The sequence below is a fragment of the Chiloscyllium punctatum genome, chromosome 40 (assembly GCF_047496795.1).
Source record: "Chiloscyllium punctatum isolate Juve2018m chromosome 40, sChiPun1.3, whole genome shotgun sequence".
NCBI classification, from domain to species: domain Eukaryota; kingdom Metazoa; phylum Chordata; class Chondrichthyes; order Orectolobiformes; family Hemiscylliidae; genus Chiloscyllium; species Chiloscyllium punctatum.
In genome coordinates, this window is record NC_092778.1 from 46,895,270 (window position 1) to 47,183,627 (window position 288,358).

Sequence of the window (288,358 nt, forward strand, 5' to 3'; positions counted from 1 at the left end):
CTACTTTTGCTAATTAACTTGAATCAAAGTTCTGTTTATAGATCCTCCTGCCACAGAATAGTTTCTTGAGGATTTGATTTGTGATGTTAAAAAAACATGCTCAATGAGCCTGTTGACCTTTTCAAACCTACAGTCTCTACCATTCAAATGGGACAATCTAAACCCGAATAAATTTATTTTCCATATTACTGTATGCCAGACTTAATGGATTGGGAAATGGTTTTCCTGGTTAACTCTACATTATCCTACTTCATCACGGCATGATGTCCCTGCAATCATTTGGTGCTCAGCATAGAGTCCAAAAAGCGCTCTACACTTGCCCTCCAGGTGGTCTGTAATTCAAGCAGTGTTTTTCAGAACATGCTAGTCCATGTCTTGAGTTGCATACAGAATAAGCTGAGGAAAATGCTTAACTTTTTTTTTGTTGGGTGGTCTAGGACTTGGTCTCTGCTTGATGCTTTTTGCGTAAAGGCTGTCATGCTTGTCATAAGGAACTTGGAGTAGAAATCTAACCCAAGGATAATTTGCATTTGTAAGTTTCATGCTTGGGTTTGTACAACTTGTCTCTAGTTAATATCCACAAGACTTTTTTTTAAAAAAAAAGTTAACAAAACCAAACTAAATGTGGAGTCTGCTTATTGTCCTGTTACCAAAGTGCAAATAACTTCTTGGCTGACTATAAGTGAGCTTATTATTTAAATTCCTGTTTTCTGATAACTAGGCCCTAGAAAACTTTTTTGTAGTTTTTTCTTCCTTTCCTATTCCTATTCCATTTGAAATCTAATGTATTTAATTGGGGTTATGTAAACTTTAAAAGCAAGTGTTCCTGGCTTATTTCACTTTTCCAACTATTCTTTGTAAACTGGGTCTATTCTACCTTTTGAACCTTTTTTCTGAAGGTTTGATACTTAAGCTGAACTCATGTACACACTAGTCCCTGGTGTCTGAGGAATCAAGAATTTGATGCAAACTGATTTATTATGGACTATTATTAGCTTCATTAATACCATCTACTTGTACAAATGATTTGGACATTAAATGTTTAGCTTTCCCTCAGTTTAAAATAGACTCTGATCTGAAGCAGGGTGAAAGTGAGGACTGCAGATGGAGATTAGTGGTGCTGGAAAAGCACAGCAGGTCAGGCAGCATTAGAGGAGCAGAAAAAGCGATGTTTCGGGCAAAAGCCCTTCATCAGGAATGGAGGGCTTTTGCCTGAAACGTTTTTTTTCTGCTCCTCTGATGTTGCCTGAGCTGCTGTGCTTTTCCAGCACCAATCTAAGCATGACTCTGATCTGAAACATAATTGGTCCAATAATCTTTGAAATGCAATTGGATGACTGCAATAGCTAATACCTATATGCCACGAGCTTGAAATAATATAAAAAAAAACATTTCTTCATGATTGAAAACAGAATTTTATGGTTAAGCAATATCTTAACCAGGTGTCAATATAGATCTTCTAGGAGAAAGTGAGGACTGCAGATGCTGGAGATCAGAGCTGAAAATGTTGCTGGAAAAGCACAGCAGGTCAGGCAGCATCCAAGGAGTGGAGAATTGACGTTTCAGGCATGAGCCCTTCAGGATAGATCAATATAGATCCACAAGCAACAACAGGCTTGATGGGTGAACAACAGCAAATGAGTGAAAATAGGAGCAGCTGTGTTTTGGACAACCTTGAAAACAAGTGGATTGAAGCATCTTAGCTAGGAGTGTCAGAATAACCAAATTGAGACATGAGGTTTAATATAAAATTTTAGGACTAGATCATTTAGCTTATTGGAGTTTGCCTAGTAATTCAGTAAGTTTAAGACCACAGCTCCACCTTTGAATTTTCCCTTACCCTGAAAACTTTAGGTATTTGACTATTCAGACTCTGCCTTAGAAGTATTCACTAACCCTGCTTCTACTCGTGTGTAGAGAACAAAAGTTCCAAAGATCCACATCCTCAAACATTTCTCCTGTCTCAAATGGGTAATTCCTGAATTTTAAAACTGTTAAATTCTTATAGTTTCTCCCACAAGAAGAAATGTTATTTTGTCATCCATCCTGTTAAGTACTCAGAATCAAACTGAATATAATCTTGATCTTGCATTAGATATATGGCCAGCTTCACCTTTTAACTGATTCCCAGGAAGGATTTATCTTGTGAACATTCACTACATTTCTTTACCACATTTAGAGCCTTGAGACAAACCATACACAGTACTCTAATTGTGGTCTCTAAATGTGTAAAACATCATGACCTTTGTATTCCATTCATACAATAAATGACATTCCACTTACCACCTTATGCTACAGCTGTGTACCAAATTTTTAGTTTGTATAAGGACACACCCTAATCCCTTTTTCCAATCCAGAATTCTGCAATTTCCACTTTAAAGTGGACAAGTTCACATTTTCACACATTATACTCTGACAATTGTTTGCCTGCAATTTTTCTATATCCCTTTGCAGGCTTGAGGTATCGATGTGTCATCACCAAATTTAGAAGTCATCAGTTTGGTACTGACAAGACATTTTGGTCAAAATGTTTTAGCAATAGTTCAAATGTGGTGGGGGCAGAATGGGTTATTGATATGGGGGCAGTGTCACTGGATTAGTCATCTAGACATCTTTGGTTAATACTGTGGGACTATGGTCAAATCCCATTAAAGCAGCTGCTTTAATGTAAATTGTTAAATCTGGAAATGAAAGTGTGTCTCAGGTCACCATTATTACCACCAATTCTTCAAAACTAGCCTATTTGGTTTATTAATTCTGTTAAACTCTGCACTCCTTACCTGGTTGTCTAAATATGACACCACATCCAGTCACATGATTGATTTCCTCTGAATACCTAGCAAACCATTAGCCTGAGGACAGTAAAGAATGGGCAAGAAATTATGGCCTATACAGTAACATAAATTAAAATTGCACAATAGCCTGGAAGTAGAAATAGACATGGGATATGTAGTTAGTTTATCTCTAGATCAAATATGGCAGAAAGATGAACTATGTTGGCAGTACTAAAAAAAACAGGATTCTATTTCCTGTAATTCTGTTCTCTCATACATCCCCAAGTTGCATTGTTCTTTGGCTTGAATTTCTCCTGGAAAGCTCTCCTTAAACCTCCTTTGACCAGCATATGGTGACTTTTCCCACTATCTCTTGCTTTAAGTTTCGTGTGCAATAGTTACTTGAAGCACTTTGAACTGTTCTTGCTTTATTAAAGATTGATGCTTCTGCTGGGCTCGCTCTCAAACCTAGTGCTTGTACGTGCACATTTGATGTAAAATCTTTCAACTTAGACAAAGTAGAAAATTTGTAGAATAGTGTGCTATTGCACAGTAACTCCAGATATGTCCCAGATACTCAAATTGGGGCATATATATTTATCTCTCCAGTCCACATCCTAATGACCCTACTGTTTGAGGAGACTTTAAGGTAGTGCTCTAAATATGTTACAGTTAGAATCTTCGCCAAGAGAAATTTCATTTTTTAGAATGTGGAATGAGACCTATATGCTACCCAACACCAATTTAATTTTCTGTATGACTGATTTTATAACTGAAAAAACCCAAAATAGATGCTGGAAATTGAAACAAAATTTTGGAGAATTTTCAATCTAGCAGCATTTATGGAGAGAGGAAAGCTTAATGTTTCAAGTCTGATATGACTTCCTTAGACGGTGCCAGTCTTGAATTTATTTAGCATTTTCTATGACTTTCATAAACTGAGCCAGTTGGATTTTAGATTCAGTTTTTTGTTGTGATGGACAACTCACAGAACATAGAAAAGTACACCACAGAACAGCCCCTTTGGCCCACAATGTGCCAAGGTTTAATCCTAATGTAAAATATAGTAACTTCTGCACCCTTCAACTCACTGCTATCCATGTACAACATCATATACTTTCTTAACAACCCTATCCACTTGGGTGGCAACTTTGAGGGATCTATGTACTTGCACACCCAGATCCCTGTTCCTCCACACTGTCAAGAATCCTGTCTTTAAACCTTTAGTCAGCATTCAAGTTTGACATTCCAAAAGCAGCACTTTGCATTTATCCAGGTTGAACTCCATCTGCCATTTCTCAGCCCAGCTCTGCATTCTATGTCGCGCTGCAGCCTGCAGTAGCCCTCTATACTATTGATGACACCTCCAACCTTTGTGTCATCTGCAAATTTACTAACCCACCCCTCAATCTCATCATCCAAGTCATTTATAAAAACTACAAACAGCAGAAGCCCAAGAACAGAGCCCTGTTGGACCCCACTCAACACTGACCTCAGGCAGAATACTTTGAGAGAAGGCAGAGAGTGGTTGTAGATGCAGCCAGCCAATTCTGAATCCAGAAAGCCAAATCTCCCTGTATCCCATACTTCCTAACTTTATGAATGAGCCTACCGTAGGGAACCTTATTAAATGCCTTGCTGAAGTCCATATACATCACATCCACTGCTCGACCTTCATTGACCTGTCTTGACACCTCCTCAAAGAACTCAATAACATTTGTGAGGCATAACCTGCCCCTCACAAAACCATGCTGACCGTCTTTAATTGCACTAAGCTTTGCCAAATAGTATTAAATCCTATCCCTCCGAAGTCCTTCCAAAACTTTGCTGACCATAGACATAAGACTGACTGGTCTGTAATTGTCAGGGATTTCCCTATTACCCTTCTTGAAAAGTGGAACAACATTCATCTCCTTCCACTCCTTCAGTACGACTCCTGTGCAGAGTAAGGAGGCAAATATCCTCACCAGAAGCTTAGCAACCTCCTTTCTTGCTTCCCGGAGCAGCCGAGGATAAATTTGGTCTGGCCCTGGGGACTTATCAATGTTAATGTTTTCCAAAATTTCTAGCACATCAACTTGATCAATCTTAATCTGGTGAAGACTGTATCCCAGCTCCTCTAAGTTTTCATTTACAACAAGTTCCCTTTCCTTGGTGAAAACCAAAGCAAAAAACTCATTTAGGGCTTCCCCTGTCTGCACAGATTCCACGCACAAGTTCCCTCTGCTATCCCTGATCATTCTTTTTCCTCACATATGAGTGAAATGCCTTTGGGTTCTCCCTAATCCTTCTTGTCAAGCCTTTTTCTTGCCCCCTCCTGGCTCTCCTCAGTCAGTTTCTGAGCTTTCTAGCAAGCCTGTAATCCTCTAAAGCTGTGCTAGATCCTTGCTCCCTCCACCTTATGTAAGCTGCCTTCTTCCTTTTGACAAGTTGTTCCTCTGTTCTAGCCATCCAAGGTTCCTTAATCTTACCTATCTCAGAGGAACAAATTTGTGCATCAGTTGCAACGACTGCTCCTTAAATAGTCTTCACATATCTGCTATGCCCTTTCTGTGGAACAATTGCTCCCAGTCTGTACTTCCCAACTCCTGTCTGATAGCATAATTTCCTTTTCCCCAGTTAAATGTCTGGAGTCCAGAACTAGAGGGCATAGGTTTAAGGCGAGAGGGAAAAGAGACCTACAGGGCAACGTTTTCACACAGAGGGTGGTACATGTATGGAATGAGCTGCCAGAGGAAGTGGTGGAGGCTGGTACAATTGCAATATTTAAGAGGCGTTTGGGTATATGAATAGGAAGGGTTTGGAGGGACTAGATTGGGTTGGGATACCTGGTCAGCGTGGACAGGTTGGACCAAAGGGTCCGTTTCCATGCTGTACATCTGAGTCTATAACATCTATATTTCCCTTTCCAAGACTATGCTAAATGTGAGGCAGTTGTGATCACTTTCTCCAAAAAGTGCTCTCCCACTGCGAGATCAGACACCTGCCCTGGCTCGTTGCTGAGCACCAAATCCAAAATGGCCTCTCCTCTAGTCAGTCTGTTTCCATACTGAGTAAGGAACCCCTCATGAACACACCTGACAAAAAGGGCTCTATCCAAACCATCTGCACTTAGGAGGTTCCAGTCGATATTGGGAAAGTTGAAATCACCCATAACAACCACCCTGCTACTTCTGCATTTTTTCAGAATCTGCCCACCTATAAAGATCTTCAATCTCTCTACTGCTATTAGGTGGTCTGTAGAAAACCCCCTATGCAGTGGCTGTTCCCTTGCTGTTCCTAACTTTCACCCATACTGACTCAATAGACAAACCTTCCTCAACAACCTTAGTCTCTGTAGCTGTGATGCACTCTCTTTTTCTACCTTCCATGTTCTTTTTAAACATTCTAAACCCTGCAACATCAAGCAACTATTCCTGCCCCTGTGAAACCCATGTCTCCATTATGGCCACAACATCGTAGCCCCAAGTACTGATCCATGCTCTCAGTTCGTCACTCTTATTTTGGACACTCCTTGCATGAAAGCAGACACGCTTTAACCGATCCCTGTGTTTCATCGTGTGAGAAACCTTACTGATAGATTCACTACATCCAGTCACTGCCCCGTCTGCAACTGACTCTCTCTCAGACACGTGGTTCTGATTCCCACCCCCCTGCCAAATTAGTTTAAACTTTCCCGAATCACATGAGCAAATCTCCCACCCAGGATATTTGTGCCCCTCCAATTCAGGTGCAACCCGTCCTTCATGTACAGGTCCCACCTTCCCCAGAAGGTATCCCAATGGTCTAGGTATCTGAAGCCCTCCCTCCTGCACCAGCCTCCCTGCCACATATTAAGCTACATTCGCTGACTGCTCCTCATCTCACTATCTCGTGACACCGGTAGCAAACCTGAGGTCACTACTCTACTCATCCTGCTCTTCAACTTCCAACCTAACTCTCTGTAGTCACTTTTCAGATACTCAATCCCTTTCCTGGCTATATCATTGGTGCCAATATGTACCACGATTTCTGGCTGCTCACCCTCCCCCTTCAGAAACTTGTAAACCCGATCGACGACATCCCAGACCCTGGCACGGGGAGGCAACATACCTTCCAGGAGTCCCATTCCTGACCACAAAATCTCCTGTCAACTCTAAATAGATCAATTGATTTTAGGGCATGACAGTAAGTTGGTTTGATGCATGGTTATATGCCTATTATTAAAAGATACTTTTCATTTATTTTAAGATATAGTGACTTGGGTATATAGATTAGATTAGATTAGATTACTTACAGTGTGGAAACAGGCCCTTCGGCCCAACAAGTCCACACCGCCCCGCCGAAGCGCAACCCACCCATACCCCGACATTTACCCCTTACCTAACACTACGGGCAATTTAGCATGGCCAATTCACCTGACCTGCACATCTTTGGACTGTGGGAGGAAACCGGAGCACCCGGAGGAAACCCACGCAGACACAGGGAGAATGTGCAAACTCCACACAGTCAGTCGCCTGAGGCGGGAATTGAACCCAGGTCTCTGGTGCTGTGAGGCTAGCAGTGCTAACCACTGTGCCACCGTGCCGCCCAAATATATGGGGATAGGCACCAGGAACAATGGGGAAATTTCATTTTCTTTCATTAACATTAGCAGACAGAACAAAATCTCTTTTACTTAAAAAGTCAGACTTTATGGTTATATAAAAAAAAACAAGTTTCTCCTGTACACTTACACCAAATCATTTTACTTTGTTTTGCTGTTATCAGCAAGTTGTAAAGTACATAACAGAAGAGTTAAATTATAAAACATTAATTTTCCCAGTGAAAGGCTTATAGAAGAAAGTTTAAATTAATAACAATTCCAAGTAGTCCTGAAAGCACTTTCATACAGAAGGACATCTAAGTGAATAAAAACTGAAGTTGTGATCAATTATTGCACTTTAAGACCTTTACTACATTTACAGTACATTCTTCAGTTTTAGGCCACTTCAAACTATAAAAATTTGATAAATCTTGTAAATCGTATAATCTATCAACCTTGAGTGTTTACCAAGTTAGAAAGATTTCAGATCAAATGAATTGAGCTTAATTTGCTGTCAGCTGACCATGGCGGAAATTGATTTGAACAGGAGAAATGGTCTTCAAGCATTTCTTGTATAAATTCAGACTCCAAAAATGAATGAATCACCCGAGGAAATATCAGGCCATCTTAGAAGAAAAAGTGCATTTTCTAGTTTTATTCAGCGAAAAAAATTTAATCAGGTAGTTGCAGAACCTCATTGATGGCAGTCATGGAGTCATGTCCTACAGTGAAAACAGCCTGCAACTAGTGACAGGACCATGCAGACAGTTTTGGGATTTACTGTACATCAGTCCATAAAGATAATTTTTTTAAAGTATCATTTTCCATCCATTAAATGGATATGGCATTCCATAGGTACAGGGTCAATTTTTAATCTAGTATTAGGTGAGGTGTCAAACCATTATTCCACCTGATCCCATAGGTTTCCTGTCTGGCAAGTTACTTTGATGTTCGCCCTCATTCATCATTTCAACTCATCTGTCTTGTGCTGAAAAGAGCATCTTATTCTTGAAGTTCTCAAAAAAGAAACATCTTAATTTTATTCCCATTGTTCCAGAGGTAGCAGTCAGTTCAGATAATCAAATGCAAACACTACCAAGTGGCAGTTAACGACGAACAAGATTGACAAACTACTTTCTTTAATACTTCAGAGCAGAGCCATTGTTTGGTATCTTGCAAGTAGTGTGGCTGTTAAAGATTTCTGATCATAAATACACCTATTCCATACACTCCTTTCTTTAACACTCATATGTATAAAAGATCAAATTTAACATATTAACAACTAGGCAAGAATACACAAAGTCAAACAGTACCAGTGTGCAAGATTGCTAAAACATTTTAACAGTAATGTGATCTCACTATACATTAGTTACACAGTTGTTAAAACTCATTCTGTCTGTTTAGATACAAGAATATTTACTTATATAAGCATTATATATTTAACAGTTTTAAGTATTGAGTTTGGAGGAAAATGAAAAATTGGATCTCGAAATAACAGAGGACTTTTCCAAGTTTTACCTTCAAATCGATGTACTCTGTAGAAATAAATATGTCATGTTTTTGAGAGTTGGAATTAGTTTTAATGTCATTGCAGAAAATTAGTATTTAAAAGATTAGTCCAGAGTTTAGTCTCCCATCATTGACCAGCCCAACATGAATTGGTAAAGTTTCAATTATTAAATCTTTTGAATATTCCTGTATAATTTAAATAAAATTCATGGGTTTTCAGGCTATGAACTGTTACCTGATGTCAGGTTTTAATTGCCTTGTATTAAGAAGGCTTTCTGAAAATATAAATTTGACATCATTTCTAGTTTTTCTTATAATGCAATACCACCAGTTGCTGAGATTATCATTGTTTGCAGTGAAGTTCCATTAACAGCAGTATTCAGAGCAAGGCCAAGAGAGCAGTCTATGGTGATCAGTGCAAAATCAGTCTTACAGTATTCCTAGAGTCAAGAGTTATACAGCATTGAAACAGATATCCTAATCTAAGGAGTCCCATTTGCCAACTTGCATTTTACTGAAGTTTCCAACACTAAGTTTTATCCTGGCCATTAATGCATCTGTATGGACTTCAGGAAGGCGTTCAACAAGGTTCCCCATGGGAGACTGGTTAGCAAGGTTAGATCTCATGGAATACAGGGAGAACTAGCCATTTGGATACAGAACTGGCTCAAAGGTGGGTGGTGGTAGAGGGTTGTTTTTCAGACTGGAGGCCTGTGACCAGTGGAGTGCCACAAGGATCAGTGCTGGGTCCTCTACCTTTTGTCATTTATATAAATGATTTGGATGTGAGCCTAAGAGGTACAGTTAGTAAGTTTGCACATGACACCAAAATTGGAGGTGTAGTGGATAGTGAAGAATGTTACCTCAGATTACAACAGGATCTTGACCAGATGGGCCAATGGGCTGAGAAGTGGCAGATGGAGTTTAATTCAGATGCTGCGTTATGGGAAAGCAAATCTTAGCAGGACTTATACACTTACTGGTAAGGTCCTAGGGAGTGTTGCAGAACAAAGAGACCTTGGAATGCAGGTTCATTGCTCCTTGAAAGTGGAGTTGCAGGTAGATAGGATATTGAAGGTGGTGTTTGGTATGCTTTCCTTTATTGGTCAGAGTACTGGGTACAGGAGTTGGGAGGTCATGTTGCAGCTGTACAGGACACTGTTGGAATATTGCGCGCATTTCCGGTCTCTCCCTATCGGAAAGATGTTGTGAAACTTGAAAGGGTTCAGAAAAGATTTACAAGGATGTTGCCAGGGTTGGAGGATTTGAGCTATAGGGAGAGGCTGAACAGGCTGGGCCTGATGGGTCTGTTTCCATGCTGTACATCTCCACGACTCTAATAGTTACATATACTACAAATCACCATAGCTACAATCAGCAACTGGACCCCAGTCTTATAGGTCTTCAATAAACGCAATTTAAAGTTAAGGTGCTTAGTGGATCCAACCTTCAAATTTCCATCAGAAATACAGGGATAATTTAATTGCAGTTTTTCCATTTACCTGTGACTGCAATCTGTTGGCCAGGCAAAAGAAAATATTCATGTTAGGTGGCTGAATTGTTTTTCTATCATGGTTGGATTATGATGGGTATTTCAGTCATCCTATCACTTACCCTGCTGAAAACATGAAACTTTTTTAACTTAGTATCTTTCATGACCTAATGATGACCTGAAGTGTGTTTTTCAGGCAGGCAAAGCAGCTAATTTGTACCTGGTGAAGTCCCAGTGATGAACAATCAGTTAATTTATTTTAAATTGTGTTGGTAAATCCATAATGCTATTAAACGACTGCTTTTAGATTCCCACAAAGTATAGAAAAAGAAAAGTGCTTTCCATATCATTTAAAAATATACGTTATACAATTAATACCAGAGTTGCTTTCAGGTGTCAAATCTCTGCATCACCTTAGAATTACTCAAACATAGTTTCTAGGCACCAGGAAAGTGAAGCCCTTTAACACAGATACTAATGATATTTTAGAGGCTTGACAGAACACTGAAAAATTTAGGATAACATACATCAACTAAACATTGTGCTTGGAATGGTAGATGCTGTAAATATTTGTATAAGTTTCCAGAGTGGTATTCACACTATTTGTATTTGCAAACCTCAGTTCAATTTTGCTGATGGGCAACAAAAATGTTTAGTTATAGAATTCCAAACTTCAGTTTAGTGTTAAACCAAAATTCTCTTTAATAGCCTAAACGTCTTCAGTAAATTTCTGCTGAGTATTTAAAATATCATTAGGTTTATAATACCGTATCATGAACTTTGCAATGTTATCAGTTTGAAAAAGATGAATAAAGTTTTGACAAATCTGTTCACTTGAATTGTGAAGCACTAAACAGTACATATATTACCATGTTTGGGAAGACAAGAGAGTACTTTTAGCTGTTTAATACCAGGTTAAGGACCTGGTTCTTAGCCTTGTCAAGGGTGTTGGTAGTAAATAAGCAAAACACAAGTATATTGTTCAACATTAAACCATATTGCCTAATTGAGTTTCTTGCTATAGAATATTTGTAGCAAATATTTTCTCATGACAACACTGCGTTGGATACATTTTACACATCTTTTGCTGGATTATGGGTGACTGAATTATTATTGAGACGTCTATTAAGAGGAAATCTTTACTTCTACATAAGCTCACTAGTGAAAAGATACACAAAGTTTACATCAGAGTGGTGCTGGAAAAGCACAGCGGGTCAGACAGCATCCGAGGAGCAGGAAAATCGACGTTTCGGGCAAAAGCCCTTCTTGCTCCTCGGATGCTGCCTGACCTGCTGTGCTTTTCCAGCACCACTCTGATGTAAACTCTGGTTTACAGCATCTGCAGTCCTTACTTTTGCCTAAAAGATACACAAATTCCAGCTTTGTCTCTACAGTATTGTAGAACTAAGGAACTGAGCTGCATCTCTTCATTTTAATCACATTTTGAGTATTAAGCAAACACTTCAGTTATTTTAGTTAGCTATTTAGTCTATTTTAGCTGTGAGTTCTGTGCTAGATTTCTGCTGTTTTAAAACAGCAGATCACAGACAGTAGACAGGAATGATACTCTAAGGTAAAAGTCCACAGACAGTAATGACATTTTCACTATAGTCTGATTGATAATTTAGGAATAAAACCTATATTTAGTGTGGAAGCAAAAAGTATAGACAGTATTAGTCCAGCCATCTCAAAAGCAAAAGGAATATAAAATGATAGCATGGAAATATGTTGAAAAGTATCAAGGGCCCATACAAATGCCAGTTTCAAAATGGATCTAGACATTGTTCTTGGATCTGAGTTTAACCTTTGGATTAGATACTTAAAGTAGAATTAGATGTTTGTGCAGGTGGTGACAACTGTTAGACTTAACATTCAGTCACAATGGAGCAACAATCATTGAATATACATTTGAATAATAGGGTACATTTGATGAAGCTGTAGTGGGAATTGAGTGTGCTCTAGTCCTCAGATATACTCAAATGCTGTGTATGTGTGTTTTTGGAAGGGACTAGGGGAAGATAAGAGAAACAAATGCAGATTGTAGGGATAAAGGCCTATAATAAATGACACCTGCAAGGGGACCACAAATGGGACTTCACGCCTGAAGAAACATCAATGGAGAAGAGTCCTTTCAGAAAGTAGGAACAATTCTAAAATAGTACAGAAAAGGAAAATCTGAAAAGCTACTGCAAGGTAAGAGAATATGGCACAGGCTCAAGCTGACAAAAGGCAAATTTAAGGCTGATTTGTCACGCAATTGGAACAAATGTTCCAGAGAAGTGATGTAAATTTTAAGGTTCTTTGCTGTGGAAAATAGCATTCCCCATCTTACTAACCTTGCATAGTGTCTGTGCATATTAAGACTCATTTCTAATCTCTACACTATATATTTCCAGTCTTCAATTGTGAGATCAACAGTAGACAAATTCTATTTTGATTGCTGTATATTTTATATTTGCATTTTGGCCCACACACAGTTTCTGATTGTATTCATTATCTCATTTTATGTACACTTTTAAAGATAATGAAAGTATGGTCACCTGTAGCAGCCTGTTACATTTTAGGCATCACATCATGTAACCACCAAAGCAAAATACTTCAATAAGTAACAAGTGAAATGGAAAACACCTGCAAAATGTTTGAGAGAACAAGCGTTGACTTCCAATGCCTCTATTCCATGCAAAAGTGCACATATCCCTTGCAGTAAAGCAAGGTAAATGAATACAAATTCACAATTATTGCTTAATCTTTGACGTGTTGCAATTGATAGAAATACTGTTTCTTTACTTTTGGTTGCAGGCAATGATCAGACTTCCTAATTGAGTATCTTGTAGTTTGTTACATAGATCTTAATCTGACTATAATTGGGAAAAGTTGCAAGTGTACAAATTAAGAACAAAACACACACACACACACACACACACACACAAAAACATTGCTTTAAAAGGTAGCACTTTTTACAAATAAAAAGAAAATATATACAGTACAAACCAATTAATATGTTGATTTTTCTTCAGATCAGTAAAGCTTTGGCCGATGCATTTAAAATGTGTCACAAGTGGATCAAATCCGGTTTGGTTTTAGGAAAAAATAAATTTGGTTGGGCTGCTACTGTAAGATGTGCATATACATGTAGCATATTTAAAAATGAAAATCAGAAAATGTTGGAAATGCAAAGCAGGCTCATCAGCATTAATGAAAAGGTTGCGTTAATCTTTTGTCTGGCATAAAGACCGCTGACAGTTCTATATCCAAAACGTTAACCTCAGTCAAAACAGTTAATGTTTTCGATGTGGATCTTTGTCCATGTCCTTTTCTACTTTGCTGATGTGGATGGGCCTGCCAATATTTTCTGTTCTTATTTTATATTTGCATCTTCTCAATTGTTAAATTTAAATAGCAGAAAAAAGGAGTGAGAAATTTTGAATTTTAGAATTTGACTGAAAATGAGTCATGTAGCCCCACCAGCTTTAAATATCTCTAGCTGGGTATAAAAAAAAGATTTTGGAGGAAAACAATAGAAAAGGAGTTTGTAGAAGGAGCAATGATTAGAAAATAAAATTAAGTGTGTACACATATCCATCCCTGAGAGAAGAATTGAATGGGTACAGTGAGTTGACACGTATGACTATGGCTTCCATTCCTGATGTTAAAACAAAATCTATTCTAGCATATTACTGTTTCAAATGCACATGCCAATGAGCTAGAGGCTTGTTCCTTCAAGATCACCAGTCATAGCATGCATCCTTTTAAAGAAGCAAGCTCTGGATTTTTCAGATACAAAGCTATTGACCTGACACACACCATAGATATTGCCTGACCTGCTTTTTTCCAACAGGTTATGTTTTTATAATCTCCAGAGTGCTACCTCCTATATTCAATAAAATAATGACCAATGCATTCAGATTTTCCCCCAAAAACAATTGCTTTGGTTAAATATTAAGCATCAAAGTGAATGAATTTCTGACTAAACTGTAGAGCACAAGCATCAGGATCTTGAAAGATAACAGCTTTTTCAAACAATGAATGTGCTCTAACAAAAAGTTTTTCCTATATCCCTAATATTAAGATTCACTGTAAATGCTGTACTCTTTCAACTGTAAGATCTTTTGTCCCACCACCATTTATACAAGAGCATTTCTGTAGTGATTAATTTGGATATTAACATAAATAATATATTAATGAATATAAACTATCAAGAGCAGTTTGTACAAAAGGTATGATTGCTTATATAGTATTAATTTAAAATGGCATCTGTTGGTTTCAACTGCATGACCGATTGAGGATTACTTTTACAACTTGTGCACTAAATAACTGGTGCCGATCTGTCATTTGTTATTGTTGGTCGGAGCTTTACTGTAGCAAAAGGATTTCCTCCACTGAAACAGGAAAAAGAAATCAAAATTAAAAAGATGAACATATTACTAACATAACTTAGACAATATTTCATCACAATAACAAAGGAATCCATCATGCAAACATTATTCTTCTAGTTTTACCACACAAGGTTGTAAGTAGGAGTAGGGTTATAATATAAAATATAATACAAAAATTATACACATTATACAAAAATTAGAAACAAAACATACAAAAATCATTTGCAAAATGTAAAATTTCTGCACGCACAATGCACCTGGACCTTTAAGATTATTTTGCTCTGTATGCAATCTTGACAATTTCTTTAATCTGCATAAAAGTAATTGCATCCTTGAAAAAGAATTTCAAAGAACAACTTATTTTTAATTTGTGTAACTCTGGGATAGATAAATAGTGAGGGATTTAGAGATAAAGGAATTCTTACTGTATCCAGGAAAGTTTTTAAAAGCCTGTATTTGGAAAGTCCTACAATAGGGAGGCCAACAATGAAACCAGTCAAGTGGGACAGCATTTCAGCGGTAGTGACCATAACTCAGTAAGGTTTAAAGTAATCACGGAAAAGGACAAAGATGGACTAGATATAAAGGTTTTGGACAGGGGAAAGGCAGATTTTAATATGATAACATGGCCAAAGTGGACAGGGAGCAGCTACTTGTAGCAAAATCTACATCAGAACAGTGGGAGATTTTCAAAAAGGAAATAGCTAAACTTCCGGGCCAACATGTTCCCGTAAAAGGTGAAAAGTTGTCAACAAATTCTGAAAACTCGGCGTGTCAAGGAATTCTCAGGATTGGACAAGGTGGAAAAGGGAAGCTTATAACAAACACAGAGGACTCAAAACATCTGAAACCCTAGGAGGTGCAAAGAAAATACTGAGGGTTACTTAAAAATATATAATTAGAACAGTAAAGGGTGGGGTGGGAATGAAAAAGTAACTAATGGGTAAAATAAAGGAGTGTTGGGTTCAGTAAAGATTTACAAGGATGTTGCTAGGGTTGGAGGATTTGAGCTATAGGGAGAGGCTGAACAGGCTGGGGCTGTTTTCTCTGGAGCATCGGAGGCTGAGGGGTGACCTTATAGAGGTTTACAAAATCATGAGGGGCATGGATAAGGTAAATAGGCAAAGTCTTTTCCCTGGGGTCGGGGAGTCCAGAACTAGAGGGTATAGGTTTAGGGTGAGAGGAGAAAGATATAACAGAGACCTACGGAGGAACGTTTTCACCCAGATGGAGGTACGTGTATGGAATGAGCTGCCAGAGGAAGTGGTGGAAGCTGGTACAATTGCAACATTTAAGAGGCATTTGGATGGGTATATGAATAGGAAGGGTTTTGAGGGATATAGGCCGGGTGCTGGCAGGTGGGACTAGATTGGGCTGGGATATCTGGTCGGTATGGATGGGTTGGACCGAAGGGTCTGTTCCTATGTTGTACATCTCTATGACTCGTTGAAATTAGAACCTATGGAGAGTGAAGTAGCAAATCTTGTATGGAGTCAGAGGACATAGGTGAGGTTGTAAATGAATACATCTGTATTCGCTTAGGATGACGTAGGGATAAGGGACAGAAAGACTGATATATTTTAGAAGAATTTATGAATAGCAGCATTAGTAGATTTGGTGGTCTTAAAATTGGATAGAATAAAGCCCAGGTGAGATTTATCTCAGGCTGCTGTGGGAGGAGATTGTTGAAGGCAAGGGGAGGGATCATTGGAGCCCTGACATTAAATTTCAAATCCTCTGGAAATAGGAGGTGCCAGAGAACTGAAGGACGGCTAAAGTGATTACATTATTCAAGGAGCGTGCTCAGAATGAACCAGGGAACTATATACCAGTGAATTTAACATCAGTGATAGGGAAACAATTGGAATAAAAACTTGATGGATAGAATTAATCTCCACTGGTTGAGACTGGGGTCAAGACAGTAAGAGCTGATGAGGTCCAGGGCATTTTGGCAAATGGGATCCAAAACTGACTTAATGGGAGGAGGCAGAGATGATGGTCAGAAGTTGTTTTAGTGAATGGAAATTTGTGTCCACTGGCATTCCACAGGGTTCAGTACTTGATTCCTCGCTATTTGCAGTAGACATTAATGATCTAGACACGAATATAGTTGGTTTGATCGAGAAGCCTCTTTATGTGTGATACAACTCTACTCCATGTAATTTTTTTTTAGATTAAGTGATATTTGTGAATCAAATAAAAATGTTTGACGGAGTGTGCATTGCTGGCAAGGACAGTGTGAGCAGTTTCCTTCAACTGCTGCAGTCTGTGTGGTGTAGATACGCAGAGTACGTTACAGAGATCCAGAATTTTGATTGTGAATAATGAAGAACAGTTAATAAACAGAATAATAAATCAAGATGTTGCATAACTTGGAGGGAAACATGAAAATGTTGGTGTTTCCACATGCATTGTTCTAGGGCAGTGCTTGATAAAATGTTTCCCATTCCAAGGATTGAGAATTGCATGATTTCCATCCATGCCATCTAAGTGTGGAGAGCCTGGAGAGTTGTGTTTTCATGAGGGGAAAAGGGGATGCTGGTGAGCCATGAGAGTGACGAGAAAGAGGTTAGGAACAGGAATCAGTTTTAAAGATCAGTTAGATCACTCACCATTCAAACAAATGCAAGGATTCAAAGGCGGCCTGCTGTTGCAAAGGCGGATTGAAGCAAAAGGACTCTCACTTTGGGAAGCACTTTGGCAGGCATGGCAGAAGCAGGAAAATAATTTTGGGTTGGGGTGGGCAGGATGTGAATTATTTCTAAGTATTAACATCACTATTTCCAAGAAAAGTAACAAACAGTTCAAAAAACCTTAAAATTCCATCAACTTCTGACTAGCATGAAATAATAAAAATTTTTATTTACATGAATATGGATGAATTTTTAAAGCAAGATTACAGTAATGAAATGAGTATTTAAAAAAATGAAACTAGGCTTTTCATTGAAATAAGATTTCAGGTACAGAATTCCTTTGAGTCTGGGTTGAGACAACTGTCAAAGTTTATACAAATACCTTAGGTCTCCCACATAGACTTATTTTCAGCCATCCAGCATTATGATTAAAGAGGTATTCATGTCTTGAACTGTTCCATCCTAAAAACATGAACACCGGCTCCTGATCAAGCAGAGAGCTCGTGCAGTGCAAGGTAACATATGGCAGCATTGAGCAATTACTATACTGCAGATGCTGGAAATCTGAAATATAACAAAGTGTTCGAAATATTCAGCATGACAGGTAGTATCTGTGAAAAGTAACAGAGTCAAAATTACAAGTTAAGACAAAATTGAAACATCGACTCTGTTTCTCTCCATAGATGTTGCCTGATCTGCTGAGTATTTCTATCATTTTCTAGGAACAATAATTGTTGTGATAACATATCCCTTACCTAAGGAAAGGTGGTTTCATGATGCCATTTGGCTCCGAACTCTGTAAAAAGGAAATGGAAGTTTGAAGCTGCATGTCTATGACAAAAGGAATGCTTCAAGTTTACAATCCATGACAATTGGCAACTGCTGTTGTGGCAATAAAAACTGTAAAGAACTTGCGTTTACAACCTGGAATGTCACAAAATGCTTCACAGACAAATGTAAGCACTGTTGGAAAATTGGGAATTTTAAATGCTGACAACACATGAACAATAACTAGAATTTCCATGTGTAACTACTCTCTAATGTTAAATTAACAGAAATATCTCCTGAAATATAAATTAAAAATAGAAATACCTGGTGTTTGTGTATCTAGCTTAATCATTTATGCACTAGGATTCCATCATGTAACCCTTACAGCTGATTTCTTATTTGGAATGATTGATTTTCAATCATTCAATAATTCAACATTCTGATCTACCTAAGTTATAACATACTACCATCACTTAAGTGTTACCACTGGCAGGGAGTGTCTATTCAACCAACCTTGAAAAAGATAAATAATTGGAAGAGATAACTAGTGAAATATTTTTTATTTTATAAGTCAACTAAATTTGCTTGTTTGTATGGGCAGCACGGTGGCTAGCATTACTGCCTCTCAGCGCCAGGGACCCGGGTTCAATTCCTGCCCCTGGCAACTGTCTGTGTGGCACATTCTCCCAGTGTCAGCGTGGGTTTCCTCCAGGTGCTTTGGTTTCCTCCCACAGTCCAAAGATGTGCAGGTCAGGTGAACTGGCCGTGCTAAATTGCCCATAGTGTTAGGTGCACTAGTCAGGGGTAAATGTAGAGGAATGGGTTTGAGTGGCTCTTCGGAGGGTCGGTGTGGACTTGTTGGGCCAAATGGCCCGTTTCCACACTGTAGGTAATCTAATCTAATCCATTTTTAAAAAATTCTTACAAGAATTATAATTGAAATATTTCTGATTATTTAGTTGCTAAAATATCATTATGGTTTTTGGATAAAAGTTACAGAAACTGACAGCTTAGGGACTAGAATTATAAGTAACTTCAACCAGAAAAGATAATGATGGTTCAGTTTCCTCAAAGTCAGCAGATCCAGTGATAGCACTGGTATATGCTGTACAAAGGCAAAGCAGAACCATTTTGTGCCAAATTATAAAAGATCATTTCATTTCATTTGAATGGATAAGAAAATAAAGTACTTGTTTTCGTGAAAATAGATCAAATTCTCTCCTGTACTGCATGCTCTGCTTAGAAAATATAGACAAACTACTGCTTCAGACCAGTTGCTCACCTCTTACAGTACAGATTTTAATCACAGGAGGGCAGTATTTAACTGGAGAGGTGTGATGCAAATCATTTCTGGAACAAGCTGCAACAAATCTTCAGGTATTAAAATCTGCTTTGCACAGCAGCTTCAATAAGTTTTAAACAAACAATTCGATGTTCCAAACAGTCGCTTCTTCACCAGACATTAAATCTCTTGACATCTCCATCCCCTATCAGGGCAGTGAGAGCTCTGAATCTTTCTAGAATGTCAGTTCAAACAACCTTCATCCATCATTACCTTCCTCCACCTGGCTGAACTTTTTTTTCTTTATCAAACAGCTACTCCTTTAATTCAATTTACTTCCTCCAAATAAAGTGCCATTATTTGGATCCACACATATCTTAGCTACTTCTGCCTTTTTCTGGGATGTGTGAAGCATTCCCCTTTTTAGGATATACTCAGGTCCTCTCCCACGACACTTTTCGTCATATTTTGATAATTAGAATTCCTCCTTTCACCACAGATTGGAAAATTTAATTAACATAGTTTCCATCTTATCCCTTTCTATCCTTTGCACGCGCAGCACCAACATTTTACCTACTCCAGTCTTCATTTCTGGGATAGGTCATCAAGGACATGTTGCTAAGAAAGAGATACATTTTGAAGATTTTCTTCTTTCATCAAGACAATTCACAAGAATACTCACGAAACCAAAAACAATGTACATATTGTACAAGAGGAGAGTGCTGATTGGTTGGCAAGTGGACTTCGATTGGTAGAGACTCTGGCATGGTGAATGCAACTACTAATGATAATTGATAGTTAATGGCTGGAGTAATTTTTAGAAGCTTCCCATAACCAAAGTTAAAAAGACTTGTCTATCATTGCTGGGATTATCCTTACAACCTTTCTTGATCAAGGCTGTAATGTTTGAAATTCTTCAGTCTACTGGCACCTTCTGAGTCCAGGGATGAAGACAGTTTATGACTAGCGCCTCCAAAATTTCTACCCTGGCTTCCTTCAAAAGCCTTGGATGTATCTCATCTGGTCCTGGTGCATTGTCACTTTTGAGAACCAACAGTCTATTAAAGACCTCTCCCTTACTAATTTTGAACACTTCTAGTGACAGAGTTTCCTTCTGTCACAATGGCTTGAGCAACACCTCTTTTTAAGAGAGGAATGCAAAGCATATATAACACTTTTGCCATGCCCCTGCCTCCATGTGTAAATCCCCTTTCAGTCTCCAATTGGCCATACCCCTCCTTTAACCATTCTTTTACTACTTATACGCCAGCAGAAGATTTAGGGATTCCCTTGATGTTAGCGGCTTGTCTTTGCTCATAATTCCACTTTTTCTCTCTTATTTGGTTCCTTGCTCCCCTCTGAACCTTCTGTATTCCTATTGTCAAGTATAGATCAAATCGCTCTGAACCTACACCAAATGGATTGCAAGGCAGCAGTTTATTCCCACCGTCTCAAGGACAACTAGGAATGGACAATAAGCGCTGGCCCAGCCAGCAATGCCCACGTCCCATGAGAAAATTTTAAAAATCTTTATACAATCAATATTGTTACTTTAAGTCATTAATAAGCCATGAACTTAAAAAAATCCTAAAACATGTTCCGTGCAGTGTTATTGGAGGAATGTCTGCACTTGTGCAGTTTTTTTCAAAGGTATGGTTGAACACTGCCCAACCTATAACCTTTGCCACCTGGAGGGATAAGGGAAGCAGGTGCATTTGAACACTAACACCTTCAAATTCTTGTCCACATCACAAAGCATTCAGATTTGGAATCCATCATAATTTCTTCATGGTTTCTGGGTCAAAACATCTTCACCACATCAACTGCAGTGGTTCAAGATGAAGGCCAGCCACCACGTTCTTACCTGGGGAGTGATTGCTGGCCATGTCCAGATCACAATAATTATTTTACACAAATCTTGCATGGCAAATGGCAGAATCTCAAAATAATTAGACAACTGGTAGGATTTCTATTTCAGCCTGGAGTGCCATTTCTATTAGTAATAAGCATTATTATTGCATAAAAAAAAAAGAGACAAAAGTCAAACCTGGTAGCAGAACAAAATCATGGACCATATGACCATCTCTGACATTCACTGCATTTGGCTGTCACTTAAATGGTCTGAACCCAAGAGCCCCAGTTTTTGAACTTGGTTAGAAAACCCAGGATTAGGATTTAAAAGTTGTCCTTCCCATATTTAAGCTGCAACTGGAATATGACTATTGAATAAATTTAAAAAGACATGTGGAACAAGCCATCGGAATAGATAATAAATGGAACAATAGCTGTCTAGACACCCCAGCTCAAATTCTCCTGATGGTGGCCTACACAGAAGTATTGCCTCCTGACTGCACCAACACAACCTGAGCCCCAACAACTAAAATATCATGGCTCACTTCAGCTACATTTGTGCCAAGAGACAGTTTTTCACCCACTGCTGAATTAGTTTGGTTCACTGATTTAAGATAGTTTCAGTTGAGAGTGGATGCTGTGCTTTTCCAGCACTACAATGAGCAGGAAGTCGATCTTTCAGACATAAGCCCTTCATCACGAATGGCCTTCTCTAGCAGTCCTCACTTTCTCCTGGTTGATTTCAACCCTACTGCAAAGTCTCTTCCAAGGATGCCAAGCTTGAAGAAGTTCTCCTCCTCCAGAATCTGTAGTCCTCACTTTCTCCTCAAGATAATTTGAGTCAATTTGAAAGTAGTGATACATAGTGGAATGGCAAAGAGAATTTAAAGACTGTAACTGCATTGGCACTTCCATCAGATCAAAAAAGTCTCCAAGCAAAGTGTACAAAATTCCAAAATCTGGACTAAAGAACATCTGCTTTGCAAATATAGGAACCAACTTTTCGGCACCTTACAAGAGATTGACTTACGTTTGTAAAGGAGGTCTGCACTCCTTCTAAAGATTTAAACTATATTTAAAAATAACCTGCATCTCCCAGACTGGAGGCCTAGTGTATAAACTATCAAGGGTAGCAATATTTCTACATTGCCAAGAGAAACTCCCAGATGACAATAGTGAAGAACTTCAGCTTTTAGGCTGGAAGGCAGAGCTGGAAGAGGTGGAAAGTAGCAAATAGGTCACCTTGCTGTGTGTTGTTAAAGTGTAGATTTGTGGATTAGAGTGGATATGTGGATTGTTAGAGTGTCAGATAGCTTGTCAACACATACAAATGAAAAGTGATTAGCCAGAGAAGGTTCCAGAAGGCAGTGTGTGTGACTGGAACTATATAGCAGTATGATTGACCTTCAGGAAATGGAAGAAATAGTTGAAACAAATTAGAGTAACAGGGCATACAAATATGCCAGTTGAGTTATCAACAAAATAATTACAACATTGCTTAAATATATTCTTTGATATTAAAAACTCACATTTCTGGAAGTATATTAATTAGAAATTATCCAAACATGCCTGCTAGATTGACTCTGTTGTTTTAAAATCCAATAATGATACAAAACCTTTCTGGGAATGTGATGACCAATGTAGTCAAGTTTTTCAAATGGTATAATTTAAAGGCTTAGGGTTAAGAGGTGCTGGGGACTTTACTTCTGTATTGCATGTGTTTCTACATTAAACATTAACTAGCAGTTTTCGAATGTTGAAAAAATGGTTCTCATTTCAGATGGAGTCACCTGTTCATGTCACATGAATCTTCTGCTGAACTGCTAGCTAGCAGCTATGCCAAGTACTACTTTTCAATTGCAATAAATCCTTAATGGATTAATAAAAACAATTACATGCAAAGGACATCTTGATCCAAATATCAAGACTCCAAGTTCCTAGCCTAATTTGTTGAACTTAGGGCACCAACTGCAATCATTACATATTTATTTCTTATACCCTTTAAAATGTTGAATTCTGAATTTCATCCACACATATTTAGGAAATAATTGTATTACAGTTAATCTCAAAGCAACATAGGGTGTCCCCTTTTTCAAAGGCATCACACAGAATAGTCCTCTTAAACATTTTAGAAAACAAAAGCTATCTATTTTGTGAAGTTTGCAGCTCCAGATGAGTAATGTTAGCACTTGAGAGTGTTTCTATTTTGGGCACTCAACATCAGAATAAAGTATATCTAGGTCATACACAGGACAAGTCAAGCCTACACTCTCTTCTCATGAATACTCAGCTCTATACTTAAAGACCATATTCTATATCAGCAAAAAAAATTCTATATTTTGTTCCTCTAATTGTTCTTTTCATTGAGATTACAAGTGGCAAATTATATTGAGGACAATAAATCACTAACACTTTAATCTACTCACTACATCTAACTGAAAGCACAGCCACAATTTTAACCATAACATGTACATAATTTATTTTGGCTAGCTAAACATGACTTTAAATGTGTAAATTGTAAAACAAACTTAGAATATTTTACTCAGAACTTTATAATGGCAGTATTTTCAGAGAATCATATGAATTTGTTAAAAGTAAACTTGCTTTATCTATATAGTACTTCAGAATAACAAGCTCTACATTTGTTACAACAGGTTAATTTTTAATTTCACAACCAAGATGTACAAATAATTAACAAACCAAATAAACTTTGATTCAAAAACAAAAGAGTTGTTGAAAAAGTTTAAAACTAGATTCCAGTTATTGTGTCCTCTAAAATCTAAATCATTCCTGCAAATGCTATTGCTTTTGCTAATAATCAGAAATTACACATTCAGATAACAAGGTTCCTTACCATTAAAAGTACTAGTTTCAAACAATTTTCAATCTGATTTTCATGTAGGTAAAATTTTAATACTGCTATTGATTCAATTTGAAATTAATATAATTTTCTAATTAATTTATTTTAATGCAGTAATTGTACAATAAACTTTTCTGAAAGCAAAAAGGCAAAATGCTAGAGCAGAAGTTATAGCAATTCTAAAAAGTGACAATTGTAAACTCTTTAGCAGTTTTAATTTTCATGAAAATATTCCAAATCATTGCACACTGGCAAAAGCTGAATTATTAACTTTTAGGTCATAGTGATTCTGAAGAAATAGACACTAACAAGTTTTTGTTTTAAAAAGCATTAAAAATGACTGGCAAATGCATCAAAGGAAAAGTAAAAATTTAAACCAATAAGGCCCTGATGGTTCAATAAGCTTACACAATGAGTAGCCAAACTATACAGACCAGGAAGTCCCTAAAGTTTTAACCCTGAATCTATGTGGAATAAAAGTTATAAATAACCCCAGTTTCAAGGATTTGTACATTAAAAATTACACGGGGGCAGGGTAGGGGTGGATGTAGGGTGAAAGTCTTGGGGGAATGGGGGCAAGAGATGACAGAAGTTAAAAGATAAAAGTAAAAGTTAACACACCACTCACACACAGCTGACTCAAAGCAATACAGAAGTCTGACAGCAGATCATTCTTCCTTCCTTTGTTGCCAAGGAATTTTGGCAAAAGGTGGAGGTTAGGGCTTTTGAAAAAAAGTATTGCTCATTATTCTTCAACTGAATTGTTGAGCTGAGGATGATACCTTTTTCAATTGCCGACTGCAAAGTTGAACATCAGTCTATGAGAATCACCTACTGACATTTTCTCCTTTCTAAACCAACTGGTCTGACCAGCAGTTTCTCCAATGTTTTAGTAAAGATTGCTGAATTTAATCTGCTTTGTTACTCACCTATTGTTTTTATTTTCTATCCAAAAGAGATTGGGGGAAGGTGTGGTTGTGGGATTCAGAATGAAATTGGTCTTTGTTAATGGCCTTGTAAAAAGAGAAATCAGAAGCAAGAATGGGACACGAGGCCCTTTGAGCCTGCTAAAGTAATCAATATGACCACGACTAATCCTCTAGGACATTGACATGTTCCTGTTTGAAAAATATAGCAGTGCACATTATTATCATGAGAACTGTTAAGCCATTTTTAAAAATTGCTTACTCTTTCATATTCTTGATTTAAAATCTAAAAATCTCTTTCTTGAATGCATTCAATGCCTCTATAGCCATCTGCCATCAAAAATTCCACAGGTTGCAGGTGATGTTGTTCCGATCTATCTGCTTTCCTTGTCCTTATAGATGCAAGTGGCTGTGGGTTTGGAACTTGCCATTTAAGGATCTTTGGTGAATCTCTACAGTGTAGATAGTGCACAGTACTGCTACTGAGCATCAGCTATGGAGAGTGTGCAGGCTTGTCGATGTGGTGTTAATCAAACAGGCTGCTTTGTCCTGGATGGTGTTGCGCTTCTCAAGTGCTGTTGGAGCAGCAACCATCCAGTCAAAAAGGGAGTATTCCATCACACTCCTGACCTGTGCCTTGTAGGTGATGGACAAGCTTTGGGGACTCAGGAGCGGAGTTACTCACTTCAGTATTCCTAGCCTCTGACCTGCTTTTGTAGCCACTGTGTTTAAGTGGAAAGACCACTGGAGTTTCTGGTTAATAGTAATCCCAGGCTGTTGATGGTGTGGGGATTCAGTGATGGTAACACTATTGAATATCAGGGTGTGGTGGGTAGATTGCCTCTTATTATAGATGATGATAGCCTGAGGTTTGTCGTGCAAGTGACCAACAACCAAAACCATCTTCCTATGTGCCAGGTTTGACTCCAACCAGCAGAGAGTTTGCCCTCTGATTTCATCGATACCAGTTTTGCTCCTTGATGACACATTCAATCGATGGGGCCTTGATGTGAACTGCAGTCACTTTCACCTTATCTCTGGATTTTTTTTCATGTTTGATCCAAGGCTGTGAGGTCAGGATCCGAGTGGCCCACGCAGAGCCAAATTGGGTTCTGTGAGCAGGTCCTGTTTGATAGCACTGCTGATGACACTTTTCACCAATCTACTGATGATCCAGAGTAGACTGATTGGGCAGTAATTAGCGGCGTTGGAGTTACAAGTTCTGGACCATAAGTCTTCATTACTGTTGCGGATATTGTCAGGGTCCATAGCCTTCGTAGCATCCAGTGCCTCTAATTGTTTCTTGATATCATATGGATTGAATGGAATGGCTGAAGACTGGTATTTCAGAGGGCAATTGAGAATTGGTCGCATTACTGAGAGTCTGGAATCACACACAAGCCAGACCAGATAAGGATGGTAGATTTTCTTCCCTAAAAGGATATTAGTGAGCCAGATGGGTTTTTCTGACCATTGGCAATGATTTCATGGTCATCAGTAGATTCTTAATTCCAGAATTTTAAAAATTGAATTCAAAATCCACCATTCAATAGTCACAGGTGAGGTGCCGGAAGACTGGAGGTTGGCAAATGTGGTGCCACTGTTTAAGAAGGGCGGTAAAGACAAGTCAGGGAACTATAGACCGGTGAGCTTGACCTCGGTGGTGGGCAAGTTGTTGGAGGGAATCTGGAGGGACAGGATGTACATGTATTTGGAAAGGCAAGGACTGATTAGGGATAGTCAACATGGCTTTGTGTGTGGGAAATCATGTCTCACAAGCTTGATTGAGTTTTTTGAAGTAACAAAGAAGATTGATGAGGGCAGAGCAGTAGATGTGATCTATATGGACTTCAGTAAGGCTTTTGACAAGGTTCCCCAAGAGAGACTGATTAGCAAGGTTAGATCTCATGGAATACAGGGAGAACTAGCCATTTGGATACAGAACTGTCTCAAAGGTAGAAGACAGAGGGTGGTGATGGAGGGTTGTTTTTCAGACTGGAGGCCTGTGACCAGTGGAATGTCACAAGGATCGGTGCTGGGCCCTCTACTTTTTGTCATCTACATAAATGATTTGGATGTGAGCATAAGTGGTACAGTTAGGTTTGCAGATGACACCAAAATTGGAGGTGTAGTGGATAGTGAAGAATGTTACCTCAGATTACAACAGGATCTTGACCAGATGGGCTAATGGGCTGAGAAGTGGCAGATGGAGTTTAATTCAGATAAATGTGAGGTGCTGCATTTTGGGAAAGCAAATCTTAGCAGGACTTATATACTTAATGGTAAGGTCCTAGGGTGTGTTGCTGAACAAAGGGACTTTGGAGTGCAGATTCATAGCTCCTTGAAAGTGGAGTCACAGGTAGATAGGATAGTGAAGGCGACATTTGGTATGCTTTCCTTTATTGGTCAGAGTATTGAGTACAGGAGTTGGGAGGTCATGTTGTGGCCGAATAGGACATTGGTTAGGACACTGTTGGAATATTGCATGCAATTCTGGTCTACTTCCTATCGGAAAGATGTTGCCAAACTTGAAAGGGCTCAGAAAAGAGATTTACAAGGATTTTGCCAGGGTTGGAGGATCTGAGCTACATGGAGAGGCTGAACAGGCTGGGGCTGTTTTCCCTGGAGTGTTGGAGGCTGAGGGGTGACCTTATAGAGGTTTACAAAATTATGAGGGGCATGGTAGGATAAATAGACAAAGTCTTTTCCCTGGGGTCGGGGAGTCCAGAACTAGAGGGCATAGGTTTTGGGTGAGAGGGGAAAGATATAAAAGAGACCTAAGGGGCAACTTTTTCATGTCGAGGGTGGTACGTGTATGGAATGAGCTGCCACAGGATGTGATGGAGGCTGGTACAATTGCAAGAGGCATTTTGATAGGTATATGAATAAGAAGGGTTTGGAGGTATATGGGCTGGGTGCTGGCAGGTGAGACCAGATTGGGTTGGGATATCTGGTTGGCATGGACGGGTTGGACCGAAGGGTCTGTTCCATGCTGTACATCTCTATGACTATATGACTGTCATGGCAGGATTCAAAACCAGGTCCTGAGAACATTAACTGAGTTTTTGGATTAATAGTATAATGATAGTATCACTAGGCCATGGCCTACTCCTAAATGTTTGTGCTATACAGGAATGAATGACTGTTTTAATTCATGACACATTCTTTAAATAGTTAACGTTACCTATCCACCATCAATCTCTTTAGTAAGATTCCCCAATCCATTCTTGCCAATTTGTGACTTATCGTTTTAATTCTCTTTATTTAAATGCAGGATCCTAATTTTTGATTCAATTACTTCACTCTCCAGTAATGATGAATTCTCTCATATTATGGTCACCCTTCCCCAAAGAACCCCCTCATTCCTCAGTACCCAATCTATATTAGTGTGTTTTCTGGTTGGTTCTACAACATATTGATTTAAAATAAAAATCAAGTACACACTCCTGGAAGTCCTCTTCCACAATACAATTGCTTGTTTGGTTTTTCCAATCCATATATGTAAAGACTCCCACAATTACAGTCATACTGTTATTGCATACATCTGATTTCTTATTTAATGCCTTCTCTTAGAGAAGTCCCAATGTTTTCTTCCCCTGTGATGTTTCTTATTTCCACCTAAATAGATTCCACCATGGTTTTCTGAGCCAATATCCTTCCTCACTATTGCATTGATTTCCTCCTTTATGAGCAACAGTACACCACCTCCTTTCCCTTTTGGTTTATCTTTGCTAAATAATGAATACCCCTGGATGCTCAGTTCCCATGTTTGGTTACACTGCAGTCATGTTACTATAATTGCAACTAAATCACAATCATCTAGATGTATTTGCGCTTCTAATTCACCTTCTATGAACGCTCCATGCCTTCAGACACAAACTCTTTAGAATTGTCTTTTTAACCTGTTTAGTCATTTTATTTGCACTATGGCCTCATTTTTAAAAAAAGAAAATCTGCCTTCTACTTTTTGCTTTTCATCTTGTGTTTCTACCTTTGTTTCTCTGTCCTCAGGTTTCTGCTCAGGTTCCCATCCCCCTACCATTCTAGTTTAACCCTGTACTTCCTTTCTCGTTTAACACCCCCCACACCTTACCCCCTTCTATTCTACTTTAAACCTCCCCACCCCAATCCAAAAGTGCATTTATCCTGGTCCTGCCCATTCTGCTTGAACCAGTCCCAATGTCCCAGGAATTTGACTCCCTCCCTCCTACATCATTAACCAAAACTTGCAGAATACTATTTCTACCAAAAAAAATGAACTGTCTTTTCCAGATTCTGAGATTTAGTTTGAAATTTAAAAAACAATGGTATTTTCCAAGCCAAAGGAAAGCAAAAGCCGGGTATTGTACAGTAGGAAGCCTATTTGACACTGCTCCTAAATATCAATTTCAACTACATGTTGTCTGCCATTTCAAAGTAACCTACACTATCATTAGCATAAACTTGTTTAAACACAACAGTCACACTACAGAGGAATACATTTATTGTTCTAAAGTAGGAATAACTTCAATCAATCAATCTTGAGAAGTTTTATAATTTAAGGCAAACACATTGTATAGTGCTGAGCATTTGCAAATAATAGATTAGGATAAGCCAAACTCATAAGTGGTTAAATCTGAATTAATAGTCAACAGTGTTCTCAATGTTAAAAAGGCGGATATTTCGTCAGTATGGACAATGCACTCACGTTTCTAGAGAATAGCTTGACTCACAACCCTTCAGATATAGATGGGAGAATGATTGCTCTCAGAAACTTATTTTGCTTTAGTGTTATTTGTTCATGACATGCAACTACAAAAACAAATTCTAGTATTAGATCGAAATTCAAGAACACCCTTACGATCATAGATTTTTCACAAAAATGATGGCACGTTATCTTTGATGAGTACTTACTGAACTAGTATTGTCTGGCTGGGTGACAATCCCTTTGACTGGGATGCTGCTGTAAGAGTGGAAAGATACTTCCTTGTTGTGATGTTTAACTGGATCAGAGGCATAATCTGGAGGAGGTAGGACAACATTTGACCTGTCTGCAAGATTCAGGATGCTCATACTCCGTGCTGGCGCCGGGCTAAAGCAAAGATAATAAAACAAAAATTACCAAAGTGCTGATTTCCATTACTACAAGTATATTGTAGAAAAAAATTGGTAGAAAATGTTACAATAATTAAGTTCTAATTTACTATTGACCTTATAGTCAGTTATAATATAATAGATATATATATGCAAACAAATTTCCTATTAATTACAGAACATGTTTTCATCATTTTGCCAGTAGTTTTTTTGAATTGTACAATGTCTTTAAATTTAACAGAATACATAAGCACAACTTATAATGGCTATGTACCTTTTTATCAAGTGAATGATGGAATTAATTTAAATTATCTTCAATACGTATGCAAGGCTCTAGTGTAAGTTAAATTTTTAAAAATTAAGCCTGGTTGTTTCTGCAACTTAAACTGATTTTTTGTCGTATTTCCTTTTGATTACTAAAGTTCTACCCTGTCACAATTATCGTAATGCATTGCAAAATGGATCATATGCTCAGATTCACGTAAAATGGATCGTACATATATGGACACAAGTTTTAAATGTATGTCTTGGTTTACTTAAGTCTGGAAACTTGGAGTCTTGGAAATTTCAAGAATTTAAATATTTTCTCTAACTTAGAATCAACGACCCAGAGTAGTCTGTTACATTACTTTTGCAGGTGACTATCAATTAGAGTTTTGTCAACTTGATGTGCTATCAAATTAAAGGTTGTTTCTTAAGCTCCTGAAGGAAGTCAAATAAATTACCACAGAACAAAAAAAAATAAACAAATGATTTACACAGCAACATAACTAAATGTATTTCTTAGAATTATACAGCATAGAAAGGCAGCCATCCTGCACAATGCATCTATTCTGGTGATCTGTAAGAGCTATCCAATTAGTTCTACTTCTCTTGTTCTTTCCCAGTAGATCTATATTTGATTTAAGTACACACCCCAAGATGAATTTATTTGCACAACTTTGCATCAATCTTCAGGGAAATGGATGGCACAAGCAGTTGGATGTTGGCCTTTTACCTCTGGGATTGATGGGATGAAAGTTTCCTTTGTCCGTAAGGGATGGTTTAGTGCCTTTTAGTGGATGAAAAAAATGTTTATACTGGTGCAATGTTACATGATTGTACCTCCTCCTTAATCTTGGAACAATGTCAGGATTTCATTCTGTATTTGGAAATGCTACACATAAACTGGATTGCTTCTGATGACAATGACGACTAACACCTTCTCACCACAAGCAGAGACAAACAATGCCCAAAAAAGGTTAAAAATCACACAACACCAGATTATAGCCCAACAGGTTTAATTGGAAGCACACGGAGTGACGCTCCTTCATCAGGTGATAGTGAAGGAAGGAGCGTCACTCCGAAAACTAGTGCGCTTCCAATTAAACCTGTTGGACTATAACTTGGTGTTGTGTGATTTTTAACTTTGTACACCCCAGTCCAACACCGGCATCTCCAAATCAAAAAAAAAAGAAACTGTCCCAAACTGTTCTGCACCAGAAGTTACAAAAGTCCTGCACACAATGGGTTGTTTTCTCAAAAAACATTGCTTACAGAAAGAGAGAACGCTTGGGCAACGTGTGCCTCAACTGCGACAACATTGTGAGACTAACCTACTGTTAATGAGTCAAAATTCCTTAGTATGATAGAAAGAAAACATTTTTGCTGTTACACCAACACTAGGCAAAGTTCCCCAATTCATTATGGTTCCAGGTTAGAAAGCCTAAACCTGTAAATGTCTGGATTAGAAGGGATTAACTGGTGCCTCTAATTTAGACATGTATCCTCTTAGTAGGTTGCAACAAGGCTAATTTACAAAGGAGCTTGTGGATGACATTTTGCCAAACTCAAATGAACTGTTTTTAAAGAGTTATAGAATCATACAGCACTGAAAAGGCACTTCCACCCATAGGTCAGCACAAACTCTACCTACAAATAATTTCCAACACTTGACCCATGGCTTTGAATTTTATGATGCTTCAAGTGTTCATCGACATTTTTGTTTTATATAGGTTGAGAGATATCCAGTCTCTATTAGCTTCCCAGGCAATGAATTCCAGATCCCCACCACCCTCTGGATGACAACATTTTTCTTTAAAACCCCTCTAAACATCTAAATTATCTCCCTCCCTCCCTTGTTATTGACCCTCCAACAATGGACAACAGCTGCTTTCTACCTGCACTGACTACAACCCACATAATCTTATATACTTTGATCAGGTTCCCCCCCCCTCCTCAGCATTCTCTGCTCGAAAGAAAACAACCCTAGCTTATCCAGATTTTCTTCATTGTTAAAATGCTCCAATTCGGGCAACATTTTGGTTAATCTACTCTGTCTGCACTCCAGTGCGGCTGCATTGTTCCTATAATTTAATGTAGCTATAATGTAGCTAATTTAACCCAGCTTTCTTGAATTAACAAAGATCAAGCTTACTATTTACTACATAGAAGAAAGAGGAAAATACACAAAGGAAATAAGGCGCAAGTCCAAAAAGACAAAAGTATAAAGCAAAAGATGTATGGATTAGTGTTTGAATTGTTCCAAAGAGCAGATCGTTGAATGCTATGGCCCTTGCAGTGGAGATCACTGGTAGCGTTGATGTTGGGATTTAAACAATCCTTAGTTTTGCAGATTGGTTGAGATCCTGTGGTTCTGCTTCCTTTCAACCATGACTGAATTCCAGCATTCACAGGGAGAGTCCTTTTTGTTGTCCTGTTTCCCTTTTGAATGGCTGCTAGCTATCTTGAACTCTAGCACTCAGTGAAAAAGAGTCACCCCTGTGTTCCAGGTAAAGACAATGGGATAATTCTTCACCTGTTCTTTCCAGTATGTTAATGCTCAAACCCATACTGCTACACAGGAATGTTCAGTCCCAGTAGCACAGTCCATTAGAGTTAAACCAGCATTTTGACACCCTGCCCTTGTATACTTTTCAAAGGGAAAAATACAAATATGTCTGCAGTTTGGGACATAGCTGCAGGAGATGGGTTGCTGTTGAGAAGGGTGTTGTCAGCCCTTCATTATTTTTGTATTCACAAAAGATCACAGTTCAGTTCATCTGCATTTACTTCCTATCACTTTTGAAGGGCTGTTACTTAAAATTCACTTTGCATTTGTAGGTCTCTAGCTCTCCGCACAGCTACTTAATTTATGTCTGCAGTCATTTTTGCCTGCATTAGCCCTTTTAAAAAAGGGCACTTCGGTACTAAGTTAAACTGTTCTCAGTACTAGAGTTATGGTCAGTGGGTTATGACAACACAAAGTTAAGTATATAACTCCCCTTCAACAAAACAGTCATTTCATGCAAATGCCATGCTCTGACAATTCCAACAAAACAAAAGTTTAACCACTACTCACCTCATGGTATTACCGGTGAGGAGTTGAATCTTCCATCAACATCCCACAGAGTCACCAATGACCAGATTCTACTTGGACCAAATACAAATACTTGACAACAGGACTATGTCTGAGGCTGGCTATTTTGGGGCAAGTAACTCACCTCCCAACTCTCCATAGCCTGTTCACCATCTACAAGATACAGATCAGGCAAGATGGAATACTCTCCATTTGATTGATGGGTGCAGCTCCAACAGTATTCAAGAAACTTGACATCATGCAGGACAAGGCAGATGATGTGACCGATATTCTACAAACTGCACCTTAAATACTCACTGCCCCCACCACCAGTGCACTGTAACTAGAGTACCTGCCATCTGCAACATGCAGCAACATGCTGCTGTGACAGAACTACCCAAACCTGCATCTTCTATCATTGGGAAGAGCAAGTAGCAGACTTCTGAAAACACCAGCACTGCAACTTTCCCTCCAAGTCCACTACACTACAATTTTGGAAATATATGCCTGTTCCTTCATTGTTTCCAGATCAAAAGCCTGGAATTCATTGTTTAAAAGTACTGTGGAAGTTCTGTCACCACATAGCCCAGAGCTTCAAGGCAACATCAGCATCACCTTTTGAAGAGCAATAAATATTGAACTTACAATGACACCTAGAGCAGTAAACAGAAATCAATAAACTGTGGTTTATGCCAGTGTTTATGCTTCATGTGAGTCTTTTCTCACCCTTCATCTAATCCTTTTAGCTGTTGTTTCAAACTGCTAATTACATATTTGTTCAAGACTACAGTCCATTTGATCTTCCAGATGACAGTAAACTGCAGGTCAGTAGTTTTGAGTGATTCACACTATCATAATTGTTCAAGCATTTCATAGTTTGAACACAATCCTAATTCCCCATCAAATATTAAATGCATTCTATTAGTCACCACCCACTAGACAGCTTTCTAGCTGGCTTTAAACTGTACACTATATCTTTATATCACCCAGGGTTAGACAAAGAAAGCCAATAATTAGCCACATTTTCATTGCATTACAGTTAACAGACTGAAGCAAAACTATGAAAATAAAGACAAGGAAGAGACAAACCTATATTAGCCAAGATACACTGAAATCAATTTGGAAACAAAGAAAGGGTTAAGATTTCAAGTGCTCAAGAGAAGCATGCCTTTAAAATCAATGTCCTTATTAACTAGAATGAGTTGTATTTTCATCTGATGTCTGCGCGCTAGGGAGATTAAAACACAGGAAGTGTCCTTGACATGATTATTTGTACTAGGCCACCACATTCAAGCAGCGCCATCACGACTTAATCTTATTGGTTATAATTCCGGTATTCAAACGGAGATCCTAGTATTACTCAGCTATTATAGACTGAAAAGTATTCATACAAATAAGTTTCCTTCTGGATAGATATGATTGTCCCCAAAAGGAAAAGAAAATTGGTCTATGTATATCATTGCCAGCCAATCTGGGGGAGAGGAAAAGGAGAGGCTGGCAGATAAGGGAAACTGGGAATGCTCATGAAGGAGAGATGTGAGAGGAGGTGAAGCTGAGCGTAATACCAAGAGGAGATATAGGATTGAAAGGCATAGAATCTGTACAGGTAGAGTTGAAGAAAAAGACCCTGATGGGTGTTATGTATAGGCCTCCTAGCAGTAGTCAGGATGTGAAGTAGAAAAGGCAGGTATTAAAGGTACTATTGCAATAATCATGGAAGACTTCAATATGCAGATGGACTGGGAAACTCAGGGTGGTAGCTGATCCCAAGAAAAGGAATTTGTGGAATGTCTACAAAATGGTTTTTTGGAGCAGCTTGTGGTAGCATCCATTAGGGAACAGATAAGTTTGGATTTGGTGATAAGTAATGAGGCAGACTTAATTAGGGAGTTAAAGGTGAAGGAAGCCCTGGGGGGTAGTGACCATAGTATGATAGAATTCACCTTGCAGTTTGAGACGGAGAAGCTGGAATCAGATTTAATGGTATTACAATTGAGTAAAGGTAGCTACAAAGACATGAAGGAGGAGCTGGCCAGAGTTAATTGGAAGGGGAGCCTAGCTGGGAAGATGTAGCAGCAACTGCAGGGGTTGCTGGGTTAATTTAGGATGCACTGCAGAAATTCATCCCAAAGAAGAAGACACATACTAAGGAGAGGATGAGGTAACCCATGGTTGACAAGGGAAATCAGGCACAGTATAAAAGCAAAAGCACACAATGTGGTGAAGATTAGTAGAAAACTAGTGGATTGGGAAACCTTCAGAAACTAACAGAGGACAACTAAAAAGTGAGAAGATGAAATGGGGGTAAGCCAGCTAGTAATTTAAAGATGATTGCTAGAGTTTTTTGGATATATAAAAAGTAAGAGATAGGCAAGAGTGAACAGTGGTCCACTGGAAAATGAGGCTGGAGAAGTAGTAACGAGAAACAAATGATGGAGGAATGGAATAGTCCTTTTCATCAGTTTTCACGAGTGAAGACATCAGTAGCACACCATGACTTCAAGTCAAATCAGGTGGCAGAGGTGAGTGTAGTGGTCCTCACTAAAGGAGAAGCTGAAAAAGTGTGAGGAAGCTGAAAGGGATGAAGATGGACTGGATGGACTACATCCCATGGTTCTGAAGGAGATAGAGGAGGAGATTGTACAGGCATTAGTGGTAATCTTTCAGCAATGATTGGAGTCAGAGAGACCAGAGGACTGGAAAATGGCTAACAATTTAAGGAGGGTGGGAATCAGAAGACAGGAAATTATAGATTTGTTAGCTTGACCTCAATCATTGGTCAGGTTTAGAGTCCATCATTAAAGAAGAGATTGTGAAGTATTTGAAAGTGTATGGTAAAATAGGACTGAGTCAGCATGGCTTCATCAAGAGAATGTCATTATTGTCAAATCCATCAGAAGTCTTTGAGGAGATAATGAGCAAGTTGAAAAAGGAAAGCTGGTGGATGTGATCTATTTGGATTACCAGAAGACTTTGACACAGGGTCACACAGGAGGCTGCTAAATAAGAGCCCACAGTGTTACGGAAAGATACTGGAATGGATAATGGACTGGCTGATTGGCAGGAGAGAGGGACAAAGGGGTAGGATGACAGGTAGTGATAAGTGGATTTTTGCAGTGGTCAATGTTGGGACCACAACCATTCAGTTATACATTACTGATCTAGATGATAGAATTGAAGGCATGTTGCTAAGTTTCCAGATGACACAAAGATAAATGAAGCAGCAGGTAGTGTTGAGGGGGTGCGAAGGCTGGAGAGTCTGGACAGGCTATGAGACTGGCAAAGATGTAGCAGATGGAACACAATATGGGAAAATCTGAGATAATGCACTTTGGTAAGGAGGAGAGAGGTGTGGGCTATCTTCTAAATGGGGAAATGCTTTGGGAATTTGAACATTAAGGGACTGAGGAGTCCTAGTTCAAGATTCTCTTAAGGTTACCATGCAGGTTCACATGGTGGTGAGGAAGGCAAATGCAATGTTAAGGCAAGAACACAACAGCAGACGTGTATTGTTCAGGCTGTATTAGTCTCTGATCAGACCATATTTGAAATATTGTGAGCAGTTTTGGGCACCATATGTAAGGAGAGGTGTGCTGGCATTTGAAGGGGTGCAGAGAAGGTTCACAAAAATGATCCCAGGGATGTGGGCTTGTCATATGAAGAGCTTTTGAGGATTCTGGGGGGTCTGTACTTTTGAGTTTAGAAGGATGCAGGGGATTGGATTGAAACTTACAGAATACTGAGAGCCCTAAATAGAGTGGACGTCGGAAAAATGTTTCTGCTGGTAGGACAGACTAGGACCCGAAGTGAAGGGATGACCCTTTAGAACAGAGGTAATGAGGAATTTATTCAGGCAGGTGGTGAGGCATCTGTGGAACTCTCTGTCACAGAAGGTTGTGGAGGCCTACTCAGAGATAGATTGATATATATATTTAAGATCGAGATAGATTGATTTTTGATCAGTAAAGGGGTCAAAGGTTATGGGGAGAAGGCAGGAAAATGGGGTTGAAAAGTGTATCAGCCATGCTTGAATGAGACAGGCAGTGAGCGCACACAAGAGTCAGGCAGTAAGCATGAAAGGGGTGCGTGCGAGATGCAGTAAGCGACAGAGAGAGGATGCACATGAGAGGCAGTAAGTCGGGGTGGGGTGGGGGTGAGTGGGTGACAGACCGCGAGCAGGCACTAGGCAGTAAGCGAGAGTGCGAGAGACAGTAAACGCGAGAAGGGACATGAGTTGGAGTGGGCAAGACAGTGAGTAGGCAAGACAGTAAGTTGGCGAGAGAGAGAAACATTAAGCTAGAGAGCATGAGACACAGTAAGCGAGTGAGAGCAAGTGAGTGAGAGAGCAAGAGACAATAAGCAAACGAATGTGTGAACGGGCACATGATCGAACGTGAGGGCAAGTGATCGTTGAACTGAATTAGCTTTGTCGCATGTACTCGATTGAATGCAGTGAAAAGTTTTACGAGTTGCCACTTTTGGCACCATCTTAGGTACAAGGTATCTAGGTACAGATTCTTCAGTACAAGTTCTTAGGGGAAAAAATTAAGATAAAGAAATAAAAAAAGTCCAGCATTACAGATCGTAGCAATAAATGAGAAAGTAGAGAAATCAAAATATAAGAGAAAGAGAGACAGAAATTTACACACGAAATTGAACACATACGGAAGATATTGCCAAAGTGCATTCAGACAGCTCATTTTAGCATAAATTTTATATTTTATAACAAATCAGATCTGAAATTGCAGTCATTGGCAAGGCATGCTTAGCAACAGTGATGCAAATAATACAAGAAAATAATTTTCCAATGATAGTACTCACTATTCCAAAGATTCTTCCAGTAAAATATTTATTCAAGGACAGGAAAAACTAGCTATAGGAATGGAGTGTTCATTGCCTGGCATAACAAATGCAAAGTACTAAAGTCACCAATATCCAAATTCAAGGGAACTATGCAGCAACCTTAATGATGCAATAAAAGTCAAATTTATAATACACTCACTTAGTTGTATTTAAAAACGTATTTCATTCCAGAAAATTCTTAGCATGAACTTCCAAGTCTCCTATTCTGTTTTGAAAAACAAACCATTGTTGAATATTCCAGAAAAGAGATACACTCAGTTGAAGCATTCCACTTTGCACTTAAGAATCTCAAATTTGAAATACAGCTATATCACTGTGGCATACACTCAGTACTGACTGTACTCACCCAGGCCAAACTTGCAAAACTCAGAACTGTGATTGCTCAGAATAAATCCAAATGTACTAAGAATTTCTCTAACAGCCAATTGAATCAGTAGGGCTCATGATGTGGCTTATGTATGCTTGCTGAGTCTATGTATATTCATATTCAGGGGCCTGTTTTCTGGAGGAAAAAAAACCTTGTCCAGGTATAGCTTTAAAATAGAAATATAGAAGATGGGAGCAGAAATAGACCATTCAGCACTTTGAGCCTTTTCTGCCATTCAACATGATCATGGCTGATCAAGCTTAATAATCTAATCCCACCCTAAATCACATCTCTTGATCCCTTTCGCCTCAACAGCTATCCACGTTTCTTTTGAAAACAAAATGTTTTGGCCTCAATCACTTTGTGGCAGTGAAATCCACAGGTTCACTACTCTCTGGGTGAAGAAATTTCTTCTCATCTCAACCCTAAAAGGTTACCCCTTATGCTTTAATTATGATGCCTGGTTCTGGACTCCCCGACAAAACTGCACACAATATTCCAGGTGTGGCCTCACCAATGCCCTGTATTTTGCAGGAAGACATTCTTGAACCTGTATTCAAATCCTGTTTCTAAGGTGGCCAACTGTAGTCTGCCTTTGTTACTACCTGCTGCATGTCTGCACTTACTTTCGGTGACTGGTACACAAGGATACGGAGGTCTCATTGAATATTCCCTTCATTCAATTTACAGCTATTTAAATAAGCATTTGCCTTATTACTTTTACAACCAAAGTTGATAACCTTACATTTGTCCACATTATACTGCATCAGCCATACATTTGCCCTGTCTCAATCGCAATGCAACACTCTTACATCCTCCTCACAGCTCACCCTTCTACCTAGCTTTGTCTCATCTGTAAATTTAGTTTTGTTGAATTAAACAAAAACATGCAAGACAATAGGTCTCCATGGCACAGTCTTGACCAATCTAAACCATCTTGCCAAACAATTAGTTCCCTTTATCGGTCCTGATGAGTTAAAGTTTCAGCAGCATGTTATTTTTCCTCAGTAATATTCAAATTCTGAAACATGAAGCATAGTTGCTTGAACTGTATTCTTCACATTTGGAAATGTACATCACTCCATGGACTGGAAGCTATGTAACAGAAATATTGCAATGATTCCTAAGGCCAATCGCCTGTAATGCAGGTGGCAGACTGGAATTAACCACTTGGAAGCAGGTCAGTTTCTCTCATGCAATTAAATACGGTTTTCAGTTTATTACATTTGCTTGCATAAGGAAGAAAGAATCTTGTGGTGGGGAAATCAAGAAGTTCATGTGCCTGCCATTTACTTAAAGGGGTCAAAGGTCCTGCTGATATATTTAAAGGGCAGCCAGGCAGACCTTAATTCCTTTCAATGCTAGCTCTTGGACTCAAGCTCTTGCAATGTATACCTGCAGCCAAACATTTTGGTCCTTCCACTCTTCCCATCAGCCTCTTAGTCTTCAAATACCATAGGGAAAGATAGTGAAACTGGTCACTCTAAGCACTTATTGACATATTTTACAAAAAGGGAATAGAAACTCACTAAAGGGATATTAACAGTATCCATATTGTGATTATTTTGATAAATAGTTTGGACAGGATGTATAGGTGATTTGCCAGAAAAGAACCATGGGATTAGGTTTGTGGAGAGATAAAAAAAATGGGATGGTACACCATAGAATAGGGAAGGAGAATGGGGATTTGATAGAAGGTTTTCAAAACGATTACATATTTTGATGGAGTAGCTGAAAAGAAACAATTTCCATGAGCAGAAAATTTGATAATCAGAGAACTTTGATTTATCATAACTGGCAAAGTAGCCAGAAAGTAAATGAGAATTTTTTTATATAGCCATTTATTAACTTGGAATGTATTTGATAACAATCTGAAAAGATTGAGGAAGCTGGTTCAGTACTATTCAAAAGGACTTTTACTTGAAAGGAGAAATTTGCAGAGTGATGAGCAAAGTACATGAGTGTGGGACTAATTAGATAGCAATTTAATTGCACAAATTAATAGCCTCTTTCCTGTGCTGTATGATTCTATACTTCTGCTTAGAGATGCCAAAGAAATGTGTCTAGAATTTAAAAGGCACTGTAGTACCTCCACATGATCTTCAGCCCCAGCTAAAAAGTCAAGAACGGTGGGCAACCTGCCCACAATACTATCAGCTACCCAAAGCCAAGTAATGCTTGGAGGGGCACTAATTTGCTTAAAAAGCTTGCCTATATCTCGGAAGGAAATTTCACCATAGAACCTGGCGAATTTCACTATCAATAGCCAGTTCTAGGAGTATGGTCTGTTGGTGAGAGAGGAAAAAAGCCTCAGTAGGCCCAGAGGAGTTAGAATCAGAATCACTACATGGTGGAAGCAGGCCATTTGGCCCATCAAGTCCACACAGACCCATTCTCCTACCCTATTACTCTGTATTTGTCCCGGACTAATGCACCTAGCCTATACATCCCTGAACACGATGGGGCAATTTAGCATGGCCAATTCACGTAACCTGCACATCTTTGGTCAGTGGGAGGAAGCAGGAGCACCTGGAGAAAACCCACACAGACAGGGGGAGAATGTGCAAACTCCACACAAATAAACAGCTGTTCAAGGGTGGAATTGAACCTGGGTCCTTGACACTGAGGCAGCAGTGCTAACCACTGAGTTTTTCCTTTACTTTGCCCAACACGAACCTATGCAGATAAATCTGCCTCCCCTGCATAGCAGAAGAGTTCCCCAACTCTATCGTCCCCTGTAAAGTTTGAGACAGGTTAGAGGCAGAGGGGTGATGGGAAAACTACATATGCATTTATAAGCCTCCCTCACCGCAGTGTAACTCGAAGTCTAGCCCATAGTAAACTATCCCTGTTCCTCATGTTAAACTGAAGACTGGACTGTGATAAAGGACACAGCTTATGCTTTCCTCACTCATCAGCACTCACTAAAGATTACGATTGTCCACCTCGGTGTTTTCATGTCACTGGTTACAGGTTCTGAGGGACCTAGCATGACCCAATTCTAGAGACAGAACTCTGTCCACACATTTGGCAGGATTCGAGGTGGTGGGATTGATCCTTGGCCTTGAGATCACTGGTATTCCTTTTTCAGGCTACTTTTCCATACTTCTATGATGATGGGTGTTCACAAAAAATTGTGTCTTTTCATACAGGAGGTTCCTCCAAGTCAGTTTCTTCTAATGAAATTGAACGCCTCCATTTTGACAACTTGTGAAGGACATCTCTTAATGCAGGAATGCTGTTGCAAAGTAGCAGACAGAGACCCTAACAAAAGGTTGATCCAGTTCCAGTGGCAAGGCAATGTCGATGACTGTGGATGCCCATACTGCTGCAGCTTTCGTTCACTGTTGCAGGGGTTGATATTATAAGATATCTTCCACCTGACATGCCATTGAGGACTTGTTTGGATTGTGTGCTGTCTGGTTCCTCCCTTCCAACCTTACAGTCATGGCTGAACCTAAATTTAAACATTGGCAGTAACCAAAATCCAGCTAGCTAAAACAGGAAATAATCTAAGTGTATGGGTTACAACTTTTAAAGGACTGTAAAAGTTTGTAAAATCAAAAAGGAGCACAGCAAAACAAGAATAATTTTAGTGTTCCAAGCTTTTATTTTGATAATGCTGAATGTATGCTTTAATGCTCAAATAATAGTGTTTTTAAAAATTCAACATTGTTTATATTTGGTGCAATTTTGCTTCAAGTTAATTGGCCAAATTGAGTTGAAGAGATGTAATCAGATTTACTGGAATGCACAATCCAGGCAGTACTATAAATTAAGTAATTTGTTCAGCATGATGGTATGTCTAAACTCTTTGCTATTGCTGTTTCAGAGATATTTCATTGAAAACTTTCAAGTTAGTATTTGTCCAGAAAGCTGCTGATTGTGGCCAATTAGTACCACTGAGTGAGTTATCCCATTAAAACTGTGTCAATTTCTCAACTAAAGAGGGGCAATACTTGCCCCAGGGGAGTCAATAAGAGTGCTGGTTCTGGGATGAAAGGCTTGCCCTATGATAACAGATTAAGTAGGCCTATATTCCCCTAGAGTTTAGATCCTCTTTTGTTCTTCTAAATGAAACAGGGCAGAACTTTCTATTCCCTGAAGGAACATGGCTAATGGCACAATAGTTGAGAACATATGGAGAAAAGGAATAAAAAGAAATATCAGAGTCTCTATGTTGGGAAACAATTTCCTGATTTTTCTCTTAAGCTTTAAACGATGATTTTAGAATTTTACTATTAAGCAATGACCACCTATTTCCATGCAATTGGAATTCATGAACCCAATCCACCTCATATATGCCACTTTAAATTCTCACCTTCCCCAAGAAACTAGATAGCACCAGTTCCCAACATGAAACAGTGGTAACCTGGCAGCTGCAGTTTACTGCTTATTTGCCCAGGCCTTCATCTAACTGTATTCACCACAACATCCCTGTATGGTTCATGGACACTGTCCTTCTCCACCCTTCATCCATGCAAGTCAGTATTAATAGATGACCAGCCCCACCACATCATCATGCCTGGTTTTAGTCCAACTCTCACCACTTCTGTTCTTCAGGAGTTTGGGGACATCTATGACTGGTACATTTCTACCTGTTTCATTTCCATGCTAGAGCACACATGTATATCTCATACAGTACATTTACACAGAATGTCTCTTATAGTGCTTAACTTCATTTCTTAGCATTCACTCACTTTACCTTATTTGAAGGCAGCCATCCTCTGTGGTTTGCAGCACCTTTTAGCACACAGGTTTCTCAATACCACGTTACAGGCTGTCAGCTACTGTGGCTTGATGTACTGGCAACTTGTATGCTTTAACAAAACTGCCGAAAATCAAAGGGATGCAGTTGCATGGGATTCAAAGGGAATTACAATCCAACAGCAGCTAATGCGACAGTCAAGAAGGTTATCTGTTTTCAATCTAGCGGGTGGCCATAGTCAGTCACTTTGTCCTATTAGAGCTCAGGAATTTATGCCTTTGCAGCGAGAACTGCGCCATGGTTGGCCCTACAAGTCAAGTGCACCCAATTCAGACATTACAGGTATATCCCTTGGAGTGCTGCGCAGACATTACTTTGGGAGCTCGGGCTGTTCTCTCAAGATGATTCAGGAGGCTGGGGGAAATGGGAAACGAACTGGTAGATGGATTTCATTTGACAGACTTGCTGATGGAATGTTTGCAGTGAAAGGAGGTAATTCAAAGCTAGAAGAGTGGCAACTCAGAGCATAGGAGGGGGTGGGTAATCTGGGAGGTAGGGTTTTCACAAGTCACTATTAGTCTGACCTCTAAATAAAAAGCACTTTTGGCCAACAAAAGCTTGGCAGTTCACAAAGCCATGCTCTGGGGCTAAACTGGGAACATGAACAGTTATATGAAGGGAGATGAAAAGAAATGGAAAAGAACTGAAACAGTAGGGACACAGGCAGCAAAAGGAAGTGAAAGGTGGGATCATTGTTCTTCTCAGGTGAACCTGCAAGTCACTCAAAAGACAAAATTGAAACTTCCCAGTCTTCAATCCAAAGTCAACTGTACAATAATGATAAAAAATGGCTACCACTGCAAGCAGCGTGGTGGAATAAGTTACTCTTTTTTCCTTCAGAAGTAGGGTAAAACTGATTGAACTTGAGGCTCCAAAGGTAAATCGAATTAATCATACATCTACTGATTCAATAATGCTACCCATCTGGCATCAAATTGCATTCATTAGATCATTCATGTACAAGGATGCATCCAAGTGATTACCTCAAGCAATCATGGCCATTACATTGTTTGCACTAAATGCCTCCTTGTCATGTCACCTAAGCAAATGTAATCAGGTAAGCTAACTTAAAAAGTAGTACCTAGGTTTGGTGTTTCTGAAACAGATTTATAGCTATACTAGAAAACAATGCTTCAGAGCTGCCACCTTCGTACTGTAAATATGCTTGCAAGGGTGCCTCTTTTTGGTGGGGATGGCTATCACAGTATCTTACTGCTAGAGGTTTTCTCCCCAATGTAGCATGAACACTTTGGTTGTCCAACATATACTTGGATAGAGTTTCATAACTCTCAGTTCCTTGAGGCTTGATATGACCTCCTTGCAAAACTTCAATGGCAGAGTGTTAGGGCATCACAATTGTGATTGATGTGATGGCTCAACACTACCAATGGTGTTTTCTTTCTGACATTCCTCACAGATTCTCTGCCATTTGGCATGGACATTGCATTTAAAGCAACATCACAAGGCCACCAACCATGGCAGTTGCAAAGACAATATCAAAGGGAGCAACTTCAATGCCAATAGCAAGTCCAGCAGTAACAGTACACTCTGATGGCTGCTATACACAGTCTTCAGAAGCAGCAACAGGTGAAGATTCCCCAAAGAGGAGGAGGATAAGGATATGACCTTGCTACCATTTTCTGGTTAATTAAACCAGTATAGAATGTTATTGTGAATAGCCAATGCTGAAACAAGCCTTGCACTCAGAAGGACTGGCTGATCATCCAGTGATCGCCAAGGCTACAGGTGCCCTGAAGTTTTGCAATGACTTGTTTAAAAGTGTAACTGGGAACTCGTCTGGAATATCCTAATGCTTGACCAAAAATGGATTTAGGATGTAATGAATGCTATTTTATCCAGATCACAGCTGAATACATTCATTCCTATGCTAAGAACAGTCAAACAGTCCGCAACAATGGACTTCTTCATTAATCTCTGGCATTCCTCAGGTACAGGGCTTGATAGACTGCACTCATTTTGCACCTTACCATCAAACTACAGAGTTTGTCGACAAAAAAAAAGGCTTCTGCCTCAATGTTCAAATTATATTGCCACGGATGCCATATTTTAGACGTCTGCATTTGATATCTTGGGAGGTGCCGAAGTACATACTTTTGTTGTTTTTATTTATTCATAGAATGTAGGCATCACTGGCCCATACCAAGTTGACTTTGAAAAGGTGCTGAGCATTCTTTGTGAACTGCAAACTAGACAGCTCTCAGGTTCCCATTTCCTTCCAAGGTCCTCAGCTCACGCAGGCTAGGCTGCTTGGAGGCCAGGGTTACCCACTTTTACAAAAAAAACTCAGATTGATACAGAACAAAGATACAAGGCTGCCCATGCTTACACCATCGTCAGAGTGGGACAGACTGTAGGCCTCATTAATGAGTTTGAAGTTTTGATGTCTGGATTTCTCTAGTAGGGCCTGACAGTATAACTTGAAAAGATCACGCTACATTGTGACATGTGGCTTCCATCACAACTGGAGGTGAAAAAACAGGAATATCCTTTCCCTGTCACTACATCCAAATGCAGTACCAACTTCTGCAACTGAAGTAGAGGGAGTCTGCTCTATATTTCACTCTGTAGTTTTGGAAGACTTGAATAATTTTCTGAAGGCATTTGGTCCTCAAAAGCCCAGGCCTAATTAGACAGCATCCTTCCCAGATAAGATTCACTATCCTCTGCTGGAACTGATGGAGGTTTTGGTATCTCAGGCAGGAGTAGATGGTACCTCTTGAGTTTTCCAAGATAAAGCTTCCAATGATCTTGTGTGTGGCTTTTACTCCCTAGAATGTCTGTTGGCATCACCCTGTCTCCCAGAGAGGAAGGATCACCTGAATGAGGTTTAAAGCCCTTGTCCCACTTTCACCTTGGCAGTGATACCTTGTCAGCACCTACAGCTAGAATGATGGCGTGCAGGTCTGTGCACATATCTGGCAGACACAGAATGCACTAGATTTGGCTCTTCATGGCATTATCCATGGAGAAAGTCAGATGCAAAGCTGAAGCCAGCACTTTACTGCTAAGATGATCAGATCCTCCTTCTTTCAACACAATTTACTAAATGCTCCTGTTGAACCTACCTGTTTTATTTTGCCTCTAAGCATATTTATAAAGTAATTAATTGTCAAAACCATGGAATCATCATCTGCAGGGGACCCAGCAGGTGTCAGGTCTCCTGCAACCCTCAATGTCCGAGGCTGGGGTGTTTCTTCCTCAACAACCTATGGAGATGTTAGTGATGTGCTCACCAGATTATGCTAGAGTCTAATCTAGAAAATTTACCTACCAAGGTGAATGTCTTAAATAATGGAGTGCGCAGTGGAAAGCCTTACCAGTGAATCCTCATTGTTCAGTGACTTCCTTTTTCAAGGTGAAGTTGAGGATCTCTGGTGTTGAACAGGGAATTAGCTGTGCCAGAGGGAATAAAATCTTTTACAGGTTATAAATTAGCTTTGGTGGCATTCGGAGAGTAGTACAGTTTTCTGCACTGGGGTCCATTGTGGTCACCTCATCCCCACATGAGCAGTTGCACTCTTCTCTGGTTAGTTCTTCTATGGCATGGCAGATTTTCAGCCTGGCGTGGTGATCTCTCAGCTCAGTGTGGCTTCAGTGTGGACTTCTGGTTTCGAGGCGATTCCCCAAACTGCAGTCCCATCGTGGCTAAGCACTTACAAAAGACTGTATTGTCTGAACTTTCAGCTTTATTTTCTACTTAAAAATTAAGGTCTAATTAAGTTGTGTAAGTTTTGACCTTACTTTGTATGTTTTACACAAAATACAATTATTACAATGTTTGACTTTTAACTTTGTTCTTTCTTTCTATCTTGTTCATAAGATTCCGTACCTAGGTACTTGCACCCAAGATGGCATCAAGTATGGCAACATCGTACACACTTTTCACTGGACCCCTGTACTTTTGTACAGGAGTAAGTGACAGTAAAATCAAATCAAAATAAATCAAGTATTTTCTCTTACTGCATTACGTCCATCCTCCTCCATATGATGGAATTAGATAGAAGACAGAATCAGTTAGTGGTGATGCATGCAGAAGGAGAGATAGTGAGGTATCTCCAGTGAATAAATAAGAAGCACAGAAGACAGAAGGGCTAGTATGCCAGAAGTAGGTAGGAGAGCAGAGTTGAGTGGAGCTGAAGCACAGAATAGTGAGTATTGTCGTCTAGAAGCCTTGATGGAGAGACAGAGTTAAAATGAGTGGTAGTCTTCTAAATGAAAGTTGGCAGAGAGAAACTAGTGACAGATCCCCTTGCAGAGTGCAGAGGACCATTAACTTTCATCCTGCACAGCTGTGCATCCTATTTTAGTTAGAACACAGCACTGACCGAAAATGCTACCTCAGTCCAGGCTGGATGGATCTGGCAGCGTGGCTGCCTTTGCAGATTTGCAGGATACAACTTGTCCTCCTTTCCATCATCTCATCCAGGTCCCTGCTGGGGAACTGGGGGCTAACCTGCTTTTCTGGGACATGTGCTGTGTGATGCAGCACCATAAAATAAAGAGCAGTTCTTGCAAAGTCTAAGGATGTATGGAATCTAAGCTTCAGAATATGGGGCCAGCGGTGTGAACACCGAATGCTTCCAACAGCGGTGAGTACTTCTTCCTCTCCTGCCACATGATTGCACAAGAAGAATGCTGGAGAATCTAGATGCATAACCATTGAGATACAGAGCAGAATATTGTACGAATAGTTGCTCTGAGCCATGGCAGACAAGGTACCAGAAATCTTACTCAAGGAAACAATAATTCAAGCTTGAACAAAAAAAAATCAGCCCATGTAATTCAAGGAACGTAGCACAATACATGCTGAGAAATGTTTACGCTGGCTGGGAAGTGTAGAACACAGTGGAGCTCAGCCATCGAAATACACAAAGAAATTTCTGCACTGCAACATTTGAATCTTGGAATTTTCTCAGAGAGCTGTGGATACTCAGTTGTCAAGTGTGCTTAAGACTGAGGTGAATAGAATTTGCATCACATTAATTACTTCAACAATACTTTTAGGTTTAATAATAACATAGCTCTGTTTGCTCTACAGTGACCAGAAGTATATACTTTAAAAGCTAGGGGAAAAAGAAAATCTTGAAGATCTGACTCTATTTTCAAGCTACTCCAATAATAAATGAACATTTGGCCTTCTCTTTGAAGTACCGGCAGAGGATCTTTTACATCCAGCTAAGGGGCTTCAAGTTTCATGTCTCAATGAAAGACAGCACCTCTGACAATGTAGCACACTCACCAGTGCAGCATTAGATTGTCCACTTGACATTTGTGTTTAAGTCTTGAATTTGGATTTGAACTCTCAAGCTTGTGACTCATTAAAATTAATTCTACCCATTGAGCCATTGCTGAGAAAGCTTTTATAATCCTCCTACAAATTGCCATGGGACATTTTATGTTAAAAAGTGCTATATAAATGCATCTATTGTTAAAGATGATAGAGCATACCACAATTATAGTGCCCTTCTGAATGTGGCTTTATTATTTCAAGAACTGGTTTATCAATTAATTATAAAGCAGGCATATAGAATGTGGTGGTGAGGGCGGTCTTTTGGACTGGAGGCCTCTGATGGGTTCACTTTTGTTTGTTATTTATATAAACACAATTTGGATGAGACCATATGAGGCATGGTTAGTAAACTTGCAAACAGCACCAATATTGGTGGTATAGTGAAAATGAAGAAGGTTATCTAAGATTACAAAGAGATTTTGATCAATTGTTTCAATGGACTGAGGAATGGTAGAGAGAGTTTAATTTGGATAAATGCAAGGTATAAAATTTTGGTTAAACAAACATGCTCAGGGCTTATACAATTAGGGCCCTGGGTACTGTTGTAGAACAGAGATGTAGGGATTCAGATACATAATTCTTTGAAATTTGCATCACATGTACACAGGGTGGTTAAGGTGGCAATTAGCATGCTTGCCTTCCTTGCTCAGACCTTTAAGTATAGGAGTTGGAATGTTACGTTAAGGTAATGCAGGACATTGGAGAGGCCTCTTCTGAAGTACTGTGTGTAGTTCTGGTCACCCTGTTATAGGAAGGATATTAAATGGACAAGATTCAGAAAAAAAAATCAGTAGGATGTTGCCTGGAATGGAGGGTTTAAGTTATAAAATTAGACTGATTAGATAGAATAAGATTTTTCAACTGGAGTGTGCGAGGTTGAGGTTTATAAAATCATGAGCGGCATAGACATGGTGACAAGCAAAGGGCTATTCCCTAAGGTGAGGGCATATTTTTATGGTGAGAGGATAAAGATTTAGAAAGAACATGAAGGACATCTTTTCTTTTAAACACAGAGTGGTTAATGTGTGGAATGAACTGCCAGAGGAAGCGGTGGATTCTGGTACAGTTTCAACATATCCCATTTGGAGAAATACATGAGGAGGTTTGGAGGGGTATGAGCCAAATGCAGATAGGTGGGGCTATTTTAGTTTGGGAACATGGTCAGTCTGGATTAGTTGGACCAAAGGTCAGTTTTCACGCTAAATGACTGGATATTCATTATTGATTCAATTAATCTGAATATTGCTGGTCTATACAGAGAGGGAGTTTTGCAGTCATCAGTCTTTTAATGAAGTATGATTGCTATGATAACTGGCTCACAAATGTTTGAGCTTTCCTATAAATAACAATCCTCCCAACATCAGGAACAAACATGAAGCAAATGATACCTTATGTATTTTGCTGTCAACAACAGTTCTATCACTGAAAGCAAACAGGTTGGTGCTTCTGTGGGAGAGTGCACTGTACAAATGGTGAAATATCAGTATTTGTTAAAGCAGCATAAATATTTCATATTGGAGAATTGTTGTTAAATAATGGTTAAATAATGCTTACATCCCACTCAATTAAGTTGAAGCAACTGGCAGTTTCAGTCCCACTAGCCTGTGTGCATCAATCTTTGATTAGAGTAACTACTGCATTTATGCATGAAATTGTTTATATTTGGAGCTGCTGTACAAATTCACTTGTAATAATTCGGACAATTTCTATAGGTATTATAGTAGTTCAAATGTTAGCCTTTCACATTCCATCCATTACAAATTAGGCACCATCTAAAAACTCGCTTGCCACTTTCCAAACTTTTACCATTAAGCTGTTGTGTCTTCATTACCATGCAAGTTAAACAACATGTTCTAACAGTTAATTCTTATTCTTGCTTTCAAACCCCATTCTTGGCCTTGTCTGTCCATTTTTAATAAGCTCAAGGCACTATAACCCTCCAATATAGCACAATCCTCAAATTCTGACTTCTAAGTGAATATTCTCAACTTAAACTTCTTCACAATTGATGGTCACAACAGTGATAATACAATTAACAGGCAAGGCATTAAAGCAAAGGCAAACTGATTAAATACCTCACGAACATATAAAGGAAGACTTCCTGCAAAATAAAGGGAGACTTCCATCAGTATGTCTGATATTTCCCATAACTGGAAAAGGGATGGAGTGTATAATCTCCACTCAATGATATTTTAATTTAATAAGTTTCCTTTGTTTTTGTTTTAATGTGGTATAATTTTAAATGGCGATCATTAGTTTATTTTCTTTTATTAGTCAATAAATACTCAAAAGGGTATAAAGAGAGACTTCTGGGACATCAGGTGTTGTTAGGGAAAAGGCAGCCACTTGAAATATGGCAATCTAAAATTAAAATATTGGCATATGGTTTCTGAGTTCAACTAATTATGGGCGGCACAATGGCTCAGTGGTTAGCACTGCTGCCTCACAGGGACCTGGGTTCAATTCCAGCCTTGGGCGACTGTCTGTGTGGAGTTTGCACATTCACCTCGTGTCTGCGTTGGTTTCCTCTGGGTGCTCCAGTTTCTTCCCACAGTCCAAAGAGGTGCAGGTCAGGTGAATTAGCCATCCTAAATTGCCCATAGTGTTAGGTGCATTAGTCGGTCTAAACACATGGCAGGGGAATGGGTCTGGGTGGGTTACTCTTTGGAGGGTTGGTGTGGACTTGTTGGACTGAAGGGCAATTGTAGGACATCTAAGCTAAATTCAAAAAGTCAATAATCCCTCTCTAAATCATTGTCTTTCCAGGTGGCATTTCTTCACTATGCATTCTGCAAAACCTCTTTGATCAAGCTTTTGGTCACTGCCTAATTAGCTCCTCGAATGTCTTGGTGTCACATCTTGTTTTTAACACCCTGTGCAGTGTCTTGGGATGTTTTAGTACACTGACGTTGCGATGTAAATACACGTAATAACATATTTAGCCTACACAAATTTGTTTTGAGTTTACACAGTGAGCTAATTTCAGAGAACCAGTACAAAAACAACTGCACAAGCTGGAATAATTTAGCTTCTTTGAATCCTCCCTATATTATTCTTAATTCATAACATCAATATGAAAACAACAGTCAGAGTCTATCATATACAAGAGTAGCACTGTATTTTATCTGGTAAATTACAGCCAACACCTATTTCCACACTGGCTTGATGCTTTTGTAGTAATCCATGATTTACAAACTTAGTTACTATTTTAACTTCGTAAAACTTTAAAGCAGCACAAAAACTGCATATCTGATATTTCTAACAACTGATCCTCAAATTACCTGTTGCTAGAAATCACTGGTCTCTCCTCATGATATCATCTGAAGCAAAACTCAGCTTGTCAAGATCTTCACTACTGGTATTAGAAACAAGACTTCAGTTAAAGCACAGTTAAAATCACAACACCAGGTTATAGTCCAGGTTTAGTTGGAAGCACTAGCTTTCAGAGCTCTGCTCCTTCATCTGCAGGTTCATCACAACCACCTGATGAAAGAGCTACGCTCCGAAAGCTAGTGCTTCCAAATAAACCTGTTGGACTACAACCTGGTGGTGTTGTGAGATTTTTAACTTCATACACCCTAGTCCAACACCAGCACCTCCAAATCATTACTAAGGCACAATATCCTAATAAAATGCAAACTAAATGGGTCTTGAATTATTTTCACTGGTGCCAAAGAATTGGACAATTCTAAAAGCATAATCCTAGTCAGTTTGGTAAGAAAGTTTTCAGAAACAACAATTTGGGACAAAATTAATAATTACTTGGACTAATGCAGGTCTATTGAGGGAAGTCAGCATGGATTTAAGGGCAAATTGCATTCAACTAATGTGCTTGAGTTTTTAAAAAAATAAACAGTACAGAAACAGACCCTTTGGTCCAACCCATCTGCGCTGACCAGAAATCCTGATCTGATCCAGTTCCATTTGCCAGCATTTGGCCCATATCCCTCTAAAAACTTCCTATACACATTCAGATGCTTTTTAAACGTTTAATTATATCAGCTTCCACCACTTCCTCTGACAGCTCATTCCACACACGCGCTACCTTGTGTGCAAAAACATTACCCCTCAGTTCCTTTTTAAATCTTTCCCCTCTCAACTTAAACGTATGCCCTCTCGTTTTGGACTCCCCACCCTAGGAAAAACACCTTGGCTATTTACCCTATTTATTCTCATGATCTTACAAATCTCTAAGGTCACACCTCAGCCTCTGAGACTTCATGGAAAAAAAGACCCAGCCTATTCAGCCTTTCCCTATATCTCAGACACTCCAGTCCCAGCAACATCCTTTCAAGTTTAACATCTTTCTTATAGCAGGGAGACCGAAACTGAATGCTGTATTCTAAAAGGACTGATTAGTGATAGTCAATATGGGGCTGTGTGCGGAAAATCATCTTTCACTAACTTGATTGAGTTTTTTTGAAGGTGGGACAAAGAAGATTGAAGGAGGCAGATCAGTAAATGTTATCTATATGGATTTCAGCAAAGCGTTCAACAAGGTTTCACATGGTAGACCGGTTAGTAAGGTTGGATCACATAGGATCCAGTGGAGCTAGGCATTTGGATACAAAATTGGCTTGAGGTTAGGAGACAAAGGGTAATGGTAGACTGTTGCTTTTCAGATTGAATGCTTACGACGAGCAGTGTGCAAAGATTGGTGCTGGGTCCCCTGCTTTTCATTACTGGTATAAACGACTTGGATGTGATTAGAGGTGGTCTGATTAGCAAGTTTACAGATGGCACCAAAGTGGTGCAGTGGACAATAAAGAAGATTATCTCAGTAAATGCTGTGATGAGATAGCAGGGGTTAGATCAGAATAATACAGTCAAACTGGTGTAAATGAATGCTTAAGAAACATTTGACAAAGTATAAAAGATGCGTGAGAAAGTTAAAGCCGATGGAATAAAAGATGGTACCTTCATGGATATGAAATTGGTGGAATAGCAAAAAAAAAAGACAGTTGTGATAAATAGTTTTATTGGATTGAAGGAAAGCTGGTGGTGGGATTCCCCAGAGGTTGGTGCTAGGACCATTGCTTTTCCTGATGTATATTAAAATTTATGAAAAACTTTTGGTAAACAGGCAATTTATTGTAAATAATACAAAACCTGGAAATAGTGTGAACTTTCAAGATAAGTGCAGAAAAGGACATAGGTTGAAATAGGCAGAAAATAACAAAGAAATTTAATGCCAAGAAATATGAAATGATTTACTTTGGGAGGAACAATGGCTAGAGACAACATAAAATAAAGCATACAGTTCTAAAGGAGATACAAAAGTAGAGGGAGCTGTGGGTATGTGTACATAAATTATTGAAATGGTAGGTCAGTTTAATGTTAAAAAAACACAGCTTCTGGGCTTTATATATCAGCAAACAGTGCAAACACAAGTTATAATAAACCTGTATAAAATATTATTTTAGACTCAGAGTACTGCATTCAGTTCTGGGCATCAGAAAGGAAGGATGTGAAATCTTGAAATAAGGTACAGAAAATAATCATTGGAATGGTCCTGGTGTGAGGAACTTCAGTTATGTCAATCGATTGGAGAAGCTGGAGCTGTTCTCCTTGGAGGAGATTTGAAAGAGGCATTCAAAATTAACAGAGGTCAGGATTAGCGCTGATAAAGAAAAATTGTTATCAATGGGTGAAACAAAATCCAATGGGCAATTTAAGACAGCTGACAAAAGAAACAATGGCAACAGGAGGATAAGCGTTAAGCAGCAAGTGATTTAGATCTAGAATGCAATGCGTGAATGTATTGTGGTGGCAGGCTTAATCATAACTATTGTTATGAAGTTAAAGGCATACACCGTACCTTTAAGAGAGAGAGGGAATGGTGTTCTGCATTGAGAGCTTACATGTGCAGACTCAGTGTATTGGAATATTGGAATATGTAATATTTGGCTGTGAAATAGATACCGGAGTTGGTTGATGTTTTGACAATTTGAATTTAACCAGTTTAAATTATGCCGAGAGACCGCGCGAGAGAGAGCGAGCGCACGAGCGAGGAGAGAGAGAGAGCACGCGCGAGGAGAGAGAGAGAGAGAGAGCACGCGCGAGGAGAGAGAGCGAGAGCGAGAGGACGACAGCCACTATATGGTTTTGAAATAAAGTTGATGTCATTTTAATAAGTATTTTATTGGAACATTATATTGTTATAGAGTTGGAGGCAGGTAGTAAGCAGTTGAGAGAAAGGGAGGCTTAGAGTTGTGAATAGTTATTATTTAATGCTCATTTTTAGAGTTAAAGAATAAATTCATTTTCTCTTTAATTAGCACAATTTGGGAGTTCTTTGTCACTTATTTAACAGATTAAAAGGCGAAGTGAGCTTTTCTGGGTATTTGGTTTAATTAACAGAAGGATTCACTACCATGTCATAATACTATCAAAGGAAGAGAATTTGCAGGGCTACAGGAAAAAGTGGGCGAGTGACATTGTGTGTGGTCGCAAAGTGCCAGTTGAATGGCTTAACAGTTCAATGATTTTGGATAACTGTTGTTGAAAACCTGTTTGTGAAAGGTGGAAATACACGAGTGTGTGCTCGAATTCCACCCATATAACGTTTCATGGACAATTTCAGAGAGATATTGCTGAGGGTCAGTTAATATGCCTCTTATCTATTTGACCAGAATTGGAATATAAAATTAGAAACATACTTCATTTGAAGATGCAGACCACACACACCTTTGCTTCACTGGAGCTAACTAATAAACTTAGAGGCCAAAAGGATCCATGAAACAGGATGAACCAACTTCTAAATATATTCTATGTTTCCTTGAGGTAGCAAATTGGAAACTTGCATCAATATTGTAACTATTTGTATGTAGTATCCTTAAAAGAATAAGCATAATCCGTAATGATTGACTGTACACTGGGAACTGTGCTTCCAGATTGATGCCTCTTTTCATGCTGTTCAATTTCATTGAAGTTATGGTGCTAGACTGTCATAATAATGGGATATGCCGTGACCCAAATTGTGCCATTCAATACCTAGGAATGAAACAGAATACCTACCACACTTGAGATGAATAGTTTTCTGCTGGAGACAGGTTTGTTGGATACATTTGAGTCATAGATTCAGAATGATAATGTTATGAAGATGTTTAGAATAAACTACATGGTACCTTTCCAAATACTTTTCAACATTTGCTAAATTTTTAAAAGGTATATTGCGTATTCATTTTTTACTTTTTCCTATGTGTTTCTTCTCTTCATCCAGAATCCAGTATTTCATTATTTGAAATTGTAATTACAAAAATATATTGTAATGCAAAACAATGTCTCACTATCGTGAAATGGAACTTGGAACCGCAGATCAAATTTAATCGAAACAGGATTGCTAATTCAGAAGTAGAAACTGCATTAAATTTAGAATTACAATTATTAAACTCCGCCATGATGCATTTTAAATAATTCTTAAAGTTTAGAGAGTAAAATGCAAATGCAAATAAGGTTGTGCTGGAGACAAACCAAATGACTGGAACAACATGGAATTAAAAAAAGAGGCAGCTCGAAAAGCCCAGCAGGTCCAGCTGCAGCTGTGAAGCAAGATTGGTATAAATCCCCTAATTTCTAAGCCTGGGAACTGATAATGTGCATATGGATTTGTTGTATTAGTTTTCACAAAAGGCCTGGTGAAAGTAGTCAACAACTGTCAAATATGAACAGAGATACATGCTATTAAATACTTTTCATTGAGAGCTGCCAATGTGACATCAGCCACCTTAAACTCTCTGCTCCCCTCACCTACTCTAACCTCCCCCACCCCCCGTACTTGTTGCACCCGTTCCTTCAAGTCCAATCCTCACCTTTTCAAACCTGACAATAAGGGTGATGCAGTTGTCATCTGGCAGAAGTTGAGCATCAACTCCTAGACACTTCCTCCAATCTCCCACTGGAGCATGACTTCCCCTATCAGGCTACAGTTTTCAGGGTTGTCACGATCTCATCTTCTCTAAAGACTTCTTTTCCACAGTTTCCCACTTCAGACTCCAAATCTGCATAGCCCTCTCTTACCTTCTTCCCACAGTGCACAAACAGGATTGCCCCACCAGACCAAATTGTTTCAACCTCTTCCGGCTTATTTCTTTCTATCTAGACTTTATTCCTTTTTTTTAAGATTAGATTACTTAGTGTGGAAACATGCCCTTCGGCCCAACAGGCCCACACAGCCCCTCCGAAGAGTAACCCACCCAGATCCATTCCCCTACATTTACCCCTTCACCTAACACTATGGGTAATTTTTTTTTAGCATGGCCAATTCACCTAACCTGCACATTTTTGGACTGTGGGAGGAAACCGAAGCACCTGGAGGAAACTCATGCAGACATGAGGAGAATGTGCAAACTCCACACAGACAGTTGCCTGAGGCGGGAATTGAACCCGTGAGGCAGCAGTGCTAACCACTGTGCCACCGTGCTGCCCACTTTTTTGGTCAGTCACTTGCTTCTTCTATCATGATTCTGCAGTTTATATCGGTTCCAGAATTTCCAGTTTTCTGGTTCTAGCTGCCTCCCCTTCACTATGATGTGAAGATGCCAGTCTTTGACTGGGGTGGACAAAGTCAGAAATCGCACGATACCAGGTTACAGAGACTAACAGGTTTATTTGAAATCACAAGCTTTCAAAGTGGAGCCCCTTTGTTAGGTGAAGTGAAAGGGAAGCACACAGAACACTGAATTTATGGGCAGAGAGGTCAAAAGGCCACATAAATGGCGAGTGGAGTGTCAAATAACAATTATTTGCAGGTGACCACAAGTGTTAGATGGTGTGAGTAAAGTTTTTGGATTAGTGGTGCTGGAAGAGCATAGCAGTTCAGGCAGCATCCGAGGAGCAGCAAAATCGATGTTTTGGGCAAAAGCCCTTCATCAGGAAGGTGTGAGTAAAGTGTCAATAGCTGAATAACAAGTGAAGGGATTACTGATAATGTGACTAAATGAGGCAGAGATATAACTACAAAAAAAATTAAAAATAAGGTTGCGCTGGAGACAAACCAAATGACTGGAACAACATGGAATAAAAAAGAGGCAGCTCGAAAAGCCCAGCAGGTCCAGCTGCAGCTGTGAAGCAAAAAGGAAGAATCACCTGACTAGAAACATTAACTGATTTTTCTTCGCAAATGTTGCCAGATCTGCTGAATCCCCCGCCCCCCAAACCTTGCCCATGCTCCTTATTTACTCCTTATCCGCAGTTCTTTCAGTTTTTACTTGACTGGAATAACACAATGGGTATTAGAGGAATTCTACGGACACCTAAAGATTTTGAAGGATGCCCTTATAAGACTGGGATATCGTGCTCGACTCATGATTATCAATTCTGACATGCCCCAACGAAAAGCCGCAGTGACCTCTCAGAAGACAGATACAGGATGCAACCAATAGACTACCCTTCGTTGTCCAGTACTTCCCTGGAGTGAAGAGACGATGCCACATTCTTCGCAGTCTTCAACATGTCAGTCATCGATGATGATGAGCAGCTTGTCCAAGATCATCCCTACACCTTCACATTTTGCTTTCCAACAACTGCTAAATCTTAAACAGACCATCATTCGCAGCAGACTACCCAGCCTCAGGACAACGTTGACCACAACATTGGCCAAGGCAACCTCTGCAAGACATTGAAATGAATACTACCATCATATGTGGGAACATCACCCATCATGCATATGGCAGATGCTCATGTGACTTGGCCAATGTTGTCTATCTCATACGCTGCAGGCAAAGATGCCCTGAGGCATGATATATTGGTGAGACCATGCAGACACTACAACATCGGATGAACGGACACTGCACAACAGTTGCCAGACAAGAATGTTTCCTCCCACTCAGGTAACACTTCAGCGGTCAAGGCCATTCAGCTTCTGATCTTCGGGTAAGCATCTCCAAGGCGGCCTTCAAGATACACAACAACACAGAGTTGCCAAGCAGAAATGGATAGCCAGGTTCCATATCCATGAAGACAGCCTCAACTATGACCCTGAAATTATGTCATATTACACATGACTTCACCACATGGTTCTGCGTTTGTAAAATCTTCCTTACTTTCTGTTTTGACACCATCACCTTGATAAATTGTTATAATCTCTCTTATTTAATTAGCTTGTACAGTTTTGGATGATTTATTATTTTGGTTAGACCCTCAGCATGCGACTCTTTTACCTATCATGTTATTCAGTCAAATAAAAACCAAACGAACTGCGGATGCTGTAAGTCAGGAGCAAGGGGAGGGCTCAGTGGTCTGGCAGCATCAGAGAAGAAAATCAGAGTTAATGTTTCAGGTCTGGTGACCTTTCCTCTGGTTTTTCTTCAGATGCTGCTGGATCTGCCGGGCCTTTCCAGTAGCTTCTGTTTTCATGCCAGGTTATTCTAGTCATTTGGTTTGTCTCCAGTACCACCTTACTTTTAATTTTTAGTATATCCCTCTGCCTCATTTAGTCTGATGATAGGTCATCCCTTTGCTTGTTATTCAGTTGTTGACACTTTACTCTAATTGTCTAACACTCTTGGTCACCTACAGAGACTTGTTATTTGACACTCCACTCACACCATTTGTATGATCTTTTGATCTCTCTGCCCTTGATCTCAACTGCCCATAAATTCTGTGTGCTTCCCTCTCACTTTACCTGGTGAAGGGGCTATGCTCCAAAAACTTGTGATTTCAAATAAACCTGTTGGTCTATAACGTTGTGTCATGTGACTTCTGACTTTGTCCTCTTCACTATGGATGTGCAATCCCTTTACATGCCCATTCCCCATCTGGGTGGTCTGAAGGCTCTGCTTTTTCCTTGTAAACAGGCCTGCACAGCCCCCATCCATCACCACTCTCCTACATTTGGCCGAGCTTGTTCTCACTTTGAGCAACTTTTCCTTTCAATCAACTCATTTTCATTAAGTCAAAGGTGTGGCCGTTGCTACCCACATGGGTTGCAGCTATGCCTGGTCTCTTTGTGCATATGTGAAACATTTCTGCTTCAGTACAGTTCAAGCTTCACCCACAACTCTCTCTCTGATACTTGATGTCTTTGCTGCTGCTCCCTGCTCTCATCTGGAATTGTAAAAATTCATTAGCTTTGCTTTAAACTTACATCCTTTACCTTATCCATCTGAGACTTTTCCTTTTTTTAAAAACTTAGATTCCCTACAGTATGGAAACAGGCCCTTCGGCCCAACAAGTCCGCACTGACCCTCTGAAGAGTAACTCACCCAGACCCATTCCCTTACCCTATATTTACGCCTGACTAATGCACCTAACACCAACGGCAATTTAGCATGACCAATTCACTTGACCTGTGCATCTTTGGATTGTGGGAGGAAATCAGAGCACCCGGGAGGAAACCCACGCAGACACGGGGAGAATGTGCAAACTCCACACAGACAGTTGCCTGAGGTGGTAATCAAACCCAGCTCCCTGAGAGGCAGCAGTTCTAACCACTGAGCCACCGTGCTGCCCCTTGATTTCACTGTTTCTATTTCTAAAAATAAACTGTCCACTAATATCCATTATAAGCCCACAAGTGGCCTCCTCACTGCACAGATTCGATTCCATTCTGCTAGATTTTTTGTGTTGTCTCTATTCCAACAATGCCACCTTTCACCAAACTTTCTCCAACATGACCTTTATTCTCAACTGAGGATTGTCGCCCACATCCCCATTGTGACTGGCAGAGCCTTCAACCAACTCAACTTCCGCTCTTCTGCCCTCACCACACCCCCCTCCTCTTTCCCAGAACAACGTCCCCCTTATCCTTTCTTCCCACTCATTAGCCTTCACATTCAAAAGACCATTCTCTGTCCAATTCTGCCACCTCCAGCAGGATGCCAAACAAATCTTCATCTCCCTGACACTGTCTGAATTTTACAGGGACCATTCCTTCCGTCCACTCTTACCTTACTCCTAGCACTTCTCATTCCCCCATGGCACCTTCCTGTGCAATCACTGAAGGTGTAACAACAGCCCATTCATGTTCTCCCTCCTCACCTTCCAGGTGAATCAGCATTTTACTTTTATTCCTTTCAATAAAGTCCATTTCATTGGCACCACCAAATGCTTACTGGGGGGGGACTGCTTTGCAAAACACCTTTACTCTGTCTCTAAGGATGCCCTCTATCTTCCAGTTGCTTGCCATTTCAATAAACAATCTTGCTCTCATGCTAACAGTGCAGCAGACCCAGTCAAAAATGTTCCAATGAGGCACAACACAAGTTTGAGGAACAAACCAGCCATCTACCAGTGGGGTTAACTCATGCACTTTAACAATACAGTTACTGAAAGATACATTACCTGGGTGCAGGTGTCACGTCTGGTCCTTGTTCCAATGGCCTGGTGTAAGATGTTGGAAACCAACCCCTCCTGTATAGGAAGCAAAAATAAAAGTTTAAATCAACTCCAACATTAATATTCTGCTGTGTTATTGACAGGTTTGATATTATTATGAACAATTTAAAAATGTTTCTGAAAGAACTTAAAGAGTTTATTCACCATCTGACAATGTTGTCATTTAAATGCACGATACAGCATTTCAAAGCAAAACTGCTCTCCAAATCCACCAAGTAAAAAAAATTCATTTACATTTCAGCATGCTTGGATCAGGCCTGGCTTGCCCAATTTAAAACAGTCCATGGATTTACAGAGATAGTTTACAAAGCTCCTGTCTTGCTGGAATTGTACAGGACTTTGGCAAGACATCACCTGGAGTAGTGTGTCCCATTTTGGTGTCCTTAACTGAGGAAGGAATGTTCTGGCTATGAAGGGAGCGCCATAAAGGTTTATCAGACTGATTCCTGGGAAGGCAGGACTGATATATTGTTAGAAACTAGTTCTGTCAGGACTATTTTTACAGAAGTTTAGAAGAATGAGACAGGATCTCAAATGTATAAAATTCTCACAGCACAAGATGTTCCTAATGACCAGGGAGTCCAGAACCAGTCGCCAAAGTTTAAGGAATTTGGTAGGCCATTTAGGACTGAGACAAGGGGAAATTTCTTCAAAGAGTGGCGAGCCCATGGAATTACCACAGAAAGCAGTTGAGGCCAAAACATATTTTCAATAAAGGAGTTAGACATGGTTCTCGGGGCTAACGCAATCAAAAGAGTAAAGGGAGAGAGTGGAACAGGATACAGTGTTGGATGATTAGCCATGATCTTATTGAATTGCAGATGAGCCTTGAAGGCCAAATGGCTTACTTCTGCTTCTATTTTCTATATTTCTCTGTAAGTGCTTTAAGTGAGTTACTTGTGTGCACCACACTGTCTTTATTAAAACTAGAAATCAATGGAGGTGGTGTGGGGTCCAGTTTCAGGCTTGTAAATTACACTCTCTATCCCACAACACACAAAATCAATTTAGAATAAATATGACTAACACAAGGGTAGGCAACAGAGCATACTGATTGGTTGTCAGTGAAATGCAAAATTAAAAATCCAGTAGTGAAATTTAAATAACTTAAGAAACCATAGCATCAAGGTCAAACAGTTGTTTAGTTGTCTAAAGCTTCCAGGCTAACTTATCATTCAGCAACTCATTAAATGCCAGTTTTAGAAACAATGTACAATATAAAGATTGTATTCTGTATCCGGCACAATAGTTTGACAGCCAATTCCTTTAACATTATGTCACACACTACTATATTCAAATACCTACGATGTCCAAAAATGTCATTTCAATCTGCATTTTCCTTGTACCATCAACTCAGCTGACCCAATAGGGATTGCATGTATACAAAAACACCACAAACCCAAAACACAATAATATTTAACAAATTAAAGTAGGAACAAAGTACTGATCTTTAACATCATGTTCATCTGATCAGTGTCAACTTTTTTTTATATAAAAGTATACTTATCTGTAATAAATGCTCACTGGATCTGCATGAAGGAAATAGATTAATCATTGTTGCAAGGTCAAATCCTCCCTATCCAAAAGCACTATGGGAGTACCTTCATCAAATGGATTATTCAGGGTTCAAGAGGACAACCTACCACCTACTCCTCAGGGCACTAGGGACAGGTGTTAAATGTCAGCCTTTGCAACTAAACCAATATTCAAAGAATGAATAAACAAAAAAAATGATTTAGTAGCATATTTTGTAAATAATACCATGAAGTCAGGATTAATACTGGGTGGAAACTTAAAAGCAAACCATTATTCTACAATATGACGACATTCTACACGAGAGCACAGTCAAATACTGTTAATAAAATAATAAGAGACAATAGAAAATGGTGTAAGCAAATTATTCTTGATAAAGTCTCAAAGACAGAAGGCTATGCATTTAAAATAAGTTTAGTACACCTCATGTATTATAAATTATGTTTACTCACATACATCAAGCATAAGAAGTAGTATATTATTTATTACACTTCTTGCTTTTGTTTGTGGTACATCATTACTGATCAAGTAAGCCTGAACGGAACATCGTTGTCAAACAGTAAACTCTGCAACAAACTGCAATGACAGCTTTGTACAGTTTTTTGAAACCTAGTTTCAGGGACACTTTGCTGAATGGCAGTGTATTGGAAAAACTCTGATCTTTTTAACAGTCTGTAGATATTTTGGTAACCTTGATAATGCAGCTTTACTATAAAAAGGGTAGATAAAGAAAATAAAATTAAATTAATGCAGAATGATGCATTGTGAACTACAGTAGCACTAAACTCAGCCTTCTTAAAAACAAAAAAATCCTTTTAGTAATTGCACATTAACTAAGGACAGTTTGAGATTCATCCAGCATCTTAGCACTTTTGAATAGCCATAACTCAAAGAGAAGGACACTCTACATACCAGTAAAACCCGAAATATAGTCCAAACTCCTACTCACATAAGCTGTAATGCAATTTATCCAGAATGGCTACAACTCAAACTAAAATACAGAAAGTTAAAATGAGTTGTAATAAGACTCTAATTGAAGATAATGTATTCTTTACAAATACGACAATATTCAAACTTATTTACACTCAGGACCTAGCTATACAGGACTGATGTGAATCTGGTAATTAAAATCAGAATTGTCATGAAGGTGACTATTTCACGTGCAAAAGCTTGTTAGAATAGATGATGATACAGGGACTAAATTATCAAAGTTGCAAGAGAATACAAGCTCCTCTCCAGCAAAAATGTATAACTATATACTAATTATCTTGTGTGGAATTTTACTTTCAGTTGCAACTAAGACATAGTAACCCAACAATTTTGGTCAGGATAAGCAGAACTTGAGGCTTAACTTGGTGCCACCAATTTTCTAGTTTCTTTCGACTATTCTAAACTGCATTTGGTGTGGAATGGGGCTGCCAAGGGCAAACCTTTCACTTGTTCCTCTTCTTTTTTCTTAGAATTTAAGGTGTGGTTAGATCAGCAATTTCAGACAGCAAACCCTCCAAACCTTTCAGTGGAATCTATAACAGTCAAGGGCAGAAATTATCTTTCAAATGCTGGCTTTGTGCTGTTTATTATCTCTGGACACTTCTGGGCCTCAGGGCTTCTTTACAAGTGGCTAGGTGGCATTTCAATTACTGCAGGCTCAATGGGCTGAGACAGTCTGAACCAAGTTCAGCTGGCAAGTTCTTTCATCATAGAGACATTATAATGGAGTCTGATCCCGAAAGCATCGCAACAGATTCCTCAGATCCACAATGGATTCCTTAAACAAGCATACTCATGCAATAGTCAATTTCATAATCATTAAGACAGAACTGTAAATTCTCATGGAATAAAATGCAGCTTTGTCCAAATGCTTCTTGAGTGAAGCATGCACTTGCGATATCTTTTACTAATATCATTACACAAGCAGTGTTTGCTTGTATATTCTGTTGGAGTAACACCTGATGGGGCGGATCCTCATTAAATAATTCTGTTTCATCGTGATTCTGCTGCTCCATTTGAAACTGAATGCTAAGCCACCCTCAGTTAGATAGGGTCTGTATGGGGACTGAAAATCTCCTGGTGGCCTTAACCTGTCACAAGCAGTAAGTAGTAATACAAATTGGAATCACAGCAAAATATTTTTCTTAACCTGTAGTAATCACAAGTCTACACAGCTGATCCTGGCAAGTGGTGTACCTTATAAATTTAAGCCCAAGTTAACTCAAACACTTGTGAATGTGAAAACAAGAAACTAGGAGCTACAAGACCAGTGACCCTCATTATAATACATTCAAATTGCATGATACACCCCAAAGATCTAAGTCAGTCAGCCCTAATTCTGCATTGAAAGTTTGTTCAAAATATTGTAGCAATTTACCTTCAAGTTATTGAAAATACCTTAATTAAATAGATTTATGCTCTGCCTAATACCAAAGAAACAGATTGTCTGTCAATATTTAAATGCTATTGTGATATTTCTGAACTTGGCTTCCTACATTATAATAGGGACCACAGTTCAAAAGTACAAAAACATTTTGGACCATGAAGTTTTGAAAGATGCTACATAAATGCAAGTTCAATTTTTTGTCGTGCAAATGTTTGGGGAAAACAAGATTGGATTTCTTGAGTTGTGAAGAAGGGTCATTGGACCCAAAATGTTAATTCTGATTTCTCTCCATAGATGCTGCCAGACCTGTTGAGATTTTCTAGCAATTTCGGTTTTTCCTTTTGGACTACTTGTGCTAGTGGTTTGACCAATGAGGAAGTTGCATGTGTAATGGCGGATAGACAGGAAAGTGGAGATGAAACCACTGTCAGGTCAGCCAAAATCCTATTAAATGGTGAAGCAGGTTTGAGGACCAAAAAGCCTAATTGTGCTCATGTTTTTGTACAATTCTGCTCCTAATTGTGCCTCATTTTTCTGTACAATTGTAGGATTCTCCTGCTAGTTACAGAGTTTTGAACTAGGGCCGATATTAGTGGCCAAAAACTACTAGGAACCCTCAGATATGGTGGCGTTGAGTATGAACTACTTTAAAACTTCGAAAACAAGCTTTAGAAATAATAGTTCATAAGATGTAAGGTATTACAGAACAAGTCGGCAGTTTACAAAATAGTTTTCTAAATATAGTTGCATCTTTATAAATGTAATGCAATTTATATTTTCTAATAATTTAATGAGTCAACTGTTTTTCATCAGGTAAAGGTGTCAAAGAATAAGATGCTGTGGTGGGTAAACAAAGTTCAGACACAAATTTGACCTAAGTGCATGGCAGTACAGTCTTAGGGAGTTGAACGATCAAAAATGAAGATAAATTTATATAGTTTTGCAGTCAGTTATGTACTTTTGAAGCATAGTTGCCATTGTATTATAGGAAACAGTAGGCAATTTGCACACAAATTCTCACAAACAGCAATATGACTATGACCAGCAATCTGTTCTTGTGATAAATATTGGACAGATCACTGCTGATAATCCCCGGTTTTCTTCAAAATAGACCTATGGGTGCTTTGTCTACCCAAAAAGCTAGGCGCAACCTCTTTTGAAACATGGTGTCTACAACAGTACAGCACACACTCAGTACTGCACCAGCATGAAGGCCCTAACTTTTGTGGTCAAATCCTGAAGTGAGAGGAACTCAGAACCTTGTGATTCAGAGGTAAAATGCTATTAACAGAACCACGTCAGACATTTTGCCTACTCCTTTGCCTATGTTCCTAAAGCAATGCAAGTTCAACTTTTAAAAAATCTTGTAATGGTTTCAAAGAAAATGAGAGACTCACATTTTGTTCATATCATGTTCTCCATACAGCCAGCCATCTCTTTCCTCTGGTATCAGCAGTGTTAACACATCACCTTCTGCGAAGCTCAACATATTTTTGTTATTCCCTGCTGTATGTGGAAAAATGCTTTTCACCTTTGGCCTCTGAACCATATTCAATCCAGTTGCAACGGAAATGGATCTTGTTAGATTTGCGTCCTCTGTGTAAATCATATTTAATAGTTGACTATTAACTTTCAACAATTACAGCATCTGTACTGTACCTTAACTATATAGGGATGCCACAACTACAACAAAGAATGAAAACAAACTCTAACATGTCAGGCAGGAAAGTTAAGACATATACATTAACAGTATTCTATTTAGGCTGTAATTTATTCCTTGAATAGTTCAGAGATGTACAATGTTCTGGCATTTTAAAAAAGTAGCAACATAGGAACCAGGAAAAGTAATGTTTCTATTTTGAAGCTTTTTGTAAGAAACCACATTTAGAATCCATTTTTGAACATTTCATGAGTAAGAAAGTGCTGTATTAAATGAAAGACCAAATTACATATCCATAATCCAGGAAAAGGAAGTTATTTCTTATAATTTTGCAGTAATGGTTCTTGAACATATAAACGCCCCTATCTAGAACTTTCTATGCTTAGAGTCAGACAATCATAGTACAACACGGAAACAGACCCTTTGGTCCAATTCGTCCAAGCCAAACTGATACCCTAAATTAATCTGGTTCCATATGCCAGCATTTGGCCCATATCCCTCTGAACCTTTCCTACTTGTATATCCACTCTGATGTCTTTTAAAAATGATGCAACTGTACCAGCCTCCACCACTTCCTCTGGCAGCTCATACCATACATGTACTACCTGTAGTGTGAAAAAGGTGCCCCTTAGGTCCCTTTTATACCTTTCCCCTCTCCCCTGGGGAAAAGACCATGGCTATTCACCCTATCCATGCCCCATGACTTTATAAATCTGTACATTTGGCGACCCCTCAGCCTCTAAGGCTCCAGGGAAAAAGGCCTCAGCCTATTCACCCTCCAAACCAGGCAACATCCTTGTAAATCTTTTCTGAACCCTTTCAAGTTTCACACCGTCCTTGCTAAAGCAGGGAGACCAGAATCAAACAGAGTTTTCCAAAATGGTCAAACCAACATCCTGTCCAGCCATAACACAACATCCCAACTCCAGTACTCAATGAACTGACCAATAAAGTGTACCAAACACCTCCTTCACTACTGTTTACCTGGAATTCTACCGTCAAGGAACTATGAACCTGCACCCCAAGGTCTCTTCTTTGGCAATTCTCCCCAGAACTTTACCATAAATTGTAGAAGGCCAGCCTTACTTTGACTTAAAATACAACACCATTCATTTATCTAAATTAAACTCCATCTGGCACTCCTTGGACCATCGGCTCATCCGATTAAGTCCCATTACACTCTGAAATAACTTTTTTCACTGTCCACCACACCACAAATTTGGTGTCATCTGCAAATGTACTAACCATTTCTCCTATATTCACATCCATTTTCTACAGATTATGACTGTTGCTACCAATATTACAAAGCAATTGAATTGTATCTACTTTTCTTTAATCAAATCTTCATCAACAAAATTAACTTATACTTTACCAGAGACTGCAGGTTAAAATTTTTTGAATGATTTTATCACTAAAACTGAATTCATACAAATGATCACATTCAAGAGATAATCTTATTTGCTTTGTTTCATACTAGTTGAAATAACATCTTTTTGTGCAAAACTCATTATAAAGTTCATTGAACTGGTGACTATTCTATTTCTACGGACCAAAAATCAACATTGTTGAAATCACTAAAAAGAAATCTCAGTGGTAGCTGGAGACTGATAAATTGTGGTCTGCGCATGTGGTTGAATGTGTTGGCATAGAGTTTTGCCTTCTTCCATTTTGTTATGACATTCAATAGCAGTATAATCAGAAATCCTTGCTTGCATCACTCTTAGAAACCCAAATATACACATCACTCGTACTTATATTTTTAAAAAAAATCAAATCAGACAACACTACCTAGATTGCACTCAAACTTTACACTTACACAATAATTATGTTCTTTTGCTTACCTAATCCATCATTGTTTCTCTCAACAGGGGCCACACGTTGAGCAGTTGGGTTGTTAAACATGTCTGGTAGAGGACTTTTCTGAACTCTTCCAGGAGGAGCCGGTGGTATTTTCAAATTATTTTGTAATGCAGGGTCATGTACCTAGGAAACCATTTAATATTTATTGATTTGTTCACATACAATATTTAGGATGTTGCATTGAACTAACTTCTGGGTTAAATTTCTTTCTTTCAGTTGTGCAAAAAACAAAAACCAAGTATACTCCTTGTTAGAGGTTATGAACCAAGTAACCAGAATGGGATCAGGCTTAAAAGGGAATAAATGAAATCTATACAACTACAGATCAATCTGGCACCAATAGTTGAACATAATGAAATTATCAGCAACATATATATGATAATCTAGTAAAATTTAGCAAATTCAAAAAAGGATAGATATTGCTTGAATGATTTCCCAAACTTAGAAAACGGCATACTTGGATTTCTATGAAGCCCTCACAGAAGGCTTCGAAGGCTGTGGGGGAAAGAAGTACCAGTTACTGGTTGAGAATTTACACACCAAGAAAAGGGAGGTGGTAAATGTGTATGGTGCACATGGTGGAAGATTTAAGGCCCTACTCAAATTTGAATACCAGATGGCTGAAGTGTGGTTACAAAGAAGTTCAAGGTTGAAGTAACAATTCTTGGAAGGATTAAAGGAAATTATATAGAGGGGGATTCTATAAATTATATGGAAAGTGACACAGTGTTTAGCACTACTGCCTCACAGCGCCAGGGACCTGGGTTCAATTCCAGCCTTGGATGACTGTGTGGAGTTTGCACATTCTCCCTGTGTCTCATGGGTTTCCTCCAGGTGCTCCGGTTTCCTCCCACAATCCAAAGATGCGCAGTTTAGGCGAACTGGCCATGCTAAATTGCCCATAGTGTTAGGCACATTCGTCAGAGGGAAATGGGTCGGTGGGTAACTCTTAAGAGGGTCAGTGTGGACTTGTTGGGCCGAACAGCCTGTTTCCACACATTAGATAATCTAATCTAAATGTTGGGATTTAAGTATTGAGGGACAGGAAGTCAATATAGATGTGTGACCATAGAGTATGCAAAGAAATGAAAGAGAAAGTGGTAGTTAAGCCAAATATCAGCAATATATACAATATATTGATACCTGCAATGCATAAAGTACAAAGTATAGAATTTCAGTTTCTTCAATGTCCCTGCTACTTTCCAACAGTGTAAATTTCTTTGTTTTTAGATTCTTTCATGTTCCATGCAAACAAAACATGGGTGTTTTCTAAACAAACTATGTGCCTATTCATTTAGAGATCAATCATTTATCTTGCAATATTGTCACATCATTTTCATAAGCTCTACATAATATTCAGCCATTGCACTGATGTGCTACTTCTAACATTCTTTGGAAATGTTTGATCAAATATTTGTTTTGAACGAATACTTTCCTGAGAGAATTCTACTAGTGGTTCAACTTCTAACTTATTCTAATTACAGTACAGAATTATGCTTGCGTGAACATTAAAGACTTTTAAGGAGCATCTTCAAAAATTAGATTTTATTCTTGAACAAATGTTTTCTAACCAAAAATCCTGAAATGACAGAAGTCCAGCAAAAGAGAGTCACATTATTGAAAGGATACATTTGAAATCCTGAGTGTCTTATTTTTATAGTTTCTTAATGTTCTAAAGACTATCAGCCTCAACTAAAATTATGTTTTGAATACACAATTGTAAATTTCAAAATCAAACAATGATGAGTTTGCCTTCACATTAATGCTTTAATACACTTCTACAAAAGTCAATGCTACCTAAAAACGAGTGCTAACCTTTATTCCTTCTTAACATAAGTATTCGTGAAAGGAACAAATAAGCCCACAGATTTAACTCCAGCTCTCTGCTGATTTATTTCAGATTGGGCATCAGGTCAGATGCTACAGCATCAGTGGACAAGGGAAGTCAGAAATGTTTTTAGATGTTGGACAAAGAAAGAAATAGCTTGTTTATGAAGTTCTCGGTGGAGGAGTAGCTGTGCAAAGTTTTCCAAAATTAACTTTCCATCCTATGTAATATTTTGGCATCCATGGGCCAACATCCAGCAAATGCCAACAACTTGACAAGAATTAGAGGCAAGGAGTAGACTAAAAGTTTAAAAGTTATAGTTTTAAGACCTCAAGTAAAATCTTAAAAGTTGAACATCTCATCAGTATTCTTACATCTGCATAGGAAATACAGCAAATGAATGCACTGGAAAAACAATATAAGAATCAACAAATTCATAATTGTCAGTGAAAACAGATTTATGCAAGATAATTGCACTTTTTGCTTTAATTCTGAAAACAAAATGTTTTGGGTACTGTAAATGTAACTATATTGATCTGTTACAGAGGTCTTCATACCAATAGCATTTCTTTAGAGGTCTTTATTACAAGCATTTTATTAACAAAGACTGATTTCACCCACCTAATACTCTTCAACTCAAATCCTGTGTGGAATTACACACCAGAAATTCCAGAGTAGAACAAACATTTAAATCACATTGCCTTCTCACATACCTGATCTTCTTTCACACTGATTAGTCAGTGAAGTATCAATTCAGTCTCAGACATTGTTTGAATTCAGTCTACTCCTCGTTCCCAGTTGAATGAGTTTAGACATGCTAATTTGGCACTTCAAGCCAACTGTAGGTCAGACAACCACCACACATTTGCTCACAATTGATTAAAATGAGACATTTCAGATAGGCATAACAAGGTGAGAAATTAATACTGGTCCAATCAGAATTAGATGTGAAAATGCTCACTCCACCCTAAAATCACACATAAGGGCTTAAGTCACAATTTCACCCGAAATAAATGTTGGCCTACCCAATGCTATCTATATCTCTTCAATAGATTAAAAACCTTGCCCAGATGCGCTCAGTCTCAAATTCATCCAGCCTGATTCTGGTTAACTGCCCCTCTTAAAACTACAATTGAGGGCCTCTGTTTCTCCTGTTGAGAATGTGGTGCTGGAAAAGCACAGCAGGTCAGGCAGTATCCGAGGAGCATGACAATCGATGTTTCAGGCATAAGCCCTTCATCAGAAATGGTGGAGAGCTTATGTCCAAAAGGTCAATTCTCCTGCTCCTTGGATACTGCCTGACCTGCTGAACTTTTCCAGCATCACAGTGTCCACTCTGATCTCCAGTATCTGCAGTCCTCACTTTCTCCTGTATGCTGCAATTCCATTCCTAAACAGTGCATGAGCTTATTCTACTCTGAATTCTTCCTTCTATCTTCATTTTTGCTTTCTCATTGTAAGAGAAATAGAAAAGGGTCTTGCGATTGAATAGAATTATTTCTCCATGGTTAACAAGAGAAATGTTACAAGCATGTAGCAGAATTTAAGAAAAAAAATTGTCTCCTTTTCCCTAACCCTGCCAAAACATGCTACTCACAGTATATCGTCCAATCAATGGAGAAGGTTGAGGAGTTCTGGATATATACGTTGGTGGGCTGTCATTTTCACCTAAAAATTCAGGTATCTTTGTAGCATCAAAACATTTCTCCTTCCATCTGTTTATTTTGGCACCAAGGATTCCATTGGCCTAAAGAGAAAAAAAGTAATGTTTATTGAATTAAAATGATAATTTTTAAAACCTGCTTTTAAAATCTAGAAGGACAATAACTTGATTCTGTAGCTTATGTCTATACTGTGCACATAGCTGTTTCCATATATTATAGCTACCACCTTTTGGAGAAGTATAGAATTTAAACTATAGACACATGATTTTACAGTTATATCAGAAGAGACACTTTATGTAACTCTTCACTTGCCCAGGGACAACTGATGATCAGGCTCATCATACAACATCAAGTGCAGCTATTTTCAGTTTTTAAAAAAAGGTATTTTTTGGGAGTTGGGTGTTGGTGGCAAGATCATCTGCCTGATTGCCCTTAAATTGAGCAGTTGCCATTTCAGGGGATAGTTAAGAATCAACCACACAACTGAGTCTAGAGTCACATTGCAAGGATTATGGATATCCTTCCCTAAAAGACATTAGTGGGTTTTTATGACACCCAATTATTGTTGCCATTTTGAGACTAACTTGATATAGTATTCTAGATTTATTAATTGCATTCACTGTCTTGGTGGGATTTGAACCTATGAGACCAGAGCACTAGCCTGAGCCTCTGGATGACTAGTTTAATGGCAACTATGTCACCATCTCCTAAAGTTCTATATAGTTTAATTGTTTCAAAGTTTGATCCCAATGCTAACAAATGACTTTTAAAAAAAGACCCATTCAATAGTTCAATTACACAGACCTTTTCATGATAATTGCTTAGATCTTGGGAAAAACTGCAATGTTTGTCCACAAGGAAGCAGAAACGTCTCTTTTCTTCGAGTAATGCCTCTTTGCAGCCCTCAGTAATGAATCTCTGAATGTCATTTTCCCTTGTATTGATGGTTGCTAAGAACTGGGATAAAGAATACAGAAATATTAATTTTGTCTATTTTGAACAGCAACAGTAATCTTGAACAAAGCCATAACATTTTTTGTTTAAATTCACTCATGGGATGTGGGCATCACTGGCTGGCCAGCATTTATTGCCCTTCCTTAGTTGCCCTTAAGTAGGGTTGCATTCTTGAACCACCGGAGGTCCATGCTGTAAGTGCCCCACAATGCTCTTGGGAGAGGGGGGGCAGAGTTCCAGAATTTTGACCCAGTGACAGTGAAGGAATGATAATGTCCTAGTCAGGACAGCGAATGGCTTGGAGGGGTGATAACTTCCAGATAATGGTGTTCTCCAGTATTGGGAAAGGGAGACAGCGAGGGGTTAGGGATGGAATGAACAAGTACTTGGAGTGGGCCACCGAGCAAACCATGATCCTAGGATGTCAATTAATTTAAAATATTTGAAAATCACTTTTATTGCTCCTATTCTTTGAGGCAGGAACCTTGGAGATGTGTCACTTGTGGTTACGTCACAGGCAAAATAAACAGCCAAAAATTAAACATTTTGTTTGAGTCATTGATATACTTTACTCCTTATATTTCCCAAACACACCAATTTGTATTGGATTTGTCTGTTTTTACTCCATATTTTGAAATATATTCATAGAAATCAATTTGAAGTCAAGGTACATACAAACCAACCGTTTCCTGGTTTGACTTCAAATGACAAACAGATATCAGTGATGCAAACCTGCATCTTCCTTATAATATGGGTGTGTTTCCTGTAGCTATAAACAATTTAAATCATAACTCAAACAGCCAAACGCTGAAGTGCAATTATGTCCCCACAAACTTTATTAAAAGCATACGATAGTGTATACAAATAAATCAGGGATTCAACCCCACTCAAATTATAAAAATCAACCTCTTGTTCTCTTAAATAAATTAGTAGAATCTGATAAGTTTGATTAAAAATAATTGACAATCAAATTTAAGTTTGTTAAATGAGGAATTGGGCCAAAGAAGCACCAAAACTTCCACTTCATCAATTCTCAGAATTATCAACACTGCTTAATTGCAAAATAGCAGTGGTGTTCATATCATTCATTATTGATGTTTACTCAAATTAGAATTGATAAAATTGGAGTTGGTTTGATAAACACAAATAGAACTGAAAATTTGACAGACCTTCACCTGTTGTCAGTCTAACAACCAGTTTCAACAATACAGTTAGTTAACTGACTATAGGAATATAATTATGATTGCTTATGTTTGATTATGGTTTAATACCAAGTAGCTATAATTAGTGAATTGTTTTAATTCAATTTTGAGTTATGGGGGTCACTGGCAAGACAGGCATTTGTTGACCATCCTTACTTTTCTCTGGAATATTAATCTCAAACTAGATTTTAACTACATTCTCTGCTCAATAGCAGTTTTCACTCTCAAAGGTAACAAACTATAAAAATTGAATCTACATGTGGACAGATGCAGTCATTGATAATATGGATCACATAACACGTTAACAGGCATCTTAAACAAAAATACATTTGCTCAATTTAAGGCGATTTAATCTGTGTCAATGTGGAGGATACTCACTTATACAATATATGTTGTTAAACATGTCTTTTTTGGCAAAATTAGAATCATAGAATCCTTCAGTGAAGGGGACCATTGAGCGCATCATGCTCATGCCGGTTTGTTGAAAGAGCTATCCGACTTAGCCGCACACCCCAACTTTTCCCGGATCATCATAGAAATTAGGTCCCATCAAATACCTGCCTCATTGCCTTTTGTAAGATCCTTGAAATCGGATTTCTTTTACTTTTGAAGGAATACAACTCAGAATGTAACAAGCCTCTGTGTGAAAAGTATTCTCATTACACCTCTAATTTTTGGACAATCATCTATAAATCTATGACCTCTGGTTATCAACTAATTTGTCAGGGCAAACAGTTTCACCCCATTTTCCCTAGAAATTCAAATTATAGGAATTTAATGAGATTTTTTTGAATTTGTTCTATTCAATGGAGAATAATTGAACCTATCAATTCCTTCCACATTGTTCAGATTCCTCATCCTTGGTATCATCCTAATAAACCTACTCTATACACATTCCCAAAATTTTACACTATATTCCAGCTGAAACAGTGACTTGCAAAGATTCAGTGCGACTACCTTGTTTTTATATTTGACGCCCCTATTTATGAAGTATTTATGTGAATTCTCAAAGATATCTTTAAGGCAATTGTGAACATGCACCTAGTCTCCCTATCATTGCATCCCCCTCAAAATAAAAAATTAGATTTTAAAAAAAGTGCCACTTTTTTTTCATCTGAACTTTAATATTTCACATTGCATCTGCCCATTTACCAGTCTGAACCCTGCCATTATACTGCCTTTTATAATACTCTCAAGTTTGTGATCATTTGCAAACTTTGCATTTGTACCTCAAGTACAAAGCCTGGTATTTCTAAATAACAGTAACAGAAATAGTCCTAGTATGAACCCCTGGGATATTCCACTGCATACTTGTCTTCAGTTCAAAAAGCATTCATTCACCACTATCTTCTGTTTCCTAACCCCTAACCATTTATACACAAGTTATTACCAGGTCCTCCACAGGACATTTCTATTTTCTGAATTCTCCATACATAACAAACCAGAAGAACTGTACCAGACAAACATTTGAGAGGAATTGACATTTATGTTCAAAGGAATTATATTTTACTGGAGAGAGAAAAGAGGCTATTCAGCAATTTATAGCAATGGTAACTCTACAAGTTGAGTGAGTGATGCATTATTCATATTGCTAACTTCTCTGTAAAACATTTTGTCTAACTTCCCTCCTCATTCAGTTAATAATCCTCAGTCTACGGATGAGGACTCAGGAGCACCTACAATAAATTGCATAATCTTTCTCACACTCCCCAAAGACCATCGGCTAATGGATTTCACATGGAATCAATCTGACCTTGATGCTGTTCTGAAGAGGACGCAAGAGGAAGTTATTACATTCTTTCGGTTTCTGCTGATTCAATACTGGATCTGCATACTTGCAAGGTTAACCTTGACCCAATTTTTTTTCCTACTGATTGCCCTGATAGATTGTGATCCTTTGCAATAGATAAGGGATTTCCATTATAGCGGCATTTGTATTTTCTGTTATCTGCAGGAGATAGGTGCCCCTGCTCCCTGTGGGTAACAAGGATTTAGCATACGGCTTCAACAGCAAACGTAGCAATCATCAGCAACTTCTCTGCAGCTTCCAGACGCAGAAGTGGCTGGTGAACATCCAAAGAAACAATGGTGAAAGATGATAATACAAGCTTCAGTGTCATTTTCTTCAACTATTTGAAAGACAGCACAGGTGCCAATTAAGAATGTCCTGTCTAAAGTGAGGCATCTGCTGAAGGAAGACTTGCCTTCAGAAGGACTGGGTAGAAACTCCACCTCATGACCCTCAAGATCACAAATGCATTGATTTTTATGCACTAGCTATTCATTTCAGGGAGCAGTCAAGGCTCTATGTGGCGTGTCCCAACTCTCATTCTCTAAACGCATCTGTGATGTTACTGATGCCAATTTTTCCAGAGTCACAGCTCTTCACATTGAGGAGAATAAGCAACTAGATTATTGATATTCTTCACCGTTATTACTTTATCCCAGATGTAGGATGCTAAAGACTGAACACATGTAGCAATGACAGTGCCCTCCTTTGAAGGCCCTTGGCTCATACAGAAATAGTTCATGAGGGACAGGATACCTTATCCAAACAAGGATCATAATGACTTTAATGAAACCCTCAGATTGAGACAGACGAAGATACTAAGCTTCTCACGCTTCCACTAGAGCTGAAATGGATAATCCATAGACCTCCCTGAGTGAAGTTTGGATACGCAGATTACACTGGCAGAGACTTGGAGTACAGTCCTGAAAGGATATCCTCCAACATATTAGCACTAATATGTCATAGTGCTCAGAATCTGGGTTTCAATTCCATCCTTGGGTGATAATGCAAACTCCACACAGACATCCTCCCCACGTGTGCATGGGTTTCATTTGGGTGCTCCTGGTTTTCTCCCACAGTCCAAAGTTGTACAACTCTGGCGGGTTGGGCATGCTAAATTGCCCATAGTGCCCAGGTGCGTGTAGGCTAGGTGGTTTGGCCATGGGAAATGCAGGGTTACAGGAATAGAGTATGGAGTGTAGGTCTGGGTGGGATGCATTATAGAGAGTTGGTGTGGACTTAATGGGCCAAATGGCCAACTTCCACATTGGAGGGATTCTATGATTCATTGTGTTATGCCCTTCACAAAATAGACATGTCCTGGATGCAAACAATGAAAAATGACAGCAATTTTTGGAAGGATGAAGATGAGATGGAGGATCAGTCCATTGACCAAGAAGGCTATTTAAGACAACATGACAGAGAAACATATCACACAACCAGAAGCCAGAGAGAACTAAGTAAAACCTATTTCCAGGATGAATGAATGAGGTTCCAAAATTGTTTAACATTTTGTGGGTAATTGGGCGAGCATCCTCCGCTAAGTGCAATAGGCATTAATATCTTGTTATTTCTGTAGCTTGACCTTTAGTGTAGCTAATTAAGTGTTCAGTTATCCACGAGATTGTACACTTGATTTCTTTGGATGATCCCACATTAATATATGCACACACAATATCACATACTGACTGTTAAAGGGAAAAGAAAAGCAGTGACATTGAGATAATACATAAGGTTACAGTTAAACAACTGTTAAGGCTTCCACTAGACTATCATATAGGAGTGTTGCATACTGAAGTCCTTCACGATAGATGTCAGGCTGATGGACCTTTCCATCATCGGCAACACTTCAAAATTTCAGAGTGCGTGTAAACTACTTAGTTGCCCTAATCCTTGAGCATCTTCTAGGATAGTGCTGAATCTTCATGAGACACCGTTTGTGTAGCTTTCCTCAGCTGACCAGTCCCCACAGCACACTGGTCAAGTGAGCTGCCTATTGTACATCTCCTAGCCTTAAATGCCAGTGTTGATCAACATTAAGGGAACAAAGAACTAAAAACCTTCCCTGTAGAAATGTGTGGAATCATCATCGATTCCATTCTCTCTCTCACAAAGTAGGTGAAAGTGTGGAATGATGCTTACATGTCAGGCCAAAAAGATATTGACTGAACTTAGTGTTTAGCCTCAGTATTGTCTACATTAAAGTGCAGTGTCTTGACCGCTAAGCTCAACATGACAGTTCAAAGGATCCTAGAAATCCAAAGTCCTCTGCGGTCAAGCCACCGGTTACTTGTTAGAGATGAGCAATGCTTGATGATTACAAAACTCTTTCATCCTTGGAATGTCAGAACAGGACATTCATCTCTTACGTGAAAGAGACTTAAACAGGTCCAACTGTAAAAATATTATAGCTGAAATTTTAACAAATAACAAACTCACAACACAAAAAAGGTTCCGAGGATATTTACAAGAATGCTGCTAGGTAGGGACAGTTTGAGTTTTAAAGAAAGGCTGGGACATTTTTCACTGAAACATAGGACATTGAGAAGTGACCTTAGGAGGTTTATAAAATAATGACAGGTATAGATAGGGAAAATATATCTATCATTAACCCTATGAGGAGGATTTTAAGAATGGGCATATTTTTTAAGGTGAGAGGAGAAAGATTAAAAAAAAGACTTGAGCAATTTTCTTTGTTTGCACAGAGGGTGATTCATGTCTGGAATAAACTTCCTGAGGAAGTGGTGGATACGGGCACAGTTACAATATTTAAGACATTTGGATAAGTACATGAATAGGAAAGGTTTGGAGGGATATGGGCTAGGAGCAGGCAGGTGGAACTAGTTGAGTTTGGGAATATGTTCAGCATGGACTGGTTGGACCAAAAGATTCCATTTACATGCTGTATGGCTCTATGGGAGATCATTTACAACGATGTCACCTGTGCACTCTCGGTATGTTTAGTTCTTTCTCTGGCTCCCACTAATTATATCTAGGTGGTCTCTGCATGTTGCCGGTGGTGGTGATGATAGAGTAATAGGCCCTGGCACCTCTATAAAGTGCTCCAAGCAGCAGCTCCTGGGTGGGCCGGTCACCTGTCCTCCCTGTTGATGTGCCTGCTGGCACCACCCTATCTCAGAGTAAAGGATGAGTTCCCACATCACCATTTATGCTGAGTACTTACAATTACAGTGACACATGCAGATCTGTGTATTGCTCTCAAGGCAGTTGCCAAACTGTCTATAGAGGCGGAAAGGTGCACCCATACAGGAGTCAGCACTGTACTGACAATATTGGCAGATTCCTCAATCCTGAGCTGAAAATGTGTTGCTGGAAAAGTGCAGCAGGTCAGGCAGCATCCAAGGAGCAGGAGAATCGACGTTTCGGGCTTGAGCCCTTCTTCCTGAAGAAGGGCTCAAGCCCGAAACGTCGATTCTCCTGCTCCTTGGATGCTGCCTGACCTGCTGCACTTTTCCAGCAACACATTTTCAGCTCTGATCTCCAGCATCTGCACTCCTCACTTTCTCCTAGATTCCTCAATCCTTCGATCTAATTAACAAGTACCTCTGACAAACTTGTCCAACATTCCTTTACCTATTTTGCAGTTTTAAAAAATCATTAATGGCTAAAAAGGAGGGATTGTCTTCTGCCTAGGCTGAACAAATGCCTGGTTTCCTACTGTCCCACTGTAAATTCAGTAAAATAGATTATCTCACACTTTCCCACTGTCAGAAACCTGGTAACTTTCTTCCTCAACGAGCTGCAGAATTATGGCAGTGATGTGTTTGCCATATCGTGCACCCAAGTCTAAATCTAGAAAGAGCACCCACTAAGGTGAAAGTCCAAGTTGAAAGGTATAGGTAAATGCCTTGCCAATGCATCCTCTGGGTAGTCACTGGATTTTTTTCCCTTAAGAGCTGGAGGTTCAATTGACATTGGTCTCTTCCTGGTGGAGCTTTGTTGGATGCTGCTAATACCTACGCAAGAGATTATGACAACACTACGGCGGTAAGAAGTGTATTTTGTCCTTTTTTTGAAGTGATGTTTTAAGACAAAGGTGCCAAGCTGTGTATTTGTATCCAATAAAGTAAGCAGCTTGAGAAGCCTTGTGCATTTTTAAAAAAAAAGTTGGAACAATAGAAGCAGCCTAAATGGTTGCGGACAAGCTTCCCCAGAACCAGGAACTTTCAGTAACAGTTGTTGTGGGGTCTTAAAACTGGGTTTGGAAGCTGCAGTACGTTTCTACTCTCTGTCTCTCTCATACAGTTTTCTCTTGATGTTTTCTCTCTTGTACTGGAGAATTATATGTGAGATAATCTATTTTACTGAATTTACATTTGCCAAGGGCGTGTTTATTGTATATTATATTGGAAAAATTACTGTTTAGTAATTCAAAGTTATTCAAATATCTTCTTTATTCACTGTATTTGAACTAGAGAATATAAGTATATGTTTTGCTTCAAAACTGGTATTTTGACCAATCAAATTGCCTCCAGAATGCAATGCTTGGCACGTGCCTTTAAAATAAGAATAATCCAGAGTCTAGGCTATCTTAATAATATATTGAGGGGGTTTGGTCTGATCCATAACAAGATGAAATTATTTCTCAAATGATGCATACAAAATTTTCAGACTAAGAATGAATTAGGATTAGGTAATGCAGGAGTGGCATGGTGGCACAATGGTTAGCACTGATTCCTCACAGTGCCAGAGACCCAGGTTCAATTCTCGCCTCAGGCAACTGTATGTGGAGTTTGCACATTCTCCCCGTGTCTGTGTGGGTTTCCTCCAGGTGCTCTGGATTCCTCCCACAGTCCAAAAATGTGCAGGTTAGGTGAATTGGCCTTGCTAAATTGCTCTTAGTGTTAGGTGAAAGGCTAAATATAGGGGAATGGGTCTGGGTGGGTTGCTCCCCGGAGGGTCAGTGTAGACTTGTTGGGCCGAAGGGCCGGTTTCCACACTAAGTAATGTAATCTAGTCCATGAGTTTACTGTGTTGGTTACCAAACAATGACATCTTCCCGTCCCCACGAGTGGTCCTTCTCTTGCATGTGAAGAGGACCTTCTTTCCTTTGGGCCAAGTGTTTGGTAATAATGTTCACATTTTCAGAGCCAGTTCCTGATGTACAGCTGGTCACATGAGATACGTGAAATTCAAATGCACCTAGCATTGACAAACACATCCCCTCTGCAGCTGTGCAATTCCCTTAGGAAAGGCTATGAAGGTCTCATAATATTATTGAGATGAAGAGTTGAAGTTCACACAAGAAAAGTCACTTCAGGTCATGGAGGACTGGGTGCCATAAAACTCATTTGAACAAATGCTAATATCAAATAGGAAAGCTTCCACCTTAGTTTTTTTTAAAAATAACTTTCATGCACTGCCCTTAATACTCAAATCAACTGCACCCTCTAGAGTGTCAACACCCAAAATCTCACAAATCTGTGTTAACACTATAAATTTGATAATCATCAGACAGACAGATGTCAAATCAATTTTGTCATGGGTATTTCAACAGAAACTTTGAAGTTTCATTCTATTGCCTTGACTAAACCCATACAACTATTTCTCTTTTGATAAAAAGTATCAGCTTAATTGACAACTATAGATATCTGATCTGTGCTATCAATTTCACAATGTTTATCCATACAGACTTAGATGGTTTCAAGTGCCTTGGGTAACTTTAAAGGGTTTGAATAATGGGGTTTTTATCCCCCCTTACACAGTGAAACAGTTATAGAGAGTTTATCTTTAATATAAATCCAACTACTACTACAGAGTTTGTTTCTTCTATAAACAGTATAGTTAGTGAATGGTTCCCTATGGGAGACTGGTTCGCAAGATTAGATCTCATGGAATACAGGGAGAACTACCCATTTGGATACAGAACTGGCTCAAAAGGCAGATGACAGAGGGTGGTGGTGGAGGGTTGTTTTTCAGACTGGAGGCCTGTGAGCAGTGGAGTGCCACACGGATCGGTGCTGGGTCCACTATTTTTCATCATTTATAAATATGATTTGGATTGAGCATAAGCGGTGTAGTTAGTAAGTTTGCAGATGACACCAAAATTGGAGGTGTAGTGAACAGCAAAGAAGGTTACCTCAGACTACCAAGGAATCTTGATCAGATGGGCCAATGGACTGAGAAGTGGCAGATTGAGTTTAATTTAGATAAATGTGAGATGGTGCATTTATCTCAGGAGTGTTGCTGAACAAAGATACCTTGGAGTGCTGGTTCATAGCTCCTTAAAAAGTGGAGTTTGCAGGTATATAGCAAAGGCGGCGTTTGGTATGCTTTCCTTTATTGGTCAAAGTATTGAGTACAGGGTGGGAGGTCATGTTATAGTTGTACAGGACATTGGTTAGGCCACTATTGGAATATTGCGTGCAATTCTGGCCTCCGTCCTATCGGAAAGATGTGGTGAAACTTGAAAGGGTTCAGAAAAGATTCACAATGATTTTGCCAGGGTTGGAGGGTTTGAACTATAGCGAGAGGTTAGGGCTAGGGCAGTTTTCCCTGATGCGTCGGAGGTTGAGGGGTGACCTTAGAGAGGTTTATAAAATCATGAGGGGTATGGATAGGATAAATAGACAAAACCTCTTCCCTGGGGTGGGGAAGTCCAGAACCAGACGGCATAGGTTTAGGGTGAGAGGGGAAAGGTATAAAAGAGACCTAAGGGGCAACTTTTTCATGCAAAGAGTAGTACGCATATGGAAAGGACTGCCAGAGGAAGTGGTGGAGGCTGATACAATTGCAACATTTAAAAGGTATTTGGATGAGTATATGAATAGAAAGGGTTTGGAGGGATATGGGCCAGGTGCTGGCAAGTGGGACTACATTGGGTTGGGATATCTTGCCGGCATGGACAGGTTGGATCAAGAGGTCTGTTTCTGTGCTGTACTTCTCTATGACTCTATGAATGGATATGAAAGTGCCATACCCTGACATAGGGACCTGTTAGAATGGGGTGGGTGGGAGAATGGTCATAAGTTGGCATATAGGTTTTGGGGTGGGGGAGGGGGTTGTGGGCATGGTTAATCGGATAGGTGAAGGCTGCAGGGTCTGTTTTTCTTCTAAACTGCTGGCCTTTTAAAACATCCACCTTTGCCCCCACAACCATGGCTATAACTGAACTCTTTCCCAGGTAGGCTCAGACACTCAGCCCCTGGCAATGAAAATCATACTTATAAAGTTAGTAGCCCCACAGACAAGTGTGAGAAGCTGGGAATTTTCCTGATTCCTGTGACCCACCTTGAGGATACAAGTCTGGTTGAGGCAATGTCTGGTTAATGAAATGTACAGATTTTTAAAAAAAGTTAAAAAGAACAAAAGAACAAAGAAAGTTTACAGCCCAGGAACAGGCCCTTCGGCCCTCCAAGCCTGAGCCGATCTAAATCTACTGTCTAAACCAGTCGCCCAATTCCTAAGCATCTGTATCCCTCTGCTCCCCACCTACTCACACATCTGTCCCGGCGCATCTTAAATTAATCTACCGTGCCTGCCTCTACCACCTCTGTTGGCAACACATTCCAGATGCCCAACACCCTCTGTGTAAAGTACTTGCCACGTGTATCTCCCCTTCAACTTTCCATCTCTCACCTTGAAAGCCTGACCTCTCGTTATTGAATCCTTCACTCTGGGAAAATGCTTATCTACCCTGTCTACACCCTTCATGATTTTGTAAACCTCAATCAGGTCCCCCCTCAATCTCCTTTTTTTCAAAGAAAACTAAGTTAACCTACTCAACCTCTCTTCATAGCTAGCACCTTCCATACCAGGCAACATCCTCGTAAACCTTCTCTGCGCCCTCTTCAAAGCATCCACATCCTTTTAGTAATGAGCTGACTAGAACTGTACACCGTATTCTAAATCAGGTCAAGCCAACGTCTTGTACAATTTTAACATGATCTGCCAGCTCTTATACTCAATACTCTGTCCGATGAAGGCAAGCATACCATGTGCCTTCGTGACCACTCTACCCACCTGTGCAGCAACCTTCAGGGTACAATAGACCTGCACTTCCAGATTTCTCTGCTCATCAACTTTTCCCAAGGCGCTTCTGTTTACTGTATAATTCGGTCTAGAATTAGACTTGCCTAAATGCATCATCTCATTTGTCTGGACTGATCTCCTTCTGCCACTTTTCTGCCCAATTCTCCAATCTATCTACATTCTCCGGTATTCTTTGACAGTCCCTTATGCTTTCTGCTACTCCACTAATCTTCATGTCATCTGCAAACTTGCTGATCATACCAACAGTGCCCTCTTCCAGATCATTTATGTATATCACAAACAATAGTGGCCCCAGCATTGCTCCCTGTGGAACATCACTGATCACCTTTCTTCATTTTGAGAAACTCCCTTCAACTACTAACTCTGTCTCCTGTTGCTCAAAACAATTCTTTATCCATCTGGCGAGAACACCCTGCACACCATGTGACTTCACTTTCTTTATTAGCTTACCATGGGGAACCTTATCAAATGCCTCATTCCTGAAGAAGGGCTCATGCCCGAAACGTCAATTCTCCTGCTCCTTGGATGCTGCCTGACCTGTTGTGCTTTTCCAGCAACACATTTTCATCTCCAGCATCTGCAGTCCTCACTTTCTTCTAAAACCTTATCAAATGCCTTCCTAAAGTCCATATATATGACATCAACAGCCCTTCCTTCATCTATCAACTTGGTCACTTACTCGAAGAACGCTAAGTTGGTAAGGCACGATCTCCCCCACACAAAACCATGTTGCCTATCACTGATAAGCCCATTCTTTTCTAAATATAAATAGATCCTATCCCTCAGTACATTCTCCAGCAACTTCCCCACTACTGATCTGTAGTGCTCACTGGTCTGTAGTTACCTGGAATATCCCTACTATCCTTCTTGTACAGGGGGACAACATGAGCAACCTTCCAGTCCTCTGGCACCTCACCTGTATTTAAAGGATGCCACAAAGATCTGTCAGGGCTCCAGCTACTTCCTCTCTTGCCTCCCTCAGCAATCTGCAATAGATCGCTTCCGGTCCTGGGGATTTGTCCACCTTAACATCGAGCCTACCCAACACATTTTCCCTACTTATGTCAACGTGATCCAGACTAATCAAACTTCTATCGCTAATTTAACATTTATCATGTTCCTCTCCTCAATGAACACTGATGCAAAGTAATCATTCAGAATCTCACACATTCTCTCAGGTTCAACACACAGCCTTCCTTCATTATCCTTTAGTGGACCAATCCTTTCTCGATTTACCTGCTTGCTTCTTTGGGATTCTCCTTAATTCTGCTCGCTAAAACTATTTCATGAGCCCTTTTAGTCCGCTTGATTCCTCGTTTAATCTTCCAATATTCCTCCAGGGCCCATTCTGTTCTTAGCTGCCTAGACCTTATGTATGCTTATTGATGAGTGAGGAGTATGAAATAGGCTAAAGGGATCCCCTAAAATTTGAGTTGAGTTTTCTTGTTGGCATGGTTAACCTGTTTTCAGGATTAGAAATCTTATTTCAATCTCTGGCAAGACTGTTATACTTAACCAAGAAACTGAAAAAACCTTACACAATGGGTAACTATATTTAGTAATTTGGTTTCTTTATTTCACTTGAGTCTAATTATTATGTTGGGAGGGGATATTTATTTCCTGTCTTTAAGCTAGATTCTGATCTCTGCTGAGTATTTTGGTTTCTCGCATTTTACTTTATTGCCCACAATAATCACATTTTAAGAAAATGCAGTGCCGTGGAAGGAACTTTAGTTTACAACTAGTCAAACTGTACATGACCTGAAATACTTTAGGTGCTTGAAATAGAAAGTATACCACCACTAGCATCCTTTATATTAAATGAACAAAACAAAAAAATAAATGCACAAACAAAAAAAGGAATTTAACTGAAACTGGCAGGTAAAACAGTAACTGCACATCTGCAAAAAGCACGAGCTAATGAATTCAGGAAATCTCTTCAATAGGCTAAATAAACTGGGTTCAAATTTATAGTTAAAGTTACAATCAGCTAGTAGACTTGGAGATACATCATTCTGATTAAATTGATCTTACATCAAGCCCAGGAAGGAAGTCCAATTAACTATGAAGACAGACTAAATCTATTAAGGAACCTTAATAGATATCCTCAAGCACAAGTCAGAAAGCCATAAAGCACAGAAACAGACCCTTCGGTCCAACTAGTCCAAGCCAAACATTATTCCAAACTAAACTAGTTCCACCTGCCTTCTTCTGGCCTCTATCACTCCAAACCTTTCCTACTTATGTACTTATCCTAACGCCTTTTACACATTGTAATTGTACCCACATCCATTACTTCCTCAGGTAGTTCATTCAACACATGAACCACCCCGAGTAAAAAATTTGCCAATGTCTTCTTTAAATCTCTCTCCTCTCACCTTAAAAATGTGCTCCCTAGTCTTGAAATTCCCTATCCTAAGAAAAATACAACTACCTCAATATTTTATAAACTTGTGTAAGGTTGCGTCTCAACTCTGACACTCCAGTCAAAGAATTCCTAGCCTATCCAGCCTTTGTTTATAACCTTCCATATCCAGCAATATCCTGGTAAATCTCTTCTGAACCCTCTCCAGCTTAATAAAATCCTTCCTATAACTGGGCGACCAGACTGAACATAGTATTTCAGTAGAGGCTTTATCAATGTCCTGTACAACCTCAACATCTCTTTAATGTGCAAATTACATGAGTACAATATCCAAGTTCAACTGCGGTAAACATAATCAAGGTAGAGTAATACATTCAAGGGGGAAATTTGCTAATGCTCTTCAGGAGGATTTAAACTAATTCAGCAGGGGATGTGGTAACCTAAATTGTAGTTCCAGTATACAGGAGGTTGAGAGTAGTGAGGTCAGAAATAAGGTTTCAACAGGGCACTTGCAAGCAAGAAGTTGAAGTGTGTCTACTGCAACACCAGGATAATCCAGAATAAGGTGGGTGAATTTGCAGCATGGGTTGGTACCTAGGATTTCGATGTTGTGGCCATTTTGGAGACATGAATAAGAGCAGGGACAGGAATGGTTGTTGCAGGTTCCGGGATTTAGATATTTCAGCAAGAACAGAGAAGATGGTAAAAGAGGGAAAGGTATGGCATTATGGTGGCAGAAAGAATGTTTGAGGACTCATCTACTGAGGTACAGGCTGAGGTTAGAAGCAGGAAAGGAGAGGTTTTCTATAGCACCCCAAATAGTTCAAGAGATGTAGAGGAAAGGACTAAGATTATTTTCAATAGGAGCGAGAGAGATAAGGTAGTTGTTATGGGGGACATTAACTTCCTTAATATTGACAGGGAATACTATAGTTCAAGTAGTTTAGATGGGTCAGTTTTTGTTCAATGTGTGCAGGAGAGTTTTCTGACACAGTATGTAGACAAGTCAACAGGGAGAGGCCACATTGGATTTGGTACTGGGTAATGAACCCGGCCAGGTGTTAGATTTGGAGGTAGGTGAGCACTGTTGATAGTGACCACAATTCATTTATGTTTAGTGATGGAAGGGGATGGGTATACACTGCAGGGAAAGAGGTATAACTGGGGAAAAGGCAATTATGATGCGATTAACAAGATTTAGGATGCATAGGATGGGGAAGGAAACTGCAGGGGATGGGCACAACTGAAATGCAGAGCTTATTCAAGGAACAGCTACTGCATGTCCTTGGTAGGTACGTACTTGTCAGGCAGGGAGGAAGTTGTTGAGCAAGGGAGCTGTGGTTTACTAAAGGGTTCAAGCTCTTGTCAAGAGGAAAAAGGAGGCTTATGTTAGGATGAGACATGAAGGCTCAGTTAGGGTGCTTGAGTTAACCAGGAAAGAGGTAAAGAGAGAGTCAAGAAGAACCAGGAGGGGACATGAGAAGTCGTTGGCAGATAGGATCAAGGAAAATCTTAAGGCTTTCTATAGGTATATCGGAGTAAAAGAATGACTAGAGTAAGATTAGGGGCAATCAAAGCCAGTAGTGGGAATTTGTGTAAGGAGTCAGAGGAGATAAAAGAAGTGCTAAATTAATACTTTTCATCTTTTTCCAGTGTGAATACCAATGATGTTGTCAAGGAGAATACTGAGAGACAGGCTACTAGACTAGATGGGATTGAGGTGCACACAGAGGTGGTGTTAGCAATTTAGGAAGTGTACAAATAGATAAGTCCCCTGGACTGGATGGGATTTATCCTCTGATTCACTGGGAAGCTAATGAAGATTGAAGAGCCTTTGGCTTTGACCTTTATGTCGTCATTCTATACATGAATACTGCAAGAAGACTGGAGGATAGCAAATGTTGTCCCCTTGTTCAAGGGGAGTAGAGACAACCCTGGTAATTATAGAGCCTTCCTTCAGTTGTGGGTAAAGTGTTGTAAAAGGTTATAAGATACAGAATTTATAATCATCTGGAAAAGGAGTAAGTTGATTAGGGACAGTCAACACGGTTTTGTGAAGGGTAGGTTGTGCCTCTCAAACCTTACTGGGTTCTTTGAGGTGACTAAACATGTGGATGAGGGTAAAGCGTTTGATGTGGTGTATATGGATCTCAGTAAGGCATTTGATTAGATTCCCCACAGTAGGTTATTCCACATAATAGAGACATGGGATTGAGGGTGATTTAACAGTTTGGCTCAGAAAGTGGCTAGGTGAAAGAAAACAACGGAGGGTGGTGGTTGATAGGAAATGTTCATTGTGGAGTTCAGTTACTAGTGACATAACGCAAGGATCTGTTTTGGGGTCACTGCTGTTTGTCATTTTTAAAATGACCTGAATGAGGGCGTAGATGGATGAGTTAGTAAATTTTCAGATGACACTAAGGTTGGTAGAGTTGTGGATGGTGCCAAAGGATGTTGCAGGTTACAGAGGGACATAGATAAGCTGCAGAGCTGGTCTGAGGTGGCAAATGAAGTTTAATGTGGAAAAGTATGAGGTGATTCACTTTGGAAGGAGCAACAAGAATAAAGTTTACTGGGCTAATGGTAAGATTCTTCGTAGCGTAGATGAACAGAGAGATCTCAGTGTCCATATATATAGATCCTTGAAAGTTGCCACCCAGGTTGATAGGGTTGTTAAGAAGGCATACTGTGTGTTAGCTTTTATTAGGAGAGGGATTCAGTTTCGGAGCCATGAGGTCATTTTGCAGCTGTATTAAACTCTGGTGCAGCTGCACTTGGAGTATTGCGTACAGTTCTGGTCACCGCATTATAGGAAGGACTTGAAAGCTTTGGAAAGGGTTCAGAGGAGATCTACTATGATGTTGCCTGGTATGGAGGGAAGGTCTTACGAGGAAAGGCTGAGGGAACTGAGGCTGTTTTTGTTAGACAAGAAGGTTGAGAGGCGACTTAGTTGAAGCATATGCGATAATCAGAGAGTTAGATAAAGTAGACAGTGAGAGCCTTTTTCCTCGAATGGTGATGGCTAGCATGAGGAGATATAGCTTTAAATTAAGGGGTAATAGATATAGGACAGATGTCAGAGGTAGTTTCTTTACTCAGTAGTAGGGGCATGGAACGGTTTGCCTGCAACAGTCGTAGACTTACAAACTTTAAGGGCATTTAAATGGTCATTGGATAGACATATGGATGAAAATGAAATAGTGTGGGTTAGATGGGTTTCAGATTGGTTTCACAGGTCGACGCAACATCGAGAACCAAAGAGCCTGTACTGCGCTGTAATATTCTATGTTTATGTTCAGTTATGCACTGAGGAATAAATAACAGCAATGAAGCACGTTATTGCATTTTTAAGGGCTAGATTGTACAGATGAACACTATTTCAAATGAAATAAAAACATAATGATAGAAATGCTCAGTACATCAAACAGCGCCTTCAGAAGGAAGAAGATGGGTTAACGTTCCAAGTTTATGGAACATGTGCAACCATTCTAATCCTCAGGTATGCTCCATCATTCAACAAAATCATGAATGATTAGGTTATAACAAAAGATCACTAACCAGAAATGTTAAGATACACACCTTCCTCCCTTTTTAGATGCTGCCTGACTACAATATTTTTAATTAATTTTTTTAAATTCCAGATTTCAATTATTTTGCTTCATGTTACAGTTCAGACAGCTATCTTTCAAATTAGGAACGTTGCCACTAAAAAGTGATTACATCCAAACAGATTACAATAAACAACCATAACTGTAATAGTTTCTGGTTTTACAAATAACAATCAGCAAGAAGATTTCACTGTACCATTACAATACAAAATCAACATCCTTTCTTTCTGTGTATTAGAAATACTGGCACATTCTTCAATAGTTTCTTAAAATATATACAGTGTTCTTTTTACTTCATGTTTTATCTTAAATAGATCAGCCATATTCTAATGCCTACAGTTTCTTTTCAACAGGTGGTCAACTCGGATTCTGTAAAGTTGAATTTAAGTATGTCTTAGGTCACGTTCACATTATTTCCTCTGCTCAATATGAAATGCATGATATTTTCAAAGAGGCATATGGGAAAGGCACTGCAGTAAAGAACGCAATTATTTAAAGAGAGCATTCCATGCTCCAAATAAGTATGCTTTGCACTACAGATTCCATGTAGAAGGGTTTACAGATCAGACTCTTAATGTTAAAGAGAACATTGACTGCAATGGGATAGGAATTAAGCTAATTTACACACATAATAAGCAGCTAATACCTACCTCCATTTCCTTATTTTCATATTTGTATGCATTTTTTGTTCCTTGACTTTTCCTTCGAAGTTTTTTAAGTTCTGCTTGTGATTTCTCAAGAGAGTCCAGTTTAGTTCTATGTTCTGTTTGGTACTTTTTAAGAGTTGCCTGCGAGGAAAATTGTATCAATTGAATCAATCTGCAGTTTTTTACACTCCAAAAATCTCCAATTGACAAGAATAATAGCTGAATATTGTGCCTGGTTGAAGTATTTAAGGGTGTTCAAATCTATGAATAATTGATAAACCTGTTGAAATTCAAATAAGCATTAGTTTCTCCCTGATAGAAATGGTGAATATGCATTTTTAGTCTTTATTACTCAGATTTTTCAAAATTAAATTTGCACCACAAGTCCCACTCATCTATCACTCCTGTCCTCACCAAATCACTGGATTCGCTTCTAGTTAAGTAATGTTGCAATTTTGAAACCTAGAAACCAATTTTCAAGTCGCTTTATGGCCTTGCCCTCCCTATCTCTTTACTACCTTTTTTCCACTCCAGTTCTAAACCTTTACACATTTGCACACCTCCAGCTCGGATTTTACAAATGGCAGCCATCCCTTCAGTTGCTAAGGCAATAAGTTGTGGAACCCTGAATTTCCCCAAACCCCTTTATGTTTCTTTTCTCTTTTCAGATACTCTTAACTATTATTGTGACCATTCTCTTTTGGCTATTTGCCCTAATATCTTTGTATGCAACTCAGCATCGAATTTTGCTTTATGAAGTTTCTGAAAAGTCCCTTGGGACATTTATGTATCCTCTTTGGAATGGCACAAAGACAGTTGTGTTTAAAGTACTAATACAGAATCTGAAAACTAAACTGATTGGCATTCCTCGGATCTTGGAGTAGCCCTTCATTTTTGGTTAAAGGAGGAAGTTTATGGTAAAACAGGGCAAAATCAGTAATGTTTCATCAAGAAGAAGTCATGCCTGACAAATCTGCTAGAAATCTTTGAGGAAGTATCAAGCAAGAGAGACCAAGAAGAAACAATGGATGTTATCTACCTGGCCTTCGAGAAGGTCTTTGACAAGGTGCTGCACAGGAGGCTACTGAGTAAGATAAGGACCCATGGTGTCACAGGCAGAGTGTTACAGGAATAGAAGCTTGCCTGTCTGACAGAAAGCAGAGAGGGAGGATAAAAGGGTCCGTCTCAGGATGGAAGCCAATGACAAATGGTGTTCCACAAGGCTCAGTGTTGGGACCCAACATTTCACTTTATACATTAACAAACTAGAAGGAACCAAAAGCATTCCAGGTAAGTTTGCAGATGATGCAAAGGTAGATAGTGGGACAGGTAGCATTGAGGAAGTGGGGAGGCTGCAGAAGGATTTGGACAGGTTAGGGGAGTGATCAATATGTGGCAGAAAGAGTACAATGTGGGAAAGTGTGAGATCATGCACATTGGTAGGAAGAATAGAGGCATGGATATTTTCTAAGTGGGGAGAAAATTCAGAAGTCTGAAGTGCAAAGAAACTTGGGAGTTCTCATCCAGGATTCTCTCAGGGTAAACTTGCAAATTGGGTCAGTAGTTAGGAAGGCAAATGCAATGATGGCATTTATTTTGAGAGGACTTGAATATAAAAGCAGGAATGTACTTCTGAGGCTCTAAGGCTCTAGTCAGACCACAATTAAAGTATTGTCATATATATTGCGCATAGTTTTCCTTAATCTTAGGAAGGATGTACTGGCCCTGGAGTGTGTTCATGGGAGGTTCAAGACAATGAAAAGCTTAACTTTAGAGGGACATTTGAGGACTCTGGGTTGATACTTAATGGCGTTTAGAAGGATGAAGGGGGATCTAGTTGAAACATACAGAATACTGAACGGCCTGGACAGTGTAGATGTTGAGAAGATGTTTCCATTGGTAGAAGAGATTGGTACCAAAGGGCATAACATTAGAGTAAAGGGAAGACCTTTTAGCACAGAGATAAGGAGAAACATGTTCAGCTGGAGAGTGGTGAATCTATGGAGTTCATTGCTACAGAAGGCTGTGGATGCAGCCATTGAGTATATTTAAGACCAAGATAGATAGGTCCTTGAGTATCAAGGGATCAAGTGTTATGGGAGAAAGGGGTTGAGAAACTTATCAGCCATGATGGAATGGCAGAGCAGACTTGATGGACTGTTTGGCCTAATTTTTGCTCCTATGTCTTATGATCTTGTGGCCTTATGGTCTTAATCAAGACAAAAGTGCTGGCAAGGGTTTACGTATCTATTAAATATAAAGTGCTTTTAGTTGGCATTTCAGTTCTTCTTACAGTTTAAATGCCTTAAGAAAAATAAGAAACTGGCTTCAGAAACTGAGAAGTTTAGGCAAACAAGTTTCATACTTGCCCTATAATACTGATTGATCAAAATCAACAAATGTTCGCTGCACTTATTTTAACAGAAGTAAAAAGTGCTTTGCAAAGCTATCTTACACAGCTGTATCTGTTTTAGATACACAAACAGTCCCTGGACTGTGAAAATGTTCTGTTCTGGAGTTTGTTCACAAGTCAATTTGCATGCAAGTTGGAACACAATGCAGGACAACGTAATGCAGCCATTTGTAAGAACAGGAAGTGTTTATGTATCAGGTCTTTAAAATTATAACCTCTCTACAGGATGGAATGGAGATTCAGTACTTGTGGAAGTTGATTTTTTTTCCCTGAACTATTGAGGTTACATTTGTACCTTGTTACAGAAATACAATCATCAATTGTAATTCTGACTTAGTCAGTCATAGAATCAAAACGTTAGATACTTACATTCATGTATTTCACATCTTGATCAGTTTTTTTCTCCAATTCACTGATGATATCTTTGTGAAATTTCCTAAACTTGAAGATTGAGAAAAAGAAATTTAATGAGATAAGATTGGTTTTCTCATTGATATTGGGCTGAGTAATTAAATAGGGACAAAATAGTTTCTCTCAATAAAACAGTCCCTCAAGTCCAGTCATTGATTTTTGAGCTAATGATTGGGCAGCAGGAGGGGATATATAAAATTTCCAAAATGGTTCTCGGCAAAAACTAAAGTGAAAATTTCCCAATAGCATTATTGGAGATTCTCAAAACTGATATTAAACTTCCATGGTGACTAAATCAAATTAATTCCCTTCTACTCGGAGTTTCTAGGACCTTTTGACATCTCTTCAGAACAGGACATCCAAAGGTCCATTAGTAGCTTAAAATCAATCAATCTACTTTTTCTAAATGCTTGGTAAATACCTTGCATCTACTAAACAACTAATAAGATCAGGAACAAAGAGAAAAGATGTCATGAACAGAACCAGACAATCAGTTTAACTTATGAAAATATAATAAACTTGAAGCTTCAGTTGCAAGACAAAAGTAAAACATTTAAAGCTATTTTAAAGTTTGCAAAACTAAAAATGTACTTACATTGTCTTCCATATCCATATTGATTTTCTTGTGTACTTCAGAAATTTCCATTAGGACTTGTCCTGTGGGAACAATTGCAGATTCTTAAATAGTTTGTTCATTTAAAAAAAAGTGTGATTTGCACACAGTTTCTCCCTTCATTAGTAATCTTAAATGCCAAGTATATCTTCACAGCTTAAACAATCCGTTTAACATCATAATGTCCATTCTGTATTATTATTCCTTTAAATCATTATTGTAGTTCAAGTGTTAACACTTCTCTCACTATCAATGCCACCATTCTTCAAATTTGTTAGAAACAGCACAGAGCTGCTCCAAGGGAGAAGTGCCCTGGCAGTTTAACCAAGCAACCCACAGCTTGCTCTTTTCTTCTTGACAGAATGTATCAGGAGGCCTGGGGTGGGGGGGAGGGGGGGGGGGGTAGAGGAAATTACATAGCAAGAGGCTCATTGGCACCATTGGAGTTGTCTAACCATCGTGACTGAATGGTGAACAGTAAAAGAGATTGAGTCAGAGTTCTGGCATGGGACAGCTGAAGAACAGTAATTGCGAACAGTCAAACCCTCATACTCATTCGTCTTGGGTAGGGCCTTGATTGTGCAGACTCCCCTCACCATCTCCCTATTGGTTTACGGACACTGAGGTTTGCTGTTGATGTGACATAATCCATATGGCTGGGCAAAGTGCTTAAAAAAGGTAATTGGCAAATTGTGGACCATTATCAGAGAGAACATCATAATTGGCAAAATAGATGGGAGGCTGGCAACAAATACTGCAGTTGTGGAGTCCTTGAGCTGTTTGATTTCTGTCCATTGGGATTGTTAGTCAATAATTAAAGGAAGACATTTCCATGGAAGCCGAAAAGGTACATCCTCAGGCCTTCCCATGATGGTTCCAATTTTGTGAAAAATGCACTAAGACAATTAGAGACAATGGCTGCAATGGTGTTTGAAATGTCTGCAGGCCTGTGCTCTCCATTTACAGAATACTATGTGGCTCTGCTGCCAGCAATAGAGAATGCCTCCCAAATGCAAACAAGATACATCTGCTTCCCAGGTGTATCGCATCAAGGTGAGGCATATGCAATCCCCAAAATATTGACAAAAATCTGGAAAGGCAGTATAAAAAGGGAAACCACTGGGGCAATATTCCCAAAATCGAGCTCAGTGTCTGTTTCCTCTACATTCCTGATCTGGTGTGAAAGCTGGAATTGAGCAGAAAATAAGCCCTAGGACAGATTTCTGATCATGAGAAATATCTCGGTATTTAGTTTGTTTTACATGGCTGTGGGACATGATATAAACAGTGCTCTGGACATGTTCAGAGGCAGTTTTAAAGGGCATCAGTGAAAATTATATTAAGATTGGATCTTCTCAAGCTGACTTATATTCACGAGGGTCACTAAACGCTTGTGGCCAACTGAATATCAAATCTGAGACCATAATCAGAATTACTTAGAAGCGCTATTACTGCAAGAGTTTTCTGTGAGATCATTGCACAGCATTGCTGTCTGAATTATGCCCAAGAATCACTGAATTAAGTCTGTGGAGGTTGGATATTCTAAATGGCTGCTGCCTTGAGGATCCAAATTAATTCCGATCCATCCACTATATTATCCAGGAAGTGGATGAAAGTCTAGTAAAGACACATTTATGGTGGACAGTTTGGTCAGTACCCTGCAGACACCGGAGTATGACCCTTAAACGACAACAGTGTTCCAACACCATAGAGCCACAGGAGGAGGATGTCTTCCATGTGATAGGTAATATCCATCAATACCTTCAAGGATTAGTTATGGGGAGAAATATTTCTAGCATAGAGACCACACCAGACAGTTGAAACAATTTCTGCTCAAAAAGGGTGTGATGAAAAAGTGGCTAAGACTCTTTGTTTAACAGATGATGATAAAACCCTCAGGTAGCAGAAGCCAGTTTTCCTGCTCCAGCTGATCTCCTGTTGGTGGACAGACATGGAGCCTTCATCTGCCTGTCCAGATGCCATTTTAAAATAAAAAATGTTGGAGTAGGTACCTTTATTTCCAGTAAAGGGTGGGCTATATCTTTGGGATACTCAACACTCAAAATGTGATGGGAGCACATTCTTGTGAACTGCATAACTGGGCAAGTAGAAAAGATTTCAAACTAACTAGTGGAGTTGAACCATCAGATGTGAAAGACATAGTATATCAAAGACAATCCAAGACAGGAATATAGTAATATGGGAAAAGTGGGTACACAATGGCAGGAAGGGACAAAGAAAAAGAGAAATCTACAAATGGACCAAAAATTAAGACTAAAATCTAATAAAAATAACAAAGACAATACAAAAGCTCTGTATTTGAAAGCATGTAGCATTCATAAAGTAAACAACTTGATGGCACATATTGAAATGGATAAATATAATCAGATAGCCAATGCAGAGATGTGGCTAAAGGGTGACAAGAATTGAGTTCTGAATATTTAGGGAAATAGGATATTCAGGAAGCGTAGGAAGTTTGGTATAGGTTCAGGATAACGCTGTTAAATCAAGGATAGCATTTATGCTATAGTTAGAGATGATTTCCATTCAGGAAATCAGGAAGTAGAATCAGTTTCATGTCAATCAATCTTCATGTCAGATGAAGAGCACAGTAAAAATAATTGGGTGCTTCTGGTAAAGAGATGACAATATCATGGGTGACTTTAAATTTACATATAAACTGGCAAAAAAACATTGGCAATAGTAGCCTGGATGGAGAACTCAATGGTTTTGAGATTGATTCTAGGCTATGTTGTTCTAAGAATCAGAGAACAGATTATATTAGATTTTGTATTATGTCAGAGTCACAGAGATGTACAGCACAGAAACAGACCATTCGGTCTGACTTGTTCATGCTGACCAGATATCCTAACCTAATCTTGCCCCATTTGCCAGAATTTGGCTCATATCCCTAAAAAATATAACCCTGTAGGCAAAAAAAAGCAGGAAATTATATTTGTTGAACAGATGATGATAAAACCCTCAGGGAGCAGAAGCCAGTTTTCCTGCTCCAGTTGGTGGACAGACATCAGTTGAGAAACATCAGTTAACTCAACATCAGTTGAGAAAAAAAAAAGTGTTATAATTGATCATTAAAGTGTTATAATTTGAAAACAAAAGTCAAGGTAATTGCAAAGAGTCAGCATGGTTTCATAAAAGGGAACTCATTTTTAACTAATTTGTTGGATTTATTTGGAATAATAAATGATTTGGCAAGCCTAAAGAATTTCATCAAGCTAGCTTTAACCTCAAAAGTTTGTAGTTCCAATGATATATTTAACAATTGATAATTTCACCAATATATGGGTCATAAATGAGTTATCAACAAAACTATAGATAAATGGAAAGACTGCAGGCATGCAGCACTTGGATTTCGAGAAGGTCAAAGAGTCCCAAGAATAATAAAAGCACATGGTATACATGGTTTGCATGTTTACATGATTGATTGGGTGGCAGAAAACAGAGCATGCATCCAAATGTCTGACTGGCAGAATGTGAAGTCCTGAAAAGGTTTGCAGGGACCTAAATGTTCTACAAATTTACATCAATGACTTAGATGAAGGGACTGAAAGCATGGTAGCTAAATTTGTATCTGACACAACAATAGATAAACAAGCAAATTGCGAAGTCTTAAGGTCCACGACTTTTCATCATTTATATAAATGACTTGGATGTGAGCATAAGAGGTATAGTTAGTAAGTTTGCAGATGACACCAAAATTGGAGGTGTAGTGAACAGCGAAGAAGGTTGCCTCAGATTACAATGGGATCTTGATCAGATGGACCAATGGATTGAGAAATGGCAGATGGACTTTAATTTAGATAAATGCGAGGTGGTGCATTTTGGGAAAGCAAATCTTAGCAGGACTTGTACACTTAATGGAAAGGTCCTAGGGAGTGTTGCTGAACAAAGAGATCTTGGAGTGCAGGTTCATAGCTCCTTGAAAGTGGAATCGCAGGTAGATAGGATAGTGAAGGTGGCATTTGGTATGCTTTCTTTTATTGGTCAGAGTATTGAGTACAGGAGTTGGGAGGTCATGTTGCGACGTACAGGACATTGGTTAGGCCACTTTTAGAATATCGCGTGCAATTCTGGTCTCCTTCCTATTGGAAAGAGGTTATGAAACTTGAAAGGGTTCAGAAAAGATTTACAAGGATGTTGCCAGGGTTGGAGGATTTGAGCTATAGGGAGAGGCCGAATAGGCTGTTTTCCCTGAAGTGTTGGAGACGGAGGGATGACCTTATAGAGGTTTATAAAATTATGAGGGGCATGGATAAGATAAATAGACAAAGTCTTTTTCCTGGGGTGGGGGGGAAGAAAAAGTCCAAAACTTGAGGGCATAGGTTTAGGGTGAGGGGAAAGCTATAAAAGAGACCTGGGGGCAACTTTTTCATGCAGGGGGTGGTACGTATATGGAATGAACTGTCAGAGGAAGCGATGGAGGCTGGTACAATTGCAACATTTAAAAGGCATTTGGATGGGTATCTGAATAGGAAGGGTTTGGAGAGATATGGGCCGGGTGCTGGTAGGAGGAACTGGATTGGGTTGATATCTGGTCAGCATGGACAAGTTGGACCAAAGGGTCTGTTTCTATGCTGTACTTCTCTATGATTCTATTACAGATGGATATAGATCATTTAAATGGATGAAAATCTGCATGATGGAATATAACGTGGGAAAATGTGAAATTGCTCACTTTGGCAGGAATAAAGAGCAGAGTTACTCAAAGAGAGAATGACTGTAGAATTAAAAGGGGCAGAGGGATTTAATGTTCTAGTACATGAGTCAGAGATGTACAGCATGGAAACAGACCCTTTGGTCCAAACCGTCCATGCCAACCAGATATCCCAAACCAATCTAGTCCCACCTGCCAGTATCCGGCCCATATCCCTGAAAACTCTACCCATCCAGATGTCTCTTAAATGCTGCAATTGTACAAGCCTGCACCACTTCCTCTGGCAGCTCATTCCATACACGTACCACCCTCTGCATGAAAGAGTTGCCCCTCAGATCTCTTTTACATCTTTCCCCTCTCACCCTAAACCTATGCCCTCTAGTTCTGAACTCCCCCATCCCAGGGAAAAGACTTTGCTTATTTACCCTATCCATGCCCCTCATAATTGTGTAAACCTCTAAGGTCACCCCTCAGCCTCCAGCGCTCCAGGGAAAACAGCCCCAGCCTGTTCAGCTTCTCCCTATAGCTCAAATCCTCCAACCCTGGCAACATCCTTGTAAATCCTTTCTGAACCCTTTCAAGTTTCACAACATCTTTCCATAGGAAGGAGATCAGAATTGCACACAACGTTCCAGAAAAAGTTAGAATGCAGATCAGCACGTAAGGCAGCAAACAGTATTATGAGCAGAATTGAACATAAGAATGTAATGCTTCAGTTAAACAGGATAGTGGCAAGACCACAACTCGAATACTTTATGCAGTTTTAGTCTCAAAGATGGATGGAAATGCATTGAAGGTGGTTCAGATGATGTTTACCAGATTGATAACTGGAGTGCATGGATTGTCTTTTGAACACAAGCTTGACTCATTTCAATTTGAGTCTAGAAGAAGGAATAGTGACTTGATGTAAGTGCATGAAGTCCTGAATAGCCTGGATTTTCCTCTTCTGGGTGAATCCAGGACTCGAGGGTACTGTTTTAAAACCAGGGGTTGTTCTTTAGGACAGAGCTGAGATTTTGTTTCCTTTTAGAGGGTTATCCAACTTTGGAACTCTGCTTCAGAAATTGGTGAAAGTAGGGTCATTGACAATTTTTAAACAGAGGTAGATACAGGTAGTTCTTCTATGACACAATGATGTGTTCTTGTGCAACCCTGCATTACATAAAAAAATCATACGTTAGAAACAGTGCTTAAACTGTTGGTGATGTAGTGGCGTTACAGCCAACACACGTTAAGTTCATGCTTTAGAAACAGTGTCCCAATTCATTATTGTTACAGCGAATCCACATTAATGAAATACACGTTTTAGCAGAATGAACTGTAGATTACTATTAGGCAAGAAAATAAAGGTTATCAGGGTAGATGAGAATGTAGAATTCAAAATCTTATTGACCAGGTTTACGGTTCAAATGATCTTTGGCTGCTATTGCGCATGTTGCCCAGAACTGGATGAGCCTGTCCTCATCATCATTTGGCTGTTCCAAGGAACTATGCACCAAGTTATTATTTCTCTATATGTTGCAGGCTTTTGATCCTTATTTGAGACAGAGAGGGGGATTCAGAAACTCACAGGAAAAATCCAGTGCAATATCATTATTCTATCCAAATGATGCACAGATGTTGTTCTTGGTCATCTATTGCTCAAGGCAAATATATAGCCAAACAGCATAAACATGCTTCCAAGTAATTATAGTTCAGTGTTTGGGGGTTTATGTAAAGCCTTTAGTAGCATAGCTAGGTCTTGTAGGAATTTAGTTGAGGTAATATTTATCTCAGTTATCAGTATGAAATAATCTGGCTGCAGTTGATAAGTTTTAATTTAGTAATTTTCTTTCACTCAAATAGGAAATCTGGCTATAGTGAAAATTCCTGGAATTCTTAAAATTGTCTCACTGAGGGGATGGGCTGATAACATACGCAGGATTCCAGAGAAAGATCTCATTCCAGGCTGACAGTATTGCTGCTACTATTGACATTCTCTTGGAACATGTGACCTTTCGTTCCTTTGTAATACACTAAGAGGAATACGGTCAAGTGTTTTGGGGCATCCCCTTAGTGATACGCAAAGTGGGAGCAAGTAATATTTTTAACTGGTTTGTTAGTCTGTCTGTAAACGATATCTCTCAAAACTAGTTGAAAGATTTCAGCAAATATTTGGGTCTCACACAGAATTTGGCTTGATGAAGAACAAATTAGTTCTTGCACAAGATGCAGATCCAAATCCTAGGATTTTATTTAAAAGGATCTTTTAGCATTGGGAGTTAGGGCAAACAGACCTTAAAAAAATTACTTAGTTGTTTTATTTAGAATGCTGTTAATTGATTTAGAATTTTGAAGATTTTCTCAGGTGCAGTGGTGTAATTTGTCACAGCTACCAAAATATGAGTAAAGTTTTCACAGCAGGTTGTTGAGTATAGTTTGGCCTGAAGTCTTCAGGGAGATAGAAACCAAAGACAAAGTACTTTTAAAGAATCAACCAGACACGGAAAAGGTATCAAGGGAGATTAAATAATCCTAATAACAGTGTTAGGGTTTGCATTCTACTCAGTGCCCTCTTAACTTTTAAGACCTGTCACTAATTGTCAGATACTTTCCAAATACAATGCCAAAGTTCAACTCTTTGCCTGTGCGACATAATCCAGACAGAATGGATAATGTGCAATGTATGCTGAAGCTCTACAGTAGCTCTGAAAAAGGTCTGATGCATTTTCCTGAAGTCTACTTACCCACATAACTTCTCACCCTCCAATAAACAGCCCTACAGAAAAGGTGGCAAGAACATCCAATGACAAGAATTTTCCTCTATCTGATTGGGTTCCTAAAGCTCAATGCTGGACTGAACCATCCCTATAAGACTTCAACTTTTTGAAGTAGAATAAATAAATTCCAGGCCTTAGCAAGCCTAAAGAATTTCAACAAGTTAGTCTGAACCTCAAAAGCTTGTAGTTCCAAGTATCTACGCATGAATAAGTAACCAACAAAACTATACATTGATTGCATAAAGAGGTCTAAGAAATTTCTTTTCTCCACCAGACTGCAATATTATACTATTTATAATGTCATACAAGTTAGAGATTCACAGGCCACACCTTAACACAATCTTCCCTATTTGCCTAGCAACAAATTGAGTCTGTTTAGTAAACATCAATATTCGTCTAGTGAGCAAAAACTAGGGAGTTCCAATGTAGGAGATGGCAGGTGAATGTAATGTAGCAAATGTGGAACATGATTGCACAAATTTAGGATTCCTCATAAATGATTAACATAATATTAGTGAAATGGAAATCCAAGAGAGGAATTGTTTGTTCAATAATTTCCCTGTATTTTTGCATTTGTGCAAGGTCAAAGTATTAAATAAAAATAAATTTCACCCCTTGAGTGATCTGCCAAAGTACAGGTTATTCTCTTCAGACACACCCAGCTAGTATTTACACTATGTTAAGTGTACTTGGTATTACTGCTGTCAAGGAGGAAGCTTCAGGATTAGTGGAATGCCTCCACTTGGTGATGAGTCAAGTTTAGGCAAGGTGGGTCTCCATTCAGGCAAGAATGTGGACCTTCACTTAAAAAAAATTCCAGTGATCATTGCTACATAGAGTTTCTTGTTTGAGATAATGAAGCAATTTCTTTTTTTTTTATTTTTGCCTTGTTTTGAAAAGCATTCAGACCTGACACCATCAATTCCATTAATGTCATTTTAACACAAAAATAATTTAAGGAAAAATGATTTGCATTTCACCTACAGAAATTGGAAATGTTGGGAAATTAAGGGCTCTTCCCAAAAATATTTTCACAGCCAATTTCAATGGAAATCCTCCAATTAATGATTGCTCTGCTATTAAACAGTAAAGGAATATTGAAGCAGAACTTTACATATTTTTTAGTCCACACTGTGTTCTATTTTTACAGAAAAAAACCACCTTGGGACGCAACTTTCCTTTTCCTGACGTGGCTAGAATAATGGCAAGTATGGTGAAAAATTAGTGTTTGACAGAGAAAGGTTTTCCTCATGAGCCTAAAATGGCAACTTTAGATCTTGCTCATGGGTGCCTGCTACTTTATTCCCATGTATCTGCATATCATTAATACCCCAAACATCTCTCATACACCACTCTTCCAATTTGTCATAATATCCACCATGGAACTAAATGGCGCAAATTCCTGATAGGTAGAGAGAGCAGGTAAGTGGTGGCTGCAAATTGCTGAATACCTGGTCAGACCATCATGCATCTGCATCGCATGTACAATGACCCTGCATGCTCCTTGGTCAACATCATTCATTCACACAAGCCTGCATTGGCAAACCACCTGCCTTCGTGCATCATGCCTGCTCTCATATCAACTCATACCATTACAGACCTTGGACCCTTCACTTTGGAGTTGTCACACACCTATGGTTTGTATGCCTCTGCCAGACTGTTTTGCGCAGAAATAGCCAAGTTCTCATGCATTCACACAGGATGCTTTTGAGCTCATAATGACTCATATTTCTTCTGACTCTTAGCTTGTTTCCTTAACACGCATTCACTTTAGCAAATATTTGGATGCTGCAAGCTATATGATGCTCACATTACTTTCTCAGCTGTTATAAGCTGTCCACCGTTGTATTTTAGCTTATTTTTAGTGCTTTGGGAGACCAGGCAGCTTATGAGGTCAGGGAATAGTGAACAGCCAGTCAGTTAGGGATTGGTTGAGTTTCTGGCACCTAAGCTGTCACATGTGCCAGCAGCAAATCTGCCATAGTCTCAGAGAACCATTGGGCTACTTTTTCATCAGATAAGATGACTGGTAGTGAATGGTTAACTTAAGGGTCACCATTCTTCAAGCAAGGAGTAAGGCTGAAAGTACCCTCAACCAGCACAGGAATTGAACCCATTCTGATTTCACGCTCATCTCAAGCTGGCTGTCCAGCCCTCTGAACTATCCTATCGCAATGAACGTGTCAGCTAAACCATTCAAGTCTCTGAATTGGGTTTGAGCAGCAGCATTGTTGAAATGTAATGAATTTAAAACTTTAGAATATGCCGCATAAAGAATTATAAATTTCAAAACGAATGCTTTGCAATTCACTAACGTCCTTTATGGAAAGAAATCTTTGGTCCTTGCCTCGTCAGAAGAGACTACTCACTAACCTACAGTTAATAAAATTACTACTCCACTGTTGGATCAGTTCTCAGTTTTCTTCTATATTTGAAATGGCCTAGTCAAAAAAGAGAAACAACTGAACATAAGAGGAAAAAATCCCAAATTTTGTGTTACACCAAAGAGAAGTCTACAGTGAACTACTAACACTAGCAAATTTTGAGTTCAGTCAAGAAAGTAACTCAAAACCAAAGACATAAAGGTCATTGTTTAATGTACATTTTCGAAGTAGAAATAGAACACCATTTCTCACAATTTTATTTTTGCTTAAAAATATCTACTGATAAACAGGAATGAATATCAAAGAAACTACAATATTTTAAATTTATTGCATTTTAACACAAGTTTTAAGACCATGTTGCATAAAGAGCCATACATTTAAAAATTCAATGATTTCCAAGTACTCAAATCCACTAACGTTATTTAGGAAAGGAAACAGGTCTTCCTTACCTAATCTAGCCTATATGTGACACCAAACCCGCAACAATGCAGTTGACTCTTAACTGTTCTCTGCCCTAGACGGCTACTGAGTTAAAGCACCAATTAGGGATGGACAACAACAGTAAGCCTGACTACTGATGCCCACATTCCATGAACAGATTATTTTTTAAAAAATCAGTCTTGTAACTATATTCCAAAAAGTTGTGATTTAAAAGACAAAAAACAGAATGCTGTCAATTTCAGTATTCACTTTCAGTACACCTTCATTTGTGAAAACTGAACCTTTTTGGTGGCTGGGGCGAGGACAGAGAAAGGGAAGATGATACATCATATTATGTTAGGAATGAAAAACACCCAAATTCTTTAAATATACATTGTTTGCAATGATTAACCCAATCTGTCCAAGCTGTGTCACAAAACTAAGGAATCTTGTGATGGGTTACTTGCTTTGCCATTCCTGCAAATAACAAGGAGATTGATTTCAAATATTTAATATTTTTGTGGAAGAGAAATGGAAGGCACCAAACAGATATTTAAGTAAACACTGGAGTAAAATATCACAATAACTCTGATCCACAGCTTTCTTGTAAAGATGGTTAGGGCCAGAGAAAGGAGGCTTTCTTCAATATCTAGATATTGCAGATTTGAAAACTAAAGTAGTGTAAAACTTAATTATACATGGTCTGTCCAGTATCCAACCAAGCAACAAACCTTCAAGCTTGAAATAAGGATACTGTCCCAATTAGAGTTTAGCCTGGATTAAAAAGACAATTTATTTCATACAGGAGTATCAATTGTATTAAACAAATGATGGCAAAGATCCTGTTCATTCATCACCATGTTTACTGGCTCACAGTCAAGGTACATCACAAATTTTAAAATTCTCATCCTGGTTTTAAAATCTGTGGTCTTACCTCTCCACACCTCTGGCTATATAAACCTTCAATATATGTGTGCTCATCTAATTTTGGATTTTTAAAAACATCCCTAATTTTTATCACTCAATTGATGATGGTGCCTTGGATTATCTCAGCTGTGGAATACCCTCCCTGCACCTTTCTGCTTTTTTATTTCATCCTTTCACACACTGTTTAAACTTTTATTATCTGACCATTAGGCTTGGTGTCATATTTTGTTTTATCTTTCTGTGAACTACCTTGGTATATTTATTATATGAAAAATGTGCTTAAAAACATAAACATTGAAGAAGACAAAGCTAATCACTAATTACAAAAGAATCTCCGCTGTCTACCACAATAAAATTCACTGTAAGGATCCTCCTCAATCATCTCCTCCACAGCCATAGAGCAGTTTCCACCCACTTAGAGACACCAAAGAATGATACTCAATGCAAGAACTACACCAATTGAAATACATGAACTTTTTATGAACGTCTGTGAGGTCATAAAACGTAGGAGCAGAATTAGGCCATTCAGCCCATCAAGCCTGCTCTGCCATTCGATCATGGTTGATATGCTCCTCATCCCAATTTTCCTGCCTTCTCCCCATAACCCTTCAATCCATTACCAATTAAAAATCTAACTCCTCTTTAAATTTTATTCATTGTTGGGATAGCAAATTCCAAGGATTTGCAACTCTTTGGGAGAAGTAGTTTCTCCTCAACTCTTAAAATTTGCTACTCCTTATCCTACGATTATGACCTCTCATCCTAGAATGTGGGGAACTGCTCCACGTCTATTTTATCCATACTTTTATCATCTTGAATACCTCAATTTGATCTCCCCTCATTCTAAGTTCCAGAGAGTATAGGCCTAAATTGTTCAATCTCTCCATATGAAACTCATCTCTGGGACCAATCTGGTGAACCTCCTCCAAACTGCCTCAACATCTTTCCTCAAATAAGGGGACTATACCCGCACACAATCCACCAGATGCAAACTTACCAATGCCTTGCATATTTGCAGCAATACTTTCTTACCTTTAAGATTCTATTCCTTTAGCTATAAAAAACATTCCATTTGCCTTATCATCTGCTGTACCTGCATGCTAATTTTTTGTGACTCATGACACCCAGATCCCTCTGCACTGGAACACCCTGAAGTCTCTCCCCATTTAGATAACAGGAAACCTTCCTGTTTATTTTGACCAAAATCCTAGACCTCACACTTATCCACATTAAACTCCACCTGCCATATTTTGACCCACTCTCCTAACTTATGTACATTTGCTAGGCTCGTATTTCTTCATTGCAATTCACCATCCTGCATATTTTTGTGTCATCCGCAAGTTTGGCAAGAGAGCCTTCTATTCATGTATCCAAATTGTTAATATAGATTGTAAATAGCTGGGGTGTAAGGAACAAGCCCTATGGCACCCCACTAGTTACATCTTGCCATCCAAGAAAAAATTTATCCTGAGACTGTCTTTTGTTCATTAGCTGATCATCTATCCAAGCTAATCCGATATGATCCAACCTTGTGAATTAACTTTGTGTGGCACCTTATCAAATGCCTTCAAAGAGTCCAGATGTATTATATCTACAGGATCCCCATTATCCACTTTGCTTCTTATATATTTGAAGAACTCTAGAAAATTAGTCAAATATGATTTGCCTTTCATAAAACCATGCTGACTCTGATGGATAGCGTTTTGACTTTCTAAATGTCCTGATATTGCTTCTTTGATGATTAATTCTGTCACTTTCCCAACAAATGTTAAACTGGCTGGACTGTAATTTCCCACAAATTGTCTCCCTCCTTTTTGAGGAAGGGCATTACATTGGCATTTTCCCAGTTCACTGGAATCTTTCTCGCGTCCAGAGAAGTTTGGAATGTTGTAATCAATGGATCCACTATCTGTACCCCATTTCTTTTAATACCCTACGATGTAGGACATCAGGCATGGGGGTCTTGTCTGCCTGCAATCCTAATAGTTTGCTGAGTACCTTTTCCTTATTGATGTTGATTGTTCGAAGTTCTACTCTTTCTATAGCCTTGACTTGCCCGTTCCATTAGGAATGGCACTATTGTCCTCCACTGTGAAAACTAAGGTAGAGTATTGATTTGGCATCTCTGCCATTTCAGTGTTCCCCACTATTAACTTTGGTTTCACTGTCTAAGGGACCGATGTTCACCTTACCAACTCTCTTCCCTTTTCTACCCCTGTAGAATCTTTTGCTATCCTTTTTGACATTTTGTGCTAGTTAATAATTTACTTTAGCTCTTATTAATTTGGTATCCCTTTATGTCTGAAAGTCTTCCCAATCTTCCAGCCTGCCAATGGTCTTTGCAATATGGTATACTTTAGTTTTTGACTTAAAATTGTCCTTGGCCTCCTTGTTTAGTCATGGTTTTTTTTTAATCCCCTTTACCATCTTTCTTCCTCATTGGGTTATATTTTAATTCTTCAACTCTGTCAACTGTGAAGAAAGGAAGTCCTCCTTGAATTTGGTTAGCCTTAAAAAATTGTTATTCTCTGTTGACTCTACAATGTTAAACAATACAATCACCACTAGTTTTCAGTACAGAGTAGAGTCAAACAAGAAGAAAGCCACTTCTGTCTTCCATGCTGCACCATCTATGGCAAATAATCCAAAAGAATGGAGACAGTTTATAGAACAGATGGAAACCATTCAACCTACAGAATGCCTCAAACCAAAACAACTGCAACTTTAATCACTGAACTACACGATAGCTGAGTATGTGCTCTCTGAAAAACTGAGTTCCAGGCTATCAACACCCTTTCCAAATTACACAGTCAGTTCTATAAAATCCTGATGAAGGGCTTTTGCCCGAAATTTCGATTTTCCTACTCTTCGGATGCTGCCTAACCTGCTGTGCTTTTCCAGCACCACTCTAACCTAGACTCTGATTTCCAGCATCTGCAGTCCTCACTTTTGCCTAGTCAGTTCTATAACCTAGTTTTCTTCAATGTGAATTGATTTTAATGCAATTGAAGAATTTAGACCATTATTTGTAGGAGACAAACTCTCAAAGTCCAGCAATGTCTTCATGAGATGCTTCAAATTCAATGCCAACTCAGTCCAACAAGATCATCCAACAAGCCAACTTGCCTTAAGTTTTTTTTAATTGAAGAAATGTTTAAAAAAAGCTAGTTATATTAAAACTGGATATTTGAAAAGTTTGTAATGTTAAAGTACTAATTTGCCTGAATGATTTTTCTGTTTTGGAAGACCACCAAATCAAATAAAACAAGCTTGTTCAGCTTTATTCTAGCCTGAACTACCACAAATGATGAAACCAAACATAAACAAACTATACAGTCAGATAACATTGCTTGCCATTGTTTAGGATATTACAGTGCAGTGGTGTGTCCCTACTACTGGGCCAGAAGTCTGAGTTTAAGCCACACCACAGGACGTGCTGACCAGAGAGATGTGCCACGAGTCCAGACAGGGTAACTGGATAGAACAACAGACACGATAAAGACAGTGTTTCTTTGACATACATAAACACTGTATGAATTGAGGTCTTGATTATTTAAGGAATAAAAGGAGAGTTCAGAGCAATGTCATTGCCAGCTAGTCAGGTACCGGATGGCCCTAAAGTCAGAGTCTGAAAAAAAATGAATTCAAACAAGGCAACCTACAACTTCATATCAGCCTGATAGAGTCATAGAGACATACAGCACGGAAACAGACCTTTTGGTCCAACTCGTCCATGCTGACCAGATATCCCATTCCAACCCAGTCCCACCTGCCAGCACCCAGCCTATAGCCCTCCAACCCTTTCTATTCATATACCCATCCAAATACCTTTTAAATGTTGCAAACGTACTAGTCTCCAACCTGACTGAAGTTATAAAGACTTTTGTATAAAAGTATACATTTTTCCTTTAAAAAAAAACTCAATCAAGTGACCACCTTTGATTTACAATTGTATCCTGTACAAAACAAACATTTATTTTATTTCATTACATTAATGAGTTGGTTAACTGCATTAATCAATAATTATTACTGAAAAAAAAACTTTTTGAAGGCTGTCTTGCACCCATCCAGACAATTCACAAATTTAAAAGGGAAAAACCATTTTCCGTACTGCTTGACAGGAGTGTTCTGACTTCATAGTAAGTGAATTCCAATTGGGAGAGACATTGCCATAGAGCATGCACCCACTAATGCTGATTGGTGCTGTTAACCAATGGTTAACTGTCACTGTCCAAATCAAATGAGAGTTCATTAAAGTTTTGAACTCAGTAACTCATGCATCAGAGTTCAGTTTCAATGGCACCATGTGTGGCCAAACAGTGTTAACATGGGATGTCTACTAGACACAGTTCCTGATAATATCTTTGTTGGATATCATATGAAAATTAGTCTTCAACACAATGATAGGTAACCTTCTACCCATTAAGTATTTTTATGCAAATGACACACGGAGATTGTGACACAGTTAATTGCCAAGCTTTGTTTAAATTTTAAACCAATTGGTCAAAATATTGTCCTGAGGAATAAAACAATGAATGGATGTTACCTACTTTGTATTGCATCAGTCTCGACTGAACAATTTCAGTTTGAAAAGAAGAGGAACTTTCGTGTTAAAAAATGTAAATCCTGGAAATTGTCCTGGTAAGTGCATAGTGAAAAGCTTCAACAAATGGTGCCCTTTTCACTTCAAGTTCTGTACTACCTTAGAGCAATCAAATTAAATGGCAATTACAAGTTGCAGCCCTCCAAAATTTCAGCCTCTAACTCAGAGGTGGAGACTTTTTTGAAGGAATGCAGATTTCAAATGCAAAAAGTGTGCTCAGTGGTGAGTTAAAGTGTTAATATATTTCAAAAAAATGTGGTGCATAGCAAGCAATTAACTTTTATTTTTAAACTGTGCTAAGAATTAAAGCCAGGAAGAAAGTAAGGCAAGTTTCTTCTTTTCTTATGCAGGGTAAACAAGCTCCACTGTTTACCCTGGAAACCAAAGTTTAGATGAGGATTACTGATGAAGGGCTTTTGCCCGAAACGTCGATTTTCCTGTTCCTTGGATGCTGGCTGACCTGCTGTGCTTTTCCAGCACCACTCTGATCTTAACAACAAAATGCCAAGTGTATTATATTAGGTTGAAATTTATTTTGATACAGTTGAACTGTTAGCATTAGCTCATTTACATTTCTCTATCATCAATCACGTAGTTTCACGAGGGGAATAACTAGCCGACAGCACTAACAAATTAACTATCTGTAGTCTTTGAATCGACTACATGTGACACCACATTGTTGCCTACTTTTGAAGAAGCTTGCTAGTGGCAGGGGAACAGAGTCTGGAGCAATCTGGAAAAGTAATTTATGTTTCTATTGTAGAACAACACTGTACACCAATTGTGTGATGTTTTGGCTTCGCTCAGTGTTAAACACTGCCATCTCAATCAGAAGGTCAAATGTTTGTGTCCTACTTTAGAGATTTGCAACAAAATCCATTTGCACATAGTCATGATCCACAAACAGCAATGAGATACGTTATCAGAAAAGTGATTTTTAGTGGTTTTGGCTGAATGCTAAGTGCTGGTCAGGGATTCAGCAGGATATCACTGCTCTTCCTGAAGGGGCCATACGCATGTCTGCATAGACACTGTCTCCAACATTTCACCTGAAAGGCAACATCCCAAACAGTAGAGTATTCTTTCAGCATTGTACTGAAGTGTCAGCCTGGATAATATACTTTAAACTGACACGGGACTTGAGCACATGATCTGTTGATTCGTCTTGAGTACAGACAGTTGACCTGTTAACACACAGTAGTAGATGGGTTGCATCTTTGGATATACTTTTCTAAAAATAAAGATTATCTTGGCTTTTATTTTCATGCCCAAAATTTAGTTTGCAATGTTTACTGGGTGATTATGAACATCACTTTCTAAAAGCAGCTTTCAGTGGGCAAAAATTGTACAAATTGCAGTACTTGATTTATAGAATGCTCCATATAGTGGAGGTTTGTTTTGTTTGAAGGTAATTTAGATTTACTTTGTTAATAGTGCACTGTTGGCATTCTTCTTTAAAGAATTGCTTTGAACAGTAGCACATTAAAAACACATTGTGATTGTGATTCTGATAATATTGGTGGCTTCCTTTTGAAATATTACTGTTGAATAACTGGAAGTTGATTTGGTTTGTCTGACAAAGCAATAGACTGGAAATTGGAATATAAACATGGATGTTAACAGATCAATTTATTTGAGAAGCCCCAATGTTGCAAACTCCTAAAATGAAATGCATTTTAATTGTCATTTGAACCTGGCGATCAGATTACAACCTTGAAATAGCCCCTTCTGTTTTCATTTATGAGAGACTGAACTACACAAGGGACATTTTTCCTCAGTTTTCCTCCTCGCACCAGTGACTGTGGGTATCCTCTATGTCCTTGATGCGCAATGAAGCTCACACAAGATTAATAAAAGTGACACCATTGCTTGAAGGCTGAAGCTATCTGCAGTGGATTACTCTGCAATTCTGTGTCCAACATGTGTCATAGTAATAAATATTGAATTATGCTCTCAAAGCTGAAACAATACTAAGTAGGCTAATTATAAAAAAGGAAGCTGGCTTTAGACCGTCAAAATCTAAACATGAAACATTTGCGACTGGTGCAAGAAAAAGATCCTGTTAGAGTACATAAACAGTGCTGAAAGACAAAAGATATTTAAAATATTCACTTATGGCATGTGGACAATACTGGCTAGGCTAGTGATATTTGCCCATTTCTAGTTGACCTTGAGGGGCCCCCTGACCTGGTTTTGCAGTCACTGCATATAGTTAATCCAGTTCAATTTCTGGCCAATGCTAACCTAGAGGATGTTGTCCTTTTAGAGAACATCCCTGGGACACGTGCACCAAACAACCCCACCAACTTGTGGCTGACTGCTTCAACTCCTCCTTCCACTCTGCCAAGGACATGTAAATTCTGGGCCTACTCCACTGCCAAATGCTAGCCAGCCAAGGCCTGGAGGAAGAACGCGTCATCTTTCACCTTGGGACCCTCCAACCACACAGCGTCAATGTCGATTTCACTAGTTTCCTCATCTCCATTCCCCCCCCCCCCGCCCCACCTCATCCCAGATCCAATCCTCCAACTAGACACCACCCTCTTGAACTATTCTATCTGTCCATCTTCCTTCCCACCTATACACTTCACCCTCTACTATCACCATCACCCCCCACCTGCATCTACTTTTTGCCTTGCCCCCACCTTCCCCCAGCAACCCCCCCCTTCTCTCAGCCACCTTCACCCCACTCCCCACATTCTTGGTGCCTGAAATGTCGACTTCCCTCCTTCTCGGATGCTGCCTGACCTGTTGTGCTTTTCCAGCACCAACACTTTTCTACTCTGATCTCCAGCATCCGCAGTCCTCACTTTCTCCTTGGATTTCTGGAGCACAAGTCTGCAGTACTATTGTCAGAATCTTGTTAGGGTCCATAAACTTTACAGTATCCAGTACCTCCAATCATTTCTTCACACCACGTGTAGTGCACTGAATTGGCGGACGACTGCATCTGTGATCCTACTGATCTCTGGTGGAGGCTGAGATGGCTCACTCATTCATTTAGCACTTTTGACTGAAGATTATTGTGAACACTTCAGCCTCATCTTTTATACTGATGTGCTGAGCTCGTCCATCATTAGAATGAGGATATTTGCGGAGCCTGGTTATTTAATCATCCATCATTCACAACTGGATGTTGCAGTACTGCACCGCTTGGATGAGATTAATTTATTTGAGGAACTACTCAGCTCTAACATTTGGTGCCTCTGCTGTTAGGCTTGCAAGTAGTCCTGTTTTGTAGTTTCATCAAGTTGACACCTCATTTGTAGGTATGTCTGCTGCTGTTCCTAGCATTCTGTTTGGAAATCTTCATTTTTGTGCCAAAAACAGGCCATTTAACCCAACAACTGACACTGGTGTTTATACTTTACAAGTCTCCTTCCATTCAATATACCTCATTTCAGTCTTTAACATTCTTTTTATTCACTTTTATAACATGTAATTCTGTAGTTTCCTTTTGAATCATGCCAAATATTTGTGTCAATGATAATGAATATCCCTTAGGAAAGTTCTGAGGTTTGTCCTGGTTTCTACCCACAGAGGATAACACACGACACACCAAAAACTCCATGTTACATTATCCGTCCTAAATACCATTTCGTAGAAATATTCAAAATTTTGGTTCAATCACCATGATTTATCTGTCATTTCATAAGTTAACACACCAAAAAGACCATTGTATCACTGACTGACACAGTGATTTTTCTTTTGGATGTTTTCTGATCAGTCTTTCAGAAATGTTATTGCAAATCTCTGGGACTTGAACCAGAGATTTTCTGTAGAGGATGCTATCTCTACACCACTAGCGCCTTCCTGCTTTTCCTAATGAGTCACAAACCCTTTCTCCTGCTTGTTCTTACCCTAATGTCCAGTTTTAACTGTTTCTCTTTAAGTAACCATCTAATTGCCTTTTAAAAGAACAAGGATTTTGCTTCAATGGTCATTGGCAGAGTACTCCAGGATCTAACCACAATATGGACTTAGAGGGGCCAGTATTACACTGAGGTGGACAAAGTTAGACAAACTCACCAAAAATAAGTTTTCTCTAATCCTGCCTTCAATTTTTTTGTTGTGAGCCTGAATGTTTAAATTATCAAACTTTGCTCAACACATGAATCAGGGATATTTACAGACAATACCTGAAACCAGACTTGAAACGACAACTCTCTTCTCGACAGATGCTGCCACACCTGCCGAGTTCTTCTAACAATTTCTGATTTTATTTGTTTCAGATCTCCAGCATCCATAGTTCTGTATTATTTTATCATATCAATAATCACTCAATGTATTCTACTGGTACAGCAGGTGCTAATCAGAAAGTTTCTCTTTCAAAATTCAACTCTTAAAATGTTGTACAGTACAGTTCTCTGGGACTCGAACCCAGGTTCTTTGTAGAGGATACTACCTCTACACCCTTCCTGCTTTTCCTAATGAGTCATAAAACCCAATTCCTTTCTCCTGCTTGTTTGTACCCTAATGTCCAGTTTTAACTGTCACTCTTTAAGTAACCATCTAATTGCCTTTTAAAAAGAACAAGGATTTTGCTTCAGCAATGGTCACTGGCAACTGTACAGTAAAACTTGCACCTATTTAATGCATTTAATGGTTACAGAACACAAAAGTTTTTTTAAAAAATTGACATATTTAAAATAGTTCAATATATAGTCTGCCTCAAAGAGTTATAAATTGATTTAATCTTTTCTTCCAACTACTTTTAGAATGGAAAACCTATGTGATTGTGAGCACGAGTTCTTGCCACAATTTGTGGAATAACTTAAATGTGTTACATAGTGACTAGAAGAGAACTGGTGCAGCATGGTGGCAACACATTTATATCATATTTCACCCACAGAATATTGAGGGATTAAAACCTTGCAGAATCCCTATAGAACAGATCTTTTAAATATTAAGAATAATGTAATTTTATTGAATTTCCTCAGAGTGCATAATGGGGGTGGGGGTTGGGGGGGGAAGAAGGTGATTGGAGTCTAATTGAGACTAGTGTGGAAGAAGACCTAAAAAAAAGTGAGGCATTTCTACTTAGGGGATGTTGCAGTTTTTTTGTTAGAAAACACAATTAGCTTCTTTCAGCCTACTAAAATATGCATACATAATCAAAGAACCAAATATTATGGATAGGCGGGCAGAAAGGTCTTCCAGGCTCCATCTTTTTGGTGAAATGTATTTAAAAGTCACCCGCATAACATTTCACTCTGAACTAGCCACATCATTTGATCTCTGGTCATCATTCCCTGCCACTTATGGAGATGTCACAGTCCAGGCCAAAAGTGGCACCACAATTAAAGACAACTCCCTTATAAGTTCGCATGAAGGGTGTTCATCAGGAAAGGAAAGTTGTTTTTCTTCTAGAAATGGCAACAGGAGACCAAAAGGATGAAAATTATTGAATGAAATCAGATCTTCTCAGTTAGGCTGTACATTTGCAATAGTGAAGTGAAATAGCTCCACAATAGAAGGATACAAATAGGAGAAATCAAGAAAATGGAGCATAAATCTGAAGTTGGAATCCTTCTTGGATAATGAGAAGGCCCCAGCCAAACCGTCCAGGTGAAGCAGCGATTTACCTGCACTTCACTCAATTTAGGAGAAAGTGAGGATTACATATGCTGGAGATCAGAGTTGAGAGTGTGGTGCTGGAAAAGCACAGCGGGTCAGGCAGCATCTGAGGAGAAGGAGGAGAATCGATGTTTCAGGCATAAGCCCTTCATCATTCCTGATGATGGGCTTATGCCTGAAACGTCAATTCTCCTGCTCCTCGGATGCTGCCTGACCTGCTGTGCTTTTCCAGCGCCACACTCTCAATTCTTCACTCAATCTAGTCTACTATATTCACGACTCAATGTGGTCTCCTCTACACTAGAGAGGCAAAAGGCAGACTGAGCAACTGCTTTGCAGAACAACTATGTTTAGTCTGCAAAAATAATCCTGAGCTTCTGATTGCCTACCACTTCAACACAATGTTGTCTGGCCAACAACTGTTGCAGGCTTGCTGAAGCTCAGCGCAAGCTGGAAGAACAGCATCTCATTCTCCGCTTGGGGACCGTGCAACCTTCAGTAATTAATACGGAGTTCTAAAATTTTAAAGGCCTGAGCATCTTCTTCCACGTCATCATGTGGTCTGCTACCACAACCAACCCATTGTCAGCTACTATTGTTCCCCATTAGCAGCTATTGATTCTCCCAGGATGACCATTACCCATTCTTTAGTTTACTCAATTGTTGTGTTTTTCTCTGGGCTCTTTCTCCAGCCCACATTTACTCGTCCCTCCTACTCCCAACCAATTGTCAGCATATATGCTGACGTTTTCCCAGCTACAAATCAATTTTGAAGGAGGGTCAATGGATCTGAAACATTAACTCTGCTTTCTCCCAAAGATGCTGCCAGGTCTACTGAGTTTTTCCAGCAATTTCTGTTTTTGTTTCATCTAGTTTGGACAGCAGGAAAATAAGGTACAACCATGGAACACTGGGAAAACTCAGCAGATCTGGCATTTATCGAGAAAGAGTTTGCCTAAGGAAATAGGAAAATAAAAAAATTCTGTCTGAAGCTGGCACTGACTGGCTTGAACCAGCTGGATTTCATCCTTAAACAGGGGATTCAACTTAAAACAAGGAATTGGGCTGGGTGAGGGGCTAAAAAGGGCCATGGAATGTCCTTAGCAAGTAGGATGACGGAGAATCCCAAGACATTTTATACGTGTATTATAAGCAAGATGATAAGTTGGACAAGGTAGGTCCATCCAAGGACAAAGGAGGAAATTTATGCATGGAGCCAGAGGAAGTGGATGAGGTTCTTAAATTTTTTGTATCATTATTCACCAAGGGGAAGGATATGATGGTAAGATGGGAGATGAATATTTTGCTATTCTCAGGCATATCGATGTTAAGGTGGGTGGTGGTTTTGGATGTCTTAAAAAAACATTAAATGAAATAATTCTCCAGGGCCTGATGGGATCAATCCCAGGATACGGAGAGGGGCAAGGAGAAATTGCTGGGGCCTTGACAGAGATCTTTTTATCCCTTTTAGCCTAAGGCAAGATTACAGATGACTAAAGAATAGCCAATGGTGTTCCTTTAAGGGGGGACAACGGGGATAATCCAGGAAATTTTAGGCCCTTGAGTCTTCGATCAGTGGTAGAAGTATTATTGGAGAGCATTTTTAAAGGACAGGATTTATTCGAATTTGGAAAAGAACAATCTTATTAAGGATAGTCAGCATGGCTTTATGCAGGAGAGGTCTTGTCTCTCAAATTTGACTGAGTTTTTTGAGCAAGTGACAAATATGATCTATGAGGATAGCGCAAGGTATGATGTCTACATGGACTTTACTGAAGCATTTCACAAATCTCTCATGAAAGGCGGGTCCAGAAGAATAAGTCTCATGGGATTCAAGATGTGTTGGTAAGTTGGGTGCAAAATTGGTTTGACCATCGAAGACAGAGGGTAGTTGTGAAAAACTGTTTTACTAACTGACAGAACAGGCCTTTGACCCACCATGTCTGTGCCAACCACGATGCCTTTCTAAATTAATCCTTTTATTTGCACACGTTCTGTATCTCTCTATTCCCTCCTTTTCATGTATCTGTCTAAATGCCTCAAACATTGCTATTGTATCTGTTTCTACCACTTCCTCTGGCACTCTGCCAGAGTACATAACACTCTCTATTCAATGTTTCGTATTCCTTGGATTGACATTTGGCATTTTAAGGTTATCACTTTCAAGGACTGTCATACTGCAATCAATGTTTGCCACTTCACTTTAGCTCCACCCATCCCACTGTACAATCACAGCCACCTCCTACCTGCATCTACCTATCATCATCCCGCCCACTGATCCTCAGCCCCCAACCCCCCCCATTCATTTCACAGCCCACTTCCCCATGAAAGAGTCTAACCTGAAACATCCCCACCTCCTCTGATGCTGCTTGACCTACTGTGCTTTTTCCAGCTCCAGTCTTTACCCACATTTCACTTTAGCCAACAATGAAGCATTGCCTCTCAGATCTGCCAGGGTTCTCACTTAAAATGGGCTAAAACATAAAGCAGTTCACATACTATCAAGTCATTAACCTTTCATCAGAATCAGGAGAATGCATATGTATGATTGCTTTTCGAAGTCTTGCATGGAAACAAGCTGGCAGGGGAAGAAGAAGAATCTGGTCCAATGACAATATTTTAAAGACATCAAACAGATATATGGATAGGAAAGGTTTAGAGAGATAGTGGGCCAAATACCAGCAAAATGGGGCTACTTCAGTTTAGGAAACTTAGTTGGCATGGACGAATTGGGCTGAAGGACTAGTTTTCATGCTGTATGACTATCTATAGTGATAGCGAGAAAGTATAGTATTGAGGGGAATGGTAGAGGGTGCAGAAATCAAATTCAAAAGTTTACAACAACCATCTTTCTTTAAATTGCCTGAAAGAAAGCCTGGCAGAGAATGCACAGGATAAATTGGAGACCCCCCAAGGTCTGTTTGCATGTGTTCCTGAATACCACGAACACTCACCAGAGGGAAATTAAACAAGAAATGAAAATTTTTTGGATTGGATATGGCTTGAAGCTCACTAAGAAATGGTCAAAATAAATATACTTAGCGAGGCCTGTACTGTAGTCAAAGCAAAAACCCAACTTAATTATAATTAATTATTCACCATATGGAATGTGGGCTAAGCTTAATCTCGGTTTGATCTTTGCAAGGGAACAGAGCTGGAAGGTTGTGTGATTTGAACTTAACGGGAGATTCTACAATAGAGACGCCATAGAGACTTAACTGATGAAAAGTAACTTGGAAGTATTGCAAAAGGTAACCAGAATGAGAGTCTGAAGCATTCACAACAAATGAAGGCTTCCAGCTGGAGCTGAGTTGAATTACTGAAAAGGACAGTGGCATCCTTCTATACATAAGTAACTTCAGGATTGATTAGTCCTATAAATGGGAATTGTGTGGAAGAACGAACTAAATTAGAGTACATAACAATATCGCTTATAACTCTGCTCGTTAAGTTATAGTGCTGGTTTTAAGTCACTTAAATGCAAAAAGTTTGTTTCTTCTAACCAGAAAGTGAAATCATTTGGCATATTTGTTTTTAGTTAAATGTTAATCGTCACTAACCGAATCATAAATGTAATTAGCAGTGTAACCATCAAATCACCCTCTATAATGGCAATTTATTAAAACTGTTCACTTGGGTTTTCAAATAAGCGCTGTTACAGTAAACAGCAGTAAACATAGGGTCTATTTTCCCCTCAAATTTGCTGCTGTGGAAAATAAATGTTTTCTTCTTCCATAGGTGTCTTAATTGTAAGTCGATAGTTCAAATATTAAGACATAATTGTGAACTAATTAATTCAAATTAAGATTTTATTTACATTGTTAATACAGATTTCAAAACCAAAATATTCATGACATTTTCTATTTCTGTGATTATCAAATTATCTTATGAGATTTGTTAATCTCCAATGATCATACTAACATTCATTCAACAAACTTGATCTGATTGGAGGAATCTGGGAGTTCATTTTTTCAAGGTGGCAGGACATATTGAGAGTGTAGTTAGCAAAACAAATGGACCTTAGGTTTCACAAAAGTTAGAGGGCAAAAGCAGGGAGGTTATAAAAACCTCTGGGCAGGCTGTAACTAGCGTACTCTGTAGTTATGGTCACAATACTTCTGAAAAGATCTGAGAATCCTTGATAAGGTACAGACAAGACATATTAGAATGCTTCAGGGATTTTGGGTTTTAGCTATATGAGGCTGGAGAAGCTGGGGTTGTTCACCTTGAAGTAAAGGAGACTTAAGGAAGATCAGATGGAGAGATAAGGGATTACTAAAATGTTTAGGCAAGGTAGACAAATAAACAAGTTCCCATTGGCTGATAATACAAAAAAGTAGGGAACAGAGGTTTAAGGTTTTGGGGTAACCATTTGTCAGGAAGAGCTTTATGCAGTCAGTGGAAATGACCTGGAAGTTGCTACTAAAGGGTGGTGGAAATGGGATGATCAATGATATCAGAAATGAAACTGGTTAGGTACTTGGAGGAAATGAACTTCCAAAATTATGATGTTAGAGTAAAGGAATGGGACTGACTGGATTACTCCAGACAAAGTTGGGAAGGACTTGATAAGCCAAATGACCTCCTTTCTATGCCAAAATGACTGATAAATTTTAGTGGAAAACAGAACTATAATAAGTTAGCTGTTCAACTTTATCAAAAATCCATGAACTGAAACAAATTCACAAATTTAAGCACACCGTAATTTCCTCATAGTTCTGCACCATAAATGCACCATTAAAACGGTACAATATCATAGCAAATTCAGGCATAGCATGTCCAAGTCTGTGGGAAAACCTTAATTGTTCAAGTTAAAAAAATAGCGATGAAAGCCTATAAATAGCATATAAGGAAATTCAACTGTTAAACTTAACCATGCCATTCGTTGCGAGGTTAAAAATCAAACACCAGGTAATTGTCCAATACCAACACCTCCACACAATGGCATTTATTGTAAAATGGGCAGTTCTTTTGTTTTAGTTATATTATTATTTTTTTGTGTGAAATTACTGAAGAAATCAAAAATAAAGAAATAGTAAATGAAATATGAAAAAGGGTCTAGAATTCTCATTTTCATCACAATCCAGTTATTTGTTTGCAGCTGGGATTTTTGCATCGATACATGTACATTGCGGGAAGGTAATGGCAATCTTGCTTTGATAGACACCTTCTTTTATCTATTTATTCGAGCATTTCAGGTTTTCCAAGAAAAAAAGTTTGGACTTGCTTGACCTGAATTTTCTGTAAAATTATACTATATTAATGGTGAAGTTATGACATAGACCATTAGTATAGTGCAGAAATTCAAGGAAAGTATTGTTAAGTGATCTATACCAGTACACATCCATGTCATAACGTGGAAACTTATATTGCTTGAATGACTAATTTACATGTTTGAGTCGTGAAAATTAGATTCTTGGCAATGTGTCGAGAGAACTGCTTTAAGACATTCCGGGTTTAATCTTGAACAGAAATAAAAGGAGAACATTTATGAAGAAACAGATAACATACTATAGTCCGATTATATTGTAGGGGATAAAATGCAATTTCACAGGTCTTGCCAGACAGGGTATGTTTTTGCACAGTGGAATCGGATTACAAATTTTTAATGTATTACAGGAAATCATTGCAAGAAAAGCAATCGAACTGTTGCAGCCAAGTTACAATATAGCCATATTTGACAAGCTGAACTGTTGTACTCTGTACAGTGCACAATAAGTTCCTCTAAACTTGATTAATTTCCCATTTCCTACACTGTAAAACCTTTGTAATCATTACAACAGCATAAATTTAAAATGGTTATTTCTTTCAGAGATGATGTTCTAGCATTCTACATTCAAGTTTCCAGAATACACAATTTTCCATGCATCAAAATTTAAATAGGTGATGACTGTTTATATTTTATTATAGTATCATTCAATCCCTGAATTACATGATATTCAAAATTTAAAAATTAAATTTTAGCATTTTATTTAGATTAGATTAGATTACATTACAGTGTGGAAACAGGCCCTTCAGCTCAACAAGTTCACACCAACCCGCTGATGCGCAACCCACCCATACCCCTACATTTACCCCTTACCTAACACTATGGGCAATTTAGCACGGCCAATTCACCTGACCTGCACATCTTTGGATGGTGGGAGGAAACCGGAGGAAACCCACGCAGACACAGGGAGAACGTGCAAACTCCACACAACCTGAGGCGGGAATTGAACCCGGGTCTCAGCCACTATGCCGCCCATTTATTTCAACACACTACTTTATACTCATGGTGGTAGCCAGACATGTTGAGAGAGACTGTTTCTGACGTCCACCCTGTCGACCATAAAATTTCTTAACAAATTCAAGAAATCAACAAATTCATAAAGCCCCTAAACAAGTCAGAAGGTGGATTCAGTGTTTCAGGTTTGAATAATCAGACTGCTTTGATTTCTGAGGTGACAGACCTAAACTTTCACGGTTTTTCTCTCTGCAGATATGCTGTTTAATCTGCTGAGCATTTCCAGCATTGTGTTTCGGTTACAGATTTCAGCATCTGCAGCATTTTGCTTTAGTTGTTTTGACTTAAACTTAGACTGACTGGATTACTTTTAAATTTATAGCTAGTAAAGGCAGCTTCATCTATTTTGCCATAACTTCCATGACTATGAGCCAAGATCTGGAAAACGGGATTTATATAGTCAAATCTTTGCTGACCAAAACAGACATGCTGGTCCAAATGCCCTCCTTTGCTGAAAACATCTATGAATCTATGTAGATAAAGGAAGTCAGGTTTATTTTCTTTCAATGTATTTCCCCATATCCTACTTGCTCATCTGGTCACTGACATTACTGTACCCAGTTTTCCACTGCATAACCCCACCACTGCTAATTTTCCTACTGCACTCTTTAGATAGTCGTAACTTATGGGCGGCATGGTGGCTCAGTAGTTAGCACTACTGCCTCACAGCACCAGGGTCCCAGGTCCGGTTTCAGCCTCTAGTGACTGTATAAAGTTTATACATTCTCCCTATGACGGCGTGGTTTTCCTCTGGGTGCTCCAGTTTCCTCCCACAGTCCAAAGATGTGCAGGTCAGGTGAATTAGCCATGCTAAATTGCCCATACTGTTAGGTGCATTAGTCAGAGTGAATGGGTCTGGGTGGGTTACTCTTCGGAGGGTTGGTGTGGACTTGTTGGGCTGAAGGGTCTGCTTCCAAATTGTAAGGAATCTAATCAAGTCTTATTCTGGGGTCTAGACCCATGATCCCAGCAGCCCTCCAGTGGCTGAAGCAAATAATATCTGTGAATGGTTGAAGTGGGCATGGGTCAGCTATTCAATATTGGAGCAGCACAGTTGACTCAAATGTTGTTTAAGTATGAAAAAAAAAGAAACATCATAGTTGGAATTTCTGGATAGTAGTGAAGGACAAGACCTTAACCTTTAAATTTAAAATCATTGATTCTTGCTGAGATCAGTTTTTGTTTTCTCAGTAGAGATTATGAATTGTATTTGGAACTGTCTTCACACTACAATTTACTACCAAACAATGCACAGGCATGAGGAGTCAAATGGCTACTCTAACGCTGAATGCTGTATTGCTTTATTTTATGGTAAACCAAGTGATGCCCTTACTCAAAATAAAATGGAGAGCATTGGAGATGAAGTAGAATACAGGAAGAGGTCTTTTGACCCACCATGTCTGTACCAATCACGATGCCATTTTTAAGTTAATCCCATCTGTCTGCAGAAAGGGGATATGGACTATTCCTGGCCTGTTTATCCGAACACCTCTTAAAGTGAATTGTATCCGCTTCTACCCCCTCCCCTCATAGCATGTTCCAGGCACTGCCATTTATGTAAAAAGCTTGGCGCACACAACTCTTAAAAATTTGCCTCCTCTCACTTTATTTGACATAACCACACTGGCAAAAAGATTCTAACTATTCACTCTATTAATGCCTCTCAAGTTTATATACTTCTTTCAATTTGGCCTGCAGACTCCAAAATCTCTAGCAAAAACAATCCTATTTTGTCACATTATCTGAAGGAATACTTGAGGTAGTTAAAAATCTGAAAGCATTAGTTGCTTCAAAATGCATCTAAGCTAAAATGAAAACAGCTACAATGTTCATGGAGAAATTCAATATCTAAATTATACCTGCCCACCTGAGGTGACATTTCAGTGCAGTGATAAGGAAGTGCTGCACTGTTGGAGGGGTCACCTTTTGGCTGACATATATAACATTGATTCTCTGCTCTGTCTGTAAAATATCTCACGGTACTTTTTGACAAAGTCGGGCCATTATGATCAGTATTCATCTCTTATTTTTTTTCAGTAAAATTGTTTTTGTATCATGGAAGATCAAGCAAACAGCAAGATACAGGCATAGATTAGCTACCATATATTACATTAAGTACTTTCGATGTGTGTTCACCGTAATTAGCTGCAGTGTTCTTTGGGAAATAATAAAATGTAAGCTTCTATATAAATAGAAGTTTTGTTCTTTGGCTGCAAACTATTGTATCTTGCTTTAGTGTGGATACCTAAGATTTTCATATAACCTCAGGCCACAGCAATTGGCATTTATTAACAGTCTGTACAGGATATAAGTCTATAGAACACTGGTACTTTGTGTTGTACGGAGTTCTAAGTTTCTGGCAGAGCGCTAGTTCATGATTGCAGCCAAAGTTACATCAGGGCTTAATGTTCTGAAGAAGAGTCACTGGACTCGAAACATTAACTCTGCTTTTTCTCCACAGACGCTGCCAAACCTGTTGAGTTTTTCCAACAATTTCTGTTTTTGTTTCAGATTTCCAGCACTTGCAGTTCTTCATTTTATTTTTAGAAAAGCAGTGGTCAGTATGTACAATCACTATTTATTGATTTTTAAATGCAAAACAATTATGCTTGCATTTTGTACATGAAGTTTTTTGCAAGAGTCCTTCTGAATATATTATAAAATGTCTAAAAAACTAGGCTTCATGGCAACATCCAGTTTTTAGAATTGCTCCTTGAAGTGCTCTTGCAATACAAAGGCATATTTATGTTGCTGATAGTCTGTGTACAAAGTGTGAAAAGTCACACTTCAGTACTTGGAAGGAAGCATTGGACTGTCAACAAAACACCAAAAAAGAAACCAAGCAGATTTTGTTCCTAAACAGTTAAGTACTTGATATTTAATCCCTTGCACAATGGACCACTCAAAACAATGCTCAGGACTTCAAGCTAATGTTGTGCAGTGTGCAAGATAGTGAAAGGATTTGGTAGTAAACACTTTTCTAGTATGCTGTACAATGTTTAGGGCTCACAGTGGCACTGTGGTTAGCACTGCTGCCTCACAGCGCTAGAGACCCGGGTTCAATTCCTGTCTCAGGCGACTGACTGTGTGGAGTTTGCACTTTCTCCCAGTGTTTGCGTGGGTTCCCTCCAGGTTCTCCGGTTTCCTCCCACAGTCCTAAGATGTGCAGGTCAGGTGAATTGGCCATGCTAAATTGTTCATAGTGTTAGGTAACGGGTAAATGTAGGGGTATGGGTGGGTTGCGCTTCGACGGGTCGGTGTGGACTTGTTGGGCCGAAGGGCCTGTTTCCACACTGTAAAGTAATCTAATGTTGCTGCACTGAACGATTTGGAGATGCTGGTGTTGGACTGGGGTGTACCAAGTTAAAAAATCACAAAACACCAGGGTATAGTCCAACAGGTTTAATTGGAAGCACTAGTTTTTGGAGCATTGCTCCTTCATCAGGTGGTTGTCAATTAAATCTGTTGGACTATAAACTGGCGTTGGAGATTTTTAACACTGCAGTGAACATTCACCTATACTAGCAAATACCTTTTCATAGACATTGCTTTGAACATAATTAACAATTTTTAAAAAATTGTGGAACATGCACATTGTTGGCAAGCCCAGCATTTGGTGCCTCAAGCAGGTAGACCACTTCATTCAGCCATTACAGAGCATGTGCTGTAGGTACACCTAAAGTCCTATTGGGAAAGGAGTTTCAAGATTTTGACCTAGTGATATTCAACATTTCTCTCAAGTATTTTTCCTGCTGAGTGGATCATGGAAATCTGTATTCAGTGATTTGAGGTGTTGATATGCTCATCAGCATGTGCAGAACCTCCCAGGGGATGTGCAGTTCCATAGCTTAAGGTGTACATTGATAGCATTGAAAGAATGGCAATATAGGTCCTCGTCAGGATGGTGTGTGGCCTAGACGAGAACTTGCAGGAGATGTTTGCATGTGTCTTCCGTTTTTGTTCTTCTACATGAGAGGTCTCAGAATTGGAAAGTGCTGTGAAGGAGCTTTAGTGAGTTGCTGCAATGCAAGGGATTTATGGTACACACCATTGCAAGGGTACATCAGTGGTGAAGGTATTAACATTTAAGTTGCCATAAGGGGTGTCGTTTGAGCAGTGTGCATTATCCTGAAATTTCAGTGTTGCTGGAAGTGAACTTATCCAGTCAAACTGACCAAAATTTAATCAAACACCTGACTTGTACCTTGTATATGATGGAAAGGCTGTAGGACACAAGAGGTGAATTACTCACTGCTAAGTTTCCAGCCTGGTGTGATCCAACAGTATTTAAATACCTAGAATGTTAAGTTTCTGGTCAATGTTAACCCCTGGAATTTTGATGGTGAGTGATCAAGTGACTGCAGTCTTGGTCTTACTTCATACAGACATGGATAATTCCAGAACCTGAGTGATTACAAATGACATTGAAGACTTCAATCAGACCACCTACGATAGACAGAATATCATTGATGAAGCAGGTGAAGTTGGTGGGACCTAGGAAACCACCCAGGGGAGATGCTAGGGCTGGGACGATTGGCCTCCAACAACCACAACGGTCTTCCTTTTAGCCAGGTGTGGCTATAACCAGATGAGTTTTCTTCCTATGACTCCCATTCACTTCACTTTTTTGCATCTGATGCTACACATTGATATGCTGCCTTGACTTCTAGGGAAGTCACTCATCTCACCTGTAGAATTCAGATTTTTTTTCCATGTTTTGAACAAAGCTGTAATGAGATCAGGAGCAAGGTGGCTGAGAGCACTGGTGACAAGTTATTGCTATAAGACTGATGTTTGACAGCAAAGACAAAGACACAGTCTATCACTTTGTTAATGATTTTGAGTAGACTGATGTGTGTAACTGGCTAGATTGATTTTGTCCAGTTACTTTTGACATGCCCGGGCAACTTCACACATTGTTAGGTAGCTGCCAGCGTTCTAGTTCATCGAGTGAGCATTTTGTTAACAAACAAATCTGGTACATCTATTAAAGAAATTTTCTTTTTTGCTTTAAAATCTAATCAGCAAACAGAGGGCTGGAAATACAAATAGGACACTTTGTCGGCATTTTCATTCCATAGGTGGAGAAGGATTAGCTAGTGGCAGTCCTGGCAAGTGGTAGTGTGACAGGGGAGAATTTTATTTCAGGTGGCAAGGTATCTGTACAAGCAGGGTTTAATGAGTGCTATGAATCTCGGAGATATGTGTGATGTTTCCCCAGCTTGCCTTTGCTGGTAACTTGTGATGTTTGCTACCAGTACTAATATAGTACTAAGTAAGGATTACTTGCTGCCACAAATCCTCCTTTTTGTCTTTGTTTCATTGTGGCCTATCTTGTGATTTGAGGTAGAGTAAATATAAAGACACATTGTTCTTGGGTTACAAGAAGTTTTACTGCACGACCGCACAACTATAGATACAATTACTTGGCGCTGGCACAGATACACCTGCTCCCTCCAAACACTAGTGTAGTATTCTTCATCTCTTCACCCAGACCTGGGTGAACTCCATAGAATGGGGACAAATAATGAATGTTAACCCCTTTGCAACTATTACAAACCATACAAGAGTATGTTGTGATGTAACTGTGACCCCAGTAGTCAAGTGATAGGGCTGTTGCTGGACAATTGAAATTGGTGCAACAGAGTGGGGCGCGCTCTGCCACTTTATCATGCTAATAAACATGAAGTCTGGTCTGTGTTTATACGAAGAACAAACCTATACTGTAGTAGTATCAGCAGGCATTGGTGACTAATTCCACATTCTCTGCAGCTATTCTGCTAGTTTTCTTGACGAAAGGAAGATGAAAGTGAAAGAAAATGGGGTAGTGATGAAGAGAGAATGAAGTATGAACATGCAAACATGAAAATGAAATCAATTTAATTGTGTTCAGGTCTGCATCCACCTGCTTAAAAAATTGTATGCCTCATACTCCAAGTGACCATTTGGAACAGATAATGCAAATTAGAGAAGAAAAGTCTGTTACGAAAGGAACCAAGATGGGCAGTCATGTTGTTGGTGGGGAGGCAGAGAGAAGCAGGGGGGGGGAATGTTGGGAAAACAGAATTAGTTCTGGATGTAGGTTTGTTCACTGAGCTGGAAGGTTTGTTTTCAGACGTTTTGTCACCATACTAGGGTACATCATCGGTGAGCCTCCGGATGAAACGCTGGTGGCATGGCCTGCTTTCTATTTGTGTGTTTAGGTTTCCTTGGGTTGGTGGCGTTATTTCTGGTTCTTTTTCTCAGGGGGTAGTAAATGGGATCCAAGTCAATGCATTTGTTGATAGAGTTCCAGTTGGAATGCCATGCTTCTAGGAATTCTTGTGCATCTCTGTTTGGCTTGTCCTGGGATGGAAGCATTGTCCCAGATGAAGTGGTGTCCTTCCTCATTGTGTGTAAGGATGCTAGTGAGAGTGGGCAGTGTCTTTTTGTGGCTAGTTGATGTTCATGAATCCTGGTGGCTAGATTTCTGCCTGTTTGTCCAATGTAGTGTTTGTTACAGTTCTTGCAAGGTATTTTGTAAATGATGTTAGTTTTGTCTGTTGTCTGCATAGGGTCTTTCAAGTTAATTAGCTGCTGTTTTAATGTGTTGGTGGGCAACCATGATGCTAAGAGGTCTGAGTGGTCTGGCAGTCATTTCCGAGCTGTCTTTGATGTAGGGGAGAGTGACTAGGGTTTCTGGATGTGTTTTGTCTGCTCGTTGGGGTTTATTTGGCCACGGGTTGGTGGGGCTGTCCCAGAGATATTCGCTAAAGTGCTCTGCGAGAAGATGTAGAGGAAACCGCATTAGGAGCAACGGATACAATAAATGACGTGTGTGGAAGTGCAGGTGAAACTCTGATAGATGTGGAAGGCTCCTTTGGGGCCTTGGATGGAGGTAAGGGAGGAGGTGTGGGCACAGGTTTTGCAATTCCTGCGGTGGCAGGGGAAGGTGCCAGGAGGGAAGGGTGGCTTGTTAGGGGGCATGGACCCGACCAGGTAGTCACAGAGGGAACAGTCTTTGCGGAAAGTGGATAGGGGTAGTGAGGGAAATATATCCCTGGTGGTAGGATCTTTGTCGGCTACGTAGAACAGTCCACCTTCCAGAGTTACACCGTCACCACTCCCCACCTCTTCCTCCTCTACATTGACTACTGCATCGGCGCCACCTCATGCTCCCACAAGGAGGTCGAACAGTTCAACAACTTCACCAACATATTCCACCCCGACTTTAAATTCACCTGGACCATCTCTAAAACCTTCAACCCCTTCCTGGAGCTCTCCATCTCCATCCACGAGGACTGACTCAACACTGACATTTTTTTTTCTTTACAAACCCACCGACTCCCACAGCTACCTGGATTACATCTCCTCCTGCAAAAATGCTTTCTTGTATTTCCAATTCCTCCACCTTCGCTGTATATGCTCCCAGGAGGACCAGTTCCACCATAAAACACACCAGATGGCTTCCTTCTTTAATGACCAAAATTTCCCCTTCCACGTGGTTGAAGATGCCCTCCAACGCAATTCATCTACTTCCCGCGCCTTCGTCCTTGGACCCTCCAACTGTAACAAGGACAGAATCCCCCTGGTCCTCACCTTCCACCCCACCAACATAAATCGCGTCATCCGCCAACATTTCTGCCATCTACAAACTGATCCCACCACCAGGGATATATTTCCCTCCCCACCAGTATCTGCTTTCAGCAAAGACCGTTCCCTCTGCGACGATCTGGTCTGGTCCACACCCCCTAACAAGCCACCCTCCCCTCCTGGTACCTTCCCCTGCCACCGCAGAAATTGCAAAACCTGTGCCCACACCTCCCCTTTACTTCCGTCCTAGGCCCCAAAGGAGCCTTCCACATCCAGAGTTTCACCTGCACTTTCACATGTCACTTATTATATCCGTTGCTCCTGATGCTGTCTCCTCTACATTGGGGAGACTACACATCTTCTCGCAGAGTGCTTTAGAGAACATCTTCGGGACACCCACACCAAATCAACCCCACCACCCCATGGCCGAACATTTCAACTCCCCCTCCCCCTTCGTCGAGGACATGCAGGTCCTGGACCTCCCTCACCATCTGACGCCTGGAGGAAGAATGCCTTATCTCACACCTTGGGACCCTTCAAACCCAGGGCATTAATGTGGACTTCACCAGTTTCCTCATTTCCCCTCCCCCACCTACCCCAGTTCCAACCTTCCAACTCAGCACCACCCTCATGACCTGTCCCACCTGTCAATCTTCCTTCCCACCTATCAGCTCCACCCTCCTCTCTGACCTATCACCTTTACCTCCACCTCCATCCACCTATTGCATTCTCACCACCTTCTCCTCAGTCCCACTCCCCTCCCATTTATCTCTTCACCTGAGGCTCCCAGCCTCATGTTTGATGAAGGGCTCTGCTCCGAAATGTCAATTTTCCTCTCCTCGGATGCGGTCTGACCTGCTGTGCTTTTTCAGCAACACACAACTCAGGATTGTCTATTTCTACTTTAATACTTCTACCTGCAGATTTTACTCAGAACATTTTACAGCAAAGCCGTCCATAAAAAATGTAAAGCATACTTCACAATGCAAACATTTAATTGCACTTTAAAAGAGCACGAATGCACAATAAACTTTATCCTAAAACAATCCAGGGTATAAATATTGACTTGTTCTTTTTCACAAGCACTCCAGTTGAAATGGTGCAACACACTACCCTACTTTTCAATTTAAAAATCACACAACACCAGGTTATAGTCCAACAGGTTTAATTGGAAGCACACTAGCTTTCGGAGCATTGCTCCTTCATCAGGTGGTAAAAGGAGCGATGCTCCAAAAGCTAGTGTGCTTCCAATTAGACCTGTTGGACGATAACCTGGTCTTGTGTGATTTTTAACTTTGTACACCCCAGTCCAACACCGGCATCTCCAAATCACAACTACTTTTTTTAAAGTCATTCATCAACTTTTGTGAAGTTAATTAATAACTATGTTTTAGGTTTAGCATAAAGATTAGAAATAATGATTAAATAACCTATTTAAAATCTATTTCAGGAGTATTATTAAAAACACAGTGACACCATACCATCCTTGACTGACACCATAAAGCAGAAACTAACTGATCATTCATCATTTTTATTTGTTAGTCTACTAAAACTATTTGCAGGTTTGCCGGCAACAGTGCTTTAATTGTAAAATAAATTGATTATAAGTGAAACACCAAGATATTCTTGACACAAGATACTTTATGAACACAATTCATTTGTTTATATCCCTGTAAATCAAACTGATGTATAAAATGCCTTCATTGGTTCACATATACCTTACCTAGCTCTTTGGAAACTGGTGATTGAGAGCTCAATTCTGCCAATTTTGAAATGCCGTCAAAGTAGGTTTTTCCTGCAGCCACCATAGCTGTTAAAATAAAAAAATTATTTGTTTAGAAAACAATCTCAATTTTTTGTTCTAAAAGATATCAAGTTAACCAAAATAACAGAACTGAAGATGCTTGAGATCTGAAACAGAATCGGAAATTTTGCTGGTGAAATTCAGCAGGTCTGGCAGCATCAGTGAAAAGAAAGCAGAGTTAATATTATGAGTCCAGTGACACATCAGAGATAAAGAAGAGTCAACTCTACTTTCTTGCCATGGATACTGCCAGGTCTGAGTTTCGCCAGCAATTTCTGCTTTTGTTTCAGGTTGATCAAAACTGGAATTATATCAAGTAAAGACAACTATTCTATTCCGGTAATTCACTTTAGTCAAGTAATTGCATTTTCCCATTAGTGGCAAGGTAATATTATACAATTTAAAAACCAGCTCTTTCAACTCCTCCATATTCCAAGTTTAAGGTTGCAAGTAAATATGGCTATGAATGGTCAAAATGGATAATAAGACTAGCTTTTAAAAACCAGTTATGCACAGCAGTAGAAAAGCATACATTTGCATCTCAGAACAATACAGCACAAGAACAGGCCCTTCAGATCTCCAAGCCTGTATCAACACATTTTGCCCTTCCATATTGAAACTGTCTCTACCTTCAGGATCTGTATCCTTCTATTCCTTTCCTATTCACGTATTTGTCCAGGTGCTTCTTGAATGTTGTTGTGTCTGTTTCCACCATCTCCTCTGCCAACACGTTCTAGGCACTCACCATCCTGTGTATGAAGGCATGCTTTGCACATCTTTTAAACTTGCCCCCTCACACCTTGAACATATGTCCCCTAGTAATTGACCCCTCCATCCTGAGAAAATGTCTCCTACTTTCCATTCTATCCATGCCATTCACAATCTTATAAACTTCTATCCAGTCACCCCTCAACGTCCTGCATTTCAGTGAAAACATATCCAGTTTATCCAATCTTTCTTCAAAGCTAAAAATCCCCCATACCAGGCAACATCCTAGTAAACTTTTTCTGTACCCTCTCCAAAGCATCCACATCCTGTGGTGATCAGAACAGTACACAATACTCCACGTGGGATCTAACTAATGTTCTATAAAGCTGCAACATAACTTGTCTATCCTTATACTCAATCCCCTTCCAACACAGGCAAGCATGCTATAAGCCTTTTGTTTAAAACTACCTCCTCTACATTTGCTGCCACCTTCAGTGATCTGCAGACCTGCACATCCAGGTCCTTCTGCATATCAATACTCCTAATCATTCTGCCATTCACTGTATAATTTCCATCTGTACTTGACCTCCCAAAACGCATCTCATTTGTCCAGATTAAATGCCATCTGCCATTTTTCTGCCTATGCCTCCAACTGACCTACTTCCTGTTATATTCTGACAATCCTCCTCACTATCCACAACTCAATCAATATTTGCCTCATCCACAAACTCACTAATTAGACCAACTAGGTTTTCCTCCAAATCATGCACATAGACAACAAACAACAGAAGTCCCAGGATTGATCCCGGTGCAACACCACTAATCTCAACCCTCCATTCCAAAAAACATCCTTCTACCGCTACCCTCTTTCTCTGTATCCATCTTACCAGCTCAGCCAATATCATGTGACTTCACCTTCTTTCCAGTCTGCCATGAGGACTTTGTCAAAGGCTTTATTGAAGTGCAGTTACTTGGAGTGCAGTTACTAGCGGTGTTCCGCAAGGATCTGTTTTGGGACCATTGCTGTTTGTCATTTTTATAAATGACCTGGAGGAGGGGCTAGAAGGTTGGGTGAGCAAGTTTGCGGATGATACGAAAGTCAGTGGAGTTGTTGACAGTGAGGAAGGATGTGTCAGGTTACAGCAGGATATAGATAAGCTGCATAGCTGGGCAGAAAGGTGGCAAATGGAGTTCAATGTAGCTAAGTGTGAGGTGATTCACTTTGGTATGAGTAACAAAAAGATGGGGTACTGGGCTAATGGTCGGATACTTGGTAGTGTGGAAGAGCAGAGGGATCTTGGTGTCCATGTACACAGATCTCTGAAAGTTACCACCCAGGTAAATAGTGCAGTGAAGAAGGCATATGGCGTACTGGCTTTTTTTGGTAGAGGAATTGAGTTCCGGAGTCCTGAGGTCATGTTGCAATTGTAGAAGACTCTGGTGCGGCCGCATCTGGAGTATTGTGTGCAGTTTTGGTCGCCATATAATAGGAAGGATGTGGAGGCACTGGAGAAGAGACTTACCAGGATGTTGCCTGGTATGGTAGGAAGATCGTATGAGGAAAGGCTGAGGCATTTGGGGCTGTTTTCATTGGAGAAAAGAAGGTTTAGGGGTGACTTGATAGAGGTGTATAAGATGATTAGGGGTTTAGATAGGGTTGACCATGAGAACCTTTTTCCACGTATGGAGTCAGCTATTACGAGGGGGGCATAGCTTTAAATTAAGGGGTGGTAGGTATAGGACAGATGTTAGGGGTAGATTCTATACTCAGCGAGTTCAGAGTTCATGGAATGCCCTGCCAGTAGCAGTGGTGGACTCTCCCTCTTTATAGGCATTTAAACAGGCATTGGATAAGCATATGGAGGATAGTGGGCTAGTGTAGGTTAGGTGGGCTTGGATCAGCGCAACATCGAGGGCCAAAGGGCCTGTACTGCGCTGTATTTTTTTTCCTAAGTCCAAAGGCTTTGTCAAAGGCTTTATTAGAGACAACATCAACCACTTTTCCCTCAAATCATCTTCGTCATCTCAAAAAACTCATTCAAGTTAGTGAGGCATGACATTCCCCGCACAAAACCAGAATGTCTAAATGTTAATAAGTCCATTTGCTTCACTGGGTTTTGTGTACAGTGTTACAAATTTGAAAGTTGTATTCTTATGTGTTCTCCAGGCTATTCATTGTTATTTCACAATTTATCTTAGACAAACAAATATCAAATGAGAAAAGATTGGACCCTTCCATTTGACACCAAAAACAATTTCCACCCAAGATTATTTCAGGTCGTAATATGACAAGTGTACTAACATGGAAGCCTCCCAGGAGAAAAATAAATTTGTCTTTCTAATGCATATCAACCAGCCACATATTTCCAGTTTGCACCCTCAAAAGTGGCTATGTCTCTAGCTGCCAAGGCCTCCCGAATTCTGGAATTCACTCCCCCAAGTTCTCTACTCATCGTTCTTCCTTTAAAGCATTCTTTAAAAACCTATCATCTCCTTCCACCAAACTTTGGGTCATTGGTCTTAATATCTTTTGCGGCTTGCTACATTTTTGTTCAATAATGCCCCTGTGAAGTATTTTGAGATGTAAAGCGCAATGTAAATGTAAATAGTACTTTTTTGCATTTTCTTCTCTATGTTAATGCCTTTAATTTTTTAATAGTACTTTGTCAATTCAACAATCAGAGAAAAGGATTTTTGAGTAGATTAAAATCAGAAAAAAACAGTCCTAATGTAAAACAGAGAAAACAGCTACTACTGTATTTAAAACATAAAATTTTGGGTAGTATTTTAAAAAAAAACATGTGAAATATTACAATTATCACCCTTTCCAATCATACAAATTTATAGAGTAACACACCCATCAGATAATTGGGAAGTACTATAACACTGGAACAGAAACTGACAAATTCCTTTAATCAAGGCAAATCTCAGTTTCTCTGCAAGTCCATTTGGCAAAGTAGTTTCAACAATGTGTAAAGGAAGTGATATTTTTTCTGGGCTGGGTCTCCTTTTAAATGAGCTTATAAAAAGTTTAAACAAGAGAGTTTATCACTACATGGCGTAAACTAGAGCTTTTAAAATTGGACAGTTTCCCTGTGGACTAGTAATATTGTCAAAAAGCATTATGAAAAGAATTTAAAATTAAACTCTTCTAAAAATTCCAATCTTTAAAGTATGTCATTTTTTTTAAATTAACCCCAGTTTTCTAATTTTGTCCAATGAGAGTATTAAACCTATTTGGAATTTTTTTTTCCTTAGGTTTTACTGCAACTCAATTATAATTAGAAAGGGACCTCTCGAACATGAGCAAGATACACTCCTGAGAACAGATACAAAAATTAAAAGTTCTCCCTTGACAATAATCAGATGAGGCAGATTAGTTTATACGTATTTCAACCAAGAGATGTTAGTTTTTATTTCAAGCCCTACATGACCAATTTGATTCAAGAAATATATGAGCTAATGACAATGACTCTGAAACTGTAAGTCATAATGGTGGGAAGCTCATGTCTTCCTTAGGTAGCAGTGTACACCATCTTTTTGATGTTACAATCTTTTCTTGCACCTCTTGAAAGGAAGAGAGAAACAAGCAAGAAAATCAATTACTTGCACTTGTCTGAAAAAGAATCAGAACAAACACATACCCACAAACAAGCCACATTTACTTTTTAACATCATAACTTGTGATCTTTACACTTGGAGGTCGGTTCGAGAAACCAGTGTTTATCTCCTACGTAACATCAAATACTTTCAGATCTTGTGTCTCTAAGTCAGCACAATAGCCCAGTCTGAGAAATTGGATTATCAATTTCCATAATTTTCTGGGTGAAATTACACTGCTAATGTAATTACACTGCTTGTGTTGATGAGAAGTAGTCTCAGGTTTATTTATTTCATCACTAAACCTGTACTGTGCAATGTGGACATTAAAACCTGCCCAGGTTTTGAAGGAAAATCCAAAGGAGCCTTATTTTACCTTATTCTAGTATGAAGTTAGGCCCTAGCTCTAGATTCAAGCTGTGTAAGATTGATGCAAAGTAAAACCACCACAGTTGTAGTATAAATGTACATTGATAACTTTCTAATACAATACTAAAGTCCAGTCCTAGAATGAAAGCCACAATAATCAAAAAAGATTGATGTTTTTCATTCTGCCTACGAAAATGTAATACAACTTGTTCGGAAACAAGGTGGCATAATTTGACCAGCTTGCTTCTTAATAAAATGCTATAATTCTGTCAAATTTCATAATGTTAAATTTAATTCCAGATAGCTCACTGGGTTAAAATGAAGTTACACAACTTCATTTTACAAAGATTTGAGGGTAGCTACAAACAAGCTTACTCATACTGATCACCTACCAAAGCCCAGACTTCTCAAGCATATATTTGGTCATACAGAAAACTTACTCAGGCTTCAGAATGCCTTGTTTGGACTTTGTCTCTTCAGATTGGCTATATCAACACTTTTGGGGGAAAACTTTTTAAGAGGAAGGCCGCAAGATTGATCCCCAATTTGTAACATCTTTATGAACAGCAATTGAACAGGACTCCACATTCAGGTAGGTACATATTTAGCCTAAATTTAAAATTAAATCAGATTACTTCTCTAGGCCAAAGCATTGTGCAATAAAGTTCTTTGAAGCATACATAGTTTCAGTTGCAGTGTAGGTAATGCAGTTGCCAACATGTGCACAGCAAGCTTGCACAACAGCCAGTTAATCTTTTTTAGTGATGTTGGCTGCGGGTTAGATATTGACCAAAAGGGCAAGGATAATGCCCTCGCTCTTCCTCAATATTGCTTCATGGGATCTTATTGCTATCCGATAGCACAAATTAAGCTTCAGTTCAATGCTAGCTTTCAAATGAGACATCGCCAGCAGTGCTTCATTCCATGAGCATTATATTATCAGCCTAAACACTCATGCACAATCTCTATTGGACTTTTGTCTACCACTCAGTAGGTTGTAGGTTTGAGTGCTTTCCACTAAGCCACAGCAGATAGTTTGTTTCAATTGAATGAATTAGGAAGGTTAAGGCTTGACTCAAGGATAGATCATAGAAGGCATTTTCCACAGAATATTGGTCTTCTAAAACATATTGCCAGTTCATGCAGCAGAGGGACTGGATTGCCAAATTTCATCAAGAGAGAGCTGGATCTGGTCCTATCTGGGGCAGAAATTACCTTGTAAGAGAAGGTCAGTACTGATAACATTGTCATGCAAGACTAATCTCCTTTGACTAGTTCTGATAGTTTAAGAGGTGGGTAGCAGTCAAGAGGCAGGTTCAGATTGCATCTAGCCCACTGTCTTAATGATTTTCACCACCCCCAGGTAATGATTTTGGGTGGGATGAAAATGTATCAGAACGGACTAGCTAAGAATCACAACTTCATAGGACAGCCTGGGTGGACCGCAGTGTATTTTTCTACGAGTCAAGATTTGTATGTTTGTAAAACAAAACCAAATAGCTTCTATTACCTTGAATTGTTAAAAAGAAAATTTCTCAAAAAGCAAGAACATAAGTAAAACAAAAGATTTAAATGGGTAATATTTTCTAACTGACAATCTAAATAATATTATGGCATCATTTGAAAACAATTCAGATGGATAGACACAAAATAATGGACAGTGATGAATAAATTCAATACAAATATTGAAGCACTCCATGTGTACCAGCAACAAATTATTAAATAACAGATTTACACCAACAGCAAGAAGCATTTCTCTAACGTACGTTTCATTCAACACTAAACTACCTATATACATAAACTATATATTATCAGAAAGGTGAGCACAGGCAATCTGCAACAATAGTTACATTGATACTGGACTTGGTAAGGCAAATTACCAGAAAGATAACTTGCATTAGATAGGGATATGCAAATGATAAACATTGAAATTTAATAATTCCAAAATAAACTAATAATGACTTGCATTATAAACTAAATTAACTGAATATTTATGACAAGACAAATCCTTTTACCCACTTTCAAAATGCCAGGGTAACTCATAAACCAACTTGGAGCTGTTATAATTATGTTAATAATACTGATGTGCGACAATTGTCCATTGTTACCTCACAGGACTGACTCAATGCAAACTAATGTTGTTTTGTGTTCGAAACAGAATTCAGACGATCAAATACTACATATGTAAATGAGAAATTTTTGCACAAGTCCGAGTCTTGCCTAAATTCAAGTGATGAATATTTGCAGGATTTCAAATAGGTGCCCACTTTTAAAACAAAAACATTAATAGCTTTGAATAGATATTATCAGCAAAACAGAATATTCTAATGCCGACAAGAACCTCTTCTGGTGCCATTTCCCTTCCTGCACACCCCACATTTAAAACATCCTAAAATCAAACTGTCCCATCTTGGCTGAGGTCACTGGAGCACATACTAATGTGGCTTTCAGCCTCAAATAGGATGAAAGAATAACTTTTAGCATTTTATGTTTATTTTATTCCAAATCACTGCACTGATACCAAGTAATGCCATGCAAAATGTAGAATTACAAGTGTCATACGGATGGTGTAATATTGTTTTATATTCTTTATTTACCAAATTTATATGCAAACACAAAGCTTACATAAACATGTTCTGCAACAAGGCAAGTATCTTATTGCAATCGGACCAACAGGATGTGGGGACTCAAGCAATACAGCGCGTGACACCAGTGGGTACAATGTTCTAATTCAGAAGGGAAAGATGTAAAACATAGAACATTACAGCGCAGTAAAGGCCCTTCAGCCCTCAATGTTGCACCGACCTGTGAAATTAATCTGATGCCCATCGAACCTACACTGTTCCATTATTATCCATATGCCCATTTAAATGCCCTTAACATCAGCGAGTCTACTACTGTTACAGGCAGACTGTTCCACACCCCTACTGAGCAAAGAAACTACCTGGATATCTGTCCTAAATCTATCACCCCTCAATTTAAAGCTATGTCCCCTTGTGTTGGCCTTCAGAGGAAAATGGCTCTCGCTGTCCAATCTATCCAACCCTCTGATTATCTCTTGTCTCGATTAAGTCACCTCTCAACTTTCTTCTCTCAAACAAAAACAGTCTCAGTTCCCTCAGCATTTCCTCATAAGACCTTCTTTTCATACCAGGCAACATCCAGCAAATCTTCTCTGAACCCTTTCCACATCCTTCCTATGATGCAGTGACCAGAACTGCAAGCAACACTCTAGGTGCAACCTTACCAGTATCTCGTACAGTTGAAGCATGACCTCGTGGCTCTGAAACTCAATGCCCCTACCAATAAACGGCAACACACCATATGCCTTCTTAACAACCGTACCAACCTGGGTGGCAACTTTCAGGGGTTTATGCACCTGAATACAGATCGCTCTGTTCATCTACACTGCCAAGAATTTTACCATTCGCCCAGTATTCTGTATTCCTGTTTATTCTTCCGAAGTGAACTACCTCACACTTTTCCGCATTAAACTCCATTTGCCACTTCTCAGCCCAGGTCTGCACCTTAACTATATCCCTCTGTAACCCACAACATCTTTCGGGACTATCCACAACTCTATCTACCTTAGTATAATCCGCAAATTTACTAAACCATCCTTCTATGTTCAGCTCCAGATCATTTATAAAAGTGACAAAAAGCAGTAGCCCCAAAACAGATCCTTGCAGTATACTATTGGTAACTGAGCTCCAGGATGAACATTTCCCATCAACCACCACCCTGTCTTCTTTCAGCTAGCCAATTTCTGATCCAAATCACTAAATCACCTTCAATCCCAAAACTCCATATTTTGTACAAAAGCCTACCGTGTGGAACTTTATCAAACGTCTTACTGAAGTCCATATATATCACATCAACCACCTTACCTTCATCCACCTGTTTTGTCACCATCTCAAAGAACTCAACAAGGTTAGTGAGGCATGACCTACCATTCACCAAACTATGTTGACTATTCCTAATCAAACATTCCTTTCCAAATGATTATAAATCCTATCTCTGACAACCTTTTCCAAAATCTTATCTACAACTGAAGTGAGGCTCACTGGCCTATAATTATCAGGGTTGTTCCAACTCCCCTTCATAAACAAGGGGGCAACATTTGCTATCTTCCAGTCTTCTGGCACTATTCCTGTTGACAATGACGACAAAGATCAAAGCCAAAGGCTCTGCAATCTCACCCCAGCTCCCCAGAGAATCAGAGGATAAATCCCATCCGACCCTGGGGTTTTATCTATTTTCAGTCTTCCAAAACTGCTAAAACCTCCTCATTGTCAACCTCAACTCCATCTAATCTTGTAGCCTGGATCTCTGTATTCTCACTAACACTGTACTTTTCGTCAGTATTCACATTGGAAATGGGTTCATTAAGTGCTTCCATGATGCCCTCAGATTCCACCCACAACTTTCCATTATTATCTTTGATTGGCCCTAATCCTGCACTAGTCATTCTTTTGCTCCTGATATACCTATAGAAGGCCTTAGGGTTTTCCTTGATCCTATCTGCCAACAACTTCTCATGTCCCCTCCTGGCTCTTCTTAGCCCTCTCTTTAGATCTTTTCTGGCTAATTTATAACACTCAAGCCCCCTGAGCCTTCACACCTCATCCTCACACAAGCCACCTTCTTCCCCTTGACAAAAGCTTCAACCTCTTTAGTAAACCTTGGTTCCCTCTCTCGACAACAATCTCCCTTATAGGTATATACCTGCAGGAGCTGTTCCTTGAATAAGCTCCACATTTCAAGAATGTCTATCTCCTGCAGTTTCCTTCCCCATCCTAAATCTCACCTATTCGCACCATAATCGCCTTTCCCCCACTTATACCTTTTTCCCTGCGGTATATACCTATCCCTGCATATTGCTATTGTAAACATAACTGAATTATAGTCACTATCACCAAAGTGCTCACCTACCTCCAAATCTAATACCGGGTCGGGTTCATTCCCCAGTACCAAATCCAATACAACATCGCCCCTTGTTGGCCTGTCCATATACTGGGTCAGAAAGCCCTCCTGCACACATTGAACAAAAACTGACCCATCTAAACTACATGAACTCTAGTATTCCCAGTCAAAATTGGGAAAGTTAAAGTCCCCATAACAACTACCTATCGAGATCATCTTTGCTATCCTTTCCTCTTCATCCCTGGAATAATTCGGAGGCCTATAGAAAACCTATCCTAACCGGGTGACCTCTCCTTTCCTGTTTCTAACCTGAGCCCAAACTACCTCAGCAGATGAGTCCTCAAACGTTCTCTCAGCTACTGTTATACTACCCCTGATTAACAATGCCACACCCCCGCCTCTTCTACCATCTTCTCTGTTCTTGTTGAAACATCCAAATCCCAGAATTTGCAACAACCATTCCTGTCCTTCCTTTAGCCATGTCTCTGAAATGGCCACAACATCCAAATCCCAGGTACCAACCCATGCTGCAAGTTCATAGACCTTATTCCAGATGCTCCTGGCATTGAAGTACACACATTTCAAACAAACATCCTGATTGCCGGTGCCCTCTCGTGACCTTGTAAATCCATCCCGGACCGTACTACCCTCAACCTCCTGATTAATGGAACTACAATTCAGGTTCCCAACACCCTGCTGCATTAGTTTAAACTCCCCCGAACAGCATTAGCAATTTTCCCTCGTCAGGATATTGGTACCCCTCTGGTTCAGATGCCCAGAAAGAGCTCTAATTATCCAAGAATCTAAAACCCTCCCTTCTGCACCATCCCTGCAGCCATGTATTCAGCTCCACTCTCTCCTTGTTCCTTACATCACTAGTACGTGGCACAGGCAACAAACCAGAGATAACAACTCTGATTGTTCTAGTTTGAGCTTCCAACCTAGCTCCCTGAATTTCTGCCTTGTATCCCCACCTTTCTTCCTACCTATGTCATTGGTGCCTATGTGGACCAAGAATTGGGGCTGCTCCTGCTCCCCCTCAAAGATCCCAAAAACACGATCAGAGACATCACGAACCCTGGCACCTGGGAGGCAACAAACCAATCATGAGTCTCTCTCATTTCCACAAAACCTCCTATCTGTCCCCTAACTACAGAATCCCCAATGACTAAAGCTCTGCCCCTCTTCCCCTTCCTTTCTGAGCAGTAGGGACAAACTCTGCACCAGAGACCTGTGCCCCATTGCTTACCCCTCATAAGTCATCCCCCTCAACAGTAACCAAAACTGTATACTTATTGTTGAGGAGACCCACCACAGGAAATCCCTGCACTGCCTGCTGGTTCCCTTCCCACCCTGATGGTAACCCATCTACCTTCTTCTTGTGGCTGTGTAGTAACTACTTCCCTCTAACTCCTCTCAATAACCCCCTCCTGAATGATCCAGCTCCATCTGCAGTTCCCTAACACGGTTCTCAAGGAGCTGGAGTTGGGTGCACTTCCCATAAATGAAGTCAGCAGGGACACTAGAGGTGACCCTTACCTCCCACATACTGCAGGAGGAACATTCAACTGCCTTAACCTCCATTCCTGCTATTCTAAACTCCCAAATTGACTGCTGAAAAAAAAAGCAACACGAAAGAAGACACTTGTCATCTTACCAAGTGACGCACAAAACTTGTACTCAACTTACAAATCACAACTATAACAACACAGGAATTACATGTTAGTATTTTTAAAATTCTGATAAAATTACTAAATCATTTCAAAGGAGAGATCATACATCTACAAGGGTGGGCCCTGACATTAAATGAATACCGATGCTATTCATGCATACTGTTGTGATGAAGGTCTCTGATATATTACTATTTGAAAACACAAGTTCTAAAACAGACAAAACGACATATAGATTTACGTTTAATTTAGATTTCTACCATATTGATTAAATCAGGGAAGGACATAGTGTTTGTTTAATTTTTAAATTGTCAGTGATACACTGTTGTCTGGAATTTTTTTCAAAAGCCTTAAATTAATCTGGAAAGACCTTGAGGTGAATAGTTTAGTACTTTAAAATCCAGGATAAAAGAGACAAAGCAAAACTGGTCTTTGCCAAGAAACAATGTGTCCTATAACAGGGAGACAGAAACAAGTTTTCTTTCAGAAAGAGAGAGAACCAGCAATGCAGTTAAGCAGTCTCCAAAATAGTCAGGTCATGGAATAGGAAATCCCACTTTAATGACACTCAACAGACAAGCTCCAGAAACAGAAGGCTGTGGGAAGGGAGTTTAAGAAACCCATGTTAAGAAATAAGTGAACCACTGCAGTTTATTTCAGGGTCTCAGAAGAAACTTGAACAAAAAAAGGTCTTATCAAGAGAATTTAGGGATTTTGCAGCAAAAACAAAAAGTATAGCCATGCCCCAACCAAGGGATTTTAAAGTGCAAACAGAGTAACCCTCTAGTCAAGTTTGAGTGAGTATCTATAAGAGTGTTGTGGAGGGTATTTTCTGATATTTGTAATAAGACCTTTTTAAATAGTACTTAAATTGTGTAAGATAATGTATGTTTTTGCTTTCATGTAATTTGTTTTTATTGGCAGTCTTATGCATGTTCAGTTACTGACCAGCACTAAACAAACTGCAAGCAAAACTTATGGTCCATGAAGCTGGGTTTCATGCTGGCACTGAATTTGTCCAGTATTACTCTCAGCTAAGATTATAGTTTTAACATAGGACTAGGCCATTCATCTTTTGATATCAATATAATTATGGCTGATCATCCAACTCACTACCCTATTTCTGCTTTCTCTCCCTACCCTTTGATCCCTTTTGCCTTCAAGAACTGTAACTCCATGTTGAAAACATTCAACGTTTTGGCTCTTCACTGACCAGATTCACCATTCTCTGGTTGAAGAAATTTCTCACCTAATTCTTACATGGCCTACCCCAAATCCTTGGACTGTGACTCGTGGTTCTGGTCTCCTGGACCATCAGGAACATCCTCCCTGCATTTACCTTGTCTAGTCCTTATTGAATTTTAAATGTTTGAGAGATTCCTCTTCTCACTTTTCAAAACCCTAGTGAATATAGTTCTAACCAATACGGTTTCTTTAGGATTTTAGTTTCTATAGATTCCAGCAATCATCCTTCAGAAACATCCTTTCTCAGTTAAGACAAACAAAACTGCACATAATACTCCATTTATGATATCACCAAGGTACTGTATAATTGCAGCAAGACATTTCTGCTCCTGTGTTTGAAACATCTTGTTATGAAGGCCAACATACCACTTGTCACCTTCACTACCTGCTGCACCCGCATGCTCAATTTCAGCAACTGAACAGAACATATTGCCGGACTTTTGGATTAGCTTAAACCTATCCCCACACAATAAACACAAAGGATCAGCTTTTTGATTAAAATGCAAGAACTCAAAATAAGAAGCAGCCATACAGATTTTCAAGCCTAGTTGCTTTCAAACAATTGCATTGATAGTCTATCCTATCACTACACAAGACAAGATTGCACTGAAGTGGATGTCCTCTTTCCCCAGGATCAGCAATAGAGACCATGATACAGGACCATGCCAGTCTTGCTACCTGCTTCACTACAGTCCTAGCTGTCTGGAGGAATTTAAGACGGCGGTCATAATCTTCTCCACTCTCCTACCATAGGTTCCATCGTCATCTCTCAAATTAGACCACAAAACAGGAGATGTTGTAGATTATTCAACCCATTAAACCTGCTCTGCCATTACATGAGCTCAATTCAACTTTCCTGCCTTTTCCCTATAACCCTTAATTCTCTCCAATGGGAAAAAAACTCTCAACCTTGAATATACTTAATGACTCAGCTTCTTATTATCCCTTCTGGTCAAGAATTCCAGATTCATAATCCTTGGAGAGAAGAAGTTCCACTCTGTACTAACTGGGCAATCCCTTACTATGAGATTCTTCCTTTAATCTTGAACTCCACAAGGAGAAACAAAACAACTTCTCAGCATCCAGCTGGGCAAGTACCCGAATAATTGTGTACATTTCAATAAGGTTGCCTTGCATTCTTCTAAATTGCAATGAGTACAGCCTTGATTAACTCAACTTCTCCCCCATACCCAGGATTAACCGAGTGAACCTTCTCTGGACTCCTCCTTATGCCAATATATCTTTCATTAATTTAGGGGACTAAAACTGATCACAATATTCCAGGTGTGGTCTGACTAGTGCCTTGTATAGTTTTTAGCAAGACTTTCTTAATTTTATACTTAATTTTCTTTGAAATAAAATCCAACATTCCATTTGCCTTCTGTATTAACTGAATGCAATTTATGCACAAAGACTCAATCCTGTATGCTATAGCTTTCGGTCTCTTCCTATTTAAATAATATTAAACTCCTCTATTCCTGCCAAAATGCATTATCTCACATTTCCCTACATTTTATTTTATTTCATCTACCAAGTTTTTGCCCACTCATTAAATTGTGTATATCCCTCTTCAGACTGTCACCCTCACTTTCCATCTGTTTTTGTGTCATCTGCAAACTTGGCTATGGTAAATTGGCATTACTCATCCAAGTAATTAAAATAATTGTAAGTGATTGTCATGCCACACTGATCCTGTGGCACTCCACTAGTTATGAACTGCCATTCTGAAACTGTCCCCTTACCTTAGCTCTGTCTTCTACAAATAAAGTTGCCTCACATTCATTTAAATTTCAATAAGTACAGGCCCAATTCATTCAACTTCTTCCCCATACCCAGAATCAACTTAATGAACCTTCTCTGGACTGTTTCTGATGCCAGTTAGCCAATCTATCCCCAACATCATGGAACTTCATCTAATTAAGTAGTCTAACTTGTGGTACTTTATCAAACACTTTCTAGAAATCCAAACAACCGATACTAAGCTAACTGGCCTATAGTTATCTTTTATTTTTGTCTACTTCCCTTTTTGGATAAACGTGTTAGGCTGGCAACTTTACAAACCTGCAGCACTTTTCCAGAATCCTAGTACACTTGGAACAATACAACTAGTGAATCCAGTATTTCAGTAGCTCTTTCTTTTAAAATCCTCAGATGCATTCCATCAGATCCAGCAGACTGAGATCAATCTTTAGCTTCTTTAGTTTCCCAATACTTTTTCTCTAGTAATGGTGCAGTATTTATTTCCTATCCCCTTTTTGCCCCTTGATTACTTGTATTTTGGAATGACATTTGTTTATTCTACCAAGGAGACTGATGCATAATATTTATTCTACTCCACTGCTTTTCCTGCTTTTTCATTACTTCCCCAGCTTCATTCCTGAAGGGGTCTACATTCACACTGGCCTCTTCTTATTTTTACACATTTAAAAGAAGCTTTTGTTGTGTATCTGGATATCACTTGTAAGTTTACCCTCAAAAGTTCATTTTCTCCCTTTATTTTTTGCCAGACTTCTTGCACAATTCTGCCAATCCTATCACAGCCCATGTTGTTCAAACCCCTACAAGATTTCACCCTGCATTTGTTTGCCTTCCAAAGTGAATAACCTCAGATTTTGCCACATTGTGCGAAGAATTGGCAGCTAACTACATTCACTCAGCTCTCCAAATCCCCTTGAAGAGTTTTTACATCTACCTTAATTCCCACTCCCAACTATTTTTGTCATTTGTAAACTTAGGAATATTATGTTTAATTCCTGCACTCAAATCATTGATATAGCTATCCACTCCCCCAAACACTGATCATTCTAATCACAGCCCACTAACATGAAAAAGACTCAGTTATCCTACTGATTTTTTTGTCTGTAATCGATTCTTAATCCAGGCCTGTATATTTACGCCAATCAAATGTGCGCTACTGTTGTTTACTAATCTCTTACATGGGATCTTCATCAAAAGTTTTTGAAAATTTAATAATATGTCAGATCCACTGTTTCTCCCTTGTCTAATCTACTAATTATATCCTCAAAGAAAAACTAACAGGTTCATTCAACATTATTTCCCCTTCATAAATTTATGTAGACTCTGTCTAACCTTTCTATTATCTTCTAAGTGTTCTGTTAGCACCTTTTTTTAAAAAATAAGAATTGATTCAAACATTTAGTACAGGACTGTGGTTAGTCTAACAGTCTATACTCCCAGTTTTCTTTTTCTATCCATACCTAAATTGTGGAGTTACATTTGCCACTTTCCATGAACTATTTCAGAATGTATCAATATTCAATGTATTATCTCTAAAAGTCTTCTATTTCAACTCTTTAGATAATCGGGAACTGTCACTGCCTTTCAGTAATAGTAGCAGTTAATGAAGTAACTACTGAATTGCTCACCACTTAACTAGAGAGGTGTTGCGTGGATTGACCCATTTACCAATCAGTTATAATTTGTATGTGCAGTTTCAGCAGTGACACTTCCAATGCAAGGAAGAATCTGGCAAATTACTCAGCCACAAATCAACCTGGAAAGTAGCACATCAGGTTTTGACTAGAACTAGGGGAACTTAGAGCAAAACAAGAAGAGTCTCTTGTGATGCAGTGGTAATACCCCTGCCCTTGGACTGAAACATCTTGGCTCAAGTCCCACCTGCTCCAGAGATTGTAGTAACATCTCTGAACAAATAGATTAGAAAAATAGGTTTATAAGAGAAAAACAAGAACAGCTATGAGAGTTTTAAAAATGTATCACTGAAAAAATGAAAGACAAAGCTATAACTTAAGAGTGAGGAAGCAATGATGTTCAAGAGAGTTCAGTGATACAAAGACAGCAGAGTTAATAGACATTAAAACAAGACAACTAGTCAGGAGATATATGCTATTACTTAAAGCAGCCTATGTAGCTATTTGAGGCTTTTCAAATATCAAAAAGCCATCCTTTCCACCTGTAGAATATCAAGGAGCATTTCAGAATTTTTTATTAAAATGTAGAAATACATACCTGATCTTTGATTGTTACTTTGTTAAAAAAACAAAATGCTGTCTTGCAAATTATACTATTTCTGCTGATATTATCCTAGTTGTTCATGTCATCCAAGATGATTATGTTATTTTAAAAGTCAATCTTTCGCCTACTCACCAGTTTTGTTTCTTAGTTTTGCTTTTGTTCCCTCCCAGTTTATTTTTCCCAGGTTGGCAAACAATTTAGATAATTGCTCCACCATAAATCGTTAGTACATTTGATAAGTTTCTTGATTTTGTTTTTGTGTGAAGTCCTTCCTTACATTTTCACTATTGTTTTCTAGCTTGGAAAACACTTCAAGGATTCTGTACTTAAGGTACTTTGCCTTCTCATATCATTTTTTGATATAGTCATGGTGCCAAACAAAAAAACACCATGCTTAGGTTATAAATTTAATTAGGTTTTTAAGCAGGTTTTCTGGACCTCAATTTCTAGATTTGGTAAGCAAAGTTATTCTCAGCGTACTTTAATTTTAGCTACACTGGCAAGAAAGCCAGGGGGAAAATACGAAAAATTTAAATTTAGACTTTCACTGCACCGTTGAAAGGTGTGCCGTGGGAGACTTTTCACAAGATCAAAGGATTCATCATTTGAAAGCAATTTAGGAAGATCAACAGTAGTGTTATGTTAATTAGATGATGTACACACTGTACATTTAGAATTCTAATGAACATCTTTAAAACAATTGTATTATACAACATACAATCGCAATTATCCCATTCCTGCACAGTGATAAGTAGAATTATGACCACCTAACATTGTTGTTCCAAATTTGCCAGCAAGCTGTGGCAATACTAAATTTCGAGTCTTGGGTCAAACAACATGGAAATGTGGACCCTTTGTTCCAAATAGTCCACGTTGACCATTGATTTGCTGAAGAAAATTGACATGCTTGGTAAGGGAAAAGACAAACAATATTTTATATAAAAGCTCCCAACCCCAGGGCAGTACAAACAATTTACAGCCAGTCTATAATTTTTGAGATGCTGCCATAACTGGAAATCATGTAAGCAAATGCACATACACACTCTCCAAAAGTAGAGGTATAGATTTGGCACACACCCATTGTTCTCTTTACTCTTGTAATGGGATACGAGCACCATTGGCAAGGCCTACATTTGTCATCTACCAAATAACTTGCTAGGCATTACAGGCAGCAGTTCAGTCAACCACATTGGTGTGGGTTTGGAGTCAGACTGGGCAAGGTTGACAGATACCTTTCCCCAAGAGACGTCAGTGAACCAACCAGATTTTCTTTTTTAAAACAGCTGTCCTTGGTCACCACTTCTGAGACTAGCTTTTTTAATTACAGATTTTATTGTTTGAAGTTAAACTCAACCACCTGCCCTTGTGAAGATTATTCAAAATCTATCCTGCTTTTAGCATGGTGAATTTGGAAAGCAAAATTGTTTACTGTTTTATGGGTGACAGGCAGAACTACATTCCAAAAGCAATTGACTGGGTGACGTATGTTAAATTTAAAAGCAGGGTAGGTGGTCATACAGAAGCAGGGAGACTGTAAAATCATATAATCACCTTCCCTAGCTGTAAACAATATGGCAGGATAAAACACAGGTGCAAAAGTTATCCCTGCAAGAAAGCTGAATGTCAAATTCACAAGCAGAAAGGAACATTCCAAGTTATTTGTTGCAGAAAGATGCCAAAGGGTTATTCTTCCAATGACAGCACCAACAAGCTGTTGCTCAGGAACAGTCCACAAACCCAACAGATCCACTGGAATCTGCACAAATCTTGTACAGCTGAACAAAGTGAAATTATCCCTGGACTTTGAGAGGATAAGAGCTTAGGAAAAATGAATTCATTCAGTCTTCAGATACAAAAAAAAAGTGTATTTTTTGGGCAACTGTCTTAGGATGAAGAGTCTAAACTGCTAATACCCTTAATTACAAGGTTGAGAGGGTTTATTTCTACAGACTATCCTTCAGCACATCAACCCATCGAGACTGCATTGCCAAACTACTTACACTAGTCCCATTTCCCCATTTGAATGTCATGACACATCAAATATTCAGCCAAGTATTTTTTTTTAAAGACTGAGGTTACTTGCCTTAACTAGCCTCCCAGGCAGTTCATTTCACCACCCTCTAGGTGGTTAGAGTTTTCATTAAATCCCCTCTGAACCTCCTGCTTGAGACTTTTAAAAAAAGTGTGGCTCCTGATTTTCTTAACCCTTCAAGTAAGGGAAGCAGTGGTTTTCTGTCCACCCTCCATGCCGTTCAATCTTTTATACTTTACTGGATATTCCTCCCCTCCCAGTTGGTGTTCACGTATCCTGGTGGCTAGCTTTCTGCCTGTTTGTCCAATGTCATTTACAAAATACTGTGCAAGGACTATAACAAATGCTACATTGGACAAACAGGCAGAAAACTAGCCACCAGGATACGTGAACACCAACTAGCCACAAAAAGGCATGACCGTCTCTCACTAGTATCCTAACATACAGATGAGGAAGGACACCACTTCGACTGGGACAACACATCCATCCTATGATGAGCCAAGCAAAGACACGCATAAGAATTCCTAGAAGCATGGCATTCTAACCAGAACTCTGTCAACAAACAATTCGAGTTAGACCCCATCTAACATCACCTGAGTTAAGGGACAGGAAGTGACCACCACAGGAAATGATATCACCAATCCAAAGAAACCCAAACACAAATAGAAAGCAGGAATTATCAGCAGTGCTTCACCTGAGGCCCACTGAAGATGTTACCTAGTAGCGTGATGAAACATCTGGAAATGAACCTTCCAGCTCAGTGAGCAAACCTTTCAAAGTGATCCAATTTTTCTCCTTAAGTATTACTTAACAAGCTCTCCTAATTTATTTGCTTTTGTTTTCTTATTTAATCACATTTAGCTCTTAATTATAGACCTAGGTCCTGATCCTCTATATTCCAGACTAAAATAATGTTCAGAGAGGTAAAAACAATGACTGCAGATGCTGGAAAGCAACTACTGGATTAGTGGTGCTGGAAGAGCACAGCAGTTCAAGCAGCATCCAACGAGCAGTGAAATCGACGATTCGGGCAAAAGCCCTTCATCAGAAAATAATGTTAAACCTTGTTCATCTGTGGTCACTAGACCCAAGAGGCACAATAACTTCAAGTTCGTGTAGTTGTTCGAGATCACTTGAATACTATGTCAAAATTAGTACTCTCTCTTGTGGCTTCTCAAGTTTTACAAAAATAATGCTATCCAACTCAAAACAACTACAGCTTTTCCCAGTTTATGTTTAATTGACTGAAGTCTTCCATCAAAATATCTTCTGTTCTCATATATGATTATCTGTTCATAGGAAATTTTGCTCCTCCTTATGCAACATTTCCTCATTACTTTTTTTTGGCATTGATGTCTACCTGGAATGCTGCACTTGGTCTTTCAGATTCTGCCAAATTAAATTAACTGATAAAGGTGCACTCTCTCCATACATTTGAACATGATCATTTTGATCCAATGGATTTAGCCATGTTTCTGATATTTACACATAATGATGTGTAGCAGATGTACATACTGCTACAAACAGCCTCCATCAGTTCTTGTGTCTTAATTAGCAATACTTATAGCATTCCCGTTTGTACATTGTATTATGAAATTACCTTTCATGGCTCCTCATATTTGGCCAATCCTGGTGTTGGGTCTAAACCTCCCTTTTTGACTATCTGTATCTATATTATAATGTTGACTATTTTATTTCTTATTCTGTTTCATCTGGGATCCTGTTTCCTATCTCCTTTTGCTATCCCCACCCAGCTCTGACCTGTCAAAGTGAGCTTTATTTATTTAAAAAATAGGGTTTATCAACAGCTCTTGCAATTACTTTTGACCTCCCTCACCATTACTGTTCGATAAAGTAATTTAATTTGAAAGGATTCCAAGTTAATTATAAAGGAAACAATGTTGTTCTTAGTCACGTAGCTTAACTAATTTCTTTCATGAACTTTCCCAACTTCCTTGATACCAATGAATAATTTTGTTTCAGAGCCAATTCATAAATGTGGCTACGATTTCAACTTTACAGTCAATTCAGTTCCATACATATTATTTTACCTACTCAATTGTACTTACCTGCCAAAGCCAAAATACTTGATTTTGTAAAAGTCAGCTTGAAGATCTAATGCATCTTTCATAAAGATAGAATCAAAGATTAGGATCACCACAAATATTACTGGCAATATATTTACTTTGACACATCAATAGCTGTAAGTAGAGATCCTGGTTCACAAGTAAAGCACCTTTGTTTACGTGCTGCACTTTACAAAAGTGTTTGGATTGAATGACTGAAGATTTCAAGCGCACTGTGCTTGCAAAGTAGCATTCCTCTCCAGCCTGTAGGAATAGGACTGCTTGAAGACTAATCAGTCCTTGCAACTGGAGATTCCTCCTTGAGGGGCCAGGAACACTAAGCATAAAATACAGTAAATAGCACATCTTAAAATGAATCACTGAATGGACAGCAAGTGTTTAAATTGAATACTTACCACTAACAGCTTTCTCATAATTTTTGCCCAAATTTACAAGATTCCGTAATCCTGGATTAAATTGTTCCATTACAGTCTGAAGAAAAACCAAAAAGAAATCAAGGAATAAATTAATGGCATTGCTTTCACCATTATAACATAAAATTATTTGAAATGTTACACAAGATTATTTGCATGACTTTGATTATGATGAATTTGAATCAGGGGAAGAGATATAAATAGAAACCAGAAGGTGAAATGACCCATAAACATATGAAAATGTGAATAAGACTGCACACCTGTATTTCAGCTGTAAGCACAGATGATGCTTTGCAGTTTTATTTGAGCTGATAGACAGAACTAGCTCACTGTTTTGGATTACCAAAAATGCTACATAGCAATTGTTTGGTGACTAAAAAGTTACTGCATTAATGAAAGTACCTTCATTACAGCAATCTCCAACCACTTAGCACATCATGTCAACAATTTTAATCCTTAAAAACATAAATTGCAGAAAAAGGTCTGGCAGCATCTACGCATGCAAATCAGAGTTAACATTTCTGGAAAGGGGTCCCTGGACCCAAACCTTTAACTCTGATTTCTCTCCATAGATGCTGCAAAACCTGATGAGATTTTCCAGCAATTTTCATTTTGGTTTCCAATTTCTAGCATCTGCAATTCTTTCAGTTTTAAATTTTAATCCTTCACCATCCGAAAACAAAACTAGATAAGGTGAGGAAACCTACAAGCCTATGGTGCCTACAATGAAAGTATACCACCTTATATACTTATTAGCTTCTCAATTGATTATATCAGGACTTCAAAGTTATTTTATAGGGACCCTGGTTGTAAGAAATGCAAGACAAACACGATTGTATTTTTTTTCCCAATGATTCTATCTCCAACTTTTGGATATCCAAAGAACCTTCACCTGAGAACTTTTAAGCACTTTCTAGCAAAGATATTAGCCACTCTTACAGACTGTCAGCAATCCAATTAATCAAAACAAAAATCAACTGATAACACCAATCACCATGATTCTCCATATTTGTTTTGCTTATCAATTTTCTTGGGCAATCTACTTGAAGAATTTTCTGTGCTATTTCTTGAAATTAGGTTCATTGAGAAATGGGACAAGAATCATTCCTCTGAACCAATCTGATTCTTCTGTCATTGCTGTTATCTAAGAAACATGAAGTCACATTGCTTTGAGTAAAACAATAAAACAATCTGTCACAAAAAAAATAGTAGACCCAAATCAAACCAAGCCTTTTAAAAAAAACTTACAATAAGTATACTTGATGTTTTCTAACAAACTTGTTCAGGGATATATTTTTACACAACTCAGGAACAGGTGGGACTTGAACCCAGGTGTGCTGGCTCAGAAGTAGGGACATTACCATTATGCCACAAGAACCTTACAAGTGTACCATGTCCTATGCTTCACTAATATCAGGTGTTAACTATCTCTCATGAGTTGTCATTCTTCTTCCCAATTAAATCACAATTCCCAAATACTTATTAACACATAATATATAAACAATTAATAAATTACATCACAATTCAGCAACTCCTGTAAATAGCTTCCTATAATATCTACTTTAATTATATCAGATAATTGCATTCTGGGTTAAACTACTTCTAACTGGGAAGTTACAGTTCCACCCAATACTTCAGATCTACTCATCAATTTGACATGCACCAACTGGTATAATTTCTCTGTGTTAGATCACAATTTTCAATAAAATAGGTTTCCACAATGCCCCTTTGATATTACAGACAGCTTCAGTATGTTGTGTCAATACATTACATTGCACTATTTACAAAGCAGGCTGCTGACATCAAACCAGCTGATTGCAAAACTTCACCCCTACAATACATAATAATGGCAATAGGCAGATTGCCACGTCCTTGGAGAGATCATCTATGCCACATGTGTGACCCCTTTACAGATCAGGGCAGAATACAAAGACATGAAACATTGGAAAAAAAGACATACATAAAGTATCAAAATTACATGGTGCCATTGTTTACTTTCCATCTTCCATAACAGAATGAGAAAAAAGGATCACAGAGTCAGAGTCATACAGAGGTACAGCACAGAAACAAACCCTTTGGTCCAACTCGTCCATGCCGACCAGATATCCCATCCCAATCTAGTCCCGCCTGCGAGCACCCAGCCCATATCCCTCCAAACTCTTCCTATTCATATACCCATCCAAATGTCTCTTAAATGTTGCAATTGTACCAGCCTACACCACTTCCACTGGCAGCTCATTCCATACACACCATCCTTTATGTGAAAATGTTGGCCCTTAGGTCTCTTTTATATCTTTCTCCTCTCACCCAAAACCTATGCCCTCTAGTTCTGGACTCCTCGCCACAGAGAAAAGACTTTGTCTATTTATCCTATCCATGCCCTTCATGATTTTATAAACCCCTATAAAAGGTCACCCCTCAGCCGCTAACGCTCCAGGGAAAACAGCCCTAGCCTATTCAACCTCTCCCTATAGCTCAAATCCTCCAACCTTGGCAATATCCTTGTAAATCTTTTCTGAACCCTTTCAAGTTTCACAACATCTTTCTGATAGGAAGGAGACCAGAATTGCACGCAATATTCCAAAAGTGGCCGAACCAATGTCCTGTACAGCCGCAACATGACTACCCAACTCCAGTACTCAATACTCTGACTAATAAAGGAAAGTACACCAAATATCATCTTTACTATCCTATCTACCTGCGACTCTACTTTCAAGGAGTATGAACATGCCCAATGTCTCTTTGTTCAGCAACACTCCCGAGGATCTTACCATTAAGTGTACAAGTCCTGCTAAGATTTGTTGTCTCAAAATGCACCATCTCGCATTTGTCTAAATTAAACTCCATCTGCCACTCCTCAGCTCATTGGCCCATCTGATCAAGATCCCATTGTAATCTGAGGTAATCTTCTTCGCTGTCCACTACATCTCCAATTTTGGTGTCATCTGCAAACTTACTAACCATACTCTTCAGCTCACATCCAAATCATTCATATAAATGACAAAGTAGTGGACCCAGCACCGATCCTTGTGGGACTCCACTGGTCAAGGCCTCCAATCTGAAAAACAACCCCCCCACCACCACCACCACCACCCTCTGTCTACCTTTTCGCCAGCTCTGTATCCAAATGGCTAATTCTCCCTGTATTCCATGAGATCTAACCTTGCTAACCAGTAACCCATGGGAAACCTTGTTGAATGCCTTACTGAGGTCCATACAGATCACATCTACCACTAAGTCCTCATCAATCCTCTGAGTTTTTTTTTAAAAAGTAACAATCAAGTTTGTGAGACATTATTTCCCTCACAGAAAGCCATGTTGACTATCCCTAATCAGTCCTTGCCTTTCCAAATACCTGTACATCCTGTCCCTCAGGATTCCCTCCAGCAGCGTGCCCAGCACCAATCTCAGGCTCACTGGTCTATAGTTCCCTGGCTTGTTCTTACCACCTTTCTTAAATAGTGGCATCATGTTAGCTAACCTCCAGTCTCCAGACTATCAATGATACAAATATCTCAGCAAGAGGCCCAGCAATCACTTCCCTCACTTCCCAGAGTTCTAGGGTACACATGGCCAAGTCCTGAAGATTTATCCACTTTTATGCATTTCAAGACATACAGCACTTCCTCATCTGTAATATGGACATTTTTCAAACTATCACCATCTATTTCCTCACATTCTATATCTTCCATGTCCTTTTCCACAGTAAACACTGATGCAAAATACCCATTTAGTATCGCCCCCATCTCCTGCAGCTCCACACAAAGGCCACCTTGCTGATCTATGAGGGGCCCTCTTCTCTCTCTAGTTACCCTTCTGTCCTTAAATGTATGTGTAAAAACCCTTTGGATTCTCCTTAACTCTATTTGAGTGATCTACCTAAACAGGTGACTTTTTAAGCAAGGGGATTGTAATTCTCATTCTAAATAGACAATATAGGAAGTAAATTCACAAAGAAGCATTTCTGATTAGTTTGTGATCTTTACTTTGTCTACAAATAGTCTTTATTGACTTGTTACAGATTCATTTACAAGTCAGCAACTTATTTTAAGTCTTTATTTCATACAGGTTCTGCATACTGTAGAAAGCCTTTGGATGACTGACTTTAAATTGTAAAACTAGTGAATAATATAATTTCATTGTGATTTAGACAGTCAAAATACATTTCCTTTAGTCAAAGACAAACAATTTCTTACAGAAAAATATGAATCTAAACATGTCCAAAATCTCAATTATGCTTTATTATACCCTGTAAAAGACTGCCCTCAATGAGTTTTTATTAAATCCAAGGTAATAATCTCATCACCACTCCCCCTCCCAAACATGTTTGCTGATTCTCTTCGTCTGCAGGGCACACCCAGCTTAAAAGCTGACTGAACAGGTAGGTGTAGTGTTCTCCTTGCGGGACGGAAGATACTCAGCCATGGGGTGGTGACCTTTTACCAGTTTCTCCAACAGCAAAGAGAAAGCCATTGAGCAATCCTTGACGATTAATCAAGTAAGATTTATGCTTTACAGAGAGCACGGTAGCACTTTTCAGTGTGTGCGCCACCTTAAATCGTTATTGCTTTAAATACCTTATTGTGCCGATTACGAAGTTGCCTTTAGTTATTAAGTGGTGGGGAAGTTCCAGTTGTAGACCCTCTCCCTCCCCCACGCCCCTCGCCTCACACACCTGGAAACACAAACTCCTGCTCCTGATACAGGTAAGACATGGCAGCGGCGTCCGCCAAAGTTCCTTTGAAAAGTAGATGTAACACTTTATTACTACGTTAAAAAGTAAAGTATTTTCCACTCTCCTCACCTTATAGGTGTTTTCCGTGAGTCTGTTGATATCCTCGGCTTTGCGAGACATGGTTCCCCCTGACAACAACACCCCTCAGAATTTTTTGAAAATTTTGCAGAAAAAGAAATCCCGATAGTTTTCTATTTGTGAGGGGGATCGTTTCTGACTTTATTTCCTTTCCTCTGGGGTTTGGTCTTTTTCCTCTTGAGGTAAATAGATTGCCGGCTCCTGCCACCGTCCCCTCTCCCGCTCGAGCTCCTGTCAAACTTCTACCCTAGTCTGTCCCAATGACGTAACGGATCAAGCCCCGCCTATGCATCTCACAGCGCAGGCGTCGTTCACCATTGGGCACCCCGCCCTCGATGCGCTCACTGCGCAGGCGTATCCCGCCTCCCTGACACGCCCACTACCTCGCGGCGCCGGTACATTTCTCGCGCCGTTGCACACACCACTGCGCAGACGCATCTCTCCTTCGGCTCGCTCACAACTCGCTGCGTAGACGTGTCTCCCGCTGCCGGACAGGTGCCCTCTGCGCAGGTGCTTAGTCCGACATATTTGTGCACGTGACAGTTGTGGTGTCAAGAGTTCTGTAAGGTTTGGAACTTGGATATGTCGTATCTTATAATATTACAGCTTAAGCATTGCAATTCTTTGTTTACCATTTTATTTCCCTCAAAAACCATTCGTGTTTGTTCCATGCCTATTTTAGGGCTTCCCGAAGATCGAGACTCTGAAGGGGGTTAGCCAGGTGGAAAGTATTATACCGGCCCTTCACGTCCCTCCTCATTGTCTCTGGTCTCTCTGCCCCTCTATCACTTGGGGGTCGGGACAGTTTTACTAGCCCCAAAATGGTGTCACGGCGGGAAAATGTTTGGAAAATACTGGCCAATTAACGTCCCAAGTCGCTTCTCACGCGGACACCACCAGCTTAAGGATATAAAGGGTGTGCTCAGAAGCTGTTTTTCCTGACTATGTTGAACTGTGCGGCAAATTCGGACGAGAAGTCTGGCGAGGCCACCTCGAGTTCAAGCTCATCTTACTCCATCTTTTATGCTTTTCACAAACAGCATTGCGACATTCAAATCAGACAGTGGCAAGGTGCCACTTGATGGGGATTAACATTTGGTGAAAGTTTATTCATGAAAAAGTTATATTCAACGACCCATTTTATCAAACTTGCCAAATTAGCTAAATGTTGGGAAGATTTGACGAGGAAACTGGGTGTTTTCAGCCCACCTCTTGCTTGAATGACCTCCCCTCTGGATATAATCCACAAGTACCAATTGTGCACGCCATTTATCTATAATCATCTGGTTGGAATTGTCAGGGTGTAACTGACCCACTGTTGGCTTTAAGTCTGTTCCCTCTTCCTTTCTGTAAATAAAGACTCATTTATATGTGTATTTGATCAATTGCCTGCCTACTGGACAAGCTGTGAGTCTACAGTGAGTATTCGGCTTAGGGTCGTTGTTGGCAATCGCTCACTAACCAATCTGATTGTCTACCTAAGAAATTCCATGCAACTGCTCATGGGTTCTCTGTGTCATTCTCTGAGCTGCTGAGCTCAGTCAAAGATCCGCATCTCCAACTGCACATTTCAACAGTGTTTTCAGGAGGTGGAATTGGTCTTTAGCTTTGGGCTTGTTGGCATTTTTTTTCTCTGGATTCCTTTCTGTACTTTCTTTTCCTGATGCTTGTTCTCAAAGAACACCAAGATCCTGTAATGAACAACGCTGTCCCATGTATTGATATCTACAACTTGATTTGATTTATTATTGTCACGTGTATCTAGATACAGTGAAAAGTTTTGTTTTGCTTGCAGTACAGGTAGATCATACCATACAAAGTGCAAATGGATAATAGAACAGAGCATGGAATACAATGTTACAGTTGCAGGGAAGGTGTACAAAGAGCAACATCAACCGACAATTGGAAAGGTGCATTTAGAAAGGTGCATCTAATAACACTGGGGAACAAGCTGTTCTTGAACAAAACAGAACTTGCTGAAAAAGCTTAGCAGGTCTGGTAGTATCTGTGGAGAAAAATCAGAGTTAACGTTTCAGGTCTAGTGACCCTTCCTCAGAACTGATGGTAGCTAGGAAAATGTTGGTATATATGCAGAAGATAGGGTGGGTGGGGTAAAGAGTAAGTAATAGGTGGCCATAAGAACAAAAGAGAGAGAACACTTGGACAGACAAAGGCGTGGATAATAACTGTTGGTACTGGTGTTTAAGCTTTTGCATTTTCTGCTTATGGAAGAGGTTGGAAGAGATTATAATTGGGGTTGAAGAGGTCTTTGATTATGTTGGCTGTCTTTTGAGGCAGTGAGAAGTATGAATGGAGTCAGTGGATGGAAGGTTGGCATGCATGATGGTCTGGACTGTGTTTTCACAATTGTCTGTAGTTTCCTAAGGCCTTGGACTGGGCAGTTGCCATACCAAGCCATGATGTATTCAGATAGTGTGCTTTCAATTGTGCACCTATAAAAATTGGTCTTTATGGACATGCTGAATTTCCTTATCCTCCTGAGAAGGTAGAGGCTTTATTTTTTTTCTCTCTTGTTTTGAGTCCTTGCACGTGTGCACGCACACACACAGTCACACACTGATCCAACTCCCAAAAGGGGGAAAACACCAGAGTGGCCAGTGACAAGCATTGGCCCTTCACATCAAAGGGCAATGCTCATACGTGTTTATTTATTTTTCTTTTTTTTTTAAACCCCCACACTACCGCCTAACTGCGGTAGTGCTTATTTTTCCCCCAGCACCCATGGTGTGTGCGCAGGTGTGAGACACAGTAAGAGACACAAGGTGTATGAATCTTTATTCAATTTCCACCACCAGGAAGATAGGAAAACACCTGAGTGGCCAGTGACAAGCACTGCCCTTCCCATCAAAGGGCAATGCTGTGTGATCAAAACAGTGAAGGGGAGGGTAGGGACTAAATCAAAATAGAGTTGGAGGGGGAAATAATGCACTCCACTCCCTGCGGTGCCCACCTCTCCCTGAACAACTCCAGGGTGTTGGTGCACACCGCGTGCTCCTTCTCCTGGGACACCCAGGCTCTAACGTAACCGCGGAAGAGGGGCAGGCAGTCAGCCCTAACGGCCCCCTCCACGGCCCGCTGCCTGGACCTGTTGATGGCCAGTTTGGCCAGGCCCAGGAGCAGACCCACGAGGAGGTCTTCGGACCTGCCCTTCCTCCTCCGTACTGGGTGCCCGAAGATCAGGAGCGTGGGACTGAAGTGCAACCAAAAGGTAGAGGCTTTATTGTGCATTCTTAAACATTGCATCAAGGTGTATGGACCAGGACAGATTATTGGTAATCATCACTCCTAGGGACTTGACAGTCTCAACCATTTCCAACTCAGCTCTATTGATATAAGTAGGGGCGTGCCCTCCAATTTGCTTCCTGAAGTCAACAACCAGCTCTTTCGTTTTGCTAACATTATGGGAGAGATTGTAATCTTTACATCATGCCACTGTCTACTCTGTCTCCTTCCTGTATTCTGACTTGTCATTGTTTGCGTTCCAGCCCACAATCGTGGTGTCATCAGTGAACTTGCAGATGGAGTTAGGATAAAACTTGGCCACAAAGTCATGAATGTATAGGGAAGTATAGTGGAGGGCTGAGTACGCAGTTTTGTGGTGTGATTGTGTTGAGGTTTGTTATGGAGGAGGTGGTGTTTCAGTCAAATTACTGATCGCTGTCTGTGGGTCTGGAAGCCTAGGATCCAGTTGCAGAGGGCGGAGCAGAGACCGAGGACTTCGGCTTTGGAGATTTTGGTTGGAATTATAGTGTTGACAGCGGAGCTGTAGTCAATATGTAGGAGCCTAACATAGGTATCCTTGTTATCCAGAGATGCCTGCAGGGCCAGGGAGACAGTCTGCTGTGGACCTGTTGTGATGGTAGACGAATTGCTAGACATCCAAGCAGGCTGGGAGGCTAGAGTTGATGTGCGTGATGACTAATGTCTTCATAATTATGGAGGCCAGAGGCATTAGGGGGTAGTCATTAAGGCACACTGCATGAGTTTCCTTTGGTACCGGGACGATAGTGGTCTTTTTGAAGCAGGTGGGGTCTTCAGATCGTAGTAAGTTGCATTTCTTGAGGGAAGCCTTCAAGGGATTCCTTGAAATACTTACTTCAACCTCCCGTCATTTGAGTGCCTCTGTTGAGCTAGATGAAGATGATTTGCTTTGGTGGTTGGAACTCGGGTATCCCAAGCACATGGCTGGGCTGGTGGAGTTTGGTTTCGGAAGATCATGGCCTTGATGCTGCTGCTGTTGGCTACTTCAAGGATGCCGATGTTAGTATGGCTGTTGGCCCAGCTGATGAAGAGAATCCCTCTGAACCAGCATTAATGGTACTCCTCCAGAGCCTTGAGGTGTTTCTATATGTAGTCCCAAGTTTTGGAGCCATATAGAAGAGCTGCAAGGATGATTGCCTTAGACACAAGGATCCTGGTTTCAGCATGGATGTGATGGTAATTGAAAACTGTAATCCTTCATTGTCCTAAGGTGATGCTCACAGATTGGAAGTGGTGTTGGGTCTTCGTGTTGATGTCAGTCTTAACTGATAGGTGGGTCCCCAGGTAGGGGACATGTTCCATGTTTGGGAGGATTTCTCCATTGATCTTAATGGAGGGATGGACGGTAACTTGCCCTGGGACGGATTGGTAATGAACTTGAAGCTTCTTGATGTTGAGGATGAGACCAAGTAGTTAGTGTGGTCCATGAAGGTATTAAGTGAGCTTTGGAGATCCTCTTCCAAGAGGGCAGAAATAGCATTGACATCCACAAAATGAAATTGACAAACACGGTCAGTGTCATTTTCTTCTTGGATTAAATCAGTTGATTTTGAAAGTTTTTTTTGTCCCTCCTGTAGACAATGTTCACACCACTGGGAAGCTTGTTCTTGACAAGATGAAGAGCGATAATTATGAAGATGGACAAAAAAAAATTGGCAATGACACAGTTCTGCTTGACCCCTGTATTGACCTCCGTGGATTCTGTCATATTGCTGTCGGTGAGGACCATTGCTGACATCTTGTTGTGGAGGAGACAGGATGTTGATGAATTTCACTGCACAGTTGACCTTTGACAGATTCTTCATAGCACTTCTCGACTGATCAAACCCAAAACCTTTCGTCAAATCGATATTGATTGATATTGTTCCTGGCATGTCTGTTGGAGTTGCCAAGCGATGAAAACTATGTCCATAATTCCTGTTCTATGAAGTCCACACTGGCTCTCAAGGATTTCCTCAGAGACTGGAAGAAGGTGTCGGTCGCATATTCAGTTGGTGATCTTTGTGGCAATGGAAAGTAGACAGATTCCTTGGTAATTCCCACAGTCCACTTTGTCTCCTTTCTTGAAGTTGGTGATGATGGCAGCATCCTGGAGAACAGCAGGGATTTCTTCATTGTCCCAGGTTTTCAGTAAGTTAATGGAGATGATGGGTAAGCTCTGCTCCTCTAAATTTGCAAATCTCTGCAGGAATCCTGTCCATTCCTGTGACTTTTCCATTCTTCTTGTTCTAATGAAGGTTTCATCCTATGCCATACGAGGTGGCAGTTCAAATTCAGTTTTGATGCGGAATTGGGGATTTCAACCAACATGTCCTCGATAATTGTAGTGTGATTTAGGCGTTATTTGAAGTGTTCTCTCTATCAGAGACTGATGTTTCTCTCTCTGTCAAAGGGGTTCCATCCTTACTCTGCATCCGGATGAGGCCAAATTTGTTGAGTCCATCCATTGACTTGGGGCACTGAAGAAACCCTGGATGTTGTGCTTGTTGGCTAGGCGTTGCAGCTCCTTGGCTTTCTCAGTTCACTCTTGGTTCTTGATTTCCCTAGTTCTTCTTTGTAGCTCCTATGTTTGCTGAGCTCTCTTCCTTGCCTCACTGATAATGTCATTTTGCTAGGCATGGAAAGCTTTCCTCTTCATATTGATGAGGTCACAGATGATGTGTTCATTCTTGTCAAGCCAATCTTAGTGTTTCCTGGTCTTGTAGACAATGTGTTCTTCACAGCATGAGATGATGGGTGTCTTCAGCTATTTCCAGATTCCCTCCACTCGCTTAAAATGAAGATGGTAGTGCTGAGTGAGTTCAGATGGACAGATGAAGTATGAGATCAAACAATGATGAAGATAACAAAATGGGGTTGTACGCGCAGTGAGCACTGTGGCTTTGTGGTTGCTGTGGCATTGCATTGCTGGTGAGTTAAATGCTGGACAAGTGTTGGCAATCCAGGTGCATAGACCATCTCAGAGGAGGTGGTGCAAGGGATGCTGGCATTTTGGCGGCTGTCCACTTAGTATCAAATTGCTCTGGGAAGGAATGGAACATAGTAAATTGGATAGAAATCAGAAATGAGAAACAACATTAGAGCATTGTAGATAATTAGTATAATGAGTTTGATAAGACACGGCTAGAATACATCCTAGGCATCAGGTGGAAATCATACTGGTAAGCTTGACATAACTCAGATTTAGCCAGAACAACATAAAACTCAGCCATTTGTTTGCCATAGCTTGAAAAATTAATTGTTATTTATATAGTATTCATCATGACCTCATGATGTACTAAAGTACTTCACAATCAGTTGTAGATGGAAGAAATCCATTGTCAATTCCTGTATCCACCAGTTATGAAACACCTCAAGTAGACCACATCCTCTCTTCATCAATGGGTGACAATGTTTTGAATTATATGGAATTTTAGAACCATGCAGCACAAAAGGAGGTTGTTTTGCCCATTGTGTTCAATTTGAATTAACTATCCAATTGGCCCAACTCCATCTGTACTCCATAATCTTACAAATTTTCCCCTTTTGAGTACTTATTAATATTGAGACAACAGCAACTTACATATATATACCCCAGCTTTAACACGTTAAACTTTACTAGGTGTTTTACCAAAACACTTTCAGATACACTGAGCCATGTGAAAAGATATTAGGGCTAGTGACTAAAAATTGGTCAAAGAGGATATGTTTTAAAGAGCATGTTTGAAGGAGAGGAGAAAGAGATGTAAAGATACATAAGGGATTAACTGAGCTTGGGACCCAGGCAGTTAAAGGCATGACCACCAAGGAGGAAGCAATTCAAATTGGGTTCATGTAGGGATCAGAATTGGAGGAACACAGATATGTGGGAGAGCTGTTGAGCTGGAGAAAATTATAAAGAAAGGAAGGGGCAAAGTCGAGGAAGGGTTTAAAAATGAGGGGTAGAATTTTACCGCTGGAAGACATGAATCAATGTGAGCATAAATGTGAGTGAGTTCAGATGGACAGGTGAAGTATGAGATTAAACAATGATGAGGATAACAAAATGGGGTTGTACGCTCACAGATCTGTGGTGGCTGTTTCGAAATGCAACCCAGTCATCCCATAGTGTAAATCTTTAACCTATTTCTTTTCACTTTTATGCAAACTAACTTTTTGCCGAAAATGAAGCATGGGCTAAGTATCGTACAAAATGGGGTTCCATGCCTGGCAAAATTCTCTAGTGGGAATTAGGGCTATAGAAAATTTTATGTGACTGTATATTAATGGATGATGCATTATGGGAGCCAGTCAAGAGGAAAGAGTCAATTTTGAGCTAAGACAGGGGTGTGACAGGCAGTGCTGTAGAGGTGAAAGTAGGTGGTCTTAGTGATGGCACAAATATTTAATGGGAAGCTCCTCTTGGGGTCAGATATGATGTTAAGGTTGCACACAGTCTAGTTTAATCTCAGACTATTGCCAGGGAGAGGGATATTGTTGTTAACGAAGGAACAAATTTTGGAGTGTAGACTTTGGTCATTCCAACATTTAGTTGCAAGAGATTTTATGCCCATTTAATACTGGAAACTGGACAATGAGAAACTGGACACCTAGTAAAGTTTAACGTGTTAAAGCTGGGGTATATATATGTAAGTTGCTGTTGTCTCAATATTAATAAGTACTCAAAAGGGGAAAATTTGTACAAACAGCAACTGGACAAAGTACAAACAGTAGAGTGGTATGCTAGAGTGGTGCAGTCAGTGCGTATGTGAAATGTGAAGTTGTGTTTATCAGGTGATACAATAGAATTTTCAGATTAGGAATTTTGTTAAAGAATATTTGGCACTGAGCCATATAAAAAGACATTAGCTTTGACCTGAACAAAGAGATGAGGTTTAAGTAGCGCATTGAAGGATGGAAGACGTTTTAATAGGGAGTTTTAGAGTTTAGAGCACAGTGGTTAATGTTAAAGCAATTAAAATTGGGTGAGGCACTAGAAGTCAGAAATGGAAGTGTGCAAAGATTTTGGAGGATTATGGGACTGGAAGAGTTTACTAAATAGAGAGATACACAGCCGTTGAGGGATTTGAAATCAAAAATGTACAAAGTTAAAGCTCCAGGTGCAGATTTTTTTCTGCCAAAGGCCAACACCCAAAACATTGCCTTATCTATTTTTTCCACACTCCCTAATTCAACCACTGAGTATTCACTGCTTGTCTTTTTTAGATTCTTAGTATTTGAATTTTATCTGTCCCATTTGTAGCTTTATTTTCCTTTCTGATTTCTTGTTTCAGGAATAAAAGCTCTTTCAAAATATGGATTTTCATCACAGAATTATACTGGACAGATGAATATCTTTTGGCCACAGATCTGTGGTGGCTGTTTCGAAATGCAACCCAGTCATCCCATAGTGTAAATCTTTAACCTGTTTCTTTTCACTTTTATGCAAACTAACTTTTTGCCGAACATGAAGCATGTGATAAGTATCGTTAAACTTTTTCGGTTGTATTTCATTTTACACAGTAGGAAATTGGTCCAATTTTGGCAAATCTCTCCACTAAAATCAGGGACAATCATTGGATAGATTTTTTTGTGATAGCAGGTGATGTGGTGAGTTTATGTGGCTGGATTACAGATCAACCCAGAATTTCACTGCATGGTGCAACAGGCCCAGAGGGCAGATTGACTGCTGTTCCTATGACAACTTCTTACAACTTCAGTGTTGACATTTCAAACAGCCACACCACATATAAATGTCAGCATATTGCAATGGGTGGCATGATACAAAAAGAATGGAGCTACATGTGGTGTTGCCTTGATTTATGTCAGATTTCTACACATTTGTCCCTCTATACAGGGTGACTGACCTCCAGTGTTTCCAGGGCTGCCTGACTTTGTTTCTGATTGATGTAAACATACCTGTTAGTTCATTCCTTTGTGGTGAGTGGTTAGGGTTAAGCAGCCATAACTAAGTGAGAGCACAAATGAAAAAATGTAGCTTCTGGTGGTCTTCTGCTAAGGGAAATTCTGTACAGTTTGCTTTGTGTGTTTGGAAGCACTGTACAATGTGATTACGACTCTTTAACAATATATTATTACAGTTGATAATCATTTAATTATTCTATATAGAATAATGCAGCATGGAAAGAGGCCTTAGGGCAGATCAGGGCTAAAGTGAGGACTGCAGATGCTGGAGATTAGAGTCGAGAGTATGGTGCTGGAAAAGCACAGCAGGTCAGGCAGCATCGGAGGAGGAGAGTCGACATTTCGGGCAAAAACACCACACTGTCCTACTTTTTCCCCCTCCCACCACACACGCGCGCACACACACACACACACCCATCCCTGTAACTAAATCAACAACACTTAATCAACATATAATTTATGTCTCCTTTGAATCTGCTTACACCATCTTTTCAGGCAGCGTCCTCCAGGTCGTGACAAGTTAAAATCGCCACAGTTTTACCACATCATAGGGCTGCTCTCTTGTTTGAAAGAGATGACTAGTGGTGGTTTAACCTGAGGGTCACCATGCCTTAGGTGAGGGGAGAGGTTGAGAAGGACAGTCCTTCATAGTAACCTTAGCTGGTGTGAAAATTGAACCCATGCTGTTGGCACCATTCCCCAGCCAACAGAGCTAACTGACCCCCATGGTCGCAGAGCTCACTACAAAAATAAAACATTCTTCATATCATCTCTGGTTGTAAATGCAAACTATTAAAAATTGAATGACTCTGTTGAAACCAGATGATCTGGCCATTTATCTCATTGCTAATTGTGTGTTCCTTTTGCATTTCTTACATCACAAAAGTATCAAGGGATATGGGATCAACTATGAGCTCATTGAATGGTAGAAAATGTTTGAGGGCTGAATCGTAGAATTCCAACAGTGTAGAAGCAGGCCCTTTGGGCCATCAAGTCCACACCAACCCTCCAATAGGCATCCCAGCCAGAACAACCCTCCTACTCTTTCGCTGTAACCTGCATCCTCCATTGCTAATCCACCTACCTGCACATCCCTGAACACTATGGACAATTTACCATTGCCAATCCACCTAACCTGTACATCTTTGAACTGTGGAGGAAACCCTTGCAGACACACTGAGAATATGCAAACTCCACAAAGACAATCTTTTTTTTAAATTTCAAAAATGTACTTTATTCATAAAAAGTCTCTTTATATATACATTGTCACAAAAGCAGTTTGGATCTATACAGTTTAATATCAAATGAACAAAGATATTGGACTTGGTGATTCTATTCAAGAAAACCAAAAGCCCCTCTTACACAGAATACTAATGTTTACATTTATTTGAGGCATGAGGAGTGTCTGATAACTGAATGGGACCCCATTACCTTCAGCAGGAAGACCTCAGACAGTGGTCTGATCCCACTGCACGTTGGTGGCAGGAATGCAAGCTTTAGTGCATTCCCCCTGTTTGTAATCCTGGACCTTGGAATGTGCCAGTCTGCAACACTCAGTTGGGGTCAACTCCTTGTTCTGGAAGGCCAGTGAGTTTCTGGCAGACCAAAGAGCTTCTTTCACTGCGTTGATGGTCCTCCGGGTGCTTGTCATGGTGTGCGACCCACGTCACCGAGCTACTTGGGACAAACCTCAACACAAACCACTGCATCTTCCTCCAGTCTCAATCCCCTCACAGCCATTTCAAGAGCAGAGTGCCGTGGAGCACACTGACTGGGCATACATAAAGGATCACACAGGTAGTGCCCTTCTCATCACCAGCCAAGTGATGGCTTGCTGCTTGTTAGACAGTTGTGGTGATGAGGCATTCTGCCAAATGACTTTGACAGTCTGCTCAGGACCTACAGGATCCACCTCTCCTTTTCACTCAAAGTTTCGAGGATGTTATGTGCTAACCACTTCCTGATGGACTGGTGGTCAAACGTGTTTTTCTTTGCAAGTTTCTGGACGAAGGACAGGAGATACAGAACAGTCCAACTACTTGGAGCATTCCATGACAGCGAGGCCAGTCCCATCCTTCACAATATCGGGGACAGATAGAACCTCAATACGTAATGACACTTGGTGTTTGGGAGCCACGGTTCTACGCATAGCTTGATGCAGCTGCACACAAAGGTTGCCATCAGGACGAGGGCGAAGTTAAGTACGTTCTTTCCCCCCTTGCCCACATAGACAGTCACCTTTAGGGTGGAATCAAACCTGGGTCCCTGTCACTGCCAGACAGCTGTACTAACAACTCAGCCACCACACCATTCAATGGTCTACTGTACCTGTTTTCCTATAGGAGTGACCAATTTCCATGGCACATTACTTGGTTATGAAGCTCGTTTGTTCGGCACTTTCTGAGGTTGTGAAAGGGTGGTTATAGAAATGCAAGTTCTTAGTTAATTTCAGATAACGTACGTTTACAGTCATCAGCTGTGTCATCATCTGCGGGCTGTAGGAGGGTTACAGCTCTTCCTATATCCAAAGTACTGGACCATGTGGTATAAGTGTCTGAACAAACTGGAAAATCCACATCTAGTTGGATCAACAATACAAGTATAGACGTCACAGAGCAACGCAAATCTCTGGCTTCCAGGAACAGCAGGTTACACCTATTTTTAACACAAAGTAATTGAAACCTGTTTCCACGTCATGCGCCCTGACTTTGTACAGGTGTGTTAGTAGATGGGTTTCTTTTATTTTCACTCATGGCAGATGTGGCCCCAATCATCACAGCAAACATTCAGTTGAATGTGACTATATCTTCTTAAATATAGGCTTTGCTGTGAACCTCATACAAAGAGTCTGTTTAAATGACACATATTTATAACATAGACCTTGTGTCTGATCCAGTTATATCGTGCTTCAAATATTACACATGGTTACAGATGCAAGAAAGTCTTTCATTTAAAAAAAAAGAGGAGACAAACTATTTAATGCTGTGTCCTTGTCAGCAATTTGATGTTAATTCAAAGCACCCTGGAGCCTGAATGGTACGAGCAATTTTCTGAGCTATAATTAAATCCAGCAGGTTATGAGCATGGGACATTTAGAATATCAGAACAAGGTAAGCCATTCAGCTCTTTGAGTCTGCTTCACTATTCAGGAAAATCACAGCTGATCTTCTACGTCAACACCTTCTTCCCACCTATGCATGTATCCTTTCAGTCCTTTAGTATATCATAAACTGTTCCCCAACTTCAGTTGAGCTCATTGGAATAGGGTAGGAGGCTGAGGACAGTGATATTTAATTGTTTAAATTTAATAGTTATTGATGTATATTGATTGCATGTCTTAAAAACATGTTCAGCAGTCAAACAAATATGGCTGCTATCAAACACAGATTGGGCAAGTTGGCTACCATTGAAAATTTCGAGTAATCACTAGAACAAAAGCTAACTCATCATCTCTTTGAAATGTTGTGCCTCACTTTTGTATGAACGTGCCAGTCAAGCCAGCATAAAGCATTAGTACATGAGATATCTACCTCGGCCAGTTCTGAAGAAAGGAACTCATTGAAACACATTATGCATGAAACGGCACTAATGACTCCATTGTCATCTGCTACAAAATGCAATAAGTAGTGATTAGGACATTAAAACTCACCATAACTGCTTTGATCCAGTCACATGATAAAATGCCAATTTGTTTGAATTGCAGTTCAGCTATAATGCAGTAGTTCCATTCTCATGCAATCCTATGTTATAATTGTGTAAGGGCAGCACTGTTTAAACGAATGAGACCAGAATCACCTTATAACCAATACAGAGAAACCTTGATTATCCGAATGCCTCGGGCATGGAGTATTTTGTTTGGATAATCGAATGCCGGATAACACAGTTTAGCCAAGCATCGTACCTTGCGATATTGTTCGGACAATCTGAAATTCGGATAATCGAATGCCAGCTAATCAAGGTTCCTCTGTACATGCTATAAAAGTTCATGCTTTAGAAACAGTGTACCCACTTCATCAATCACATTATAGCAAAAGGAATTCTTCCAGATCAGCCAATCACAAAGCTCAATTGGACAGGACTTTACTGGACTGAATTCACAATAATTAATACCAATATCATTTTAAAGTAATTCTCTATTGTAACTTCATTTTCTGTTTCTTCCTTCAATGCTCTTCTGTGTGTGGGTGTGAAATTATCCACCAGAATGAATATTTGAATAAACTTATCATTTTTGTTTGAACCCTAAAGAGAGTTTGTTGCAAGTCATTAATAAAATTGAATATAACAAACAGAGGCTTTGAGAAAACACACCATCACCTGGTTTTAGGAGGGTAAAGAAACAAGAAATATGCTTATCTCTTCCTTATAAATATTCAAAAATTCTCCTTCCACTGCCTTTTGAGAGACTTAGGAATTCTTATGCTTCTCTGAGACAAAAAAATGTCTTTATCCGTTCTTTGAATGGATAACCGTTAAGGGCTCTTGTGGTGCAGTGGTACTGTCCCTATGTCTTGAGCCAAAAGGCCTTTGTTCAAGTCCAAACTGCTCTAGAGCAGTGCCATAACTCATCTGAAGAAATTGATTAAAAATATCTGCCAGACCATAGGGTTGCTGGGTCACGAGAGGGAAGCAACTTGTAATGATTTAACTTGAGGGACATCATGCCTTAGCTGAGGGGAGAAATCGCAAAGAGAGTCCTTCATGGTAACCTCAGCTGTTGCAGGAATTGACCTCACATCATTAGCGTTACTCTATATCACAGACCAGCCATTCAGCCTGAGCTAACCAACCACCAACAGGTTGAGTATGCATTCAGTAAAACATAAAATAATAATTTGTATGCCTGTCTTATTGTAATGGATGAACAATCCAAAAATGCTTGTAGAATAGTTACTGATTTGATTTGATTTATTTTTGTCACATGTACCTAGGGAAAGTGAAACGTTTTGTGTGCAGTATAGGCAGATCTACCATACAGAGTGCATTTGGGTAATAGATCAGAGCAAATAATAGAGTGCAGCAGAAAAAGATTAAACATACAGAATGTGCATCCTGCACTGATCATTAGTCCGCTATATGAAATGGAAACGGTATGAATAACCAGAAAATGCTGGGATTATTCAGAGGCTATGTAAATGGAATTATAACTACAGAAGGTGTTGTTCAAAAAATAGAAATTAAGGCAAACAGCAATTGTTTGACTCAATGCTGAGTGAACGTAAAGTGCTTGTAAATGAAAGATGATTTGCTGTTCCTCAACTTCAGTTGAGCTCAGTGGAATAGGGTAGGAGACTGAGGACAGTGATATCAAAGTGTGAATAGGGTGGAGAATTAAAATAACTAGTGACCAGGAGTTTAAGGTCACATTTAGGCACTTGGAGATATGGTGATCATAGTTTTGGCAGAGGGATTAGAATCAGAGTGAAATACTGATATGACACCATGTTTTTGATTTCAAACAACTACGTATTTTGTTATAGTTTTATCGATTCATTAATGATTAGTCACTATGTATCATAATGGATAAGCTTTTATTTTTATCTCAAGTTTATGACATTTACATGACCAATCAGAAAAATAATCTTCTTCCTTAATTCACATCCTGGTTTTATTATTGAATATTTTTTTTCCCAGTCCCTCAACATGGGCAATTGAAAGGCATGTATAGTAATAAGGAAGTGCAATAATGACCATGAACAATGGATGTTATGACACTATAAGGATTAACGTGCAGCCTTATCCAATCCAGCTAGATTCAATGTAGTTCCCAATATGACCAGGCAGGACGTTCATACTATTCTGAATCATTTGAATTCTATTTCTTAATTTCCTCTTCTAAGTAGAGCTACTTTGTAGCACTCACACCTCTGTCAGCCAGAAGGTAATAGATTTACAACCTTATTAAAATGTGAACAAAAATACTAAGTTGATTCCTCAATGCACTACTGAGGGTGTGCTGCACTATACAGAATTGATGTTAAAAGACCTGCCCTGTCAGGTAAATGCAAATGATTTAGTTGAAGAAACTTTTGAATAAAGAACAGCAGGAAAGCTCTCCCCAGTGTCTTACTCAATATTTATACCTGGATCAATATCACAAAGATAATAAATAATCATTTGCTACTTGTGTGATTTTATTTTGTGTGAATTGGCAGTCTTGCTTCCCCACTCTTCAAAAAGATGCAAAGTGCTTCAAAGCCCTGAAGATACAAAAGGGGCTAGAGAAAAGTAATTTCCTTGTTATTTAATGCTTAATTTGTGCATCATGTGTGCAGGGTGTTTGGGAGATTGCATAAGAATTAAGTGAGAAAATTATACAAGCTGTATCATTATTTACTGATTACTAATATTAGGGTACTTCAGGAAGATTTATGAAAGGATTGACCTATTATGGTCTGAGTTACATTTGCAAATTTTGTCAAGAGGGCAAGTGTTTTTCTTAAAACATTCAGCTTTAATTCCACAATATTTCTCTCTTGAAGATGTTGAGTAACAGTTTCAGTGGCAAAGATAGAAAATGCTGGAGAAACTCAGCAGGTCTGGTGGCAGTGAGAAACTGAGTTCACATTTCGAGTCGAGTGACCCTTCTTCAGAACTCCGTTCCAATGGTTGGTAAGGAGTCTCAGCCTTTGGCCAGAAAATCTGTGGCAGATGAGACTGCTTGTTCACAGCTGGGTTTTGCACACTTGCCCATGTGGAGCAGATCCCCGATTAAATTCAGTGCACTTTATACCTCTTCAAGTTGTTTTCTCTTTCAAATGCAAAAATATACTTTTCTGTGTAACTCATTTCAAGTGTTCTATTAATTAATGTTAATAAAACAACTGACATGCACTTTTAGGGGAAAAAGGTAAAACAATATATTTCCAAAATAAAACATAATAACATTAGTTCCAAAAGTGAAAGAAGTACTGCTCGCTCATACTTTAGATTTCATTTCGTTAAATTCTGGATTTACTGTTTTGGTAGGTTCACTGATCTGCCTTCTCGTTTAATCATTATATTTACACAGTTACATTCAGTGAGTGGAACAAATTGCAAACTTTGCTGCCATCTAATGGCCAATGTATTTCCTAAATGCAGTCCGTTGGTGCTACATTGTTAAAGTCAAGATTAATGGTGCTTGAAAAGCACAGCAGACCAGGCAGCATCTGGGGAGCAGGACAATCGATGTTTCATGCAAAAACCCTTCAACAGTAATGAGGCTGAGAGCCTCCGAGGTGGAGTGATAAATGGGAGGGGGGTAGGGCTGGGGAGAAGGTACAATAGGTGGATGGAGGTGGGGACGAAGGTGATAGTCAAAGAGGAGGGTGGAGCAGATAGGTGGGATGGAAGATTGGCAAGTAGGACAGATCATGAGGAAGGTGCTGAGCTGGCAGGTTGAAACGGGAGTAAGGTGGGGTGAGGGGAAATGAAGAAACTGGTGAAGTCCACATTGATGCTCAGGGTTGAAGTGTTCCGAGGTGGAAGATGTGTATTTCCTCCAAGCGTTGGGTGGTGAGGGAGTGTCGGTGGAGGAGGCCCAGGACCTGCGTGTCCTCAGCAGAGTGGGAGGGGGAGTTGAAATGTTTGGCCGTGGGGCGGTGGGGTTGACTGGTGCGGGTGTCCTGGAGATTTTGCCTAAAGTGCTCTGCGAGAAGGCATCCAGTCTCCCCAATATAGAGGAGATCTTGACTCTGATCTCCAGCATCTGCAGTCCTCACTTTCGCTACATTGTTAAACACCAGTGAAATAACTTGCGTTACTTCGATTATTATATAGTGCTTTTCACAACATCCCAAAAGACATATTGTAAAGTCTGCATCTTTTTATTTGACTGAAATGGGAAAATAACTTTTTTTTTAAAACCAGGGATTGTGGAAGGCATTTTTTTTTTTAAAAAGTTACTAACATTATTGTAAGTGCTGTTTAAACCTCTGTTCGTTTAAGAAATGAGGACAGGTTACTGCAGAAAGACTGGCACCTGGGAGTGGGTACAAAAGTGTGAATCAGCTAGCACTAATAAGATATTAGTTTGTGGAGTTGTGACCAGTTGTCCATCACAAATGGCCTTATGGCTGCCAGCAACAATGTGATCAACTCCCGGATAGCTGAGGAGCTTGTGGGTGTGTAAACAGAAACCTTTGGACCTCCAGAAGGGGAGGTAGCATCTCTTTCACCACAGGAAATAAAACACCTAAATCCCGAAGAATGTCAATTTATTTTCCTTTACCAGTTGCTTTGAACTGTGGCTTTTTAACGAGGAAGTCAAAGAGCTTATAACATGTAAACCAGTTGCTCTCTGCCTCCTGCAAGCAAGTGAAAGTATCTGGAGAAAAGAAATCAAGGAGCAGCAAGTCCAGGCGAGCTAAAAGGATCATCTCAATGAACCCTGCAGATAGGCTACGTTGGGTCATCTTTCAAAACTTTCCCTCTACCCGCAATGCAAATGTCTTTGTGTTTGTGTCTGCATGTGTATGAGGAGGAGTTTTATAGGGGAGTTAGAGTTTTAACTAGTAGAGTTACAGGTCGATAGTTCACAGCTGTTTTCCTGTATCTAGAATCTATTTTTTTCCATTAAATAGAAATTCTTGTTAGGTACAGAAGTCTGGTCCGTGTTTTCCATTAACCTGAGCCTAAAAAATCATGTGAGTTGTGGACTTTTGTGTGCTTTGATAAAATCTTTTGTAACCACTCCTGGAACAGCAGAACCACCAGTGTGCTACCACAGTCATGGGTGATATTCACGAGTGAAGTATGCTTTGAAATTGAATCACTATCATAATGGTGGAAACACAGCAGTCAACTTGAAGAAATGTAATAATGATCACATAATTGTTTTAAGGTGTTGGCTGAGGGCTGGCTAATCAACTTTTCAAGAGGGTGGTGGAGATGAACCAGAGCGGTGAGTCTCATGTCAATGGTAGGGAAACTATTGGAGAAAATTCTGAAGGAGCGAATTAATACACACTTGGAAAGGCATGGCTTATTTAGGGATAATAAGCATGGCTTTATCAGAGGGAGGTTATGCCTAACAAATTTGTGAGAATCTTTGAAAATGTGATTAAATGTGGAGATAAGAGAAGTTCAGTTGATGCAGTTTGGTATGGATTTTAGCAAAGCTTTTGACAAGGTGCCATATGGGAATCTGAGATTAAAGCACATGGAATTGAGGGAAACTTGGTGTGATGGATCAGAAACTGGCTTAGTAATAGGATACAAAGGGTATTCGTAGAAGACTATTTGAGTGACTGGAGGCTAGTGTCCAATGTTATACTACAAGCATAAATACTGGGACTATTACTGTGTGGTATATACATAAATGATATACGGTCGGTTCTGCTATAAAGCACATTTCTTCAACACGAATTGGCTATAACGCGATTGAAGAATTTAGATCATTGTTTGTAGAGTGCAAACTTTTCTTGCCTATATCGACGATAACGTGATTCCAGTCCTATTGGTTTAAATGGTTTATAATGGGGGGGTCGCATGGGAATAGAACTATTGCATTATATCAGAACAGACTGTAGATGAAAACGTGGGGGGATTATTCAACAAATTTGCAGCCAATACCAAGATTGATAGCATGGTTAATAGCAAAGAATATAGTTGTAAGTTACAGGAAGATGTAGATGGGTTGGTCAGATGGGTAGACCAGTGGTAATTGGTACTTAAACCTGATAAGTGTGAGGTGATGCACTTTGGAAGAAGAAATAAGATGAGGAAGTATTTAATGAATGGTAGGAAATGGGATCACTTAGAGGAACAGAAGGATCTTGGGGAAATTATTCACAGACCCTTGAAGTCAGCAGAGCCTGTAAATAGGATAGTTATGGCATATGGGACATTTGCTTTCATCAGTTGTGGTATAGAGTATAAGAGCAAGGAGATAATGTTGGAGTTGTACAGAGCTTTGGTCAGGCCACAACTGCCATACTGTATGCAGTTCTGGTCACCTCACTATAAGAAGGATGTGATAGCACTAGAGGGGGCTCAGGGGAGGTTCACTAGGAGATTGCCTAGGATGGAGAAATTGAGCTATAAGGAGAGACTAGATAGGCTTGGATTATTTTCTTTAGAAGAAAGTGAGGACTGCAGATGCTGGAGATCAAAGTCGAAAAGTGAAGGGCTTATGCCCAAAACATCGATTCCCCTGCTGCTCAGATGCTATCTGACGTGATGTGCTTTTCCAGCGCCACACATTTAGACCTGTTTTCTTTAAAGCAGAGAAGACTGATGGCAGACACAGTTGAGGTGTATAAGATTATGAGGGGTATGAACAGGGTGAATGGAGAGCAGCTGTTCCCCTTGGTTGAGGGGTCAATTATGAGAGGGCATAGTTTTAGGGTAAGGGGCAGGAGATTTGGGGTGATTTGGAAATAATGGTGTCATTCAGCAGGTTGGGGAAATCTGGAATGCACTGCGTGGACAACTTACAAACTTTAAAAAAAATAATTGAATGAGCACTTCAGATATCATAACATTCAAGGATATGGGACAAGTGCAGGAAATTGGGATTAGTGCATCGTTAGTGGTAGTTATTGTTGGTACAGACTCAATGGGCTGAAGGGCCTTTCCTGCACAATATGAATCTATGGATGAATATTGTTGCCTGGGACATTGTGTATGTAGGTAAAAGCCTTTGAAAAGGTCTCACATGGGAAACTGAGAAGGTTAAAGACCATAGAATTGAGGGAAACTTAGCGAGTTGGATCAGAAACTGGCTTAGTAATAGGACATAAAGGATAATGATAGAAGGCTGTTTGAGCGACTGGAGGCCAGTGTCCAGCAGTGTACCACAAGGATCAGTACTGGGACCCTTTATTGTTTGGTATATACAGAAATGATATACATGAAAACGTTAAGCAAATTTGCAGCTATTACCAAGATTGGTAGAGTGATTAATAGCAAAGAAGATGATGTAGGTCACAGAAAAACTAGAAGTGTTGGCCAAATGGGCAGACCCTGATAACTGTGAAGTACAAATTCTAACGGGACATCCTCCCTCTGAGAAAACATCCTGACTATCCTGATTAACCCATGCCTTTCCTAGTGGGTATTAATCTGGTCCTTCAGAATTTTCTACAATAGTTTCCCTACCACTGCCGTGAGACTAGTTGACCGACCTATTGAGCCCCTCAATGGATAAACAAATGCTTCATGACCTTAAAGCTCACACTAACCCTGAAACAGTCGCTTCAGTTATATGCCATATGCCATGAACCTAGAAGCAAAGTTTGAGACCAAAGAGGAATCCGACTCCAGCCTTGCTCAATCATTACTCTATGTCACAAAAGGAGACAAGCTGGTTCTCCTTGGTGATTTCAGTACTAGAGTTAGGAGAGATACAAATGTCTGGAAAGGAGTGCATGGCAAAGAAAGCAGAGGGAAGATAAACATCAATGGCGTCGTCCTTCTAACATAGCCTGCTGATAACCTATTCCATCACAGAGCATGGGTTTGATTGTGTGGAGTATTTAATCAGGCAGGAGGATACCAGGTAGAGTCCCTGTGGTCTCCCTGCCTGTGATGTGATCAATTCGGAGTCAGAAAGGTTCCTGGAAGACCATCTCTTCCTGTTAGCAGTTGAAGCACTTGTCTAGGCAATTATGGGGAAATAATGAGAAGGCAGTGGTATTATCACTAAACTATTAATCCAGAGATCCAGGTAATGTTCTAGAGACACAGGTTTGAATCCACAACATGGTACATATTGGAAGAGTCTGACAATGACCACAAAACTGTTGTCAATTGTTGGGAAAACCCATCATTTCACATATCCTGTAGCTGGTCTGATCTACTTGTGACTCCAGACCCACAGCAAAGTGGTTGATTCTTAGCTGCCCTCAGGGCAATGAATGCTGGTCTAGCCAGTGGCACCCTCCTGTGAATGAATAAAAACAATTGCAGCCCATAAAGTAAAATCTGTTGGTGAATCTAATGGACTCCTAGGGGATAGAGAGTGATATTTTGTTAGTGGCATGAGTTTATTTATTTTAAGTTGGTTACCATCCACATCAAAATGAATGGAATATTACCTTTCTCATTCATGGCATGTGGACATCACTAGCATTAATTGCACATCCTAGTTGCCCCAGAAGGCAATTAAAAGTCAACAATTAAAAACACACATTCATGTGGGTCTGCAGTGACATGTAAGTTAGACCAAGTAAAGACAGCAGATTTCCTTCCCTAAAATACATGAGTGAACCAGATGGGTTTTGATGACAATTGACAGTGGTTACAAGGTCACTTTTAGACTAGCTCTTTCTGAAGCTCCTGATTTCTAAAATTGAATTCAAATTTTGCTATCTGCCCTAGTGGGTTTTGAACATACGCCCCCAGAGCATTAGCTCAGAATTCTAGATGACTAATCTAGTGACAATGCCAATACAACTCTGTCTTTTCAGATTTGCTATGTTGATTCTTCAAATTTTGAACTTTTAAAAGAAATTATTAATTTTATGCTATTTGTAGCCACACCACCAGAGGGCAGATGATTTCCACCAGAAGATGCTGCACAATAATAGCAGTTCACTGCGATGCATCACCAATATTTTGTCCCAAGAGGTAATCATCCCCCTTAGGCCAAGTACTTCTGGTTTGGACTAAAGACAGGTGTGAGTGTGAGTGAGACAATATGAGGCCTGTTGAAAGAACTTCAGTTCTTTTAATTGTTCAACACATACAATGTTTTTGCAGCCTGTGTGGATAAGAGCTGGGACTGAAGGAGAGATGAAGCTAACTGATCACAGCACTCTGGTGCAGGAGGTCATTCAAATGTGGGGAGTGAAAAAGGATTTAATTTTAGCAGGGGGCAATATAGTTAAGGAGATGGACACTGTTCGCTGCTGCCTTGTAGTTGTGTTCTGATTGCTGTGTTTCTCACCCAGTGCCAAGGTCCAGGACATCACGTTAGGACTGGGATGGAGCTTGGAGTGGGAGGGAAAGGATCTATTTCTTGTAGTCAGTGCAAGTATCAACAACATAGACAGGACGAAGAAGCAGAACCTACTGAGGGAGTATGAGAGGTTTGAAGCTGAATCAGAAAGGAGAGTCACAAAGGTAATAAGCTTTGCATTACTATCTCAGACACAAATAAATTAGCAAAAGGTAAATTAGAAGAGAGAATTGAATGTATGGCTCAAAGATTGGTGAGAGTGAAATGAGAGTTGGCTCAAGGGGCACTGGTCCAGTGGAACAAGGAGCTGTACTGTAGGGGGCACTCCTCATTTGATCTGCACTGAGGACAGTGTTTTGGTGAATCTAAGGTCCAGATCTCAGTTCCAACTGCTCCAGAGGTGAGTCATGATATATCTGAACAGGTTGTTCTTAAAACAAAATTGACAACTGTATTCAACTGAACAAAATGACTGACAGACATTCACTGGTTCATTTCTCAGGATATTGCTGTGATCAAGCAGAGTCAATCTGCCTGGATAACATTTAAAAACAGCGTGCCAATTAATTGCCAATCATCATTAATCGGTGCATTCTCCATAGCAATGCTTCTTCCAATTGGAGTCCACTTTCTAACCAATGAGTACTTTATTCTCATGCAATATGAATATTGGTTTTCATTTTTTGTAATTATTGTGTATTGTACTGGTAATTGCAAGATGGAAAGCGAAGACAAAATGTTTTTTTAAAAATACTCAACTTTTTTACTATTAAGCGATTATATTGTAAGTGCTTTGGAAAACACTTGGATGAATGGCATTGTTAACCAACTTAATTATTTGAGAATCGTTGTTCTGAAATGACTATTTTGCCAAATTTTTATTTAATCTAATTCAGATTTAATCACCTTTTCACTGATTTTATAAAGGGCATAAACTCGCCATCTAAGGTTTCTATGAGGATCTGACACACTCGCCCCTGAGTTACAGGGTTAAGGTCCTTCCAGTTACTCCGTACCGAGGAGTGAGCCTGCAGTGCAGCAATTATGGCACTGTGGTATAGCAATTATCCGAGAAGATCAGTGATGAGAAGGCAGATCAATCTGGCCTGATTATGAGATTTTATCTTTCACTCTAAATATTTCTTTTACTCTTTGCCCTTGCCCCCCCCCCACAGACTTCATTACACTTTCTCCCACTCTCCCTTTTCCTCTTTTCTTACCCAGTTTTTAAAATTTCTCTCACTCTCATTCTATCCTTCTCTCCCTCCCAAAATCTCTCTCTCACCCCTCTCTCATCTTCTCTTCCTATTTAACTATTTCAGTTTCCCACTTTCTCCTTCACTGTCTGTCACTCTCTAGTCTCTCTCAATTTTCTTCCTCTTCCCAGTTTCTCTCAAAATTTGCACTTTCTCTCTCTTCCCTTTTCTCCTTCTTTTTATCTTTCCTAGTGTGACCCTTTCTCTTCCTCACTGTACCCTCTCTCTCTTTATCTTTCTCTCTCAGTCCTTCTCCCTGTCACCATTTCCTCTTTCCCTTTCTCTCTGTCTTCATCATCTCCCAACATTTTCCTTTCTTAGACACTTTCTTTCTCATGTATCCATCTCGCTCTGAGTGCACAGTCTTGGATCTCCACAATGACCTGGAAGATCACGTTGAAACAGAAGCCAGCCATTAGCCCATTGGGCCCGTTCTCTAATTGTAGCGCCTTAAGAAATAAGTTGTTAAACTAGGAAGGGTTCAGAAAAGATTTACAAGGATGTTGTCAGGATTGGAAGGTTTGAGTTCTAGGGAGAAGCTGAATAGGCTGGGGTTATTTTCCCTGGAGCATTGGAGGCTGAGGGGTGGCCTTATGGAGGTTTATAAAATCATGAGGGGTATGGATAGGATGAATAGCCAAGGTCTTTTTCACAATGTGAGGGAGTCCTAAACTAGAGGGCATAGGTTTAAGGTGAGAGGGGCAAGATGTAAAAGGAACCTGAGGGGCAACTTTTTCATGCAGAGGGTCATGCATTTGTAGAACAAGATGCCAGAGAAAGTGGTGGCGGCTTTTACAGTTACAACATTTTAAAAGGCATCTAGATGAGTACATGAATGGGAAGGGTTTAGAGGGATATGGGCCAAATGTTGGCAAATAGGACTAGGTCAGATTTGGATGTCTGATTGGCATGGACGAGTTGAACCTAAGGGTCTGTTTCTGACCTGTATAACTCTGACTCAATGTCTGTATTCCTAGAGAACAAGTTCAATTTTACGGACAAAGACAAAACCCCAGAACTTCAGTGAAGCATTGAAAGAATGCTGCATTATTGAAGGAGTCATTTTCCAGAAGAGATACTAAACTGAGGATCCAACTACTGTCTCAGGTGGATGTGGAAGATTCCCCAGCTAACTCAAACAACTCCTTACAGGAGACGTAGAAATGAACAAATAAGAGCAGAAAATATTGGAAACATGTATCTCATCCCTTGGCAGTCATGGCAAGAGAAACAAAGTTAAGGTTTCAGATCAATGACCTATCATTAGAATCATAGAACTGTTACAGTGAAGAAAGAGGCCATTCAACCTGTAATGTACATTCTGGATCCCAACAAAAATAACTCAATCAGTTTCACTTGCCCTTTAACCATGCCCAGCAATTTCTTTCTCTTCAGGCGTTTATCCAATCCCTCTTAACAGTTACAATTGTAAGTGCCTACATAGTGTTTTTTGGGCAGTGCATTCCAGATCCTAACCATTATGTAAAAATATTTTCCCCTAACTCGTCATTTGTTCTTTTTGTCAATTACCATAAATTTGTGTCCTACAGTTCTCAGTTGTTTCACCAAAGGAAAGGTATCCCTATTTCTTCTGGGTAGACCTCTCATAATGTGAAATGCTGTCGTCAAATCACCTCTTACTTTGCTCCTATCTTTGTAACTGAAGTCCCTCATATCAGGGGCAATTCTCGTAAATGGCTTACATATTTCCCTGAACCTTTACATCTTTCCTAAAGTGCAGTGCCCAGATTGGACACACCAGGGTTTTACAAATGTTCACCATTGCTTCGTTTTGCATTCCATATCTCTATTTATAAAACAAAAGCAGAATCCTGTATGCCTTTTATCTTGGGATGCCTTACCATCTTCAACAATTCGAGCACATACATCTCCAGGTCCCATTATTTCTACACCTCCTTTCAAATGATATTCATCATTTTATATTGAATCTTTTCATTCCAAAATGCATCATCTCACATTTCCCTGCATTAAATTTCATTTACCACTCATTTTTATCCTTCCCAAACCTATGTGATACATTGAGCTCTTTTGCTGGGCTTTTTGATACACACCAACATTACAGGAAAGAAGACTCCAAGGCTATTTGCAACTGACAAGCAGCAAAGAGATGGAATCATTTTGACATCAGTTGATGAACCACATGAAGCCCAGTCCAATATCAAGCAACTTCAGAGGCTGCCAGCCCAGTATTGGGTGTCCCAGAGGCAGCAGCCCAATATCAGGTGTGCCAAAGGCTGCCAGCCCAATATTGGGTATCCCAGAAACTGCTAGTCCAATACCGAGTGTCCCAGAGTCTGCTAGTCCAATACTAAGCATTCCAGAGTTTGCCAGCCCAATACTAAGTGTCCCACAGGCTGCCAGCCCAATACGGAGTGTCCCAGACTCTGCCAGCCTAATACTGAGTGTTCCAGAGTCTACCAGACCAATACTGAGAGGCCCACAAACTGCTAGTCCAATATCGATTGTCCCAGTGCCTGCCAGCCCAATACAGAGTGTCCCAGAGTCTGCCAGCTCATTATCGGGTGTCCTAGAGGCTGCCTTCCCTATTTTGGATGTCTAGCTGGCTGATGACGTTAAGTCCGAAGTGGTGGGAAAGAGCAAGGTATAAAATATACAGAGGGAGTTTATTCCCTTGATCAATTTTGAGGGTTTGGAAATAGGATTAACATTCAAAATAAAAAGCAATGATAGATAAGGACGCATCTGTTTTCTCATAAAAAGAAACATTATGAGAAACTACTGAATGATTAGCTGAGAGCAAGAGAGCTACGAGTAGGATGTGATCTGTACACTAAAGTCTCACATTTGAGTGTTGAGGTGAGAAATGTTCCTAGAGTTGCAGAAATGGTGACGTAAAAGCTAATTTCAACTGGAGCAAAGCTTATTACATTTTGACACTTCCCGCAGATTTGGTAAATTGATTCTGGCTGGGATGCTGGAAGATCACAGTGCCCACAAGCTCTCTATTATGTGGAACATGAGTGTAACAGGAAGTGAGACATACAGATGTGTCAGCTTTGCTGATTGTCATTTGCAGTAATGACCCTGCAGTTAGTTTTCTCATATACTGGCGTGATGCCGTAGCTAAGGACATTGTAAGTAGCTGACATGAACTTAACAAGAGCAAAAAAGAACCCAACTTCACAAATCAAGCTTTCAGAGAAACCACAAGCATTATTTTTATAGTTTAGGAGTAAAATCTTTGAATTTGTGTCAGTATCTTCTAATTATAGTTGCATCCTTAATTGACCACGCACTGATAGCTGTTGTGTGGTCTATTACAGCAGCAAGAAAGAGCAGATAGGGAGTCAGCCAGTGCAACCCATTTTACACTCCATCCCATGTTCTTTCTGTAGAATTATATAATATATAAAGACATCATTCAGCCCATTATGTCTGTGCTGAATCTTTGATAAACCTGTGTGGTGTTAGGCTCAACAATGATATCTTCAAACAAGGCCATTAAGGGTTAATCATTATGAGTTAATTGGACTTGACAATGAGCAACTGGAATAAAGTAGAAAAGTACAAGAACGACAGGCATAATGCAAAAACAGCCTGTTTTGACTCAGGGGGGAACTTGAGGATCTGTGGGAACTACCTATTTGTGCAGTCTATGTGAGACCACCTGGACATTTTTTTTTAACTTGTGTTATTTTAAGGGCTGGAAAAGTGCTGAAGTTATTGCAAAATGGTGATGCAGCATGTAATCAGAATAATATCAGTATCAGGGCCTCTGCCCCACTCATTGCATTTCCCCATCAGAGTGGGTTCATGAGACTGGTTCTTTCCCCGTTGGAGTGGGTTCGTGAGACTGGGACCATGGACCTTCACTATCAGACTGGGATTCAAGGACCAAGACATTCCCCATTGGCTTGGTGTTTGTGGGCCAGTGCTGTGGAAACTAAGATAGAGCTCTGAATGCCAGCTGTCACCCAGGAGTACCCGATGGGCAGAAGGCAGTAACACTCGCTTGTCGAATGTGTCTAAAGTATGCATATATTTAAATAAATTAAGCTAATAAATTTGCTTTATATAGAATCATTTTGATCAGACCTTAAAGAACTCCTTAGGTACTCTCAGCTGAACAATGCATACTGTCCAATTACTCAGCTTTTTTCCTGAAAATGAGTCCCACTCAAGGACAGAAATGTATTGACTATGTTGATAAAAAGGCTGTCAATTTGCCATCAGCATGTTTCCCTTGACCAACTTTACTCCCAAGGGGTAAATTTTGACTAGTTATGATAATATGAAAAGTACAACAAGGTGTTGGTAGTACTGTTTTTCCATCTTTTTCTGTTTTCATTTCCATTTAAGTAATTTAAAGTGTGCTGATTGAGGGTCAGTTAGCTCAGTTGATTAGAGTGTGGTGCTTAAGAACTCCACAAAACCACTGAATTGTTCTGGTGCAGGAGGCTATTGTGCACAAATCATTCTGTACTGCTTTCTGTATGAATACTATAACTTGATGCCATTCTCTTATCTGTTACTATAATTCTGCATATTATTTATATTAAAAGAATCATCCAATGCTCTTTTGAATGTCTTGAGTGAACCTGCCTCTACCACATATCCAAACAGTACATGCCAGGCCTGGACCACTTGCTGCATGAACTTGTTTATGCCACATTGCGTTTACTTCTTTTGCAAATCATTTTAAATCTGTACCCTCTTGATCTTTTTATGAGCAATAACAGTTACTCCTTGGTGCAGACATTTAATTCACATCTCCTCTTGCCTTTCTTCTCTTTAAACCCGTCCCAACTTTTGCAGCATGTCTTCATAACTGTGATTTCTCATCCTTGGAAATAATCTCATAAACATGGTTCAATTCAAATGCCAGTGTAGATAGTTCTTGGTACCTGGTGTCTGGTATCATGGCATCATTGAAACATGATTAGTGCACCTCAGACCATAAGGATGCAATATGATGTGGGTGAGATAACTTTCTGCTACCCACTATCTCTGTTGCACAAAATGCACCAAATGATCTGAGGCCACAACATTAGATCCTGTTCTAGTTATAGAGGCATATCCTGCAGATGTAAACGGACCAATTATAATAGATTCATGATCATTGCAAACACGCTCTTTATTATTCTGGATCTTAAATGCAATATTACTGGTTGATAATCCAGAGCGATATTGAGGATGTGCTGTGTTATTATAAGAGCCACCTTTCTCATAAGATGTTTAACTAGGGTTGGCCTACCCTCTTGGATGAACTAACCCATGCCACTGCTTCAGAGAAAAACAGGGCCAATATTTGTCTCCCAACATCACAAAAAACAGCACAATGCTATTTGTGTGACTTTGTTGTCTATAAATTAGCTGCTCGTTTTGTTACATTTTAACAGTGATTGTAATTCAAATATACTGCATTGACAAAGGCAAGTTGTTTGTTCCTTTAAACATACCAAATGTTATTTTCAGAGGTATGAGAAGATTAAAAGGAGTTTTGTCTGAGGGCTTCAAATTCATGAAGGGTTTTAATGGAGTAAATGATATGAAACAATGGGATTCATTGTCGAGCAGATGGCTCAGATTTTGGGTGATTGCACAAGGTCCAGAGGTGACATGACTAAAACTCTGGATGCAATAGATTCTCATGATTGAAGTGGAAGCAGGTTCAAAAGCAAATTTTCAAAAAAGAAATTTGATAAACAATTGGATTAAAAAATCAAAATGGCAGGGTATTGGGAAGGAACACACAGAAATGAGATGAATTGAACAGTTCTACCAAAAAGGGCCAAATGTTTCTTTTTGATTCGTATGTTATATTGTTGTAAGCTTTCATGAAATGAAGAAAGTCACTTAAAATAGGAAATCATGAAATGAAAAGGAAAGAAATCTAGAGGCAGACTGAGTGAAGTGAGAGTTTGAGAGTGACAAAATGCATCAGTTTATATGATTTTATGCTGGGCCTTTGTCCTATGTCTCTCCTTCCTATAATCCAGCTGGTGAATTGATGTTCCACACCATTCTTGTTTCAACAAACAGTAATGCTCCTGTTGAACAATCTGTAAAATCAATTTAATCTCAACTGATCATTGTACCTCTTCTTGAAGGGTTTGGAGAAGACTAGTCATAGGGTCTTGAGAGAGCCTAGTTTAGCATATGCTCAATCCTAGTAGATCTATTTGATAAGGCTGTACAAGCGGTTTGTGTTATGTTCAGGTTGCTGTTACTTTTTTTAGTGTCTCAGTTGTGATACTCTCATGTCTTATGCTGTGGGTTCATAGACACACAACAGAAATTTGAGCACACATTTTGGGCCGATATTTCAATGCATTATTGAAGCACATTCTTACAATAGTCAAGATTTGGAATGTCCTGAGGTTCTGAAAAGTATGAAGTAAATCCAAATCTTTCCTTTAGTACATTTACCTAACTTAATCCAGACTTGTGAAAAAAAAATATTCATCTTTGTGTTTGCAATTGATTGGAAGTATATTATTTCATTTGATTATCTGGAGATCTCATGTTTCATTGGTGATTATCCAATCAAACCAATAATGAAAATGCCTTGTTACTCATTAAACCAAAATATCTTGTGAAAATTTGATGAGTCTACAGAAAAATTTCAACAGGCGAAATTACAACAGAAAGGTTTTTTTTAGGATTGAAGCAGAAAGCACTTTAACAGCCGATTTGTTACTAGGCTGGAAGCATGATGATTGCTGTATTGGTAAAGACTATAAGATAATTGTTTTATATTGTTTTATATTTCTAATTGTTCATTTTATAATATCTCTCTTTTTTTCCCTAATAAAGTGAATCGTTTTCACATTGCCCACATTAAACTTCATCTGCCTTTGTCTGCCCATTCCACCAACTTATCCCTGTGCTTTTGAAGGTTCACGTCAGGTGACTATCTGTGTGGAGTTTGCACATTCTCTCCATGTCTGTGTGGGTTTCCTCCAGGTGCTCCGGTTTCCTCCCACAATCAAAAATTTGTGGATGCTGGAAGGCAATTAAAATTTTTAAAACAGGTTTTTTTCTATAGTTCTGTTGAGGGATATGGAACAAAGGTAGTTGTCTAGAGTTGACAGATTATATACTGTCGAATTGAATCAGTGAACATATTCAAGGGGGTGAATGGTCTCCTTTTGCAGTGCTACTATGTATTAACTTATTCAAATACCCCGGCTGAAACCCGATAATTTGTAACATTAAGGGATTAAGAATCACAACTGACACCACAATTTCACCACAAATACAAAAACTTCATTGCCAAAGCTTTACATGTGAAAACAATGCAAATTTAATTCATATAATTTTATAAAGTGTACAAGTTACATTTGTGCCACACAAGTGTCAGGTGATGACCATCTCCAACAAGATAAAACCTAACTATCTTCACTCGACATACAATTGCATTACCATTACTAAATCCCCACCATTACTAAATCCCCCATTGCTAATCCTGACATTATCATTGACCAGAACCCAAACTGAAGCAGACATATACATTTGGTAGCTACAATAGCAGGTTAGGGGCTAAGAAGTCTACGGCAGACAACTCACCTGCTGACTCCCCAAAGCCTGCCAATCATCTACAAGGCACAATTCATGTGCAATGGAATAATCTCCACTGTGCAAAGCCAATAACACTCATGAAGCTTGATGCCATCCAGAACAAAGTAGTTCATTGGAGCGCCAGAGGTTTATAAAATCATGAGGGGCATGGATAGGGTAAATAAACAAGGTCTTTTCCCTGGGTTGGAGGGAGTCCAACACTAGAGGGCATAGGTTAAAGGTGAGAGGGGAAAGATTTCAAAGAGACCTAAGGGACAACTTTTCATACAGAAGGTGGTGCGTGTATGAAATGAGCTGCCAGAGGAAATAGTGGAATTATCTGGGATGGTATATGAATAAGAATGGTTTCGAGGGATATAGGCCAAATACTGGCTAATGGGACTAGATTTGTTTAGGATAGCTAGTTGGCAAGTATGAGTTGGACCAAAGGGCCTGTTTCCATGCTGTCCATCTCTTTGACTCTATGACCTGATTGGTATCATATCCAACAGCTTCAGCATTCACTGGTATGCATGCACTGTGTACCATCCACAAGATTCGCTGCAGAAACGAAGACTCCTTCAATAATATTTTCCGATCCTACAAGCTCTGCCACCTAGAAGTACAGGTTTATCAAATGTATGAGAACACCACTACTTGCAAATTCCTCTCCAAGTCACTCACCTTAAACTGTATTGCCATTCCCTCACTGTCACTGGGTCAAAATCCTGGAACTCCCTTCCAAACAGCATTGAGTGTGTACCTATACCACATGGGCTGCAGTGATTTCAGAAGATGGCTGACAACCATCACCCCAGAGGCTCCCTACCTCATTCCTGACGAAGGGCTTTTGCCTGAAATGTTGATTTTCCTGCTCCTCAGATGCTGCCTGACCTGCTGTTCTTTTCCAGCACCACTCTAATCTAGACTCTGATCTCCAGCATCTGAAGTCCTTACTTTCGCCTAGTTTTGGATGCGCAAGACCCACATTCTGTGAATAAATAAGAAAAAAAATGCAGTCACCTCTATTTAGAGTATGTTGTCTGGAAGCTGATTGGATGAATCTGTCAGAAACAGTTACTTCCGACTGGTCTTCTCCTATTAATGTTCTCGCTCCATGTTTACAGAAGAAGAGTCAAGTGGGGATTTTCAAAAGCAAAGGTCTTAAATGGAATGCATTAGGGATAGGGAGCTGTCAATAGTTTCTGAGTGATGGGCAATCAAGACATATAAGCTTATAAATGGAGAAAATAGGAGTAGGAGTAGGCCTTTCAACCTATTCTGCCATACAATAAGATCATGGCTGATCATCCAACTCAACCCCCTGTTCCTGCTTTCTCCCCCTTTCTCTTAATCCTTTTAGTCCTAAGAACTAAATCTAATATCTTCTTGGCATTGGCCTCACTCACTCTCTGTGGCAAATTTGGGACAATGCCAGAACAGTAGGATTTTGGACAATTTCAGGGCAGGTGGACACTGAAAGATGGGAGGTTGGGAAGGAGTATTGGGGTGGCATTGTGTTTGGAAATGACAGATGTGTGGCAGAATTTTAATGGCAGTCAGCTACAAGACAGAAAAATCTGTTCATGTCACAATCCTCAGTCTGTCAGCCTGAATCAGCGCATGAATTTATAACATAATAAAATGATCGTCTCCATGGCAATCTGAGGAAATCCTCTGAAGTGGCTGATTAGTGCTGGAGTTAGATATCAGATTTTTGCTGCTGTGACCTGGGAAGTATTAAATCTCAAGACCATACATTTTTAACTAATATTTTTGAGGTGGCGAGTTAACAACAGTTAACGTGAGAAGGGTGTCGGGTTAATAGGAAATATTGGTGTTCATTGAGATGGTGTAAAGGAAGTGGTTTGGACATAACGGGTGTTCAAATACCCTTAGAAGTCTCACTGATTTTAAGGCGAGGCCAGCCTTATTTCAAGAGATCCTCCCATTAGCCATAGTATTTCGGCACATATTAAGGCATCAAAAAGTGCAGTAGAAGTGCAAGCTGTTTCTTTAATTCATTTAGACTTTTTGGTGTAATTTATTTTGCTCTGGCTTATCAAAATACTGCCTCAGAAATAAGATTCTGACTGATGGGATAAAGACTTCCCATCCTCCTCTAAGACAGGTTTTGTGTGAGGGTCTGGGATGAGTTCCTGATGGGAAATAAGCACCCAGTGCTGTCAGTGACCACACAAGAGGAATTGCTGTGAGAGAGGAAACAGCGTTAAAGACAATGGGTAAGTGGATGCTCGCCTGAACGATAAATCCTCCAGGATTACTCTGGAGGAGTTTCTAGTAGTTGATAATTGATCCCCAAGGCACAACTGCAAGCAAAAGTCAGGGGGAAAATATCACCAGGACATCAGAAAATAAATTTTTTTGAACACTCTTGTTTATGAGTTATAAACAATACCAGGATTGGAAGAAATTCAGGGCACTTGATGGACTGTTGAGAATCATTCAGTCAAGTAATGAAGTTTCCTGATTGGTGTAGCAGGGAGGATGCTGTGAAGGGTGACCAAGGCTAGTGATGGGACCAATGTTGCCTCTAAACTTGGAGAGGCCAATGTGTGGCAATAGCTTCCAGAAGCAGAAGTTGACATGTGGTGTGCTTGTGTGCATGGACCCTCCCCGTGTCAACTCAGCCACACTGCTTACTGGGAATTTTAGGTGGGACAGTTTTGAGATTGGAGGTCACGTGGTCAAACCTCCAGGAACATTTTGTTTCGTCATTTGCTGTCCTTCCCTGCTCTGGCCAACATGTGACTCCAGACCCACAACAACTTGGTTGGCTCTGAACTGAAATTAGAGATGGGCAATAAATGCTGGCCAGACAGCAATGCTCATATTGCATGAATAAGTAGTAAAACACATATCCAATTATATTCAGGAGGGCTCTGTTTTAACTGTTGAGCAGGTTGGAATGGATGTTATCTATTTTACAGTACTAGCAGTTGAAAGCACAAAATGTAATCAAAAAGTGAAACGTTTTTGGAATTCTAAAGCTTTGAATTGCTATTTCCTCAATTCCAACCTTCATCTACTTCCCTCACAAAGCAATTTCTCTGATAGTCACTCACCATTCTTAATGTACAATCACAAAATACATTTTCTGTGAATCAAATTGTTTTACAATTTACATTCAGGAGGCTTTTAGTTGCCACTAAAATGTATGGAATTTTTGTCTTGACTGCGAGACTTATCATGGGAAGTTTCGCATGGAAAGATCTGTGGACCAATTTGTAGATGAGATCAAATGTTTTAATTCTGTTAACATTGCTACATGTCACCAATTGAATTTGTTCCAGGAATATTGGGTCTTTATAGTCCATTAGTGTGATCTCTCCAGGCCAGAGAGAGACAACTCCTTCAACAATAAGGGAAGAACATCAGGTTCAATTCCAAGGGTGGGGGACAGTGGTGCTTAGTTGTGGAGGGAGGGGTGAGGAACCAGGTTGACTTCGTGGAATTTGATGAATTCTGTTCCTGCCAGCTTCACAAGAATAAGCATTTACCTCAAGTCAGAATGAGCTGAAAACTTCTCTGAGCCCCACTGTCTAACAGCCCTCACATTCCCTCTCTTCTTTCAGTGCCATCAACGCCCCCCCCCGCCCCCCGACCTCCACCAAACCTTCTACCCCTCTTTTCCTCTCTGTCTCTTTCCTTCTGACATCCCTCTCCTCTAGCATCCTCTCTCTTCAACCCTCACCTCTCTCTTCCCCTCCCTCCCTCTCTCTGTCATTCCTTCAGCTCCTTCTTATTCCATCCCCTTCTCCTTCCCCTTTGAGAATTGATAACTCTATTATTGTCTGTTGCAATTCACCAGAGAAGGACAAATTTGCTGGGGTACTTGGATCTTTCCATTTTAGAGCTGCTGCTAATAACAAATACAGTTCTCCATTTGCTTTCCTGTTGCTTACTGGATGCTCTTGTCAATGGGGAGTTCTGGGATGTATTACTTGTTTTTAAAAAAACCTGCCATGTGTGAGAGTGAAATTAAAGATGATATGATAAACCGAGGTTTCTGTTTGCAGGATAGTTCAATAAGACTAGTATGAATAATTTATCAAGGGATCTTTTCATCATTCTACATGCTGGATCTCACCCTCAGGTTTCATCAGCTATAAAGGCTGTCAGTGTTTGTAACCTTTCCTGTTACATGTTGTGCTGGTGCCAAAACACTCAGTGGAGAGCTAGGCATTGACCTTTCAGAGGTAGACAGAGGCTTTTCATTAATGAAATAAGGCCAGTCCTCGAACAGTTTTGATGCTATTATACAGCCTGCACTGGAAAATATAATAGCACAAGCTTGAACAAAGGATGTGTTAAAAGCCACAGAGGGAGCTAAGTGCTTGATAGATGTAATTAGCTTGGCAACAGGCCTGCATTGTGTGCCAAACCACACATAGAATTAGGTAAGGCCAGGACAAAAATTCCCTGCAGCCTGAGCCAAAGTGAACCAGGGCTTGACAGGATGCTTCAGGAATTGCTAGCAAATTTCCCAAATTTACAATTACATCAAATCAATTATTTTTGCTGCAATGATAGCCTCTGCTTGATTCAGACCAAGAGCCTGTAAGCAACCAGATATAGCACACATTGACCAATAACAGCATTGATTTTTACACAACTGTTCTACAGTCATATATGAAATGATGGACAAATAATGTAACATGCTATCTTTAAGAAGTTTTGGTCAAGACAAACAGATTTGTAATCTTTGTTAATGTATGTCTGACAGTGCCAAGAGCACTCTCAGTTTGACAGGAAACAGTCCCATTCTTGTGTTTTCAGTTACCTTGGGCAGCAACCACGCACAACACGTGCAAAGGTGTATGGTCGCTGAAGCCTCACATTTACTCCACTTCCAATCTCTTGGCCTTGAACTCTGCCCTTTGTTTAAGCCAGGTGGCCATGCAGACTGCTTCACATGTGATGTCTTTGCAACTACTCCTTATATTGATATGGTCCAAACCTCGATCTCGATCAAATGGGGATATCATTGTCTATGATCTGCTCAAACACTGTGATTTCTTTGCTTGCTCCACACATGGAAGTGAAGCACAATAGTGTGGCAGCATTCCCTGTTGTGCATATGACACTCACCACTCACACGCACTGACCAGGTGTAAAGGAATACCTGGGTGATGCTCAAATCTTCTACCTGGATTTACCTCATTCCTCATTTTCTGTCTTCTGATTTTCCAAACTGCCCTTGTTTGCACATTTTCCCCATTCCTCCACCTTTGCCCTCTACTTCAACAAAAGCGTGCTGCAATATTAAGATCACTAATACCCATTTTTAAAAAAAAATTACAAATATTTAGCAACTTTAAAGAAGCTGCTGAAATTCAAGATGTTCTTGCTAATGGATGCGCAGAGTGGGAGCAACCATGGGACATACAGAGCCATCGTCACTAGGTAGATCCAGGGTGTAAGATCTGTAAATGAGGCATGGGGCTGCAGGACCCTCCGAAATGAGGACCTTTAAACGGAAAGAAAATTACACACAGACCCATTCTATACTATACAGGACACCGACCTGTGGGGCCACTATTCTCTTAATGCACTCGCTCATTGTGTTTTCTGTGCACTTCATTGCTCAGACACTACTAAGCACCTCATTCACATCAACACTTTTGGACACAGAGGCTAGGGAAAGAGAAGGAATGTTGTAGGGACAGTTGTGTAAGTAAGACCTATTGTCCTGTAGATGTTCGTTTTTCTTCCAAATGCTGCAGCAGGGTCTCAAAATAGACATCAATCCACAGTCCATCGTCTGCAGCCATGACGTTAGGCATCATGCTGGCATGGTTACATAGAGAGAAAAACAATCAGATGTAAGGTCAAAACAGTGAAATTTATAAAAATGTACAAACAAAATAAAGTGCATTGTCATTCATTCCACCAAAGTATCTTCAATAAGCTTTTTTCTTCCTCTCCAACTACAACTCAGTGTATACCCTGGTTCTGAAGTTAGGGTGGAGGGTGTCTGCTCAGCAGTGGAGTCTGTTGTCCTTGGAGGTTTGGTGGGGTAATTCCTAGGGTGTCTCTGTCTGGATCGGCCAGATATGCTGAGAAGAACCAATGGCTGGAGTGAGAGGGTGCAGATGTGCACCTTTCTCCAGCAGGATCTGAGGGTGCTGCACCTGCCTCTCCATGTTAGCTGGCAACCTGTCCACGGGGGCAGCCAGCTGTTGCTGCACCCCTGCAGCTACTGGGCTATCAGGGCCATTGTGTCCCACAAACCTGTCTGCTGTTTCTTTTTCTCCCTCCCAATGTGGACAAAGTCACTGACTATGACACCACAGGGAGCTCTCCCATCTGAAGCTGAGCAGATTATCTCCACAATTGCCACATTACAAAACAAATCACCTCATTCCCCTAATGCTAATTATCTTAAATCTCTATCCTCTGGTGACTGAGCTGCTCACCACTCTTGATATTGACACCATCAAAACATTTTATACTATATTAATTCTCCCTTAACTTTCTGTGCACCTAAGATTAAGAACCCAAGCTTTTCCAAACTCAACAACAATCTGAAGCCTTTCATCTTAATATCATTCTAGTCAAGGTCTGCTGCAATCTCTCCAAGGCTTCGATGTCCTTCTCAAAGAGCTGTGCCCAAAACTGGACACAACATTCCAGCTGGGTCTTGAATTATGAATGATTGCAGTTGGTCTCATGTAATAATAGAGACAGCAAAAGAGTTTTGGTGTATATTACCAGGAGAAAACAATATAAAACGAGTTATTATCTAGCACAAGCAGGATACCCATGAAGCGAACGATGAATTTCATTTGTTTGGATGGTATTTCCTCTTATTGTTTGCACCATTGTATGTGCCTTCTTCTGCTGCCAGATTCTGTGACCTGCAGACTCTCCTTCACCTTGTGAAATGGAAGAAGACCAACTGTATGAAAACTGGAGAAAACTCAGTATGGATTAGTAGACAATGAACTTGGAGTTCTACAACACATTCCACTCGCAGCAAGGCTGGAGAGTCTATTTTTGATTCATATTGATTGTTAGAAGGACAGAGAGTGCTTCCTTGTTTCAAGGACCTGATGATCAATTGAATGACCCTTGTAATGTCGTGCAGTCATGCAACAGCATCATTCGTTCTCTCACCTTCGATAGTTAGTGCTGAAGCCACAGCTTTGTTATGAGAAGCTTCATCACCTTCATTGATAAGTCTGTTTCTGCATGGGAATAGTCTAGATTAATGAACGTATTGAATAAATGGTCCCTGTGGCTGTACAAAGAGGTCATTAGTTTCATTATTGGCATCACAGATTATCCCAAATTCAGGGATTTTCAGGCATTAATCTCTGCTTTCTTTACCACAGCTTTGCTTATGCACAAAAGGCAGGTACTGAATAAAGAAATAATGCTTAGGCATAACTGACTTTATCATTCATCGAATTGCACAGAATTTACAAGATAGAAACAGGTCAGTCAGCCCAGATAGTACACTTTGATTTTCATGCTCCACATGAGTCTCTTCCTTTCCCAAATTATCTCAAGATGTCAGCATATACTTTTGATCCTTTCTTTCTATGTGTTCTTCCAGGTTCCCCTAAAACATATCTCTGCTATTCAATTTAACCATTCCTGTAGTAATGGGTTGCATATTCCACATTCTAACCATTCTAGTCCAAATATGTGCACTTTAGGTGGATTAGCCATGCTAAATTGCCCAGAGAGTTTAGGGATGTGTAACCTAGGTGGATTAAGCCATGGGAAGTGTAGGGTTTCAGGCACTGGGGAGGGCGATGGGTCTGGGTCTGGGTGGGATGGTCTTCAGAGGGTCAATGTGGACTCAATGGGCCAAATGGCTTGCTTTCACATTGTAGGATTTCTATGATTCTGTGACTCTGCTTCTATGATTCACTCTCTCAGGAAGGAAGTATCTCCTGATTTGCCTCTTGGATTATTTATTAGCCACTGTCTTCTATCTCCTGCGTAACCCCTCACCTTTCTCTCTTCTAGAGAAAACAACCTCTTCCATTCTTATTTTTTAAGACACATATGTCCCTTAAATATTCTGTACCCCTAAAATAGGACTTGGAGAATAGAAAGCTTCATGAATCCACGTTGTCTTATTTTTGGTATTTAAAATTATGAAAGGGTTTAGATAGAATAAATCAAGATAATTTGTTTACAATGGTTGGAAGGTCATTAACCAGGTCTTATGTAATTAAGAAAAATGCTGAATTTACTCAGCAGATTAGGCATCATTTACAAAAAGAGAAAAAAAGTTAATGTTCCAGACGTATAACTTTTCATTAAATCTTTATATGGGATTTAATGTGTTTGTTAACAAGGGGCAACATGAAAAAGGGTTTTTTAATCCAACAAGGGGTGAAATGCAATGATTGATAGGCTGGTGGAAACACATTCAATAGGAGCCTTGAAAGGAAATTGGATAAATATTTGAGAAAGAAATATTGGGAAGGAGCAGTTGAATAGGACTTGCTTTTAGAAAGAGTGCAGTTTCAATGGACCAAGTCGTCTCTTTAAGTGCTGCATTATTCTGTGATTGTGAGCTGCTGTAACAACCATAAAGATTAATAATTTTCAGAGAAATTTGAACTTGCAACTAATCATTAAAAGAATGAGACAACAAGATACCATTTTTAAAACTTGAAATATATTCTGATGAATTCTTGTTTTAGAACTTTGAGGACTTGCCACATTTGATTGTCCCCAAATTAATTACATGCAATTCTGCTGCAGGAGCAGGGTGATCTAACTGCAGGGTTTCCAATACATCACACAAGGCAGGCCATGTGTTACCGAAGAACAGATAAATGGTTCACAATAAGTATGGGCATGAGAGAGATGGGCTCCATTTTAGGAATGTGGCAGTTAACTGTGCTGCTAGAATTCACAGACTCTACCTAGGGAAACTGTTCAGTAACTGGTCAGGAGCTAGGCGGCTTTGTCCTGTTAGAATGAACTCCGGTAGAAGTTTAAGAATCAATGGGCAATTAAGAGATGGAGCCAGGACTCCTAGACCACAGAGAAAATGGCAAGTGTGCGTTGGGCAAAGTCGCGAGGGGCTTGGAAGAAATCTGCAACCCAGGAAAGGATTGTGATTGACCAAAACAGGAGCAGTCATTGAGCCAATTCAAGTTGGAGTGGCTCTTGAGAGGGAGTTTCAAGGTCTGATGAAGAATTACAATTCCTTGTGCAGTTTAATGAGATTTGATGATCCATTGTGCCATTAGGAGAAATTGCTGAGAAATCTGTCTACACTGTTGACGTATGTTGCCTGGTGTTTACCACATGTTAACATTCTGATTGTTAGGAATATGTTGTATGAGTATTATAGTCTGTTTACTATTCTGTACTAACCTGTAATGTATAGTGTTGTTGATTGTTTAAAACCGTGTCTCTTAGTAAGTCCCCTGACCCTGAACTTTAGTCTACTTTAAAAGTAAAGGTTATTGGCCCCTCAATAAACCATAACATAATTTGGTGACCTAGGCTGGGATCATAACAATTATAAGAACTTGAAAAGCAAGATTGACTCAACACTATTTTTAATTGGATGGAATTTATACTTTAAATAAATGTTTCTTATTGGAAACAGTTTAAGGTTGCTGATGGCTTCCAATGGGCTGCTTTTTACATTCCCATCCAGATGACATCTAATCCCAGAACCATCTCTTGCTATGGGCATTACACTCCAGATTTTTTTTCTAACTCCAAGCTAGGTGACTTTTCCAGTGACTTTTAACTCTTTCCAAACCGAGTCTTCAGTATGAGGGCAAGCTTCCACCTGTGTTCTGTACAGTGAACAAGAGTTTGAGTTTTCTGTGCTCCAGGTGCAAGTCTGACCAATTATTTTACTCATTCTCTCTACACATGGGTGGCACAGTGGTTCAGTGGTTTCCACTGTTGCCTTACTGTGCCAAGAGTCCCCCAGGTTCAATTCCAACCTTGGGTGACTATCTGTGTGGAGTTTGCACATTCTCCCCGTGTCTGCATGGGTCTCCTGTGAGTGCTCTGGTTTCCTTCAACTGTCCAAAGATGTACAGGTTAGGTGGACTAGCTACACTAAATTGTTGATAGTGTCCAGTGATGTGCAGGTTGGGTGGGTTGGCCATGAGAAATGCAGGGTAATGGAGTGGGTCTGGATGGGATGCCTTTCAGAAGGTCAGTGTGGACTTGATGGGCTGAATGGCTTGTATTCCTGATGAAGGGCTTTTGCCCGAAACGTCGATTTCGCTGCTCGTTGGATGCTGCCTGAACTGCTGTGCTCTTCCAGCACCACTAATCCAGTATTTGGTTTTCAGCATCTGCAGTCATTGTTTTTACCTTGAATGGCTTGTTTCCATAGTGCAGGGATTTTATGATCTGAGTTGGCTGCAGACCACACAATAAAAATAGGTAAAAACAATGACTGCAGATGCTGGAAACCAGATTCTGGATCAGTGGTGCTGGAAGAGCACAGCAGTACAGGCAGCATCCAAGGATCAGTAAAATCGATGTTTTGGGCAAAAGCCCTTCATCAGGATTACAGGCAGAGATAATTGAGAGGAGGGTGGGGGTGGGTAGAAAGTAGCATAGAGTACAATAGGTGAATGGGGGAGGGGATGAAGGTGATAGGTCGGGGGGGGGAGGGCGGAGTGGATATGTGGAAAAGAAGATAGGCAGGTAGGACAAGTCATGTGGACAGTACTGAGCTGGAAGTTTGGAACTGGGGTGAGGGGAAATGAGGAAACTGTTGAAGTCCACATTGATGCCCTGGGGTTGAAGTGTTCCGAGGTGGAAGATGAGGCGTTCTTCCTCCAGGCGTCTGGTGGTGAGGGAGCAGCAGTGAAGGAGGCCCAGGACCTCCATGTCCTCGGCAGAGTGGGAGGGAGAGTTGAAATGTTGGGCCACAGGGCGGTGTGGTTGATTGGTGCGGGTGTCCCGGAGGTGTTCCCTAAAGCGCTCTGCTTGGAGGCGTTCAGTCTCCCTAATGTAGAAGAGACCGCATCAGGAGCAACGGATATCCCCTCCCCCACTCACCTATTGTACTCTATGCTACTTTCTCCCCACCCCCACCCTCCTCTCACTTATCATCCACGTTTCAGGCTCTCTGCCTGTATTCCTGATGAAGGGCTTTTGCCCGAAACGTCGATTTTACTGCTCCTTGGATCCTCCCTGAAATGCTGTGCTCTTCCAGCACCACTAATCCAGAATCCATACAATACAAATGGCAACTACTAACCGTCTGCAATATTTTTGGGCTTATAGGGAATCTTACCTCTAAATTGTTTCCATGGTTGTCATAGTAATGCAACCTTTTGTTACCTGTTCTGCCAAGTCGACATCCTTTGGAGTGGTGAAGCAGTTGAAAATCTAATCAGTTACCTTTGATCCCAACTTCTTTACAAGTTACAAATAAGAGGAAACCTTACACCATATCTATAAAAACCTTGATACTCCTAACATCTCTCTGGGACTTTGAGACTCAGGGTCTACTCATAGATTTAGAAACTGTTATCATTATCAGTGAGTGTAAGTACCTTACACCACCCTCTCAATAAAATAATTGGAGTTTCTTTTATCTTTGCCTATTAAAACTCATCCAAGCTTACTTTTAGGCTGACTCCATTACAAGAGAAAGCGAGGACTGTAGATGCTGGAAATCAGAGTTGAGAGTGTGGTGCTGGAAAAGCACAGCAGGTCAGGCAGCATCCGAGGAGCAGGAGAATCGACGTTTCAGGCATAAGCCCTTCATCAGTTAAGAGCCCTTCCTGATGAAGGGCTTATGCACGAGACGTCGATTCACCTGCTTCTTGGATGCTGCCTGACCAGCTGTGCTTTTCCAGCACCCACACTCTTGACTCTGACTCCATTACAGTTCACATACCCCCTTTCATGTACCCCAAATTTAAAATTACAGTTCCAACCTATAATAATCTTATAAACCAAAAGATAAAGTCCTAATATGCTATAATCTTTTAAACCTTACAATTGTAACAGCTACTGATGAAGAAACTTTGTAAATCCTAGAGGTAGCCACAATGGTTACTGATCCTTATGCTAGCATCAGCGCTGAGGATACAACGTCACTGATAGATGGTGCCTGTGACAGGAGACGCTTTTTATTCCTCTCATTTTCAACTGCTTCACCACTCCAGAGAATACCTACTTGGCAGAACAGATAACAAAAGGTTGCATTACCATCACAAATACTCCTGAAAGAAAGTGACATTGTCTGATTAATGTGGAATGGAAAAAAAGGAACAGATAAAGCAGATTTGACAATGTTCTGTTGCTGTGAGATTTTTGTCATGATTAGTTATTGCCTTTAATGTCAGCTAGTGTTACCTGTTAAATTTTACATTGAAACAAGCTTGAACACTCTGTGAGTAACTGCCGTTGAATCAAACCATATGGATAAAGGCAAGAACTTGCAATTATATAGTGCATCTATATTTGACAACCTCAGGATGTTTTATAGCCAATTAAATACTTTTTAAAGTGTAATCACTATTTAAATGCAAGAAATGTGACAGCCAATTTCTGCATAGAAAATCTCACTGATACCAATGCCATCATGACCAAATTGTTCAATTTTAGGCATTGGTTGAGCGATAAATACTTGCTGCAAAATCACAGAGAATTGCCCTGCCTTTTTTGTTATAGTAGTGCCATGAGATCTTTTACACCATCTGGTAGAAACCAGTGGAATCTCATTATAACACCTCACCTGAAAGATGGAACTTCTGGTAATGCAATGCCCCCTTCAGTATCACACAGGAGATCTCCAGCTTGTGTTACATGCTCAACTCTCTGGAGTGGGACTTGAACCCACAAGCTTCTCACTTGGAGAACTCAAGTTAATTAATTTAATACAAGTTTCTATAATTTGCATAATATTAATTTCATTGGGCAAACTCAATGGACAGCAAATATTTAAGAGAGTATTTGTGTCTAAGTAGAAATTTACTAGAATGTTGACCTTTAATCAGAAGTGACAGTTCTGTGGCTAAATCCTAGTGTGAGAATGATTTGCCACTGTGCTGAAGATAGTGATGTATTGACTATTTAACTTGAGGGATCTGGTTATCATTTACCAAGTGACAGCCAGCATCAACAGAACATGTTTCTTTACATCCATCATGTTGAAATATTGGACTGCAAGCACAATCATACTGGAATTTTCATTATTGATGCAATCAGTTTTAGACATTTGTTGCATTTATTTGTCATCATTCCATTCACTGATATGAGCAGATGGGACAGCCACTGATTTATCTGTAACCAATGTGTCCTGAAGAGGGGATGCTCATGTGTATTATGTAAATAGATTTTTCATACATATGAGGGTTTATAAAGGGCTCTTCAAATTTTTTTTTAGTCTGTTGAAATAAATATTGGCTGACAGTTTGCATATTTGCTTGGCACTGCTTTGTGGCATTGATTACATCCAAATTACCAGAGAGTGAGCCAACTAATTCATAACCGTTGGTAATCAAAATTCAATGAAAGACAAGTTCTGGAGTCAGAGTAGGTTATTCTCTAAATCAAAGCATTTATATGGACACTTTAACTTTGTAAAACACACCTAAGTGCCTCACAGGAATGAAAATGCAGAATCAGCACCGAGATTCATAAGACAATATTAGGACAGGTGGCCAAATGATTGGTCGAAGAGGTCAGCTTGAAGGAACATTTTAAAGGAGCAACAACAGGAAGTGCTGGAGAGCCTCACCATGTCTGACAAACACTCCTCATGAAGGGTCGCTGGATTTGAAACATTAACTCTGTGTAGATGCTGCCAGACCTGCTGAGTTTCCCCAGCACTTTCTGCTTTTGTTTCGGATTTCAGTTGTCTACAGTTCTTTGTTTTATTTTTAAAGAAGGTGACAGAAGGAGACAGGTTTATGGAGGGAATTCCAGAGCTCGGTTCCTAGGTGGCTGAAGCCACAACTGAAAATGGTAGAGACAAAAAAAGTGGACAGTCTGAAAGAGTCAGGAATTGGAGGGAAGAAGGGAAACAACTTGAATATATACAGCACCTTCCTGACGACTGGACATCTCAAAGTGCTTCACCAATTTTTTTTATTTATTTATTCATTTGTGGGATGTGGGCATTACGGACTGGCCAGCAATTATTGCCCGTCCCTAGTTGTTCTTGAGAAGGTGGTGGTGAGCTGCCCTCTTCAACCACTGCAGTCCAGGTGCTGTAGCTTGACTCACAATGCCCGTAGGAGGGAATTCCAGAATTTTGACCTAGTGACAGTGAAGGAACAGCGATATATTTCCAAGTCAGGATGGTGAGTGGTTTGGAGGGGAACTTGCAGATGGTGGTGTTCCTGATAATGAACTCCATTTGAAGTGTTGCAATGTTGTATACAGTAAGCTCCTACACTAGGCTATGTGATTTGGCCAGACAATTTGCATTTATGACGTTGATAAATTTGTCCAGGACATCAGTTCTTCTTTGAAATAGTGCCATAGGATCTTTAAGATCCACCTAAACTGGTAGTTGGGAACTTGTTTCATATCACATCTGAAGAACAACACATCCAACAGAGGAGCACTCTTTCAGTGCTACAGTGGAATGCAATCCTCGATTTTTATAATTGCACGCTGCAGTGAGAGTTGAACCCAGAACTTTATTTTGCAGAACAGAATGGAACGTAGATATCTTGAAACATTGGAGGTCATAGAGATAGAGAGGGAGCTAGGCAATGGAGGAATTTTAAACATTGCATCATAAATGTTTCAGCAGGATGCCACTTGGACCACTGTGTCCAAGCTGGACAAAGGACAGTAATCCAGCCTAATCCAGTTCTTGGTCCAGATCACTGTAGGTCAAAGTGCAATGATCAGGTATTTTTTAAATGTGTTGACATTCATGACCTCTACCAGGCTTTCAGATAGTGACTCGATGTAAGTTTGCTTGCTGAGCTGGAAGGTTCATTTTCAGATGTTTCATCACCATACCAGGTAACATCATCAGTGAGTCTCCAGTGAAGCACTGGTGGTATGGCCCGCTTTTTATTTATGTGTTTAGGTTTCCTTGGCCCAGTGATGCCATATCCTGTGTGGTGATATCATTTCCTGTTCTTTTTCTTGGGGGGTGGTAAATGGGATCCAAGTCACTGTGTTTGTTGATAGAGTTCCGGTTGGAGTTCTATGCTTCTTGCAATTCTCGTGCGTGTCTCTGTTTGGCTTGTCCTAGGATGGATGTGTTGTCCCAGTCGAAGTGGTGTCCTTCCTCATCTGTATGTAAAGATACTAGTGAGAGTGGGTCATGTCTTTTTGTGGCTAGTTGAAGCTTATGTATCCTGGTGGCTAGTTCTCTGCCTGTTTGTCCAATGTAGTGTTTGTTATAGTTTATTTCAGGTAGTGAGTTTCACATCTTCATCTTCCTCTAGGTGAGTAACGTTTCTCCTCAGTTCCTTCTACCTATTATTTTAAATCAATGGCTTTCGATATTGACTTCCTTGCTGGGAGAAACAGGTCCTGCCTAATCATTCCATTTGGGTGTCATATCATGCAGTAGTTAGTGTCCCTGCCTCTGACCCAAAGCTCTGGGTTTGAATCCCACCTGATAGCCACAGAAGGTGCATTCACAATGGTAGGTGTTAGGAATGGCAGAAATTCCTTGTCAACCATTTAACAGAAAGAATGTTAGAATCTTTGCTATCACTATCCATATTTCTCCAAACAATATGCATGTAAAAAGGTGCATTTTGGACACCAACTCAGACTCCCCAAGTGAACGATGACAAACAATCCACTCTGTAGGTCCCTTGTAATTTTAGAAACTGGAATTTATTCTCCCCTTACTGTCCTCTATTCCAATAGGAAACCATTGTGCATATCCAAGAACTTCTCATAGCTAAACCATTCCATTCCTGGAAAAATCCAAAATCTGATGGTCTAACATCCTTGTAAATTTGCTCCTCATCATGTCTGACCATATATTTTTTAAATCCGGTGACCAGATCTGTATGTGATGCTCCAGCAGCAGCCTAACTAGTGTTTTGCATGAGTTTAGCAGCCTGGAACATTGTACAGGTGGGGATTAGTGCTTTTATGTTCAAGCATTTATCTCAAAATCACAAGAAGGCAAAAACATAGTGCCCCTGAGGTATTACATTCTCTGCTGGATGTCACCTGCAGCCAAGGACTACAGGGAAAAGGCAGCTGCTTTTATGCATTATGTAATCTGCTGAAATTCAAAACAAAATGAATCAGTGTGTAGCTAGCCCCCGAGAGATTTCTCAGAAGCAAAATACAATCATTGTAAATAATTTCAGAGGTCGGAAATATGAAATACAGCGCATACCTCCTCTAATAGGTTAGACCAAAGACTTCTGAATGAATTCTAAAGGTGCTGCAATCAGAGCAATTGATTTCCTGACTCCTCTAATCTGTGCATTGCAGAGTATGCCACATTTCTTTTTATGGAATGACTTCATTAGTACACAGACAAGCCAGAAGCCATTTTCTGTGATAGATCTCAATTCTGTTTATTTCAGTGAAAAGATCAGGAAAAGCCTCCGCTAATTATCTGGTGGCACGCAGAGAGTTTTCATATGCTTCTGAAACTTCACACTATGCTAATTTATGCAAAATATAAGCTTTGGCTCAGTGAGTAGCAACCTACCTCTGACTCAGAAGAGTGGAGTTCAAGCTCTATGCTAGACCCTTGAACTGGCAGTCCTTGTACAGCACTGTCATTTGATTGAGATGTAAACCTGAGTTTCTTCTCTTGGAGATGTACAATGTTTCCTGAAACAATTTTGAAGAAGACCAGGGTGTTGCATTTTGTGTCTTGGGATAATTGTTGGGTGATTAATCATAGCCTCTTTGTGTGATCATGCTGTGCACAGATTGTTTGCCATTTTAGATGCTTCATAACAGTGATTGTACTTTGAAATTGCAAATTGGTGCTAAGATCGGAAAAGACGCTATAGAAATGCAAGTCAATTTTCGAATCACTGCACTTATAAGTGATCTAAAGACCTAAATTAATCTTTCTTTGAATCCATTTACCCGTTTCTCCTCAGACATGGGCTATTAATCAGTTCAAGTCTAATATCTGAACCAAGTCATTACCTCAAGAAAAATCTTCTAGTTATGAGCAATTATGCTCATAATCAGTAAAGAAGCTGATTCTCATTATATTTTAACACCCAGAGAACTGTGAAGTAGCAGATAATACAGTTTGCAAAATTAAATGTGAAAGCCTTAGAAAGGCTGTGAGAGAAAAACGGAATTGTGGAGTGCTTACAACCCAGAAGCATGAGTGTGCTCACTGTCTGTATCATTGAATCCCATGCCTCTGCCTTTTCTCTGCAGTTCTTTTCTTATCAGGTGCTAATGCAATTCTAGTGATTGAATTTGTGTCCAGCACACTCTTAGGCAGTGCATTCCAGATCCTCAACACTCACTGCACAAACACAGCTTTCACTCTCATTGGCAAAAGAACCTACAGCAATCAGCTTTAATCTATTCTTGGATCTCAAAACTCCTGTCAAGGTGAACCGCTCCTCCTCATCTACTTGTCATATGTGTGTCTGAAAAGGTTAATACTTGATCTGGTGCAGTCAGCACTACTCACTCAGAATCTGATCAGAGTAAAGAAGGAGTGTGTTGGAGAAAGATCTGGAGCTGGACTACTCATAACAAACTCTGAGAAATGTAGGTCATATTTATGTAACCTGCAAGTTATTTTCAATGATGCAATAACCTCCTTATTGTTTACTCAACAAGACCAATATGGTTGGACAAGAAAGATGGTTGCCCTAATCCGCATTAGACCACTTTGGGCTTGAAGAAAACCTCACATAACCTTCCTCTGTCCAGACCTCTCATGACTTTTGAGCGTCGTGATCAAATTTCTGTCAATGTTCTCTTCAATATTGTTCTTGTGCATGAAGCAAAAGACTCAGGTAGTTAGATCTGGCTGGCTGTATTTCTGGGCGGTTCATCATCTGACTATCTACCTCCAACACATTTGCAATTAATAAATAGAACCTTCAAAAATGAAATGTGTAAAAATACACCTTTTATTTATCAACACCTCTCTTATTTACTCCCAAGATTCTCAGCGCAACGTTCAAGTTAGCTTTTAATTCCTGGAGCCCCCAGTAAAAATCTTGGAGATTTGCCAACTCCTGCTGTATGCCAAATTAAACAACAGCCATTTCAGACTGAAATGTGCCTGTAAAAAGCAAGGACTGCAGATGCTGGAGATTAGAGTCGAGGGTGTGGTGCTGGAAAAGCACAGCAGGTCAGGCAGCATCTGAGGAGCAATGGAGATGACGTTTTGGGCAAATGTGCCTGTGCTGAGATTTGTTGTGGATTATTCTTGATGGTGAAAATCAGGAGATGTTTGAGCTCAGAGGCAGTGGGGAGGAGGTAATAGCTGCCTCGAAGTGAAGAAAGACAGACATTTCTATGCCACCTTTCATGGAGCATTGGAGGTGAAGGAGGTACCTTTCAAAGGTTTATTAAATCGTGAGGGGTATCAATAAGGTTATTGGTCAGTATTTCTGCCTAGGATGGGAGATTTTAAGACTAGGGGGCATATTTTTAAGGTGAGAAGAGAGAGATTAAAAAGACATGGGGGCAATTTGTTTACACAGAGGGTGGTTCTGTGGACATACCTTGGAACGTTGTACTGCTGGAGGAGGTCAGAGATATTTGGAATGAACTTCCTGAGGAAGTGGTGAATCAGGGTTCAATTATAATGTTTAAAAGACATTTGGATGGATACTTGAATAGGAAAGGTTTGAGGGGATATGGCCTGGAGCAGGGATTAGAGTGGTTTGGGATTATGTTCGGCATGGACTAGTAGTTAGACCGAAGGGTTTGTTTCTGTGCTGTATGACTCTGTGTCACCGCAACCTCAGGATATCCCAATACTTAGCCAATAAGGTGTTTTTCTAAAAAGTGTTATCTCAGTTGTCAGGTGTCAGTTACCTCAGTTGGTTCAATGGCTAGTTTGCAATGCAGAGGTTCAATGGGTTCAATTCCTAGCTGTCTGAGGTTACCATGAGGGTCCCACCTTCTCAAACTTACCCCTTGCCTGATGGATTACAGGGATAGGGTGGGCTCTGTGTCTGGGTGGGATGCTCTTTGCAGTGTCGATGCAGACTCAATGGGCTGAATAGCCTCTTTTCAGACAATAGTGACTTTGTGAGTCTGTAAATTTGTCTGCCATGCCAACTTTGCCTATCTGAATTATCCAATCAACATGCAGATTAAAATCACTCATTACATTTCTAGGGCTCTTCTTACATGCCTCCATTGGTTCCTGATTTATACTCAGTTCCTAATTGGAGAGAAGTCTTTGGGGTTCTATAGATGATGTCCACTCATGACTGCCATTCCTTATTTCCATCCAGACTGATTCCACATTGCACCTCTTACCATGCACTGATATCCTCTTTTCTATTAAAAATGCTAAGCCAACTCTCTTCTCTTTTTGCCTATTTTTCTGCAACATTAAGTATACTTGAATATTGAGTTGACAATCCTGGTCACCCTGTAACCAATAGCTATCAAGTCATATTCATTTATTTCTACTTGTGCAATCAGCTCATCTATTTTCACAGAATCCCTACAGTGTGGAAACAGGCCATTAGGCCCAACAAGTTCACATCGGTCCTTTGAAGAGTAACCCACCCAGACCGATTCCCCTACCCTATTACTCTACATTTCCCCTAACTAATGCACCTAACCTACACATCCCTGAACACCATGGGCAATTTAGCATGGCCAATTCACCTAACCTGAACATCTTTGGATTGTGGGAGGAAACCTGTGCAGACACAGGGAGAAGGTACAAACTCCACACAAATAGTCGCCCAAGGCTAGAATTGAACCTGGGTCCCTGATGCTGTGAGGCAGCAGTGCTAACCACTGAGCCACTGTGCCACCCATTTTGTTAGAAATGTTGTGAGCTGTCAGCTTTAACTTTTTAATATTATTAATTATTCCAGTTCTAGTTTTTGCTGCACACTTCTGCTTATATTTTCTGTTATACCTTGATTATTGTTCATCTTTTCACTACCCTGCACCTCCTCTCTCTGTTTCATTTTGATAAATATCTCCCTGACTACATGGGTATTTTATTGATGGCAGGGTAATACTTCACATCAGTAAAATGTGGTGACGGGAATGTAGCTTTGTTGTGCGTGATAATATTTTTGGATATATAGAAAAGTAAAGCAGAGTTAGCATTGCCTATAATGGGCTTTGCAGGTAAATTTCTAATTGGTTATTTTGGTGATTGACTGGTCTGGTCAATGGTTAAAAAGCGGTCGCAGTGATTTAGTAGCTGAAAAGCTGTTTGGTTGTACATGATAACACTTCTGGGCATTATAAAAAGTAAAGTAAGGATAGAAAGCTGTAATGGTGTTGTGGCAGTGTCCCTACCTCTGAACCAAGAGGACTGGGTTCAAGTCTCATCTTCGCTGGAGATGTGTAATAGTATCTCTGAGCAGGTTGATTAGGAAATGCTCTTCAAAGCAGGGATGGATAAAAAAAATTAAACAACTTGCACCATGATAGTGTCCCTATCTTTGAGCCAGAAGGCCTTGGTTCAAATTTTACCTGCTCCAGCATGGCTGAGCAGGTTTATTTAAAATATCCATAAAATAACCATTAAATGGCTTTAGAGAGAGGTGGGCACTGTGAGTGATTTGAACGTAGAACATAGAACATTACAGCGCAGTACAGGCCCTTTAGCCCTCAATACTGCACCGACCTGTGGAACCAATCCAATGATATGGTGCTTTATCTCCCCTTCCAATCCTATTTTAATTCAGCCCCTTCACACTCTCCTCACCTCTCACTCACTGTTGATGGTTTGCATTGCAAAGATCTAATTTGCTACACAGCTAGTTTGCTGGTGGTTAATAGCTAAAAGCAAAATAAGAAAGTCATTGCGATTTAGTGATGAGTAAAAAAAAAATTCCATTGTGTGTAAGAGAACTTCTGGATATAAGTCAAAAATGAAGTGGAGATGGGTTCTTATGGCACACTGGTAATGTCCCTACCTCTGAACCAGGAGGTAATGTCCTGGTCTAGGGCTAGCTTTTGCACATCACAAGTAGTGGCTCTATTTTTGCATTCAATAATAAACAATATTCATTTCCAATTGCGCTTCTTGAATTATTACAGCATGTTTTCACTTTTAGATCCCCAGTTCCTAATCTAATCCCTCCGTTATTTAATTTTGCAGGTTTCTGCAATCTGAATTAATGATGTTACATACTGATCAATGAACTGTTTTTCACTTTGTTCCCTGATGTTGAATACATGATGTTCACTTGTCTTTGAAAGTGTGCCTTCCAAGCTTTTAAAATTTCTGCCGTGTGGTTTTTCTGGCATCAGAGAGATTTAGGGTGGAATATATTTCGAAGCTGTCTCTTCCCAACAGTGATAAAAGTGTAACAACTTATACTTGTTCTAGTTTAACAAATCCATAGTTTTTGCATAATTCTGTCATTGTTCATGCCAAAAGTGTGCCTCATATCCCAGGTAATTTGAATAGGGTAGATGTGTTGAGCAGTACTTCCACCGCAATCTTTTTGTTTCTTTGTCAGTGTCAGTTCATTGCTCTGTAACTGTGCTTTTGATTTCAGCTCTGAATACTGTCTACTTCAACCCCACATTTCAAGTATACCACACAACAGTGTGTGCAACACGAGGACTTCATTGAAGTGAAGCTGAAGATTTCTGCCCACAGGGTGTGTACCTCGTGGTAAAGGCCACATAATTACAGCAGACTAGGATAGACATATTTGCGTTTTAATCCAAACGATTACTACTAGATCTCTTATGAAAAAGAGCTGAGGAGGCATTGGTTTAGCCACTTGTCTGAAAGAATTATTAATAATAATGGTTAAGATGGCAAATGGGATAGATGCCTTTAATAGTTAAGCATAGAATAGCAGAACTACTTAAACATTGGTTAGACCATAGCTAGAGTACTATGTGCAGTTGTGGTCACCAAATTTTATGAAGGATATGATTGCTCTAGAGATGGTGCAGAGGAGATTCATCAGGATGTTGGCTGAACTGGAGTGATTTATAGAATCATAGAATCCCTATAGTGCAGGAAGAGGCCATTTGGCCCATTGCGTCCACACTGCCCATCCAACGAATATCCCACCCAGATCCACTATATCCCTGTAACTCTGCATTTCCCATGGCTAACCCACCTAGCCTACACAATCCTGGACACTGTGGGCAATTTAGCATGGCCAATCCACCTAACTTGAACATCTTCGCACTGTGGGAGGAAACCAGAGCCCCTGGAGGAAACCAATGCAGAAACAGGGAGAATATGCAAATCCACACAGATGGTCATCTGAGACGAGGAAAAACCCAGATTCCTGGTACTGTGAGGCAGTAATGCTAACACTGAACCACTGTGTTTGGGGTTTGGGGGTGGGAAAGATGAATAGAAAATGGAAAGAAAAGTTAACAGAAAGGAGGAGATAATGAAATGACCAGGTGTAAGATTATGGGAGAAGGTGAATGGGATGGTGGCAGGAATGGTGAGGTGAGAGACTAGGTTGGTGTTGACCTTCTATGTGATTAGAAAGCCAGGAGGAACACTCCTGTGGTAACTGAAATGGGCAATAACTAGTCGATGCATCTCTGCAGAGAAAACGAATTTGGAAGTGGGGGGGGGGGCAGGGTGTTGCAAATTGAGAGATAAAGATGGAAGGGCACAATCTGCTACATTGGGTATAACTTGTGTTCCCATTCCAGAGAACTCCTCAGCCTGGAATTTGACTTCAGTCTGAGTCATTATTATCAAACTAGCATGGAGATTATACAGACATACATGTCAGGAAATGAAGCACTCATCTTTCTGCCCCTCAAGCCAGCTCCACCTTTCAGTAGAGACATGGCTGACATGATCACTCCATATTCCTGCCGACATTTGATACCCTTGATTATCAAGAATCCACCTAGCTCCATCCTTAAAACATTCAAGGATTCTGCTTCCACTGCCTTTAAAGGAAGAGAATTCCAAACAGTTAGAACCTTTTGTGAAAAAGGTATCTCTTTACCTCTGCCTCTAATTGTAATGCCTGATTTTTAAGCCATGGTCCCTCGCCCTAAATTCTGCCACACGAAGAAACACCAGCACAGACAACCTACTAGACAGATGGAGGGAAGTCAAGTGATTAAGAGACAATGTGGGTCCAGAATAGGGAGGTGGGGGTCTGGCAGAAACTGATGTTTTAAACCAGAGGCCTGGAGCTACCCTGCTCCTCATGGAGCATTGTTTTGTGTTGGCAATCTTCTTTAAATCTGCTGGTTAGGCTGCTGGTTTCCAGCATCTGCAGTCATTATTTTTACCTTGCAGGCACTCTTGTATGCAGTATGTCCTATGCAGGTATAAAGTAATGATCCACTAACCAGGCATTAAACACCCTGATGGACAAACTAAAAAGGACCAAATGCTAGGCTACTTGTACTGCCTGACCCAGATGGGTTTTTCAATGCTGTTCAGGCACAGCGACCTCGTGACCACATCTGGAACCTTTTAGCCAATTTTCTGTCAGGAAAACTGGCACTATCTGTTCAGTTGATGGGCTTGCAATATGATGGGCTTGTCCCCATTTGCAGAAACATTTCCTATCAGATCTCTTCTGGGATTGCTGAAGATTCCAGTATTTGTTTGATACTTTGTTCTGTACTTGCTTGATAGAAAAGCGCTTCAACACTGCTAACCCAGTGTTGAAGTTTAAAAGTTTGAGCCAATTCACTGCATAAATGTATTAATGTGGTGCCTTTCACACCATCAGGACATCCCAATGTGCTTTACATCCAAACAAGTACTTTACGACTGACTGACTTACTTGGTCACCTCATAAGACAATTAAGAGTTAGCCATATTAATTTGTGACTGAAGCCACATTTTGGACAGACTGGGTAAAGATGTTAGATTTCTTTCCTAAATTATATCGTGAACTCACCGTTTTCTATTTATGGTAATCTGACAGCTTCTAGATTATTGTTGTTAGTATTAACATTTTATTTCGAGACTTTTTTTTAAAACAGAAGCGAAATTCTCAAAATGCCATGATATAATAATTTGAGCTCGGGATTAAAGATCAAACAAAGTTATCACTCTTGCCACTTATTTAAAATAAGATTGTCTTATAAATTTAGTTCATCTCCAATTGCTTTCTCGCCCGACTTAATATAATCTGGATAACATTTCTACTCTCCTTCACTGCATAGCTTTCTGCTGTTGCATTGGGATGTGAGGAATAAATATTAATGAAGACATTTATACCTATTCCAAGCAGACTTCCAGGTCAACTGACTAGAAATCCTGTGTGACACTTAGAGCAAAACAAAGGTTTCAGTTGTAGAGATTAATCACTCCTTGAAATTGGAAAACCATAACTAGTTTCATTTGAAAATGTGAAGGAGGTTCAATCCTTTAAATAAACATATTTAGCACAGGGACACTTTTGGCATAATTTCCCAACTCAAGGTTTAAATGCAATACTGTAAAAATACCGCTGGTAACCCCTAGGTAGGATGTTTATTTGGGATAGAACAAAATTGTTTGCCGAGGGTTAAGAAAATACAAATGTGAATAGAGATGGGACAGGGTCTTAAAATGTATATAACAGTAAAGTTAAAACAAAATTAAACATCAAGGTTGTGGGGCTTTGTGGGAAGCAGAATATGTGTGGTTAGATTTTCTGTCCTGTATCTAGAACTAGAATTAGGTTTAATTGTCACGTGTACTCAAGAACAGGAGTATAATGAAAAGCGTACAAAGTTGCCATTCTCTGGTACCACCTTAGGTACAACAACCCCAATTAAAAAGGAAACCATCTTAGATTACTTACAGTGTGGAAACAGGCCCTTCATCCCAACAAGTCCACACTGACCCTCCAAAGAGTAACCCACCCAGGCACATTTCCCTACAGCTAACACTACAGGCAATTTAACATGGCCAATTCACCTAACCTGCACATTTTTGGACTGTGGGAGGAAACCGGAGCACCCAGAGGAAACCCACACAGACACGGGAAGAATGTGCAAACTCCACACAGGAAGTTGCCCAAGGTGGGAATTGAACCTAGGTCTCTGGCGCTGTGAGGCAGCAGTGCTAGCCACTGTGCCGCCCAGATACAAAAACTAAAACAATCATCTAAGATACAAAACCCAGAATAAAAAAAAGCAGAAATACAAAAAGAGCCAAGAATAAAGGGGAAAGTGTCCAGATCTATGCCTTCATTTATAAACAAATTGGGGCTACAGAGAAAACTTATGCTATATTTTCTGCTTTATTCTACCTCTATTAATTTAAATAATGTATGATTGGTCTTTAAGCTATGTAGCTGCTTCAGTAGGGCCAAACAAGATAATCAACTACTGAAATACCACATACAGAATCCTTAAGAAGATTTTCAAGCACATGCTGGTAGCTTGTCATTCCCTGGAGAACCGTACTACAAACTCTGATTTGTGTGCGTGTGTGTTTTTTGAGGTTATAATTTACTCCTTTTTGCTTCTTGCTACAGTTCCCACAGCTCAGTAAACAAAAAAAGCAGCATCTGCCAAGTCAATCGACTTCCAGCTCAAGGTTAAAGAAACATAAATCTATACATGCGCTGCCATTTTCATCTTGATCAGTGAATTTGAGTATTAAATTAAAGAGCGCTCTGAATGCTTAAGGTTACTATGAATAATACAGCATCCTTAAAATGAGATGGGAACAGATAATAGCAAGTGCAACAAATCGGCTTATCATTCACTGACTGATGCAGGCTTTGCCAATGCAGATTCCTGGCAAGCATATTTTTCTGGATTATCTGAAAGAAAATTAAAATGGTCAAGTTAGAAATTCCTGCAGATTATCAAAAATAACAATTTAATCTGTAAAAACTGTCTTTAGTAAAAGAGCAGACACACAGACACAGGTAAAGATTATCGCCACTAACTAATACAACAATGGTTTTGGTGGGAAGTCTTAATTGGGGTATTATTGCATCATGGTCCAGTGACTGACTGATGATTTAGGTTCAGAAAGTTAATGATAAATCTTCAATCAGAGGCAAACAATGGATTATTATCTTATCGTTTACGTGTTGTAACAATTGGGTGGAAAACCAGATGGCAGAACAGTATTGTTTGGTAACTCAGAAATCTAGGTCAGGAAAGTGCAAAACTTTCACCGGGGACATCTCACCATCGGCAGGATCTGGTAAAAATGGAATGCTGCCAAGAATGTCAACACAGATCACAGAAGGTAGCAGAATAGATAGATAAAGTGGTAGCAGAATAGATAGATAAAGTGGTTTTACTGGCTGATGCATATAGCATAAGAGCAGGGAGGGTATGTTAGAACTATATAAAATGCCAGCTAAATGACAGGCGAGTGCTGTGCATAATGCTGGTCATTGCATTACAAGAGAATGTAATTATACTAAACAGGGTACAGAGGATATTTCCAAAGATGTCACTGGAAATGGAGAATCTTAACTATGAGGCAAAATTGGAAAGGGTTAGAGGCAAAGGTTTTCACCCAGTGGATGTTTGGGGCGGGTAGGTTCTGGAACTCGTTGCTTGAAAGGCAGATGGAGGCATTGCAAAAATATTGGTTCTGGATGTGAAACTTTTACAAGCTCCAGGGCTACAGACCAGGAGCCGGAAGGTGGCATTTACCTGGATAATCCTTTTCCAGCTGACATATACTGGTGGACTGAATGGTCGCCTTCAATATTTTTCACTTATCCAATTGGCTGAAGGAATAGAAGTGTTCACTGCTTCTTGGATCTAATTGGCTGAAGGATCAGTCACTCCTTTTTTGGATTTGATTGATCAGAGGAACCCATCACATAAATTCCTAAATTCTTTCAAAGACACGTATGGCAATAATTTAAATTTTGTATGTGTATGCCATTCATTTCGTAATATTTTTGGAAACTTGACATGCATGAAGATGCTTACCAGTTATTTAATCTGACAAGGTTTGTGAAGCCTGGATGATTTTATAAATGTGAAGTTCCAATTTTATTGTGCTTTGTGCTGAATTGTGTTGAAGTAATAAATCAAACACACAATTTTTGAATTGAAATCTCTAACCTTTCTGATTATTTTTGAGCAAAGCATCACATAAAACCTTCTTCAAACTTTTGTTCATTATACAAAAGCAGCAATGCATATTATAATATTGAACCATACAGTCACTATTTGATCCCAGCATATGCTGTGAAGCACAGAATAGCCAGCAACGTGGAGAGTAGCAGCTCTGTCCATTGCCTTCCTTCCACACTTAGGAGAAAGTGAGGACTGCAGATGCTGGAGTTCAGAGTTGAAAGGTGGAAAAGCAGAGCAAGTCAGGCAGCATCCGAGGAACAGGAGAATTGACGTTTCAGGCATGAGCCCCTCATTGGGAATGTGGGGGGGGTGGAAGGGGGCTGAGAGATAAATAGGAGAGTGGGGGTGGGTGTCAGGGAAAGGTAGCTGGGAAGGTGATAGGTCGATGCAGGTTGGGGCTGATGGTGATAGGTCGGGGGTGGGAGCGGATAGGTGGGAAGGACAGGTAGGACAGTTTAAGAGGGCGGTGCCAAATTGAAGGGTTGAATCTAGGATGAGGTGGGGTGGGGGGGAGGGAAGATAAGGAGACTGGTGAAGTCAACATTGATGCTGTGTGGTTGAAGGGTCCCAAGACACAAGATGAGGTGTTCTTCCTACAGGCATTGGGTGGCTTGGATTTGGCAGTGGAGGAGGCCCAGGACTTGCATGTCCTTGGCAGAGTAGGAGGGAGAGTTGAAGTGGTTGGCTACAGGGCAGTGGAACTGTTTGGTGCATGTGTCCCAGAGATGTTCCCTGAAACATTGTGCAATTTGGTGTCCTGACTACTCTATGTAGAGGAGACCACATTGAGAGCAACAGACACAGTTAATGAAGCATTCGAATATGCAGAAAATTCTCTGCCGAATGTGAAAAGATCCTTTGGGCCTTGGACGGAGGTGAGGGGGGAGGTGTGGGCGCAGGTTTTACACCTCTTGCGTGACAAAGGTAGGTGCCGGGAGTGGAGGGTGGGTTGGTGGGGGGTATAGACCTAATGAGAGAGCCATGGAGGGAATGGTCTCTGCGGAAGGCAGGTAGGGGTGGGGAGGGAAATATATCTCTGGTGGTGGGGTCTGAACATAGTTGGTGGAAATGGCGAAGGATAATGTGCTGTATACAGAGGTTGGTTGGGTGGAAAGTGAGAACCAGGGCGGTTCTATGCTTTTTGCAGTTGGAGGGGTGGTGCACAAGGGCAGAGGTGCAGGAAGTGGAAGAGGTGCGCTGGAGGGCAAAGTTGATCATGTGGGAGAGAAAATTGCAGTTCTTGAAATAGGAGGCCACCTGAGATGTCCTGGAGTGGAATTGCTCTTCCTGGGAGCATGTACGGCAAAGGTGGAGGAATTGGCAATAAGGGATCATTTTTTTTACAGGACAGGTGGGAGGAGGTGTAGTCCAGATAGCTGTGGGAGTCGGTGGGTTTGAAATAGATGTCCCTCCACACTTAGTCTGAGATTTGCACAAGGAATCTGGGCTGATGCTCCCAGTGCAGTACTGAAGGAATGCTGCAGTTTTAAGGATACCGCCTTTTGGATGAGGCCTTGTCTCCCCTCTCGAGTGGATGTAAAACTTCTCATGGTACATTTTCTAAGAAGAGACAGGGATTTCTTTGCAGTGTCCAGCCAATATTTAACTTTCAACCAACATCAACAGCAGATAACTATTATCTTACCATTGTTTCTGGAAATGTTACAAGTGCAACAGGGACAACACTTCAAGAATACTTAATTGATTGAAAAGTGCTCTGTGACATCCGGATGCTGTGAAAGGCACTGTAGAAATGCAAGTCTTTTCTTCTTTTGTGTCCCTGTCACTTGAGGGCAAACTCCTCCCTTGCCATTTGGCCTCGTTACTATCTGGCCAAGACAGTAGTGAGTGAACAATGCAGGAACTGTGTGCCCTTCTACATTTCCCTCACCTTCAGCAATGATCTCATTGAAAATTATCTCAGTGTGTCCTGGCTCGGGAGTGTTCAAAATAAAAATCAGGCAACTTATTGTTCCCTGGAAGATGCATGTCTGTGTAAAGCACATGCTTGTGATTGTGGTCCACTATCCTAATCTGTGTGAAAAATGATATATGTCTACATTTACCACACTGATTAATTCTGCCACCAAACTACATCCATTTCTGGTAGAAATAGTGGCAGTTATATATGCTTCAGAGACTCCTACATCAGGGAGAGGCCTTATAATACCTCTAAAATATTATAAACTTTTCTAAAGTTAACCATTACACTTATTAACATAGTTAATAATTAGCTTAGCTAATATATATTTTAATATACATAAATATAAGAATATACATTATGATATATATATATATATATCTGATATATAAGCATTAACATAACTAATACATATTCTCCAGGCTTTTCCAAAGATAGCATTAAAGGCTTTGAGAGATATGAGGAAATCTACTTTCTAATTAAACCAATTTGCCAACAGAATGAGTTTGAATCAGAATGAAGCTAAGTGTCAACCTGAGACAGGACTAATCACCTCCAAGTTCTTTGAAACTAGGATTCAAAAGTAAATCATGTAAGGTTAAAATTGATCTTGAATTGTCTGCTCATTTTACACTCTACTCATCTGCATTTTCTTTTCTTTTTATTTCACTATTATATCAATCTTTTAAAGGTCTTTTTGATGTGTGCAAGCGTGTAAGTGTCTTTACAATTTAAAACATGAGATGAGAAATGGCGATTTGTCTAATTGAGCTTGCACCTTTTACAGGCTGAGTATTAGGGTTTTTTTACATGGATTCTAAAGCAGCTGCTCAAATATGCTGAAAGGAATTGAATATACACTTGAAAAGAAAATACTTACAGGGCTATGGTGAAAGGACATTCTTTCAAAGAGTGGGCACAGACATGGTGAACAAAATGCCCCCCTTCAGCAAAACTCAAGTATATTTATCTATCAATGCCTCATAGAATTGTAGAATGATATAGCCATTTGGCCCTTCATTTCTGTGATGGATCTTTGAAAGAGCCATTCTCAGTCCTGTTCATTCCTCATCATCCTGCTTTTCTTTTCCCACTCAAATATCCAGTTTTATCCAATTTCTTTTTAGATTGATTGAGTTGGATACATTCAAGCTTGGAACAGCAAACTTTTGGACAATTGCTCACAGGGTCAGCCATCTGTTAGGCCTGGAGTTAAACATAGATTCCATTCATGTCTGTCGGAACATGGAGGTGACATGTGTGGCACACATTATTTACAGGATGGTTGGCACAATTTCACCAAAGAGATGGTGCATCAGGTGGATCTTAGCAACTCACATCAGCTGCCTTCCCCAGTGAACACCTTTGCTGAGGAAATCACCAAGACGAGGCCGAATTAGTTACTAACTGAGATGCGTGCAAGGAACAAGGCTTGGCATTGGCTACTCACTAGCTTCTGATAAGTCAAACCCAGGGCGAATAATAAAAGATTTAAAACATTGAATCATGGCCTAATGCTGTTTCCTTGATTCTCCTCAATCAATTCATTTCTTCATTTAATAGCAAAACATTTTAAACATCCTAAAAATGTAGGTCAACAATAATAGTTTCCGTGATATCTTTTACTTTGCAAAAAATGTCTCACAGAAGGAGGTGCTTAGGCTGGTGACCAAGAGCTTGACTGGACAGTCAGATTTTAAGAAGCTCCTTCAAGAAATGAGGTTTAGGGAGGGATTTCCAAGTTAAGGATCTCAGCAATCTAAAGTTTTCTGACACTCCAGAGTTTAGAGTTTTGGAAGCTAAAGGTCCAGCTGCCAATGTAGGAGCAATAAAAAAGAATTGGGCATGCTCAAGACATACTGAATTCATAACTATTAGCAAACACAAGCAACAGCAAAATGAAATAAAGAACTGTAAGTGCTGGAAATTGGAAACAAAAACAGAAATTGTCAGAGGATGACATGGTGCTTAGCACTGTTATCTCACAGCACCAGGTTCAATCCCAGCCTCAGGCGACTGTCTGTGTGGAGTTTGCACATTCTCCCCTTGTCTGCGTGGGTTTCTCTGGATGCTCTGCTTTCCTCTCAAAGTTCAAAGATGTGCAGGTTAGGTGGATTGGCCATGCTAAATTGTTGGTCGTGTCCAGGGGTATACTAGATTAGCCATGGGGAATATGGGGGTTATGGGGATAGGGGAAGGTGTCTGGATCTGGTTGGGATGCTCTTTGGAGGGTCAGTGCAGACTCAATAGAGTCAAATAGCCTCTTTCCACACTGCAGGGATTCTGTGAGAAATATAGCAGGTGCAGAGTTAAAATTTCGAATTTAGTGACCCTTCTTTAAAAACAAACTTTGGATTCTTCAGATATTCTGCACAGTCAAAATGTTAACAAGCAACAGCAACTTGCACTGTATTTGGTACCTTTGTCTTTGAGGTTGTGCTAAGGTGTTGTACTGGGAAAAAGGGGAGAAAGTAGATTGAGCAGAGATTGAGCTATAATACAAATGCTAAGAGAACTAATGACTACCTGACCACTCAGACCCCTAAGAATCCTAGTGGCCCACAAACCAGTAAACACCATTTACCAGCTCCTCACAAAAGGTAAAGCCCCGATACCCACATCCAAAAGGACAAATGTTATCTCCAAGATGCCCTGCAAGGACTGTGAAAAACACTGCATAGGACAAACAGGAAGAAGACTGACCATATGAATGCACAAACATCAGCTCGCCACTGCCAAACATGACTAGTACACTCTCATTTCCAACCACACAGACAATGAAGGACACAAATTCAGCTGGGACAGTGAAACATCTGAGCACAGGCAAAACAGACACAGAAGAGAATTCCTTGAAACCTGGCACTCCAGCTGGAACTCAATCAATAAACACATTGAACAGGACCCTACATACAAACTACTCAGATACAGAACCGAAAGTACCAGAAAACATAAATACCATAAAGACCACCAACACTTCACCAGAGGCAAACTGATGATGTCACCTAGTGAGGTGACAAACTGTCTGCAGAGAATCACATGGGTTCAGTGAACGAATCTACGACCCCATCCACAAACCAAGCTACAAATCTTTTCAAGAACTCTAAGAATTAATTTCCATCAAAGGTAGCTCAGTGAGTTACCACTCCAGAGTTTGAGTGCTGAGTTCTTAGGGTGTGCTGCACTGTCAGAAATGCTATCTTTTTGATTTTATAATAAACCAAAGCTCTGTCTGCTTCTTACATAAAAATTGTAAGTTACTATCTTGAAGAACAGTAGGAGCTACCCTAGTGGGCGGCACAGTGGCACAGTGGTTAGCACTGCTGCCTCACAGTGCCAGAGACCCGGGTTCAATTCCCACCTCAGGCGACTGACTGTGTGGAGTTTGCACGTTCTCCCCGTGTCTGCGTGGGTTTCCTCTAGGTGCTCTGGTTTCCTCCCATAGTCCAAAGATGTGCAGGTCAGGTGAATTGGCCGTGCTAAATTGCCTGTAGTGTTAGGTAAGGGGTAAATGTAAAGGAATGGGTTTGAGTGGCTCTTCGGCGGGTCGGTGTGGACTTCTTGGGCTGAAGGGCCTGTTTCCACACTGTAATGTAATCTAATCTAATCTAATACCCATACTTATCCCTCAAAATCATATGCAAAACAAATTATCTGGTCATAATGGCTATATTTGTCAAAGTGATGAATTTAGAGACCTACGGAGATTGGGCTAGAGAATGGGACTAGCTGGGTCGATTTTTTTTTGGGAGCTGGTACAGACACAATTGGCCGAATATCCTCCTTCTGTACCATAAAATTCCATGATTCCATAGTTTTATTATCAAATTTCTGTTCGTCAAAGTTTTCTGTGAGTAAATTGGCTGCAGTGTTTCCTACGTTTCTACGACAGCTAAGTTTCAAAATGTACTTTATTGATTGTAACGCCCTGAGAATTTAAAAGGGTGCTTTATAGGTTCACGTCTTTCTTTTTTAAAAAAGTTTTCAGAGAAATGGTTATTAGGAGGTGAGAGAATTGATAACTTGGAAGGGTGGCTGGGTCAAAGCAGGATATTGACTTGAAATGAAAGGATCTATGTGAGCCATCTTTATAATGGTTCCAGTGAACAGTGCAGCTATTCAGAAGCTAAAATGAGGTGACATTTGCCTCTCACTTGACTATTGAATTAGCTCTGAGTATTCCAGTATAGGGCTTGCTGGATTAGCCAGCATAGTCTTGTTAATTAGGCCTTTTAACGTTAGAGCCATTTGAGAGACTGAAGGGATGGTATTTCATACTTTAAATTAGTTCTCCTAATAAACACTTTCTCCCTTAAGCCTGAGAGCAGATAATGGACTACAAGTTAATGGTGTGAACATTGACATAGATCAATAATGAAGCAACATTCTCTGTGAAAGATCACGAAGACTGCCAGGAACAAGAGAAAGATGAGGAACTCACATCCTTTAGAAGTGAATTGAATAATTCCAATGGGATTTCCTTTATCTGTGTGGAAAAGTAAGACAAATTGAGGCTCAGGCCAAAGCATTCCCGATCTTAACATAAGGATTTTATTTGAATTGTTACTTCTGAATTTTTGTTAATCACCTGATATCTTTGTCCCACCCCCTTTGTTCTTTGTTACTTTATCAAAACTATACATGATTTTAAATATTTAGATCAAATCTCCTTTTCCTCTCCTTTGGTTTGAAGAGAACAATATGTCTTCTCCAGTCTGTCCTGATAACTGAAACACTTTAGCCCTGGAACCAACCCAGTAATTCTCTCTAATTACTTCTTTGACTCCTGACATCATTTCTAAGGTATGGTACCCAGATTTTAATGCAAAAGTCCTGTTAAGGTCTAATCAGCGATTATAAATCTGTAAGCACTCAGTTGCTGATTCTGTGGATCCTGGAGAGCTGTGGTTTTATTCCAGCTTTTTATATTTTTTTTCTCTGAATCACAGCACCTCTGGCATCTTCGTTTACCTTAAATTATTAATGTTGTATGTTCAAAACAGGAGCAATTAATTTACAGCAACACAGACTTCTCAGCTATACACAGCATGCACATCTTCAACCCAAACTGCAGACAGTCTATGCAGCAGATTGCGCTTTTCTACGATTAAATATCTAAGGTAGAGAAAGACAAAATTTCTATTCCTTTAGGACCTACCACAACCTCAAGACATTCCAAAATGGCTAATGGCAAATGTACTACTTTTGAAATTTTATCAAAATTAGCTCGGTGTCAATTTTACTGAGTTTCATGGAGGGTTACTCTCCACGAACCTGAGTAACCTTTCTCACTCTATCTTCCCAAACCTGCTTCATTACCTATGCACCATGTTCCAGTGGCACTCCGCTCATTGTGTTTTACCATTCACCACAGGCTGATGGAAAGGCCACTGAAAGAATTTCCTGGGAATTCTGGTGCTGCCACCATCTTTAAAGCCCAGCCGTGCACCTGGTCAAGCACTGGCAGTCCATAGCTGTCCAAAATAAAGCCTGACAATTGCCCCGGATGCATTGGCCAGAGGGTGACTGGCTTCTGCTTTGGCTACGTGGAGCTGGAAGTCCTGGAGGATGGGGGTGTGAGGGTGGGGTGCATTGTCAATGCCCATGAGGCATACCCTGAGATGTTGGTCTTGGTGTCTAATATAGAGGGGCACAAGAGCACATGGTGACCTGTTGTGCCCGGTACCCACTCTGACTTTCATTGCTGGAAATTGCTGTTGTCTAGTTTCTATTGGCAGGTGGGAGAATGGGAAACTGAACATCAATGAGACAAGTTTAGGTGATTATGAGATTCCTACGAATGCTGAACAGTCTGTCGCTGCTCCTTAGTTGAGAATCTTGCCTCACCATATAACACTTCATTGGACCAAAGGACGTTTTGCCCATGACATCACGACATTTCTCACCAATCTCATGTAATTCTCCCAACTTTAGCAATGTGTAACACATGGTTCAGTGGCTGGGAAGATTCTGTGTATAATTAGTGTTGTAATGCTACTGCAAATCAGTGGGGTGGGATAGACAGTGGCTCAATGGTAATGTCACTAGACTAGTAGTTCAAAAGCTCAAGCCAATGCTCTAAGGGCATGAGTTCAAATCCTATCAAGGAAGCTGGTGGATTTTAAATTCTATTAATAAAATCTGGAATTGAAACCTACCATCAATAATGGCGACCATGAACATAATATTGATTTTTGTAATAATGGGCAGCATGGTGGCTCAGTGGTTAGCGCTGCTGCCTCACAGCACAAGGGATCCAGGTTCAATACCAGCCTCGGGTGACTGTCTGTGTGGAGTTTGCATATTCTTACCGTTTCTGTGTGGGTTTTCTCCAGGTGCTCCGGTTTCCTCCTACAGCCCTACAGTGCATGTTAGGTGAATTGGCTGTGCTAAACTGCCCATAGTGTTCAGGGATGTGTAGGTTAGGTGAAACGTGTCAGGGGAAATGTGAAGTAATAGGGTAGGGGAATGGGTCTGAGTGGCCTGTTTCCACACTGTAGGGATTCTATAACATCTCATCTGGATCACTCATGCTCTTTGGGGAAGGAAATAGAACATAGAAAAATACAGCGCAGTACAGGCCCTTCGTCCCTTGATGTTGCACCGACCGAAGCCTACCTAACCTACACTAGCCCAATAACCTCCATATGCTTGTCCAATGCCCGCTTAAATGACCCTAAAGAGGGAGAGTCCACCACTGCTACTGGCAGGGCATTCCATGAACTCACAACCCGGAGTAAAGAATCTACCCCTAACATCTGTCCTATACCTACCACCCCTTAATTTAAAGCTGTGTCCCCTAGTAACAGCTGACTCCATACGCGGAAAAAGGTTCTCAATGTCAACCCTATCTAAATCCCTAATCATTTTGTACACCACTATCAAATCTCCCCTAAACCTTCTTTTCTCCAATGAGAAAACTCCCAAGTGCCTCAGCCTTTCCTCATACGATCTTCCTACCATGCCAGGCAACATCCTGGTAAACCTCCTCTGCACTCGTTCCAATGCCTCCACATCCTTCCTATAGTATGGCGACCAAAACTGCACACAATACTCCAGATGAGGCCCCACCAACTGCAACATGACCTCAGGACTCTGGAACTCAATTCCTCTACCAATAAAGCCCAGTACTCCATATGCCTTCTTCACAGCACTATTTACCTGGGTGGCAACTTTCAAAGATCTGTGTACATGGACACCAAGATCCCTCTGCTCATCCACACTACCAAGTAGTCTACCATTAGCCCAGTAATCCATCTTCTTGTTACTCCTACCAAAGTAAATGACTTCACACTTAGCTACATTGAATTCCATTTGCCACCTTACTGCCCAGCTCTGCAACTTATGTATATCGCGCTGTAACCTGCCACATCCTTCTTCGCTGTCTACAACTCCACCGACTTTCGTGTCATCCGCAAACTTGCTCACCCAGCCTTCAAGCCCCTCCTCCAGGTCATTTATAAAAATGACAAACAGCAATGGTCCCAAAACAGATCCTTGTGGAACACCGCTAGTAACTGCACTCCAAGATGAACCTATACCATCAACTACTACCCTCTGTCTCCTTCCAGCCAGCCAATTCCTAATCCAAACCTCTAATGCACCCTCAATGCCATACCTCTGTAGTTTTTGCATTAGCCTGCCATGGGGTACCTTATCGAACGCCTTGCTAAAATCCCTATACACCACATCTACTGCTTTACCCTCGTCCACTTCCTTGGTCACCTTCTCAAAGAATTCAATAAGGTTTGTGAGGCACGACCTGCCCTTCACAAAACCATGCTGACTATCCTTGATCACATTATTCCTATCCAGATGTTCATAAATCCTATCCCTTACAATTCTCTCTAAGACTTAAAATCTGCTGCTTTTACCTGGTTTGGGCTCTATGCAACACCAGACCCACAGCAATGTGGTGGATTCTTCACTGCCCACTAAAATGGCTTAGCAAAACACTCAGTTATACACATTGCAACAGATATCACATTTTTGCATTGGCTCAAGAAGGCACCTCCTTCTTGATGACATCAGGGATAGGCAACAAATGTTGGCCTTGCCAGCAATTCCAAAATCTCATGGAAGAATTCATGGAAACATTGCAGGAAATATGGTAGCCAACTTGTACACAGCAAGCTCCCAGAAACATTAGTGCTATAATCTTCACACTATCTCTTGTGGTAATATGGTTTCCAGATACACATTGCTCAAGAACAGGGATAACACCTGTTTTCCTCTTCAACATAATACTGAGAGATTGTCTTCATCCATTCATGAGGAAAGATGGGGGGATCGCAGTTTAAAATTTTGCTCCAAAGACAACACCTCAGATAGTGTAGCACTCTGTCAGTAATGCACTGGAATGTCCAATTTGATTATGTACTTCAATCTCTGGGGATGAGACTTCAATTCACAATCTTCTGATTGAGGAACAGAAGCAAAGCGTAGCATGTCTAAGCTAATTGAATGTCACATTGCTCAATGAACATAGACATAGAAACTGCATCAGAACATTATTTCAACGAGCCAACACACACTGCAGCACAAAGGAACTACGCAGAGCAGAGGAAAATCACTTATACCGTGTGTTCAAAAAGAATAGGTCTGCCGATTTCTCAGCAACAAACCCAAACAAGCAGACAAAACACATCCAGAAACCCTAGCCACTCTCCACTACATCAAAGACATCTCAGAAATGACTGCCAGACTACTCAGACCCTTTGACATCATGGTAGCCCACAAACCCACCAACACACTAAAACAGCAGCTGATGAACTTGAAAGACCCTACACAGACAATGAGTAAAACTAATGTCATTTACAAAATACTGTGCAAGGACTGTAACAAACAATACATTGGACAAACAGACAGAAAACTAGCCACCAGGATACATGAACACCAACGAGCCACAAAAAGACATGACCCTCTCTTGCGAGTATCCTCTTGCGAGTATCCTCAGCTGGGCTGAGGAGTGGCAGATGGAGTTCAACCCTGCCAAGTGTGAAGTTGTCCATTTTGGAAGAACAAATAAGAATGTGGAATACAGGGTTAATGGTAGGGTTCTTGGTCAGGTGGAGGAACAGAGGGATCTTGGGGTCTATGTACATAGATCTTTGAAGGTTGCCACTCAGGTGGATAGAGTTTGTAAGAAGGCCTATGGAGTATTATCGTTCATTAGCAGAGGGATTGAATTCAAGAGTCGTGAGGTGATGTTGCAGCTGTACAGGACTTTGGTTAGGCCACATTTGGAGTACTGTGTGCAGTTCTGGTCGCCTCACTTTAGGAAAGATGTGGAAGCTTTGGAGAGGGTGCAGAGAAGATTTACCAGGATGTTGCCTGGAATGGAGAGTAGGTCGTACGAGGATAGGTTGAGAGTTCTCGGCCTTTTCTCGTTGGAACGGCGAAGGATGAGGGGTGACTTGATAGAGGTTTATAAGATGATCAGAGGAATAGATAGAGTAGACAGTCAGAAACTTTTTCCCCGGGTACAACAGAGTGTTACAAGGGGACATAAATTTAAGGTGAAGGGTGGAAGGTATAGGGGAGATGTCAGGGGTGGGTTCTTCACCCAGAGAGTGGTGGGGGCATGGAATGCGCTGCCCGTGGGAGTGGTAGAGTCAGATTCATTGGCGACCTTTAAGCGGCATTTGGATAGGTACATGGATGGGTGCTTAATCTAGGATAGAAGTTCGGCACAACATCGTGGGCCGAAGGGCCTGTTCTGTGCTGTATTGTTCTATGTTCTATGTTCTAAAGATGAGGAAGGACACCACTTCGACTGGGACAATACATCCATCCTAGGACAAGCCGAACAAAGACATGCACAAGAATTCCTAGAAGCATAGCATTCCAACCAGAACTCTATCAACAAACACATCGAGTCAGACCCCATCTACCACCCACTGAGAAAAAGAACAGGAAGTGACTTCACCATAGGAAATAACATCAGCAAAGGAAATGACATCACCAATCCAAAGAAACCCAAACATATAAATAGAAAGCAGGAAGTTTCAGCATTGCTTTGCACAAAGTCCGCTGAAGATGTTACCTAGTAAGGTAATGAAGTATCTGGAAGTGAACGTTTCAGCTCAGTGAGCAAACTTACAGACACAGACACCGACACCGACACCTAGAAGATAGGAGCAGGAGGGGGTCATTTGGCCCTTTGAGCCTGCTCCGCCATTCATCACAATCGTGGCTGATCATCCAACTCAATAGCCTAATCTTGCTCTCTTCCCCATAGATAACCTTTGATCCTGTTCATCCCAAGTGCTATATCTAGCTGCCTCTTGAATAATAGGACCTTTGCATTTGGTACAGAGCTGGCCTTTGCTAAAAAGAAACAAAATTGTTTCAGTTTCTTAGGGAGAGATCCAGCTTAAACAGATTGGGGTCATTTGGATCTTAGTATTTCATATTGTCTGAAAAGTCACAGGTAATGTAAGAAAGATTGAACTAAGTACTGATTGCAGATCAGCCTTCCTGAACAATTCAGATAAGGAGATGAGGCACTTACAAATGCATCTCTGCTGCACCTGGCTCAATATTAATAGCAGTAAAACCTAATACTGCTACAGAATGTTGCTGGCAAAGCTTCAAATCCATAGATGGAGCATTGGGAATGGGAAGTACCCATCTCAAGGGCAGAATTTTCTAGAATTAGAAAATTTCCAGCCACTGGAAACGTACAGACACGCAAATTGGGGCAGGAGTAGGTCACTCAGTCCCACAATCTTGCTCTGCAATTTAATAAGATCCTGGCTGATCTGATTATTCCACCTTCCTTCCTACCCCCATTAAATTCCAATCCCTTGCTAGTCAAAACTCTATCTATCTCTGCCTTGAAAAGATTCAAAGACTGCTTCTACTCTCTTTTGAGGAACAGAATTCTAAAGACTCACAACCTTCTGTGAGAATAAAAAAAGTCTCATCTCTGTCATGAATGGATGACCTCTTATTTTTAAACAGTGATCCTTAGTTCCAAATTCTCCCACAACAAGAAACTCTCTTTCCACTTCCACTCTGTCAAGATCTCTATCAGATTACTTGTTGTTCTTATAAACTCCAGTGGATAAAAGCTTGACCTGTCTCATTAGGAAGAATGTGATTGCACTAGAGAAGGTGCAGGAGGAGATTTACCATGATGCAGCCTAGGCTGGAGGGTATGAGCTCAGAGGAAAGATTGGATAGGCAGGGGTTATAGTCACAAAGATGAACAGCATGGAAACAGACCTTCGATCCAACTCGTTCATGCTGACCAGATATATCCTCAATTAATCCAGTCCCATTTCCCAACACTTGGCTCATATCCCTGTAAACCCTTCATATATCCATCCACATGCCTTTTAAATGTTGTAATTTTACCAGCCTCCACCGCTTCCTTGGGCAGCTCATTCCATACATGCATCATCCTCTGCATGAAAAAAACTTGCCCCTTAGGTCCCTTTTAAATCTTTCCCCTATCATCTTTAGCTAATGCCATCTGGTTTTGGACACCTCTACCCTGGGGCAAATACCTTGGCTATTCACTGTATTGATGCCCCTCAAAATTGTGTAAACCTCTATAAGGTCACTCCTTAGCCTCCGACGATCCAGGGAAAATAGCCTAGCTTATTCAGCCTCTCCCTACAACCCTGGCAACATCCTTATAAACCTTTTCTGCACCCTTCCATGTTTAACAGCATCTTTCCTACAGCATGGAGACCAGGATTAAATGCAGTATTCTAAAAGTGGCCTAATCAATGTCCTGTACAGTCGTAACATGACCTCCCAACTCCTATACTCAATGCTCTGACAAATAAAGGCAAACATTTCAAATTGGCATAGTGAAGGTTGACAGATAACCCAATAGAGGTGCATTAGTTCATGAGAGACATAGACAGGGTGGATGGAAAGGCATTTTTTTCTGTTAGCAGGAGTCAATAACCAGGGAAGCATAGATTTAAGGTGATTGGTAGAAGGCTGAGAGGAGAGCCGAGCAGTATTTTTCACTCGGAGGATAGTAGGAGTCTGGAACTCACTGCTTGAAAATGTGATTGAGTCAGAAACATTTGTAACATTTAAGCAATATGTAGATGTTCACTTGCATTGCCATAACTGCCTAGATTTGGCTTCATTGGAATGTACCTATTCTGAAGTATCCCCTTAAATGTCCCTATTGATGTAATTTGGAGATGCCGATGTTGGACTGGGGTGTGCAAAGTTAAAAATCACACAACACCAGGTTATAGTCCAACAGGTTTAACTGAAAGCACTATCTTTTGGAACGCTGCTCACAGCGCTCCGAAAGCTAGTGCTTCCAATTAAACCTGTTGGCCTAGTGACGTATGCATTTACTTAATTTGCCATTCACTTTAGCCAGCTCTGCTAACATGCCTTCATAATTGCCCTTATTTAAGTTTAAAATATGAGTCTTAAACCTATTCTGCTCTCCCTTAAAATGAATGTGAAATGCAATCACGTTATGATCACTGCTATCTAAAGATATTTTCACTTTGAAATCATTAATTAATCCTATCCTGGTACACAATTCCAGCTCCAATATAGACTGTTCTCTGATTGGATTCAGGGTGCACTGTTAGAGTCTTAGAGTCATAGAGATGTACAGCATGGAAACAGACCCTTCGGCCCAACCCGTCCATGCCGACCAGATATGCTAACTCAATCTAGTCCCACCTGCCAGCACCTGGCCCATATCCCTCCAAACCCTTCCAATTCATATACCCATCAAATGCCTCTTAAATGTTGCAATTGTACCAGCCTCCACCACATCCTCTGGCAGCTCATTCCATACACGTACCACCCTCTGTGTGAAAAAGTTGCCCCTTAGGTCTCTTTTATATCTTTCCCCTCTCACCCTAAACCTATGCCCTCTAGTTCTGGACTCCCTGTCCCCAGGGAAAAGACTTTGCCTATTTACCCTATCAATGCCCCTCATAATTTTGTAAACCTCTATAAGTTCACCCCTCAGCCTCCGAAGCTCCAGCCTGTTCAGCCCCTCCCTATAGCTCAGATCCTCCAACCCTGGCAACATCCTTGTAAATCTTTTCTGAACCCTTTCAAGTTTCACAACATCTTTCCGATAGGAAGGAGACCAGAATTGCATGCAATATTCCAACAGTGGCCTAACCAATGTCCTGTACAGCTGCAACATGACCTCCCAACTCCTGTACTCAATACACTGACCAATAAACGCCTACTTTACTATCCTATCTACCTGTGACTCCACTTTAAAGGAACTATGAACCTGCACTCCAAGGTCTCTTTGTTCAGCAACACTCCCTAGGCCCTTACCATTAAGTGTATAAGTCCTGCTAAGATTTGCTTTCCCAAAATGCAGCACCTCACATTTATCTGAATTAAACACAATCTGCCACTTCTCAGCCCATTGGCCCATCTGGTCCAGATTTTGGTGTCATCTGCAAACTTACTAACTGTACCTCTTATGCTTGCATTCAAATCATTTATGTAAATGACAAAAAATAGAGGGCCCAGCACCGAACCTTGTGGCACTCCACTGGTAACAGACCTCTAGTCTGAAAAACCACCACCCTCTGTCTTCTACCTTTGAGCCAGTTCAAATGGCTAGTTCTCCCTGTATTCCATGAGATCTAACCTTGCTAATCAGTCTCCCATGGGGAACCTTGTCGAACGCCTTACTGAAATCCGTGTAGATCACATCTACTGCTCTGCCCTCATCAATCTTCTTTGTTACTTCTTCAAAAAACATAATCAAGTTTGTGAGACATGATTTCCCACGCACAAAGCCATGTTGACTATCTCTAATCAGTCCTTGCCTTTCCAAATACATGTACATCCCATTCCTCAGGATTCCCTCCAACAACACCAAGGTCAGGCTCACTGGTCTATAGTTCTTAGAAACTATTCCAAAAACACGTTGTGAACTCCTCTTCAAGGATACCTTTGCCCATTTGATTTTTTTTCTGTCTATGTCGTTTGAAACCACCCTTGATTATCACTGTATCTTTCTGACAAGTTTCAGTTATTTCCTCTTTTTTTTAATCCTGTCCCTACCGTCAATGCTCATATGGCGACTTCTTGATTTCATCATTTTTCATCTCTGCCAGAACCACCTCTACACTCTGATTTCCTTAACTCTATTGTGTTTATACCATAGCCAATTCACAATTTTTCCAAGTGTCGTCTCCTTATTAAATATACCGTTTAATATTCAGGTCATTCCTGAGTTCGGAATCTGTTTATAGTAAGAGCACACTTGCTGGTTGAGTCTTCCAAAAGATGGACACTTAAGGTCTTATTTTTGGAATTCAGCTGGAGACAGCAGGTTGACAGCAGGAGATGGATTCAATGTGCCTCATTATCAGGGTGACCAGCAGATTTCACTGTGTCATCAGGAAGAGGGAATGCAACTTGAGAAGGAGACAGACAGCGGGGGTGCGGGTGACTACGATTTCAACAGGCCCAACACGATTGAAGGTGATAGTCTCCCAAAGCCCCACAAATAATGGCAATCTCCTCCCAACAGAAGACATCTGTCTGGCCATAACTGCAGTTATAATCTGGTTAGGGACCAGTGTCTTTTATTTTTGAAGTGGACACAAGGAAGGTCCAGCAGACTTATTAAGAGAATAAAGCATCACACATTTCCATGGTTTTGGACAAACAAGAATACTTTACCAAATACATTTAAACAATAATGCAATCATACAGTACAACTTATTTCTAACACCCTGAATTAACTTGCTGTAAACATGCACATTGAGCATCCAACATCAGGACAGATTTTACAAATTTTGCAGTAACTCTCCCCGATGTTAATGACACGGTAGGTCATGAACTCCCATTGAACTTCAGATGCGATTACAATTCCTCACTTTTCTGAACAGAGCTGATCCAGCCTCCCTCTTGAGTTGTGCTCTATGGACTGACTTAACGATTGCTCCTGCTCGAGTCGATCACCCTCCTTTCCTGGGTCCACACTCCTCTGGACTCAGGAAACTCAACTGCCTTTTAGACACAACTCCATTTCTTCAACAAAAGCGAACTGAATCAAAGCAGCTCACCCTGGATTTTTCTGAGCTCTAATCTTGCTCAGTTGCCTTAAGCAAATACTGCTTTCATCCTACTTTCAGCTGTTCTGAATTATTAATTGTGCACAGACTTCATTTGAGCCCTTCAGTGCTCTCAGTGCTTTCCTGAGCCCTCATTACGCAGAGCTGTTCAACTGATATAGAATTTCCCAGAGGCCTGACGACACACAACCTGAGTCACTCAGCTGTCTCTAAAAGCCCAGTCACAAGGTCTGGCTAACATGAAGGCTCTGTCTGTCTCTCCTCCTTCAACAAATCACAACCCCAGAACTGTCCTTCAGTGACCCCTGAACTGTTCTGAGTGACCTATTCAAAACCTAGCAATAAGGCTCATCCCATCACTGGGCAGAATTGGACATTGGTGGCGAGCAAGTCTGAAACTGAGTATGCCCTAAATGTTATATGTTACAGAGAAAGCTAGTTGAGTAAAATAACTGCATATCATAAGAGGATTTCATCACAAATGGTTCAAGAAGGTGCCACCATTAAGAGCAATAAGTGCTGGCCTTTCCAGTGATGCCCACATCCCGTGAATGAGACACTTCCTCTGAGTTGCTGGCGTAATGTGGAGCCTGTGTGTTGCTGGGAAAAATGCGATGTCAGTGGGCAATTGGAGATAATTGCTTGCTTATCTAGCTCAGCTGGCTTGGCTCCTCTGGCAGTCAGGTTGCTGACACTGGACCCAGCATTTGGGACTGAAAGGCTTTAGAGTTTGAGAGAACATAGCTTTGACTCATTTCTTATTCCCTTCATGGAATCATCTGAAAGCATGTCAGTTTTCACAGCCAGCTCTCCCTCACCACCGATTCTCTCACAGTCCCTCAGTTATCGAACTGCGTGTCCAACATCCAGTGCTGAATAAACAGACATTTCCTCCATTTAAGTGCTGGGAAGACCATAATTGGAAGATGAAATAGGAGATATCCCACTGCTTTCCCTCCCATCCTGAATAGCACAATTGTAGTGCAGTGGTAATGTCTGTGCCGCTGGAACAGGAGGCCTGGGTTTGTCCCACCTGCTCCAGAGGTGAGACACAACATATTAGAACAGGTTGATTAAAAATACCTGCCATTCACCCTGAACTGTTCACCCATAGTGTCCGATGCTGGAGATGGTGGGCAGATAAGAGGTCAGCTGTCTTACTTTTAGCCTATTAGGGCCCACATATGATATGCACCTCATTCTACCCACACTGCAAAAACATGGCTGGTTGGGGAAGGCGGGCAGAGACCAGATACTCTAGCAGATTTCATTGCTCAGATGAATGTAGAGAGCAAGAGCAACAGGGTGTACCTCCTTTGGGGGAGTTCTCTATGTCACTAAGTGTCATTTGACAAAGATAATGCCTTTTCACCCACTCCCATCCCCCTGCCCATTGTCTATAAATATCAATTCCCAATACCTTCTTCACCCCTTCCCAACTCCCTGGCATTCTGACCTCTCCCCAGCCAAAATGCTCGGAAGTTCTTAAAGTCTGATTTCCATGCCATTTCTTTCCTGGGCCCTATGTGAAGTCCAAGCACTAGTTGCTATTGGCACTACTGAGATCACAGAGCTACCAGCCAATCAGATTGTTAGCAGCTTTTGAGGGTGGGTCTTCCAGTCGCTAACGGACAGAATCTGTGCTCTTATCTCATTAAGGCTGTCCCCAGCGTATTATTGGCATCAGGAAGACAGATTTAAAGTCGGCATGGTGCAGAGCAACTTCTTGACTGGATGGGGCTTGAAGGTGGGCATAGAATTCACCCAATTGTCTCCAGTCCCCATCAGAAGTTTCACATCTCACCATCAAATTCCATTTCTCTCCCTGGCAATTTATTACAGCTTTCCAACATTGATTGACATTGAGACTAACTTTCCCAGGGTTGTGATTAGACCTGCACCATTACTGTGACTTCCTATTTACCACCTCTCTAACATTACTTGACACTTCCACTTCCTTGACTATTCTACTGTTGAAACCATGCCCCTGTTGGCTCCATATTCTAATGTGTTCCCACACGGCCTTCAAGATTCTACTGTCTTTAAGCCTGAGGCCATCCAAAGTAGAGGCCTGTATTCTAACTTGTTCTGAATGCTGTCCACGCGTCATCCCTGTGTTTGTTGTCCTATACCAGCCCTGATTAAGCAAAGACTTACATTGAAAATTCTCATTTATTCCAAAACCGTCCATGGGCCTTATCTCTGCAATCAACTCCATTCCCCTCAACACTTTAAGCAATCTGCATCCCTCTGGTCCTGGGCTTATGAGGAATTTCTAGTGTTAATCGCCTTTTCTGTGGTAGCTATGCTTTTTGCTGTTTGGTCTCTAAGCTCTAGAATTTCGATCCTGCACTCCTACCACTCGCTAGCTCTGTTTCTCCTTTAAGATACTCCATAATACCTACTGCTTAAACAAACTGGTGCTTTTTTGTCCTAATATCCCTATGTGGCTCAGTGTCATGTTTTGTCTTACATTGCCTCTAAAAACATGTTGGAGCATTTTATTAGGTCAAAGCTGCTTTACAAATTCAAGCTGCTGTTATTGCAGAGGCAAGGGCCTTGTCATATTTCAAATAAACATTAAGATTGGGCACTTATGTGTTTTCATGCACAGGGCTATGAGCAAAAAGCTGAAAGATGGTATTAGACTAACTAGCTCTTCTGCTTTGGTCAGCTAGACATGATTCTGGATTAATGGTGCTGGAAAAGCACAGCAGTTCAGGCAGCATCCGAGGAGCAGGAAAATCGACGTTTCGGGCAAAAGCCCTTCATCAGGAATACAGGCAGAGTGCCTGAAGGGTGGAGAGATAAATGAGAGGAGGGTGGGGGTGGGGAGAAAGTAGCATAGAGTACAATAGGTGAATGGGGGACGGGATGAAGGTGATAGGTCAGGGAGGAGGGTGGAGTGGATAGGTGGAAAAGAAGATAGGCAGGTAGGACAAGTCATGGGGACAGTGCTGAGCTGGAAGTTTGGAACTGAAGTGAGGTGGGGGAAGAGGAAATGAGGAAACTGTTGAGGTCCACATTGATGCTCTGGGGTTGAAGTGTTCCAAGGTGGAAGATGAGGTGTTCTTCCTCCAGGCGTCGGGTGGTGAGGGAGCAGCGGTGGAGGAGGCCCAGGACCTCCACGTCCTCGGCAGAGTGGGAGGGAGAGTTGAAATGTTGGGCCACAGGGTGATGTGGTTGATTGGTGCAGGTGTCCCAGAGATGTTCCCTAAAGCGCTCTGCTAGGAGGCGTCCAGTCTCCCCAATGTAGAGGAGACCGCATCGGGAGCAACGGATACAATAAATGATATTAGTGGATGTGCAGGTAAACTTTGATGGATGTGGAAGACTCATTTAGGGCCTTGGATGGAGGTGAGGGAGGAGGTGTGGGCTCAGGTTTTGCAATTCCTGCGGTGGCAGGGGAAGGTGCCAGGATGGGAGGGTGGGTGGAAGTGGGGGGGGGGGGGGGCGTGGACCTAACCAGGTAGTCACGGAGGGAATGGTCTTTGCAGAAGGCAGAAAGGGGTGGGGAGGGAAATATATCCCTGGTGGTGGGGTCCATTTGGAGGCGGCGGAAATGTCGGCGGATGATTTGGTTTATGCGAAGGTTGGTAGGGTGGAAGGTGAGCACCAGGGGTGTTCTGTTCTTGTTACGGTTGGAGGGGTGGGGTCTGAGGGCAGAGGTGCGGGATGGGGACGAGATGCGTTGGAGGGCATCTTTAACTATGTGGGAAGGGAAATTACGGTTTCTAAAGAAGGAGGCCATCTGGTGTGTCCTATGGTGGAACTGGTCCTCCTGGGAGCAGATACGGCGGAGGCGGAGAAATTGGGAATACGGGATGGCATTTTTGCAAGAGATAGGGTGGGAAGAGGTGTAATCCAGGTAGCTGTGGGAGTCGGTGGGTTTGTAAAAAATGTCAGTGTCAAGTCGGTTGTCATTAATGGAGATGGAGAGATCCAGGAAGGGGAGGGAGATGTCAGAGATGGTCCAGGTAAATTTAAGGTCAGGGTGGAATGTGTTGGTGAAGTTGATGAATTCCTCAACCTCCTCGCGGGAGCATGAAGTGGCGCCAATGCAGTCATCAATGTAGGGGAGGAAGAGGTGGGGAGTGGTGCCGATGTAATTACGGAAGATGGACTGTTCTACATAGTCAACAAAGAGAGAGGCATAGCTGGGGCCCATATGGGTGCCCACGGCTACCCCTTTGGTCTGGAGGAAGTGGGAGGATTCAAAGGAGGAATTGTTAAGGGTAAGGATCAGTTCGGCCAAACGAATGAGAGTGTCAGTGGAAGGGTACTGTTGGGGACGTCGGGAGAGGAAGAAACGGAGGGCTTGGAGGCACTGGTCATGGCGGATGGAGGTGTAGAGGGACTGGATATCCATGGTGAAGATAAGGCGTTGGGGACCAGGAAACGGAAGTCTTGGAGGAGGTGGAGGGCGTGGGTGGTGTCTCGAACGTATGTGGGGAGTTTTTACCAGCTAGACATGATGGGAAGAATAGCCTCATCTTACATGAGAAACCTTTCTATATTTTCACATTTAGAAATGTTTATTTACAGACACAAGTTAGCGAGTTTTGAGAAGATTTGTAGTTCAGGTTGAAGTTCTGGTTTTAAATGTTTCACATATCTTTTAAATGTATACATTTAAACCTAATAAACAAATTTTTAGTCTGCTCCTATTTATAATAACAAGTGACTGTCCATAACCTGAAAACAAATATTTTGGTAAAACAAGCAAAAGGGCAAGACCAATATATTTAAATTTCAGGCCTTGGACAGTTTTGTAGAACAGAGAGATCTAGAAGGTTCATGTACATAATTCTTTGAAGTTTGTGTCACAGGTAGACAGGGGAGTTAGAAGGCATTTAGCATGCTTGCCTTCATTGCTCAGTCGTTTGAGTATTGGAGTTGGGATGTTATGTTGAGCTTGTACAGGACGGTAGTGAGGCTTCTTCTGGAGTGCTATGTGCAGTTCTGTTCGTCCAGTTATAAGAAGGATATTATTAAACTAGAGGTTCTTCAGAAGAGATTTTCCATGATATTGCCTGGATTGGAGGGTTTGAGTTATAAGGAGAGGCTAGGTAGGCTGGGACTTTTTCACTGGAGCATAGGAGGTTGAGGGGTGACCTTATACATGTTTATAAAATCATTGGTTGTATAGATAAGATAAATGGCTGATGTCTTTTCCCTAAGGTGGAGGATTTTAAGACTACAGTTTTTTTTTACATTGAGAGGAGAAAAATTTTAAGAAAGACATAAGGGGCACGTTTTTTACAGAGAGTGGTCCGTGTGTGGAAAAAACTTCCAGAGGAAGTGTTTGATGCAGATATAGTTACAACATTTAAAAGATATTTGGATAAGTCCATGAATAAGAAATGTTTGGAGGGATATGGGTTCATGTGCCAGCAGGTCGAATGAGTTTAGTTTGGAATTGTAATCAGCGCAGACTGGTTGGACCAAAGGGTCTATTCCTGTGCTGTTTGACTCTATGTCTCCAAACACACTCAGAGTGAAAACTCTCAGGTAATATGTATTTAACCTGTGGATGATAATTACCTAGGTTAGACTTTCTTTTCTTTGGGTGACTGGGACATATCTGCCCAACCTCTGATGTTACCAAAGAGGTGTAAATGCTTTTGCTATATTGGATTTGCTTGGTTAGTTGGTCAACTTGGGTTTGCAATATAAAGCATAGCTCTTGACCAAGTCCTCAGTGCTTTACTAATACTGTGCACTCTATCTTTCAGTATGTTAAGCCCCTTCCATACAGAATGGGGGAAAACTGGGAGAGAGCAAATTAGATGCAATTTTCAACCAATGTGATTATTTTTGGACAGATTTATCAGGGGAATTTGGAGCAGATGGAACCTCTAGTTGGCAAGTGAGGATGAAGCGGTGTCACACCAGGAAAATAATGAGAGTGAAGTAAGTCTAAAGCAGCCAGAACAATAATGCTAATCTGTAACAAATCCACTTTTCAAACATTGGGCTACCTTACTGGGAAAAAACTTCTCTTTTCATGTATCAACTCAATTAGAAGCACGTTACCGTTGATGAGTATACCAGTTTATTTTGTTATCATTGATTTTCTTTTCTCTTCTGGTCTCTGCTCAGACACAGCACGAGTTTGAAATAATAGATGACCTCCATACTTTCACTAATCCTCTTGGACCCCAAAATCTAATCTTTTTTTAGTTTTTGCAGGTCTTCAGCCTTCTTGTATCAGTCGTGTTCTTTCCTTATATATTAGAAACATAAATAGATCATTGATTAATTGTGCGATTTATGTCATATCATCTTCTTGAGGCACATTATATGTGAGATAATAAAATCATGAAATGTGCAGTTCATATGGTGCAGTGGTAGGAGACAGGAGGTCAGGATAAAGCTGTACTTGCTCCAGAGGTGTATAATAACATCACTGAACAGGTTGATTAGACAATATCTAAGTAGCAAGGCAGTAGGAGCTCTTCTGGCACAGTGGGAGAATCTTTAACACTGAGCTAGAATGCCTGAGTTCAAGTCTCACCTACTTCAGAGGTATATAATAATATATAGAACAGTACAGCACAGTACAGGCCCTTCAGCCCTTGATGTTGTGCTAACCTTTTATTCTACTCTAAGATCAAACTGACCTAAATGCCTAAATACTATCATCCATGTGCCTATCCAAGAGTTGCTTAAATGTCTGTAATGTATCTGACTGTACTACCACTGCTGGCAGTACATTCCACGCATCCACCATTCTCCATGTAAAGAACCTACCTCTGACATCTCTCCTAAACATTCCTCCAATCACCTTAACATTATGCCCCTGTGTGATAGCCATTTCCGCCCTGGAGAAAGGTCTCTGGCTATCCACTCTATCTATGCCTCTTAACATCTTGTACACCTCTGTCAAGTCACCTCTAGAACATAGAACATTACAGCACAGTACAGGCATTCAATGTTGCGCTGACCTGTGAAACCAATTTGAAGCCTATCTAACCTACACTATTCCATTCTCGTCCATATGTCTATCTAATGACCATTTAAATGCCCTTAAAGTTGGTGAGTCCACGACTGTTGCAGGCAGTGTATTCCAGGCCTCTACTACTCTCTGAGTAAAGAAACTACCTGTGATATCTGTCCTATATCTACCACCCCTCAATTTAAAGTTATGTCCCCTCGTACTAGCCATCGCCATCCGAGAAAGAGGCTCTCACTGTCCAACCTATCTAACCCTCTGATTATCTTATATGCCTCAATTAAGTCGCCTCTCAATCATCTTCTCTCTTACGAAACAGCCTCAAGTCCCTCAGCCTTTCCTTGTAAGACCTTCCCTCCATACCAGGCAACATCCTAGTAAATCTCCTCTGCACCCTTTCCAAAGCTTTCACATCCTTCCTGTAATGTGGTGACTGGAACTGTGCGCAATACTCCAAGTGTGGCCACATCAGAGTTTTGTACAGCTGCATCATGACTTCACAGTTCTGAAACTCAATTCCTCTACCAATAAAAGTTAACACACCGCATGCCTTCTTAACAACCCTATCAACTTGCGTGGCAATTTTCAAGGATCTATGTACCTGGACACCGAAATCCCTCTGCTCATCTACACTATGAAGAATCTTACCATTAGCCCAGTACTCTGCATTCCTGTTACTCCTTCCAACGTGAATCACCTCACACTTTTCTGCATTAAACTCCATCTGCCACCTCTCAGCCAGCTCTGCCGCTTATCTGCATCCCTCTGTAACCTACAACATCCTACGTCACTATCCACAACTCTACCAACCTTAGTGTCAAACTTACTCTGAAAATTTACTAACCCATCCTTCTATGCCCTCATCCAAATCATTTATAAAAATGATAAACAGTAGTGGCCCCAAAACACATCCTTGCGGTACACCACCAGTAACCGAAGTCCAGGATGGACATTTCCCATCAACCACCACCCTTTGTCTTCTTTCAGCTCGCCAATTTCTGATCTAAAACAACCAAATCATCCTCCATCCCATGCCTCCGTATTTTGTGCAATAGCCTACCGTGGGGAACCTTATCAAACGCTTTACTGAAATCCATATACACCAATTCAACCACTTTATCCTCATCTACCTGTTTGGTCACCTTCTCAAAAAACTCAATAAGGTTTGTGAGGTACGACCTACCCTTCACTAAACCATGTTGACTATCCCTAATCAACTTATTCCTTTTGAGATGATTATAAATCCTGTCTTTTGTCCAACACTTTGCCCACAACCGAAGTAAGGCTCACTGGTCTATAATTGCCAGGGTTGTCTCTACTCCCCTTCTTGAACAAAGGGACAACTTTTGCTATCCTCCAGTCTTCTAGCACTATTCCTGTAGACAACAATGACATAAAAATCAAAGCCAAAGGCTCAGCAATCTCCTCCCTGGCTTCCCAGAGAATCCTAGGATAAATCTCGTCCGGCCCAGGGGGCTTATCTATTTGAACCTCAATCCCATCTAGTAGCCTGTATGTCAGTATTCATCCTTCTTTGCTCCAATGAGAAAAGCCCTAGCTCCCTCAACCTTTCTTTGTAAGACATGCCCTCTAGTCCAGGCAGCATCCTGGTAAATCTCCCCAGCACCATCTCTGAAGCTTCCACATCCTTCCTGTAATGAGGTGACCAGAACTTAAGATAATATTCCAAGTGTGGTCTAACCAGGTCTCTATAGAACTGTAGTATAACCTTACAACTCTTATTCTCAAACTCCTGCCTAATGAAAGCTAACACACCATACACCTTCTTAACAACCCTTTCAACTTGGCTGGCAACTTTGAGGTTTCTATGGATATGGACCCCAAGATCCCTCTGTTCCTCCAACTGCCAAGACTCCTGCCCTTAACCTGGCAATCTGCCTTCAACCTTCCAAAATGAATGACTTCACACTTTTCCAGGTTGTCCTCCATCTGTACTTCTCAGCCCAGTTCTGCATCCTGTCAATGTCCTGTTGCAACCTACAACAGCCCTCCACACTATCTACAGCTCCACCAACCTTTGTGTCAACTCACTACCCACCTTTCCACTTCCTCATTCAGGTCATTTATAAAGATCACAATGAGCAGAGGTCCCAGAACAGATTCCTGCGGAACACCATTGGTCACTAAGCTCCAGGTTGAATACTTTCCATCTATTACCACCCTCCATCTTCTATGAGACAGCCAATTCTGTGTCCAGAAGGCCAGATTTCCCTGTATCCCATGCCTCCTTACTTTCTGAATGAGCCTACCATGGAGAAGCTTATCAGAGGCCTTGCTGAAATCCATTTATACCACATCCACAGCTCTAACCTCATCAATGTGTTTTGACACATCCTCAAAGAATTCAATAAGGCTTGTGGGGCATGATCTGCCCTTCACAACGCCATGCTGACTATCTTTAATCAAGCTATGCTTTTCCAAATAATCATAAATCCTGTCTCTCAGAATTCTCTCCAATAATTGCCCACCATTGACCTAAGACTGACTGATCAGTAACATTTGTGCAGGTCGGTTAGAAAATATCTAAAATCAGCAAATGCTGGAATATTTAGCTGATTTGGCAGTGTCTATGGGGAGAGAAACAGTTTGAGTTCTTCCATCCCTGCTAGAGACATCAGAGTTTTCACACCAGTAGCCTGCACAGTGGACCACAGCTCCATTTTGCCCCAGTCTATTTTCCTGTTGATATCCATTTCCATTTGACTTCCCAGTACCTGGAAACAATGGGAGGATGTTCACCTGGATATGTCCTCCCAATAATAGCCAGAGGTCAACACTTATAGTCATAGAATCATAGAGTTGCACAGCACGGAAACAGACCCTTCAGTACAACTTGTCCATGCCGTCCATGTTGGATTCAAAGTTTGTAAAAGCTGGCAAGTAGGCATCTCCACTGAATCACTCTCTTCTTCACTGACACAAAGCGTCCTGCTGCTGTTTCCCAGCCAGAGAGCATTTAGTTAGCCCTGCAGCTTCAACAGACCAGCTGTCAACCTGACATGGATGAAAAGCACAACCCTACAGCCATTAATGAGCGCCTCGGGAAAATCACGCTGGTTGACTGTTTCCTTTACAGTGCAAGTTTCTGACCTACATTTGAGCTTGTCAGCAGCATTCGAAAGTCTGCAGTGAAAATCCTGTCTGATGTTTCATGTCTGTGACCTTTCATTAGAACTGCATTCTGAGGATGTTCCACTACAGGTTTCTTGCACTTTCTGATTTTATTTCAGATTTCAAACATCAACAGTATTTTGCTTTTCTATTGCTGCTAATAACTAGAACACATTGGTTTTTATGAATGACTTCCCAGTCAACTACTTAGAACATACTAGGTGTTAAATAATTGAAGTTCATTGACCTGTCCTTAAACAACCAACAAGCTCTATCTCCTCCAGTGGAGTAAATGTTGCTGGAAATGAATACTAACATGGTTTATTTCTGCTTGTATTACTGTTCCACTTCCCAGCATTTGTGTAACTTGCATCAATGAGCATTGAGTACAGCAAGACATAAAGGTAAATCCAGATATATTATGTATGCAGCACTTTCAGATTGTTTGTGGTTCACCAGTTTGCTTATTCATTAATGAGCTGAGCTGATTGCCATCTCTGAATAATGTTTGCATATCAAGCCCAGAAAACTGGCAAATATCCACTGCCAACTTCAATGAAAATATACTGATAGGGTAAAGTGTTCTGATTAGTCACAGGTATGTTAGACTCGCATTCTCACAGGTTGAAAAGTAGACATAAAAATGCAATCTTCTATGGAATTAAATGACCGAAATGGTCGGCAAGATGGGAGTTAATGTAAGCCTGGGTCACAAATCCTTTGGGAAAGATGTCCAGATCCGTTTGTTTCTAATGCTAGCAAAAGCTTCTGGAAAATAAGTTAGACAAGCCATTAACCCAAGTCAGCAGGGTCACTTATGCTAAGCTTCTAGTTTCTTTAATCTGGTATGTAAGGGAGAAAGGAACAGATGGATATGTTGATAGAGGGAGGAAAAGAAAGCCAAAAGACTTGCATTTTTACAACGCCTTTAATGAGCTTGGACCATCTCAAAGTACTTTGCAAACAATGAGGTACTTTGGAAGTATACTCACCAGCTGACAAACTTCCTACATTAGAATAACAGTGCACATAGCAAGGTCCCACAAACAGCAATGTGATAATGACCAAGTAACTTGTTTGTTTAGTGATGATAGTTCACCATCATCTAAACTAAATATTAGTCAAGACATTGGGGACACTGCGTTCCTTCAAAATACCACCAGAGGAATTTAACATCTATCTGATTTCAGTTTAACAACTGAAACATGGCATCTCTGATTGTGCAGCACTGAAGTTTTGTGTTTGACTCTAGAGTGAGTTCTGAACGGACAGCCTTCAGATTTTGAGGTGAGAATGTCACCCACTGAGCTAAGGTTGACAACATAGTTTAATGAAGTAATGAGAGGAGGCTTGTATGCAGCATAAACATTGGCACAGACCAGTAACCATAGGTGGACTGAAAGGCCTTGGTTTTATGCTGCAATATTCATTGCAGGATAAATTAATCTCTGAGAAAATGTTGTAGGAATTGCATCAATAGTGTGCCAAGTCAAAGAAGATCCCTGCTGGGTTTTAGATCTGTAGCCTTAAGCTAAAAATCCAGTGTATAGCAGTCTCCAAATGGAGAATCTTCACTAGTTCACCCGTGCTCTGCAGTACCTTTCATCTTACTTTTATTTCCTCAATGTTCACTCCTCTCAGGCACATATTTTGTTTTACTGCAGCTGAGGCACAGCCATTATCTAATTCTTACTTGCAAATAAGATTCGAGAGAGGGGAGCGTCTGGACCATTTCTGTGCCAGAGCAACTTTAAGGCAGCTTACTGCCTAAAGAATGGATTCTGATAACTTTCATAAAGAGCTAGAGCAGGGGGAGGAGGAAGAGGGGCAAGGGTGAGAAGAGGAGAGAGGAGAGGGGATAAATAGTGGGAGAAGGAGACAAAGGAGGACCAATGGGACATGGAGAGGAAGGAGTAAAGTACTGGAGATGAAGTGAGGGGAGAGAGGAAGAAAGATAAGAGAAAGGGGAGAGAATGTTAATTAATAGTGAGTTGTACAAACAGTGACCAGTGGATGTAGGCAAGGCCTGTAGCTTGCATGTGTTAGGTTATTATCCAAGACTTGCTGCATACAGACACTGAACACTCTGCAATCTTCAGGGAAGATTCCCAATTCTGACCTGATGTTGGAGGTAAGATCATTATTGAAGACTGAAGATGACAGGATGCTGCACTCAGAAGGTCCGGTAGCGATATCCTGGTGCTGAAATGATTGGCTTCCAACAATCACAGCTATCTCTCTTTGTGCTCAGTATGATTCCAAATAAAGAGTGGTTTTTATAACCGTTAGTCAAATTTTGGCGATTGGTGTAGTTATACTCCAAGATTCCTTTCTTCCACTAACTCACCTAGATTTGCACCTTCCAAGAAGTATGTGACCTCCCAATTTTTCTGACAAAATGTGCTCCTCACGTTTATCTGTGTTGAACTTCATTTGCCAATTATGTGTCTATTCTGCAAGTCAATTAATGTCCTCCTGTAATCTGCAAATGTAGAAATTATGCTTTTGATTCCAAAGCCCAAGTTGTTAATGTATATGTAATGTAGATTTCATCTGTAAATCTTGCTTCCTCAGACAATCTCCTCCACATTGGCAATAGTCCAGTGAAACTTTGTTACAAACCTGCATGATGACTATATCCTTGCTTCGCTAAGGAGACCATTAACTGCACAATTCTCTATGAATGGATTTACCAATGCTTTAGTAATTGAGTAATGTTAGTTATACATCAAATAAAATTCAGTCAGACTTGACATCAGTGAAAGATTGCATAAAACTCCAATTATGTGACTAAACTCAACATCTTCAGTGATCTACTTGTCTTGGGGAAATATTTTCTCATTGTCCCTCTTTAATTAATATAGAATTGCAGTCATTTATACCATATTATGTCATAGTGCAGATATTCAGGGGGTCACTGATTCGATCATACTGACAACATCATCCCTAAACCTGTGGAGTTTGGGATTATGGGATGTTTGGAGATTCCAACATAAATTTTGAGATACCTTCAGCATTGACCTTGACAAAAATTATGAGAGTCAGGATTAGTTTTGCTAATTATTGTGCAAATGGTGGCCAGCCTCACCAACATGAGAACTTCCCACACCTTGCTCACCACCAGAAATGGTAGACTAATATTAGTGTTCTTCCCCTTTCAGTAAGATTGAAAGGGAAATGGCTTTGTATTAGCATGCATCTCAAACTTTCAAAGTGTTTCACAGACAAGAAATCTGAGGCTGAATTTTATCTTATTGGCTAAGACCAAGTTGTTTTGGGGTATTTGAAGGGTATCTTACCATCAGGCCCAAAAGGTTTTCTTCCTCAAGCTGGAAGTCCTGGTGGATGGGGTGGTCCAGAAGAGAAATATTCTCTTCCCAGTGGACTACCATCAGACTCTGCCAACCTGGTCTGAAGGCAACCCTTACCTGGGTCAGTGCCATCTCCAGGTATAAATGAATGGCCAGAAATGCCCAAAGATGCTCAGTGACCTTCTCCACCACACCAGGGTAGGTGCTACACTCTTCCTTCTGTGAACTCACACTCACTATATTTGCCTTGCTTCATCTTCCACCAACAGTCATGCTCTGTCACTCTAACTACTGAATGTGATATCTTCTCTCATTTACTCCCACTCCCTCCCATAACCTTGCATAACACTAATCCTGCATGGCCTCTGTGCATCCTCCTCAGTCATAGAATCATTGAATCCCTACAGTGTGGAAAAAGGCCATTTGGCCCAATAATTTCACACCGACCCTCCGAACAGCAACCCACCCCAACTCAATTACTCTACATTTACCCCTAACTAATGCACTTAACTTACACACCCCCATGGGTAATTTAGCACGACCAGTTCACCTAACCTGTACATCTTTGGCTTGTAGGAGGAAACCAGAGCACCCGGAGGAAACCCAAACAAACACGGGGAGAATGTGCAAACTCCACACAGACAGTCACCCAAGGCTGAAATCAAACCCAGGTCCCTGGCATTGTGAGGCAGTAGTGCTAACCATTGAGCCACCGTGCTGTCAGTCCTCGGTACACCTCATAAAACTCTCTCCATATGCACCAACACTAACAGCCATTTTAATCTTTGTCATTGGCCCCCTCATTGGAAGGGAGTGGGATGGGTGGGGCATTGCCTGACCTCAGTGTTCCCACCTGCTACAAGGAGAGAATCTTGTCTCTTGAAGTGAACTCTGGGATTGCTCCTGCAGGATGTAGAAACACTGATGTCCTGTCAAACAAGTAAATACCACATGACATGGTTATGTAGTAATGTAATTGCAACTCTCACATTAACCCCTCTGTTATTCTCAATCATTGTATACCACTTCCAACCACCAGCCACGTTACCTTCTCTTTCTCTCTTGTCTCGGAGTTTCTGCCAGCCTGCCCTCAATCTTGATTGGGCAAACAAACAACCAGATGACCCAGAAGCCCCTGCTGGAGAGTTTCAAGGCCTCCGAGGAATCATCAGAAAAGCTACTCCTGCACATCCCCTCCTCAAGCTCAGATACTGAATCCTCAGGAGGAGCAGCAGACTTAGGGAGTGAGGGCACACAATCTAGTGACAGGGTGGTAGTTGCAATGGAGATCCAAGCCCAGAATGATGTTGGGGGGAATGGGCAATCTTGACCCCTGTCTGGGTGCCCCTTTCCCAAAAGGAGACAGTATGGCCAGGATGCAGCCGGCTGGAGGTGGAACAACATTTAGGTTTCTCTGCAATTTCCACTCAGAACACTGTCGAGGTTGCCAACTCTCTACTTCCATCCTGCCTACCCCCACTCTTCATGTGGTCCATTTTGAGACAAGTGCCCACGGGGTCACCCCACCAAAGCTTCAAGGCCGATGGACTCCACTTCTGAGCAGGCTTCCTCTAGCCCAACTGTGGAACCAGGAATGGCATTGAGATCTAGTGAGAGGGAGAGAGAAAAGAGTATTACCTCAAATGGCACATAATACAGGTGTGAGATTGACAAAGCACACTGATGTAGAGCAAGATGTGTGTCCCTTAGACTGAGGAATGTTGCCTGGTTGTGTGACTGCACTATTTTACATGATAAGGCAAGGCAAGGATATTGTGAGCACGCAATAAGTAAATGCTAAGAGGGGAAAGAAACAGCCCTGAGATGCAGCCTTGCTCAGTCCGTGATGCCTGTCCCTGTATATAAAATGTTCCCAGTACAACCTTTCAATGCTAGTTGCTAGCATGTCCTACAATTCAAGTCTACGTATCCAGAGTGCACTAGCAGCTTATAGTAGATGTGCCAAGATGGTCGTGATGGGATGGCAGATGCCAGGTGCCAGTGTCTGTGGAGGAGGGGTGAATATTGCAGGTGCCTGTTGACTATGCCCTGAGCTGCAATTTAGTCAGAGAATTCATGAAGATCATTGGGAGCAAGAGATGAACTGAATCTGCCACGTGCTTACTCTGGTTTCCTTCTCAGCTTTCCAAACATCTAGCTCATTTGAAGCATTTGGTAAGATGGAAGACTGTGCACTAATGAGGCAAATGGTGACATACACTTGGATTCATCAAGCATTGGTCCCAGTCAGTTGGTATCTTGCCACACCACTTATCAAACGAATAAAAGATGGAAAGAGAAGATTTCAATGTCAGGAAGGGCCATGACAGATGTCTTACCTGATTCTGACCCACATCTTGCCATAGCTCACATCACTCAAACCCCAAAAAGGTGCTGCCTTAGGCTAGTCGCTGTTGCTGTGAAAAAAAGTCTAACTAAAGGAGAACACACTGAAATGCCCTGCTCTTTCAGATTCTGTCAAATGAACTCATGCAGACCCAGGCTAATCAATGCAAGTACTGGTTATAATGATCGATCCTTGCTCATGAACTACCCTGAGTTCAGATCAAATAGTGACCATGGCGTGGACCAATTAATCATGCTTGGATCAGGTGAAAAGTAAAACTTTTTCAGGCATTGATAGAGGTTATTTCTGTTATTATTTGGTAGCAGATGCTGAGAGATTGTAGACATTAAATTAGGTATATAATATCTTACTGATTATTGGCAGTTTCCTGAAACCTTTCATCTCTTTTTAAAGTGATAAGTGAAGGTTAGTCAATTAATTTGAACTAAGGTACAATTTTAAGAACAAGCTTAAATTGAAATTGACGGTTGAGATTTCAAATTTTAGAATGGTGCAGGATCAGCTGTATAGCAGGACAGAAAATAGAAGCTTGGAGATCCAATAACTTCAATTGGGTATGTTTATAATATCTGAGGGGTTTGCTGCACTAACGGTGGCATAAGCAATTGGAGATGTTAAATCAAGGCCCCAACTGGCCTCATAGATGCAAAAAAAGATCTCATTTGAAGAAGGTAGTGGAGTCACAGGTAGACAGGAGTAGACCTTTATTGGTTGATGCATTGAGTATAGGTCTTGGATATCATGTTGTGGCTGTACAGGATATTGGTTAGACCACTTTTGGAATAATGCATTCTGTTCTGGACTCCTTGTTATAGAAAAGATATTGTGAAACTTGAAGGGGTACAGGAAAGATTTACAAAGATGTTGCCACGGTTGGAAGGTTTGTGCTATAGGGAGAGGCTGAATAGTCTGGGGCGTTTTTTCTCTTGAGCGTCAGAGGCTGAGGGGTGACTTTACAGAGATTTATAAAATCATGAGGAGGGTGGATAGGGTGAAAGCCAAGGTCGTTTTCCCAGGGTAGGGGAGTCCAAAACTAGGGGCATAGGTTTAAGATGAGAGAGAAAAAAATTAAAAAGTGGACCAAGGGGCAGATTTATCACGCAGAGGAAGGTGCCTGTATGGAATGAGCTGCCAGAGGAAGTGATAGAGGCTTGACCATTACAACATTTAAAAGGCATCTGGATGGGTACATGAAAAGGAAGGGTTTAAAAGAATCTAGGTCAAATGCTGGCAAATGGCATTAATTAGCGGTATTTGGTCGGCATGGACAAGTTGGACTGAAGCATCTGTTTCCACACTGTACATCTCTATAACTTTACAACTCTATAACAGCAGGGGAGTTATCCCTCATATCCTGGCCAATGTTTATCCCACAATCAACATCTTGAAAGCAGATTTCTTCACCATAATCACATTGCTGTCTTTGGGAGTTTGCTGTGAACAAATTGACTGTTGCATTTCCTATTTTATTTCAGAGATCATGCTTCAAAAGTACAGTAATTGACTGTAAAGCACTTAGATGATATGAAGGTTTTGAGAAGTGCTTTATAAATGCATGATCACTCTTTGTTTCTTACAGAAACTGGAGGAATGGTGGCTTTCTTGAGGAAGGTAAACATAAACAAGGATAATTTTGCTGGGAATAAAGACTTTTTACTAAAGTGCTTTCTGTCAGTCATGATATGATCTTAAGACATGGACATATTCAAAGTTTCTCACAGGATCACAAAGCACTGGAGGAAGCAGTTTGACCCTTCTGGCCCTTTGAAAGAGCTATCTAATTAATCCAACACCCCTATTCTTTCCCATAACCTCATAAAATTCTCCCCTTCATGTATTTATTCAATTTCCTTTTCAAAGTTGAATCTTCTTTTACCCAATTTTTAGGCAGCACATTCTACATCATTACAATTTGCTACACTAAAAAAAACCTCTCTCAATCTCAATTCTCTTTTTGCCAATTATCTTAAATGTGTATCCTTGCATCCTTGCACTGATGACCCTCCTGTCAGTGAAAACACCCTAGTCACCCCATCAAAACCTTTCATTTTTCTGAAGGAACTCAGTTAATGTTGATGGATGTGTTGCATGTTACAAAAGGAGACAGAGGAAGGGCATTCTACTCAGCAGATGGGACCAGCAGTACTGTTAGAGAAGGGTTGTCACTTCCCTGAGCGCTGTGGAAACAGCATGAAGTGAGCTTGAAGCAGCATGATGCACAAACATCATCCCTAGCTCTTCGAACAAGCAACCTTTTGTTCTAATTAGAAACAGTTCTAAATCTCCAAACTGGGGAATGTGAAACAGTTCTTTACCAAGAATGTTTTCATTCCATCCACCTGTTGGTGAATTATAAAACTGTTACTTCTTTTTGTAAGAATGTCATATTAGGATAATAGAAACACTCCTGCATATTGAAATGGGAGGTGTTACAAGTCAATGCATTGCAGGAATTCAGGACAGTAATGGCCTCAATCTAATCTTCATTTGTTAATGGGGTTTGGGTGTCATTGGCAAGTCAATTAATTGCCCCTGAGAAGTAGGCAGTGAATGTCTTTTTTGAACTGCTGCAGTGGTCTTTGGGATAGTGTTCCAGGATTCTGAGACACTATGATGAAGGGATAGCAATACATTTCCAAATCAGGATGGTTAAGAGATTTGGAGGGGAACTTGACATGGTGGTATTCCTATAAGCTTGCTGTCCTTTTTTGTTCTATGGTAGAAGTTATGGATTTGGAAGGTGCTTATGAGAAGGTGCTACTGCATATTGCTGCAGTACAACTTGCAAATGGTGCATTCTGCTGTTACTGTGTGGCTTTGGTTGATGTGGTGTTTTTGTCTTGGTTAATTTTGAGCTTTTACAGTGATTTTGGAAATGGATTTAACTGAACGCAGGTGGCCTAACACAGAACTGAAATGTGACATTTTGAGGGATTGTTGTCATCAATAACATCATGGTGGCTAACATGGATAAGGTGAGATGGGAATGATTTCCATGATTCTACATGATTTATCACTCCACCCATAGCTCAAATTTAACCTCTCTTCTTCCTACATTTTATCCATTCCTGTGATGCACAATCTGGATGGCATGATTTGTTCCTTCAGGAGACAATCTGACAATGGCCCCAATCTTTTTCACCACAGACATTTAAATTTAGATTTTGATTTTATTGTCATTTGTACTCAAGTACAGGAGTACACTAAAAAGTTTACAAAGTCACCATTCTCTGGTGTCATCTCAGCGTACAAAGGACAGGGTTAAAAAACAGAAGCAGAAATAAAAGAAACAGCCAAAAGACAAATGAACATCCAGATCACTCCCCTGCCTCCACCATGGGTTCTCACTGCCAGAAAAACACAGCCACAAAGTCCATCCCTTGGTCTGCGAATACTCAGGCACCCTGAGAGGGCACAGCCTCTGCAATGGGCCTACCTGGGTCCAGCCATGGTGTGGAATCAGACCACTGCTGCAGCTGAAACTGTGTCCCCATTTCTTCAGTGCTGTCTGGCCTCCACCGATGTCATCTCCGCCATGATTTTGTGCTGGGATCAGCTCGGCAATGCCACTGCTGCTGAAAATGCCAGGTCCTGAACGGGGCTCAAACTCAATGCTGGTCCCACCATGTCGAAACAGCCAGTGCTTCATTCTGGTTTACCTTACTGCCACTTCCATCCTTTGGGATTGCCATTTCAGCAAAGAAATCCACTACTGCCGACCCCCTGGCAAGTGTCACAAAGCTAGTCCCGTTTTTTTAACTAAAAGCTGTTCCTTGGCTCAAGGAGACTCTGTCCTTGATTTTTTTCAGAGGGGCAATTGACCGGGCCCGGATCCGATCAGTCTGGTTTGGTACAGAAATAAAAAGGATTTTGTGAGCGCTTTTGTTTAAAGTAAACAGATGAGACTTCAGGCCAAAGTGGTCAAACTTTAGAAGTGACCTGTATAGGGAAGGGGGAGTCGTCAGCTCTCAAGCTGAACTGAGCAGTTTTAGTTCAGTCTTGAACTGGGAAGTTCAACAGGGAGCTGTGTGGAAACTCTCTCTCTTTTCTGCCCTTCAACTTCATCCTATAAGCATGTGTTCCATTTACTGTACACTGGGCTTTAAAAAGAGTTTGCGAATTGGGACTGTTGTGTGTATTCGGAACAGCATAATTCAGTCTAGCTGGACAGATTGAGTCCTGTAGGGGTTCTTTGTTCAGCTCTTTGTGTTTCACTGGGTAATTTTGTGACTAAATTTTTTTGTTGGTATGAAAATCTAGCAGTCAACCTAGCTATCTTATTGCGGGTAATTTTCACTGCACACTTACCGAAACAAATTGCAAAGTTAGATCGAGGGCTGCCTGCTTAAGAATGTTTTGAGTGGTCTTGCCTAGTCCATAACACAAGGAACTGCTCCCACTGTTCCTAACATTCCGGGAATGTGACTGCTCCCACTGCTCCTAACACTCCGGGAATGTGACTGCTCCCCATGCTGCTAACTCTCTGGGAATGTGACTGCTCCCACTGCTCCTAACACTCCGGGAATGTGACCACTCCCACTGCTGCTAACACTCCAGGAATTTGACTGCTCCCATTGCTGCCAACACTCTGGGAATGTGACCAATCCCACTGCTGCTAACACTCCAGGAATGTGACCAATCCCACTGCTGCTAACACTCTGGGAATGTGACTGCTCCCATTGCTGTTAACACTCCGGGAATGTGACCAATCCCACTGCTGCTAACACTCTGGGAATATGACCAATCCCACTGCTGCTAACACTCTGGGAATGTGACTGCTCCCATTGCTGCTAACACTCCGGGAATGTGACTGCTCCCACTGCTGCCAACACTCTGGGAATGTCACCGATCCCACTGCTCCTAACACTCTGGTAACGTGACTGCTCCCACTGCTCCTAACACTCTGGGAATGTGACTGATCCCACTGCTGCTATCACTCTGGGAATGTGACCGATCCCACTGCTCCTAACACTCTGGGAATGTGACTGATCCCACTTCTCCTAACACTCTGGGAATGTGACTGATCCCACTGCTGCTAACTCTCTGGGAAAGTGACGACTCCCACTGCTGCTAACATTCTGGGCATGTGACCGCTCCCATTGCTGCTAACATTCTGGGAATGTGACTGCTCCCACTGCTGCTTAGACATTGGGAAGGGGACTTTCCCACTGCTGAGAAGAGTTGCATTAGATTTGCTCATCAGCATCATTATTCAACTGGGATTGAGTATTGACAGAGAATATATAGGAACAGGAAAGGAACTTTTGAGTCAACAACACTATGTTTATTTTCATTGATCTCATACTCACTTTCTCACTATTATCTCTCATGTTCACTCAATCTCCATAAATTATATTGACTTGCACTTTTAATCCATTAGTAGCATTGTTATGTTGACAAGTGATATTTAAATGATTAAAAAAAACTCCATGATATTAGTAACAATTGCACTCAGACACTTATATAGAATATCACTTTAACGACCCATTCAAACTTGGTTCATGCTTCATTAAAATAGTGGGCAAAGAAATTCCACATACATGCAATTGCAACTGTTACATCAATGATCCTCCTTCTATCATGAGGTGAGAAGCAGCATTGTTTGCTGACCTTTGCACATTGTTCAGCTCCATTTACAGTGCCTTCGATCATGAAACAATCCAAGCCAATGTGCATTATGTCTTAGACAACTTCCAGGCTTGACCTAACAAGTGACTGTAACATTTACCTAGCACTAATCATCAACAGTTGGAGACTAACTGCCTTCTCTTGACACTCGTATAAATATAGAATCTTAGAATTAAAGAAGTTTATAACACAGAAGTCGTTTACTTGATCCATTCTTTCTTCAACAGCAGACAAGTAGCCATCCCATAATCCCACTTTCCAGCTCTTGATCCATAGCCTTTTAAGTAAAGTGCATATCCAATCACTTTTTAAATGTCAACTTGACCTGCCATAGGAGTAACAAAGTTAAAATCTGGGCTGTGAGGGAAAGACCTGAAAACGTAACTATATATACAAAACTTGTGTTATATTTTCTCTTGTCATCCAAGTTTAATTCCATAGGCATAAGACCACAGGTAAATATCATTAATGGAACAGGAGGTGGTCATTTAACCTCTTGGGCTTATTCCATTATTTAATTAGATTATGGTTGATGTGCATCTCAAGTCCACTAATTTGGCTTGGTTTGTAACACTGGATATCCTTAGCCAACATATTAAAGGCAAATTAAGTTGATAAAAGGCTGAGATGTCAATGCAGGCTACAGAACTGTTCAAATTAATGCTCTTGTGTTTACCCCAGTATCACATTGACAGCAACAACTATAGCTGTGTATTAAATTTTTCAACTTCCTGCCCAAACAAACCATCTTCTGGTCACAATCTCTGCAAAAGAGTGTGATAGCATTTGATCATCAAGTCTCACATAGTCAATTTGGAACAAATTACAAATAGATTTTGCTCTGCTAATTGGATGGGATATCTCAGGTTTATTCAGGATCCTTTGTCAACAGAAGAAACTTCTTTAACTCGTAAGTTTGGATTCAATAGATCTCCATGACATCAGTATTTTAATTTAAAAGTGCAATAAATGATTAGGTTCTGAAGAATGCTGTTTAGCAATCAATTTTCTTGTTCATGGACTTTTTATTAACATATTGTGCGTGAAAGCCTCCTGTGTTGAGCTGTCAGATGTTTGTATGGTGAAATCTACAGATGACACAGAGGGGCTGACGCACAGATGTTTTCAGTTTTATCAGTTATCTTTGGATGACAGAGTTCAAATGCAAAGCAATGAGGTCACACAAGGTAATAATACAGTCAGGAAAGTGTTCTTCTCTTTCTTGTAGCATTGCACCATGAGTGATTAAAACAGGACATGAACATAATGCATTGAATGGTTTTAGGAAACACATTTTAAGATGATGTCAGCATCATTGGAAATTATGCTAAGTTCTTGTATTGTTTAAATGCAAATGTATATTCACAGTGTAGATTATTTAAGTGTCTAATTTTATAGCCAGTGATAAGAACATAGTTTGGAATCTGTTACGAATATGAGGTTTTCAAAAATATTATATCTTGAGATTGTATCTTTAAATTTGGGATAAGCATCCACCTGACAGTAAGTCTGGATGGTTTGATTGTTACAGATTCAAAGGGGATTTAGATTGTTTTACTGAGAAGAACGCATATGATATTTCCATCTGCAAACAATGGCAACAGTCCTTGTGTAAAGTGTAAGTGAACTGAGCCTGTCAAAGTCCCAGAAAGGTGCCATGGTATTCAGGTGTAAACAGTGTGCAGCCAACTATTCATTCGTTTTTAAAATGGATGTGATGATTAGCATTTCTACATCAATTCAAAACTACTGTGCGTCATTTGAAGTGGGGAACAGGGTAAAATAAGTCATTTATGAGATCAGCTTATCAGCTTTATTACTTTTGAACATAATAGGTAGACATCAGTTTGTGGTATGGTCTGTGGACATCTGAGAGGTACAGATCAGGACATAGACTCAGCCAGTCGTGCAGCTGTGGCCTGAACAACTATGGCCTATTTGCTATAAGAAATGTACTCTGTAGAGAATGGGATGTGTGGTGAGTATAGTGAAAGCAATTTATTGCCACATTTTAAATATTAGTTGCTTAGAAAAATACAGTGTTTAATAGGGATTTTTTGAAAAGTCATCTGTTACAGTAAACATTTTAAATGTGAAATATTGCCATTTTATTCTTTCACTTAACAGGTGGAAGTTAAAAATCACAAAACAGCAGGTTATAGTCCAGCAGGTTTATTTGGAAGCACTAGCTTTCGGTGCGTCGCTCCTTCATCAGGTGGATGTATCCAAATCAGTTGGAAGTTCTAATTTATCCTTTTTTTCAGCTAACAGTCTTCACATAGATCACAACAAGTCATACAGATATGTTAAGGTATCAGATGTGAATTATTTCTCTGAATGAGAGGTTGTGGGTATAAGTCCCACACCTGAGTCTTGAGCACATAACCTAGACCAAAGAGAAAATAATTTTCTGAAACTGTTTCAACTACTCAATCATCTTTGCTTCCATGCTGCCACTGACACTTTTATTTAATAGGCCTCAACCTTTCTGATATGCATGTCGTATAGCACTCTGTCAAATGTCCTTTTGGAAAATATGTACACCGCAATAATGATGCTACCCTCTTCCACCCTCTCTGTTACTTTATTGAATAACTTAAATAAGTGAGATTCCGTCTAGCCATGCCTTCATTCTTGTTGTCCATACATTCCTGATGGCTTTCCTGAATTAATTTACATGTCTTCTGGTGGCTGTTAATTTTTTCCCCTGGATTTTTGTTAATTTTATCTGAGGTTATTGTTTCTAAAAGCTTTCCCAACACTACATTCAAATTGATTGGCTTCTGCTTACTGGGGTTATCATTACATCCTCTTTTGATCAAAGACATAGCATTTAAAAGTTCACCAATCTTCTGGCAATAATATTGTAGCTAAGGAGCACTGAAGATTATAACCAGTGACTCTGTAATTTCCACTCTTTCTTCCTTTAGTAGTCTCAGATGCACCTGATCTAATCCTGTGCTATCAACTTTACATGCAATCAGCCTTTCTAATATCCCTGCTTTATCATTGTTTAGTTCATCTTGTGTCTCACTGTTCCCTCTTTTCCATAACTTACACAGAAGCATTTTGGTAAAGACAGAATCTAAGTGCCACAATATTGTCCTCTACCTTCATGCATGGCATCCCCTTTTTGGTTCCTAATTGGCCCTTAGCCTCCTTTTACTACTTCTGATTTGCTATTTTATTCATAAAGACTTTGGGGTCTAACATCACTGGGAATTCAAATCTTCTCACATTCTTTATTTTTGCTGCTATTATGTCTTTTCCATTTCTCCTCTGAGATTTCTATTCTCATTAGTATTATCCACATAAGTCATTTATCCCTTTACATTGCTTCATTTTTCTGATTAAATCATTCCAGGCACTCTGGCTTTGTTTGGATTACCTTTCTCCTTCTGGCAATTTACCTCAACTCCACCTTGAACCAGCTCCTCTTCACCTGCAGCACATCAATCAATCAGTTTTTCTTGCCAGTCTTTGATTTCAGTTCACTTGGACTAGATCTGTTCTCACGGCATTGAAATAAAACAAAGAATTGCAAATGCTGGAATTCTGAAATAAAAATAAAAATTGTGAAAGAAACTCAGCAGGTCTGGCAGCATCGGTAGAAGAAACCAGAGTTCATACTTTACATCCGGTGACTCTGATGAAGACTGGAAACATACTGGGTGTAGGTTTGCTTGCTGAGCTGGAGGGTTCATTTTCAGATGCTTTGTCACCCTCCTAGGTAACATCTTCAGTGAGCCTTCAGACGAATCACTGCTCATGTTTCCTGCTTTCTATTTATGTGTTTGGGTTTCCTTGGGTTGGTGATGTCATTTTTCCTGGTGACATCATCTTCTATGGTGGTGTCATTTCCTGTTCTTTTTCTCAGGGAGTGGTACATGGGGTCCAAGTCAATGTGTTTGTTGATAGAGTTCCGGTTCTCACACGAGAATTCCTAGAAGCATGGCATTCCAACTGAAAGTCAATCAACAAACACATTGACTTGGACCCCATTTCCCACCTCCTGAGAAAAAGAACAGGAAATGATATCACCACAGGAAATGACATCACCAACCCAAGGAAACCCAAACATACAAATAGAAAGCAGGCAACATGAGTAGTGCTTCGTCCAGAGGCACACCAAAGATATTATCTAGTATGGTGATGAAACATCTGAAAATGAACCTTCCAGCTCAGTGAGCAAACATACATCCAGAACCTCAACCTGAGCTACAGATTTTCTCAAAACTGGCTAATTGGAAAACTATTGATATAGGGGATTCCCCTGAATACACTTAAGAGACACTTTTCTCCACCCTGTTCTGGACACTCATCTATCCAAGTCTGTATAAGGATAACTAAAATCTCCTATTGTAATTAGAAATTTGGTAGTTTAAGGAATCACGTGTCCTTTGCTAAAGGACACTAGTGACCCCAGATGGGTTTTTCTAACAATTGGCAACAATTTCATGGTCATTGTAAATTCTTAATTCCTGATTTTTAATAAAATTAAAGTCAAGTTCCACCATTTGCTGTTACATGCTTTGAACTCGGATCAGGAGAAAGTGAGGACTGCAGATGCTGGAGATCAGAGCTGAAAAATGTGTTGCTGGAAAAGCGCAGGGTCAGGCAGCATCCAAGGAGCAGGAGAATCGACGTTTCGGGCATAAGCCCTTCTTCAGGAATCCTGAAGAAGGGCTTATGCCCGAAACATCGATTCTCCTGCTCCTTGGATGCTGCCTGACCTGCTGCGCTTTTCCAGCAACACATTTTTCAGCTCTGAACTCGGATCGCCAGAATATTTTATTTTCCCCAGAATATTAGTTGGGTGTCTGAATTAACAGTCCGGTGATAATACCAATAGGACATTGCACTCTGTGTACTTGCATGCACATAGAATAATACACAGGGCCCTTTTCTCTGCAGGTAGAAAAGACACGAAGACACACAGTTTCTTTCAACTCAACAAAATACGTAACAGCCATTGGATCACTCACTTCTTAGGACAATGCCCTGACCAATCAGAATCAACCCGTCTCAGCAGGCTGTTAATTGTCAATCAGCATCAATAGATACATTCTCCCGGGATGGGACCATTCGCCGCCGCCGATTAGCCACTGTCCTTTCACTGTCGAGGACGCTTTGTCACCGCCCATTGGCTGCTGAGGACGATTCGTCACCGCAAGTGTTTGTAACTCATTTTTATGTATAAACCAATAAAATTATAATTATTTCACCTCTTTTTTTTATCAATATGTACTATGTTGTTGTATAAATAAAGGGGACTGAGAAGTATGAAAGAACAGGCGGGAGGGAAAACAATCAGAACATATATATATATATTTCCGGTGGCGAATAGTCTCCAGAGGTCAATCGAACCCAGCGGAGAAACGCTGGTGGCGAACCGGCAGTGGCTAATCGGCGGCGGCGAATCGTCACCAACACACATTCTTCATGGCAATACCTCTAACAATCAGAATCCACTTGTTAACTAAACTAAATGAATAGTTTCCCTTTGAATTGGTGTTCTTGCCAAATGTCCTGATGGGTGCAAGATTAAAAGTTCCAACAAAATGCATCTTTTTTTAAACAATCCCCTATACATACCTTTTCATCTCCCTGTAATACCCTTTGCAAATTTGTTTCTCCAAATCTTTTCTCCTATTGGTTACCTGTACAATCAACCCAGTAGTGTGACATTACATTTAGCTCCAACCAAATAGCTACTGACTTGCAGACTGGTTCACCAAAGTTCTTCAGGGAAGGAATCTACCACCCGCACCTGGTCTTATCTACATGTGATTCCAGACACAGCAATGTGGTTGACTCTCAACTGCCTCTGCTTCCAGTCCAAGGGAAGTTTGGGAGGACAGGATTGAATAAATGAATGAGTGTATCACACTCCAAGATGGACTGACAATCTTAAATTGGTTAATAATGTAATTCCTCAAAGTACTAATTGTAATGGGGGATTTTAGTTATCATAATACAGACCAGGATAGAAAGAGTGTTCGGGGCAAGAAGAGACGAGTACAAGTGAGTCAAAATTAGCTGTGCAAATAGACCAATTGTGGATTGGCTCACACAAATCGTTAACCTCTTTCCTCGGACAAAAGGGCTGGATTGTCCATCAGTCATGGTGATGACGCAATTGGAGCCGAGGGTCCAATGGGATGAATTAGAGAGTGTGGGCACTGGGATTGAGGTTGGCATAGTTTTGAGATTCCGCTGATTGCTGCCAGGGGCGGAGCTATAACTCTCCGGATCTCGCTTACTCTGGAAGGCCAGCTGACGCAAAGCCTTTTTCCACCAATAAACAGGAGCGAGGGAAGGCGCCAAGAGCATTAATCGGCTCCGGCTACTGGCTGCAGCACCAGTTGCAACCTGCTCCCACCGAGGCTGCTCTGGGCGAGCAGTGGGCACGCTGTTCGCCGTCATGTTGCTGCTGCTGCTAGTTGCCAGCGTCCTTCTCGTCCCCTGTATCCGCTCCACGGACCCGGGCCAAGACTCAAAGGCCACTCGCTTCGTCTGCACCTCGGTGCCGTTGGATGCAGACCCCAGCTGCCCTGTGCCAGCCGTGCCCATGCCAGTGAACACAGCCCAAGAGCAGGAGCTTCGTGCCACCGTCGTGCAGCTGAGGGAGACCATCCTCCAGCAGAAAGAGACCCTGGGCAACCAGAAAGAGACCATCAAGGAGCTGACCAGTAAGCTGACCAGGTGCGAGAGTGCCCAGCTCGATGCCAAGTACAAGGGCAGCCGCAGGAAACAGCACGACCATGTGTCTGGCAAAGATACCATGGGCGACCTGCCCCGCGATCACAGTCAAGTGGTGGATCACCTGGGCAGGACCATCCAAGCGCTGAAAGATCGACTCGGGAGTCTCGAGGTAAGAGCGACAGGCCAAGGAGGGATTACTCCAAAGGGCTCTTCCCGTGTTGTTAGACTCCTCTCCCCCGCCTCACTCTCTTGGTGGTATTCCGGGTTTCAGAAGCCGGCGTGGGGTATAAGCAGCGCTGTCCAGCCCCTGTTGGAGAGCTAGCATGACAACAGCGGACCGAATGGTCTCTCCCCCATCAGGCCTGAAAGGAGATTCAGTCAGGTAGTCAGTTTGTTGCTCTCCCAGCCGGAGCCGGGAGCTCAGGCGCACGGAGCTGTCCATGGTGCTGAATAAACCGCCCGTCCTGTAGTGCTGACCGAATTTGCTCAAATGTGGCGGAATTTGAGCTGAGGGGGAGATAGAGTCCCGTTAGCCTTTAGTATCGGACAGAGAACTATCCGAGAATGGCTATAGCTCAAGGTATTATTTCAGTATCAGGATGTAATACATGGCTCATCTTTTTGTACAATGAAAATAATATGCATTTGTGACTAGAGTGAAAACAAGTAAGGGAAACAGAGACAAGTGTATTCACCACTTTCTTTGGCCGGTCAAAGGTGTTTGGCTTGAGGCGCTATCCCGAGTTTTTGCCAGTGACAGATGAAATTGGGTCCTAACTTTGAACCTTTCCATCAGCCGAGGGATCTGTTTTTTAAAGCTCAACAGAAACCCACTCACTCTATTTCGCTTAGACGTTAAAAAATGTCATCACTACAATTTCAGAATTCCTCGTGCTGTTTTCCGAGCAACACAAATCGGCCCACATGCTGTTTGAAAGTTGCGATCCAGTTCAACGGACCCTGTTCTTCCCCCAAAATGCTGCAGAATTCTCTTCCAAGTACTGATCCAATTGCATTTTCAAAGTTACAACAGGGTGTGTTTTCACAACAGGGTGTGTTTTTGCAACAGCCTTTTCACGCAGCCCCCTCGAAACGTTAGCTGTGCCTTGATATTATTGTAATTGATGCAGCGAGCTATAGAACTGAAAACTCCAGGACAGGATATGTTTCCAACAGAGTCCTGCCTGCGTCTCACAGAAACCCAAAACTGGGCGACTAGGCTGGGATTACTGCTCGCTTATGGCATTTAATTCACGTCAATAATTGCCAAGACAATCAATGGAACCGTGTTGGTTTAAACAGAGTGGACGAATGAGTGAAGTCTGTAATAAAAACTTACTGGGAATTAGTGATGCGGGTGAATATCGAGAGAATTGGGATGGAGGTGCCGGAATACGGCAGGGAAAATGAGATGGCGAAATGTGTCATTTATTTTTCAATCAAGGTGGCAAAAAGAGTAAGGCTGATTAAAGATCAGCTACGGTGTTTCCACATGGAGTCAGGAGCCTGTCTGAGGTACTTCCTGCATATATTGCCTTCCATCTTTACCAAGAAAGGAGACGTTGTCCTCATTATTGTGAAAAAGGAGGTGGTTAAGTCACTTGAAGAGTTTACCAATGATAAGAAAAAAGGTGTTGGTCAGGCTGCCTGCATTTAAAGTTGGGCGGCTCGGTGGCACAGTGGTTAGCACTGCTGCTTCACTGCGCCAGAGCCCCGCGTTCACTTGCCGCCTCAGGCAACTGTCTGTGTGGAGTTTGTACGTTGTCTGCGTGGGTTTCCTCCCACAGTCCAAAAAATGTGCAGGTTAGGTGAAATGGCCATGCTAAATTGCCCGTTAGGTGTAGGGGAATGGGTTGCTCTTCGGAGGGTCGGTGTAGACTTGTTGGGCCGAAGAGCCTGTTTCCACGCTGTAAGTAATCTAAGGCAAGTGTGAGTGGAAATTATGCAGGCACTGGCCACAATTTTCCACCTTTTTTTAGACTGAGAAGTTGTATTAAATGCTTGGAGAATTATAATTGGTTCACTTTTGTTCAAAAAGGGCATAAAGATAAGCTCAGCAGCTCATGTCAGTCAATTTAATCTGGATGGTATGGAAGCTTCTGGAAATGGCAATTTGGGACAAAATGAATAGTTACTTGGACAAATGAGGTTTAATTAGGGAAAGCGAGTATGATTTATTAGGGGCAAAGCATGTTTAATTCATTGCTTGATTTTTTAAAAAGCTGCAACAAAAAGGATTAAGCAGGATAACGTTGTTGATGAGGTACACAGAGACTTCCAAAAAGCATTTGATCCTGTTGCTGCATTACAGACTTGTGAGCAAAGTTATTTTTCATGGGGTATGGGCATCACTGATGGGGCTATCATTAATCCGCACCAGTAAATCCCCTGGTGTAAGAGATGTTGAGTTATGGATACAAAATTATCTGAGTGACAGGAAATGGAGAGCAGTGATTGATAGTTGTTTTTTGGGTTGAAGAAGGATCTATAATGGAATTTTCCAGGGTTTGATGTTCAGACCCCTGTGTTTCCTGATATATGTTTATGACTTAAACCTTAGTGTCCAGGGCTCAATTTCAAAATTTGCCGATGATACAAAACTTGGAGGTGTCTTGAACTTAGTCATAGAGTCATAGAGATGTACAGCACAGAAACAGACCCTTTGGTCCAACCTTTGGTCCATGCTGACCAGATATCCCAACACAATCTAGTCCCACCTGCCAGCACCCAGCCCATATCCCGCCAAACCCTTCCTATTCATATACCCATCCAAATGCCTCTTAAATGTTGCAATTGTACCAGCCTCCACCACATCCTCTAGCAGCTCATTCCATACACGTACCACCCTCTGCATGAAAACGTTGCCCCTTAGGTCTCTTTTATATCTTTCCCCTCTCACCCTAAACCTATGGCCTCTAGTTCTGGACTCCCTGACCCCAGGGAAAAGACATTGGCTATTTATCCTCTCCATGCCCCTCATAATTTTGTAATCCTCTATAAGGTCACCCCTCAGCCTCTGGCGCTCCAGGGAAAACAGCCCCAGCCTGTTCAGCCTCTCCCTGTAGCTCAAATCCTCCAACCCTGGCAACATCCTTGTAAATCTTTTCTGAACCCATTCAAGTTTCACAACATCTTTCCGATAGGAAGGGGACCAGAATTGCATGCAATATTCCAACAGTGGCCTAACCAATGTCCTGTACAGCCGCAACATGACCTCCCAACTCCTGTACTCAATACTCTGACCAATAAAGGAAAGCATACCAAACGCCTTCTTCACTATCCAATCTACCTGCAACTCCACTTTCAAGGAGCTATGAACCTGAACTCCAAGGTCTCTTTGTTCAGCAACATTTCCTAGGACCTTACCATTAATTGTATAAGTCCTGCTAAGATTTGCTTTCCTAAAATGCAGCACCTCGCATTTATCTGAATTAAATTACATCTGCCACTTCTCAGCCCATTGGCCCATCTGGTCCAGATCCTGTTGTAATCTGAGGTAACCCTCTTCGCTGTGCACTACATCTCCAATTTTGGTATCATCTGCAAACTTACTAACTGTACCTCTTATGCTTGCATCCAAATCATTTAGGTAAATGACAAAAAGTAGAGGACCCAGTACCGATCCTTGTGGCACTCCACTGGTCACAGGCCTCCATTCTGAAAACAACCCTCCATCACCACCCTCTGTCTTCTACCTTTGAGCCAGTTCTGTATCCAAATGGCTAGTTCTCCCTGTATTCCATGAGATCTAACCTTCTAACCAGTCTCCCATGGGGAACCTTGTCGAACACCTTACTGAAGTCCATATAGATCACATCTACTACTCTGCCCTCATCATCTTCTTTGTTACTTCTTCAAAAAACTCAATCAAGTTTATAAGACATGATTTCCCATGCACAAAGCCAGGTTGACTATCCCTAATCGGTCCTTAGAGGAGGTAAGTATAGAACTTAAAATTCATATAGCCAGATCGGTAGAAAAGGGACAATTGGATCTCATTTGATGCTGGTAAGTGTGAAGTGATGCATTTTGATTGGAAGAATGTGGGAAGACATTACAAAATAGAGGTACAATTCTAAAAGGGAAGTCCTGGATTTATATGCACATACATTATTAAAGGTGGCAAGAGAGGTTGAGAAAGTGGTTAATAAAGCAAACATCTTTGATGGATGTTATCACAGGCAAAATCAAGAAAATTATGCTTTTAGTAAAGTTATGTGTAAAACATGAGTTCAATCTCGATTAGAGCATCATGTCTAATTCTGGGCACCAGATGAGGAAAGATGTGAAGACATTATACAGACTGTAGAAAAGATTCAAAAGATTGCTTCCTGGGATAAGGAACTTCAGTTAGGTAGAAAAATTGGAAGAGTTGTGACTGTTCTTTGTGGAAAAGAGACAGTTGATAGAAGGCTTAATAAAGGTATTCAAAATCAGGAAGGATCTGAACAGAGCAGACAGGGACGAATTGTGGCAATTAGTGGAAAGGTCAAGAACCAGGGGCCACACAGTTTAGATCAGTCGCAAAAGAAGCAATGGTGACGTGAGGAAAGTTTATTACAGATTGGTTAGGATGTGGAAATGTAATGAAACGGATTTAGTTGTGACATTCAAGGGAAAATTGGGCAATTATCCAAAAAGGAAGAAAGTGCAATTTCGTCGGGAAAAGGTGAAGGTGACTCCTTCAAACAGCTAACACAGAACAATGGACCAAATGCTGTCTTCTGTAACTATTTAATGACTGTATGAATCAGAAAATCAATACTTCTGAATGTTGAAATCTATGAATTGAATCAAATTGAATTTGATTTTTCGCCTAGAATGTTGATTAATTAAAATTGCTAAATGGAAACAATTCTATTCTATTCTAACCAGGTTAAAGAAGAGTACTGTCTTTTCTGAAATTATTATTCTGGAATTATTTAAGATTAAAATATGTTTCATTCTTTCACTTACTACTGATCAATTTTTTAAGTCCATAAGACATAGGAGCAGAAATTAGGCCATTCAGCCCATCAAATTTGCTCCACCATTCAGTCATGGCTGATAAGTTTCTCAATCCTATCCTCCCACTTTCTCCCCCTAACCCTTGATTCCCTTGACACTCAAGAACCTATCTATCTCAGTCTTAAATATACTCACTGACCTGGCCGCCACAGCCTTCTGTGGCAATGAATTGCATGGGTTCACAACTCTCTGGCTGAAGAAGTTTCTCCTTATCTCCATTCCAAAACTATGTCCTCAAAACTATGCCCTTGGGTCCTAGTCTCTCCTACCAATGGAAACATCTTCCCAACATTTACTCTGTCTGGGCCATTCAGTATTCTCCATGTTTCAATTAGATCTCCCCTCATCCTTCTAAACTCCATTGAGTATAGACATAGAGTCCTCAAACATTCCTCGTATGTTAAGCATTCCTGGGACCATTCTAATGAACACACTTCAGGGCCAAGTACATCCTTTCTGAGATATGGGGCCCAAAACTGTGCACAACACTTCAAATGTGGTCTGACTAGAGCCTTACAGAGTCTCAGAAGTACATCGCTGCTTTTAGATTCAAGTCCTCTCAAAATAAATGCCACCATTGCATTTGTCTTCCTAACTACTGACTCAACCTGCAAGTCTACCTTGAGAGAATCCTGGACTAAGAGCTCCCAAGTGTCTTTGCATTGCAGACTTCTGAATCTTCTCCCCATTTAGAAAATAGTCCATGCCTCTAATCTTCCAACCAAAGTGCACAACCTCACTTTCCCACATTGCACTCCATCTGCCACTTCTAACCTAACCTGTCCAAATTCTTCTGTAGCCTCCCTGCTTCCTCAATGCTACCTATCCTTCTACATATCTTTGTATCATCTGCAAACTTAGCCAGAGTGCCCTCAGTTCCTTCATCTAGATTTTTAAGTGAAAAGTTGCGGTCCCAACACTGAGCCTTGTGGACCATCACTTGTTACTGGCTGCCGTCCTGAGAAGAACCCTTTTATCCCCTCTCTCTGCTTTCTGCCAGACAGCCAAGCATTTGGTTCTGTTGATACCAACTTGAAGGGATTATTGATTTTGAATTTTTTGGGTGCCTAGAAGCATTACTTGTTGATTTAAATTGTTCTACTCCAGCTCAATTTGTGTATCTTCACTGAACTTAATCCAGCACAGTCAAAGTATAAAGCTTTTCAATGAATCCAAGCATTATACCAGGCAAGTCAATAAAAAGTATTCACACCTAAACAAAATAAAGTATTTGTTGTTTACAGTTGAACTTGGTTGTTTGGCCTGTGTTTTTGGTTAAAGTTTCAGATGGTCACACTCTGACTTGAAAAAACCCTCAAGTAGCATATTACACTGGAAAGTCTAGTAAAGAGATCACTAACTGTTTAATCCATTGTGATAATCATATTTCCCAAAGAGCCAATTAACTTGAGTGCTGCTAACACAAACAGTAACCCGTGTACGTAATGGAATTTTTGTGTACTAAATAACATTTGCGCCATTCAGTTTTATGTGAAATGAGAAGTAGCTGATTGTAATCAGGGCCAACACATAGATTTTTAGTCTCCAAATCCATTATGTCTATTTAGCTTAGTTGAAAATAGACAACAATTTTTGAAGCATGCAGTGCTTTCTGAACGTATTACTGCATTTATTCAATTTTAATCCAATAAACTCTCTCTTTTATTGTTTTTAATCATAAAATAACTATTCTGACCATTAATTTATTGTGTACGAGATGCTACCATCAAGAAAATTCTACACTTTTGCAGTAATTTTGTGATCAAACGCAATGCAAGGTGCCTTTAAGATGGGAGTTTCATCTTTATCCATGGATTTCTTAAAGAAATGTTGCAACATTTTCTTTGTATAACTGAACTTAAATCACTTCTCCAATTTTAACTTCAAATCAGCTGCATTACATAAAACAAAAAAAATTACATTTCTTTTTTAATCTCCATGTTATATTCAATGTTACCCATGGCACCAGTATGTTTTATGGTTGATTGCATAATGTACATCATCTGTTCACCATTATTTTTGTAATTAATGTATATCATTCTATTTAATTTATCTTTATATGATTGCACCTGTGCAATTTAATAATGTGTATTTTCACAAGATATTAAATAAATTCAATTGATAAAATTATTTTCAAGCTCTATAGCTTCAGCATTAACTAAAACTTTGATATTATTCTGTAATGTTCACACAATCTAGGTACAACTGTTCCCAAGCCTAATTTAGAATAGATTATTTTACTCTGCCTTTAAACTACAAGGTGGCGGGGGGAGCAATGTTACACATTGGGCAGCTTTGTGACTAACCAGGTATTCCACAGAGAGAAATCTGAACACCAAATGATCGGCAATAAGATCACATTCACAAGCTAAGCATTCTATCAATGTTTTCATGCAATAGAGTACGGCTTAACTATTCATATTCTTTCAACTGATGCTGCAGATTGAAAATTATTTATTAGCAAAACGTAGCTTGTTCATGTTAAAATGCCTTTGCCAACTGATTTAATGAGTTTTAAATAGATGAATCCCTTCATGAAATTATAAGGCAAGATAGTTTCATTAAAAAGGTATTAAGTATTTGTGTTCTGAAATCAGACCATGTAAGCCCTATAGCAATAAGAGAACTCACAAAAGGTAATATTTAATAGAAAATAAGCATTCAAACAGTTCTTGTTCCTTGATGTGAAACTGTGCTGCAAAAAGCTGGTGACTTTCAATTAGCAACAACAGGGGTGGAGGAATAACAGAAGTCAGCAATGGAACATGTGAATTCTGAACAACAACATTCCAGGGGGAAAGATCACTAAATTGAAAAATAGGATATCATGTGTTATTACAGAACTAGCTTAATCAATGGTACAATATACACCCAGCCTACAATTATTCTCTTCGCAATGCAATTCCTAACAGTTGCCCTAATAACAAATGCAGAGATTTTGAAAGAATTATATGTGCAGGATCATCTGCAAAATATTAATGTATGTCCAGGAATATTCTGAAATATTGATGTATTCTAGTATCCCAAATTCCAAAGCTGTTAACACTTTACAGGAAAACCATGCTGATGTAAATGTTTACTTTCTAACATTATTTAATTGCAGAAAAAGAAACAACCAGTTATTATTGTTAATAATCAGATATATCTAATGAATTCACAGACCTTTCTCAGGATGATGACTTCAGTTTGAAAATTTATGAACTAGATAATAATGAAGATATTGAATGTATTGTTGTGTTTTATGTGAGTGAGTAAACAATATTTCAAAGCTTTTTATTCATCATGGTTTGCATTCCTAAGACTGTGTTTTCTTTCTCAACAGCAGCAGACACACCCCAATTTTTCCAACCATACTTTCCCCAGTGACCTCCGTGAACAGCTTCAGAGGAAGCTGGGGGATTTGGAAAGTCAACTGTTAAATAAAGTCTCTGAACTTGAAGATGAGAAGTATGTTCTTCTGAATGAGACAGCAGCCCATCGTTACAAGACAGAGTCTGCCCTCAATGCCTTGCATGAAAGGGTTACTGAATTAGAGAAAGGTATTGACTGAGCAAAAATATTCAAACATTCACCATTAAGCAATGACTTTTGATTATTTTAAAATAATGCTTATGTAGGTTATTCAGAATGAATCACATTGTGCTTAATATGATCAATGGGACAATTGACCTTCCTTTTGTTTTACGTTTAACTAGTTACTGATTTACAGTAAATTGCCATTGCCAAATTCAGCAAATGCATAGTACTGCAGAACCAAACAGATGAAGTCTGTTGGATTGCTCTAAGTCTTAATTGTCAACTATTATTCGCATACTAATTACATGACAAAGATAACCTTGAATGGGATAATATCTATACAATTTACTTGCAGTTTTGGCTCAGTGCTTGTATTCTTAGAGACTGTGAATTCAAATCTCACTGCAGAGATATGAGTACTCAATTATTCCAATTCAGTAGAGTAACAGGGTGATAGTCATACAGCATGGAAACAGACTCTTCGGTCCAAACAGTCCATGCCGACCATAATCCAAAACTTTACTAGTCCCACTTGCCTGTGTTTGGTCCATATCCTTTCAAACATATTTTATTCATGTCCTTATAACAATGTCTTTTAAATGCTGTAACTGTACCCGCAACCATCACTTCCTCCAGAAATTCATTCCACACACAAACCACATTCTGTGTAAAACAAATTGTTCCCATTTAAAAAAAATCTTTCTCCTCTTCACCTTAAAAATGTATACCCCAGTCTTGAAATCCCCTACCCTCGGGAAAAGAGATCTGTCATTCACCTTATCTATCCCCCTTATGATTTGTATAAACCTCTGTAAGGTCACCTCTCAAGCTCTTTTGCTGCTGCAGAAAAATGTCCCAGCCTATCCAGCCTCTCCTTATAACATATGTTTACACAATACTTATATAAATACTCTTGGAGGTACCATTTTTCAGATGAAACAATAAACTGAAGGGTTGTTTGTTCATTCAGGCGAGCATGAAAAAGTCCACTAGCATTACTTAGGTGAAGATGGTTTCCTAGCCAATACTTGTCCTTCAATCAACATCACAAAAAGCTGTTCATTATCACATAGTTGTTTGTGGGAGCTGGTTGTATGCAAATTTACTGATACCTTTCATACATTGCAATCATCGCCATATATCAAAAGTATTTCATTAATTTCAAACTGCTTATAGATGACCTGAGGATGTGTGAGGTATTGTGTAAATTAAAGGTATTTCTTCTATATACAGGATTCCCATTGTGATTACATATATCTCTAAGCAACAAGCCTTACATTGCAGAGTGAATTCAACAGCTCTTATTAGCACAATGCAGACCTGACACTGAAGGCATATCAACAAGTAAAATGATTTGAATAACGGCATCAGGTGTTCACGGTCAACTGTTTTATACAGCTATAAATAATTGTTCAGAAATGCTAATTTAAAGTTATAGAATCTATACATAACGAATTACTTCCCTAGTGTCTGATATAATTGTTTAATCTATTTTTTTATCCACAGAGAGTAGCGGCTTTAAGTCACCTGATGATTTCAAGGTGTCGCTACCTTTGCGAACTAATTACCTATTTGCCAGGATAAAGAAGAGTCTCCCTGAGATGTACACCTTTACTGTGTGCATGTGGATCCGCTCCAGAGCATCATCTGGGATCGGAACACCTTTCTCTTATGCTGTGGCCGGACAAGCTAATGAAATTGTGCTAATTGAATGGGGAAAGAATCCAATCGAATTACTTATTAACAACAAGGTATGTATCACTTATCAATGATATGTTAAATGCACAAAAGTAACTGATCATATTATTGATAGAACATGTAAAAGGCTAAAATGTACTTAAGTAATATTAACATTTTTAGTCAAACATTTAATTGCCAGCTTCAAATGTGGACCATTTTAAAGGTGAACCCTTTCATTGATGTTATCTTTTGGGATAGACTGTTAACAGGCAGAAAACATTTTGTCTCCAGCCATTGTTCCAAAATCCCTGCTTTTCTATGCCATTTTTTCACACATTCAAAGCATCCTCAAAACATTTACATTGCACCACATCCATAGTTATCTCCCTTAACTCTGTCTCCCACTTTTGAAAATGCCCTCACTGGGAATGTTGCTTGGTTAATGATGCTAAGTTCTTGTGGACATTTAGATTTTCCTAGTGGTGAGTTGAAAGTGGGCTGAAGGCTGTTGTAAAGCACTTTATGTAGAAGATTAGGATTAGTTGATCTTTGCTACTTCTTGCCTCATGTTCTTGCTGTCAAAATATGTGGCTATTTGATATCAACCAATGAGCTAAATACTTCCATTCCATTAGCTAGCATTTCTTTAAACAACTTGTTGGTTTGGACTAATTTTGATCTTTACCCCTGTATTTGATGATTGTCAGTGAGTTGTCTGCAGCCTCATTTTGTGCTTTGGGGAAATCAAAGCCATTGTTATTAATCCTTGCCATACACTCTGTTCCTTCAACACTGAGTGTGGCACTGGAAAAGCACAGCAAGTCAGGCAGCATCTGAGAAGCAGGAGAATTGAAGTTTTGGACATAGGCCCTTCATTAGGAATGTCGGGAGGTGGGAAGGGAGTTGAGAGACAAATAGGAGGGTTGGGTGGGGCTGGGGAAGGCAGTTTGGAAGATGTAGACAAGGGGTGATGGTGATCCACCTGAACAGAGGGTGGTGGGCAGGAAGATGGACATTGACTCCATCTCACATCCTGGTCATTATGTGAGGCTCAACCAGACCATTCATACCCTTGGCATCTTATTTGATCCTCGTAAGCTTCTGATTCCATTTCTGCTTTACTATCAGCATTGTCTACTTTCATACTGTAATGTCAACCCATCCCATCTTAATCCAGCTGCTTGTGAAAACCTCTTCATTCTTTTGCAGCTTGACTTATTGATCCCAACGTGTTCCTAGCAGACACCTCATGTCCTTTGTGTGGAACACATCCAGAACTCTACTCTCTGTATTGTAACTTAAACCATGTCCCAATTACCCAGTATCCCTGCCTCTGCTAACCTCCATTGAGTCCCAGTTTGGGAACCTTTGAATTTAAAAATCTCGTTCTTGTTTTCCATACCCTCCAAGGCCTTGCCCTTTCCTATCTCTATAACGTACCTCAGCGCCACAGCTCTCTGGGATCTCTCACTGCTCCAATTCTGGACTCTTGAATATCCCAACTTTCTCTTTGAAACTTTCTGCCTCCCCTTCATTTTAAGATGCTCATTTAAACCTGTTTTCTTTGACCAAACCTTTGTAAATCTGTCTTATTAGTTTCTTAGGTGATTTGATGTTAAACTTGGTTTTATTACGGCATGTTGAACACCTTGGAACCTGTACAAAGTTACATACACTGTATATACACTATGTAAATGGTGTTTTACAACTGTACAAGACCATGAGTGCTATGGACTACATAGCAATAGGTATGGTACATATCACGTTCTTAAACACGAAGTTAGTTTGTGATGAAGAAGACCTTAACATTATAAGATATAGGAGCAGAATTAGGCTATTTGGCCCATTGAGGCTGCTCCACCATTCGCTTATGGCTGCAAGCCCCATTGCTTCTCCACTTGGACTATTGTTAAATTGTCTGTGGTGTCCCTATGACATCATTGGAACCCCAGTGGCTTGGGTATCCTTACTGCCTATAAGCTAACATGCTAGTTGATGGGATTGGACAAGGAAAACTCCTTACTCATATTTAACAGCCTCCCACCACCAGACATTATTTCTGCAATGTCAGAGTGTTTACAAATCCCCACATCTGCCATGCTTTTCTATATTCCTTGAAGCTTTAGATGAATGACTCCTCTCTGGCTTCCACTTCCAGGTATCCAATATTCTCTCTAAGATTCAAGTCCTACCTGTTCCAGAGGTGTGTGATACCATCTCTGAACAGGGTGATTATTCCGTTTCCCCGGCCCCCAATGCCTCATCTTCACCATGGACATCCAATCCCTCAACACCTCCATCTGCCATGACCAGGGCCTCCAAGCCCTCCATTTCTTCCTCTCCCCACTTCCCCACCAGTACCTTTCCACCGACAGTCTCATTCGTTTGGCCAAACTGGTCCACACCCTTAACAATTTCTCCTTTGAATCCTCCCACTTCCTCCAGATGAAAGGAGTAGCCATGGGCACCCGTATGGGCCCCAGCTATGCCTGTTTTTTTGTTGGCTACATAGAACAGTACTTCTACTGTAGTTACACTGGCACCACTCCCACCTTTTCCTCCACTACATCGATGACTGTATTGCTGCCACCTTGTGCTCCCACTGGGAGGTTGAGCAGTTCATCAACTTCACCAACACATTCCACCCTGACCTTAAATTGACCTGGACCATCTCTGACACCTCCCTCCCCTTCCTGGACCTCTCCATCTCCATCAATGACGACTGACTCAACACTGACATTTTTTACAAACCCATCGGCTCCCACAACTACCTGGATTACACCTCTTCCCACCCTACCTCCTGCAAAAATGCTATCTCATATTCCCAATTCCTCCGGCTCTGCCGTATCTGCTGTCAGGAGGACGGGTTCCACCATAGAACGCACTTGATGGCCTCCTTCTTTAAAGACCGTAATTTCCCCTCCCACATGGTTGAAGATGCCCTCCAACGCATCTCGTCCACGTCCTGCACCTCTGCCCTTGAACCACACCCCTTCAACCGCAACAAGGACAGAACCCCCTGGTCCTCACCTTCCACCCCACCAACCTCCACATAAACTGCATCATCCACCGACATTTCCGCCACCTACAAACGGGCCCCAACACCAGGGATATATTTTCCTCCCCACCCCTATCCACTTTCCACAAAGATCATTCCTTCTGTGACTACCTGGTCAGGTTCACACCCCCCCCAACAACCCACAGTCCCCTCCGAGCACCTTCCCCTGCCACAAAAGGAATTGCAAAACCTGTGCCTACACCTCCCTCCTTCACCTCCATCCAAGGCCCCAAAGGAGCCTTCCACATCCATCAAAGTTTCACCCGCACTTCCACAAATATCATTTATTGTATCCGTTGCTCCCGATGTAGTCTCCTTTACATTGGGGAAACTGGATTCCTTCTTGCAGAGCGTTTTAGGGAACATCTCCGGGACACCCGCACCAATCAAACCCATCGCCCCGTGGCTGAACATTTCAACTCCCCCTCCCACTTTGCCGAGGACATGCAGGTCCTGGGCCTCCTCCACTGCCACTCTCTCACTGCCCGATGCCTGGAGGAAGAGCGCTTCATCTTCCACCTCAGAACACTTCAACCCCAGGGCATCAATGTGGACTTCACCAGTTTCTTCATTTCCCCTCTCCCCACCTTACCCCCAGCGCCAACCTGCCAGCTCAGCGCCTTCCTCATGACCTGTCCTACCTGCCAATCTCCCTTCCCACCTATCCGCTCCACCCTCCTCTCAGACCTATCACCTTCATCCCGACCTCCATCCACCTATTGCACTCCTAGCTACCTTCTCCCCAGCCCCAACCCCCTCCCATTTATCTCTCCACCCCTGTGGCTCCCAGCTTCATTCCTGATGAAGGGCTCTTGCCCAAGACGTCGATTTTCCTGCTTCTCGGATGTTGCCTGACCTGCTGTGCTTTTCTAGCATGACTCTAATCTTGATTATTCTAAAAATCAGCTAATCCTTGTTTTCTTTTTTTAGAACCATCTAGACAAAACAATACTAAATGTTGTGAATGTGCAAGAAGACAAGCTCTTGTGTGTGTAGATCTTTGAATTTAAAATCTCATTCTTGTTTTCCATACCCTCCATGGCCTTTGCCCTGCCCTATCTCTATAACCTACCTCAGCACCACAGCTCTTCTAAATACTTATCCTAAGTATTCCATCAACAGGTTGCCCAGCTGCCCATTAATATTAATGATGGCAAGTGGCATCATATTTGCATAACATGGACCACCAGGGATGGTATGTGGGAAGCTTTTCAGGATGGCCAATCACAAGGCACGGGGGAGAATCTGGCACCTTGGCATCCCATCAAAGCAGGTGGTGACCTGATCCTGGGACAGGAGCAGGTGAGTGTCACTTTTTTTCCTATAATAATGACTTCCACAGTTGGGTGAAACACTTTCTGATATTGAGGTAAGAATCAAGAGGATTATATAAAAGTTACATGTCCCTCTGAAAGAATGTTGATAAAATAAAGCTTTTGAAGCATAAAGTATAAATTTCTTCTGCATATAATTTGGCCACTGTCAGATACCAAATGTGCAGCACTCACAGTGCTGCACAGGGGATGTCAGACTGGACTGTTTATCTCTGTGTGGGATTTTAATTGATGATGTTCTGACTCAGAGGTGAGCATACTACCTCTTCATGTAGCATTATTACAGAACAATTTGAGACATAAGAGGTAGTATGTGAAATGTTTGGAAGAAATAGATAACTTTGAACTGGTGGCTCCCGTACAATTTTCTCTGTACAATTTTCCTCCCTTTCTGTGGAGTAGCACAGAGAAAATGCACAAGCAACAATCAAAATGTTGCTACGCATAGGAGTAAAGGTATCAGGCAAAAGCAGGCAAATAGAGTTGAAGCACAGGTTAGGTGTAACCAAGTTGCATGCCAATACAGGCGCAAGGGACTGAATGGCTTCCTTATGTGTGTATGAACCAAGTGACTTCACACTGTCAAATATCCTGGTAGAAATTTGTAGATCATATTAAATAGAGCGAGAGTTGTAGAAGCATACAGCACAGAAATGGATCCGTTGTTCCAATCAGTCCATGCCAAATGTAATCCCAAACTAAACTAGTCCCACTTGCCTGCTCCTGGTCTGTATCCATCCAAACCTCTCCTATTCATGTATTTCCAAGTGAACTTTCATGTATATCCAAGTGACTTTTAAACATTGTAATTGTACCCACATCTACCACTTTCTCAGGAAGTTCATTCCATGTGCTAATCACTCGCTGTGTAAAAAGAATGCCCCTCATATCTTTTTTAAATCTCTCTCCTTCACCTTAAAAATATGCCCCCTAGTCTTGAAATTCCCCCATCCCAGTTACAATTACAGCAAGCAGAATTAAACTGGCACTTGTATTGAATGTACAGCAGCAATCATTTGGACATGAATTTATTCTTCATCTAGGATTCAGTTGGAGGAAGGTTTGATGCAACTCAGGCATTTGTTGGAGAACTGAGCCACTTCAATATCTGGGATCGCATCCTCACTCTGGAAGACATCAGAAGCATGGCCAACTGTTCTGCTAACCTGGCTGGCAACATCATTCCCTGGATTGATAACAATGTGGTTGTGAATGGTGGAGCCAACAAGTTGCCACTGGAGACTTGCAAGGAGCGCTTGGTTAGTTCCTGATCCCTGGTCAGGATTCACTTAAGTGCCGCTTTCTTTTCCTACAGACAACTTTCTGTGATATGGTGAAAGGTATATTCTTTTTTCCCAGCTGAATTTGCCCTTCCTGGGAGGGAGCACTGACTGTGGTATTTTATTTTGTGTCTTTCAAACTAAATGATGCTGTCAGCCATACATCAGTAGGTAGCATGCTCATCAGTGTGATGATGTGCTCAGGTCCTAACCAGAGACTTAAACACAGAAAATCCAAGTGAACATCCCCAGTGCAGTTTTGCAGGAGTGTCGCACATTTGGAGGTGCCATTTTCAAGAGAGAGATTAAACTGAGGCCCTGGCCATTACTTTACTGGGTGTTACAACATTTCATAGCACTATGTCAAGATGATCAGTTGAGAACTGCCTCCCATTCCCCACCTGTCATGTTGAATATTTAGCCCTCAATCAATATCACTAATAAGTAGGCAACCTGATTTTTAACAAATTCCTCTTTGTGGGATCTTGTTGTGCACAAAATGGCTGATGTCCTTCCTTATTGTAACAGTCACTACAACTCAAAAAAATAGTTAATTGGCTACAAAGCATGTCTGGACATTTCAGGGTCATGAAAGGCATTATATAAATGTGTGTTCCTTTCATTCTAATTTACAGAAGTGTCTGGGAAAGCATTTCTGTCTGAAATGTTAATATTTCGAAAGCTGATTGATTTGCACACTTATCACTATGGCCCAGATATTGCAGTCATCAGCAAAGATACTGACCTTGAGTAAATGTGCCCACAAAGATTAAGATCTAGTCTGAATTCCCTTTCCCAACTTAAGTTTGAATCTAGCAGGAAGTCAAGGGGCTTCCATGCCATAGTGATGTCAATCAAACAGAGGAGACAGCCAATCACACTGAAGTATTTTCACAGACAGCAAACCAGTAAGTCAAAATGCAATGATTATTCTTCACTTTTAGCTATATCTTTCAGAGACCAAATGAAATACTGGGAAGTACCCATGGCTTGGGTTAAATGTTTAAATATCACAAAGTTTTTTTTTAAAAAAAGATCTTTCAGAACATATGGAGAGCTTTTATAATTATAATGAAGAGATTTGATGTTCTACAAATATAAAATTACCCTTTCAGGGCCAGAGAGATTTTCCAGTGTAAATTATGAACGTAGAACACTATTTAAAACCCATATAGATATCATGCAACAAGGTGTAACTTTTACAACTTTCACTGTGAAACTAATAGCAAAAAGTGCAAATTGTTATTGGTTCAGTAATGTCTACTTGAATGCAGACTGTGGTGACTTCAATAATGCGCCCTATGAGGAAACATGAATTACTGACAGCAACATCTGGATTTCCATGTTTAATTGCTCACATGCAGATTTCTGTAGCTACTGTCTGTTTTAGAGATGGAATGAAAGTGAATGCTGACATTTCCTCATAATTACTATCACAAAGTCAATCTTTCTAGTATTCCCACTTCTATGTCACAAGAATTCAGCTGGGGAAAAGAGGAGCTACAGAAACTTTCCTGTTGTAACATGTTCTCTGTTTTGCAGTCACTTTATCTGCTGGTAGTCACAGGGCAAATAGATAGTTCAGCCAAACAAAACAGCACAACTTTTTCACACCATTGCTTTTATTCTTGATGTTTGAGGAAAGTCAAAGCTTATAGTTTTTTTGCATTAATGTTATTTTCTGTAAATAACCAAATGTTTTAATCATTGGGATGACAATTTGTAAACCTATTTTCATCAGCTTCAACAAACAGACTTTTTTTTAATTGATCAACCGAGAATCATAGATTTAAATTAGCTTTATTCTGAATTTGAATGGCTTTACTAAATGCTTTGTGCCAAAGGTACATTATCCAAATTTCAGATGATGTAGCACACTTTTTTAAAAAACTGATATACTTTAAAAGTGTGAGACTAACTTGTCCTCTATCCTTCAGATGTGACTTGTTATTCTGTTTGTGCTTCTGCCAGCTCACCAAAAACACTGAAACCGTAGCCAATCATTCAAAGACCATTCTGCCATGGTCAAGGCCATGGTGGTAGGTGGTTTGACCTTGAAGAGCACCTTTTAGGCACCCAGTCCTGTCCTCACATATGCATTCCCAGTTGGAACCAGGCTGATAGTCCTTCATCTCTTACCCTCCTCACCCAGAAAACTGGGCCCAATTCTACATTCCCAGCTCTGTGCGCCATTAGCAAATCTAGCCCAACTCAGCATTGAATGCAATTGTTTCTGGTCTTGACATTGTGACTTCCCTTACTGAGCCCAAAAAAGGGCATTGGGTCTCAGTTGAAAAGGAATAGATAAAAAGCAAATAAAGCCAGAAGCAACGTGCAGTCAGATGGTGTTGCAAAGTGAATGGAAGAGTGTGGACATTAGGCCTGCCAGAAATCAGTGTGAAGTTGAAATGAACTGCAATTCCACAGCCTCCCTATTTGAAGATAACAGCTGTTGATTAAAGGAGCTTATTATTTGTACTTTGTGAAATAGTGACAAAAACAAAGTATTTCATGCTTTTAACATGCAAATATTACCCAACAGGTAAGATGCTGGGGCTTAGAAATAGAACAGTTGGTGACTGGAATTTGTAAGAGCTGCTCGCAAGTGAGAGTGAAACAGTTCTTGGGTCGGAGCACAAAACAGGGAACTAATAATCAACAGGCAGTGCGTTTCACAGTTTACCAGATGGCAAAACAAAGTTAGTAAGTTTGGGCAGTATTTCTGTCAGAGCTATTCATTCCCACTTTTACTCCAATCGATTTGTCTGTCCAAGCCTGGAATGGGATAAACAGAACATCAATTATAGTTTCACAACTAATTACAGTCAGGGGGTTAATTTACTTTGTAATGTTCTCTTCCTTTTCTGATGCTATTGAGATTTACAAGTGACACCTTAGTGTCTATTACATAGCATTCTAGGTGCTGTATGTGGATAGGATACTTGACCTTGTGAGCAGTCACAGCTAAAATCAATCCAGTTCTGCATGATACCCATTCATGCTTACCTTCCATTCCAAGTTACTGAGACATTATAAGGAATGGAAACACTCTCTAATTTATCTCCTTTCTCCATTACAAAGATAATTGTGGAATTTCCGGCTGAGATTAACAGAGAGTTGGCATTCTTAAATGAAACAGCATGACCCTGGGGCAACACATTACCCATCAAGGAAAACAATTAGCATCAAACCATACAAGACCTGAGCTGTGAAAATCAGTCTATTTGGCTCATCATGCTTGTTCTTGCTCTTCAAAGATCTGATGAATTAATCTCAAACCTCTGCCCATTACCCAATTTATTTTTCCTTTCATGTAACTGTCCAATTTTATTTTGAAAGTTACCTGTGAATCTGCTTCCACTGCCTTTTTCGACTGTGCATTCCAAGCCGTGATAACTTGCTGCGTAAAGGAATTTGTTCTCATCTCCTCTTGGGTTCTTCTTACGATTATCTTAAATCAGTTCCTTTGGTTACTGACCCTACTGCCAAAGGGGATAGTTTCACTTTACTAAGATGTGAGAAGAACCACAATACTTGCATTTTCTGGATCGATCAAAAGACCTAGAATTATGCTTGAGATTTGGTGTGGTCTCTGTGATCTTATGACTACACCAATGAACGTGTTCATATTGAGATCCTGTCTTGCCAGTTGATGCAATTGTGTTAAACCAATGTGAAATGGGCTTAAAAATACATACTACAAGCATGAATTTGCTGTAACTTGTTAAGTGATACATCCCATTTGTGGCAATAAACACATTTACATAGAGGAAAAAAAGAACTGAATGTTGGAAAATGGGTGATAAAATGGCATTTAGCCTGAATGCTGGTGCTCGCTCTTTGAAAGAACTATCCCATTAGGGCTACCACCTCTGATCTTTTTCAATTGCCCACCAAGTTTTCTCTTCTTTAAGCATTTATTAGTTCTTTATTCTAAGTCACAACTGAATCTACTTGCATTGATTTTAAGTCAGTCTGCTTCAGATCAAAATAACTCATTGCAAAAAATATTTTCAACTCATCTCTCCTTCTCCTGTTGATTATTTTAAAGTTGCATCCTCTGATTACAAAGTTCCTGACATTGTAAACAGTTTATCCTGATGTACTCACTAAAATCCTTCTTGATTTTCAACTCCTATATTAAATATCTCCTGATTTTTATTTCCTTTGCAATCAATGTACAGCAGACAAGTGGTTCACTAGTGCCCTTTTTAACCCTTCGCACAACATCAACATCCCTCCAAGCCCTAGGACTTCTGGTTCAATTAATAAAGATACAATTAAACTGTCTGAAGCTTATGTTGAAAGTAGCCAAACTTCATGCTTGCTACATGGTCTACTCTTTATCTGTATCCCATTTTTCTGATTTTAGAATGGCTGTCAAAAGAAATGTGTCTTTCTACGTCATGCGGGACTGTGTTATTTTGTCTGTCTTTGTGGAATTGTTTCTTGTGTGCCAGTATAACTGTCTTTGTGAGATACTGGCCATCTCTTTTATTGCGTGGCATTCAAGTTTCAAGAAGCATTTTGAATTTTCAAGATGAAAAGTTTGCATTTTATGACTTTTTTTTTCATTACATTGACTGTATACATGAATGTCTTTAGTCCTCTTGTTTATTTGATGTTTTTGCATCAAAATGATTGTTATATCTTTTGGTAAAAAAGAAAAAAAAACTAAATAAAAAGGAATGCATTATATTAGTACATCAAGAACACTCTGGCATATTTTCATTCTTTTGCTGTGAATTTCTGGTCTTCGTTTTACAGGAAGGGTGTCTAGACATTGGAGATTGTAATTATCTGGAAAGAATGAACAGTTTGGGTCACTTTTCTCTAGAAGAAAGAAGACAGAGGGATGACATTGTAAGAGGTCTTTAAAATTATGAAAGAATTTGATAAGATGTAGTGGAAAGAGACTTAATGTTAGCCTTCAGAAAGAAATTGATAAATATTTTTTGAGAAAAAATGGAATTCGGGAACAAAATGGAGAAGAGGGACTAACTGAATTGCTCTGTGAAAAGCTGGTGCAGACTCATGGGCTGAGTAACATTCTTCTGTATTACAATATTCTATGATTTTGCATGTGGTGGTAGGGGGAGGGAGAAAATCCAAAATTAGGGGATCATAGATAAAACTCAGTCACAAATAATTCCAATGAAGTCAGGAGAAACATTTTACCTCAACAACATTTGGAAAGTGACACTGGGAGTAGTCAAAGACAAATACCACAGAGCACCTTTGTTAAGACTAGTGGTAACCTGAAAAATCCAGATCTTTCGCACTCCCTATGAGCAAGATTTTGCTTCGGACAGCGTCAACTTTACAACATCTACTCATTTCAACAAAAGTCAGTGTTTTCTTTTTTACTGAACCATTGTAAACCTTACCAATTCTCTATGACCCTCGCTCTCTCCTGAGCAAATGAAAATCCTTAAACTCCACTTGTACCATGATTAGTCAACAACTCCATTATTGTTATATCATGTGTTTGCATAACGTGACTGAAGTGATTTCTGGACTCATTTGATAACTCATTTTAGACATTCCTATATCCAGTTCATACACACACCCACATACTGTTGATCAACCTGACATAGACGTTAAAAATGTCACCCTTTGAAAGTGATTCTACACAAGTGACACAAAACTAAAAACCAATTAAATAAACTCAACATTCCTTCTTCAGATGTCTTCATCACTCTAAAGCATGGATCCAATTACAGGACTGTACATCAAAGCAGAATAAAACTGCTCATCAGCAGATGAAAGCCAGCCCTCCAAACAGAGGACATCGACTGCTGAGTTGTTTGGTGATTGGTTCCTGACTAAAACTTCAATGATTATATGACTCTAAGATCCTAGGGCCATGAAGTCATTAAATTTTTGAAAATAAGAGTTAGAAAAGATGATACCTGTTAACCAGCCCCCAGGGGTGATGACACTGCAGGTAATATTCCCGCCTATTCTGCTGACTTAGTGGGTGTCATTTTTTTTTGAGATCAAAAACATTGTAGCTTCAAAGCTCATTCCAGAGACTGGAGTGTGTAATCAATGTTGACATTTCAATTCAACACAGAAAGAGTGCTCCATTGTCAGAGCTGCTGCTTTCTTGATGAAACGTTAAACCAAGTCTGCTCTCAGAGATTGTAAAAGATTCAAAGGCACATTCTTTGCCTCCTGCTCTCCTAACAAACATTGGTGAGGTCTTTCAATTGAGATAAATTGAAATCAGTCTCATATTGTGTGGGTTCCAAACACCTAATACAAAAATAAGATACTCTGGATGCTGGAAATCTGAAATAAATAAAATTCTGGAAAAACTCAGCAGACCTGGTAGCATCTATGGAAAGAGAAACATTTCAGGTCTGAGATATTTTGGATTTGGGTTTGAAATAAAGACTCACAAAGCAAGATTATATGACAGCATTACAGGACAGCTATTTGGATAATGATACTCAGAGCTGAACAGGAAGCAGTACATACAGTAGAAGTAGGGGGAGAGGATGATGGTGAAAAGGCAAAACAAATAGCTCTTTACTTGAATGAACACAGCATTTGGAACAAAATAAATAAATTAACAGCACAAATAGAGATTAATTGCAATGATCTGATAGCCATTGCGGTGACATGGTACCAGTGTGATCAAAACTAGAAATAAATAATTCGGGACATGTGACTTTTCGAAAGGCCAGGCAGAACTGAAATGATGGGGAAAGTGAGGACTGCAGATGCAGGAAATCAGAGCTTAAAAGTGTGTTGCTGGAAAAGCACAGCAGGTCAGGCAGCATCAAAGGAGAAGGAGAATTGACGTTTCGGGCATAAGCCCTTCTTCAGGAATGCCATTCCTGAAGAAGGGCTTATGCCCGAAACATCGATTCCCCTTCTCTTTTGATGCTGCCTGACCTGCTGCGCTTTTCCAGCAACACACTTTTAAGGACAGAAATGATGGTTGAGTATCGTTGTTTATCCAAGATAGAATACTTCTTATCGCGAGAAATTAACTTGGCTCAGAAAGTGTAGAATAGAAGGTGGAGGCAAGAAATAGCAAGAGAAAGACGATATTGATAGGAGTCGTTTATATGCTCCCGAAAGTAACGACACAGTGGGACAGAGAATAAATCAGGAAATGATGAAGGCGTGCAGAAAAGGCAGTGCATTAATCATGGGTGACCTTGGTGTTCATGTCGATTGGTATAGTCAGATTGTTAGAAGAAGTCATGAGGAAGAATTCTTAGTAAATTTGTTATGGATTGAAAATCAGGGATCAGGCTTTTTTTTGGATCTGATGATGTGTAGTATGACAGGTTTAATAAATAAATAACCCCCAAGGAAACAGTGATTATATTATGGTAAAATTTAACCTTCAGGCTGAGAGGGAGGAAATTGGGTCTGAACCACTCTGTTCAGGTTAAATACAGATAATTGCAAAGGAATGAGTGTAGAACTGGCTGGACTGGAATGAGAAAGGAGCTAAGCAACAAAGATAGTTGAGGAACAATGGCAGATATTTAAGAGAATAGTTCATGGCTCAAAACCTGTTTCCTGCAAAGATAAAGGACTCTGGGGAGTGGCTATGCTACCCATAGTACACCAGGGAAATTATGGATAGCATTAAATTGAAAGAAGAAAAAAATACATACAATATGGCAAAGATTTGTGATAAGTCAAAGGATTAGGGAGTTTCACAAATCAACAAAAGACAAACAAAAATGATAATATAAAGGGAGTAGATGGGGGTAAAATTGCAATAATATCAAAATAAATAGCAAGAGATTCTTTATATATTAGCATTGGATGGAGGATTAGCTAATTAATAGAAAACAGAGAGGTGAGACAAAGGGAGTATTTTCAGGATGGTGACCTGGAATTACTGGAGTGTCACATGGATCAGTGCTGCGGCCACAATTATTTATAATGTACATTAATGACTTGGACATTTGCAGATGACACAAAAGTAGGCTTAGAGAGTAATTAGCAAGGGTGACACAAAGATTCTGCAAAGGCATATAACACACACTGAGCGAATGGGCAAAATATTGGTAGATGGAACATAAAGTGGGAAAATGTGAGCTTTTGTATTCTGCCAGGAACAATAGAAGAACTAAGTATTATCTAAATGGAGAAAGACTGTAGAAAACTACAGAGCAGTGTGATTTGAGAGTCCTCATGCATGAATCACAAAAAGCAAGCTTCCTAACTTCTGTGGGCAATAGGGAAGGCAATTGGAATGCTGGCTTTTATTTCAAAAGGAATGGAGTATAGTAGGAGGGAAGTTTTGCTAAAACTACACACAGGCCTAGTCAAATCATAGTTGGAATACTGTGAATAGTTTTCAGCCCCTTATCAAAGGAAAGAAATAATGGCAATGAAGGCAGCCCAGGGGAGTTTCATTCGGCTAATACTGGGTATGGAAAGACTGTCTCATGAGTAGATATTGTGTGAATTGGGGCTGTATGCATTGGAATTTAGATGAATGAGAGGTGACCTTATTGAAACATGTAGAAACAGGTAGATGCAGAAAGGTTGCTTCCCTTGTGGTAGAGTCTAGATCCAACGGGCAAAATCTCAGAATAAGGGTTGCACATTTAGGACAACAATGAAGAGGAATTTCAGTAGGGTATCTGTGGAATTCTTTACCACAAAGGCTTTACAAGGTTGGGTGTTATGCATATTGTAGGGCTGAGCTAGACAGACTTTTAATTGTTAAGGGAATCAAGGGTTATAGGAAAGAGACAGGAAAGTGGGTTATCGGATCAGCCATGATCACATTGAAGGGCTGAGCAGACTCAGTGGGCTAAGTGCTCCTACGTTTTACTATGATATGTTAATTTGAACAGCTGGTGTATACAGAAGGGGCCAAATACTGTCCTTCTATGCTGTAGGACTTCTGTGATGAGTCTTCTTCATATCAGACTTGAAACATTAACTCTGTTTCTCTCTCCACAGGTGCTACCAGTCCTGTTGAGTTTCCCCAGTATTTTTTGTTTTCATTTCAAACACCTAACATCTACTTAAACCTCCATGGTCAAAGCTCAATTTATGCTAGTCTCAATGTGGGTAAATTTCTCATTGCCTGGTTGGAAATCTGCTGGAGCAGATTAAATAGAATCCACCTGCTTTTCATTTAGTTGGAACGAAAGGAGTGAAACGTGATGAAGCATAACCAACTTTGTCAGACTGCAAACATAATTAGGGTTTCTATTGCAACTTGGACATGAAATTGGGAGGGAGGATTGGTGTCTATTGCAAATGGCTTATGCCATCTTAAAGCAGCTCTAGACTGCCACATGCATCTGAAATGGTAAGGCCACCCAACGGATGAAATCGAATCCATGGTGTTCAACACCAAACTCAGCATACACAGTAACACATTGTTACAGTTTTCCTATGCCAGAAATGTCAGGAACAGCTCAGAGAGAACTTGATCTTCTGAATCAAATTCTTTTGTTCAACACCCTTTCCTCTTGAATGGTGCTGATACGTCTTGTTTCATAGAGCTGTAGAATCATACAGCATGGAAACAGACCCTTTGATTCAACTAGTTCACACTGACCATATTCCCAAACTAATCTAGTCCCACTTGCCTGCATTTGGCACGTATCCCTCCAAGCCTTTCCTCTTCATGTACTTACCCAAATGTCTTTGTAATGTTGCAATTGTAACTGCATCCATCACTTCCTCTGGCAGTTCATTCCACACATGAACCACTCTCTGTGCAAAAAAAGTTGCTCCTCATTTTTTTTTAAAACCTTCTCCTCTCACTTTAAGATATATGCCCCCTTGTTTTGAAGTTCCCCTGCCAGAGGGAAAAAGCCCTTGCTATTCACCTTGTCTATACCCTCATTATTTTATAAACTTCAAAAATGTCATCCCCCAACCTCCTACCCTCCAGTGAAAGAAGTCCTAGCCTATCCAGTCTGTTTTTATAATACAAACCCTCCATTCCTAGCAGCATCTTGGTAAATCACCTCTGAACCCTCTTCAATTTAATAATATCCTTCTTATAGCAGGACAACCAGAACTTCACACAGTAATCCAGAAGATGCCTCACCAACATTCTGCATAACCTCAACACAATGTCTCAATTCCTACACTCAAATTCTGAGCAATGAAGGCAAATGTGCTAAACACCTTCTTAACCACCTTGTCTACCTGTGACACAAATGTCAAAGAATTATGTACCTGAACCCCTATGTCTTTCTGTTCGACAACATTACCCAGGGCTCTACCATTAATTGTATAAATCCTGTCTTTTATTAACCAAATGCAATACCTCACATTTATCCAAATCAAACATTTCTGCTGATCTTCAGCTCATTGGCCCAATTAATCCAAATGTCAAATTAACTCTCAGCCTTCCCCAATTACATTCCACCTCGTGCCCCCCCCAACGCACACACACACACTCACACACACATGCAAAAGTATCCAAAAGCACAGGAAAGTTGCTCATTCAGCTTGGAATTCTTCTTAAGGATCTTCCATGATCCTTTCCATAACAAAGAGCTGTTACTCAAACAATCACAAATGACATGATTTTCAATTGTGCAAAGACAACTGAATATAATTGAAAATGTGTCTTAAAAACAAATCACTTTTGGTCAGGGTTCAAGGTCAAAGAGGTTCCAGATTTTCCACTTGTCAATTTCCTACCAGAGACACTGAAATGCAATTGCACATCTCCACCATCACAGAGAAGAAGCCAGGATGAGTGTTGCTCCAACCATACTCAAGCAGCTCAACCCCATCCAAAACAAGGCAATGCACTTAATCACCACCCAAACCTTGACCATAAATATTTATTCTTCCAGAGATTGATGCATAGCAGCAGCATTGTGTACCACTTCCGAGATACACTGAAGTAACCTACTCATACAGCATCTTGCGTCTTTCTGCAATGGGTGGCATTGTGGCTCAGTAGTTAGCATTGCTGCCTCATAGCGCCAGGGACCCATGTTTGATTCCAGCCTCGGGTGATTGTCTGTGTGGAATTTGTACATTCTCTCCGTCTCTGCATGGGTTTCCTCCCACAGTCCGAAGATGTGCAGATTAGTTGAATTGGCCAAGCTCAATTGCTCATAGTGTTCAGGGATGTGTAGGTTGGGTGCATTAGTCAAGGGAAATGTAGAGAAATAGGGTAGGGGAACGGGTCTGGGTGGGATACTCTTGGAGGGTTGGTGTGGATGTATTGGGCCAAAAGGCCTGTTTCCACACTATAGACATTCTTCTGCATCAGTGACCTCTAACAGCTCAAAGGTCAGATATACAGGAATGTCACCATCTGCAGTTTCCCTTCTAAGTTACACACATCCTGATTTGGATCTATCTCACCTGTTGCTAGCTTAATATTTATCCCTTGACCTACCTAATTGAGGAACAGATGGTCCAATTATTAATCTCATTGTTGATTGCAGGAGCTTGCTGTGTGCAAATTGGTTGATGCTTTTCCTTTGTTATTACAGTTATTATATGTCAAATGAGTTTCCTTGACTGTAAGTAACTTTGGAATATCCTGAGGCCTTGACAGTCACTACATAAGAGCAAGGTTTTCTTTACTGCTTCAACTTTTACATTGCAAGATTATTTTATGTATTTACGAAATGTAGGTGTCACTGGTTGGGCCAACATTTGTTGGCTATCCCTAATTACCCTTGAGAAGGTGGTAGTGAGCTGCCTTCTTGAACTTTGCAGACCATGTGGAGTAGGTACAGCTGCAGCGCTAGTTTAGTTGTTACTTAATTGTATTTCCTCTGTATATACAAACAGGAATGGCTTTGCATCATGTTAACTGTGAAGTGAAACTGGTCTCCAAAACATTTTGTCAGAATGCATCGGCATCAAAGTGATTGAGCAGCACAGCACACTGACGAATCAGTGTAATTAGCTTGATCGTGTAAGATGTGTCTTCTCAGAAATGATTCCCAACAAAGTGAATTGTTGCTCTCCAACTAAATTATCAGGGAGGGTCAAGTAGAGGCAAATGTGATGGTGCATGTGAGCATGACTCATTTGCTGGCTCTCTTACCCTTGCTCCAAAGATTGTGATTTCCAAATTTCATATCAGGATCTGTTAATATGCATTTGCAGGATATTGACACTGCTGGTAGGGTTGGCATTCATTGACCATGTACCATGGCCCCTATCTGCCTGCTGAGATGAATGCAAAAGATAACTCTGACTATAGCAGGGCAGTTTTCCTCCCATGTCTCAGTTAATATTCATCCCAAATCCAAAGACTAAAATGAAACCTGGTTATTCATCTCACTGTTATCTAAGGGAACTTTTTGGGTCCAAATTGGCTTTTGTGTTTCCGAGAATATAACAATGGCTGCATTTCAAAACAGCTTTGTTTGTTGTAAAGTACCTTGATATGTATTGAGGTCCTGTAGAAATATGAGTTCTTTCTAGCTTTAAAAACTGATGGAATATTTGGGAATCTGGTGAGTTGTTTTATATTTAGGTCTGAAAACCTTAACGGGAGCTTCTTCTGTTCTTGCATTTGTGCCTTAAGTCTACTAAAATGGCAATGTTACACTCACTATGACGGAAGGCAAACA

The 288,358-nt window shown here is 40.2% G+C and overlaps 2 protein-coding genes across 3 annotated transcripts; one reads left to right on the forward strand and one right to left on the reverse strand.

Annotated features, from left to right (window-relative positions):
- Nucleotides 1–7,485: 7,485 nt before the first annotated feature.
- baiap2l1a (BAR/IMD domain containing adaptor protein 2 like 1a) lies at nt 7,486–157,121 on the reverse strand. The gene is made up of 14 exons (XM_072559825.1): nt 156,879–157,121; nt 152,057–152,132; nt 130,951–131,037; nt 94,010–94,071; nt 93,373–93,444; nt 90,594–90,731; nt 72,817–72,969; nt 71,946–72,095; nt 68,502–68,643; nt 66,398–66,596; nt 61,037–61,105; nt 29,929–30,106; nt 18,104–18,144; nt 7,486–14,718 (listed from the first exon to the last, which is right to left on the reverse strand). The coding sequence occupies exons 1-14, from the start codon at nt 156,927–156,929 to the stop codon at nt 14,646–14,648; spliced, it is 1,491 nt and encodes a 496-aa protein (XP_072415926.1). The 5' UTR covers nt 156,930–157,121; the 3' UTR covers nt 7,486–14,645.
- A 102,462-nt stretch (nt 157,122–259,583) lies between these two features.
- Nucleotides 259,584–280,473, forward strand: LOC140464577 (neuronal pentraxin-2-like). Of its 2 annotated transcripts, none has more exons than XM_072559826.1 (5): nt 259,584–260,095; nt 268,256–268,472; nt 269,956–270,200; nt 274,310–274,489; nt 275,565–280,473. In XM_072559826.1, the coding sequence occupies exons 1-5, from the start codon at nt 259,646–259,648 to the stop codon at nt 275,790–275,792; spliced, it is 1,320 nt and encodes a 439-aa protein (XP_072415927.1). In that variant the 5' UTR covers nt 259,584–259,645; the 3' UTR covers nt 275,793–280,473. The 2 variants fall into 2 exon arrangements, with proteins under 2 accessions (XP_072415927.1, XP_072415928.1); XM_072559827.1 differs by having other exon boundaries at nt 268,259–268,472.
- Nucleotides 280,474–288,358: the final 7,885 nt, after the last annotated feature.

Excerpts from the sequence above, each read along its gene's own strand:
- baiap2l1a (XM_072559825.1), bottom strand. The coding sequence starts at position 156,929 with ATGTCTCGCAAAGCCGAGGATATCAACAGACTCACGGAAAACACCTAT. Across the intron at positions 61,106-66,397 it reads GAACATGATATGAACAAAAT|GAGGGGTTGGTTTCCAACAT; the intron begins GTGAGTCTCTCA and ends CTTCCTATACAG. Across the intron at positions 18,145-29,928 it reads AGCCAGACAATACTAGTTCA|AGTTCGGAGCCAAATGGCAT; the intron begins GTAAGTACTCAT and ends TCCTTTTTACAG.
- LOC140464577 (XM_072559826.1), top strand. The coding sequence starts at position 259,646 with ATGTTGCTGCTGCTGCTAGTTGCCAGCGTCCTTCTCGTCCCCTGTATC. Across the intron at positions 270,201-274,309 it reads AATTACTTATTAACAACAAG|GTTGCCCAGCTGCCCATTAA; the intron begins GTATGTATCACT and ends TTCCATCAACAG. Across the intron at positions 274,490-275,564 it reads TGATCCTGGGACAGGAGCAG|GATTCAGTTGGAGGAAGGTT; the intron begins GTGAGTGTCACT and ends TTCTTCATCTAG.